General features: G+C 37.9%; 6 protein-coding genes across 15 annotated transcripts in view; 5 read left to right on the top strand and 1 right to left on the bottom strand.

Annotated features, from left to right (window-relative positions):
• fndc3ba (fibronectin type III domain containing 3Ba) overlaps positions 1-119,526 on the top strand; it is a 130,370-nt gene extending 10,844 nt beyond the window's left edge. Inside the window, exons 2-27 of one of the 3 annotated variants that reach the window (XM_039676757.2) lie at positions 22,071-22,293; positions 22,396-22,543; positions 24,999-25,074; positions 67,802-67,878; positions 70,270-70,501; positions 71,292-71,567; positions 82,364-82,422; positions 85,871-86,028; positions 87,479-87,538; positions 88,561-88,699; positions 88,931-88,984; positions 89,356-89,480; positions 91,991-92,165; positions 92,349-92,435; positions 94,873-95,011; positions 97,926-97,997; positions 98,453-98,571; positions 99,514-99,619; positions 100,316-100,488; positions 102,562-102,675; positions 102,793-102,942; positions 103,902-104,182; positions 106,972-107,187; positions 110,185-110,351; positions 110,473-110,600; positions 116,069-119,526. In XM_039676757.2, the coding sequence (XP_039532691.2) occupies positions 22,424-22,543; positions 24,999-25,074; positions 67,802-67,878; positions 70,270-70,501; positions 71,292-71,567; positions 82,364-82,422; positions 85,871-86,028; positions 87,479-87,538; positions 88,561-88,699; positions 88,931-88,984; positions 89,356-89,480; positions 91,991-92,165; positions 92,349-92,435; positions 94,873-95,011; positions 97,926-97,997; positions 98,453-98,571; positions 99,514-99,619; positions 100,316-100,488; positions 102,562-102,675; positions 102,793-102,942; positions 103,902-104,182; positions 106,972-107,187; positions 110,185-110,351; positions 110,473-110,600; positions 116,069-116,380 (3,615 nt within the window). In that variant the 5' untranslated portion in view covers positions 22,071-22,293; positions 22,396-22,423 and the 3' untranslated portion in view covers positions 116,381-119,526. Of the gene's footprint in view, positions 1-22,070; positions 22,294-22,395; positions 22,544-24,574; positions 24,722-24,998; positions 25,075-67,801; positions 67,879-70,269; positions 70,502-71,291; positions 71,568-82,363; positions 82,423-85,870; positions 86,029-87,478; positions 87,539-88,560; positions 88,700-88,930; positions 88,985-89,355; positions 89,481-91,990; positions 92,166-92,348; positions 92,436-94,872; positions 95,012-97,925; positions 97,998-98,452; positions 98,572-99,513; positions 99,620-100,315; positions 100,489-102,561; positions 102,676-102,792; positions 102,943-103,901; positions 104,183-106,971; positions 107,188-110,184; positions 110,352-110,472; positions 110,601-116,068 lie in introns of those variants that run through there. The other 2 variants (XM_039676756.2, XM_039676759.2) reach the window with 2 other exon arrangements.
• Positions 119,527-122,496: 2,970 nt separating this feature from the next.
• ghsra (growth hormone secretagogue receptor a) lies at positions 122,497-126,277 on the bottom strand. Its single transcript, XM_089131291.1, has 2 exons — positions 124,723-126,277; positions 122,497-123,777 (listed from the first exon to the last, which is right to left on the bottom strand). The coding sequence occupies exons 1-2, from the start codon at positions 125,498-125,500 to the stop codon at positions 123,473-123,475; spliced, it is 1,083 nt and encodes a 360-aa protein (XP_088987417.1). The 5' UTR covers positions 125,501-126,277; the 3' UTR covers positions 122,497-123,472.
• Positions 126,278-132,383: 6,106 nt separating this feature from the next.
• pld1a (phospholipase D1a) lies at positions 132,384-159,782 on the top strand. The gene is made up of 26 exons (XM_039676852.2): positions 132,384-132,548; positions 137,427-137,600; positions 138,208-138,377; positions 138,463-138,605; positions 139,861-139,972; positions 141,472-141,537; positions 141,872-141,930; positions 142,379-142,471; positions 142,834-142,986; positions 143,074-143,223; positions 143,534-143,617; positions 144,762-144,843; positions 147,115-147,225; positions 147,303-147,494; positions 147,671-147,866; positions 149,945-150,073; positions 150,228-150,346; positions 150,465-150,578; positions 150,762-150,872; positions 151,630-151,718; positions 153,700-153,813; positions 155,047-155,096; positions 156,272-156,406; positions 157,531-157,684; positions 157,770-157,887; positions 159,212-159,782. Exons 2-26 carry the CDS (start codon positions 137,504-137,506, stop codon positions 159,434-159,436), a joined length of 3,066 nt encoding a protein of 1,021 aa, XP_039532786.2. The 5' UTR covers positions 132,384-132,548; positions 137,427-137,503; the 3' UTR covers positions 159,437-159,782.
• Positions 159,783-168,243: 8,461 nt separating this feature from the next.
• tnika (TRAF2 and NCK interacting kinase a) lies at positions 168,244-255,070 on the top strand. Of its 6 annotated transcripts, none has more exons than XM_039675680.2 (33): positions 168,244-168,604; positions 184,702-184,767; positions 214,171-214,227; positions 216,466-216,591; positions 221,843-221,953; positions 223,431-223,521; positions 225,083-225,213; positions 227,644-227,698; positions 228,876-228,954; positions 229,351-229,526; positions 230,952-231,018; positions 231,151-231,349; positions 232,332-232,439; positions 234,379-234,465; positions 235,526-235,714; positions 237,398-237,697; positions 240,229-240,393; positions 240,895-241,140; positions 242,130-242,239; positions 242,329-242,468; positions 243,165-243,259; positions 245,331-245,506; positions 245,753-245,849; positions 245,958-246,101; positions 246,494-246,596; positions 246,851-247,021; positions 247,123-247,266; positions 247,405-247,539; positions 248,310-248,410; positions 248,599-248,748; positions 250,808-250,967; positions 252,939-253,078; positions 253,175-255,070. In XM_039675680.2, exons 1-33 carry the CDS (start codon positions 168,548-168,550, stop codon positions 253,256-253,258), a joined length of 4,260 nt encoding a protein of 1,419 aa, XP_039531614.2. In that variant the 5' UTR covers positions 168,244-168,547; the 3' UTR covers positions 253,259-255,070. The 6 variants fall into 6 exon arrangements, with proteins under 6 accessions (XP_039531614.2, XP_039531613.2, XP_039531615.2 ...); XM_039675679.2 differs by having other exon boundaries at positions 242,112-242,239; XM_039675681.2 differs by lacking the exon at positions 234,379-234,465 and having other exon boundaries at positions 242,112-242,239.
• Positions 255,071-255,402: 332 nt separating this feature from the next.
• On the top strand, positions 255,403-265,298 carry slc2a2 (solute carrier family 2 member 2). The gene is made up of 11 exons (XM_039675686.2): positions 255,403-255,558; positions 257,837-257,932; positions 258,093-258,286; positions 258,466-258,590; positions 259,583-259,698; positions 259,958-260,120; positions 261,801-261,988; positions 262,101-262,205; positions 263,482-263,583; positions 263,734-263,937; positions 264,041-265,298. The coding sequence occupies exons 1-11, from the start codon at positions 255,550-255,552 to the stop codon at positions 264,242-264,244; spliced, it is 1,506 nt and encodes a 501-aa protein (XP_039531620.2). The 5' UTR covers positions 255,403-255,549; the 3' UTR covers positions 264,245-265,298.
• A 593-nt stretch (positions 265,299-265,891) lies between these two features.
• eif5a2 (eukaryotic translation initiation factor 5A2) lies at positions 265,892-275,119 on the top strand. Of its 3 annotated transcripts, none has more exons than XM_039677052.2 (5): positions 265,892-266,091; positions 267,052-267,241; positions 267,377-267,481; positions 272,132-272,263; positions 273,248-275,119. In XM_039677052.2, exons 2-5 carry the CDS (start codon positions 267,074-267,076, stop codon positions 273,308-273,310), a joined length of 468 nt encoding a protein of 155 aa, XP_039532986.1. In that variant the 5' UTR covers positions 265,892-266,091; positions 267,052-267,073; the 3' UTR covers positions 273,311-275,119. The 3 variants fall into 3 exon arrangements, with proteins under 3 accessions (XP_039532986.1, XP_088987416.1, XP_039532987.1); XM_089131290.1 differs by lacking the exon at positions 265,892-266,091 and adding an exon at positions 266,303-266,451; XM_039677053.2 differs by lacking the exon at positions 265,892-266,091 and adding an exon at positions 266,756-266,905.
• The last annotated feature ends 13,239 nt before the right edge of the window (positions 275,120-288,358 follow it).

Here is a 288,358-nt window from a genome sequence, read left to right as displayed (position 1 = left end):
TGTTCATACAATAAAAGTCAAAGTCCAAAACAAAATAACAATGGACTTTTATTACTTTCATCTTTTGTGTTTCACAGTCAGTCATTCAGGTTTGGAACAACATAAGGGTGAGTAAATGAAGACAGTCACAGAATTTTCATATTTAGGTGAACTATTCCTTTAAGTTGCAAAGCATTTATATTCAAGGACTTATTAATATTTTAATTTGATCTAATTTTAGTATGTTTTATTAATAGTAATTTTCAGTTATTAAAAAAGTATTTTTATTATTAAAGGTGCAATTGTGTATCAATCTATTAACAGAAATGCAATATGACATCCATAACTATGTTTTCAATAGTGTATAAAGAACTTGCTTAATAAACCATAATGTTTTATTACCTTAGAATGAGACATTTATATCTACATAACCACAGACACCCCTTCTATGAAGGTCAACATATTGTGACGTTATGTTATGTCTGTCATTGGAAAGATCCACGTGGTGTCATGAATGATTAAGAGACAGTGTCTTCTCATAGGATAAGAAAACTCAGTCTCATGAATAATTAAGAGACACCGATGAGTCCTCAAGCACTCACAGTGCACTGCCACGCCACAGCCTGTGACGTGGACACGATGAAGATTTTAAACCCGGAAAAAAACAAAAATCTAACCATTTCCCCCCTACTATTAAATCCAACAGATGCTAACATTGTATACCTCTGTTAAAATCTCAGAAAATTGGGTTCAGGGTTTCATGACCCTTTAAATTATAATTTTATGTTGTGATTTTTGTTTTAAAAAAATCTTTATTTTTAGCTATTTTTTTAGTTTTAGTCATTTTATTACTTAAAGCTTATATTTATTTTATTCTAGTTAGTTGCTAAGGGAACTTTTCCTATTTCAATTTAATCATCTAATATTTAATGTTTTTTCATCTACATTTCAATTAACATCACTTTATAAAGGTTTTAGTTAATAATAACAACAACACTGTAATCAATTGACTTGTAAATAAATAATAAAATGAATCTTGAACAATTTTTCTAAAATGTTTTTTTTAATGTGTATAAAACTATTACGAAAGGATTTGAGGTCCCACCTCAAAGATGTGAGACTTAAACTTGTGAAAATGTCTGATGCAAATAGCTACATTCTATTATTATGAACCTCTCCAAGTGATCATTATCACATTGTCGTATTACATCAAAACTGTGATATAGCAGTTCAATATCAGCGTGCTGTGTAGGCAGACAGGCAGATGTGCTTATGTTGCTCTGTGGGAAAGTGTTTCTGCAGGAATAAGGCAGGCTCTCTCCTCCTCTCTGTCCTCCTGCGCTAACAGCTACGTGGCAGTCGTACGTCGGTCAGGGACTTGGAATGAATTTTACTGCCTCCTGGATTTCTGCCTAGTCCACATCCAGATGGTTGGATGAGTTTTCTCTTTCTCTTTGTCAAGCTGCTTTGCTCTCATTGCAGCTGAGAGAGACTGATGTTTCATCTTTTGAACCATTTTCTACTAAAATATCTCTATAGAGATCCTGTCCTTCCTGACTCGGAAACCTTTGCTTGCATAAATCTGACCACTGACCTCTCATATGGGACGTTTAGTTCCTCATCTAGTGGCTTTAACTTGTTATTTTCTCTTCTTTCATTGCTCTTGGCATCTTGTCTTTTTGAGTAACAGGACTTCAGACACAAACAATTAAAATATTAATATATCAGATATGATTTTTTTTTTTCCAGTGGTAGCTTGTTAAATGTGACTGACCAGAATCTTTCAAAGTTAAATGAATAAATATGGTAAAGTGACAAAGATTTTAATTGTTCTCGGTTATGCCTTAAATTACTTAGTATGGGTGTTGCGCACAATATACATTTAATTCAGGTCTGTTCAAAGCTAAAGTCTTGTTCACACCAAGGACGATAGCTATAACAATAATTGTTTTATGAGAATAGGGGAGTCCACACCATGACTATATTAATAACATAATAGAGGTATGAAATCACTGGAATTACTTTCAGAATATAATTTTTTTTTTCCAGCTAATGAATGATAAAAACATTAGCAGCCAATCAGAATCCACCTGATCTTAATTAATGGCATCAGTTGAGTTTATATTAGGGATGTACAATATATCTGCCACCATATCGGCATGGGCCGATATATGTTCATTTTTAATGTTATCGTTATCGGCCCGATAAGAAAATTTGGCCGATATATTAAAGCCGATAAAAATTCGATTATTTCCTTCAGCTGAGACACTTATCAAATTATATCAAAATCAAATAAAATTATAATGAGAACATTATAATTCTGTGCTTAGGACAAGACTTAATTATGAGAATTGTTTTTGCAATCAGGCTCTCAAAAAATATGCATTTATATTCATGGGCCAATATACCAGTTATTGGCTTTCAAATATCAGTTATCGATATTGGCCAAATTTGTCATATTGGTGCATCCAGTTTACATTCAAACTTTAAACGTTTATCCCAGTCTTTCTGTGACAATTTGAATATTTGTAAGACAGAAGGAATAAGATCCGCATAATAAGATCGTGTGGGTGTCTGAATCGAGATTGCAATCTTTTAACCATTAATCATGCGGCTCTACTTACTAGGTGAAGTAGTTTTCTGCTTGATTAGTCAGAATATGTTGGCAATTGAATATCCTTGAGCAATAAATGTACGTCTATCTACCTAATTAGAGACTAGTGCTACTTTTCACCCCTGTGGTTTTCGGGAGCCTGTTCAGTTTAGTCTGAAATAGTCTGAGGTAACCATTGGTGATAATGATGCTGTATGGTTGGCAGAAAGAATGAGAAAGAACGTGTACAATTGGTCCATGCCTGTCTTCCTGCCAACGTTGCCTCAAAAAATAGTTAGGCTGCTGTTCCCAAGACCTGTCTGATTTCCCTCTGAAAGAATGGTATTGTTCAGGGCAACCATTGCCTCATTTTCATATAATGGCTATAGGCCAGACTTTTCCAGAGGGGATTTTTCCTTCCCCATAAAGACGAGTTGCAGGGTGTAGAATCTATAAACCCTGACGTGGGTTCGTTTGGCCGAGCTTCATTGTGTGTGGATGCTGGACTCGGTGGCCAGCTGGGCTGGCTTTCATTACCACCAATTGTGTGAGACTCCTTGGTCAGATGTACAAATCTATTAACATTTATGTCTGACATAGGCCCCTCTGCAATATCTCAGAAGGCTGTGATATGGACTTGCACTGTTGTGACAACCCGTCTAGTAATCCCGTCTAGCATCCAGTAGGCTAATTTGTACGATTAAAGGGATAAAATGTAATTGAATTGGCATAAAACATGATCAGCCTAGTGACATTGAACAACAGTGTCAGATCTATGCATACGCCTTGGGTTTTCATGTCCTCAGAGGAATGTATAAACAGGAACAAATTCCTACACATGAAAAATGGTAAATGTTAAAGAGGCGTTGTGTGCAGCTCCAATGATTACCTCACAAGCTCCACATTTGAAATCATTTGTGTTGCTGCATGCTAGCGCTGGGCAAAGTTCTGTCTGAAGAAATTCCCTGAACAACGGACTGTTTGGAGACAAAAGGGAGATGTCGGGGGTGGGGGAAACTCCTGAATGACGTGGTGTGGAGCGAGTCCTCTCCTCAACTGTCTGAAACAGAGAGAGCAGTGTTGCTGCAGTCTACTGCCAATAAAGCCCACTGTGTGCTTCTATATATATGTTGATTATTATGATAACCTATGTGGCTCGTGTAACAGCATCCTTTCTTCAACTTAAGTTTCCACCTAAATTTCTATCTCAGATTCTCAACATGATCCAGGTTAATTTGACTAGTCAACCTTGAACTGCATCTTCAGAGGAAACATCTGACTGGACAGTTGACAGCTTGTCTTTTCAAACCTGATCCTTAATACAATGCATTTGTGACAGATGGTTTTTTTTTTTTTTTTGATTGTAAAAAAACAAACCAACCAAAAAATTTGCAGTTTACATGGACTGTAATGTTGGCGCAAGATGTTTTATTCCACTTTAGAGTCTGCTTTTTGCAATGTAATTGTATAACAACAATTATACTATTGTCACTTGATTTGTTGTTATAGCCAAATTTTTTTTTTTTAACATTTTATTTGTACTGTGAAAAAAAGCATTAAAATTATTAGTATTATTCAGTTTTACACCAAAATAAAAGAACCAAAATATTCAATAGCTAAGTTTTAATTTTTCATACAATAGTAGTCATGTTTGACTTAATTTTTTGGTTACGAAATTCAGTCACACTTCATATTGATTAATTATGAATGGTGTTATATAAAAAATGACATGTTACTAGCCTACTGTAAACTGAAAATGTACTAATTTTATAAAACAAATATATTACTGCTGAACTTTAATAAATAATCAAATTAATATTAAGCTTGAATATTGTAAGCTACTGAATATGTCTTATCTCACCTTCACAAGTCAAGCTTTTATGATGGAAAACGGAATAATACTGTAATAATTTTAATACTGTTTCCTACACTGTAAAGAATATTGTTGGTGTAACTTAAAAAAGTTAGTAACCTGGTTGCCTTAATTTTAAGTTCATTGAAATGGAAAAAGTTAATACAATGAAGGAGAATGATTTAATAATCAGAAACTCAAAATTATATGTTATCTATACTAAATAAATTATTTAAGTTGATTTGACAAAAGAAAAAATGTTGTGATTACTAATCATGAAAAGATTTTTTTTACAGTCTATACAAAATTTTCAGAAAAGAACAAATTCAATAATCAGTGTCATTTAAATTTCAACTTAAGAAATCATCAGAGTAAAATCCTGCAGAAGTGAAGCATTTCTTCATTGATTATGAAGCACATACTGCAGTGAGCCAGCCAGGACAGAAACACCTGCCCTTAACAATGTTAATGGACTGTGCCACATAGAGTTCAAAGTTGTTTAAGGATTGTACTGTATAATTAACCAGCGCATGTCAGTAAGCCCTGGAGCAACCTGTCATAGTGTTTTCATACAAGTGTCAGCAGCGATGTTGTGTAAGCAGGAGTGACCTGTCTCACTGCTAATCTAACAGAATGATGTAAGGTTGATGTATCACTCTGCAAAGTTGGATCTGACCCACTGCTCGAACAGCATGCAGCACTACTTGAGTAAGTGAGGGTAAATGCTCTGTTTGAGAACGTATTGCTTTACAGCTGACAAAATAGATGGCCAAACTAGAGCTGAATCCTAATGTTTTCGAAGGTGTGCCGTGCGTGAATGGCAGTTGACACATTCTACTAACATCTGCAGACTCCAGATGTGTAAAGGGGGATGGAAACTAATGCCAAAAACGAAAAGCCCTTCTGACTTTGTGTTACTGTAAAAGCAGACCCCTAAGCTGGTTCTCATCCAGCCCGTAACATTGTCTGTCATTGAAGTCAGACGTAATGAGAATAGTGGTGGTGGAACGGGAGGTTCTGTCAGATGGGGTGTGAGGCCATGTCCGTGCTTTGGGATTCAATGCACAGCATCTGCTCCGCTTGTTTACCGGAAGAAATGTTGAGTGGAACCTTCTCTGCTGATGTTCCAAAACAGCTGGCTGTACTGGCCCTCCCAACAAAAAAGGCATTAAATCACAGTGTTTAGTGGAATTGCTGCACGTCGAGTGCCCAAAAGGATCATGTATAGTTTTCCTGCTTTTCTCTAATTTGAGTCTGAATCAGTGCCCAGACTTGTTGCAAGCTCACTTTACCAACCACTGCCATGGGAGTGAGCTGAGCTCTTACGAGACCTTTGCAACGATGCGGCTGGGTCCAGACACACTGACTCCTCCATCACATGGGAAATGATGCAGGTCAAGCCAACTTGATCACTTTCCCACAAAGCTGACGTTCAACGGCTTGATCTCAGATGCCCTGTTGCCCCATTTGACGTTGTGACTGGGTGATTATGCATGGCAGTGTTGTGTGCTTCGTTGACAGGGTGTAAATAATGCCCTGGCGCGGTCTCTATTCCGTAATGACTTTCAAAGCAGCTGCCGAATGCTCTCATTCACTGTATCGTGCCAACCTCACCCGTCAACACTTTAAAAACTCTCTCGCTCACCTTACTTAACCGAATATGCCGGGCTCAATAGAAGCTATTTACAACGTAATTTACATCATCTCACCAGTAACCATATTTGTTCCAGTTTATATATTGTTTATTTTCTGAATAGTTGATGGTTAATTTACCGCTAAATAATAAGTGTATCCAAATCAATCTATGTATGAACTTTTACCTATTTATGACGAAAGATAAGGAAGGAACCATATCCCTCTCTCTTTTTCTTTCTCTCTCCTCTCTTTCTTTCTGCACTGGTCCTGGAAGCACTGTTGGAAAAACTGACTGTTGAGTATTACTTGGGATCGTACTTGGCTTCTTGGTAATTGGCTTCTCGTACTTGAGACTGGGTCCTCTGACAACTTTTCTTCTTTCTCATAAGCGAACCACAGCTGTCATAATTTTGGCCTATTTAATGGATGTAAGTCAGTGGAGCTCTAGAAATGTAGATCCACCTACTCAGAACAAGTCACAGCTTCTTTGGTGTTGTATTCATGGACCACTTGCTTAGCCGGAAGGTGGTGCCAGCTGATGTTCCAGCAGTTTGAAGGAAAGCACGTTCTCTCCAAAAATATGCCTTTGAAAACTTTTGGGAACATTGGCTTGGTTGCCTTTATGAGGATGGAGGAATTTTTCTACTGCTTCAGTGTGGTTGATTTGGAATGTGAATGTTTTTCATTAGGGACTGGGTCTGAGATTTTGTTTTTAACAGAGTAGAAGAAAGTCAACGATGACTCTGAACAGTCAGTGCACAAAAAAATGAAAGAAATGCTGAGGCTGACATCTGTCAAGGCCAGGTCTGGACATGTCAGAAACTCTGGATATTTTTCTGCAAATTACTGGTATTTGCTGGAATCCAGGTGAGGGACTGTGGAATAAGAAGGTCTTTGTATGGTGACATTGCGTGTCCAGAAAGGTGCTAAATAAATAAAATTATTATTAAATTGTCACTGAAATTTCAATAGCATCCAGGATTGTCATTTCGCTTGCATGCTGCTGTACACCTTTGTTCTTTTTAAGGGCTCTTGAGGTACTCTTGTGTTCAATCAGCCTTATAAAAATGCTTGTGTCCCAGGCTGGCTCCATGCACACAGGGAAGCCTTTGTTCCTGACAACTCCCCAGTGCAACAAGAGTCTGTCAGACAGGCCTCCTCTCTTCAGGTTTACGAGTCAAGTGTCCCTCAGTCTTGTTTATCTGAAGTGGCATACGTGTTGCTAACACTGTCAAAACATAGTGAGATGAGGTCTCTGGTAATTATTGACGGCTCTCTTGTAATTATTGACAGAACACGACTTCAATGGGTGTTTGATTAGCCTTAGAGATAGGGCATTCAAATGTTTGCCAAATCGTAGAGAACAAGTCAGATAACGCTCGAGGTTGAATGAACTCTCACTGCATGGATGTCTGTGAGGGGCTCTCAACTTAGTGATATACATGCAGTTGGGTCAATGGCATAAAAATGAACAAAATAAATAAATTAATAATAGATTAACTTGCAAAAGGAGTGGAACTGACCCACTTGCAGGTAGTTGAGGCGGGTCCTACTCGTACACCAGAAAGCTTTCCATTCTTTTGCCATCTGATTCAAAAGTTTAGTTTTTGTCCCACCCTGGCAATAAAACAGAGAGGATGAATGTGGACAGTGAGTTCCTTGGACCACCCTCTTTCAAGTGTGGATATAAAAATCCACTACATCCTTCCCGCCTCACCTCTTCTCCCCCACGCATCCCTTTTCTAGCAAAACCTTGCCCTGGGGCTGCAGCTTTTCCTGCAGGGAGACCAGTCAAGACATGACTTTGCAGAGTCTTTTTTTTTTTCTTTAATGGAGAGGAGCTCTTGCACAGAAAAATTCCTGTGCTGCCAATGCTTCTCTGCATAACGGCATGTCATTACTTCAATTACAGGGAGCGGGTCGACTCCACTTCACTCCGCTCGGTGTGGGCCACCCTAAAATAAACCCTTGCATAGTCTCTCACAGTCACTCTCTCTTTCTCTCTCATATGAAGTAAACTGTTCTTCTGTGTGTGGTACATAGACTGCATCCATGCTGTGCCATTTAAGTGGGCAGGTAGGCACGCTGAACGCGTACCTCGGTGCATTATGCAGGTATGCACGTGTCCGCCCTCAGCGCCTGAACCTGTTGAACTCCCTGGCTCGGTCTGAATGGGCGCACTCATTTAGCCCAGCCCTGCTCCGGAGAGACCTTATTACACATCTCCATTGCTTCTCAACTGAGCCTCTGTGTAAAAGCTAACAGAAGTCTCCTGCATTCCTCCCAACCCCCTACACCCGCCCTCGCCCCACCTCACCCAGAGCTGCCTGCACAAAGGTGCTCTACTCTGGGGCCAGGCTTTCTGCTCCCCTCTTTTCAATACCTATTGTTGGGTGCAGGGAGCTTAATGGGAGACGTGCGAGAGCTGGTTTCCCACCACATTCGAGTACCCTCCTGACTGCCAGAAGAGACGTGGTCAGGTTAGGTGCCCCGTCATTGAGCTATTGGCCGTTTTAGGACATGATTGTTGGTTGACTAGTTTACAGTTGTCCAAAAGTGACTTTTAATGTGCACATGCTATCGGTTCATGCATTTTGTCTTTTAAAAGACTTTTAATGGCTTTTAGCCTTCATTTTTTAATAATATATTCATCCACGTCATTGAGCTGTGGTGCTCATGTGGATGATGCCATGCAACGTTTCCCTAATACTGTTTTAGCTTTTTCCTCTATGATTTCCGTTCACTTTTGTCTGTCTCTGCTTAAAAGCGGTCAAAATGAAAGAATGAGTAGTATTATTCTGTATTTGTTTTTCAAAGTAAGCTCTTACTTCTCTTTTTGCTGGCCCACATTATCCAGCAAGTGTAGTCATTCAATACCTATTCTGATTTCAATGCCTCTACAGAATATTCCCCAGGGTCTTGCTTTCATTGCATGGTGACACCTGAGAACATTCCTGTATGGATGTTGTGAAGTTCTGTATGGACAGAAACAATTTCACAATAGCGGCTGCTTAAGACCATTTAGTTGGCCAATGAAATGCAGATATCACAAACTTACTTTTCTCATTTGTTTGTCAGTTTGGATAAACGCCTCTGATAAATGATTAAATGTGAATATTTTAGGGGCCCCCAGGCTGTGTCTATAGAATTTCATGCTAACGGTCACGTCTCTTTGTATGGGGCAGGTCATTTTTTTTGAGTCACCTAATGTTGCTCCATAACAACTCTCAAGCAGGAAGCTCAGTGTGACCTGGAAAAATGTAAGTTGATGCTTAAAGAGATGATGTTGCTATGAAAGACTGCTGTTTCAATGGCATTGCTATTCGGTTTTCTGAAAACATCCGTTACAGGTAATTGGCATGAAGCTGGGTAGGGTCTTGCTAGAAAATTCCTTTCAGCATAAACCTAAAAAAATACACACTCCTATGGAAGCATCCCACCTGTAAAAAACAGCCATGCATTTTGGATTTATGATTTATTTCTACACAGCAACCACTTGCTGCTAGGTTACGCATTTAATTGTCTTCTTGGTCTTGCCAGTTTATTATTTCGGTCTGCAAGGTGAGCTGTGTATTTATTCATATGTTGTGGGGGTCGCTTGATATAAAGGCATTTTTGATTTGTTGGCAAACATCTCACTGCCTGTTTTTGTACTATGATTCGGTGAGTTGTTCTCATTGTCCAACCAAGGGTCCAAAATGGGCACACTCAGTCCCTTAGTCCAATTTCAACTTAATTTCGCGCTCTCTTTCAGTCCTCAGTTGTTTTTGAAAATGGGTTTGGAGCCATTGGAAATAAAACTTTGAACCACAACAGGCCAAATGCATAATTCTCCAGAACCAGAACACCCATACACAGAGCAGCTGGACGCTGAATCTCTGAGTACATCTTATACTCATTCCAGGTCAAATTATAAGCCTTTCTCTCCCATTATGCAGATTTTAACCCAAGCAGCCCATTAGAGGGAACACTACACTCTCTCCTGCTTTTATTTGAGTTTCATGGTTGAAGAGATGTTATGAATCATCTTCATGGTTGCTTTTCATCTGTTTCTGTTTATAAAAGAACTCTTGTTTGCATTTTAAAACTCTTCATTTACAAGATTTTACTGTATTTAATTTTTGGAAGCATTTCGTTTTAAAGTAAAGAAACATTGATCAAACATTGAACAGGTATGGGCTTTGCCTCCAATGATGAAAAAAACAAACAATTAACACAAAATATATTGTTTGTATACTACTAGGCAGGCACAATGCAGGTAGGTTCTGCACTAGGGCTGTAATCGACCAACGAAAATCTTGGTTGACTGAAGTCCTGAAATTTGGACTAGAAATCGACTAAAGGGGTGCAATAAATTATGCCCCCCGCCGTGCAATAAATTATGTATAATTTATTTTTGTGTAAATATTTAATAGAAAAAACATACAAAATGGTACATCAGTATTGAATTCCCATTTACAAAATAAAACCAATATTTCCATGGTATTTTTTGGTAAGTGTGGAGCTTTGTGTCACAGACTTCTGTCTATTCAGAATTCCTCTCACTTCTGCCTGTCTTCTGTCCCTGTGGGTTCTTCTGCCTGCAGGAGCCAGACAGCTACTGAGGATCTTATTAATTGCTTGTGTGTGTGTCTGAATGTGTAATTGGTGTTCTCTGAAGCTGTGGGTCCGACGTGGCTTTGTGCAGCCTGTGATTAAACAGAGCTAATAAGCAGATATCAGACAGGCCTGGCAAATGCTCCTATCTGCAGCCAGCGGGGCGCATACCTACAGGTAGAGCTCATGTCTCCCCGTGGCTCATTTTCATTTTTTTCCCCTTCTTGTTTCTATCTGTCCTAATTTTTCCCACTGTTGGGTTATTGGCTGGCTGTGTCGATTTCTTCTTCTAGTCAGATCTTTTTGTGGTGTATTGTTGAGATGCTCTAGTTTTCTTGTGAGCTGGTTTTGGGACATATCTTGTGGGCAGTTTAACCGAAGAGTAGAAACAAGGTAGTGGAAAAAGAGGCCAATGCTTCTCTGTTTACCATAGCGCTGAATCTAACAAAGCAACCAAAGTTTCCGTGCCTATGGGCCCTCTCATGTTTCTGCTCTACATGTTAAGATTTGCCCTAATCTGAGTTTGTACCGGCTGCAGCCACTACACACCAGAGCTTTTTAAACACTTTTAAAGGGTCATGAACCATTTCATTCTTCTGGTTAAATAAGCAAAGTTCAGCCAACGTCACAAAATGTGAGATACAGTATATGTGTTAATTTCAAGTGATGTTTGGCTGCCGTGGCTAAAGAACACACATCTACCTCAACAGTTTCTGAACTTTTATTATTCAAGAGAATTAACTCTTTTCAGTACAGTTTATGTGTTAATTTCAAGTGATGATTAGCTGCCGTAGCTAAAGAACACACATCTACGTCATCAGTTTCTGAACTTTTATTATTCACGAGAATGAACTCTTTTAATCCAATCACTGCACTGGATTATGCATGAGATTGCATTACAGCAGGGAGTCCATTTCGCACCATTTCAGCGCTGTTTGCTCACCTCTGCATGTTCAGCTTTGCATTCCTGTCCTTTAGACACATCGTGTTGTTTGCATACTGCTGTCAGACTACCAACACATGAAAAATGACTAACAATATATAAAGGAGTCTTTTATTTTTTGTATTGTATAATGGTTCCTGAGGTGCACTTATGTTAGTATGCTTTTACATCAAAATTCCCTCTTATTTGAACCCTCTGTTTGAAGGGGCGTGTCTGTTGTGAGAATGTAAACGCTCACTGCTATGATTGGCTAATATCTGTGCATTTGAAATGAGTATTACATGTGGAACTCTCTTAAAAAAATATATATATTTTTTTTAGGGCTGTGCAAAAATTAATTGCGATTAATCGCATCCAAAATTAAAGTCTGTGTTTACATAATATATTTGTGTGTGCTGTATATAATTATTTTGTATATATAAATACCTATGCATGCATGTATATATTTAAGAAAATGTGTTATTCATATATAAAATATTTATATTTATATAATATAGATTATGTATTTATAAATATATACAGAATTTAAGCGCAAATAATTCTTAAATATATACATGCATGCATAGGTATTTATATATACAAAATAATTATATACAGCACACACAAATATATTATGTAAACACAGACTTTTATTTTGGATGCGATTAATCGCAATTAACTTTTGCACAGCCCTAATTTTTTTACTATACAGCTTTTGAGATTAACAAAACGTGCTGTGTTGATGACAAATAGTCATAGTGGTGTTTTTAGGTATACTCCAGTCGCTTGAATGGTTGTAGTGATTAGCATTGGAGTAGATAACAAACAGATCATAAGAGATTCATTGTGCAGTGTAGAGAGCAACATTGATTATAACGGGAGTTTAGGCAAGAGTCTGAAAAACTCACACTGTATGATTGACAGTTCCAGTAATTATAAAGGGAGCATTCTTTGATCGCTTTCTGTATAATTCAATCATAATTTAAACAACCAATTATTTTCATGCTACTAAGAGAAACAATGTGAAGTCGACCGTTTAGTCACTGGCTTGATTTACCAGAGATGGGGGTCTTGAGTCACAAATTTAAGGACTTGAGACTTGCTTGATTAAATTAAGAAAATGACTTGACTTGACTTGAGGTCCAATGACTCGAGACTTGACTTGACTTGAACCGTATGACTTGAGAATGACTTTATATAATTTGTTTTTATATAAGTCATCGCAACATCAAATGAGCATTCTGAATACAAAACATCTCAATTAAAATAAAATGACCTTTTTTCCAGTGATGCTGTATCTCTCTTCTCTCCTTCTCATCTTACTAACACACGAGTGGGTGGAACCAAATATGCAATGATCTAAAAGTAGGCGTTGATTTATTTCTGCAGAGGCGGTCTTTCGTCATACTATTACGTTATAATGTATAATTGGTTTCAATAACAGCTGTTTTTGGACTAATGAGGAAGTTTTGAAGTCTTTTTTCCACCCACTTGTTTTTTATCATTAGACTGGGATGGTAAAAATTAGATGTGTAATATTTTATATATGATTCTTTGTTGACACAATAGATTCGATTCACTGTTTTCTTATTTGATTTAAATGCATTTTTTTTCTGTCTAATGAATCAGAATTTTAAAAACACTATTTCTGTTTGTGATTTGTTTGTTTTTTTTTCTTTATGAAAATCGAAAAAAAAAAATATTTACTCAACCTCAAGTCATTCTTTCTTTTGTGGAGCACAAAATAAGTTATTTTGAAAAATGTTTTCATGTTTTGTTTTGTCTATACAATGAAAGTCAATAGCATCTAATGTTTTAGACCCAATGACTTTTGTTCTATGAACGAAAAGTCGTCTTTTGTGTTCTGCAGAAGAAAGTAAGTCATACAAGTTTGAAACATGAAGGGTGAGTGAATGATGAAAGAATTTTTCTTTTTTGGATGAACTATCCCTTTAAGAGGTAATTGAATAGAGCACGACCTACCCAGAATATACAGCACACTGAATAATACTGTATTTATTTGTCTTGAACATTAGCATATGTCAATCCCAGAAGTCTAATTCGTGGCTGATTCCTTTGGGATTTTCCTATGGGATTTTATGATTTTTTTTTTTTTTAATTTGAGTAAAATAAAGCCTGTGGTAAACATTACTTTTACATTTTGTTCTACAACGTACACTGACTGCACACACTCAAACCCCAAGCTGCCTCATCTAGTTATTTATTAAAAACGTACGTTTTCAAAAATGAACATAACCGCTTCAAAATTAGCATTTTCACTTTGAGTGTCTGACTGTAATTTACTTTGTTGAACAAAACGTCTGTTTTACACAAATAAAAATACCCCATAGAAAAATCTTAAAGGAATCGGCGTTGAATTAGTATTCCGGGTTCTGACGTCACACCAGCACCACTCTATACAGAGGCAGTTCTAGGTAAAGGATTCACAGTAAGTCTATGTTCTCCTGCCTGTGCGCACAGAAGGACCATGTTTAGCAAATGGTTGAATCACCCTGTTGCTGAATGTCCTCTTAAACAAGCATGCTGAGCATGAGGAGATGACAGACATTGTTCATTATGTTCCTCATCTCACCCACACCCTCCAGAGAGTTTCAGTCAGACCCAATGACAGAACATGCCTTTTTATGAGCATTTTCAGTCTGTTAGCATCCCTGGTGGCAAAAAACCCTTTTAGTTAAGAGAACCCTTTGTGAAAATTCACTTACAAATTTAACTAAGTCGTCTTAGCTTGAGGGCTTTGTTGCAGCCAAACCCAGAAACCTGCATAGCAGACTACTTAAATATAATGCTGAGAGCTATTTCGGGAAATTCACTTTAGTTTGTTCGAAACAGTTAGTAGTAAATTTTGGGATATTGCATAAAAATGATGAATGGAGGCACTGCTCAGTTCTTGAGAGCGTTTTGTAATTTATTGAAAGATCTACAGTTGCAACTTGAGTTGAAACATGGCTATTTAGCACAATTATTCCACTTTACTCGCAGGGTTTTCATGTTTGTCTACCAATAAACATAAAAAAATTTGATGAACGTCATTATAGGCCAGTCAAATTAAGCGTATCGTCAGTTCTGGCAGGTCACATTAGTCAACTCGCATCAGATGACTCTCAACTGATCCACGTCTACCTACAGTATAGGAATACTACGTCTATCACTGGATTATATAAACTCCTTCTGTATTATCAGCAACTATTGCACTTCTCAGAAGCCAATTCCCTCCTCTCGTCAGTCAGGATTGGCATTCTGATTCCCCCTGAATCAGACTAAAATTCTCTAATTAGGTTGTACATTCATGATATCTGCAGTACATTTCATGTTGGTTCTGTTCTGTTTACGTAAAGGAGGGTTATTGCTGCTCTCTTATGCTAGGCTGCATGGATGCTCAGGAAGTTCTCGCACAGAACGGAACCATACCGCCAATCTTAACTGTATGCTAATTGTCAATTGTATTTGACTATAGTGGTCCTGACAGAACAGTGTGGGTGGGATCTTGTTCTTTCACCACCACCACCAGCATCACCTTTGTCATGCGCTGACAATTCTCTCCAAACTGCTAAATGCTGTTAACCAATTTCAATTCCCATCTTTATTCAACAGTTGACACATTCGAGTCATCTGAGAACTTCTGCGGGTGGCAGAACTTGTTGTACAGAAAGAGTCCCTGTACTTCAACACTGAAGTGTTGGGCATGAAGAGGAAAAGAGATCCAATCCCTGTGGAGCCCCTGTGCTACCTCTGTGTATTTGTACAAGACCATTGCAAGGTTGAGGGACTTTCACCACCAATGGATGGGAAGGACTTTCAAATAATCTATTTGAAAGTGTTCTAAAGGCGCTTTTCCACTGCATAGTACGGTACGGTTCGGTTCGGTACGTCTCACTTGTGGTGCTTTTCCACTGCATGGTACGGTACAGTACGGTTCGCTTCAGGTCGCTTTAAATGGTACCTGGTCTGTTGAGGTTCCAAGCGTACCGTACCGGTACTAAAATGTGACGTGAAACACTGCAGATCACTGATTGGTCAGACAGAATCGTCATTCCCTGCGTCACTACTAGCGTCATTGGATTTGCGACACGAGACACGAGACACTTTTTTAGCAGTATTTTTGTTTTGCTGCCATCAGCCTCATTTTAAACACATTTTTCCGTCTAGCAGTTAAAAACAACCACATACTGAGAATCAGGAACACCATCCCCTCGATAGTCTCCATTGTTCCTGTGTTGTGGGTTTGAAAATGTGGCGCTTTTAAGATGATGTCATGGCAGTAGAACGCGCAAATAGCGATCAGTCCCACACACTTTGAAGGGGTACTACTGCGGTGGAAACGAAAAGCGATCCGAACTGTTCCGCGCCGAGTCGAAGCGTACCGTACTATGCAGTGGAAAAGCGCCATAAGTGTCCCGGTGCCTCTGTCAATAGCTGTAACTGTCAGCCAATTCCTGGTGATGGAAGTCCTGTGGTTCACAACGGAGTCTGCTTTCTGAGAAAAGGATGATCGGCGTTTGTTCCTTTTTTTTTTTAAAGGGTATAATTGGATGCAAAGCCATAATCTTTCCAAAAGGAGCACAAGGGTCACAAGATGGCAGATCAGATTAGTATATCCAGGAATGTATCAACAATACACACCTGCAAAGCTTCTGAATTCTCTCTATCAAGAAGGAAGTTCCTCATTAAATTCATTAAATCTGCATTTGGATGCAGTTCCTGAGGTTTCAAAGGGTCCATGTCAATGTGCTGGACAAAGGTGGAGACATTTTGTTGCTCGCTGTCCATCTGACCTGTTCCCTCAGCTTTAGTTTTCTCTTTTGTTCCTTTTTTTTTTTTTACCAATGTAGACTATGGAAGCTGGCTGGCATGTGACAGGAGGTACTGGACAAGAATGAGAGAGACGGGCAGACAGAGACTGGCTGTACTTCACGCCTCGCTGCCCAGACTGCCCTCGTTTAAATTAGTCTGTGTGATATTTATGCTTAAATAAAAGTGGGAGCTGCCATATTTTCTCAGTCTTGCCGCCCACAAATCTCTTGCCTTGTGACAGCCTTCCTAAAGCCACAGACATGCAGCTGTGTTGCAAACCTTGACCATGGAAAGTCGCCAGGGACTTCTTCGTCACCTGTGACGTATTCCTGAAGTTCTAAACCACAGTTTTACGTTCCATTGATGCCATTTGGAACTTTTCATTTTTGTCTTAATTTCTATGCTTTCGTCGTGCTGTGCGAGAAGAATGTTGTGGGTGTGGCTACCCCACATCTCATGTCATGTGATGATGTCCCGGGATAACATTTTGATGCGTCGTGTTGGCAAAATGCATGGTACATGAATTAAGAGTGCGAGTTGTTTGTGAAACACTAACTTTATTAGGCTCCAGATGAGTTGTGTTAGCGTGGTTGTGCAATCATGACCCACAGCTGGCCCTTTCCACCAGGCTGTCAGGAAACCGGAAAGTCAGGGTGTGCATGACCAATTTTTTATTTATTTTTTTGCAGTGCAAGATCTGGACTGAGGCGCTGTGGCAAATCACCCACCATCTGAACTGGTTGAGCAGAGTGTGTGCACGCATATGTATGCGTGACCGTACTGTACTTCTCTTATTGTCCTGCACAATGTTAAATATACAGTCTGCACTGAGCAGGCTGTAGAACAGGAAGTGGCTCAGTGTGTTTTGTTCTCAATGGGAGACAGTGATATTCATCTCCGGTTAGGCAAAGCATGACCCGTCATTCAAAAATCCCCTCCGCCTTCATTCAAAAATGCCTTTCCTTTTGTTTTTCCCCTGACCTGTGCTATTTAGCACAAGATCTGGAGAACAAGTCTTTGCACCACAGGGAGACTTTAGCAGGGAAGGAAAGGCATTGGTAGACACAGCAAAACACAACAGTCCAGTGAAGCCCTTAGCAACAGCGTTAAGCTGTTACACACACCTTCCTGAAGACTCTTGATGGATTTGAGGAGGAAGAAATGAGCAGTGTGGCATTTCAAACAAGGAACAAAATAAAACGGGGAGGGCAACATTACAAGTTGCCCTCGGCTAGAAGAATCCTCTCTTCCGTCAAAGCAAAAACCTTCTTTTCTCAGCCACACTTTAAAAATGGCAAGAAATGCGAATTTTTTTCTTTCTATAACATATTCAATACAATAAATTCTGAATGCTACATATTGGGAATGATTCATCCATGTACCTTTCATTTTTAAACACTTTGTTGTCACTATTATGTTTTTAACACAACAGTCATATCATAAATGTAGTGTCTTTTTAGCTTAAATAATGATTTACTGATCATTTCAATTCTATCTTAAAAAGATAAGCTGTTCGTTTTCACGTGTTTTGACTGAAATGATCTAAACTACGTTGTTAAAAAAGATTAAAAAGACAAAGTTTTGTTTGCACAGTTTTGCATCATTACATTTACCCAGCATTTCAGCATTAACATCTGCAATAACCGATAAGGTGCTGATATAAGCTGTGTCTGAAATCGCTCCCTATCCACTAAATAGTGCACTATATCGGGTGTCGGCCATTTTGTAGTGGTGTCCGAATTCTGAGTGAACGACATCATTCCCTACATTCATTCACTACTTTTACCCACAATCCTCTCTGAATTCGAGTGTACATTCGATGTACACTCGCTGAAGCCCTATTTCCCACAATCCAATGCGGAGAGAACTGAGCGCGCATGAAAGTTCGGCGCGAGCAAGTTTAAACCAGAGATTACATTACATCGAGTGGAGGATTTGAAAAATATCCGTTAATCGTCGTTTTGAACATAATAACGGTCGCCGGAGGGCGCTCGACGACACGTCATCTGTGAACGTGAGAGTTAATGTACAATTTCAGTCGATGAAACTACAAAGCTGGCACGGAGGTATAATTACAAAATAAAGTCATCATGATTGTTATTGTTGTTAATATTATTTTATAAACTAAGTAATGTAAGATAAAAGGAGTTTTATCAGTACGCGTGACGAAGCCTTTTCTGCGACAGCTCCAACTCTCCGACGCACAGTGTAAACGTCAGCGTCCGAATTCACTCACTTCATCTCCTTCACTCCTTGCAGATATAGTGCACTCAAATGCCATACACTATATAGGGATTAGTGAATGAGTGAACGAGTGAGCGGTTTCAGACACAGCTATAGATCCTCCATCAGTATAAACCAATGTATTTTTCAGGCACACATCCAGTTAATGCCTTTAAGGCAAAATAAAACGTGTGATGACTCGGATACATTTCAGATAGATGGCTTTTAACTGGAGGGACTAAAAGGTGGGAATTCCATTTTTGAGTTACATTTTCATGAATTTGAATCTTATTCTTCTCACACTGTCTCTGCTGTTGTTGATCTGTTTGAGATTCAAGTTCCCACTCCCATTATGAGTGTGAAAATTATGCTTGCATCTTTTACTCTGAAGCGTACTCGGCCTGTTTTCATCTACAGTTCTAAATGCCTATTAGAGAGCTGTGTGTTGTGAAAGCTGCAGAGGAAGCAGATTAAACAAACGTACATGCTAATGGGTTCAATCAGTCCTTGATTTTCAAGTTTAATAGGGTGTTTTGTTACTCAAACTGGCTTGATTCATTTATTTAAAAAAAGAAAACCTTGAGTGAAAGAGAAGATGGCAGACTGCACAAGAAAAAGTGAGTGCTGCAAACAGCTGCTTTTTGTTTCTCAAATTGTAAAGGGAAATTACTGTGGAAATGTAATGGACAGAATAGCCAAAAGGCCAGGATCTCCTTCACATTATCTCATCATGACACTCCTGTGTCTGTCTACATCCAGATTGTGTGTACACAGACTTTGTGTATTTTATTTTATTTTTGCATGTACAAATGTTGACTTCTAGGTATGTGAAAGTGGTGAAGGTCAGAAAGCTTAATGGAACAATTTCGCAGACTCTGGGTTTAAGCTCAGCTGGGCCTCTTTGGTCCCGACTGGCAGATGAGGTGACACCTCAGTGAATTATCGTCTTTTACGTCCTCTGTTAGATTTGAAAGGCAGTCCTCAGTTTTCGCTTCCAGCAGAAAGCCTGGCTGCTTAACACAAGGCTGTCTCTTATCCCACCACTTCCCTCAGCCCCAGCGAACAAGCAACCGTTTGTTGCGGCCTATCCTTGAAGGAATTTTTCAATTTAACTTTTTATCGTCTTTTGGAATCGACACCTTAATAATCAGACATTCTTTCAAAGAGGAGGAAACTTCCAAGGATTTTACTGTCGGAATAACCTTCACAATGCCGTAACCGCAATCATACCAGCCGGAGAACAAAACAAGATATTTCAAACAAAGAGATAAAAAGGCTACAAAGTTTATGAAATATTAGTCCGGAATTTCTGTGAATGCAGCCATTAAGCTATCACAACCCATATCCATCTCATTGGAAGTTTCCACCGTAAGTTGTACAAATCCTAAAATAAATGCAGGCTTCAGTTTCAATGGAAATCCTAATTATGGGTGAGAGGCCGAGGCTTAGCATAGGCCCCATTAGCTGCTAAAGCAAGAGGGATCCAGCCATCAAAGCAACTCAGCATGGGCCGCTCAACTGAACTAATCTCAGCCTAACCGCCCAGCACTTTAACCTGTCGCCTGAGACCACTGCATCAGGACCACTCTTCACAATCCCGAGTCCCGACAGCTGACTGAATTAACTCTGATGCCTTTTGTTTAGTTAAACTCAATTCCATCTCTTTTTGCTTTCTCTTTCTTTCCGTTTTCCATCCATCTCTCTCTCTCTCTCTCTCTCTCTCTCTCTCTCTCTCTCCGAGTCTTCCCCTCAGCTCTCTGGGACTGTGGCTTGGCGGCTCTTAAAAGGTCATTAATTATTTCTGGTTAGCTGTAGGTTTTTTTTTCACCGTGTGTGGCCGTTTGTTGGCCTGTCTGTCTGTCTCTCTCCTCCTTCCTCTATTTCATGTACTTTCACAGCGATTCTGTCTGTTTATAGTTTTGACACATTCAGATGCCAACTTTCCTATCCATCCATTAGAACCTTCTGTCTCCAACAATAGCATCTTTTTTTATTTCTTATTGTCAATTTCTGTTTTATGCTAAACCCTTAATCTTCACAGCAGTTGTTCTCTGTTGACAAAATCTTAACTCGTGAGTTATTCTATAATTGGAGATACATTTTGCGTTTCAAAAAGTTAAGGAAAAAACTGTTTCACTAACAGAAGTTCTTTCCAGCATCTTATTGAAAACATATTCAATTTGAATATTTTGGTGCTTGCCAGACACAAGATTTTTTTTGTATTTAAAAAAAAACCCCAACAGATTTCTTTATAGTATTGTTTGTCAAATGTTACTGTCAGTTTTGTTGCATACTTGTCAACATTGTTACTCCACCTTGGTGACAGAGTTTGACTGTAACGAATTGACAATTTTCGACATCTGAAGAAAGAACGTCTGGTTCTTTGGACATTAGTAGTAGTCCCCAATCTGCTAAAATACCAGATGGAAGAGGGATCATTCCATCTTCCTACTTTCCCAGTTCAATCACAGTCTGTTCTCCTCACTGCAATTAGAGAATGTCTGTGAGAAAGCATCATCAGGAAAGGCTGGGATTGTGACTCGGTCTAAAGGAGGTCACCATCTGTTTAATCTGTTTACTCTTGTTTTGCCATGTCAATCTCACCTGATGTACTGCATAGACACAGAGCCTGAGGAGTGGGCAAAAGGTAATGAAGGATAGATGGAAAGTCAAACAGAATAGAGATAAGAACAGAGATGCAATGAGCATGTGGATGGACCACATTATTACACAGAGAAATAATCAGATTTATGCTGTCCTGGTGTTCACAAACATTTATAATGTCTTTCGAATGGGTTTGCACTTCATTTAAATTGAACCAACTGTTGCCACATAACTAGATTTCTGTCTGCTTTTGTAGATCCCACAAAACTAACCATTTAACATCAGTGGAAAGAATACAGGGTACAATGAGACATGGTATCTGAATCCGAGAAGGACATTTTATTGGTTCTTGCTAAGGCCTTTAGGAGCCATTGTAATGTATGTACATGTATGTTATATCCATCTATCCTATCTCTCTATCTATCCTACCTCTATCCGTGAGGATGTGCTGTGGCTTCTTTATGAGTGAAGGATTGAGAGAGGGATCGAGACAATGAGCGGATTGCATTTTGGTCCTGTGGGCTCTGCCACATGTTGTGCCTCTTACAGTAGTGGAGCTGTTTACACGTGTTTATTGTGTGCCTTCCATCCAAAATAAAGAAAATGTGCATCGTACATTGATGATTCGGTCACCTTTTTATTCCCCAAACTCTTTCCTCTCTCCTCCGTTAGACCACGCTGTCACTGTACTAAACTGTCGGATCACTACAGACTTACTCAAATGCTATTTTATCAAAACCAAGTTTATTGTTAGTGGTGAAATCACTCCATAATGCTCTACACATTTCAAAACCCAAACCCTAGGGGGTGGGAGTCCACTTTCTTGTCGGTTACATGCTCTTCTTTTTTAGGAGATCTTCCCTCGAGCCATCCCGCTCACAATGACACTGCTGTGCTCCACAGTTGGCTTCAGTTGCCTGCTGAGTCACTGTGGTGCAACTCTGCATCTTCCATCAATTTATGCGTTAGCCCAGTCACTCAGATGTCACAAATCAACCAAAGATTGTGAAATCATCTCAAATAAATGAACACGTCCATCTTCCTCACAGCACACAACCAGGGCAGCCAAAGAGGGTGTGTTTGCAAGTGTTTGCGCGATCATATGACCTTATTTTGCAGATCTTACTTTTTAGTTTTCAGTTTCATGACAGTTTGTTTCTCTCGTTCTTCTCACAGAAAGGCAGTCCAGGAAAGTTCTCCATGAATGTACGTCACAATGATGATGACAGACCAGATTCCGCTGGACCTGCCGCCACCACTATTGAACGGGGAGGTGGCCATGATGCCGCACATGATTAATGTTAATGGCGATGGGTCGCAACAGGTGAGCTTTACTCCGGATGATGCTTGAATTGTTAATGTATACCTGGAATGCAATTTATGTAAGGTCACTTTGCATAAATGCCTCTGTCAGATGCACACATATGAATGCAAATGTAAGCTGCTACACATCCATAGACCAGGGATTTTTAAGGTTGTCGATGCCATGATGGAGCTCTAAATAAGATGATCCCATTCCAATGTAAAAAGTGTAGAAAGACCCATTTAGAAAATGGTATCAAATAATTCGCAGTATTAAATAACTGAATTTCATATTTTCATTGCAATAGAGCCGAAATAAATACAATCTGTCAATGGAGTTTCTCTTCTCTATCCACTATTTGTAATTGTAAACATATAACCCTGAAGTAAAACATTTTAAATTCAATTTGTTTGTAAAGTGCTTTTCCTATTCAAATATTAAAAAAAATATTTTCATGCAATGTTGAAATATTTCAAATATTGTTTCAAAGCAACTTTAGAAATTGATCATGCTAAAGATGATGAGAAGAAACAATTTCAAACAAGATTTTTTTTTTTATAAATAAATAATAACAAAGCATATTTTTATTAAACTACTGTATATGCAGGCATGTTTTGTTTGTTGCTGTTAAAATTGGTTAATCAATTGATCAATTTAATGATTTTAAATTATAAGTCATTACAGAAAAGATAATTTTTCCATATAATAAATTTCCGTCACATTTGGCTTTACAATGACAATAATATTGCCAGCAGTGTTCTGGAAACCTGTTTGAAGAAACCTGGAAAAGTTAATACAGTGGTGTGAATAAGTGTTTGCCCCCATGCTAAAGTTGCCTAAAAATTGGCATGGGGTACTTTCCATAAGATCATCTTTCAATGCAAATCAAACCAGCTATTAGGCTAACTGAAGTAAAACCATGCCAATCTCTAGGTGTGGTGGAAGGTGTGTGATGATGTGGGGATATTTTAATTCCAAAGGCCAAGGGAACTTTATCAGGATGCATATTATCCTGGATCCATGAAATAACTGGCTTTTAAAAATAAAAATCTGCCTGACTCTATGGGAATTTAACATAGGGGGGCAATGACTTATGCACCCTGTATTTTAAGGAAAAACATTTATTTATTTATTATACATTATTCATTCACAAAGAAAATTTGTGTCCTTAAAGGTTGGAGTTTTCCTCATTTTTCTAATTAAGTCATTAAGATCAATATCCAAAAGATGATTTTTTTATTCCTCTTTTTAGGCAACTTTAGCATGGGGGCAAACACTTATTCACACCACTGTAAGTAGTTTGAGAGTTGAAATTGAAAAGTTGACTTGCTTTGTAGCTTCTCGTCTCCCTAAATGAATTCTTTCTCGCTAATTCCTGATGTAAAACAAAGCCAGATACATCCATTGTGAACCAGATCTGTATTTTGGTCCATGAGGAATGTTGTTGTCATCTTAAATTAGACATTCAGTGAGTTCAGTGAGCCCTCAGGCATGCTTCACATTTCCCCTCGCACATCTCTCTTTTGATCTGCGCTATCAGAGCGGATCAGTGTGTTCTGATCTCCTCTCCAGGTGCTGCAGATACAGCGCCCCGGCCGTGTTTCCTCCGACCAGAGCGGAAAGAGAATCAGACCCTTGAGAGATAAGGAAAAGGGCGTCTGCAGCAGATAGTGAAGGTTAAATGCTTTGGATTCAGCCATGTGCCGTTTCTCTGCATCACTGTAAAGAAAAAGGATGGCACAATGACGAAGTTGTCAGTATGTACCCGGCACCCTTGATCAATTGTAGCATTAGACTGCCAACATGATTATGCAAAGGTGCGATGTTTGCGTAAGGTCGTGCCGGTGTTCATTTGCATTCTGGTGACGTTGCGAATCAGGAGAGTCATTTATCTGCATTAGGTGTGTGCTGGGAACGGGAGGGGGTTTGAACACAAGGTTTTCCTCTGAAAAGCCGGCTGTGCATGCCGTCGTTCCCATAGCAACAGCAGCAGCAGCAGACAGTGTGTGTATGTGTGTGTGGAGGCAGAAAGTAGGTGCCCAGATCTCCAGGGCTGGAGTGGGGAGATGGGAGATCTGCCTGACACTCCTCCATCAGGGCTGAGAGGAAACCCAGGGCTTGTGCGACATGGCGGGCCTAATTTTTCACATCTACAGGCATGTTTGTACTCTCAACAACCTGTGCACTGACAACATGATGGTAAGCAGCCTGGAGCAAAAGATGGCATGACGACCGGACCATTTCGAGGGGGTTTCACAACATCTGGTTGCGTCATATTTGCTTTCTTGGCAGTTGCGTTGACTGCAGTTCACTAAATGTTCCATGGATCATTTTAATTTTATGGATTGATGCATTTTAAGGATTTGCAACTTTTTTTTTTCTCTCTCTCTCTCGGGTTGTGTTTGCAGACAAAACTTTGGCCTTGTGTCAGGAGTTTTGAGTTACACGCCTCTCTGATTTCCACTTGTTTTCGCAGGTGATCCTTGTGCAAGTCAACCCTGGAGAGACCTTCACCATCAGAGCAGAGGATGGATCCCTGCAATGCATTCAAGGTATGTTGTGCTTCCTGTCTCATGCAACAGGTTCCAGCCGTCTCTGGAGCTAGTTTCTGGAAATGTTCCGAGTTCGCATATATGTTGTGCATTGGAGGATGGTGCGAAATGTGGGATGGTGCTGCTGTTCCCTGTACTTCTGTTTTGTGTGGTGTTCTTCTAGCTAATCGAAACCATGACTGGTGTGTGTTACTGGATTTGGAGCTGGTGTAAACTGATGAGAGGCCGGGCACAGGGCCACGACTGGCATGCTTCTGAGGAGTATACAGTGGCGGATTACAAAGCCTCTTTGTCTCATTACCCCTCTTCTTTAACATTCAGTGTCTTTGTATCTAATTATTGATGGACAAGATGGATAGTTTGCACACGCTGCGGTTGGGTTCTCTGAACAGCTGTGCAGATAAGGACCGCTCTCGCTGGTGAACATTAGTTTAAGACGTTTTAGAACGTTCTTGTATATTGCTGCCTTAGAAAATTTTATTGCAAATTTCCTTCGGGTATTTTGTTAAAAAGGCATGAATAAGCTCCATCAGCACGACTGAAATATACCTTCATCGACACCAACATTTTTGGGGTCATAAAGATTTTTTTTTTAATATTAATAAATAAATTAATTAATTACTACTTCATAAAGTATGTATTAAATTGATCAAAAGTGAAAGTGAAAACATTTCAACTATTCAAAAAATCGTGAAATAATAATAAGAAATGTTTCTTGAACACCAAATCAGCATATTTTAATGATTTTTGATGGATCATGTGAGGCTGAGGACTGGTAATGACTGTTGAAAATACTGCTTTGCCATCAAAACAAATTACATTTTAAAATGTAATTAAATAATTAAAATAGCCATTTTCTTTTTGAATTTAAATATTGAATATAATATAAATATTATTGATATATATTTAAAGGCTCCATAAGAGAGTTTAATGGCCATTTCACACCTACCTTGTTTGCTCCGGACTTTCGGACTTTTCAGTTTGGTCCGAATCAATTTTAGGTGTGAAACTTCCCCCGGACCACGGTCCGAACCAAACAGATGAAATTTGGTCCGATGAAAAGAGTTAATCTAGGTCCGGATCAAACTGAGCAAAGGCTTGGTTCGTTTGTAGTGTGAAAGCATTTCTGTATATGGTTCGGACTTTCAGACCTTTTACAGGAAGTTCTGGTGGTTCCCAAAGAGCAGAAAAAAACAGAAGGTGACACGAGAAATGAGAAAATTTGCACATGGGGAGATAAGGAGATGAGGCTTTTAATTGAAGCATGGTCTGATGACATAATGAGAAGTCAACTTGCATTATTCTCCTCCTTTCCTGCCGGACGACGATAAAATGTTTGCACGATGACGACGTTGATTTGGCGAATTTGAACTAGCCTTGTGTATAGTTGGTGCTGCAGGTAATTATGCCATAAAAATAACGGTATAGTTGCAACGATATGCGTCTGTTCGTTCATGTTGTCGAAGTTACATGGCGAATTGACAACACGCAAATGTTAGACACACGTCCATTTACTGAACCAATCAATGTCAAGATGCAGCCCACACAGATGTTGACGACAGGGCGTAAAATGTCCCGTAAAGTTCTATAGTGCGCTCGCATTATTGCAGTGGGAAACCAAACCAAAACTTTCTGAAAGTATAAAATGTATCAAAACATGAACTTTGGTTCGGACCTTGGTGCGGACTTTCAGGTGGGAAAAGGCCCTAAGATTCAGCCATGCTGACAGACTTTCGCGAGTATGATTGGTTTTATAGAACCGTTCTATACAATCAGAATAATCGATTATTTTTTAGTTTAGACATTGGCAAGCTAGTTTGACATTTTTGTTTTCCACTTAGTTTCAAAAGAAGCCATAACATCAAGTGTCACCAAGAAACACAGAAATCCACTCCGGAGATTCAGTTAAACCTGAAAACACCCACTCTGACTTTCAACAGCCTGCTTCTCGCTACAGGCAAAATCACAAGTCCCATAAGAAAACACTGTCACTTAACGTCAATTTCCTTGCTCAGAAGTGATCTTCAGGTTGCAGAGGCATAGATGAGTGGAGAACAGTGTGGATGGGCCGTTGTTTTTTGGCCGTGAATGGCACATTGTTGTGATAAGGGACAGAAATGGGGCTCTGCAGGGCTTGGCAGCAAAATGTGTTGACACAAGAATAAAACAACAGGTCACAGGCCATAGCACCAGTCCTGCTCACTTCCAGTGTGGCTTTGTGTGATCTTCACCTGTGATTGCCTAATAGCTCTTTCTAATGCGTTAACTTTCATCCATTGTAGTCTTAGCCACAGTTTCTGCATTTGTCAAACCAGTTCCTTCTACAAGAAAAGCATCAATGCTGTAACTAATGTCTGTACTTGACTTTAACCTCTCCCTGTAAAAGGTTAAAAACAAGAAGGAAGTACTTAGGTCAAGCCTTTCAGGTCGCGCCATTGTGTTGGACAGAAGCACATCCGACGCTTAGTGAAAAGGCACGGCTTATGGCATCATGGCGTTGAAGAAAGCAAGCCAGCAAAACAACGAGGACAAGGTGTGGTGCACGGAGGAGAGGGGCATTTCAAACGCACATGTTTACAGAAAAGGTCACTGGGTTTAATTAGAAGTGTCGACTGAAGCAGAGGCTCTGAAGTAGCTGCTTTTTACAGAGAGGCTTCTTTGTCATTATGCAAACCTCAGAGCAGAAGCCTAGATTTAGGATTTTATATAAAGTAACCACTGTTTAGCCCGTGGACCGCTGGCAACACAGAATGCACAGAGAAAACGTTTTGAAAAAGCTCGGGCCAAAATTTTTTCACATTTGCAGTCAAAAGATTTCATTTAAAGGGGTAGTTCACCCAACAATCATGATCATTTTGTCATTTACTCACCCTCATGTCATTCTAAGCCTGACTTTGAGAAACGTCTTAACTGAATTTGTCCAAATTGTGAGTCAATGTGATCCAAAACAACAACATTGGCTGATATTGTATAGCAAATGCAAGGAGGGCAAAAAAAAATATTTTATTGTTTTGTTGTAGAGAACAATGAATGAATGAATGAATGATTAAATAAATGATGGAATTTTAAATATATAAGTTTGTGTCACATAATTTAACTCTAGGCCCCTGAAAAAATTGAAGTAGGATAGTGGAAAAGTGGAGAGAGGAGGATATTAGGTAAGAATTTTATAATCAAGGATTCTTATTGGTCGCTTCCCGTCCTCCCTCATCATCATCTTTCGCATAAACAGTACGTTTTACTCTTCCCACATGGAGATCCCACTCATCTCCTATTTTCGACTCACTTAGATGAATGCTGTGTGATTATTTTTAGCACGTTAAGCCTCAACTTTTTAACCCAACTTTCTTAATCTTAACCCTTTGCCTGCCAGGTGCCATTGTTGGCTGTGCAAGCGCTAGTGTCTTTAAGTTTTTTGGCTGAGTGGCAGGTCATTACGGCGCTCAGTCATATGTTTACTGGAGTTTCAACCCGCTCCTATCGCTGCTAATTAGAGTGGAAGAGGTTGAACTGTAATCTTTGTCTTGTTTAAACAGGGTGACCTTTTTCTTTTTCCAGGGGACCGCTTAACAAGTCCTTTCTCGGCAGTAAGGCTGCTTCATGCTGCTTTCCCACACTTTTACAAATGGAGGGCTGTTCTGTTATTTGAGTTCAGTCTGTCCTAGGTTGGCCGTTGTCTGTTTTGTGTTTGTGTTTGCGCTGTGTTTTTTTTTGGTTTGTTCCGAGGTCAGGGCAGTCTGAATGTGTTATCTACAGCATTTCCCCACTGAGGAAGAGCTCAGTTGTAACCTATCTTAGAGATGTGGTGTTTATGAAGGCCTATTGGGCCATGGGTTGGTGAAGCGAGAGTTTTGGGGTTAACTGGGGACACTGGTTCTCTTTGAAGTGGTGATCCATCATAAGCACTTCCTGTTTGTCATTTATTCAAGGTCCAGGCCTGATCAACAAGCCACTTTTATGCTTATGGACAGACATTTACTATTTTCATTTGTTTTCCTTCTTTCATCAGTATCTGCTGATAAGGCACTTATTGTTTGGGTATTTAAGAGTAGTTTTTTCCTGTAACCAGCAAATTACACAATGGCCTTCAAATTAACTCAACTTTAAGTTTTCACATGCAAATAAACTCCACGTTCCTTTTTCAATGTTAAGTTGTAGATATTTTCAGAAAACAGTTTGCCCCAATCGCTCCCCGGGCCCTATTTTATTCATAGGTGTAGAAAGTTGTAATTGTTGTTTGCTTTTCACCAAAACAACCTTTTTCATAACCTGATTTACATATTGTTGTACATGGGACAACACTGAACATGCTTATAATGCACAGTGATAGTAAATTGGGGACATAATTCATCTCTTTAAATATGAACATAAAATCTATAGTATACATAGATTTTGCAGTGCTCTCTTGCCAATAGGGGATTATCACGCTTCCGGGTTTCATGGGTGGGATTTGTCAACTTTGTGCATGTCCACTTTCGACGCAGTTCAACAATGGCTGAGACGAAGGCTATATATGTCACTGCTCTGTTCCACTTTGTAAATCTAACCCTACTTAAGTTTTCATGGATTCCCGACTGAATTGAGTGTAAGGAAGAAGTGGATTAAAACTTTAAAATAAAACAAGGTAGCACGTTTATTTGCAGCCGGCACTTTAGTGAATCAGACTAATTTACCAGGGATGACGTATAAATAAACTTAGTGTAGTCTGTCATCAGTTCGCCAGTGAGATCGGTAATTCAACGGAAGTGGCAGTGCACAAAGATCACTGAATTCGGAAGTACTACGTTTCAACGTTATAATCCCCTATTGAATTAAGATTTCATAGTGGAATAAGCTTGTAAGTCCTCTTCAGTCCAACTTGATGAAATTACATATAAAAACCCAGTATCTGTGTCTGTACTGTGAGTGTTTTTGTAATTAAATGCGTTTTATTGTTTCTGCTCTGTGGAGCTATGGAGAAATGCTTCTCTGGTGTAATTACAGCTTTTGCTGAGAGCACATTATTCTCATCTGCACACCGTAATTTAGCAATGATGCACAGCAAAAGCGTTGTAGTCAGCAAGCACTGAATCGGATTTTCTGCACAACAAACACCAAAAAGATTTAATTTATGCCTCGGAAAGCATATTGAAATTTAAAAATGCTGAGTGAATTTGTCAGGAGCCAATGGGAGTCAATATTGTCCAGAAAAAACAAAGACAATAATAAGCAGGCAAGACATGATGCGTTCTCTGACCGAAAGAGGACAAAAGTGTTCTTGTCCTTGCCATCGGACTGTACTGAAGGTCATTAGCTATCTTTAGAAAAGCCCCATGAATGGCTATTGTGGCATGAAGTGAGTGACTTTCTCAGCTTACCATACTCCCACAAAGCACAGAGACAGAGAGGCAGACATTTCATGCCACAGGCTCCACCGAGTAGGAATGGACTTGAGCACCTGGGTAACAGCAATGGACTTGGATTATTTTGATGTACTTAAATAGTAGAAATTTGTAAAATACACATCTCTTTAGGTCTCCGCCTTGTGTATGTCTAAGAGAAAGATAGCAATCGCTTTTCCTGCTTACTTCACCAACAGCAGTCGTTTCATAACTGATTAATGATCCTCCTTGTCATAAGTCCATGTGCTTATATGTGGCCCCCGACTGAGCCTGGTTTCTCCCAAGGATTTTCTCTCCATTCTGTTACCTGATGGAGTTTGAGTTCCTCACTCTCGCCTATGGCTTGCTTAGTTGTAGACGCTTAATATTCAACAATATTATTGATCTGACTGTACTGACGCTGTTGTATGAGAACTGAACCACGGTGACGTCATTTTTTTGCAGAACTGCTTTAAAGATGAAATTTAATAATTTATGATTTTTACAACAGAACTGAATTAAAGGGTTAGTTCACCCAAAAATGAAAAATTAACTCATTAATTACTCACCCCCATGCTGTTCCAACCCCGTAAGACCTTCGTTCATCTTCTGAACACAAATAAAGATATTTTTGATTGAATCTGAGAGCTAGATCAGTCCTAGATAGACTGCCTAAGGGACTGGCTCTTGACGGCCCATAAAGTCATTAAAGAAAAGGTTTAAATATTCCATGTGCCAAAATGATGATCCATATATAAGGCGCTTCGGATTATAAGGAACACTGTCGTTTTTTGAGAAGATTAAAGGCTTTTAAGTGCACAGCGCGCATCTTCCTCTGCTTGTAAACAGGAAGTTTTGCGCTTCCAGCTATATCAGCACATCATCTTATACGGTAGGGGGCGGTAAAACTCCTAAGCGGTGAGCAGCCGGTAACAAGAAGTAGACGAATGAGAACGTCCTCGTCTCAGTTCTCGCGCATGCGCCCATAAGGAAGTAATGGAATAGTGGAATAAAGTCGTTATTTATGTTTTTTTCGCACAAAAAGTATTCTCGTCGCTTGATAAACTTATAATTGAGCCGCTGTAGGCACATGGAATATTTAAACCTTTTCTTTAATGACTTTATGGGCCGTCAAGAGCCAGTCCCTTAGGCAGTCTATCTAGGACTGATCCAGCTCTCAGATTCAATCAAAAATATCTTTATTTGTGTTCCGAAGATGAACGAAGGTCTTACGGGGTTGGAACAGCATGGGGGTGAGTAATTAATGACTTAATTTTCATTTTTGGGTGAACTAACCCTTTAACACTGAACTGACTTAAGCCGAAATGCATCACTTTCCTCATTTTCCTCTGTCAATATCCATGGATCACTGGATCTTTAGTAAGTTGTAAGGAACACTATATTTAGTCCAACATTTAGTTTAAATGGATCAAATTGTTCGTTTTAGTCGCATTTTCGCAGTTTTCCCTATTAAATCCAGTCACGCAGCTTTCAGGCTGAGGGGGGTTGTTCCGGTGGGAAAGTGACGTCAATGCATTCCCTCTATATAAAAATAGAGGTGACTTGACTTACAATTGCACTCTGCTAAAGCAAATCGGAGAGTAACGGGCCAGATGTAGTACAGAATCCATACTGTAGCCCTGAAGGCAGCTTTCCTGTCCTTTTACAGAGGTGAAAGTGTTACAGTTTCTCCTTTTAGGGTTTATTTATCTATGTCCACAAAGCAGCTGGGCTTCTATTTATGTTTTGGAGCCTTGTTGCCTGAGAGACAAGTCTAGCTTTAGATAATAGGTCAGCTGGAGAAGGCACTCAGGTGATGTGCTATAGCATGTGTTGATGAAGTTTAACTCTCTGAAGGAGTCGGTTCTGATCATTCAAATTAATAATGCAAGCTCTAAAGAAGCTATTTATTGTTATCTCATGATACCTAATACATTAATTGAACAGTTTTTTAAAGTGTTCAATCCTAGAAAGAAAAATATATGCCCCCCATCTACTAGGTGCACAAGGTCAGGTTTGTCATCAGAAGAACGTGATCTCCGATCTTATTTTCTTAGGTGTGTTAAAGATTCTGAATGAACACGGACACAAGTTTGGCACGTGCATTTGATGATTTCAGTTTCTGACCAAAAAGGTCAGCGGTGGCTCATGGAGAAAAGCAGATTCCATGAGAAAGATCAAGGGTAGGCGAATTGAGAGAATTCCTCCTGTCTACTGGCCCAAGCGAGGAGGACAGTGTGGGGTGAGAGGGTTCATTTGGACAGGCCCGTTGACTGTGGCCAGAGAGGCACGGCCCAAGACGATTTGCCCGGCTTATTCCAGATGTGCCTCACAGCCTTGGCAGAAGATTAAAGCTCTGCTGCCCATTCCTCAGACACACCCTCTAAGAGCTGAGCGAGTGAGAAGAAGGGAAAGAAGGCAAACACATCAGGTCCATGGCCTCTTAAGATCTTTGCAGTTCCAGTGCAATGTAACCTAAAAATGTTCCTTGCAGGTCATTCCAATATCTTAACCAAATATTGGAGTACAGAAGGTACCAGGACCAAACCCTACATGGAAACTAGATTTCATCAGGAAAGAATGTGAGGTGCAGGGAGTTTTTAGCTGTGCGTCTTGGTATGGCATCAGGGTAGTTGGTGTGATGAGGAATGCAAGCGGGAAGAATTGCACATCTGGAAGTGCCTTCCAGTTCATATGCTAGTGACCTGAACTTTTAGGTCCTTTCAGGAAGGCCCGTTTGATGGTTTGGAGTTTGTAAGATTTCTTTTTTTTTTAATTTTTATTTTTTTAGTTGTAACATGTTTGTTGATAAGCAAAGGAGGAGGCAGGAATAAGCTAATGTTCAACAACTTAAATAAACACTAAATGAAAGTAAAGCGGCAGCCCCTCATGGACGACTGCCACACACAGATAAACAAAACACAACGTAAAATGGTCCAAGCCTGGTCCTCTCTCATAATGCACTTTTTTTCTTTTCTTTTGTTCTTCTCAATTATCAATGGATGCCTACTGTATTTCAACAGTTAAATTGCAGCAACAGTAACATTTTTCTCAACTTGTGGTTGCGTGACTGTGCATAATTTGCACAAACTCTTATGTTTTTCTTTGTTACGCCATCCTCCGTAGAATCATGTTTAGGTAGTGCCTAGTGTAGTGGCCTCCAGGTTTCCAGTAAAGGCTTTTTACTCATTTTCTCCTCCTCTTAACATCTGTCTAAAATGTTTTGGAGGCCAGATGTGGCTCTTCCAAGAAAGATTGCTAATGTTCATCTGAAATAAAGGGGTTTTAAATGGAACTGGGTTGGCTGTTCTCAAATCTCAATCTGTGCTGAACTTCTCAAGTATGTCAGCAACTCTGGCTACCAGCTACACTTCCCACCTTTTCCTTCGCTCTCTCCTCCCCTCGGCTTCCCCTCAGCCAGACGCTTGCGTCCCGTCTTCTGTTTTTAATCTCTCCTCACGCTTTTCTGCATTCTGTCGGTCTCACTGGGAATCTAGTCCTCCTCCTACAGTAATATTCCTCTCTTGCTCACTCTCCCTCTCTTTCTTTTTCTCTTTCTCTCTGTCTCTCTCTAGGCAGTCTGCTCCAGACAGCTTGAGTGTGACCTGGCAGCAGTTTTGTTTCCTGCTGACGTGGCTCTGCTGTATCAGGGCTGCTGAAATCCCTCTCTGTCTACCTCCCTCTCTATCTCATTTACTTCCTGCTTCAGTGGCTATCAGTCTGTACTGTACTCTCACAAAAAAAGTCCCACAGACCTTTAAAACTGATCATTAGGGTTCATTTGGATCTTGTGTTTTCCTCCTTGGTGGCGTATATGAGTTTATTTATTTACCTTTATTGTACCAGGAAATAATCCCACTGAGATTCAAAATTTTTTTTCAAGGGAGTCCTGGCCAAGACAGCAGAATAGTTGTTCCATATGAAAAAATGACACAAAAACATCCGGATAAAAAGGACACTTTGCTTTTATTACATTCTGACACAAGTCATTTATATAAAGGGTAAATAAAATGAGACACAAAATGGACCCCTGGGGGACTCACCATCAACCTGAACACTTTGTGTTCTGCCACTGAATCTCCAATTTTAGCTTTTGCAGACATTCCAATATCCACCCATTTCTGAGAACAGCACAGCACAATATTCTTTAGAATCATAGCACTTATAAAAATCATTTAGCGCTTTCATAGTGCATAGTGACAGTGCTGTGTTTTTATTTTATTACGAAATCCTGACTACAAATCATTTACAATGTTTTTTGTTACTAAACTGATCACTTAAGCCCTTCTAAAACCTTGGCTAAAGCAGATAGCTTGGATATTGGCCTATAATTATTTGGATTTGATCGGCCACCACCCTTTAATAAATGAATGACATATGCTGATAATACACTCTATATTAATCCAGTTTCAATAGCCAGGTTGAAAATTTTTATTTTTGGGTAAACTGAAGACTCCACATCAGCAGAACGTTTCGGAGAGCAGTGTCTATGGTTGGCTCTGAAACAGACCACAGACTCCTCAGCTGGAGCAGAGCTGTTTGTCAAAGGTTCTGCAATATGTTCAGCAGCAATATTTAAAAAGTGTGAATCCAATCCATCAGGACCAGCCATCAGGCTCCAACAATAAACTCCAACTCCAACCCATCAGGAGTTGAGTATGGATGGTGTGGTGCTGTGCCATGTCTGTCCCGCTCTGCTCCAGCTGAGGAGTCTGTGGTCTGTTCCAGAGCCAACCATAGACGCTGCTCTACAAAACGTTCTGCTGATGTGGAGTCTTCCGTTCACCCAAAAATAAAATGTCTTACATAATCTGCTCATTCTCGTGATCTTGTTTCCTCAGAAATTGAGTTATTTAGCACAAATTCAGTACTGCATGACTTTTAGATTGGGGATGCTCAATGTGCATGGTGAAATAACGGTTATTTGGCTAATATTATAATATTTTAAATTGATTGGTATTAGCGAATATTGGATCTTTTTTTGTGCATTTCCCCTACATTTAGATTTACATTTGCTGGCATGTAATAGTTAAAGATATTCTTTAAAAATATTAGCTTAACATGGTAATGTAAACACAATATATTTACTACATTTTAATACTGTGGTGCTTAATTTACTTGTATTCATTTTCAATAAATGTTAATTATTTTAACTTTTTTTTACGTTTTATTTTAAAATTATTCATTTAGCAGCCTTATTGTGAAAAAAACTTATCAGTATTAGCCATAAAAAGTGCATTAGAAGGATCCATTCATTGTAGCATCTAAATCAAGTGAATTAGTTTTTTTTATTTATTTAATATATCTTTAATGTTTTTAATTTCATTTTTGCCATTTGTCAGTTATCCGCTTCAACATAAAAATAGTTCAACAAAAAAACAAGCCTGACAACACTGGCTCGCCAATGAAATGAAAAGGCTGGGACTGTGTGGCTGACAGGTCAAGTGTTTTGTGGAAACCTTTTTTTTTTAATGTATTCTAACAATTTCGTTCTAATGACCATCTCTTATGCCTTAAAAGCTATTCTGAGACACTGAATGTAATATCTCACTTTTTACCCTTGCTCTCTTTCGAGTGTTCACAATATTTTGCAGTAACATGCAGTACTTTATTGTTTGAGCCACAGTTGTGGGCAAGATTTCCAGTGAATTTGTTGGTGAACTATCACTTTAAGCAGCTTTAGGCTCCCACCTCCCAAGTTGTAGACATGGTAAAAGAGGACGAGAGCTCAGCAGGAGCTTTTCCTCTAGGTCTTGTAGGACTTCCTCTTGTAGGTCTTCAGCTAAAGGTAATCTGTGGTTCGAGAGTGGGACATTGTTATCTCCTTGTATCCTCCATAGCATGTGGGCATGTCAGAATAGAACGAGAGATGTTTACACACTTCACACTGTCCCAATGTGTCTGTGATGATCTGTGGCTGAGCACTTCATATGAAGCTCTCTGTTCACTATTGAAGAGTGAAATGTCTTATGCGTCTAATTTCAACACACACCTTGTCAAATGCTATTGCATTTAATGAGGCCAAAAGCACATAAAACAGAAGAGGATGCCCAAGGCATTGCACACACCATGTTCATATGCAGCCTCCCCCCCTGAAAGATCCCCTCTAATCATTCCCTAGGAGCCACAGGCTCCAACCTAACTGTTCCTCTCATGTTAATGGAATCCATTAACTTAGTTGCTGAAGTCAGTAACATCCTCACAGTGTGTGTGTGTGTGTGTGTGTGTATACGTGTCTTGCGTGAAAGGAATGGCTGTTTTTAGTATAGCAAAAATAAGTATACTGTAATATAAAAGTAGGCGTGAGGTGTCCAAATTTTTTATTTTTTTTAATATTCATCATCCCAGAATGCATTGCGTCATTGACTGAATTCAAACTTTCTGCATGCGCACCACGGAAATGCTCAAAATGAGATGTAAACGAGAGGCTAACACAATTGACTTGCCTTTTTTACCACTGTTTCCAGAGTCTAATGTCTGGTTTCTAAGATAATAATCTAATATTATTCCAAGATTTAAACAGTTAGCAAACACACAAATATTAAAATGGTCAGTTTTTAATAAAATGGAACTGATTTCGATACTTTTCAGTTTAGTAGTATAAAATAGTCACTGTTCTTCTCTGCACAGATTGAATGTTCCAGCAAGCTCTGCTTTGCTACAGGGTTTGTTTCTTTTATCCGGTTCTTCTGACTAGAGATAGCAGATTAGGGAGAAGAATGTGAGGCCTGAGTTTGATTGCACCATGAGGGACTGTGAATTTCAGCTATGGGAGGCATGGGCTTATCCTCACTCTTAAGCCTGGAAGGCATTCAGGCATTCTTTCCTTTGTCCTTTCAGAGAAAGTTCAGCTAGACCTTGAGCCTAATGAGGCCAGGCTCAGGATAGATATGCTGCACACACGTTTGGTCTTGAGTTTTCAGCGCTGTCAACTGCAATTTGTGATCTGTCCTAAATTTACTTGATGATTGTTGGTATGTGGTGTTATTGACGTTATATACTGTCAGTCATATTTTATTTTCATTTTACCTTTAGATTAGTCCGCTACATAGACTTCTACTGTTTTGCTTATCCCTAATATAAGACTAATGTAGCATCCACCATCACACACCTGTCAATCAGGCATCTTTCGAGTCGAGATGTTTTGAGGAAAGCATAGCTGTTTTTCTCATGTCTTTCTTATTCTTTCACACAGACATACTCCACCATTTTATTCTGTTTTCTCTTTGAGGCTTGAATCATTTTTTTTAGGTGCTCAGGAATGGCTGGATGGAGCTCCTGACCTCATTCTTTACTGTTCGTTCACAAATTTCTGAGTTCGTAAAGCTGGCGGGGCTTGGCTGATGTAAAAGACTGAGTGAGGTGAAGGTGCTGTGGGGGAAACAGAGATGACTCTCTGAGATTTGCAGGATAAGGAGCTTGTGTGAGTTTCCACAAAAGGCCTTCGCCAGACGTGCATCCCTGGGGGTGAACTGCTTTACACATGGTGAGAAGAGGATGAAGGAAGGAAGATGAAGGAAGCGATAGCCACAGAGCACATGGTGCTCATTTATTCTAGTTGAAATGTAGCATTCTGATGTGAGGGGCCGGATTCTTCAGCACTTGGGCTCATGGGACTTCAGTTTTCATAAGTACTGCAATCACTCAGCTGTGATGAAATATCTATCCAGAACGTTGTTACTGTTACAATAGGGTTTGTCTTCAGATAGAGTGAGATGTTGTAGAGGATTTCTGTGAAGAAGTTGCGCAGGTTTAGTGCATCTGTTGTACTTCCTGCCGTAAACACCAATGGCAGTTGGTTTGTGAACCTATCAGAGCTTTAAAGGGGCTGAATTAAAGTTAACAATTTACTCACCTTCATGTTGTTCCGAACCTGTATGATTTTCTTTCTATAAGAAGGTATTTTCAGAAATGTAAAAAGACAACAACTCCCAGAATGCACTTGCTTTGCTGCCCTAGGAGGCCACGGCTACCGGTAACAGAGTGCAAGAGTTAAACAAGAAGTCTTGGCTAGTCTAGTGAGTCTCCGTGATGAGTCTGCCGAAAATGTGTTTCGAGATCGCCCAAAACGTCTGGGATCCGGCTTTTGCGTTCTACAGTCGCCATTCATTATGTTTACTGTCGCGAGCAGGACGAGTGAGGGCCGTGTGGAGAACGATGCGAGGCCGGTGGCGTGATTACCGATGAGCGACACATGTGAGACGTAAGTTATCGGTCTCGTATCTCTCACGGAGGAGCGGGAATTTTCTCAGCAATATTAAAACCCACATCAACCGATCACTTTTTTTCATCGTTCATGTAAACACTACATTCAGATTCACCAATCAGAATGAATTCAGTTAGATTGAAAAAAAAGCTGTACATGTAAACAATGCATGGCAACTGCCGAAATGCTGAATCCTGAACATCGACGGCCAGACATGTCCGGGAAAAAGAGGATGGTAACTCCTAAAGTTACTACTCTGCTTTCTCCACAGAACAAGAGCCTGCTAGCTTAGCTTCTGAAAAAGATGGCAGACACTATGTGTAATCCTAATCCTCTATAATGCATCTGTGTATTCAGTACCTTCATCCATATTTTCAAAAAGTTTCTTTCGGTGAAATCAAACGCACTGGCACTGATCTGTGATAGGTCTGTTAGCGCATTAGGTCCAACCCCCTATGGGCGGGTTTGAAAGAGTGGGATCTAGTGCTTGTAGTCTTTACAGAACCCCCATCCCCCCCACCCCCTTACACTTCCTCCTACAATGACGTAAAATGACGATTTTTGCGTCATTGTAGGAGGAAGTGAAAAAGGTGAATAGCAGATTTCTCTCGTCTCAGGGGAAAATGAGAGAGTGTTGCACGACCATTCAATAGTACAACTGGGTTTCTAACAATGGAAAGCTTATTGCAAATGGGTGGAGTGTCCCTTTAAGCAAATGTGCTAGTCGTTAGGCCATGGCCTCGAATTTGAAAATGCATTAAAAGCAGAAATCCACTGGTTCACTGCCCTTCTGGCTTTATTTCAGCATCAGACACCAAGAGTTCTCTGGCTGCAAGAGCACTTGAGCTCGTTTTCACTATTGGCTACATTTTTGAAGGCCAGTTTGCAAGGCCAAAATTGACAAAAACCTTCCTGGACACCGTAGTTTTGTTTTGTTTACAGGATATTGGGGGAGGAACAGTATCCAAGGGAACTAATGAGGAGAAGTGTGAGAGCAGACTATTTTCAGAGAGCTTATCTGAAGGGCAGAGCAGGACATGGTGTAGTCTCAACCCCTGCATTCCTGTCACATGATCGCAGGACCGTGTCCTCTGCCTCCAAACACCCGGCATTAGTGAACACACTTACAGGAGACACCGACAGGATGCAGCTTATGTGTGTGTGATATTTAAACGTCATCACTGGCTCCAGGTGTGTAACTGGGGCGATGAGAGTGAGACAGCTGCAGTAAACACAGCTGTTGAAACACACAGCGCTGTCCCGACGTAGACCTTTCCCGACGAAGACTAGTTTACAGTCGCTCTCCTGACCGAAGGATTAGGAATCGTCTCAATGAATCTGGTTTCTTGGTGAACCTTAATGGTTCTTTTATTGATTATTTGGGGGAGAATAAAAAATGATTTGAAAGTAATTCAGATTGTGTTTGGTCTTTAGCAGCAGTTTTCAAAACTTAAGTGGCGTCATTAATCATGATTACAGCTTGTACACTCAATCCCCCCTGGGCTTCATCTGCAAGCAGCAGTATATCAGTTGTACGTACAGTAATCACAATACACTTTCACTTTTAGTCCCTCTAGCAATTTGACTTAGTTGATATTAGATGTGTATCTATTATTCTATTCATACTGTACATTATATCACTTGTAATATTTTTAAACAACAGATTTTATTTTTTAATGTCATAGATTATATTTTCTTTGCATGTGACATAAGAATATGTCATCTTCACATAACTAACTTTGCGCAACTAACTGTCCCACACAGTGCTTTTTTTGAGAGGAAGATGAATGTATGACTTAATGCATCCACGTGTGTATGTTTCTATACATAAGCTCATCAGTTTTGTTCAATTTTGTTTTTTGTGCTTTTATTTGGTGAACCAAGAAATAATCCTATTAATTATAATAATGATATTATTATTATTAGCATATATTACATAATTGTTAGTTGTAATTCTTGTTAATAATACATATCAATTAATATTATTACAGACTTACAGGGTCTTCACATATGTACATTTCCATACATAAGCTCATAATTTTTGCTCTTACTTGTTTATTGTAAGACAAATTTTGATAACACTTTATTTTACAGTGTCCATAGTAATAACTGTAATGCAATTAACCCTCAAACAAACCTTAATCCTATCCTAACCCTATAGTAAGTACATGTAGTTGCTTAATATTACTCAATACTTGAATATATAATTACACTGTAGCAATGACACCTTAAAATAAAGTGTAACCCAATTTTTCAACCAATACCATCACTCAAATTATTAACTGATGTTTGATTAGTTAACCATCTACGTTCCTAGAATATACAGTTGCAGTTTTAAGAAATTAGCTGATAATCCTACCGTTTCAACGGTTTGACTGTGTGTTTCCAAGTATAAGAACTGAAGGTTACTGAGTTTTATATTCTTGCAAGTCTGGAGCCCTTTCCGGTGCTGAGATGCGTAGTGTGTGTTGTTTACAGAGAGCATACGTCTTGCAGAGTGCCAGTGGAGTATTACAATACTGGCCTGAAGAGCTGGCTGCATGCTCTAGTCATCTGTATACCATCTGAGCCACACACATTCACACCTGTGGAGCAGGTAATGTTTACAGATGTGCAGATGAGGGTGAAGTCATGTTGTCGTGAGTAGCTTCTCTTTGAAGCACATCAAAGTTGCCAAACATGCCATCACACTCCCATTTTCTTATGCCATAGCCTCCTCCCTCTCATCACCCCAGTCCTCATCCTCCTACTCGGGGTTATGAGCTTATAAAAACATTACACTTGCTAAAATGATCCCCAAAGGAGGCTTTGAAAGACGTTTTAAACAAGTGCTCCCACTTCAACTTTGACGTGTGTTCTCCTCTGAACTTGACTTATAAAAATATAGTTTGGCTTTTAAAGTGTAGCTGCATGTGATCTGCTCAGATGATGAACTAGTACAGGTGCGGTTAGTCACCATGTACAGGGCTCAACAGTTAAAACATTTTTTTTTTGTGCCCTGCTAACATATTCACTGGCTCCTCCACAAGTGTTATTTTAATATTATTTATATACTATTATATTTGTTAATATCTTGAATTAGCTTTTATTTGCCCACCATTGACTGAATTTTAATATCCATAATCTCTGGATCAAAACACAGGCGAAGAAGCAGAAACAAGTGATGCAAGCATTGCTTATTCACATGGAAAATAACGTGATTAAATGAGATACAAATCAAAAATGCCTGACATTATCGAATGAAATGTTGAACCCACAACACCTGTTTTTGGATCGGTCTGAATCAAATCTTTGACGAAAACTCATTTTTTTTAATTAAATTTCTAATTTTTATTGAAATTAATCTAATATTGGTTTAATTTCAGCTTTTTAATTTTAACAAAGTCTTTTTAAAGTTTTAATTTTAGTTAACATAAAAAACGGTTTCATTTGTAGGTCCCCCCCCCCCCCCCCCCCACACACACACACACACACAAAATGCAGAATATTTTACAGTATGAAAAACGGATGTTCATTTTGAGATTTGATAAAGGTTACATTTTATGAAATGGTTATATTTTTTTTAAGTCATCTGTTAAATGTTCTTGTTAGCTTTTCTCAGGTTTACAGCATTTTACTACAGAGATGGACTTCCCAATGCCTGAATAGACCATTTTCCTTCCACCTCCCTTTGATTGTAGGAGGGATGAAAGGCTGCTGTGAGGAAGGAAGGAAGGAAAGAGGGAGGGAAAAAGGGAAAACTATTTATCTGGACTCAATTTATCAAGGACAGACAATAGTGATTGTAGACACAAGTAGTTTGAGTATTGGTTCAAATGAAATATACATACACGCATTGAGGAGAGATGAAGTTGCTCTCTCTTTCTTCCTGTCTCCATTGGTGGGCACGTTGTGGCAGCCGTCCTCCCTCTCTCACAGGGAATGTGTTCGTAAAACAGAGACTTTCTATGCTGGAATTGACCTAGATTAAAGTGGATAGGGGTTTTCAGTTCGAATGTGGTGCTTGAGTTCAAGAATTTGTCATCTGCTTGAGAGATTTGGTGTGAAGTTCTTTGCTTTGTTTTCTTTGACTCATGAAGAGTTGTATGTAAAACTTTGTGCTATCATAGGCTCACTTTATTAACTGTTATCTGCTCACCCTCTCCTGATCTTTTTTTCTGGTATGTTAAATATTTGCCACAGTGAACGAGGGTTTGAAAGCGCTGCCAACAGTTTACAGGAAGTCGGCTCACAGATAAAGGTTAAAGCGAGGTCTTGTGTATCGCAATGAGGTGTGAGTCGCTCATCGTCAGAGGCTGTGTTTACACGCGCTGTCTGTCTCTCTTCCTTGATCCCAGGAGTCAAAGAGTTCAGATTCTTGTTCATATTCTCTCTCTTCCTTTCTTTCTCGCGTTTAAGTTTATATGATGGTTTTGCATACAGTGTTGCCAAAGCATCAATATACACTCAAAAATCCGTGTCAAAAAAATAAAAGGTCCCTGAAATTCATGAATTTTTTTTCTTTCTCTATATACAACCATGTAGTCATTTTATTTTATTATTTTGCTTGGCTTTACCTTATTTTCTTGTTTTGTTTTGTCTAGACAATGAATGAACTAGTGAAGTTGAAAGCTGCTGTTATTTTCTGAGGGTGTGCACTACAATGCAGTAGAAATGTATTTATTTCTATGACAGACCCACTAACACTTGCATTCAATCCCTTTTACACAGTTCACTCTTTCTACAGCACTCTTTTTCCTTTCTCTGAGAGTGTCTGAATCAGCAAAGCATTATTGGCATGACTGTAAAGGATGTCTGTATTACAAAAAGCTTTCAGGTGCTTAGAAAGTCCAGGTGTTATGCATAATGGAAATAAAGTACAATGACGGCATGTTGTCATCAATGTCATGTTTGACAAAGCCTTTAAAATCACAGTGGAAACATTGAGCTGCAATATTCTTACAAAATATAATGAACGAGAGGAAAGCAACTGGATATGTCGACCGCATTAGCTTGTTTAAATTCAGACATCAAAGGTTTAGTAATTTTCGGAAAAAAAAGATTATATTGTTCTAATTGGAAAAATAACTTTTTATATCTGCCTAACTAGAGACAGGTTTGATATTAAAACAAATACATCAATAAATAAAGATCTGCATCTCTGCTGTGTACTCTCAAAGACTCAAATGAATTATTTCTAGTTCTAAGCCAACTATCTCTTTCGGAAAACCTTTGTTGGTGAGACTATAGCCAATAACAACAAAGAATTTTAAACAGAAAGAAAAAGAATGATTATATATACTCTAAATGATGAAAGGGAGCAGAGTCCTGATTACATAGATGAAGAGTTATAAGAGAAACTGCTCTCTTTCCCTCTCTTTGCCACTTGATGAGTTTGTTTCTTAAAGGGTCTGCCAAACACAGGAAGAGAAAAGAGTGTTAAACCTATTTACACCTGGAATTAAGATCCGTCTCTGGTCGAGGCGAGTTGTTTATTTCTGGTATTAATGTCCCAAATGCGTATGTGACGTATTTTCACTCCCTATGTCAGTGTGTTTGCACCTGTATTTAATGATGGGCATTTGTGATTGGATTAATAGCAGGTGTAGACTGGGTCTCAGCTGGTCTCCAGCACTTCACTTCTGAGATTCAAAGCCTTGCTTGTTGCTGTGCTGTTCTTGAGCTCTGGGTTAGTTAATCCAGGTGTTGATGTAAGCATCAGTTGAAAAGTGTGTGTAGGGGGCTGGGGGATTTGGCCTCAGCAATAAACCCTGGATTGTAGACTGGCCTCACTTTCACTTTGAAACAGGAAGTTTTCAGCTCTCGGGACTTATTTTTCATTTCCACGGGCCTGTTTGCACACTCCCAGCGGTGACACCTCTATATGAGAAAGGAAGAGAGAGAGTGAATGAATGTGTGTGTGTGTGTGGCTGCCGGGGAACAATGAGTCACCAAGTTCAGGGTTAATAGACCGCGACAAAATGCCTTGCCATAATTAAAAGAAATCATGCTATGCCTAAACTCTCCCTGTCTCTCCTTCCAAAGGTTTGTGTTTGTGTCTATATCTGTTCACTTCACACGCTTAAGAGAAATGTCATAATCTCTCTGGGGTCAAGTTTTTTTTGTTTTTTGGAAGTAGGGATGTCATAAATTCCCATAATCTATCTTGTGTAAATTAACAATCAAATTGGTTAATCATCAAACATTAACCTCACGAAAGACAACATTTAATAACATATTTTAGTTTTTACTCACTTCATAACTCACTTCATAACCATCATCATCATCAACTTTTATTCAAGACACAAAGGTCCATAGAGACAACGCAGTACAGATTACAGATATATATATATATATAAATTGATACACTTACAAATAATTAAAACAATACAAAACAATAAAAAGGGGAATGATTATAAATGATGCGGAAGAGGCATCATTTATAAAGCATATACAGGCTTCAGGTCCAAAATCATGTTCATGTTTCCAAAAGCAAGATGTACCTTGTGTCACTCTTAGAAACATCAGCTATGGACACAATGATCATATACTTAGACCCTGTCAGTACAGGCTGCACATGAATCTATACATACAATTTCTTAAAACAGCGTTAAAAGGGGCCACATTGTTAGACTCAAACATTTCACTGGCACTACTCCACCTAGGAATCTTAAGCAGAATTCTCAGCGCATCATTATAAGTCGATTTTGGACTCACTAAAATTACACCACAGATGGGCAGTATACAGTGAAGTGCATATGGGCTATATGCACGCATAAGTTCCGCATTTGACGTAAGGATGCTCGTCCATTTCCGGTTGTGGAGATTAAAGCGGAGGAAAACCGGAGAAAACGGGATTATGGCAGAGTCTTCAATATTTACTGTCCTCCCGTCTTTGAAACGAAACGTACATACGTTTAGATGTAATTTTATATATAGTTATGTTTATTTAATATAATTTTAAAAAGAAGCATAAACACAACGAGGGGTGTCTGTTTTATCTGTTTTTGTGACTAACGTTTCATTAGTATAACGATGGAGTATAAAATTCAATATAAATTCTCGGTATTGCATTGGACTCTATGATCGGCGGAAGTTATCGAGCATCCTTAATCCTTCACCGGAAATAACGCCGTGCATAGAGCCCATAGGTTTTGAAAAGTGAGATTTTAACATCAGGAGTGCACATGTGGAATTTGCGTGCCAGCATGTTTGCCTGCCCATACAGTTTTCCACACTGACGCTGCACATCATCATCACCATCATCATCATCACAGAGATCATCTCTATCACATGGCCAAGATATTTAACTTTCTTTAAATCGAGTGTTTGAAATAACCAAGCTGATGTGGCTTCTCATCATAGAATGAGGGAGTCAATATATTATTTCACAGTATTCTATACAGTGATAAAGGCTATGTCGATTAGCACTGCATTTTAAATATACTTTATCATCATGAAAATACCAGAAAACCCTTAAAGAACTCTGATAATGAAATTGTGAAATGTAAAATCATCGTACATAATGGATAGACTTGTCATATATGGCTCAACTACAAGAATACAAGCAGCAAATTTTTTTCATCTAGAGACCAAACTACAGTGTACCAAGTATTTCTATTAAAAAACAGTGCCAACACATGTGAAAACAGTGTCCACATGATGCCTTTCTGCAACGTTTTGTTGGTAGCTTTGTGAAATATTAGTCACATATCTTTATTTAGAGCAGGTGGTCTGAATTGAGCTCAAACACAACATAAAACAATACGTTTTTCTTTTAGAACATAGCTAGTAAAATAGCTAGCAAGAAATAGCTAGTCTGCCAACTAAAGACGAGCTTGGACCAGCTGCCTCATTCCAAAACACCTTAAGCTGGATTGTCCAGCAGGGTTGCAGAAGAAGCATCTGAGGCAAAGTTGATCCTTAAATTCAACTGAGACCTGACACACACATCTCACACTGTCATTTTGCTGATTTACTTTTAGCGGCTATGTGATTGTTGTTTGTGTGCCTCTTTCCACTCTCCACCCTTCAACTGGGTGATCTGGGAACAAAGGCAGGCCTGCCGGCACAAGAGACATGACGTTAGCCCTGGCTCTCTGGAGCTCCTCCAGGCTCAGAAATAGGTCAGGTTAGTAAAAATAGGGCCTAACAACACAGGAGGGTCTGCTGCTAACTCTCACTGCTCCACGGTGCTATTGTTTCTCAATGTCCACTGGCCCTAAACCCTCTGCAAAGTTCAGACATACTTGAGCATGGGCATCAAGATGATGGCTTTTCCTTTTGGGCCTCAGACTGTGGAGGCACCTCCTAATTATTGTGACTGTTCTTTGAAAATGTCTGTTAAAAAGTCCACAAATTTCCTCTCGGAAGTTTATGTATAGTTTACTGAGGCAGATAAGACTATTTCCTCCTGATAACTACACAGAAACACATTCACAAAGTCAATTTGTTTATCTGCACCCTACCCCCATCAAGTGAGAATATAAATATTGAGGTCAGAAGAAAAGTCTTAACTCAGCATTGTTTTCCCCTCCTCTCCTTTCATTATTCTCAGAGGAAATGGACATTTCGCAGAAGACTTCATGATGTTCACACTTGAGTTCCATTTAAGTCTCAAGTTTGTTGTTGATGTTTCTTCAAAATTACAAGAGAAAAAAAAAAATGGAAACATGTTAGATTGTTTTCCTACAGAAAGAGTACAGTATTGTACACTATTCGATCAACGTGGATGGCATAGCTTGGATAACTGAGAATTTGATGAGAAATATTTAAGAAATATCTAGCTTGATCTTTGAATATCACGGAGACGAATCTGAGATGCAAGAAAAGCAAAAGTAAATCTCTCCATTTATTCTCATTGCTGCCTTGAAGAATCTATTTTAAAGATTTTTTTCATGTCCCTTTTTCTTATGAAAGAAACAAGAGTCACAGAACCAGTCTTCATTAGCTCTTCATTTTCGTGTTGTATAAAAATCTCAATTGAGATCTCAGTTGTTTATTTGATTTTCACCACTTTTTCATACAAAGTCTCTTTACTCTCCATTTACCTTGCTGCCTAAGAGACAATTTTGGTGAGATCTAATTTGTATATAATTGTTAATTTTACACCATTGTTATGGAAGTCTCTATTTGTTTAGTATAATTGCTGAATAATTTTTTATTTAATTATCATCTAAAAAGTAATACATGATACCTGTTACCACAACTTATATCAAAGTTAAAGTAAATAATGCAAACTTTTCTGTTGACATTATAATGTGGATCATTACATTAATGTAAAATTGTGAGTAATTAAATCTCAAATATCTGTGTTAATTGATTTTTTTTGGAGGAAAATTTCTTTCTTAAAGCTACTGTGTAACTCTTTGAGTTTATTCTTAGCTAAAAACACTTAGTTCTTTCAAAAATAAATGTGCTCATTAATGTATATTTACTTTGTTCAAGTAATAAAGTATTCTTGTGAGTGCATAATATGCCATTGAAAATACATAAGGGTAAGGGGTTCTAATGTCGGTAGCCATGTTGCCCCTCCATCTTGAAAGTACATTAGCCAAAGAGGGACATAACCGTTAATTCAAGCTTCGCCTTTCGCGTTTACGTTTGAGTTAACACTCATGGACGAGGTCAAACTGGAAGCCATGTTATTCTTGGACTACATTGGCCACCGTAGGAGTTAAAACGAAATCGGAATTGAGAGGAACAGAAACTAATATTCACTGGATGGTCATATACCTTTTTATCGCTAGATGGGGGTAAAAAACACACAGTGTAGCTTTAAAGAACTTACAAGTTCTTGCTTTGGAAATTGGGCAGTGGATTTCTAGTTCCCAGCATGCTTTTAAGACTGGTTAAGGAAAATAAACTTGAAATTAAGTGTTATTATTTGATTTATTTATTTTTTATTTTTTATGTTGGTGTATAATGCTGTTAAGTTTGACATTTTATTGTGTGACTCATTGTGCTGAAGAATAGACAACATGAAGGTAAACACTAGGTTGACTATAAGCAATGACTGTGCTAGTAATATCTTAATTATTCATTAAATTTGCATGATGAATAAGTTACATTTCGCATGTGCTATAAATCTCCGGGTTTTAACTGAAAAAGTTAAGAGTTTACAGTGCAACAAATCAAGTTGGACTTAAAGTTACAAAATGCTAAGATCCTCTGAATTAATTTAGTTTGTTGATCGAACATAATTCCTTTCAATGTTGTTGTAACTCCGTAAGATTGATGCAAACTGTTGCGTTAATTTTTTGTTGTTGTTGAACCAACACTTTTTTGTTCTCCCTTCATTTCATGTACGTAGAGGATCTTTCTAGAATGTTTTTATGGAAACATCTCCGTCCTCTCGCATGATTTTCTCAGTGCTGTGAAATCGCTCTCTATTACAAAACACCTCCATCTACCTCGGAGTCACAGTAGCTTATCGGAGTCAGACGGAACAAGATAAGAGCAGGAACCGTTGCCTAGCAACTGTGGTTACAATGAAAAAGACATGTTTAGCAGAGACGACTCCTGACACACTTATTCAGTCTCTCAGGCCTTGAGCTCCATGTGGTCTGCTGGAGAAGAGATGAGCTATAGGCTAATTACGGACAAACGGTGAAGATTTGCTCGGGAATGTCAATTACAAGTTTGAAGGAGAATGCCATATCTACATAAAGAAATACTGCCGAATGCTTTAATATGAAAACTGTGTTCTCCAAGAGTAATACTGTAATTGCTCACCTTTCGTAGCTCAGGAGGTTTGAACGGACACCATTTTCTCAGATGTTTTGTCCTGAAATTTCTATGGAAAATAATTTTTATATTAGTTGACATTTTTATTTTTATTATATTTTTTAAGGCTAAGGTACCAGATGTATCGGTGTGAATTGTTTAGATACAGGCTAATGCAAGTATGAGCATCAGGGCCAGGCATAACAGAGCCAGAGTGGCGGTGACCAAATGTCCCAGAGGTCTGAGCGCAGGGCCAGAACAGGCTGACTGGGAGTTTGATCAGAGGAATGGGAAGGTGAGGGTGAACTTTAGGAGCGTCTGGAACTTAGGCCACAGAGCCACAATATACTGGATCACATCTTCAGAATACTGAGATAAAGGCATAAACTACACTAAAGCCTGTTTGGTTTGGTCTTTTATGATGGCTTTATTAGAAGGAAAGAGAATACAGTGACCCAAATCTCTGTTCAGGGCTAGTTTGTTTGTCTGTAGACAAAAAGTCACTTTTAAATTCTCAATAGTCCCACCATTTGCTTAAGTTTGCAAAATATCCCTAGATTAGATTAGATTATTTGAAGAAATCTCAATGTCTAGAAGAAGTCTCAAATTTGCCAATATCTCAAAGTCTGTGATTTTTATTTTTTCATATCAAAATCGTCTTTTACTGTATGTACTGTATGAACCTGGTACGTTTTTTGCTCCCTTTAATTTATGAACATCGCAATCGCGCTCTGATCCACACCAAAACAATCGCTCAGTGCGCCTGAACAAGGTTGGTTGAGGTGAGAAAGCAATCCGACCCAACTGACCAACAAACCAGGCAGTATCACTGAGTGAACAGAACTGTCCTGCTCCATTTGTCTGCTGATTCTCCTCTTTCTTTGAGGAAACATTTATAGATCACTCATGTCTGCTTTGCCAGAAACATTCAAGAAACCCAAATGGGGTTGGCAGTTGATGATGTGCATTTTGTACTTTTGTATGTCTGTGTTGCTGTGTGCAGCAGTAAATCTGGCTCAGGATTTACTCTGTCTGCCTCGCCGCTATTTCAGTGGTGTCCTGTCTCAGTGAGTTCCTGCTCTCCCTCTCTCTTTTACAATGTTCTCATGTGGACTAGCGCTGGCAAGCAATAGCAGCAACAACAGGCTAACAACAATAACAAACTGGAGTACAGTACACATCTGCATCTTGTTCACCACACTTTTGATATCCACTTCGTTCCTTCCCTCTCTCTATCCCTGTCTTTCAAATCAAATTGTGGGATTTTTTTTTATCTTATTAAATATTTTATGTAATTTTAATACCACTGCAACTGATAATAATAGGTTCCCAACCTGAAAAACACTGAAAACCATATTTATTTAATTCTTGAGGCTCAAATGAATCAGAAAATGTCATATTATAAAATAATTTGTTACAGTATCATTTTAATACTACTGCTATTACTACTAACTATATTCAAAACTTGCTTCTAATGGCATTAAGATGCTGAATCAAATTTCTTTGGATGTAAAAATATGCTCAAGCTCATAGGACTCGTAAACAAAGACCACAATGTGGTGTTTATGTGTGGTCTTGTAACAGTCAGTTATGTCATCATTTGACTTTCAAGACAGTGGAAACAAGCTCCGGTTCTGGCACAATAAGATTCAATTTTGGTTGAAAAGCCGTGTCTGATGGGTTGAGCACCAGTTTAGAGCTAACTTCAACCATTCTCTTCTCTCCTAATGGCGACTAGGGTGTTTTCCTCTCTCCAGTACGCCCCTGTATGTAGGTCAGCACCCAAAACAAAGCACCAGTGATGTGATATAGCTCCACCGCGCCGGAGCTTTGCCGTTTCCTCTCAATGTGGTCACCACATGTGCTGCTTGTTTTGAGGCAAAGGATAGGGAGTGAGAGGGGCATGAAGCAAATGTTAAATCCACATGCAGTTCTCAGGCTGTTGTTTTCTTATTATAACTAGGTTTGTCTGTTCTTGCAGAAGCATCTTTTATCCCCACCCTAAAAGAATGACAACAAAAAGAGGTGTTTCCAGAGCTTCCACTCAGGTTTCATCAGACAACATGACACAGCTCAGCATGTCATACTCTGTTGTGGGGAGAGGCTCTGAGGCACAGTTACTGTGGGAAAGATGACCGATTGGGACTGCGGGCATGGAGAGGACATGGAAATGTAACTCTAGAGATGGATTAGACATTCGATCCGTACATGGTGCCTCCCTGAGAGATTGTCACATGGACGTCTTTCGGAAGGTGCGATTGACGGGATGAAATGTCTTTCAGCACTGCTAAAAAGATCAGCTGGTCAACAGTAGTGATTGTTTCAGTGATGGATCGTTTCAAATTCTACTATGGGACTGTTGAATGCTTGAAATCTGATTGGTTGACAAACGTTCTAAGTTGTTCAATTGTTTTCAGGGAAACGCACGGCTAAAGTAGTTCCAGGCAGGTTTTGATCGCATTACGGTTATCGATATCACTTCGCCAAATGATTTCAGTCATTTCAAAGGTCTTTAGATTACAACTGCATAATAACCAAAACCCACAATGACACTGACCGAGCAAATAAATATAGTAAACAATAAGATAAAAATGACACACCCATTTGCCGACAACTTTCATTGGCCGACAACTGCACCCCCTTGTCAAATTAGTGGTCATTACACCTTGGCTCAATTACAAAATGTGCTGATACTCTGCCAGTGGAAAACGATTGTTCAAATTAAGGTATATACAGTATGTGACATTATTAGGTTTTGCATTTATACAATTGGAATGATTGAACCCCATCTCTATATTTATTTAATATATTTTAATTACTGCACACTCTAGAAACCTACTACTTTTTACAATTTATAAAATTGAAATATTTCATTTGATTTATTTTAACTGATGCAACAACGTTTGACCAGCACTCACCATAGTCTGGAGCAGCATGGAAATTCGTGCTGGTGTACACTGGACTTTTCAGCGGGGAGTTGCATCTGAGCGTCGTTTAAGAGACAGATAGAGGGTGAGAGATATTAAGGCTCCTAGAGATTAATGTTTCTCCCTTCTGAGTGTCTGTTTTTCCCGGCGGCTGATATAAATCTGTAAATTGCTCTTGATTTGGGTGTCTGCCTCAGCTGAACTGCCTGCTGCTTCTGCAGTGTTTACAGGACATGAAGTGTGTGTCTCTGTGGCCCTGCTGAGGTCCATATATCACCCCTAACGCTCTCCGGGAGATCTTTCGCTTTTGGTGTGGTGCATGTACCAGGCTGATGGATGGAGGACGAGCATGGCCCTGGAGGTCCTGTTGGTTTACGTTGTGTTGGAGGAGTTGTATTGGAAGGGTGAAGGACCACCCATGTGCTGGCTTCTCTCTTTCGGTCCTCCCTGCTCATCTGCACATGGACAGGAATATACACAGACTCCAGCTTGACACAGGCATCCCAGAGAGATCCTGGGTCTCTGGGCTCGAAACCCTTCACACGCACATACAACATCTAAACAGTGTGGAGTGTACACGGATGTGATTTATGATTAGTAGATTTACAGAGCTGTATTGTCAAGGCACCTGCCAACACATCCGGTTAATGGGGAAAGTTCTTAATCGACACACTAGTCTTTTGACTAGTGCTTGGATATGGGTTTTTCAACGGCTGTTGACAATGTCAGTATTTAGCAATGTCACCAAAGCTGCATTTATTTGATGATAAAACGTTATCATGAAATATTATTAGTGTCACATGATCTTAAAGGGATACTCCACTTTTTTTGGAAATAGGCTCATTTTACCTCTCCGCTAGAGTCAAATAGTTGTGTTTTACCGTTTTCGAATGTATTCAGACGATTTTTTTTTTTTTTTTTTTTTTGATATTTAGAAGAATATTAGTAACCAGACCGTTTCTGGTCTCATTGACTTCCATAGTATACGTTTTTCCTTCTATGGATGTCAATGAGACCAGAAACTGTCTGGTTACTGGTATTCTTCTAAATATCAGAAAATCGGCTGAATGGATTTGAAAATGGTAAAACTCAACTGTTTGACTCTGGGGGAGTGGTAAAATGAGCCCATTTCCAAAAAAAAGTGGAACATCCCTTTAATCTAACATCTAAAATGCTGATTTGCTCAAGAAACATTTCTTCTTATTATTAATGTTTAAAACTTTTTTTTCAGGTTTTGTTAACTTTTTTTTAAGTTAAGTCAACTGATCCTTTTTTTACAGTGTTCATGAATAGAAAGTTAATTAAAACAGCATTTATTTGAAACAGAAATATTTTGTAACATTGTACATTTTACTTATTATTAACTGTTAATGCAGGTATTCATGCAAGAAATTATTATTACACTCTAAAAATGCTGGGTTGTTTAACCCAATTTTGGGTCAAATATGGACAAACCCAATTGTTGGATTAAAAATTTATTCCATGCAATTTATAAATTTAACCCAATGGCTGTGTTTGTCCATATTTGACCCAAAATTGGGTTAAAACAACCCAGCATTTTTTAGAGTGTAATAAAATATTCAGAATAAGGTTGTTGCTACTGCTAGCTTTGGTCAGATAAATGAGTAGTCAACATTTGTGGATCAAAACCTTTCATTCTTTCAGTTATTTAGAACAATATCCGTTCTTGTCTTAGTACAACTTTAAACTTTTTTGATTCACTTCAAACTTTGGAGACTTATTTTTTGCATTGCTGTGATATTGTACGCCCAGTGGAGTGCTATAGTCTGAATCTGTTCAGAAACAATTGTCCAGGAGAGAGTTGTTTGAAAAGGCCAGCATCATTTCATGATTTCACTTATCAATTCATAAAACACATTAGTGCACATTATTTTTGTCCACATGCTTTGCTTTTTTTGGGGAATAAAGCGTGAGCTGTCTATGTAAATATAGAGAAAGCCTGCGTAAGTCAGGAGGGGTGTGTGTTCTCAGGGGGGGATCAGTCTCGGTTCAGGGGCTTTCCTTTCCCACAAAGGCCTGCTATACAGGGGAGCGATCCCAGGGGAAGGGTAATAGAAAACTGAGCTGGCAGGGAAGAGCCGGGCTGGGCCTCATTGAGAGAACAAGTCCTCCTCAGGGCACTGTGCTCTCAAAGGTTTACATGCTCCCAAGGTTTCAACTTTACGAGGCCTTATACCTCTACAGCTGTTTGACCTGCCTGTGAGTTAGGACGGGTGCTCTTTTATTGGGTGGAAGCAAATATGGAGCATCTTTTTTTTTTTTTTAGTAGGGGCAGTGTTCTGTGTTTATGACGTCATTGTAGAGGACACGGGCAGGTAGGAATGGAAAAAGAGGATTCAATTAGATTCTCTGAATTGATGCTGTAGATATACACTCTTGCCAGCTGTTTGTTTTGAATTGTTTTTCTTTCTCTTTTTTGTCATTTTCTACAGTGTGTTTTTTGATTTTGGTAAAATCTATCTGCATTTCATATAGTTGTGGTAAAAAGAGGAATTTTTCAGAGGAAATTACAGGTTTATTTGAAATTTTTTTTTGCCCCAGCAAGCATGCATTAAATTGCTAAGTGACAGTGGGTGTAACAATATTTTTCGTTGTATCGATTATAACGACAAATGCAACAGTATGTATCACAATATAGAGTTTTATCCAAGACTCAGGTTAATGTATTTATAAGGTATAGTTCATCCAATCATCATGTATTGACCCTCAGTTCGTTTACGATTTTCCTTCATCTTTTAAACACAAATTAATATATATTTTATATATATATATATATATATATATATATATATATTATGAAACTTGAGAGATTTCTGTCTGTCCAAGTCCATTGCCCCTAAAGCTTAAAAGATCCCAGAAAGGTCATAAAGGTGTCACAAAAATATTAAAATTGAGTGGTTTAATTAAAGTCTTCTGAAGAGAGACCCGATCTCTTTATATGATGAATAGATTCACTGATCAGCACACACTGTAGTTAACGGACATTAAAATATACATGCTTGCCAGGCAAGAACGACATGAGGGTGAAAGGGTTCCTACACAGTTTGGAAAAGTATGGAATTTGATTTGAGTGAGTTTCAGGACTTTGATGAGTTTGGAAAAAAAAAAATCAATTGTCTTTCCAGACCATTGCTGCTATTCAGTTTTCTAGAATTTAAAATGAAGTGTATATTTTCATTATGCAAAACTTTGTCTTTACCATAAGCGAGTCTCTTTTGAACTTCACTAAAATAATGTTTACTTAATTCCCACTCAAAGCAATGCTTGCCTTACAGTCTTTATGAACAAGAAAAATCAAGTAAAAGCTTTAGCAGACATGTAAGCAAGAATAATAAGTGTCCTCATAGGGTATTAGATACTTGGCTACTGAGTTGGGTGGAGACGTGCAGCATTCAGCTGGAGCTGCCAGAGTTTAAAAGGACAGACATGTAGGAGCACACCCAGCGCATGTCCCATGCTGCACACACTCTTTATGACTGGGAGTCATGTTTGACAGTGTTAACTTTTTAGGAAACATAGCATTTGCCTGTTTTCAAAGACGGCGCAAGCAGCTTCTCAGCGTTTTCCTGCAGGGCATGTGTGCGTTTTAGTGAAAACTGAGAGAAAAAGAAAATTTGATGAATTAAGGAATATCTAGGGGGCAGAGAGTATGTCATCTCATTATGGCCCTATAAATGCACTGGGGTGTAGGCATGTTTATGTTGACTTGGGTTTAAATGTTCACTGGGATCAGGTTGTACATCAGTTGTCTCTGCAGTGTTGGTAAGTATTAGGCCTACACAATTTGGGGAAATATTTTAGTAATATTGGGAAATAAAAAATATAATACATACAAATATTAGACAAAATAATGAAGAATTGCTATTGAAAATTTTTTCACTGTAAAAGAGTATATGGTAACACTTTACAATAAGGTTCATTGGTTAACATGGGTTAATTTATTAACTAACATGAACTTACAATGTATTTGTGAATCTTTGTTAATGTTAATTCCTAAAAAATACAGCTGTTCATTGTTTGTTCATGTTAATTCAAAGTGCATTAACAAATGTTATCTAATACAAACTGGTTTTAATAGTGTATTAGTAAATGTTGAAGTTAATATTATCTAAGATTAATAAATGCTGTAGAAGTATTGTTCATTCGTAGTTCATGTTAGCTAATGTTAACTAATGAACCGTATTGTAAAGTGTTAGTGTTAAAGAGATGATTTTATTTTGCAGTGCAACAGTAAAATTGCAATACTAATATGTCTCAATTTCTTTTACAAACGTTAAATCATCAAGCTTTTATTTTGGCAGAAAACTGCTGGGTGACCTTCAAGCTTCTGTATTGACAACAGTTGTTTTATTAGCACTTCTCATAAGTCTGTGAAGATGGCACATGTTGCACACTAGAAGTTAGCTGCTCTGAGACCCAGACAAACACTGTGGTTTCACAGACAAGGCTTAAGCCTACACTGTAAAAAGAAAAGGTACCTGGAGAAACCTTTTGGGGTTCTTCTTCACTTTGCCACACCGTCGGAACCGTCTGTAGATCCTCTAGGAAGCCTTTAAAAAGGGGCTGTTCTCACAGGACCCACACAGGTTTCCTGAGGAACTCTTATTAGGCACTGTGTGGAGCCGTTTTGGGCGCCTCCAATTTTTATTTATTAACTATCATTTCATGTTGTTACTATGGATAGCATTAACTTCCCCCCAATAAACAAACTGAACCAAATACAAAATAAGAATTGTTTATTACATATTTTAGATCCATTTTAATACGTACACTTCAATGCACTTTGGAAAAGAAGCTAGTAATAGATTAATATCAATGTATAGAATACACAAACAAATAGTATAATACATAAGCAACATGAATAATCAACAATATACAATAGGGTATACAAGAAAAGAAATCTCAACAAAATGCATGGAAACACATATATTGCATATAATAAATCAATGTAAAAAAAAGTGCATCTTCACTTAAGAAAAGTTAAGATGATTAAAGGGTTAGTTCACCCCAAAATTAAACTCCTATCAGTAATTCCTCCTAATGTTGTAGGAGTAAAGACTTTCCCCTATCCCCGTAAGACTTTCGTTCATCTTCAGAACACAAATTAAGATATTTTTTATTAAATCTAAGAGCTGGATCACTCCTCGGGATCGAAACTGGGGCCAGCCCAGAAAAGTTAGACATAGTCCAAGTGACTACAGTGGCTCAATCTTGAGTTTCTCAAGCGACGAGAATACTTTTTGTGTGCAAAAAAAAAAAATGAACAAAAATAATGACTTTATTCAACTATTCTTTTCCTTCTCTGTTGGCCTAGAGATTTCATGTAGTGAAACTGCGCAATGCTTCTGTGTTGTACGTCACACGTAGGCTCACTATTGGCCGAAGCTGGTCATGTGTGTGACTTGTGTGACATACAACCTAGAAGCTTTGCGTAGATAAGGAAAACAAGCATGCAAATGGAAATTATCGACACCGGAAAAATTATCAAGCGATCAATTGAATTATTGACTATGTCTTCAGACCTAGCAAGAACCACAATAATAATAATTAATAATTGCACTTAAATTGCATTTTGAAGTTTCTTGAGTATCAGAGGATATTTGAGGCACCTTTAGTTTTTACACTGTAGTTACTGACTAAAATGCATGTTTGAGCCGTTTTAGCTTAAATCAACTTGCTTTGACATATTTTTAAATGTCAGTGCCATTATTGCACACCAGTAAGTTTTTTTTTTTTAAGCACATTTATAAAAGCTATTATAACCCATGGACTAATTGTAGTAATGCTTAATACTGGCTTAATCTAAGCCCTGTCTGCGAAACCAGTCCTATATTTAAGTTGAATCGCAGCCTTTGTGATTTGATAATCGCACTAGCCATATCACAATTTAATTTTTATTTCAATTAATTGTGCAGCCCCAGTTACGTATTTGCTTTATCTAGCTGCATCACAACGTGTCCAGAGCAGATGCAATGAGGAAGTGACAATCAATAAAAGCTATTGCTTCCGTACTAACCTGAGTTTTTGTTCCTAAACAGCCGCAAGCAATGAGCGGTAGGACATGTTGACGGTTGCTTGAATTGTCACATTGCTGGAATCATGGTTAGGACGTGTCAAATTGCAAACAAAATTACGTCACTGCTAATTTTCCTAGAGTCAAACTCCATTTAGAATTGCAGATCTGTAAGTGTAAATGCCACTTTTTAGACCATCAGCACGCTAAAACCCCATCTGCAGCATCTCTAAATTTACATATTTAAAGTACCACTCCTAAATGAAAAAAGAAAAGGATAAACTGGTCAAAATCTCTAATCATCCAACAACCAACTATTTGACCATCCTCTCCCATCCCTAATTTTAGTGCAGTCTGTTTTTCAGACACATCTGATAAAATTCTCACATACTGTATAGATTGCGACAGACCGGATGTCCTTACTTTAACAGGCCTTGGGGTTAAGTGATCTCATCCGATGACCTCTAGGTCAAAGGTCAAACCCTTTTGACTTTGGTGGTTTGATATATGTGTTCTTTATTTGGGCTTGTTTGATGTTTTACGTTTTTGTAAGAAGGGAAGTGTCTTGAGCAAGCTTAGACGTGCACAGTCAGATGTGACTGATACCATGCAGTCCTGCCTGTGGCTGTGTGCACGTCTGCCATTCATTAAATGGCTATATACTATGTGTGCAGTGTGGCTGCACAGCTTTCACCTCTGTTTTTTCAACCTCTTTGCTGCTACATTTTTTCTTATAAAGTCTCCAAACCTCAAAAAAGCATCATTTATTTATAAATCATCAGGGTTTTTTTTTCGTTCCTGCACTTTCCCTCATGTTTTCATAAAGTAGCCTGGTAGATAAGGCTTTCAAATCCAGCTGAATCTGCAAAAGACGTATTGGGATCCAGACCTCTGATTGGTTCCAGAAATCTCTTAGTGTCACCACCTAATCCCGAGTCATGCTTAGTTTAGTTTAGTTAGGACCAGATACTCATCAATTGGTCTAATAATACACTTGATGAGATTCTAATGGAGCTGGTGATGAATCGAGTGCGAGATCCTGCCAGGAAAAGAAGATGAGCGCAGCTCTTTACTGGACTTCTAAATCACACTCTTTTATGGGCCTATTTCTCTCCTTAAAGGGCCTGACTGCATTTGTATTCTTCTAATGTGACAGATGAGCAGCTTTTAAAGCACCATGTGGTATGCGAATGGAGTTTTCTAATGATGGTGTAAGTAAAAGTGTGTGTGTGTGTGTGTGTGTGTGTGAGAGGATGTTCCCTACAGACTGCAGCTGTGCTGAAGCATGCTTCATCTCTCTTTTCAGTCAACCGCAGCAGTAAACACGACACTGTGAGCGTGTCTGACACTCTCCATCTGCATTGTGCAACAGCAAATGCATGTCATCATGTTGATTAAAACAACATCATGCTAATACATTCAGTCTCATGCATACTTTTTTTTTAGGATTAGCAAACCAAATAATAATTTTAGAACAACCTTTTGAAAACACATTGGCCGATCTCTAATCTCTCTAATCCTTATAATCCCTGTAGGCTTTGTAATTCCAATATTTAGAAGGCTACGTTACATCCACTGTTGCTGCCTTGCTAACAACTCTGCTGCCTAAGAAAACAAGCTAACACGCGTCATGTTGGATTTATTGAAATGACCTGATTTTGAGCAGTATGTTAATATTTTGATAAAATGAATTGTGGAAGTATGGAAGCTATGTTGTATTTATTCATTAGCTCAAAACAAAAAGCAGGAGTGTTGGCAACTAAAGTTTGTTGGGTACCTTGACGCTTTTCTGGTTGAACAATGAAAACTGTGGTAATTATGATTTAGTACTGTATTTTGCTGCCAACAAAGCTTCACTTGAATTATTTTTTGTGTAATGAATGTTTCCATAGAACAAATTGTAAGGGCGTAAGCAGGTCAGAGTACAATCTGCGAGATGATGTCTTGTAAGTGCGATAATCCAGACATGCAAACCCAGGTTTGAACTCTGACATTCATCTGTCTGTCAGGCTAAACATGCCTCAGCAAAACCCTACCAAGGCACCGTGATAAACTGTACCCTGCTCTGTTAGCACATGTATGTTGCAAATTCATCTGAAATATGTCTCAGTGTTTTTCAGTGACAATATATAACAGTTTTTTCCATAGACGCCTCGGGGAACCTGTGTTTACTAGTCAGACGTGATTATTACGCGAGTTAATTTTATGTCCAGACTGGAACACAAACTGCATTAATTGGTCTCTGCTGTATAACAACTTGTCAGTGACTGTTTGCCTGTTGTAGTTGGTCAAGCACATTCAATTCTTATCCAGTCATAACAAACACTGTCAGACTGCGCTAACCTTATTTGTGGTTATTGGCACGCTTCAAATTGATCTACGTTAAGATTGTCATTTGGCTTTTTAGAAAGTCAAATGCCAAGATTCAAATATCAGATTTTTTTGGGCGAGGTTCTTAAGGTTTTCGCCTTCTCATCATCACAAACCCCTTTAAATCTCCTGCATAATAGACTCATTGGTCTGACTAACTGACTATAAATATAGCACTGATGACTTACTGAAAGACTGAATACACTGATGACCGATTAACTGACTGACTAACCAAATATAATACTCACTGACTGACTGAATTTAGCAGTGACCCATCAACTGATTGATTGAAATATTGCTGGCTGGGGGATACATTTCTGTCTAATTTAGGCTTGCCGAGTGACATACTAGCATAATTCAGGCCCCAAATTCCTCCTAGCGGGATGGATGGTTTAGGACAGGCTGTGCTCCTACGTGCATTTCTACAGTCTCTTGACTAGGCTGCATGTCTGTGGCTGAAATTTCAGTGTTTTCTGTGCCAAATCAAATATGGTTTTATAGATTCTACCTCCAAAAGGGGCTCATTGAAATGTCATAAAATTACATTGATATCCTCTGGGCTGCTGTAAAAGTAAACAAATATCCACCAAATCTCTCTATTGTTGGAAAATTGATGCATTCACTCAATAAATAATGAATGTTCAAGCATTTTATTGGCCGGGTGATGGTCTAGGATGGAAAATATTCTCACTCCAGATATAAGGAAGAAAGTTGACAGTTTTCCACTCTCCAACTCTCTCTCTCTCTCTAATTATAGTCTGGTATGACTAAATTAATTGAAATATTGCAATACATAGTGATTTGTTCCATGTTGCTATAAAACAAGTATGTACATTTTAATAATTATAATCAAGAGCTTGATTTCATTGGAAAAATCACTGGAAAGTAGTATGTCTGTAATTACTCTATTTTAAATTAAGACTTTTATTGGTCTGAAGTGTCTGTAAAGACTTTTACATTGTTACAAATGATTTCTATTTAAAATAAATGCTATTCTTTTCAAATTTCTGTTCATCAAAGAATCCTGAAAAAGTATGTTTTCAACCAAAATATGAACACCACAGCTGTTTTCAACATAAATGTTTCTTGAGCAGCAAATCGGCATATTATGATTTCTGAACGATAATGTGACACTGAAGACTGGAGTAATGACTTTGCCTTCATGCCACCTGAATAAATTAAATGTTAAAATACTATTGAAAGAGAAAACAATTATTTTAAATTTTAATAATATTTCACAATATTGCTGTCTTTAGAGTGACCCAGGCTATGTTTTGATAAAGGCTTGTTTGAATGTAGCAGAACCTCCAACAGATCATAATGTCCTGTGAAGGCCTGATGCTGATGCCCCGTTAGGACAGGAGAAAAGGGCCTGGTGCTGCCATGGAGGTCAGGCTGGGGGACTTAGACATGGCCTCATTGGGTTCTTGTTGTGCTATGCATGTGTGTGTGTGTGTGTGTGTGTGTGTGTCTGTTGGCTGCAGGAATGCTGGTGTTTGCTAAGTGGAGAGAACTACAGAGACTGTCCAAACACACGTCTGTTTGCCAACTGCGAGCATATTGCTGTCTCTGTGCTGGGAGCCTCGGTGGCGGGCCCCTGAATGGAGCCTCTTGTGCAGAGAGAGGAGAGCTGGCCACTGAGATTGGAAGACGACAACTCTTAGTGCCACTGCCCACTCCAGTATTCTGGAAATGCTACAAGACAGTTACCTCGTTTGAAACCTGTTATCTGTGCTGTAGCCTTCCAATGCTGCTCATATTAATGTAGATTTGTCAGAGTGCACGTTGGGTTATAGTTATCTGTTTTAGAATGAGGATACTCTGCTTTTCCCATCTCTAGCGGGCCTGATACATTGGATGGTATGATGTTTTGGCTTACCTTTAAAGGCATTCCTTTCCAGATTAACCTACCTGATGTCTTTTGAATTTCTAATCGCATTTCAGGTCATGTACCCACATCCCTGCCTTATGTAGACTGTAAAATATTATCCCATCCTGATACATTTTTTTATAAGCTCATATAAAATTGAGTTTGAATTAAATCTTTAAAAAACAGCATATTTGTTTCAGCACAGTATCCAGGTTATGACCTTTTATACTTGCCCAGTTGTTAAATTTACTGGTTTGTGACACTATTAGTCAAAAGTTGCATTTATTTGATCAAAAAATTTAAATTACAATTATTTTAATATATACTCCTCTATGATTTTCAGTAGCTATTACAGTCATACTACAGTCTGTCTTTGTCTTTATTGATGTCTGTCAAATTACATTTTTGTTTTGTTCTTAGCTTACAAAATATATTTTTTAGCTTTTTGTAAGGGATCATATCAGATGAAACCAGGTGATTTATAATTATTTTATAGTTATTAGAACATTGATTAAGAAAAAAGAAACAATGAGTCTTGAGCAAATACAAATTTATATGAACTGTCTGAATAAATCAGTTTACCGATGAATAGGATTTTCCAAATGCTGCACATTGTTACCATAATATTTTTTTGTTAGAAATTAGCAAGAAAGCTAGCCACATCTTGTTGCTCAGCTGCATTGGTTTAAGGCCTGTATTAAAAGCCCTATAGTTCCTTAGGCCAGTTTGATGGATCCTTGTATCCTTTTGAAGTTCCCATATGAAAACCTAATGTGACGTCCGTCATTCATCCATCCACTCAAGCAAGCAATACTTGACCAGCACTGGAGTCTACTTCTGAAATGGAGCGTGCTTCAAAGGCACAGAATGTTTTAGCTATGATAATACATATGGAGAGTATGGTTCAGATCTTTGGCATGCTTTTGGACACTCGTGTTGGAGAGCAGATGAGTTTTGTTGCATTGCTGTGGAGAGGCTGAAAGAAAGCTAGACTCATGAGTGTATTTACAGTACGCCATCAGGGAGACCAGGGCTGAAAAGGTGTCCTCTGTGTGCTCGGCATGCTTACCAACTCACTCTCCACCAGGCCTGACCATGACTCCAGGCAGCTCCCAGCCTCAAACTGAATGCTTCATTAAAGCTTACTGACTCCACTAGGCCCACATGTGTTCCCATTGCTCCACTGTAGAAGAAAGAAGGGATGAATAATGTAATTCACATTAAAGTATAGAGCCTTTCTCTTCCTTTTTGGCTAGTCATGTGTCGGACACTCATGGACTCTCCAGAGTATAGGTCCCTCATTATACATAGTTCCTGTTTCCAGTATGTGCTTCTGACACCCCACTACAAAGACAAGTTATTCCAGCTGTACTAGAGGATGATGTCATGTCAGGAGAATAAAATACAAAATGTATGATGATAATAATAATTCGTTACAGTTGTATAGCACTTTTCTGGTACTCAAAGCACTTTACATGGAAGGGGGAATGTCCTCAACCAACACCAATAAGTGCAGCATTCACCTGGATAATGCGAAGGCAGCCATATTGCACCAGAAGGCCCACCACACACCAGCTTATTAGTGGAGAGGAGACAGTGATGCAGCCAATCAGTTTGTATAGGGATGATTAGGAGACCATGATGGAAAGCGGGCCAGTCTCTGTCCCCGTCTCTACTCTGGGGTTTTAGGACCCACACAGACCACAGGATGAGCGCCCCCTGCTGGCCTCACTAACACTTCTTTCGGCAGCGACCTGGTTTTCTCATCCAGGTACTGACCAGACTCAGCCATACTTGGCTTCAGTGGGCAACCAGTCTTGGGCTAGAGGGTGTGATGTCTGCTGGCTATGATGTTGTCAAATTCTCACAGAAACAATCTTCCTTCATGTGAAATTGGTAATAGGATAGTACTTGATAAGCATAGTCTTGTACCATGGCACTTCAAGGTACTTCAAAGAACTTTTTTATTAATAGTGATGTTGTCTGTGTGGGATACATTTATGGTGACACGTTTTTCTGTGGTGACACCACAGCTCATACAGTTCCCATGTCGATTGGCGACTGTATCTCATCTTTTGACAATTTTGGCATTCCCACTTCTGGTTAGGTTTTTAGCCAAGCCTGGAGAAATAAACCCTCCTCAGCACTATTTGATCTATTTTTCCACGTCTAATTTTCCTTTGCCATGGCTTACAAATAAAGAAAATAATATAATTTATTACAACTTTCACAGAGATCATTTATTTCTTGGTTCAAGATGCTCAAGATCCCCACACAGAGTTGGATTGAGCGCAAAATGTGTTTCCTTTACATCAGCAGGAATAATCTGAAAATGCCACAGCTCTCCCTGTCCTGTCTGCTGACTTCATTATTTCACTGATTATGATGATCCTTACATTTGTGTCAGCTGTGTTTGTGTACATACTAATGTGGGTGCGTGTACACAGGACAGACCTTGATTTCTTGTACTAGTTAAGTAAAGATGGTTAAACAAACAACTTGCATCTACTGTAAACCCACCCACTTGCACACTTTCATTTACTCACATACGCCCTGACTGGCAAACACCCACTCATTCGACTTTGCTCTGACTGACAAGCTGTTTGTGTTTATTATCATAGACTAATTTGTTCTACAAGGATTTGTTCTGCTAGCAAGGTCACTGTCTAGGGGCACTCACACAGGGTCCCTGTTGTGCAAAACTCTTACACGTACACACACACACACACTTCCAGTAAGGACTCCTCCTCTGTTCTCACCAGTTAACCAAAAAGGCCCCTTTGATGTCAGCTGGAGTCTAGCTTTTACTGGAAAAACAGCTTCTGAAAAACCCTTTACCCCTCCTGTTGCCTTTTGAGTTTTTGTGTTAACTATGTTCACCAGTTTGCCTCACCAAGTCTTCAAACCATCTCGCACTTTGAAACTGTAGCTTTCTAAACTACAAACTACTCCTGATTTTAAACTACAGTCATTCTCTAATCTCTACTCGTTTAAAAATGCAGTTGGCTGCAAACGACTAGCGATAAGTGGCTAGCTGCACTAAGGCTATTGTTTTGAAAGCTGTTTACTATTAGCAGTAAATAGCTGGATACAGTCAGGGTACTTTTTATAAAATGTTGGCTACAAGCTATTTGCCTTTATTCACAGATATGCAAATGTTTTGGTAGTTTGCTCCCTAGAGCTTAGGGAAACAGACTTTACATCATTTGCAGTGTACCATGTGGATATGGGTGGACAATAAAAAAATATTTTGGTGCGATTTGCTTGTTTCTATTTCCCGATTGGTGGGAGATTTTTTTGGGAGATTTTTTTGGGAGAAACAGTGTTAATGTTTATTTGTTTATATATATATATATATATATATATATATATATATATATATATATATATATATATATATATATATATTTATTTATATATTTATTTATTTATTTATTTTTGTTAACATTGTAGGCTGATGGCTTCAACAACAGCATATACAAATGATTAACAACTTCATAGCTCGCAGTAGGTCTGTCTTTTATTAAAAAAGTTTCAAAATCAATTCCGTTATTTTATCAATTCCTATAATTCCTCGAATGTGATTTTTACTTTTGAAACCCAACTGTTGCACTATATTGTAAGATTGAGTATAGTTATGTCTAGCACATCCAAAAGAACTGATCTACTGATTTCTCACTGCTTTACTAAATAAAGTTCCAGCTAGAGATCTGAATGTTACACACATTGTATTGTAAGGGGAAATTTTCTGTACTGATATTATAATAACTTTACATGTGTATCATCTTCTGAGAAAGATTCATCCCTCCTTTCTCTCCTACTCTAGTGCCTCTTTTATGAAAAACGTTTCAGTTGAGCAGTTCTGGAATGTTCCTTCAGGATATAACATAGTAGTGACTAGCAATGTTGTTGTGAACAGGCTTTGGCAGCTAATGATGAATGAACTGTAGAATTCATTAGTCCATCCTGTGATTTATACTGGCAAAAGCATTGCAGAGTTGACTGCTGCTGTCTCGGGAGATGGTCCTCACTGCAGAACACGAAATCCAGGTGGAGGAGTTGGATCCAGATCCAACTCCTCCCACCTTACATATACTTAATCCTACCAACCCATCTCCGCCCATTAGATATGGATCCAACTCCGCCTCCTGGATCTCGTGTACTGCAATGAGGTACTACTGGTCTCAGGGGGGAGGGTGCAATGTTTTTACCAGATTTTGCCAGACCTCCGCTACTGTGAGCAGAGAGAGAAACCACAGTGGAAAAGTCAGCAACACAATTTGGATATGACTTGGATTTGAATATATTTGTTCCAGTGAATCTAAAAATGGGTAATAGGGATTTGTGTCTAGTTTAAAGTAAATAGTGGATGCTTTTATCCTATAGTTTTAAGCTCAAACTGCGGACTCTGTACAGTATATTTGGAAATGAAAATGATTTCGAAAATGATTTCCCTATCCATTTCTTCATCAATCTGAACGCCTTTAGGGTGTAAACACATTAATGTTTCTGAGCAAATAAAGTAAATGTTTATTTAGAGTAAAGTCTCATAGTTGGGCTTGAGTTTCTTGCAAGTATAAAGACTGGTGTGTGACTTGTCATGAATGGTGATCCCATCAGTCATTCAATCAAAGTGAGCAAGGGATCTAGAGAGTGAGTGTGCAGTAAATCAGGCCTGATGAGAGGCACTCAGAGCAATGGGACTGTCCATGCTGCTTGAGTCCTTTCCAGTCCTCTGCAATGCTCTGTCTGGACTGCTCTAGTTCAATTACCCACAGCCCTGCTCTGTGCCATGCCATTATTGGCGTGTTTGCTTTGTATGTTCTATCCCTTGCTGGTTCATATCTATTTAGGCTGGTTGCCAATGAGGATGGAATGATATCTACATTTATAATTATGCCCAGTCAGAATCAGCAATTTTTGGGATTTGAATGGTGGAATGGAACTAAGAATGCTGCACTCTAAAAGCATAGATCAGCTCAGCCAAAATATTTAATAACAGAACACGCAATGGCCAGAACATTAACAGAATTTAATGAATAACATGCATTTCAGTTCTGTGGAGTTTTCTGAAGAAGTCTGGGCCTGCTGATGTCAAATTATCAAGTTGTGCATTTCTTATTTACTCTCATTATGGTCCTTGTTTTGTCCTATTTATTTCATCAAGTGTTTGCAAAATATAAAGGTTTAGCATATTTTATAACAAACTGAGGTGAATTTGAATATTTGACCTTTTTGTTTCTTCTATGTGCACAGGGCCTGCTGAGGTTCCGATGATGTCACCCAATGGATCCATCCCACCCATTCATGTGCCTCCTGGCTACATCTCCCAGGTGAGTGCAAAATTTATCATAATATCATTTATAAATATGTCTTTGGAAAGGGAAACAATATATATTTTAGTTTATTTTTTCAGCACAATTATTTTAACTCTTCCCTCAGTATCTAAAAAGAAGGAATAAAGAAAACCATAATAGACTCGCAATGGAAGCCAGGAACAACATGCCACATGTCCATACGTTTTACACTTCATTTAAATGACACTACACATTATAAATGAGTAGTTGTTACTTGAGCATGTGCTTGTGGGACAGCTTCCATATTTTGAGGGGAGAAAAAAAAGAAATCCAATAATGCCCACTGCATCGACTACCTCCCATCCTCTTACCTCTGTAAATGAGACCTGTGGTCTTTCCAGGGCTCTTACTTCTCTATTATGTTCTATTAGACATTATACAAGAATCTGTCATCATTCCAAACTCTGGCAGATGAGAGGAGTAATCAATATGTAGCGAGTGCTGATCTGGAATGAGCTCTCCAAACCATAATTCTTATCTTGCTCATGATCTGCCAGACATGAAAGCAGACCCCTGACCAGTAGCTGTTGGAGAGATACAATCAGCACGACAACAGCTCTGGGCCTGGAGCCTAGTGGTTACATTACGTCTTCATTTATAGTTCAACAGACCTCACCTCATCATCTATCCACAAGCTGACAAACTTGCTATCCACTAGCAAGCTTTTGCTAAAAGCCATCCACCATTTCTGACTCTATGCTGGTGTTAGAAAGGACTGTTAAAGGTTGTGTTGCAGGGTTAATTTTTCAATGAGTTTGTGCAATTTAATGCCAGCTGTCAAATGTCATGGAGTGCCAAGCAGAGAGTAAATGCATGGTAAATTATGGATAGTCTAGCAAAGTTGAGAAGGCATTCCCCACCTGACCCTGTAACCAATGATGAGTGAAGGTTGTTATCAGGTGATGCTGTTTACAAGAAACGGAGATTAGAGCGCAAACAGATTAGGTTTCTGTTTACTGTATAGTGGGTTTCCTAATTTTTGTGTACTCTGCACTCTGAGTTGGAAAACAAAGTAGTCATGCACCTATTTTCTTTTTGAGGGGGGTGCCAGTGGCAATCCTGGCTCACTTAGTCGGCTTGTTGAGATAGTCAAGTCATATAGTGCTTTTCACAATATAGATTGCATCAAAGCAGCTTCACATTATGAATCAAAACATAATAACAATGTTCATTTCTTAGTGGAAAAACATCCACATTTGGTAGAGGTAATCAAGGGTATTACTGATTGGTTAATTATTTTGAATATCCCCAACTGAGCAAGCCAATTGCAACAGTGGCAAGGAACCGAAAAACTCCATCAAGTGACCCAATGGTGTCCTAAAACTCCATCAGTTGCCCAATGGAGAAAAAAAAGTTCGAGGAAAAACGGCAGTTCTCCTCTGGCGTTTATGAACTAGATGCCGGATTTACAGTAACTATATAAGACTGGACCAAAGGGAAAAAAATACATTAAACACTTCATCAGAAAAGAGAGAGATGGAGAGATGTTGCTGCAAGAGGGAGAGGAAGTTATTTTGATTAACCATTATGAGGGCACATGAATTTAAAATAAAAAAAGATGATGTGCATGTATACATAATTTATAATGAATAGTGCAATATTCCATAAAATAGTAAGAATGGTCAGTTTTTTTTGTTTTGTTTTTAACTTAAAATCTACTTGACCTAAAAATCATGCCCTCTTAGTTTTAATGGGCCTGACTCTTCACCCCTCCTGTGGCAGTTGAAGGAATCTGCTAATTGTCCAAAGGTCATTGTCTCTGTTTATTTTAGCCCAGTGCCAACTAGAAGCGGGAAGCGTGGTCAGAGCTGTGTGCATCTACGAGACAGACTTTAATCACAGCTTTTCTTTTTCAGACTAATTCATTTTTTTTGTCTGGTACAGTTCTCCAAACTTGAGGGCCAGCTGAAAACACCTCTGTTGAGTAATATGAAATCATAACAACCTCTGATATTTAGCACTCATGTTGTCACCCATGATCTTGTTGCATCTGGCAGTGTCATTGCATTCTCCTCCATATTGTCTCCATGATTCTGTTTCTAATAGCTTACTGCAGTGGAGCTGTACAGTTGTTTTGTAAGGACGAACATGTTAATGAAGACATTTTGTAAAATAACTCTGACCCACTCTCATAGCCATGCATAATGAAACAATGTCTCTCACCGTTTGCACAACATCTGAATGCACCACAAGCCTGAACTTGATCTAAGCTACGCTAATCATTCTTGACATTGTTGTCTGTTATTGATAGGCCTGTCAGACAGGCTGTCATATACACACACTTAAAAATCTGATTTTCAGCTCCGGAAAATTCATTAAAAAAAAAAAAATAATAATAATAATAATCTTGTGTGTTTTTCATTAAAGGTGCTGGAGGACAACACAGGTGTCCGGAGAGTGGTAGTCACCCCTCAGTCTCCAGAATGCTATCCTCCCAGCTATTCTCCAGCTATCTCTCCAACTCATCACTTACCTCCATACATGGCCCCACCACCCTTTATTCCCAACTCACACACGGCTTTCTACCCACCCGTCAGCCCTGGGGACATTTCCCCTCACCAGTACTACCATCACCATATCCCGCCTATGTACAATGAAGGTATATAAACACAGCTTACTCTCATCTTATTCTGATACACTCTTAGAAGAAAAGGTTCTATCAGCGCTACGTATTTGGAACCCCTAAAAGGTTCTATACACTCTTAAAAAAAAGGTTCCTCTGGGTTCTATATAGAACCCTGGGGTTCCATACTGGGTGAATAGAACCTTTTACCAAAAAAAATGGTTCTATATAGAACCATTTTGGGGTTCCATATATGAAGCGGGGGATGGAACCATTTCTGGTTCTAAATAGAACCATTTCTTCTAAGAGTGTAGTCCCGATATCACATGAAATCTCATGATATTCCAGTTTCACAGCCAAAGCTAGAGAAGACAATTTTTTTTTTCCCATCACCATATCCCCTCAAGGGCTCTGTAACTTTTCAGTGTATTTGTAAGTGTAATGCTGCATTCCATTTACCTCGGAAGAGGCATGTCGGAGCTGGGAATGACGTCACGCCTGAGTTGACCACAATCCAATACAAAGATCAGAAATAGAGGTTGTATAATATTGTGTGCACCACTGAGTTTGAGACACAGACAAACGGAAGTACTAATAAACAATTTTACCACTGTTGATATGCTGAGAAGCCATATTGTATTTTGAAGTCAGCGTTGTTGAATTTCCCATTTCCCAACTCCAACTTGAAGAGCATTCCAGTTAAAAGTTATTGGGGACTAGGAACTTCCCACTTCCGAGGACAAATGGAACGCACCATAATTTTTACTATTCCTAAATTATATGGCAGTTTTTATGGTTGAATGGTGGTTGTTTTTTTTTGGCACAGAGATAATTCCTGTGTACGGGATGAACTACCTTGGGCGGGATGAGACATTCAAACCGCCACCAAAGAAGATGAAGGACAGACTGGAGCGTCAGAATCGTCTCAACAGCCCTCCTTCCATCTATAAGAGCAATGTGGGCTGCAACAACATGTACAATGGCTATGGCAAGGTCCACGGAAATCTTGGGGGTGGTGGAGGAGGGGGAAGCAGTCCCGGAGCTAAAAAAAACACCCGTGGAGCTCGGAGTAGCCCCAGATCCAGCGAGCCAGACTTACAAGGTAAGGACTTTTGCAGAAGTCTAGCCGTTTTTTTGTGTGTTTTTTTTATATATAATTGAAAAATGTATTGAAATTGACAGTAAAGACATTTATAAAGTTCTTTTGAACTTCATATTCATCAAAGAATGAAAATCATGAAAAAAATAAATGCAACAGTTTTCATAAAAATATTAAGCAGCACAACTGTTTTCAACATGGAGAATAATAAGAAATGTTTCCTGAGCAGAAAATCGGCATATTAGAATGATTTCTGAAGGATCATGTGACATTGAAGACTGAAGTAATGATGCTGAAAAAAATAAATAAATAAATGTATATATAAATAAATAAATATATATATTGATCCTTCAGAAATCATTCTAATATGCTGATTTGCTGCTCAGGAAACATTTCTTATTATTCTCCATGTTGAAAACAGTTGGCACAAAGCAGAACGTAACCATCTCCCTCTCTGCACCGACTCTTAAAATTCCATGTATTTAAAAAAAAAAAGAAAAAAAATGTGTGTGTGTGTGTATATATATATATATAATTTTTTTCAAGCAAAAAAAAAAAAAAATACATGGAATTTTAAGAGTCAGTCCAGAGAGGGAGATGGTTACTTTCTGCTTTGTGCCAAAAATTCTCAGCAACGTTTACACAAGACATTATAGATGTTATTGTGGTTACATTAAATCATCTTGTACATGGATAGAATTTTTAGCCACTGATGTTTCACGGCTTCCATTAGACATCTGTAATGCATGTTTCCCACAGTGTGCCCACAAACTTTTTCGCTCCTCTTAAAAAAAAAGAGATAAGTGCATCAATAGAGGTAAAGGGGGGGTCATCATGCCGCGGAAACTGCATAGCTGGGAATCGCCAAGGTGCTATCATTTTTCCAGCACCCACAATGTGGCCCTTGTATCTCAGGTTGGGCCTCTGCTGAAAGCCAGCCCACATACCTGTGGAATCACATTCTCCCAATGAAGGGGTCCTTTGAGCATGGCCACCGATCCTCACCAATTCCACATGTGCCTTTATCGGGCCCCCTGCAGTGCCCATTGCAGAAGAGCAATCACATGTTCACATGCTGTTTTTCTGCTCTCAAGAACATTTTCTTAATATAATCAATTTTCAGAGCATAACTGTTTTAAATTATTTAAACACATGTCTGCACTCCAGAAGGTCTTTTGCCAAATCTTTTTTGTTCTCAGCCTTTAGTGTCCTTGAAGTTTTAGCTTTAAATTATAAATGTGCCACTGATCCCAGGTGTTTCTTCAATGCATGGGCATTTGCCAAGTGCTGACAAGTGGGGCAAAGGGAATGACGCCATTCATTTATTTGATCTGCCAAAAAGTCAGTTTTAGCGCTAAAAAAACCAAAACATTCCACATTCAATGATTTGTCTGTGTATTATGTTAAAGGCAGAACATTTAGCATTATATATGCAGGTGTTGTAAGACTTGACTCATTGCGCAGTGACCTCATGGAAATGTAATTTGTCTCCTGAAAATCGCCCATCGTTTGATCAGCTCACAATAGACCTTCGCAGTTAATTCATTAATCTTTAGTTGATCGACCTTATCGATCGGTTTAACGATTAACTGAGTGGCTATTTTCCTCAGAATGTAAATTTATCATGGTATCAATAGTGGTATCAACCAACACAGTGCTGTTGATGTTTGAGACCCAGCTTTAAAAAAAAGTTATTAACCAGCATGCAAGGAGCCTAGCTAATAAGGAGAGCTAAGTTATTGTAATACAGATGGATTTTCGAGGTTAGCATGCTGTATATAGCTGGTACTCCACTCCGTTTTGACCGCCTCATGTTTGGTTTCGTTTTGCTGCCTCAAGTTTGTGTCGGGTCCTTTGCATGAGAATGTCAAGTTCGCAATGTTCAATTTGCCCACAATTAATTTTTTTTATTTGAGTAAATTATTGTCAACGATAAGTCGATAATCGATTAACCGTTCATATCCCTATGTGCATCTGTTACTCACACTTGGTATCTTCAGAATCAAAGGTGAATGCTGACTGGCAGAATTCCCAGCAGATAGGACCTTGAAGCTGTAACTCAATAACTGTGGCTGCTGTCTCACTTCATACATGATAGTTAGATGATTATTTTGTGATAGTTATTTTGTCTCGCATGTTGATAAACTGAAGAAAATGAGATTTTACAATTATCTTTTTTTATACAGTTTTGACGTCAATATTTAAATTAGGGGGTAAAGGAAATAGGGACTATGAGCAAAGAATTTAGATCTGGAACTGTTCATGATCCAATTAAGTTCACCCAGAAATGATCATTTAGGGACTGTTCGCACTTGGCATGTTTGATTCAATTAAAATGAACCCTGGTGTCTGTTAGAGAGGTTCATTGCCATCCGAACCCTGGTGTGCACCAAACAAGGCAACCGAGATTGCTGAAAATATGGGTCTTCATTTGCTTCCAAGCGAACTGTGGTGCGGTTCGAATGATTTTTGGATGAACTATCCCTTTAAAGCATGCAAAAGAACTTGCATAACATTGTTATGCAAGTTATCAAGCATAATCTGGTGTAAAATACTACACAATGCACTCAGTGTATAGGCCAAGCAGATGAGTTTTTTGGAGATCACCAGAAGCAAGGGACTGGGGTCAAGCCCTTGTGGAGTCGAATGAATGGTTGATGAACTATATAGAAAACAATCTTGAGGCTTCTAGCTCATGTCACTTAATGAGGGCTACGGCCATCTGGGCCTCACTGCAGCCTTGCTGCTAGCCTAGACATCATCATGATCATATGACTACTTGGCTCCCTAGATCACGCCGGAGATCAGGTGAAAAAAAAAATCTGTTTGAGAGGAAGCTGCCATAGTATGATCAAAGTCTCAAGACTAAAGAAGAACAAAAAAGAGAAATGGAGGGAATGTGAGAGAGACGGACAACAAAAGGGCAGACATTCCAGCTGTCGAAAATACGTTGTTGGCATAGCAGCTTGAAGATCCAGGCCTGGCTACCAGACATGGCTGGAGCTGTGAAAACAACTCGACTTGTTCTCTCTCAGCACCTCGCCTGGATGGTCTTTGCTCAGATCACCCCATGGACACAAACACACTCACCTCCACTCATGAAGCTCGATTACATAAGGCAGGAAACCACATCCCGGGGCCCATCAGTTCCTTAGTTCCTAAGCTGAAAGGATATTTGCGCTTTTCAGCGCTCCACATTCATTAACTAGATTAGGATGGGGCTTAGCCTGTGTGTAGAGGAATACTGGGCACTAGATTAACCTTCTCATAGTCTCAGGCTTGCAGCACTTCAACCTTAACTCCTCTCTATCTCCAGTTCTCCGTCTTCAGGACTCAAGCAGAAACAGATGTTCACTTCTGATCCTCTTTGGCACTGTGCATTTCCTCCAGCCACGTGCTTTCACTCCGTCATTATCGACTAGAAGCAACAGATGTTAGTTAATCTTGGCTTTGTGTCTTTGCCACAATGGTAACAGTTTCCCACATGCACTCTCTCACAGCATATTAGTCACTGAGAAAGGTTATCCACCAAGGTCACTTCAATAACAGCATGTGATTGAGCAATGATGGGTGATGCAACATGGGGAAACTGAATAAGATTAGGACCTGGTAACTGGATGCCTGCTCTTCAACTATTAAACATGACCTTTCTATTATCTGCCGGTGCTTATTCTGTCATTTACAGTTGGCACGCCAGAACTCTCACCTATCAAGAGATTCTTACGAGTCTGGGTAGGTGACTTTTCAAGAAGTTGCCATAGAATTCGGCAACATTTGTGTGTTTTTCTGGGAAGTCCCTCTTACACAATGCACAAACTCCATCTGTTTTAATGGAAGTGTTTGTCCGTGACAGGATTATTAGTGGTGTCTTTTGATAAAGTGCCTGAGATAGCTGGAGTTCTACTGTACCAGTCAAATCAAATAAATGTATTAATCCATTATTATCCACACACAGAATCTTTTTTTTTTTCAAATGGATATACAAGATCAACACACAAAATATTCAGGGACAACGGATCAATGGCTCAAATGGGCAAGTTTGACCAACTAATCCAAAACTCAGATGGTCCAAAACAAAGTCAGTGGGTCATCCTTACTATTGAGCCCTGTTACACATGATGAACATTTAAAAAATAAAAGAGCAAACTTAATGGAGACATTAAGATGTAATAAAACATTTGCAAAATACTGACCAAATAAAAGGTTGGGAGTAATGTGAATTATGAGATTTAGTATTCTTTTTTTCTTCCCCCCAGTTCCATAGACTACTTATTCACATGCAATAAGGAGGCACAAAGTAAACACAAAAATACCTGTGGCGATTGTGGCACTGGGCATCCAGAGCAGGTCACCCCGGTTCAGTCACTCTGCAGCTCTCAGCAGTCTCGTTCCCTCCGCCTCCCTCCTTTTCCCTCTATCCCTACTATCTAGCCTCTGCCAACTTTCTCCATTCTTTCCAGTTCCCTTCCAGGAAGCGCTGGCGTATCATTGTGTCCCTTGGCAGTAGGGAGGCCATGCATCTCTGCTGTGAGCGAATGCCACTGAGAGTCCCTCTGGAGATAGCTAGAGACATGGAGCTAGCACACTAAAGGCAAGACTGATGCCAGCTTGGCAGTTGTTGAATTACAAGCATCCATTCTGCTGATGGGGCTAAAATAAAAGCAAAAACAATAGTTTATTAGACATTTACACACATATACAGTAAGCTTTTTGGAGAAAATCAAAGATGAGGTATGAGCAGTGCTAATGTCTTGAGCTGTCTTGTCCTCATTTCAACCTCTCCAAGGTTGGCTGACCAGTTTAGTCTGCTAAATGATGTATAGTGGAAGAGGCAGTGTACTGTTTACAATATGTAATCAATATTTAACTTCTACAGTATGGTTGTGACAGACTGAAATGCAAATACTGTAGATAAACTGACTGATAGACTATCAAGAACAGACAGACAGATGAAGAGTGACTGTCTAGATTTTAGGCCATTGACTCTAAAACAAGATTGACGACACGCCTTCACTCTCTATTCTAGAAAAGTGAAGCCACCAATGTCCACATATTGCGCTGGCATATTGATTCCTGAGTCTGCACAGTAGTGAGCATGAAGTGAAGCTGTGGTATCAAGGCCCATCCTTACTCCTGTAGAATCGGTCGGACCGAACAACTCATGTCGGTGTGAAATAAATAGTTATGGAAATTTAGAAATTAAAGCTCCAATCTCCAATGACTACTTGACTCTGAGAAGCTGTCAGTCATGACGTCTAACCCGTTTTTATAGCATCAAATAACTAAATAAATCCAAACTTATTTAAAAAACTAACTCTTGAATTTACATCAGCGTGATAAAAAAATACCTAAAATGACAGAAATTATTTTAAATGTGATTTGTATAGTTAGTCTCATTTGATTACATGAGAAGGAGGGGTTTATGAGCTATTCTGCATCCAGCCACCTGGGGGCGATCTAAACGCTTTGGCTTCACTTTTCAGGACTTGTGCGGCACTCTTTCAAATCTCTCGACAGACAAGAATGCAGATTGACTGACAGATTATTTAGACGTGCACAGATAGACCGATAGGTACGCTGATGGATAGATTGATATCTATCTGGGATGGATGGATGGATGGAATGTCTGTTCATGTTCATCTGCATGTCTGTCTTGAGTGCGAGTGGCTGTGTCAGCTGTGCTGTGTTTGTGAGTGCACTGTGGCAGTGGTTCTCAGGGAGGCACAGGTTTGTGTGAGAGAGGGATTAGACTGCCAGCTGTTGAGCAGATGGAATGTGCTGTGTGGAGATGAGAACGATTGGGAGCCTGCAACTCTTTCTCTCTCTTCCTCCCACACGCCCTCCTCCCTCACAACCCGTTATTAGTGACTTTTTTTTCTTCTGAGATGTGTATGATGAAGATTTCTGTTTTATTTGATCACCTGGCAATATACTCTTTCCTGTTGTGCCTTGAAAGCAATATCTATGTTAATATAATGAAGCGTGTATTACAAAGTGCTTAAAAAGAACACTAGCACGTTTGATTTCCTAGCTGTAGTCATCTGGACTCCTATCTGTTGGTGTAGCCACAACTTCAGTTTGTCTTTCCTGATGATTTTCTGGTTGACTAACCATTGCTCTGTCATTTTGCACATTTTTGTATGGACTCACGGAACATCTCTGGCCCTGTAGCCTGCGTCTGTTCAACAACCGTCACTAATCAAGAATGTGCTGTTTCGTGTCGTCCCACCAGGGGGGAGTAATTTGCAGATTGTGTGTGCCTCTGCGCAAAGATCCACAAAAGAACTCTTTATTTTCTGGATGAAGTGCTTGAAAAATTCCAGGAGGTTTTAATCTAAAAGCAAACAGACAAATCAACCCCACTAACAGAATTTAGGACTGTGAAACTTGTTTATGTCTGACTGATCAGGCCTCCTGATAGTTGCAGTCTAGTTTTTTTTATCTGTAGCCCTATATTCAGGATGCTAGCTAGAGGATGTGAGCCTGTTTTAAGTGCCTGTAGCAGCTCCAGCACTCGCACACATTCACAAACGGACGTGCAGACATGTGGGTGTAGTTACTGGCCTGACCGTTTGGCGTCTGCAGCTCTGTGGGTGTTCTTAGAGACTTTTTTTTCCCCAATAGTCTGCAAATTCAGTTTTGGATGTTTACCTAGCACCTCTTTATATACACATGCACACTCAATCACATCATTTGGGAGCTAAACACCCAAACACTCCACTCACACTGCAGCTCTAGACCACTGTCAGTTTGTTAAAAAAGTCCAGAGAGAGATTTTCATATTGATTTAAAGAGTGTTGTAGGGTCAAGTATGAGCTCTCTCATGACTCAGAGCGTAGCCTTTAAAACCTTTTGACCTTCAGCTTATTAACCATGTATGCAGTTCCTAGGTGATGCTAAATAGTTTGTAAGGTGTTCAGGGTGTTTTTTAGCATCTTTCTTTTTGGTTGCAGGGTATTATGGCTGTTTGTTACTAAGTAAGAGTTTAAGATGTATGGTTAGCTGGTCCGACAGTTAAAAAGCTGATTATAGCACGGCTAAAATATAGCAAATCTTCATAACAAGCAGGCGCTACACGCTAACGTTTACAACTTATAGTTAAGTTTTGATTTCTTTTTCCTCTTATCACATTCTCTTTCCTCTCATTCTGTCACTTCTATGTTGCTGGTTATATTAACTTAAAGGGTTAGTTCACCCAAAAATGAAAATTAAGTCATTAATTACTCGCCCCCATGCTGTTCCAACCCCGTAAGACCTTCGTTCATCTTTGGAACACAAATAAAGATATTTTTGATTGAATCTGAGAGCTGGATCAGTCCTAGATAGTCTGCGGTGGCGGTAAAACTCCTAAGCGGTGAGCAGCCGGTAACAAGAAGTAGACGAATGACAACGTCCTCGTCTCAGTTCTCGCGCATGCGCCCATAAGGAAGTAATGGAATAGTGGAATAAAGTCGTTATTTATGTTTTTTTTTCGCACAAAAAGTAGTCTCGTCGCTTGATAAACTTATAATTGAGCCGCTGTAGGCACATGAAATATTTAAACCTTTTCTTTAATGACTTTATGGGCCGTCAAGAGCCAGTCCCTTAGGCAGTCTATCTAGGACTGATCCAGCTCTCAGATTCAATCAAAAATATCTTTATTTGTGTTCCGAAGATGAACGAAGGTCTTACGGGGTTGGAACAGCATGGGGGTGAGTAATTAATGACTTAATTTTCATTTTTGGGTGAACTAACCCTTTAAGCTCAGTCCCTTTTTTCCACATTCCTTATCCTCTTTTCCGTTCTCCCATCTTTGACCTTGGCCTATAATTGAAGTCAGAAACTCCTCTCCAGCCCAGATATCCAGAGAAGACACGAGAAATGAAGAAGGAAATTAACTTAAGCATGGTGCAGAACAGAATACAACTCTACTTTTAAAATGAGGGGTGTTTGTTTTTTTTCCCTCCTTTATTTATTTTCATTTATATATAGGGAAGCAGCATTTATTCAGAACGTGGCAGGAGGGCGAGACAGAGAGTGAGCAGTTAGCCTCAACCGTCCGCTCCCTATGGAAACGACATGCGTGAGAAACCGACGTGAAGCTTTGGAAAGTCAAGTGTTGTGCTTGGAAGCAGCAATAGAAAGAGGTTCCTCGGAGTGCGGGAGCGGAAGGAGAGGAGCGGATGGACACACTGGAAGTGGACTTGATGGCTAGTTTGAGTCAGCAGAGATGTCTTGATGTATTCCCTTGTGAAATAGGAAGTTCCATTAGGACATATCAACATTCTCGTCTATTTTAAATTGATTTCTTCCTTTTTTCTTTTCTTTTCTTATAAATGGGCTTAGTTGTGTGTGTTACAGCCATGCACCGTGTGCTGCTTCTTGCAGGTCGTATTAGGGGGAGCAACATTCTCATTCAGGAGACATTAGACTGTAACACTATCTTGCTACAGTATGTGTCTCTACAATGAAGACTCCATATTTCGTGTGAGGGTGGGTTTAAATGAGCTCTCTATGCCAAAAGCAAGTCCACCTTGTATTCTTCCATGTCTGCACAATTACTCATCACTGTTCATGAATATTTCAATGTGAGACAGACACACACACACACACGGAATTAGTAAGGTTTCCGTGTCTCGGGGAAGCCTGCGTGTCAACCTCCTGGGGTCATGTTAAGGTGATTGTGTATGACATCACTGTTGCCATGACTCATGAAGGCCCAAAGGTGTTGTGAACTCCCGGTGTGCTCTATACTTTAATAAATACACACATCAATCATACACATGTTATGGATTAGGTTGTGTTTATGAACCTGTTTTTTCAGCATCAGTTTAATGTTTCTGACTATAAATAGGAAATTTTATCTTATTGGTTCTTATAACTTATCTTATTATCTTATAACTGGACAAATTATAGCCATTATTCTGTGTGATCATAATTAATATGAACAAAATAAGTATCAATTTTCAGATACTTACTTTGCATGCGTTTTTTGGATTATGATAGTCGTATTGTTTTATCAATGTGTGGGTATACAGTCAAACCAAAATTTATTCAGACATCTTCAACATTTCTCACATTGTCACAGTTTATTTTCTATAGTTTAGAAAATGGTAATAAAATATGACGAAATCCATTTATATTTTACTGGTTTGGCCATCCTTCTGTTAGACTTTCTCACAAATGAATTAGGTTGAATAGATGTCAGATGAGATCAATTTTATAATATGTATAATATGTGACGGTTAACTTTTTATTTTGTTCTTTTTGCTTACATAAGTGAACTATAGTGTCCTGCCACCATTAGTAAAAAAAATATCAAAAATGATATCTGGTGTCTGAATAATTTTTGGTTTGACTATATATATGTGTAAGGTAATTTTTATAAATGATATACTTGTATCATTTATAAAAATTACTTTACAGTGTATATATTACACATAGATACATTATACCAAGGGTAGGCCACATGCACAAAAACTGATTTACAACACCCCAGAGAGTGAAATCGAGTAAAAGTTTACTCCCCTGAAGAGAAAAATCTGCTCATGTGGATCCTGTTTGTTTGGGTCTTCAGTGGAAATGATAAATTAGGGGTTACCGAGCAGTTGTGGGTGTGCGTGTATTCACAGGCCAATAAAGATTTAAAGGTATTCTGACTGTCTGTCGCTAATGATCTGGTAGATTAAGTGAGCTAATCTGGCCTTGGGAGAATGAGGTAATTGAGCATTTTTTCCACATGCAGATTTCAAATTGGCATGGGAGTTGCGCACGAGTTATGGATGTGGTTCAGTAGAGAGACGTAGAAATGCAAGCATCCGACAGATCATGTCTCCGCTGTGCCACCGCTTTTTCAGTGGGGTCTGTGGTTATGAAATTTTCAATGCCTTGTTGTGTAAAAAATGTTGACAGAAGGCGAAAAACACCTTCTGTTTCTCCTCAAATTTATATTCTATTTTCAAATATAATTCTGTTTTCTCTGTTTTTATGGTTTATTTCTTCGTTTCAGAAAGGTCCATTACCTGAAAAGATTATTAGTGGTTACAGGGATAGTTCACCTAAAATAAAAATGTATAAGTTGTCTACATGAGCATGAATAAATTGACACAATGTTCTTTATTTTTTGGGTGAACTTAACCCTTTAAAGGCCAATTTATACTTCTGCGTAGGGTGCGCGCTGTAGGTACGGCGTAGCATACGCACAGACGCGTCCCATACCGCGTACCCTTCGCCGTCGCCTGACGCGCACCTCCTCAAAAATGTAACTACACGTCGCGACGACGCGGACCGCAAGATCGGTGATTGGTCGGCTTGGTAGCATCGCATTTCCTCCTACGCATTTCCGCACGTACCTTCTCACGCATTTCCACAACTGTCTATGATTTCCACACGTTTCATCTCCTCCGAAGTCTTCTCTCATTTCTGCCTTTCAGTTTTAGTAATTTCACTAAAGTGAACTGTTTTTCCACCTTAATAAGCTCCAACTCCAACATGATCAGCTCTCTTTCACTCGTAGTAACCTAGCCGCGAGGAATCTAAACACAGTGGAACATTAAAACTCTCCGCCGCCAACTAGCGTTTCGGAGCAGTACTGCAGAGCAACCAAGACCTGAACGCAGAAGTATAAATGCTCACAACGGCGTCGCCTACGTGCGTAGCCAACGCCGTACACTACGGCGTACCCTCGACGCAGAAGTATAAATTGGCCTTAACACTTGATGTTTTTCTCCTGCTCCATTTCTGACTTAAGCCTGACCCCTGCTGATTCATGTCGGAATAACCCTCGTATTTTTCTCTCTTCTTCTTTCTCCCGGCTGCAGATCATGATTCAGAAGCAAAGAGAGTTCAGGATGTTCTTTCGGGAATGGAAAAACCACAGGTGGGTCTGGAATATGAGTTAAAAACCTCACAAGTGAAAAATACTTATGGTTTGGTAATGTTATCAGATAAACATGAGGTCCTTTAATGGCCAACAGAAAGTACAGGCTGCAAATACAAGTGGGCATAAAACATGACATTACATTATTAATTAAATGTATTTGTCATTAGGAGACGTTCAGTAAAAGTCACCAAGATCTTTTCATATTTGTTTACAATTACAAACGGTTCCCATTGCAGCCACACAGGGGCAGCATTTTCTTTTTTAGGTTCCACTGTCAAGCAATTGAGAAGTAGGTAAACATTTCCATCAAAACAATGTTTTCTGACCTCCGCTCTTTCTCCATCTGTTCACTCAGCCTGCTGCTCTTGCTGTTGTTTAGTTCAGAACTATCTAAGGACATACTGTCACTTTAAGTGATAATCCATAAGTGAAACTAACCCATAGTCATCAATCATCTGTTCTGTTTTGTGTTTTAGTTTGCATGCATTTGTTAGTGTGTGATTGACATTTGAACAGCTGTCTCATTTACTCCCTCAGTGTAAGATTAATCCCTCATTATCATAAAATTAGCAGTAAAGAAATGAAAATCAGTTTGTTAACACTGCTGACTGAAAGGTCATATTTTATTATATTTAATAATAATAAACGTGCATCTGTCTGAAAACTACAATATTTTCTGTCTGCATATTACATTATAGCAAAACTGACATTTGATATTGAGTAGTCATAGTACGTTCTGCAGTACTTTGCCTCTCCTACTATACACTGTTTATAGTACATAAAAATGCCACTATATATATACTACCGTTCAAACATATAAGTATTAAGAATTTAATACTTTTATTCAGAAAAAAAATCATCAAAAGCTACAGTAAAAATAGTCACATTGCGATAAAAAAATGCTGTTTTAAAACTTTTATTGATTTAAACATTCAACATTGTTCAACATTGATAATAATAAGAAATGTTTCTTGAGCAGCAAATCAGCATTTTAGAATGATTTCTGAAGGATCATATGACACTGAAAATAAAGCGTTGTCACCACAGGAATAATTTACGTTTTAAAATTTAAAAGTTACTTTCAATTTGAATAATATTCCCATTAGTACTCTTTTTAATATTTTTGATGAAATGAATGTAGCCTTTGTAAGACTTTTGTTTGTGAAAACGTACTCCACAGTTTTGCAAGATATACCTGCAGCTCCATGAATGGGAGTAGATTTGGCATAAAACATAGAGTACAGAGTGAAAATAGCCTGACGGGTGCAGGCAGGTAGTGTGGAAAACATCTGAGCTGCAGTGTGTCCCAAGATGAGGCAATCTGGAAGGATGTGCAAGTTTGGAAGTAAATGACTTAAATCTGTCCTCATCCTCATCTCTGCAACATTCTCTAATGGAGCTGCCTTTCTTGTTCAGTGTCTTCATCAATCTTAAATTGAGTGTCCCACAGAGTAGAAACGCACTGGATACTACAGACCGGGGCCAAATCCTTTGAATGGCTGAAGTTTAGTGGCAAGCGGTGTTCTCAATATCACAAGCTCTCTCTACCACTTAATGCACTCCAACTTCTCATTATACTGTAGTTGATGCAGCCCAGGATTGAGTCATGGTACTACAGCACTAAGACATTGATGAAAAATAAGCAGATTTAATCATAATGTACAACTTTGACCAGTTGGTGGCACTGCACCCTAAATATACTTTACCCCATGGGCATGTTTTAGGGCCATACACTAAATTTCACTTCAGTATATGAAAGTTTTCCTTACCATGAACTTTGTGTCACTTTTTAAATAAATTTTAAATACATACACATACTATCTTTCAAAAGAAGCTTGGAGTCAGTTAGATTTTTTTGTTTATTCAACAAGGATGCTTTAAATTGGTCAAAGGTGACCGTAAAGACAATTATTTTAAATAAAAGCTGTTCTTTTAAATGGTCTATTTACCAAAGATATCAAGCATTAACTGTTTTCAGCATTGATGGTAATACGACATGTTTCTTGAGCAGCAAATCAGCATATTAGAAGGATCTCTAAAGGATCATGTGACACTGAAGACAGCTTTGCCGTCACAGGAATAAATTACAATTTTTAATTTGTAATTTAGCTTATTTGTTTTGGTCAAACTTGGTGAACAAACATTTTAAAAAGAAAAACATTAATTGTTCCAATCCCAAGCTATTGAACGATATAGGTCTCAGAGCTTTTCAGTATCTCTGTGAGAAAGCCTGGTCTGATGGCAGCCGATTTGTTGAGAACATATTGCTGTAGCTTCAGAAGTGCCAGTTGCAATCCTAGCTGTGCACATCCGAGAGCAACAACCATAGCTTTTCCACAGACGTTTTTCACCTGCAGTTACTCTTGCCACAGGACAGATTGTGTTTGAGAGATTTGCTTCTGCCTGACTGAAGGTAGAGAGACATTTACAGCTCATTCATGTCAGTGTTATATCCTCATACACAGGGTTACACTGAATGACCTGTTATAGAGGAGTTCTACCCGCTCTGACTCTTTACGTGTATACCTTAATTTCTGTTTGACACACATAGTTATTTTAGCAGAGCAATTGAGTGGTTCAGATTGCAGGCCTAAAAACGGAAGGTAATTAATATTACCCATTTGTTGCCAGGTTGGGTTTTTGGAAGAGCAATTTTTGTGTTACGGATTAAAAAGTCTGTGGTTAAAGATTGAGGGAGGTTAAAGGTTGTTTGTTCTATTTTATCTTTGTACAACATTCATTACACTCAAGTCCTCGTGAGTCGTGTCTTACCTAGCCATGTTTTTTCGTTTGTTTATTGGTTGATACTCCTTTTTTTATTTGCCAGTCTATAATTCTGGTAGGTTTAGCAAATGAATAGTTTCAAAGTTGGGTTATGCTAACCTCAAAATGAAATGACAATCCATCAAACTCTTATCTAAATGACTTGCTCCTTCCAATTTTGTCTTAAATTGCATCTGGCTGCTTTAGTGGAGGTCTTTGTAGCACATTTGAAAGCTGATTTAGATTTAGCCTTAGAAATGATAGCCTTGGATTAGAACAACGATTTGTTTTTCCTGCATGTTTGTACAGTGGTGGTTGACATGAAGTCATTTTTGATAGTGGTGTGTCCTGCAGTATTATGCTGATGTTAATCGAGAGACAAAATCGAATATTTGTACTTATTAAAAAAAATATTATATATACAAATATATGAACAGGAATAAATAATGACAGAATAATTGACAAACGTTTTCTTTAAAAATAAAAATGAAATGACCAGTAATAATTAGAATGCACCTTGTTTTACATTTACAATTTTTTTTATCTTTGTTCATTGTTTAAAAATAAATAAAAATCTTGTGTGCTTCACCTACCCACAGATTCAAATACACTTGACATGCTTAATAATATTGTTTCCAGTTCTACAGTTGATGGTGTTTGTTGTTCTGTGTTTGCTTCACAGGTTCTTAATGTCCAGGCCCGGACAGCTCGACTGACTTGGGCTCCACCAGCAGGCCTCCAGAACAGAGACAGGCACAGTAACGGACACCCCTTTACCTGCAGCTACGAGGTCACTCTCTCAGACAAAGGTCGTAACGGCCAGTACCGTGTCATTTATAGGTAAGTATATAATCACAGAGGAGCTGTGAAGTCTGCTCAGAATCCTTGAAGTCTTTATGTTCTCATAAATTAACAGTTCACCACAAGGGAGCAAGTTAGATATGAATACATCATCTGTCGAGCAGATAGAATTATTGGATGCAGCCTGTTCTCTTACCAGGACTTGTATGATTTAGTATCCAGAAAGCAGACAGGAAAGATAATCAGACCTCTCACATCCTGTCATCATTCGTTTGAAGCATGAGTCTCAAAGCATGACTCCAGACTAACATATGAGAGCAGTGGTGCTGGTGGAAAATATGGAATATTACACTCTCCTAAAGGAATTATCTAATCAACCAATCACATGGCAGTTGCTTCGATGCATTTAGAGGTGTGGTCCTGGTCAAGACAATCTCCTGAACTCCAAACTGAATTTTAGAATGGGAAAGAAAGGTGATTTAAGCAATTTTGAGCGTGGCATGGTTGTTGGTGTCACACAGGCCGGTCTGAGTATTTCACAATCTGCTCAGTTACTGGGATTTTCACGCACAACCATTTCTAGGGTTTACAAAGAATGGTGAGAAAGGGGAAAAACATCCAGTATGCAGCAGTCCTGTGGGCGAAAATGCCTTGTTGATGCTAGAGGTCAGAGGGGAATGGGCCGACTGATTCGAGTTGATACAAGAGTTACAACCGAGGTATCATGGCTTGTTACCACTGTGCAGGCTGGTGGTGGTGGTGGTGTGTTCTTGGCACACTTTAGGCCCCTTAGTGCCAATTGGTGCCAGTGCATTGTTTCTGACAATGTCCATCCCTTTATGGCCACCATGTACCCATCTTCTGATGGCTACTTCCAGCAGTATAATGCACCATGTCACAAAGCTCGAATCATTTCAAATTGGTTTCTTGAACATGACAATGAGTTCACTGTACTAAAATGGCCACCACAGTCACCAGATCTCAACCCAATAGATCATCTTTGGGATGTGATGGAATGGGAGCTTTGTCCTCTGGATGTGCATCCCACAAATCTCCATCAACTGCAAGATGCTATCCTATCAATATGGGCCAACATTTCTAAAGAATGCTTTCAGCACCTTGTTGAATCAATGCCACGTAGAATAATCCTTTAGGAGAGTGTATATTATATTATCATTCAACGCCACTTTTGAGTGTTTGCCTATGTTTTTTTTCCCCACACACTAAAAGAAAATGACAGAGCATAATCTAAAAGAATGGGGCAATCTTGAAATTACACAAAATAGTCGCACCAGCAGGAAAAAAGGTTGCAGGAAACCCTATCAAGGCAAAACCACTCAAAGTTTTTTCCCTTGAGCAGTTGTGCTCAATAATAACAGCATCCTTAATGAAAGTCAATTTTGCACTTTGGACAGCACGACTCTGTTGTTGGATCCATTAAGGTCAGTAACCATCGTGTGTGTGTGTGTGTGTGTGTGTGTGTTTTCAGTGGAGAGGAGTTGGAATGCAATTTAAAAGATCTCAGACCAGCAACAGACTACCACGTAAGGTAAGTGCAGCTCTCAACTTCATTTCTTGCCTTGTGCAAGAACATGTGCTTATGAGTAGTTAAACTATTACTGTTATTAGAGCCCTTTATCCCAGAAATCCATGCTATTTCTGATGATCAGTATTGTCATTACAGTGATCCAGTTATCTGCAGATTTCTTTTTTTTACATAATCGAAGTTAACGTTAATGGAGTATAAGTCATAATTTTTTAACTTCTTCTTTTGTTTAATGACCTCGACTCTACCTGAATGTCCCTCTAATGGTCTGTCTGTTACCTGTTATTAATTGAGCCGAAAGTGCTGTGCATCACAGCGTTGGAAAGGTCAAGCTTAAATATGATGCATGTACTGGTCCTCAAAGAACCTTTCAAGCCCACATCTGCTGTACTCTTTGCAGCCAGGGATAGGCGATATCTGTTCTGTCACCGGGAGCTCTTGTTAATAGAGAATCCAGTGCTTGGAGTCGGTTTGTCTGGATCCTCATTAAAACGCATTGAAATTGTCAGCTGAATTTTCGGTTGACCTTTGAACCCTGGTAGCAGTGGGACTAGTGTCTGAATATATGTTCTGATTAAGGGATAGTGGGAGACTGTCTGTCTCTGCAGTCGGAATTTAACCCTGAACGTTCTAAGAGTGATTATTTGATCGCTCTTTATAAATCTGAGTGACCTGTTGGGAAATGGCACGTGTGGCCAGATTAATTCTGTCCCACCTTTTCCAGCACAGGAATAAGCGAAAAGTGAAGTAAAATGCTTTATGACTCTTTTTGTAAAAGCAATTTTCTAGAATTGTAAAAGCAATGTGCACTCAATCAGAAAATACATTGAAAAAGGCACAGCTGGTACTAGAAGGTCATGTATTTTATTACAGATAAAATGTACACCTCGAATGCACTACGTTTTTTTTCTTTGGAAAACACAAAAAGGTTATTTTTCCCCCTCACTGTTCCTGCTTTAAATGTAGTGTAGATAATTTTGAATGAACTATGCCTTCTAAATGTGTGTGTTGTTTGTCTTTCTCAGAGTGAATGCTGTTTGCAATTCTATGAAGGGTCCGTGCTCTGAGGTGGGGTCCTTCACCACCCACAGCAGTACCCCAGACTGCCCGCTGCCCCCTAAACTATCCCACCGCACAAAGAGCACGCTCACCCTACAGTGGAAGGTGAGACTGCGGTTTATCTCATACTTGTATGGAAGTTATCTGTTCATCAGACATATAGGACTAATTCTGTTAATTCTTCAATGAAGGTACATTTAAACTTAAAGGTGCTGTATGTAACCATTTTACTCTAGTAAAGCATAAAAATACCATAGCATGTTTCATAAATATCTGCAAACATATTAAGTTCATATTACTTCTAATTTGTTTCTTTTTATTTCTCTCCTCACTTAGGCACCAGTTGATAATGGATCGAAAATCACAAGTTACCTTTTAGAGTGGGATGAGGTATTTAATTTTTATTTATTTTTTTTGTTGTTAACAGGAAAGACTTTACAATTTTTGTTTTTAAATAATCATTAGCATTTGGTTTCTATTTACACTTTTTATTTTTATTTTTTTTGGCAAAAAGTCCTCCTTGTTGAATTGCAGTCAGCACTAATGACGCCTCTTTGAAATCAGCACGGTTCATTCACTCTGTTTAAAGATTCATATCTGAATGATGTCCCCACTTTCATCAAAGACCACAGCAGTCTGTTGTCACTCATACATTTCTCACTCCAGCCTTGATTGCAGTGGTTTTGAGAAGCTGAATGGCTTCAGTGATTTTATGCAGTGACTTGTACTGAATATATGTGTTATTCTACTTTATCTAATAGGGCAAAAAGACCAACAATTTCAGAGAATGTTACTTCGGAAGCCAAAGGCACTACAAACTCACTCATCTGTGTCCAGCTATGGCCTACACATTTCGGGTGGCGGCACGCAACGACATAGGAATGAGGTATCACTGCAGAAGCATATGCATGGACTTAGGTTGCTTTCACACTAGCACTTTTGCAGCGCACCCAGGTTCGATTGCCGTTAGATTTCGATTTGTTTGGATGATTTGAATGCTGTTTTTACACGGTACGGTTTGTGTAAACTCTGGTGTAGTTCGCTGCTGATATGAAAGCAACTGTACTAAATTGTGGAAGTGAACTGCTATTTATGACACATGATTTGATTAAAACGGTGTGTTTGTGCGTGTTCTTTCTCACTTAAGAACTTTTGCAGTACATTTGCGGCAGATTGACTCATGTGCCGTTATGTACTGACGCTTTGAAAACAAAACTGCAAGTTCAAAAACCAAAAAAGTTAGGTTAGCAACGCTATGAATTTTGCCACCTTCTCTTATATCGTTGTTACCAATCAACAAGAGTTAACGGCTATTGCTTTAATGATGCAAACGTACCGCTCAGTTCGGACCCAAATAATATAATTTGAACACAGTCCAGCGGGTGCAGAGGGAGGGAGGAGCATTAGAACTGCGGTTCGGACCAGGCAAATCAGAATCAAAGTGTGAAAGCACCTTTAAAAACAGACACACTTTTGCTCATTTTTGTTTGCGTACTCCCACTACACACCAGTGATGCGCGGGTCAATGTATAAACAACCCGCAACCGACCGACGTTTTCAGCTAACCGCCCGCAACTCGGACCGCAAAAAAAAGTATAAAAAAACATTGTACCCGACCCGCTTCCTGACCGCATTATTTAAAAGTAAATGCTCATGCCTCCATCTCTCTGCAGACTGTAGTGATCATCGCAGATATGGCCGGTTCGTGAACGAATCGTTCTTTTGAACCGGTTCTTTTTAGTGAACCGGTCGAATCAGTACACTCGAACTGAATCGTTCGAAACAGTTCGCGTCTTGCGTCAGTGCTGATCATAGAGGTGCTGATCCACAAGTTACTAAAGTTACTCACTTTCAGACATGCCTGAGTCGCCTCCGAATCGAAATAAATCAATATCCTGAATTCTATTTTACTCCAGTAACTCCAACAGTTCACTGAACCGAGACATGTTGGTGCCACTGTTGAGAGAAGTGAGCACGAGCAGCTGATGCTGCGCATAGATACTGCGTATACCGAACGCACAGGGACAGCGGTTCTCCAATCACTAGTAAAGAACCGAGAACTGTTTAGACTGAGCTTGTGTGTTATCTTCGTGCCAGTTATTCAGCCAATAATGTGTAGGGCTTTATATTTCATCAAAAATTGTGTCTAGTACTATATACAAATGTTTAATTGGCATCTTTTTTCAAACGACCCGACCGACCGCGACCCGAATATCATTAAAAACATTTTTGGATGACCCGTAACTGCGGGTAACCGCGGGTGACCGCAGGCACCCGCTCATTTCGGATCAACCCGCGCATCACTGCTACACACTAAAACACATTAACCTTTAGGCTTATATAGTATTTAGTATGGATTATGTGCAAGTTGGGATACAGCCAAAGATTCAAACATTGTTTGATTAACTATGATTTGAGATTTGAATTAGAAGGAAATATGAGTTGTCGTACAGGATGCATATTAAACTTTTTGTGTGTGACAAAACAATCCCATTATCCGTCTGTAATCTAATCCTATCACCATCCCTCAAGTCATAATGGAGGAGGAGAGCCATAAAGTCACCTTGATGCAGAAGAACAGACAGCCAATGGAGCATTCTCTCTCTCTATTTCTTCATCCCCCCCCCCCCTCCTTTTTTTTCTTTTTCTTTTTCTTTATAGATATCGCTCTATAGATATATAACATATTAAACCATAGAAAAAATATTTATACATAAGTTTTTTTTTCGGATATAATTCCGTTATTGAATATCTATAGAATATATCTATAAAACAAGTAATGTTTGGTCCAGTGGGCAGACATGTTAAGGGTCATCACTCTGAATACAGCACCATCCCTCGTCTCCTCCATCTCCTGACATTAATACCATAGACGCATTTGGAGAGTGAAGCAAGCAACACTGCTGAAATATGAGACTCCACCTCCAGCAAACCACCTTTCTCCCAGTCTAAATGGATATTTTTTATTACTTCCTTAACTGAAAGAAGCTCATTTAACATCTCCTGTTCCCCAGTGGCAGTTATAGAGACTCTCACCCAGTAAATACTGAGGGCTCTAGTAAACTTGTCACAACCAGTTAATTGGAAGAAACTAGATTTAAGGCCGCTATCGAGAGGAGAGGAAAACTATTCAAATTAAGTCAGCCTGCAAGTTATACATATTGGAGCTGTGTTAAAAATAATTCAAAGTGTCAGCTCTGCGAGGAATGCAAATGAACACAGCTTTTGCAATAAGATGTTGAGGCTTTTGCTAAGTTTATACAAATGACATTTACACGTCCTTCATTGAGGATTAAAAAAAAACCTGGAAAAACCCTCATTCCTAGCTGTTTTACAGCTTCCTTTATATGAGTGTGTGTGTATATATCATTTTCTGTCTCCTCTCTTGTTTGTCAGTGGCTTTAGTCCTGAGGTGGTCTTCTACACGACTGGAAGTCTGCCCCATTTGCCCCACGCTCCTCGGCTGGTGCGTGCCGGCATCACATGGATCACGCTGGAGTGGAGCCGGCCAGATGGCTGTACCGCAGAGGAGCCTGTCACATACAAGCTGGAGATCCAGGAAGAGAACATTGTACGTCATTTAGATGGCATGACTACACATACTCAAGTCCATACTTAAACTCCATGGCATTTGGTTGTGTTGGCAATTTTCAAAAAATATTTCAACCAGATATTTATGACATTTGACTCTTTCCCATCACTACTTGTGTAAAATGGTGACGTCAGTTCACTGTTTTTGTGCTCATTTCTGCAGGGAACAGAGTTTCACCCAAAGTACACTGGAGAAAACTTGACATGTACTGTAGAGGGCCTGAAGAGAAGCACGCAGTATAAATTCAGGGTGAGTGAATCCATATTTGTCGTCTTTTCACAATATCATAAATAAATATAGTGTGTGATGTACAAATTCATAAGTTTGATAAGTTCATAAGTAGACGTGTGTCATAAAAAAAATCAATCATAAAAATTTGCAAAATGTTTTAATTAATTATTTTGTTTAATACTGTTGAGTCCCTTTTGTGATGATCTCATCATCATTGTGGAACTTTGAAACATCAATGTGCAGAGCATACTGGGAATTGGGCTGCTTCACTGCTTAGGATAAGCCAAGGACTCCAAAATGTGTGCACATAAATTAAAAATCAAATAGTGTAGCATTTTCAGTTTTGGATTTTGAAGTGCAGTCAAATTTTGGCTCTCATCTGGTTAGGACATAACATATAGAGAATAATGACTAAATCTTTTAAAAATGATTCTGCAACAAAGAGAGCCTGTTCACTCGGCAGTCTCCGGGCAGCTGCAGTATATCTGGCATCCAAGACTAATGGGGGAATCCCGAAATCTCAAGAACTGCTTGCCGAACTCACAATTAAATAACACACTTCATATCAGCAAAAAAACATGGACATGTACTGTCCCATAAATCACGTTTCTTATTCTCAAATAGCGAGAAAAAAAACAATATTTTGAATGCGGGACTTATTCTGCCATATTGCAAGTTTCACTTTCTAAAATGGAAAAGAGGCCGCGCTTATGCATATATTGTTTATTTTTGCTTTTTTTTTTTGGCCAGCACTCTTAAAATAAATCAGAATATACATTGAGTGAAGCCTGCTAATCCTCATCCTCACTGAAGTTGCACTTTCTCCAATACAAGTAATACAAGTAAATATCTTTGTATATACTGTACAAAGTCTTTGTTCTGTGAGGAGTATGTAAACTTATTATGCTTAAAGCTTATTGATTTGGTATGATGTGTGAAATTAAAGATTGTTAGTTAAAAGAAAACCTCAATAAATATTAAAGAGGTGCATTTGTCTGTTTTTGTAGAGAAAAATGCTTTCTCTGAATTACTGGTCAAATATTGATTGCCAAGTCATAGTGACCTCATCATGTTTTGGTCAAGCATTTTTGTACTAGTTATCAGCTGTGACACATGCTCTTTACAGGCACACAGTGTTTTGTTTGTTGTGCAGGAAGATTGTTTGCGTTACAGGGACACCTGACAATTTAAGGCTAGAGTCATACATTGTTAATTACAATGGCAGCTAACTGATTTAACCTTTCTCTGTGCTCCACTGACTCATACCGCAGTTATTGTTTTTTTTTATCATCACAAACATTTTCTTCTGTCACCTTCATGTAGAGAACTCTCCTATCCAATTATGAGTGAACCGCAGCCCACGTTAAATGCTGCTGTAATGCAGTGACTGGCTTAAGTGCTTTCACAATTAATAGTAATTCCTCTGAATGGTGCGCACATCTCCCGGGTGTGAGTTTTTTTTTTTAAGTGAAGGCACCCATTAAAGCGGCAGGTGAAAGTAATGGGAGTGTGTAAATGTGTTATGTCATTACCTCTGTGGTTGTGATCCGTTGTTTGCGTACAGAAGCTCTTTAGTAGGCTGTTTGCAAAGGTTTCTATTTTGGGGATAATCGTACATATTATGTGCATGAACATGAGTCTAAATCAATAATCTAAAAAAAACACAGATTTTTTAAGAAAAAATAATAATAATGATTAAGAAAAAACAGTCCGATTTCTCAGTAATTTTATGATGTGCATCATGCATGTCTCTTATTTGCCAATTTTTGAAACTTGTACATTTTTTTGTAATGATTCTCTGACAAAAAAACTAAATATTCCTACACCTTTCATTTTTTTTTTCAATGTAAAAATTAGGGATTAATTAGGGAAAGTACCCAAGTACGATGATAATGAAAATACAATAGTTGTGATACTACTTTTATTTTATTTTTAAAGTAACTTTTTTCATATCTTTAAATGTAATACACATTTATAATGCTATATATTGTTCTATATTACTACCTTGTCAGTAAATTACAAAAAAGGAATTTCAAATACAACGGCTGAAGGAGTGACAGTAAATTTGACATCTTTCTCTCTTCTGGCCTACGTCAACAATCAATCTCTCGACATTTTTTTCCCTATTTTTGGTCGTGGATGGTCGAACTATCGCAGATTTTTATTTCTTTTGATGGGAATACAAAAGTGACATTTGCTGTCATCTCCCGTTCCCTGCTATAGAAGTTTACTATACTGTGACGACATCCATTTCTTAGAACACCAGAAATGTGAAAGGGTCCATTGCTCGTAGTTAGACTTGAAGATTTGAATGAAACCCATAAGTTAATGATATCTCAAATTATGAAATTTAACAAGAGTTCTTGAGCTATGATGTTAACTGGACAAAAAGGGTGGCAAAAAGCCATTACTGTACAGAATTAAGCCTCTCCTGTTTTGTTTTTGTGTCTTGCAGCTCATAGCCTCTAACTTGGAGGGCAGAAGCAGTCCCAGTGAGGTGCTGGTGTGTAACACTAGTCCAGACAAACCTGGACCCCCCTCCAGACCCTGCATCGTGGGCTCTATCAGACCCTACAGCTTCAGTGTCAAATGGGGTATGGCTGTTTGTGCAACAAAAATATTCAGTTGGAGTTGTTGCATTTGCTGAGTTGGGTTCTGGCTGTTTTATCTGTTTTGCATTTGAGCTCAAACTTTGGGGCTTAAATGAGCTTGAGCTTTAATCTTGGAAATTGAGAATAAATGTCAGAAAATATTTAATATTCTATCTACTGTATATAATATATGTAATCTATCAATCAATCAACTTTTATTTATATAGCTCAATAAAAGCAACAGTAGTTGGCCATTGTGCTGTACAAAACAAATAATAAAAGGAGTTTACATAAAAAACGCCAATCAGAAAAATTCAATATTCAAAATCAAGGACAGTTGTACGCCTATGAAAAGAGGTAGGTTTTTAACTTCGATTTGAAAACCGACTCTGTGGATAATAGTCTTAAGGATAGAAAAACGCTATTCCACAATTTTGGACCAACAATAGAACCGGTATTGCTTCAATCCTATCTGATGTGAGTCACAATACCCCTCATTTTGATGTCTTCCTTTGTGATGCGCTACTTGAGTTCTCCCACTTTCCAGTTTAGTTCTTTGTTTGCAGAGGAGAGTATGACGAGGCCTGCGGTTGTATTGTGCTCTCAGCATGATAAATGGCAATTTTGTTTCCCTGCAGTAATGAACCAAATGGTAGATTTTAGACAGCTGCAATGAACTTCAAAAGTGCAAATGCCAAAAATTTAGTTTAGACTCAAAGTATAGACTTGGAGAGTTTTTGCTCAGTCATACAACAGCATCATACAAATCTGAATACCTGAAGATCATGAGAAATAAAATGTTCCTTTCAATCTTTTTAAATATGAGTTATACTAGTATGTACAATACCCTGCTGTAGGTTTTGTTTTTAACAGTAGTAAAAGCTGGCCCCAAAAAAATCTTGTGAAACTGTAAATCACAAGAGTTTTTGTTTGTTTTTTTGTTTGTTTTTTTTGGTGCAAACAACATTACTAACATTTTAAGTGGAAAAATAAATAATTATATTGCTTTATATTGCTTCAAAATAATTTGATATTTCTTTATCTGTTATGTGCGGTACCCTATTGTACTCTTAAAGGAACACTCCGACTTTTTGGGACTTTAGCCTATTCACCTTACCCCCCAGAGTTAGATAAGTCCATACATACCTTTTTCATCTCCGTGCGTGCTATAAGTCTGTTTGACGCACCCACCGCTAGCCTAGCTTAGCACAAAGACTCGATGTGACTGGTTGCAGCTTTCATACTAATCCAAATGAGTGGCAAAATAACGCAAACGTTTTCCTATTTACATGTTGTGATTTGTATAGTCACATAATGTACAAATAACAAAGTCAAATGAGACACAGACATCTTTTAACCGTATAAAACCTGGGAACTATTCTCTGAAGGCGAAGCACTGCTACTTTGACGGCGTAATAACCGCATCACCGGAGACACGCTGTGGTGAGGAGCGGAGAGTTCGCTCGGTGTTTGGGTAATAGAGTCAGCAATTTATAAATAGTAAAAGCGTAGTTTAGAGTCATGGGTTTTCGCTCTATTGTAAATAGCTGCGACTGTAAACAGGGGAGGTAATACCATGTTTCACAGAATTCCAACTAAAAACGCTGACTGGATGAAGAAATGGCTAACTTACTCTGGATATTTATCCAAAAACACCATAAGATTATCAAGGGACATTATGTTTGCTCGGTACATTTCAATGAGGACGACTATTTTGAAAAAATGGAATTTGCCACACGGACCATAATGTGCTGAAGGATACGGCTATCCCATCGATAGCACAGACAGGACAAGTGGATCACCTGCAGCTGAGGTAAGTGTTCCGTTATGTTTTTAGATGACCTACTGTAACAGTGCCTTTAGCCAGAGCTAATGTAACGTTAGTGACACTATTATATGATTAGGGTATGAATATGTTTTTATCTTGATGCGGTGCGGACGCGCTTGGGAAAAAAAAAAATGAGCGCGTTCACCGCGTTGAACTTGCACCCTGCGCGCGGTGCGCCTAGTAGCCTAAATTTGAAATAACCATGGAAATAACGAACTTGAGCGTGCAAAAGGGTACGATAGGCTGTGAGTTCATTGTGCAAAAACAATTTGTGCTATTACTTTCCCCTTATTCTATCCTAGTAATGCAATACTGTATATTATATAGGCTACTGTTGAATACATTTGGTTCAGCTAATAAATTGCATTTAAAATATATTGATTCCTGTAATAATAATTATTTATTCATGTGATATTTATAAATCTGGGTGCGTTTTTGGTTGGAAATCAATGAAACATGGTACTGTATTAACCTGGTCTCCCCTGTTTATTGTCACAGCTCATACAATAAAGCAAACACCCATGATAAACTATGCTTTTCTATCTAACGTTAGTAATTGCTGACTCTTTATTCCAACGCTGAGCGAAGCGAACTCTCTGCTCCTCGTCACGGTGCGTCTCAGGTGATTGTTATCACTCTGCCCAAGTAGCAGTGCTTCCCCTTCAGAAAATATAGTATTTATACGGTCAAAAGATGTCTGTGTCTCATATGGCCTTGATATTTGCACACTCTGTGACTATACAAACCACAACATGTAAATAGGAAAACGTTTGCGTTATTTTGTCACTCATTTGGATTAGTATGAAAGCTGCAACCATTCACATCCAGTCTTTGTGCTAAGCTAGGCTAGCGGTGGGTGCGTCAAACAGACTTATAGCACGCACGGAGATGAAAAAGGTATGTATGGACTTATCTAACTCTGGGGGGTAAGGTGAATAGGCTAAAGTCCCAAAAAGTCGGAGTGTTCCTTTAAATAACAGCTAGTATTCAGTCACTGTTGTTTGGGTACTTTTGTATGCATTTTACGGTAAGGACATCTCCATATATGTGTGTATATTATATAAATCCAGTCTGCATGTCACACTACAGATCCTCCACAAGACAACGGAGGTTCAGAAATCTTAAAATACCTCTTGGAGATTTCAGAAGGAAATTCTGATGGTATGTATTAATGTATATGTAATTGTGTTCTTCACTGTCATTCACCATCTTCCTGCATGTTTAATTATGTTTTGTCCTTGGTTAATTACATCTCAATTTTTTTATTTCAAATCTTTTTCCATCTAGAAGCTTTTTTTCCCCTTTTTCACGTAACATTTTTTTTTTTAGAAAAACACAAAATAATTCCGTAATTAATCTTCTTGTGTTCTCACGCTGTCCCATCTGTACTTCTATTCTTACACAGTCACTTCATTAGTGCTGTCAGAGCTTCTATTTCTCTAAAAAGGAATTTCATATAGCCATAAATACTGAATGCTTGAATGTTCATTGATACCTATGTGTTTTATCTCACCATGGATTAATTAAACTTTGGGAACAGTTGAGGGTTTGCATTGATAACTGACTGAGTAATTTCCCTGCAAATGTTAAACTCTATGACGCCTTGTACTCGGCAGCCAATCAGTGGGACATTGCATACAGTGGGCCTTCCACAGAGTGTGAGTGTGAGGATTTAAAACCCGGCACAATGTACAGACTTCGCACCTGCAGCATCAGCACAGGTGGCCATAGCCAGGTAACTCAAATATATTACAACAGCTGTACACCACATCGGTCCAAATGGACTCGTCAGAAATAGAAAGCATGAGAGACTATAGCTGTATATTTGTAGGAAAAAGAAAAAGTATGTGGATTTTAATTCACAATAATATAGAAACAGACGATAACTATTTTTAATAATTAATTTTAATAGATAATTTTTCTGTTTATTGAACACACAATTTAAATAGTCAGTGCAGAGTGAAAAAAGTACGGATTTGACTCAGAATTAACTACAGAATTAACTTCCATTAACCTTTTCTAATGTAACTGTGGTACACAAAGTTCAGGGGAGATGTTCAAACTGTGTTAGCAGTAAATTAAATCAAAACATATCATTGCTTGTTTTGATGTTGTGACTTTTGATTGCATTTTATTACATTTTATGGCCTAATTGTGTATAAATTCAGTCCTAAATGCACTATGTACTCTACTGTACAAATGTTTGAGGTAGATAAGGTTAATATTCTTGAAAGATGTCTCGGATGCCCATAAAGACTGTAGTTATTTAATCAAAAATATTACAAACCAAAATAACTGTTAATTTATTCCTGTGATGATGGCAAAGTCACTCCTGTCTTCAGTGTCCAATGATCCTTCAGAAATCATTCTAATATGCTGATTTGGTGCTTAAGAAACATTTCTTATTATTATCCATGTTAAAAACACTTGTGCTGCCTAATATTTTTGTGGAAACCATAATACATTTTTTCCAGGATTCTTTGATGTGCAGCATTTATTTGAAATAGACAAAGGCCTTTGCTGTTATTATTGGCCAATATAATGTGTCCTTTCTAAATAAAAGTATCAATCTTTTTTTTTTTTATCTTACTGACCTCAAACTTTTGAACGGAAGTATAAATTACATACTTTTTGCTGCAATTATAGATACATAATTGTTATGCTTGTGTCCTTGCAGTGCTCTGAGAGTCTGCCTGTGCGCACACTATCTGTAGCTCCAGGACGTTGCCAGCCTCCCAGAATTGTGGGTAAAGCCAAGCACAAAGAAGTGCACTTACGATGGGGTAAGATTCTGAATACGTAAACTCTATCCTTCCAATACATCACACTTCTGAGAGTTTTTCATTCCTTAGTCTCCATTTCATATTCACATTTGTGCTTTTATACAAAACAATATACAATGTATTCAAGGTACATTTTTAGGACAACTTCCTTGGAAATCAAACCCACACTAACACAATGCTGCATCAGTTACAAGATCAAGAAACATTATTAAGTTGGTAATTTACATTGTCAATTTACATCACATTTCACCAAGCCACTCTGTGGCAATCCACAAAATTAAACCCTTTTGTCATATCCAGAAACAGCATATGATCAACTTTCCCACCATGTTTGCTACATATCCTCAATGTACACATATTTTCCAGTAGTAGACTAGAATGACTCCCTTAGAAGTGCACTTGACTCATTGACTTCCTGTGCCAGATCTATCGGTAGGTAGTTAATAGCTAAAGGCTGTAGCGGGAGTGAGTTAAGTTCTGGATCTGTGAAGCTGCTGATTCCAGACTTTCTAAGTGAACACTTTGGATTCAGGCTTTTGGACAAGAAACTTTGAATTGAAATTGTGAAGATTGGTAAAGCTTGATATTACAAAGAAGTGGCCAAATCTGCTATGTCTTAGAAAAACTTAAACAAAGATGAATTGAACCTGTAATTTCTGTGGTACTGAAGTGCTTTGTTTCTGTCCCTCGTCTCAGACTGTCCCTCCTCAGAGGGGGCATGTGAGGTGAATGAGTACAGTTTGGAAATGAGGGAGGGAGAGTCAGAGCCCACCGAGGTCTATCACGGCTCTGATCTGGAGTGCACCGTGGGCAGTCTGCTTCCCGGCGCCACCTACAGCTTTCGTCTGCGTGCTGCCAACGAGGCAGGGGTGAGTGCTCAACAATTCAATAATCAAATTGTGATTCTTCATTTGTTTTCTAAAGCACCACCACTAATAATAATAATGCAAAAAATAAATTAAAGCTGCAGTCCGTAGCTTTTTTGGGTTAAATATTATCCAAAATACATAATACACAAAACTCTCTGCTTGCCTTAGCTCGATTTAAAACAGTAAGCTTGTAATAATGTTTTTAATTCCAGTGGTACTGGTGGATTTCAGCGGGAGATTTGAGCATGTCTTTGTGTCATTACGTCACATCTGTACACAAAAAGGAGGAGTCTCGGCTAGTATAAGCTATATTGTGTGTGAGGATGTTGGAGGTGGAGATTTATAGCCTTTTCTCACTGCACTTGATTTAATTAAACTTATCAATTTGATGGCGGATCCAGAAAGGTTTAAACGACAATCACCAGTGATTCACACACTGTAAAATGCAAAAGACTTTGTTCGGACTTCGGAGTGGCTACAGAAAAAAAGAGACTGCAACCGGCCCATGCGAAAACAAAGATATATATCAGAAGGTCATTACATGTAGTCACGCAATGCTGACGTTATTAACATTAACAATTTGAGAACAAAGTATAATTCGCACAGCTTTGCGTGATATGATAAGCGATATTTACTGTAAATTCAATCAGCGCAATTTACTGCAATGTCAGAACCAGTACAAAAGTGGATGTTACTTGTTCAGATTACATATTCCAGTGAAAATTATTATGTTGGTCATACTTTCAAAAAGAATAATCTGGGATTCTGAATGCCAGTATCAACACCAGCGTGGTGAATGACAGCCGTACACCCTCCTCAAACGTGTTCATCCACGCTGTGCCTTGTCGAAGTACAACTGGCATAGAGTTAATAACTCTGCGAAAAACTGCAGTTGCAGATTTCAAACAGAGATGGCGACAGAGAAAAAACTGCATATTGCAGCTTTAAAAAAAAACATGCAGAAATTAATTGACTGCTCTAATTGACTAGTCAGTTGTTAGACAACCATCCTGATCTATCCCTACCATAACGCACTTCAGGCTCAGTTTTCAGTTAATCACAGCAGTTCTTCTGTTTATCGCATGAATCGTCTAAACCAGCCAATCATTATTTGAATCCATTTGGAATTAGAGGAACCAGTCTAATTCTAATTATGGCATAAAACGTTGAAATTGAAGTTTTATTGAGATAAAAAGTCGAAATGGAGATTTAAGTCATAAATGACGTCATAATTATGACAGTTTTTTAAGCAAAATTAAGCAATACTTAGTCAATAATGACCTGTCAATTCCACTTGTACAATACAATACAATACAATATTTTGATAAATTGATTATTTTTAATGTCCTGTGCATTATTTTTCTTATTTTTTATTTTTTTCTGCTTTGTACAGCACTTTGTACAGCACCTGACTGTTTTTAAATGTGCTCTATAAATAAATATTGTATTGTAATTCCACTTGTCAAATTGATTGTCTCAATTTCAACAGCTAATGTCATTATTTTAACTTTGTATTGTACTACAGTACATTTTTATTTTTTATAGTTTTACTTTTTAACATTTTTTATCTAATAATTACGACTTTTTAGTCTCTTAGAATGACTTACAGTACGTGTATATACTATGTCAATGATTTCTCCTTGATTCTTCTCTCAATATGCTCAATGTTCAATCCAGCAGTGTTCAGGAAGGCAGAGGTCTTTTTTTCGCTTTATCTTGTTCTTTGTTTGATTTAAGTAGTTTCCTGTTTCTTTTGCAGGAGTGTTAATACAGCATTTCAGAGTTAGCTCTTGAGCCAGAAGACTGAATTTAATTATTTTCATTGTTTACTTTTCATTGTTTGTGTGAGGCAAACTCCCAAAAGTGAGGAATCGATGCGTCTCGTATCCGATTGCGCTACTGGAAACATGCTTTGATTTCACAAGGGTGTAATGCAAGATTGGCCCGGTCTTAAGTGTTTTATTTGTTTTTCACATTGTATCCTGATAGAAATACACCTATGAGACATTTCATGTCATGTATTGAATATTAATTTGCTCTCTCTCTCTCTTTCTCTTTCTCATTTGCTCACAGTATGGGCTGTTCTCTGAACCAACAGAAATAACAACCGCAGCTGGTCCTCCCAGCCAATGTGCGGCCCCATCCCTCACCTTAATGTCCAATACCTGTGTGCTGGTCGGCTGGGAGGTAATTTATTATTTTTTATAGATCATACATTAACACATTCAACAAAGAAATAATGTCAGTATTGATGGTCAGATGAGCTGAAGTACAAGCAATCAGCCAATAATTTGACTCTTTCAGAGTCCAGAGAGCTCAGGGGCCGACATCTCTGAGTACCGTCTGGAGTGGGGCCGAGAGGAAGAGCCCATGGAGCTGATCTACTGCGGCCCTGACACGCAGTGTGAGATCTCAGACCTGACACCTGCAACTCATTACTACTGCAGACTACAGGTATTACTGTCACTGGAGGGTTCATTTACACCATGTTTATTGTTCAACAACTCCTTTACAGTGTGGAACAATTTATTGCTCTCTAAAATGCACCTTTCTTACACTTTCATAACGCCTTTTTAATTGTATTAGAAATGTCCTGTGATTTTGACTTGATTTGTAATGAATGATATTGCTATAGTGATATGAGAAGGTGCAGTCCCCTTAGGAGTAATGGTTTTATTAACACTTTTACATGGCTGCGGTGTGTCGCTCTGCTGCAGCCTCACGACTCAAACCAAAAATTAGAAAAGTTGGATTAACTTTGGAAAGACATTTGTGCCATGCGTAACATATTAGGGATTTGCTCTTGGCTATTTTAGCCCATTTAATTATGACTAGAGTAGTAAAAGTATGACAGGAAAAGTTGAAAAGAACAAGGAAAGTTGCCGCTTCATTAACTGCATCATCTTGCGCACTGAGGCCGTAAAAAGGTTCCTGTCATTATGCTTTAAATAAATGAGCTTGTGACAGTCATTTCGAGATGATACTATAATGCCGAAGATTAACAGCATAATGATCTCCGTAATAATTTTCATTTATTAGGAAATATTGTCATGCAGCTCAAAATGATATACAGAAACAGAACAAAATGAATAACTCTTAATTTTTAGGTGACATTTATTCTTACTGCACAAGAAATCACATTAGTGCTGTCAGTGGATTTAATGATTTAATTGTGATTAATACAATATTTTTTTTTAGGGAAAGGAAACTAATTACCACGCCTAAGTGTAATTATGTTTGGCAATGTGTCATTTGCTGTAATTTTTTAGAAATCACACTGAAGTGAATAAAATGTCATAATGTAAATAAATGTCAAAAACCTTGAACCTTATTAAATATCAATTTAATTTATTGACAGCCCTAAAACAAATATTTTTGTATAAGCAAGTTAAACCTTGTCCCTCTCTTTAAAGGCGGTGAATCAAGCAGGTGCAGGACCGTACAGCGAGCACACAAGCTGTCAGACCCCTGCCACCGTTCCCGACCCGGTCTCAGTGTTGTGTGTACTTGAGCACGATGCCACAGATTGCGGCGTCTACTCACCTTCCACATGTCTGGCTTTGAAATGGGACGAGCCCTGCAACAATGGAGAGGAGATAAGGTCCTACACTCTTAAACTGGGAGAGCAGCTCATCAGCTTGGGCACCAGCACCTGCCATGTGCTGCAGAACCTCCAGCCTGACAGTGAATACAGGTGTGTACATACACACTTAAACAAACAACCATGAACCATTCAGACACCTCCACTAAATCACATTTATCTGCTGATTTGCATAAGCACTCTGTGATATGGGACAACAGTCTTAACTAATAACCACTTAGCTTACCGATCCAAATCTGTGTCCTGCTGGGAGTAGTTACGCTCCATCTCGGGTCTCATTTGCATTCAGCAATGTTGTCCATTTCAGCGAAGCGTGACGCCACAACCACGTCACCCCGCTGCATGTTTCCTCCCCCTGCCCAGGAGGACAGTGGGTAAACAACAGAGTGTTAATGATGCTAATCGGTAGCTAATGAAAGGAGAAGGCCGGAGGGCAGATTTTGTGTGTGTGTCTAGGAAATGGTGTCCATAACAGGACATCTATCCCTGCATGAGGCCACCACTGTGCACATTGAAGTGTCTCCATCTGACAGCTTATGCAACCCATGTTTTTGTCTGAGAGCTTTGATTATAGACTTTAAATTAGAGATCTGCTTGGGGATGATGATTATTATTATTTTTTTCACTTTCATCCCACTGGGTCTTGCAGATTTTTACTTTGTCCACCTGCTTCCCATTTAATGCTTTTCTTCTTGCTTACTCCCTCTAAATTTATACTACTGTTCAGAAGTTTGGGGTCAAGTAAATGAATACTTGTAATCAGCAAGGTCACATTAAATCGATCAAGTGTGACCATAATAACTTTTGGAATGATTCAAAAGGTTTCCATTTCAAATAAATGTTCTTTTGAACTTTCAATTAATAAAAGAATCTTGTATGTCAACACTGAAAACAATAGAAATGTTTCTTGAGCAGCAAATCAGCATATTAGAATGATTTCTGAAGGATCATGTGACACTGAAGACTGGAGTATTGGTGCTTACATTTGAGAATATATGAAAATACAGGTATTTTAAATTGTAATATTTTAGAATATGACTGTTGTACTGAATTTGTTATCAAATAAGAGACTTTCCAAAAAATCTTACCAACCCCAAACTTTTGAACGGTAGTGAATGTTACAGTATTACCATTTTTCCCCAGGTGTCTCAAATTTGTTGTCATGAAGCTCATTCTCAATAATATTTTGTTGGATTTCCTCTCGGTTAGCGTTCTTCTTTTTTTGTCATTGATTTGCTTTTTGGAGTATTTAAAAAAAAAAAGAAAACTGACGGCACGCATCCACTCACAGATTTCATTATCTGATACCAGGCTATTTCAGTAATCTCCTGCCAGTGTTCTGACTGACCTAATGGCAGTGTAACCTCAGAGAAAGGCAGCTTCTTTGGATAAGCAGGAGAAATAACAATGTTCAGTATATTTAATACCTCATATTCACACAAATGGGTTAAGGTTTTAATGTTTAGCTTAAAACAGATTTGCTTAAGTGATCAGTGACCTCAAGTAATATAGAATCTCAAATATTAATTCTCATTGATTCAGATGTCTTCAAACCTGCTCGTCTTCAGGATCTCTTGAAAATCACAAGCTGATATACACTTTGCAGCGCAGTGGATCTCCAGGAGGGTTGAAGACGTTTATGTCATCATAATTTAGTTCCAGGTCAAAAATTAAGAGCGGTTTTTGAATCTCCATTTAAGACTTTTGAACCACACTGTACTGTATGTGAATCATGAACCATTTTTTTTGGCCAGACCTGGTGTGAAGCAGGCTGTACGGCCGTTTGATCGCTCTTAGATCGATTATATCTTTTGTCATTAGGGGCGTAGAGACTAATGAAATCTTGTGAAAGGTTAAAGTATGTTTGGTTTTCACTTAAATGTCAACCTAACAGTCTGGTGTTGTGGGAGAGCTGCTGTTAATTCCAGTCCAGACTCCCCAACCCTCCAATTTGTTTTTAAACCCAGAAATCGATTTTGGTTCCATTTGATTTAATAACACGACAAGGCATTATCCTTGAATGATGGGCTCCTACCCAAAGCACTTTCAACCGACAAATATAAATTTGATTGAGCTTAGCAAGGGGAGAGTTAAGGAAGTTCTTTGCATCCTCAAGTGAGTTTGACATAGCGTGATGTCGCAGTGTGAGCAAGAGATCGACTGCATTTCATTTCATATCAAGGTTGTGTCAGGTGAAGCTACAGATTACTGTGTAAAATGAGAAGTAAAACATTATTTTGGTTTTGCTACAGTCATCCAAGTTTTAATATTTTGTTTAGTATCATGACTCAAAGTAAATTTTTTTCCCCTTTTGTCCTTAGTGCAATCAGTCTTAGAAATAACTAAGAGATTTTATTTATATAATTTGATTAAAGTGTCTATAGCAGATTTTGTATGTTTGTTGTGCCATGGAAATGCCATGAAGTGTTACACGTGGTTAACAGCAAAACTACGATACATCTGTGGGCCTGTTGAACCCCCCTGCACTCCATCCATACATGCATATTCAGATGAAGCTGCTCGTTTGATTGTGTCTGCCTGCCTATTGCGTGAATGTCCGCTGTAAATGGAGGGGAATGTTGTGGTTTTAACACATGCACATGAATCAGTGTAGTGTAATGACTCACACATTTGCTCTGTTATAGTTATTTCTGGACAGAAATTCTACAAAAATAACCATGTGATAATGCCTGGTGGTCCGTTTGATTTAAAAAGTTTACTTTTACATAACATGAGGAAGTCCACTGCTCACTGATATCAGCAAAAATATAAATGGCGTATCTCTAGCAGTATTTCTACCGTTGCACCGTTTATACAGGTAAAATTGCCTGGCCCTAAAGATCACCTGATGTACATGTAAATGAGACTCTCTGTGCTGTCAGTCTGCAGATTCAAGCAGTTAATGAGATTGGTGCTGGTCCCCTCTGCCCTCCCCTGCTGGCCCGCACCAGGCCTCTGCCACCTGTCCCTCCCCGACTGGAGTGCACTGCTGCAGGACCCCAGAGCCTCAAACTCAAGTGGGGAGACAGCAGCAATGCCAAGAGCCTGCTTGGAGAAGAGATGGTCTACAACTTACAGATGGAGGACAAGAACAGGAGGTCAGTTCATTTCAATCACACATCATGAATAGCAATAAAGGCACCGCTAAAAGAAAAATTGAATTCATTTTGAGAGCACACTGTGAGCAATGAAGTAATTTAGTCAAGGTGAAATGTCATTAGATGGCAGCAATATTTTTTTAACATTTTACTTTTTTATATAAGGGTTTTAGGTCTTACTGTTATAGATGTACCTGTAGATTGGTCAGGTCACTAGATTTTGAAGCTACCCAAGTTTCAGTTTGGCCTAGTTTAATTGTAACTGTTGATTGTTTTCCTTGGCAGAGTGGCATGTTGGCAGTATTTGTGAGTGGGCAACTGGCCTGACAGATGGGCATTTAATAGATAATATAATGAATTCCCCAACCAACACTGTCAAAAATCCTTTTAGTGTTAGACTAGTTAATTTACTAATTATTTTGATGGTTCTCTTTAGCCAGTAACTGTTTTGTTTCAAATGGAGCAAGCATTTATCTTCACCAAAAATGCAGCAAGGGTAGTTTATATGGTTTACATAAACAGTACCATTTAAAGGAATAGTTCACCCTAAAATTAAAATTCTGTCATTAATTACTCACCCTCTTGTTGTTCCAAACCCATATGACCGTCGGTAATTTAAGATATTTTTAATGAAATTAATGAATTGGTTGAATTTAATTAAACTTTACTTACAAAATATTAATCTCCAACAAAGCACCATGATGCATGCGTAGAGCAGACGTTGTTGTGAAAGTACATTTGGAGATGAATATTTTGAAAATAAGTTATGTTAACTAAATGTTAACTTTTCTGATGTCGACCAAAAAACCCTTGGCGGTTGACCGATCGAGCGCCGGAAGTGACAGTGGAAACGCGGCTATTGAGGCTTTTCTGGCATTCAGTTGATTGTGTTTTATTCTGTGCAGAGACTGGAAGTCGCAAAATGAAACGTCATAGTCATAAACAAAGGACTATCAATTTGTAGCATAATGTCCCCTTGACTTTGTGTCTATGTTCTGATCAAATTATAGTGATAAGCATATTTACTAAAGGCCTAAGATCCAATTGCCATCATCAGTGTGCATTAGAGTTTGGTAAATGTTTTTTTCTCTTTTTGTTTTTTGAGTATTTGCTATGGTAACAATGATTGATTCAGCTGCTTAATCAAAATTAGATGCCAACTGCGCAATCGAGAGAGTCTTGATTCGGCATGGCTCTGAAATGACTATTACACATTTTAGTTCTGTTCAGATTACCATAGTAACCACAGATGTACTATCCAATCCATCAAACGGAAAATAAAAGATATTATCAGACCACTTCTCTATGAACAATCTTCTTTTTGAAATAATTTCTTTTGGATTTTATTTTATAATTCCAAAGGTGATCTGTTGGAGCTGGATCTTAACAAGTTTGATGTTTAGTGCTATTCCTTCATATGCACATAAAGAACCCTTGGTAGGACCCTTGGCAAAATTCCAAAATAGACCAGCCTTGGATGAAAAGAGCTTGAAGAGGAGGGTTTGAAAGGCTTCCATGAGAATATTAAGCATAAACTGCAGGTCACTGGTCTGTTACCTTGATCTAATTTGTCTGATGTCAAGCTGGCAGGAATCTTGACATTGGCAAAATACCCGTGGAAGCAGTCATTAAATAGCAGCTGTTGCTTTGTTCTCTGTTTTGACCTGAGGTGTTTGTGCATTAGACGGATGGTGTTGCACTACGACAGGACATGGCATGAGGATACCCAGAGCTCTCTGCCAGTACCAGAAATTTCCTCCTAATTTATTGTAATTGGAACCACAAAAGGTTCAATTAAATGTTAAATGTCTGGGGCTAGTTTATAATGTCATTGTGTCCTTTTTTTGTCTTAGAAATACACAAATGGGCAGAAAAGGGCATTTTGGTTTGTGGTTTTATTGACATTTTTGTGGTTTTATTATATATATATATATATCTTCTCGGCTAGTAGGCTATATTGAGTCATTACGTCACATCTGTACACATAAAGAAGGAGTCTCGGCTAGTATAAGCTATATTGTGTGTGAGGATGCTGAAGGTGGAGATTTATAGCCTTTTCTCACAGCACTTGATATAGTTAAACTTATCATTTTAATCCAGAACGGTCAAACGACAATCACCAGTGACAACAGATTCACCCATTGCAAAATACAAAAGACTTTGGATTGTTTGGAAAAAGAGACTGCAACCGGCCCATGCGAAAGCACGGATAAATATGTGAAGGGCTTTAAATGTAGTTCACACAATTCTGAAGTTGTTAACATGAACAATTTGAGAACAAAGTATAATTTGCGTGGTTTTGCATGATATGATTAACGATCGTTAGATTTAATCAGCGTGATTTACTGCAATGCTTTTTTTTAGTTAGTTGGTCAGAAGAACAAAAGTTAGTTACTTGTTCAGATGACATTTTATAGGGTAAAAATTCTTATGTTGGTCATACTTCCAAAAAGTATAATCTATAATTCCGAATGACAGTATCCACCATAGACTGTAAAAAAAAAACAGACAGCCGCACATTCTCATTAAAACATTGTGTTCATCTGCGCTGTGCCGTGCCGGGGTACAACTCAAGTAAAGTTGAGAATTTCGGCGAATAACTGCAATTGCAGATTTTGAACAGAGATGGCGACAAAGAGGAAAAACTGTGGACTGCAGCTTTAAGTATCCTGAAACTAAATGTATTACGATATTCACAAAAATATTAACACCACAACTGTTTTCAGCATTGATGATAGTAAGAAATATTTCTTGAGCAGTAAATCAGCATATTAGAATTATTTGAAGACCGGAGTAATGGTGCTGAAAATTCAGCTTTGCCATCACAGGAATTAATTACATTTTAAAATCTATTATATTAGAAAGCATTTATTTAAAATTGTAATATTATTTGACAATATTACTGTTTTTACTGGATTTTTGGTCAAATAAATGCAGTCTTGGTGAGCATAAGAGACTTTTAAAAAAACAATAACATAAATAAAATGTGTGTTTTAGGTTTGTCACAATTTACAGAGGCCCAAGCCACACGTATAAGGTACAGAGACTAAGTGAGTCGAGCAGCTACTGTCTCAGGATTCAAGCTGTGAGCGAGGCAGGAGAAGGGTTTTTCTCTGAAATACACACCTTCCATACCACCAAATCTGTTCCTCCAGCTCTCAAGGGTAAAGTATTCTTGTACAATAACATCAACATATTGCTTCATGCCAGATATATGCTCATTTACTGGATGGGTACTTATTGTTTGTTTATATAGCTAAACTAAACTTGTATTTTATCCTTTAGCTCCTAAAGTGGTACAGTTGGAAGGGAATGTGTGTGAGGTCAGCTGGGAGAGCATTCCACCAATGAGAGGAGACCCCATCATCTACATCCTACAGGTGCTGGTGGCCAGAGAATCCGAATACAAACAGGTGAGATTTCATTGTTCAAATCTGAATTGTATATAGATTAGGACTATCGATTAGCCAGTGATCGGAAACATCTTCACATTCTCTTTACTTATCTCATTTGCTTTAAAAGTAGCTTGTGTATTTTTTCCCAACTGTGATGGGAGAATTTTTGTATTAAAGTAGACAAATGAGTTAGCATTGTTAAATTTGAACCCCCTTTTAGATTTTGTAAAATTGCTTTTAGTTTAAGACATCCATTTAGTTTTTTTTCTCTAATTTGACATTATTAACTTTTTTTATTAATATTTCCATAGCTTTGACAAAGGCTATGACTAACACCAGCACTATGACGATGTAAAATGCATGAAGTTTCATGCTACTCTTTGCAGTGCATTGCTATTCAAGGAAAGGTAAAGGGATATGGGATATGTCATCCCCACAGACTGAGTCTGAGATAAGACTAGAATATTAGGTTTGTGTTCTCCACCTGAGACTGCCGCGGATGCCACTGATGGCTTGATAGGGACTAACAACCAGCTCATCTATCATTCTTGATAAAATTGAAGGAAACAACCAGCCACATTTGAAAACATATTTTCTTTTGCATTTTTGTGGTTATTTTTTAATTGAAAATGATAACTCTATTAAACATAACAGGTATTTACACCAATCCTTATACAGTATAGCTCAATTAACACAAAATATGTGTAAACTTTTGAACAGGATGCTTGTTCTTAATATTGTATGTTGCCTCTTTAAGCGTCAATGACTGTTTGCCCAGTTACACTTTATTTTAACTTCAGACATTCTACTAACTATAAGTAACTTTCCAACTACATGTCAACTAAATTTCATTAAAAGTATGAAATTTACGTTTTGCTGCTAGAGGTCGCTTATTCAGAAAAAGGTATAGCTTGATGATTACGCAGTTACACTGACGTGCTGCTCAAATGCTGCTCACGCTTGCAGTGTGTAACAGCCGTAAGGCTGCATTGAAAGGTAACTTCGCGTCTACAGCCATGTTGGTATAAACAAACTGCCTGTATAAACAAAGTATAAACTGTATAACTAGTAGCTGTATTAACTGTATAAACAAAGTTGTACTTGTACCTGCTTTCGGGTACTTTTTTTTGTATCACCTCCGGCAAGGTTCTGAGTGAGGCTATGGTGAGCTGAGCAGGTATCAAAATGTGACGTGAAAACAATGATTGCTGATTGGTCAAAGAGAATCGTCACCATTCACTGCGTCATCATTGCACGTGCCAGATGGAGTATCCAGAATCCCCGCCATTTTTAAATAGTTTGGCCAGAGATAGTTACTAAACTTACTACTATTATTATGGCAGCTAGGAAGAATACGGTGCAGACTTTCCTTTGTTTGGTTGCCGAAGAGAGGATCCAGCGAGAGCTTGATAGGGCAACGAGGAACGAAAGGCGTCGCTATGACGACCAGGTACTATTTGTGGCGGTACTGGAGGTCGAGTTGAGTCGCTACTGGTAATGGAAAAGCGCCATTAGTAGACTGTTGGGTTAGACAGTAGAATAAGTTGGCATGTACTTGCAAAGTTTCTTATAGTCTGTCTGTTAGTGTTAACAGAAATTAAGCAGTCTACTAATTCTCTAATGACAGTTAGTTGACATGTAGTTTGCAAAGTTACCTATAGAATGCCAAAATTGGACTCGAAATACTGTAACCTTTTGTGATAGTTGTGTTTCAGTCACAGAGGGAGGGTTATTATTATTCACAGCACATATTTTTGTCAATTCTGTTACAAATGTGCTGTCATTTTACATTTAATGGCCACATTAGTAGATAAGCCGGTGAATCAAAATCCACTGAGCATTGAGCGACTCTGAAGGCCATGAGGTCTCTCCGTGGAGTTCTGCATGACCGCTTCTGTCATGACCAGAGCAAGCCAATCAGATCCCTTTCTTCTCTCATATATTTCTCTGCTAGGGCCGAGAGCACGGTCTAATGTAGCTGGCATGGTTCCTATTACTGTGCTAATGTGTGCCTCGTCCTGTCAGCTGTTAAAATGTATGCGATTCAGGAGCGGGTTGTTTGTATGGAAAGAGAAGTGAGAGTTTAATGGCTGCAGATGCTGTGTTCTGTTTGCTCTGCTTCTGATGCTTCTGTGTGAGTATCTCAATTTCACCAGCTTATTCCACTATATAAAACCCGTCAAAGTTATAGCCAGAGCAGGGATCCAGCATAAATCCCGTCTACATCTCAGAACATTTTCACCCAGCTTAACTGTGCATGTTCACTATACATTACTGAATTGAAATCATGTAAGCACAGACATCTTGCCATTTAATGTTAAAGCTAGTTACAATTTTGCAGTGGTGGAGGAAGTACTGAATCTCAGTACTTAAGTAAAAGTAGAAATAACCAGATAAATATTTACTTTAGTAAAAGTAGAAGTAACACAATGACAACCATACTTAAGTAAAAAGTACCTGATTTTAAATGTACTTTAAGTATTAAAAGTGCTTGCATAACAATTGATTCTCTTAATGACTATTTTCTAATGATTAATAAAACATTTAATTCTAACTCATTCAACCTAATACTCCTATAATGATGTTCAATAATGATGGAAAAAAATGTCACCATTTCTGAAACAAGCTTGCAATTAGGCAATATAAACCATGCTCATCCTTACTATATGTTAATAACTATGTTTGGCAGTAAACGCGATTAATTTATGGTGTAATTCTGAACCTCTTGGCTTGCCATAATCCTAACCAAACGTATATTACACACGTTTCCTATGCACGTAAAAACAAATTTTCGCGTATAAATTGCACGATAAACACACTGCGTGCGAGACGCATTTAGTTGATGTATCTATGGCAACCAAACGTCACTGGTGAGACAAAAGTGCAACGAACGGACGGTCAGATTACGTTTTGGCCGGGGAAAAACTGATCAGAAAATGTAACAGAAGTTGTAGAAATGTAGTGGAGTAGAAAGCATAATAATTGCTGCAAAATGTAACGAAGTAAAAGTAAAAAGTATGCACTATTTATTCTACTTAAGTAAAGTAAAGATACGTGAAAAATGTACTTAAGTAAAGTAACAAAGTATTTGTACTTCGTTACATTCCACCACTGCAATTTTGGCTTATAATAATGGGAGATAAAAGAATTCTGCACTTTTTTTAAGTTAGTTTAGGAATCACCATATTATAATGTACAGTGTGGATATTCGTTTTGAGATTTGATTAAGATTGCGTTTAACAGTATTTCTTTTTTTAGTGATTTTTTAGATTACAGTAGTTTGAGCAACAGATAATGTGAAGAGTAATCTAATTGAAAACAGATGTTTAGTGATGAGAAATCTTCATGTGCTGTTGTATGGAAATGTCAGCACTCATGTGTATTTAATTCATTTCATTTTTTTTTATTTTATTTCATTTGTTCTATCAGATTCAGCTTGTTTTTAGTTTTATTTCGTCTGCTCATGAGTAATTTGGCTTGTTTTTGTCAACTTTCGCCATTCACGAACAACTTCTATTAAGTTTATATTTTTCAATGCATTATGCGGAGGGACAATGCATTATGCGGCGGGTTTTCAAAAGTCTGGTTTGCACTTCTGATTTTCCACTTGGAAATCAAATGTTTAGTCCTCTCTGATCAGTTTTTGTACAGCCTCATGCTGTGCCATACATCTGGAATAAACAATGAAGGTCTTAATATTTAGCTCCTGGCTTTGCTGTGCTATTAGAGCTGCATGGTGACATGAAACTTGCGGCGGGCACGTAGGGATTTTTCTCCATTTCCTTTGTGTCAACAAATGAAAATGTGTCCATAATCTTAGCAGTGAGTAAGGAAGGTTACAAATTGTGGGCGGCTTTCCAGTGAAATTGAACCGCTGTTGTTTGGCAACCAAAAGCAGCCACATGTGAAAAGCCTCATGCATAGTAAGTGCTCTGTTTTATGTCAGTTCCCCACACATGACCTATTCTGCATTTTAATCAGACCTCCGATGTTTCATGTTAGTTTCAGCATATCATGCATGTACTGTAGTCTAATAGACCCCTTTTGCGCCAACATCACAGTTACGTCACGTTGGAGGCAAAACAAAGTGAAAACTGGAGGCGGCCAATACAAACCAGCACAGATTCGGCTACATAATAAGGAGCTTAAATTACTTTTATTATAATTATTAAATATCTTCTTATTGTGTTGTTTGGTGCAAGTATCAATGAAAAATGAATATGTTGTGTCTGGACTTTTTATTTCTAGAAAACATTCACATGATTAAAATCGCACCGTAATGTTACTCTTTACATTGTCGTCTTCTCTGCCCTGGCTAGGCAGAACTGCAGATCGTACACACAAATCTTGTACAGGACCATTCAGCACATAGTTATAGGCATCTAAAGATTTATATGCCCTCAGTTTCTCTTTACGATCGGTTTCTCCATAAGGTAGGTGTAGAAGTCAGGCCACTCAACCGAGGTAACGTAACGTTAATCCTGTCAGATCGTCCATGCATTGAGTGAGCGTGTGAAGGCTAGGGGTCAGCCAATTTGGTTCTGTCCGTTAAAATGAACTTTTTAAAATAACAATCACGGTCCTGGACAGTGAGTGACCTTACACATTAAGATAAAATCTGATTTTCTTCAGTCATTGTTAAAAAAAAACAAGCTAATAAAACTCGCTAACTAGCATTAGTGAAGCGGCCAGAGGGCTCGTTCTGCCTCGACCTAAGCTCCGCCCACATAAAAACGTCACCATGTTTACCAACCGAAAAGGGGTCTATTGGAGGATATGTTTTCCTGGTGAAAATCATCTTTTCTGTTTAGATTTCTTATCTAGACTCTCTTTGTGGCACAAAATGGCATTGTAAAAACTACAGGATATGAAAACTCTCGCTCACATGGGGAATGCACCATATTGATCACTATCTGTCATTTTGACATAGAAAGACTTCCATATTGCTCTTTAATAAATGTTGAAAGCTCCTTTTCCTAATATTATTATTTGTGAATTGTACTTTATCCTGATAGATAGAAACACTAGTTATATCCAAATGTTCAATGTTATTCACGTTTATACTGTTTTGTTAATAATATTTACATTTATTTAAATGAATACTGATTATTTAATAAAAGTATTATGCAATACATTAATAATAATGTTTTACAAAGAATATTATTTTAAAAAGTACATGCTTTAACAAAAATGAACTTCATATTTATTTTAATAATGCAAATTATTTAAAAACAATTACATATATGTTTTAATAGTAGTAATAATTAAGTATTATTGTTAATTATATATATTTAAAAATAATTCTAATTTTCTGCTTTTAAACCACAGAAATGATTAAATGTAACTAAGATTATTTTCTGTGGTAATCAACATTTATGCCACAAATGCAATAAACTCAACTGTAAACGGTTGGAGGTTGTAGTGAGTTTTATGCAGTTTGAGAATATACATCTGTATTTTTCACAAACGTAATTTCTTTCTTTCAGTTATATAAGGGAGAGGACACAACCTTCCAGATCTCGGGGCTACAAAACAACACAGACTATCGCTTCCGCGTGTACGTGTGTCGGCGGTGTCAGGACAACGCTCAGGAGCTGTGTGGACCCCTCAGCCCATCCTCGCTCTTCACACTGCGGCGTACAGAGCTCGCGCTGCCTGGAGAGCCCAGCTCCACCGAGACCCTGAAGCCCAGCGGCATGTTCGCCACGGACGAACGCTTCGCGGCCGTCTTAGTCGGGGCTTTCGCGGCCCTATCCTTCCTCATCGCTTTTGTGGTGGAATACTTCTTCATGAAGTGAAGATATTAAAAAGCAACGCCAAACCAGCAGCCAGTCAAGAAAGAAAACATTTACGTTTCAAGTAACACACAAACACTTAAAGTATACATCCAATTCGACGTACTGTAGGATGAGTAATTTAAACAGGCTCTCTTCTCGTCTTTTACCCCCTCTCTCTCTCTCTCTCTCTCTCTCTAATGCCTTCCAGCCTGCCTGTGCATCACTGTGTCACCCGCTCTTTTACAGCGTGTGGATTTTGCTCTGAACTCTTGGGGAAGCAAAACCACATCACGAAGCCTTACGAAGAGTTGCCCGTTTTTGCATGCTTCGTTTTTTTTTTGTATCCCTTTAAGTGTACGTATATGTTGGGAGGAAAATGTATCAGTATTTTCTCCACGTTCATGGCCTTACTTTTGTTTTATCCAAGTGTGCTTCACAGCATTTGTTTCACAGCCATATACGAGTTGTTGGAATCATAGCTTTATCATGGCGTAAAACCCACAATCACAGTCCACCCAGTGCCGTTTTAACATACACGATCGCGTGATCTTCACAGATTGTTTGTGCGTCACAGTACGAAACCTTCTCAGAAACAGGAAAAAACCTGTTACCGTTGTAAGACTGTTGTAAAGCCCCCTGCATTAAGCTGCCAAAGCAAGTGTGGTTTAAGTGATGCTGCTATTGTGTGTTTATATTTCCTACGAACGGAATCAGTTATCTAATATATATATAGATACAAATATAAATCTATAAAATTCTATAGAGCTGTTGTAATATAAGTAACAATGAGTTTGAAGTAGATCTCTCATTTGGAGCGTGTCGATTCCCATTCTATGGTGCTTTATCTGTGGTCAGTAGTGTTGGCGGGCGAGGGTAAGGGAAGTGTGACGTCCTCTGCAACCACGCACCCTCTCTCCGCCATCTAGTCCTAAGGCGCCTCTAGTCCAGAGCTACTTCTCGCCTTCCCGAATGACTTGGCTAGGCTAACGTCGCCCTCTCAGACTGATTTTGGGCTCTGCTGATGCCTGGAGTCACAATAGTTTCCTCACTCTGTGAATGGCGTTCGTCCCCAGGACTTCGCCCCCTAGTGTTTGAATGTTTCATCTTCTTTGAAACCCGTGAAGCCAGTCGGACAGTTCTAAGGTGCTTTTACCAAGGTTATTGTCGAAAGCAGCAGTGAATTCCTCCACCCGCTGCACCTGATGTTCATGCCAAACAGCCTGATGTGCTTGCAGTGCATCTTTAGCCAAGTAAAAAGGTACAAACCAGCAGTTCCCATCGATCCAAAGAGTTTCTCCCACATTACGCTCGCAGAACCGGTTAGGTTTCTAAAAAAAAAAAAAAAAAAAGGAGAAATAAACTGACAGCCTGTATTGTACCTCAGGGACCTGGACTTTTCAGAGGTGAAGAAGTAAATACTATGTTTCTGAGAGGGTGCTGCGAAACACTAAACGTTGCCGAATGATTGTGATATTTCTGTCATCAGTAGCGTCATTCCGTTGTATCTGCCTCTGCAGTTTGAAATGCATTTTTTTTTTTTCCTCACCTAAGCTGTGCCTTGCTCCAGTTGTTCGTAAGCAAATCGTTTACTAGCTCAGAATACCTTTGCCAAAGTTAATGGGAAAGTAAGGTATCATTCTTTAGGGTTATTTATACTATCTATTGCATACAATACTTTAAATGGCAATTAAAGTGCAATCTTCATTTATTTATTTTTCAAGAAATTAAGAGATGTAGTTATGTACTATTTTTCCCTCTCTTGTAGCATGAGTTATTTTTTATGTATTGTAGATTAACGATAAAGGCCAGCATTCCTTTCATTCATAATTCTGGTTATGTTTATGTCTTTCTTTAATTGGGAACATGTTGCATGTACCATGCTGAAACATTTATATATAACCAAATGTCTGTTCATCTCCTATTACAAAGTGCCGAACTCCAGTTAGTTGTCTTTTCATAGAGAACTGTAGCAAATGTTTTTTTTTTTTTTTTTTTATAATTTGTGAGTGTGTAATGGGACATACAGTACATACCTACATTTGGCATTGCTAAAGAGTGTTATGACGCTTATGTTATCGTATAGTTTGCCAAAGCGGAAGCTTGTCCATTTTATGTTGCTTTTTATTGTTACTTAAAGGATTACTTGAGAAATCCTTTGTGACACTATAACATCATTTCTTGAAAAGGAAAGTTAAACTTCATCTGTGACTACACTTTTTTTAGTAGTAAAAACAAAAAATGTGCCATTTATTTGAACAATCCTTCAGAGGTGAAATCTTACATGCCGTTTCACGCCGAAAGGAAAGCAAAACAATCAAACTGTCATTTCCTTTTATTTTCCGGACATGTCATAGCGCAATAGTGAATTTATTCCAGTATTTTTGCTAAGGAATTATATATAGAGATATATAGTATGACAACTAACAGAAATGAAGCACTTTTTTAAGTGAAACATTAATCTTTATTAGATTTATCTTGATAAAACTGTATTTCCTAGTCAATGTTGCTATTGCTTTCACATGGAGAGTATCATGCAGTAAGAAATGCCTGTTAAACTGGCCCACACAGGCTTGAACATATTTAGTGAAAAGTCTGAAAGTACATTGGGGTCCTTTTTATTGTTTTGTTTATTGCCCATTATGTAGTGTTTGGTCCTAACCCGTGATCTAAATTTGTATGTTTTCTGTTTGTCTGTTTTCTTATTGGTAAAACAACACACGACAGTTTTGTGGCCCAAGTATAGTTTTGTATTTTTATATGCTATTTTATTCCGTTTTCTCTGTTTTGTTTGTGCTCTGAAAATGAATTTGAAAGGAGATAGGTCCGCTCTGTCATCCCGAGAGAAGTGTATAGAACCGTAAGTGTATTTCAACTATTTTCCCCCCTAAAAAGTGTATTTTTATCTCCGTTTTAAAAATATAAAAAGACAGAAAAGGAAAGATATACAAAACATTCCAGGCTTGTCATGATCTACAATTTTTAAAGTCATGATTTTTTTCTCGTATTGTAAATGTTAGACAAATTCATATGCATATATATAAAAGAAACTGCCATATCAATGTTAATGTATAGATTTTTGCAAATACTACCCTATGTAAGACTTATCTGTATCTGTAGCGTGTATGTAATATATTTATACCCAATAAATGTTTTACTTTTTTCTGACAGATTGTATTTTGTGCTGTAGATGTTAATAATTCATAGAGCTTATGATTGAAGTCCCTCACTTCGTGTCTGTTGCAGCATGTCATGAATATTAAAGTACAAATGCTGATCATCTAGCACAATATCTTCACTGTTTTACATTTCTAACTTCAGATTACGTCCTTATTCTAAAAAAAAAAAAAACACCCGAATTGGAATTATTGAAAGGCTGTTCTACAATTGTGCTGACGTGTCTAAAGTAGAAAGATGTTGCTCATTGAAGCTGCTAGTCCAATTTCATCCACCACCAAACATTTGTTGAAGCACTTGTCTTCATTCATAAAGAAGGTTTAAGCCGGTGTAAAGATTCATGTTGTAGAATGAAATGATGAATTGCTTTATAAAGATTAATTAATCAATATTGAGTAACTTAAACAGCAGAATGCCTAAAAGGCAAAGCATCTCTTTCTCCATTTCCAATCATTTTTTGCTTCAAGTCTGTCTGTGTTCATGTTACATTCTGTTGCTGTGGGTTTTTTTTTTTTTTTTTTTTGGTAATTTCTTGACAATTCAAAGCTGCAAAATGAAAAAAAGTTTTCTTTCACTGTCTGGATTTTCTGTTTTTTCATCTTTATTGGCATGACCAGTAACACTACATTTGTATTATCAAAGCATTTGCAGCTTACATCTAGACCGTTATGCTCAGTTAAACTGATGTCAGTCCGTGACTGTCTTACCAAGTGAAGACCAGTGGGTCACACTTTAGATTAGGGTCCAAATCTCACTAATAACTAACTATTAGCTGCAACGTTTCCCTCAGTAAACTCCTAATTCCTGCTTATTAATAGGTAATTGTTAAGTTTAAGAATGGGTTAGTATTAAAGGAGTAGTTCACTTTTCAAAAAACTTTTGCTGATAATTTACTCACCCCCATGTCATCCAAGATGTCCATGTCTTTCTTTATCAGTCGAAAAGAATTTAAGGTTTTTGATGAAAACATTCCAGCATTTTTCTCCATATAATGGACTTCAATGGGAACCAAACGGTTCAAGGTCCAAAAGACAGTTTCAGTGCAAACTGCAAATTGTTCAAAGGGCTTTAAATGATTCCAGACGATGAATAAGGGTCTTATCAAGTGAAACAAACGCTCGTTTAATAAATAAATAACAAAGTTTAAGTTTTATAAGCTCAAATGCTTGCCTTGCTCTGTTCTGTGATGCACGTTCGTGACTCTCCTGTTCAAACTCGTGGATATCTTGGATGACATCGGGGTGAGTAAATTATCAGCAAAAGTTTTTTAGAAGTGAACTACTCCTTTGAGGGATGTATTATAATGTCATGCAGAATAAGGCATTAATATGTGCTTTATTAGTACTAATAAACAGACTAATACGCATGCTAATAAGCAACTATTAATAGTTATAGAATAGAATTCAATTTATTGTCATTGCATGTCACGAGTACAAGCAATGAAATGCAATTGCATCTATCCAGAAGTGCTTTGTAATAGTTAGAGTTGGAGCCTAAACTAATGTGTTGGGGAAAGATACTTTTAATGTGTTACAATATTACATTACTCCCTAAAAAAGTAAGTAATTGTGTTACTTCTCTTTTTTTATTCATTTAGAGATATCTGTTTTTGTGCAAGTGAGATGAGTAAGTGCCTGCTCATAACTAAATAACTCTCGTGTGTTGCGCACACAACACTTCTGCACCTGACTCATGATTTCTCTCAACGGGAAAACAAAGCGATACTTATTTGAAAAGGTGACTTATTATTAATGAATTTCCCCAACACTGGTGAAGACATTTAGTTATGTTTGTGGACAGACAAAATTAGACTTTTATAAAGCATGCAAAAGCCTTTTAGTTGAAGTCAAACATTAAATAAAAAAAATCAAACATTTTGTCCAGGTAGGCTATCATTTTTTTTTAATCGACACTTCGAAGAGTGTTTACACCCCTCCTCTCCATCAGGGCTGTGGTATTTTATTTTTTTTAATACATTTTATGGCTATGGTAGGCAGAATTGGGATGTGTGAATGGTGGGCAATCTCATTTTGCAGCGTCACCTTCTGCCTCATGAGGAGATCTGACGGATTTATGAAACCATTCTCCTCTGTAATCCTCTTTCTCCGCAGTTTGGGCACTCTGACCTTGATTTGACATCAACAAAACACCAACAGTCAGACTTTACATATAGACATAAGAAAGCAGGATTTCTAACAATACATCATAAAAACCGATAAACCATTGATCCTGAGGAATAAGAGCGTCTCAAATGAACTGCATCATTTCCCCTTATTATTTATTTGAAGCCCATTATAGGCAGCTAGATCTTTTGGGGGGTTATGTAAATGACCACATAGTCCTCTGTCACTCTATCTATCTAACACATTCTCACCCCAAGACGTCATCTAACTGACGCTTTTGACCATACGTCAACATCCAACATTTTAGGGCACCCTTTAACATCAGTTAGAATAGATGACGCTATCCTAGGGCGTCATCTAACTGACGCTTTACCTTTAGCGTCAGTTAGATGACACGGGTAGGTTTAGGTCTGGGTACCCTAAAACGTCGGATGTTGACGTATGGTCAAAAGCGTCGGTTAGATGATGTCTAGGGCTGGTCTGACTGTCGTTCTATCGATCCGACTATCATTCCATCTATCTGGCTGTTGTTCTATCTATCCATCTGTCTGACTATCATTCTATCTATCTATCCATCTGTCGTTCTATCAATGCATTTGTCTGTCTTTTATTCTATCCATTGTTCTACCTGTCTGTCGTTTTATCCATCCATCCATACTTCTATTTACTGAAATAGGATATGAATAGATTTCAGTCTTACAGGACAATCATTAAAAAAGAACATATATAATGTTACAGTGTGTGTGTATATATATATATATATATATATATCAATGTCATACTGTCATTGTGCTTGCAAAAGAAAACCTTCAACACAGCAGATATCCAATTAAACATGGTTATATTTACATATTTTACAAAGTACAAATATGCCATTTTTTGTACTGTACATCATTTTAGAACAACAAGACACATGCAGTTTCCACAACAGATATTAATGGATGTAAGATGACTTGTTATTTCCGTACCAATAGTTTATACATTTAGCACATGAAGCACTGAGAAAAAAGCAAGCTTTTTTTAGAACACAGTCTCATCCCAAAAAGTCATATGACGGACGTCTTTTGACCATACGTCAACATCCGCCTTTTTAGGGTACCCTTAATCGTTGGTTACATGACGATTCCGGGCCATCATACAACTGACGCTTTACCTTTAACGTCGGTTAGGTGACGGGGTAGGTTTAGGTCTGGGGTAGGGTTAGGATCTGCTAACGTCATCTAACCGACGTACCCTAAAAAGGCGGATGTTGACGTATGGTCAAAAGACATCCCAAGACGTCAGTTATATGACGTGTTCTAGTACTTAAATGTACCAGTACAATTTTGACTGTTTTATATACCTTTGTTTTAATGAACCTTTGCATTCTGTGTATTGCTTCAGGGCGGGTGCGGAGCCTAAAAACACGCACATGAAGAAAGTGAACACACTAGCTAAAAGAGCATGACATGCATTGAGGCACGAGGCCAATGAACGGTATCACCTCTGCAGTCCCTGTCATCAGGCGCATGAGGATGCTGCTGTATCTACAGTGCTCATTTTGTCTTCCAGATTTTATTTAGATTTAAGGCAACTGAATTGATCATTTTCTCTCTCTATTTACAAGCATATATATTTTTTATAAAACATCAAGGTTGAAATGTTTTGCTCGGATAGACAAATGGCTGTTAACATCTTTCTAAAATACTCCCTGATGTGTCTGGAAATTTATGAGACCTTCATATAAATCTTTTGTCTAATCGAGAGACTATCACCTTATAAAATGATGGCAGCATTAGATGAGGTCTGAAATGGCTGTTGTTAATGGCAAAGAGTGTCACACGCTGGCAGTGGATTCCGTCCAGCACGGTGGACTCTCTCCTTTGGCCACTGAGGTCCTTCTTCGTGGGTTATTACGCAGTCCGAAAAGTTTGCAAGCTGCCATCCTGTACTTCTTGGACATGATGTTGTACAGGATGGGGTTGATTGCTGCACTAAGGTAAAAGAGTACAAAGGAGATGAGATTACAGTACTGGCTGATGACGGACATGACGGGAGAGCCCATCTCTGTGGATTTGGAGATCAGGTAGCGTCCAACATGAAAGGGAAGCCAGCAGAGCACGAAGGCAAACACCACCACAGCTGTTAGGGAGAGAGATAATGAAGGTAAATGAACACTGAAATAGCCCCTTGTTCCTCACTTTGTTGCAGAAAGCAAATATTATTCGTGAGGGAAAAAAAAAATAGCATGAATCACAAACTTAATCATGTGTTAACAATAACAAAAAGGTTCACATAGAAATTAATAAATGTTTTAATTGTATTTTTAAGTATCAAAAACGCGTTTTTTGTTTGTTTGTTGTTGTTGTTTTAAGTTGTCAACCCTGCTAGATCTCCCCTTATTAAAATGATGAGCATTTTCATTCAACAAAAGACATCACCACCCTTTCACGATGTGAAATGTGCATTAATAAGTGTCTTTTTATCACTTAAGCTTATTTTTTCTTGAATGTGTTCTTAAATGACAATTTGGTAACACTTCATTTTACAGTGTCTTTGTTACACGTTAAATGTAGTTACAATTTAATATAAATTGTGCATAATTACATGTAACTAACCATAAATCACACCCTTTTCTAACCCTAGCTATTGTAAGTACATGCATGTTTAAACTTAAAATAAAGTGTAACAGACAATTTTAGCCAAACCAGTTACCTTTATTTTATTCATTATAGCTACCTTTAGGTTTCATGACTAAATGAACGAAAAGACTGTCACAACGTTACCTTTATAAAATACTGTATATTCCTTTACATGGCGAGCCATAGTTGAAAAGATATCCAATAGAAATGGATGGATGACCATCTTTCAACATGGATGACCCATTTTACTGGAATAAAATCGTTTAAATTAGGTGTTAGCACATAAAGTACATTTTTAGGTTGCCAAATAATACCATTTTAGATTGTACTGCTGTTTTGTGCCAAGCACATCCCGTGCGTAATGGGTGCGCTTGTGCGTAAAGTGCGCAAATGATAAACAACTTAATCGCGGTTTCCTCATACTGTGATGAAACCAAGCACTTACCCAGCATTTTCACTGTCTGTCTATTGCTTTTATCGCGACTCGAAGCGTTTTCTCCAATCGTCTCCCTCTTTCTCTTCCAGAGCTTTCGCCCGATGAGGCTATACAAAACAGTTAAGCAGAACACAGGCAAGAAGAAAAAGACGCTGGAGACCCAAACCATGATGGTCAAGAGCCCAGACCTAATGGCATATTCCGTCGCTTTGCATTCGTTAGTTTCCCACGAGTTTGTCCCATTTTCATGCTCGACCCCGACGAGCACAAATACAGGTCCTGCACTAAAGAAGGATACTATCCAGAGGACCAAAATGACCCCTCGTACGCGACCCTTGGTCACGACTATCTTTGCCCTAAGAGGAAAACAAATAGCAAAGTATCTCTCCACACTGAGAGCGGTGATGTTCAGGATGGTCGCGTATGTGCAACACTCGCTCACAAACTGAAAGAGTTTACAAAGTATGTTGCCAAAATTCCAAGGTCGGTACTTCCAGAGTCTGTACAAGTCCAGAGGCATGCAGAGGAAAATGAGTAAATCCGAAAAGGCCATGCTGGACAGGTACAGGTTAGTGGTGGTTCGCATATCCTTGTATTTGGTCACCACCAAAATGGTCATCAGGTTCCCCGTTACACCTACAAAGAAGAAGAGGGCACAGGTGACGGTGACCCCGGTTAGCACTGGGATGGGGAAAATGGTGACCGGGGGCTCGAAGCCCCAGTACGTCGAGTTATCATCCCAACTGCAGTTGAAGGAACAGTTGGACCGGTTCGTCCAGCCAGGCATGCTGAGAGATCATGGAGCGTCTAGAACCTCCTCTGAGAGAGAGCTCGGGCAGGACCGACTCCCCATCGTGCTGCGCTCAGGGCTGCCCAACATTTGTAATTGAACTTATACATCCCGAATTATTATGGGGGTTTCGGAGGGTAACTCCCTAATTACGGCTTCAAGCCCCATAAAAGAAGTCAAACTAAGTCTTCAAAACATGTTCCTTTACATATATGTTTCAGCAGCGTTTCCTAACAACGTTTCCGTAACTGTCTCATTTGTGGGCTAAATAAAAGCTCGCGAAAAGAAGTCGCGTCAGCCTGTGAAAGTAACCATAGCAACAGTGAAGCTGCTCGAGCGATTCGTTCAGTAGCCTATCGCGCGTGAAAACGACAAAAAGTGCATTATTACTTTAGATTTAAAAAATGCATTTTTGTTTTTGTTTTGTTTAAACGTCTTTTTAATAGTTTAACTTACTTAGAGGCGCAATTTATTTGAGTTGCGCGCGAACATGAGCTCTGACAGAACTTCCTCTAAAAAGTCTACTTCCCTGAAGGTCATTCATTATTTCGCACACTGTTGTATTCTACAGATTTGTAGTTGTCCAGTAAATGTCCTCATGACGCATCCTTTTCACTCGTTCCACCTCTGAAAATGGTTCCTGATAGGAAAACTCAGAGGATTTAAGGATGGTAATCCAGCTTTTTGTGCCAAGTTATCTGTCTACATTGGACAGGGAATCGTTAGTCTTGAAGCTATTTAAGGTGTAAGAAGAAAGATAAGTGTCGGGTCGGATTGATGAAATCACCCCGCGAGGATGAGAGAGGCGCGCTGCGCGTCACATCACCTGTGAAAGCTGAAGGACTCTTTCATTACTGATGTCATTGATTCATCGTTGATTAGGTGGATGCGGAATCTGTGTAGAAAGTTTCTGAAGTGGATAGAAAATATACGTCCACGCTATTATTTATAAGGAAAAAAGTAGGCTGCCAAGCATGTTGAGAATGGATACTTGTTGAACAGTGCCATCGTGTGATGATAGGATAGAATGCATTGAAACACATTCTTGCAAAGTTAATTTCAGCTGGAATTTATAGCAGGCTCAATACTCTGACTCAAATACTCTGACTCTCAGTCTCGAATAGGCCAAAGGATTATAATGAAAAGACGATTTTTTTGATTTCTAAAATAATTTTCCTGAGATATAGGCTATGTTGTTGCGTCAGAGACGTGTATAGCCTATTTTCTCTCAGTTGATTTGTCCGATATCTGTTTAGTCTTGGAATCTAACGTAGCAGGCTATAGCTAGGCTACTAAATTACTATGGCTAAACTATAAATCTAAATATAGCAAGTCAAAACAAAACAGGTTTTGTTAATGTTTAGTTATCAGTTAATGTTCTTGACAACTTTATTACTATTTGATGGTATTTTTTCCAAATATGATTTTTTAGCTACATGATTGCTGACAAATGAATTCATATAAACATTAATATCAATATTTTAAAACATTACTATTTTGAATGTTTTATAAGTCTCGTTCAAATGTTTGAAAGAAGTCTCTTATTCTCATCAAGCCTGCATTTAGTTGGTCAAAAATGCAGAAAGAACAGTAATATTGTGAAATAGTACTGTTTAAAATAACGATTTCTATACATTTTAAAGAATACTTTATTTATGTGATGCAAAACTTCTCAGCAGCCATTACTGCAGTCTTCAGTGTCACATCATCCTTCAGAAATCATTCTAATATGCTGATTTGATACTCAGTTTTGTAAATAGTTGTGCTGCTTAATCATTTTTTTTTTTTTGGAACGTAATATTTTTTTCAGGATTCATTAATTAATAAAAAGTAAAAAGGAACTGAGAAATCTTTTCTAGCAATATGAATCTTTACTATTACTTTTTCATCAATTTAACACATCATTGCTGATTAAAAGTATTAAATTCTTTCAAATAAAGAAAAATCTATACTGACCCCAAACTTTTGAACTTTTAAACTTTTGAAAGGTATATAGGCCTATTGTTCCAAAATATTTCTATTTTAAATAAATGCAGTTCTTTTTTTCTTTTCTTTTTTTACTTTTTATTCATCGAAGAATCTTGAAAAAAGCATCACAGGTTATAAAAAGCATATTAAATCACATATTATTGACAGAATGACTTTGAAGGATAATGTGTGTTGATTTTTAAGGACACTAAAGACACTTAAGACTGGAGTAATGGCTGATGAAAATTCAGCTTTGCATTACAGAAATATATAGAAGTTATATTTTATACATTGAGTTTATTATTTATTTAGATCTAATATATCTTTCTTTCTTTCTTTCTTTCTTTCTTTCTTTCTTTCTTTCTTTCTTTCTTTCTTTCTTTCTTTCTTTCTTTCTTTCTTTCTTTCTTTCTTTCTTTCTTTCTTTCTTTCTTTATACTCTCTTTTGTTAAAATAAAGATGCAAGGCATTCATTGTTATTTGTAGTTTGTGCATTTAGGCTTATATAATGCGCGGTGTTTCCACAATTGATGTAAACAGTGTTGTTGTAACTTTAAGGTTTGGTGTGGTGTGGTCAAAGTCTTCATTATAACCGTTTTCTTCCCCAATCAAAAGCTGTCATTTGCAGTAATAGCATACCGCACCCTATGATCTAGTGATCACATTCAACATACAATCTTTATAGCACATGGGAACAACACTTCCTCCTTCAGCGTGAGAGGAAGTGTGGAGCTCAGGCCATTATAAACACAGATAGCACGTTTTATTTTACCCATTTGTTTTTAGAAAGGATTTGAGGAACACAAATGACTTAGAAGGCAAATCTTTCTTCAGGATCCATGCTTGCTTGCCTATATGCACACATATACGTGGTTAGAATGAAGTTTCAAAGGGGCAGAGTTCATTTTTTTTATTTAAACACTGTCCACTAGAGGGCAACAGCGCTTTATGTAATACTTTTGCAATACAATTGTAATTTGTAATACTATTCTGATCCTTTAAGATTCAGTAAATATGAAATATGATTCGGCATTATGTATGCGTGTAATATCAAATCACATATAATCTATAGTTTACAGTCTTAAAAAAAAAAACTATAAAACTATAGATTTTTTGGTTAGGGGGCACTATGGTCCAGTATTGTCCACAATGGTCTAGTTGTATGGTGTCCCTGAGTTTGTTATCAAAGAGGTTTAGATTTAGTGTTCTCCCTGTGAGTAAGGGTTTTTAGTAATAGATGAGCTCATGTCACAATAATGAAGCTGCTATTCAAAGCCATTCAACTCTGTAACTTTTCTTTTAATCTCTGTTTACCTTGCACTGTCTCTCTTTATATTCCTACCTCATCTCTCTTGTGCACCTGAAGGTCTGTGGTGCAGCGGATATTGTTTTATGTGTGAGAGAAAGACAGAGATGTTTGCTTGCGTCTGTGATAAATGGCATTGCCTGCCATTTGAGCAAAGGTATGGCCGCTCTGGCACACCCTGCCGTGGTAATTATTACAGACTCCATAGACCAGAGGTCCTGCATCAGACAAGGCGGAAAATTGAAAATATAAATGATTTATGGTGCTTAGAAGTCTATCTTCTCCTCTGTCTTTGTTGTCGGCCACAGAGCGTCAGATTCGATGTGATGTCCTTTAGTGTGGCGTCTTGCTCTTGTTCTTCAGTGATTAATCCATTTAGACACAGTGGAGTGGAACTCTCCTCACCATAGATGGATTGTTGGAGAGGAAGGGCTTGAGGAAAATGCTTGCAGTTTGTTTGAGGAGCAGAACAAACTGCTCCAAGGGTAAACTATGTCCCTGACTGCTGAGCAGCCTGGAGATAAGTTGGTTTGGCATTTCGACCTCCAAGTATCAGGGACGACGTTTGTCATTTTAACATACTGTAGCTGCGGCGACGTCAGAGCTCATGCTGCACAAGACTTTACACAGCTGTTACTGTAAATTACGATTGTTGTAAAGTAAGTTAATGGAAATTAAGAAATTAATATTTAATACAAGGAAGAACTCTTATAATTCAAAAAGAATAATCAATATTTAATCTGATTACTTAATGCATACTTGTAATGCACTACTATTCATTACATCAAAAAGTAATCTGATTATGTAAAGCATGTAACTTGTAATGCGTTACTTTACTCCAGACATCAAAAAGTAATCTGATTACATAATGCATGTTAATTGTAATTCATTTCTTTACTTGTAACATCAACAAAGTAATCTGATTACATAACGCATGTTACTTGGGTAACACTTTAGAATACGGTTCCTTCGTTAATGAATAACTGCACAAGAACTAATGAGTAACACAATACTAACAATCTAGTAACTATTATTAACTAACAAGAAACTCTGATTAACGAACTAGTAAGTAATAGCGCACAGACGAAAGTGGTAGTTCACTATTAAGTAATCGATAACTACTATTTTTTAATACTTCCCAGAGAACTACTGAAAAAGTTTATTAACAATCTAGTAACTACTATTAACTAAAATAAATTCTTATTAACGAATTAGTAAGTAATAGCTCACAGATGAAAGTGTTACTAGATACTTCTGTGGGAATTACTAATTATTTGGATTCGTATTATAAAGTGAAGATCATTGGAACTAACTAGTAATTACTCAAGTGTTACTAAAGACATTTTCTAAAAGTATACTAAAGTTTACCAAAAATCTCAAACAATTGCACAAATCATGACTAGAGCATGTAGTAACACTTGAGTAATTACCAGTTAGTTCCAATGATCTTCACTTTATAATACGGATCCAAATAATTAGTAATTCCCACAAATCTAGTAACACTTTCATCTGTGAGCTATTACTTACTAATTATTTGGATCCGTATTATAAAGTGAAGATCATTGGAACTAACTAGTAATGACTCAAGTGTTACTACATGATCTAGTCATGATTTGTGCAACCGTTTGAGATTTTTGGTAAACTTTAGTATACTTTTAGAAAATGTCTTTAGTAACACTTGAGTCATTACTAGTTAGTTCCAATGATCTTCACTTTATAATACGAATCCAAATAATTAGTAACTCCCACAGAAGTATCTAGTAACACTTTCATCTGTGAGCTATTACTTACTAATTCGTTAATAAGAATTTATTTTAGTTAATAGTTGTTGCTAGATTGTTAATAAACTTTTTCAGTAGTTCTCTGGGAAGTATTTAAAAAATAGTAGTTATTGATTACTTAATAGTGAACTACCACTTTCGACTGTGCGCTATACTTACTAGTTCGTTAATCAGAGTTTCTTGTTAGTTAATAATAGTTACTAGATTGTTAATATTGTGTTACTCATTAGTTCCTGTGTAGTTATTCATTAACGAAGGAACCGTATTCTAAAGTGTTACCGTTACTTGTAATGCGTTACTTTACTCCTTACATCAAAAAGTAATCTGATTACATAATGCATGTTACTTTAATGCATTACTTTACTCCTTACATCAAAAAAGTAATCTGGTAACATAATGCTCGTTACTTGTAATGCGTTGCTACTCAATACATCAAAGGGAGCATCTCATTGAGTTTCCACAGTTGTACCTTGGCAGGTTGTAGAGATCTTTGATAGAATCACATCCTCATGTTCTGATATCGAAGATACACAACATTTTTTTTTATTTTTTATTTATATATTTTATAGTTTTTACATAGATGTATATTCAAGGTTTATTAAATACACAGTATTGCTGTATTATTACAGTAGCTTTGGGTAAAACCATAAACGCATACTGTCCACTCAAGTGGACATCTGAAAATCTCAAATCAAAATATTATACCTTTGAACATGTATTAATTAGATATTATTCCAGACACTTTAGCTGAAAAATTTGTATAAATACAGTCATATATACTATAGGAATAGTAAAAAATACGTTCTTATGGTACCCCAGGTACCCTATCTCATTTTCACCTGTGTTATATTAAAAGCAGCATTATTTTACATACATTGTAGTCAGTGGAGCGCACGGCAACTTTGTACAGCGATGTCAATATGCCTGGTTGCACATTCGTTTCATGGTGGGGGTGGGGGGGGGGGGGGGGGGGGGGGGGGGGGGGGGTTGATCATGCCCTCATGATCAACTACCATGAGGGCGCCGACGCTTTGAGATCTTGACATAGCTGTGAGGTAGCCTAGCCTACTTGATGTAAACAAAAAGGTAAAATGTGAGACTACAGTCATTTTCTTATTTGCAGAGTAATATTGTGATGTAATGCAAACGTGATTTTACTCAGATGTGAAAGGAATGGAAGCTGCTTGGACTTTCTCTAAAGCTGCTTTGAAATTTAAAAGGATGTGAAAAGCGCTATACAAATAAACGTGAATTGAATTGAAAATGACCGCATTGACAAATGTATCCAGTTTTAACCGGTTTGGCACAGACCGACATTCGGTTACGATTGACCTAGCTCTATGTGAGGAGGTTCATAATTTGTATTGACAGACAGTACAAATGAAACAGCAGCTGAGTTACAGGAAAAATATTAAAAACTGACCCAATAAAAAAGCTGAACCCAGCATTTGGTTTAAAAAATAACTGCGTGTTTCATATTTTGTTAGAGCTCTTCTAAAATTCCAGATGATTTATGTGAAATTACTACAATGTTTTACATATTTTGTTTAGAAAAATAAATGCAACAAAGTCTCCAGTAGCTCTCTTCTAAATTACTGATTCTTTGTCATTGATGTCTATGAGAAACAAAGTTGCAACAAATTAGCCATTAGCTAAAACATTTCTTCTTTATCGTGGTAAGATATCAGTTGGTATGCATAAAACAGCTACAGAGCAGAGGGGAGGAGCATATTGTGACTTTCCGATCCTGATTGGCTGAGCGATTGCGACTGACACTTCAGAATCCAGGAAAGGCCCCGCCCCGTTCAAAGACATTGGCCTATGACTGATCTCTCCACTGCCCCCTTGTTTAGTCTGTGTAACGTTAGTCACAGAAAAGGAGAGAGACTCTCTTAACGCTATCTGCGAAATTATGAGTTAGTCTTTCATTGTTGTTGGAGTCAAACGGCACAGCTGATTTATCATGTGGGAATCACGTCTACCAGGGCAGGTCAGTGAAACTTTGTGCAGTTTGTTGTTGCTTCATGCTCTGCTCCAAACTTGTTTCTAAGCTTAAAGAGTTAGAAGGAATGACGACTTGGAAATTTCTAGCAACTGTTATGAATGAATGAATGTGTGTGTGTGTGTGTGTGTGTGTGTAACTGTGACATGTGAAAATCTTTCTGGTACCGATATGCCTGTCTCACCCCAGTGTGAGAGGCTTTTGTGTCCATGTTGGAATGTGTGACCACCAGTGCACAGAGGAAAGTCAATGTGGATTTGGAGTCTTGTGTTTTTTTTCTAATGTGCTAAACAGGCATGGATAGAATACACTACAATTTAATATTTTAAAATTGTACTTCAATTTACTATAAATGCTGTACACCCTTTAGTCTGACACTATCTCAGTTTGGCTAATTTTGTTTTCATTGGCTTGTGTTTTAAATCGCCCTGTTTATTGTTTACTTATCTCTTAGATTTGAAACGTGTCATTCATTAATCATAATGAGAGAGACTTTTGACCCTGAGCTTCTGGGAACTTAATGCTATCTCTAACATGTGTAAAAAGGCACAAGAGAGAACAACTGCAGTGCTGGTTTGTTTGGTGAACACCATCCTGTCATAAATTGCCTTCAGGTGCAAAGTGCATTTGATCTGAAAACAGATCTTAATAAAAAAAAAAACAAAAAAAAAAAAACGGTCCTGTTGAACTGCACATCATGTTGGAAATGACGTTTGAAACTTACAATGAAGACTGTCATTTGATAACACAGCCTATCCTAATATGAAAGATGAATGGATTACTTTTGTTTGTGGCTTCATGTCACATGTTCACAATTCTTTAGGCTCATGCGTGTCCCAACACACACACAAGTGACTCCAGTGTCTGTAGCAGTTTTTCATAAAGCTCTAACCTATGTGGTTGCATAATAATTTTTTTTGCTCTCCTCCCAAATGACGTTAGCTTTGTCTCCATGTCGAATTGAAATGGGCAGGAACTTGTTGGCAGGAAGCAACAGCTGATATCCCATCCAAAGAACATTCTCACTGACTTTTCCTCTCACATCATTGTGTATTTCTGTAGTTTAGTACGCAAAATACACAATATAAAATGTCTGCATAAAATATACCATATCTATGTCGAATATATAATATTGCTTCAAGACCATTTTTCTTGTTTTACGAAATGTTTATTATTTGTCTTGGCAATATACTGAAAAGACAAAAAAACAAAAAACTGAAAATGAAAGTGAGGTACACTTGTGCTTGGCTTGTCTAGCAGAGCACTCAAAGTTACTCAATGTACTGCAGTTATTTTCTACAGTTCACTGTATGGCCTGTGTCCTCCTTTAGATAATTTACATCAAGATTTGTTTATTAAATGCCGCCGAGAGCCAATGATCACATATATTTATCTTTTTTATCAGAGCTTTTGTTTTGTTTCCTCTTCATCTCAAAGAGAGCTGCTGCAATGCATTCTCACCCCAAGGCGTCACCTTTGACCATGCTTCAATATTTGACGTTTTAGGCGCCCTTTAGTGTCAGTAACATGACGCGATCCTACGGCGTCATCTAACTGACGCTAAAGGAAAGCCTCAGTTACTGTAGATGATGCGGTTAGGTTTAGGTCTGGGGTGGGGGTAGGGTTACACGCGATCCTAGGGCGTCATCTAACTGACGCTAAAGGGCGCCTAAAGTGTCAAATATTGAAGCATGGTCAAAATGCTTCCCAAGGCATCAGTTAGGTGATGCCTTGGGGGTAAGAATGACAAACATATTGTATATTGATGAGCAAACTGAAGACAAACTATTCCCTGGGTAGAAGTAAATGGTATTTCCCAAATTCCCATAGTTTTAAATGATAGCTTAGTGTTATTGTATATGTTTGGTAACTTTTAAATAGAGTATGTTTCCGGTTTAGTTCACTTCAGCCATATGAGGAATTAGCCTAGTTTTTCTCTCTGCTGTACAGCACATGGAACAGACGTTTGTCTGTTAAATCACACGTGTTATATAAATCTTGAAACAGTAAATATACTTTTGAATGCTCCATTCTGAGATTATAAGGGTTGGGCTAGAAGAATATATCTAAAGAATCATAAAAATGCAATTTTGTACCAACGGAGTGAGCTGATTCACTGCCCCTCTCTGATCTCTTCAAAGCTGGCTCTAAAGGGCAGTGCGCAGGTGGGAGACACACATGAGATACGACAGTCATAAATGTTCACCTACACACAGAAAAAGTGAATGAGTCCTTTCTTCCACTAGGAACCTATCTACCTGTACCAATATTGTTTAGACAACCCACTAGCTAGACCGTCCTGTATATTTACAGTAAACACGGTCATCATAGACAAAATATTCTATTATGTGTAAAATGTATGGCTGTAATTTTTTTGATCAGGGGAAAATTGGAGTGTCATATACCAGAATTGGGACGGAGTGAGTTTAATTGGAGCATTTTAAAGTAATGCCTACTGTATAACCCGAAAAGCCAAAATGATTTCAGCTGAAAAAAAGGAAGTTATTGGATAGATTTGATATTACAAAGACAACTTTTTCCCCTTTGAAACCATTTGCAGCGACAAATCATTCACAGGAAGACCAGAAATGTCAACATACACTGAGAAAGTACACAATTCCAATCTCACATTGACTGAAAGAAAGTCCTGATTGATATCTTCTTGGTGTGAGAGACCAATGTGTCCCTGAGCAAGACACTTAACCCCTAGTTACTCCAGAGGCGTGCGACCTCTGACATAGCAATTCGTAAGTCGCTTTGGATAAAAGCGTCAGCTAAAATGAATAAATTTTCGGAGAGCAGTGACGTTGTAGCGAAGAATGATTTGAAACATACCAGTGTTGTCTCTTTGTTTGAGAATGGATTTTAGGATTTTATGTCTACTAAGGATTGAAGGGCCGAGTTTGTTTCTCCGAGTTAAGCAGAAGATTCTAAATGTAGCTGGACTGGAAAGGTTTTGTCATAACGAGTTCAGATTTAAAGAGTTGCCAAAAAGCCACACCTCACTGTTAAACTTCTCTCATGTAAAATGGGAATTTCAGACGTTTCGGCTTCTTTCGAGTCTGTAGCACACATCATTTCTCTTCCACACATTTTAAAGGCTCATTATGCGATCAGATTGAACAGACCAGCTAGTATCTGTACCAGCCATTGAGAGGAGAAAATGTTCCATTATGTTTAATAGAAGGTTTTGTGGGGTAGTTAGAGAGAATGTGTGCTTGGCAGCAAAATCACTGCAGTCTAAAGGAAAGCAAGTCTTTCTGAGTCAATTCGAGAGCGCAGCCCTGTGTGTTTCCTCTTATTTTCTCTAATAATTATATTTTTGTTGTAAGTAGTGTTGGTGGTTACATATTGTTTTGGTGAACTTTACTTGTTGATGTGAATTGTGTTGTGTTAGTAACAAGCAGTGACTCAGATTTTTCTATAATAATATTGAGTTATTATTTTTCCCTTTTTGTACTTTATACCATGTTTCTCTATATTGTTTCCTTCGCATTTTTCCGTCACTGTTGGTGATGATTTTGTTTATGTCTTCAGTGATATGATCACTCTGTTGTGGTATCATCATCTCACCTCCCACTCTACAGTTTAACTGTATTTATAGTTTCACATGGGTCACCATTTCTTGTCACCTTCAGATCTGAATTTATATTCAACCTCTCAATTATACTACTAACTGGCAGATTGATATTAAAGGAAATATGAAGGAATGAGCAGTGAACAGCTTCATGGATTCTGTATTTCTTTTGGCGTTTGGGGAATTTTCTTGGTTTTGCTCCCAGTGGTATTACAGAAAACAGGATGTGGCCTCATTTTTAATAACGGTTTTTGTGAGAGAATGACACTGATCTGATCTTGTGTGTATTATTAGAAAAATATTCACTAAAGGGACCTCATGCTCCACAGGAGAAGACATTTGACCTCTGATCTTTGGCCTGATCGAAAGAGGAAATGTTTTAAATAGAAATGAGCAAACTAGGTCGTCAAGATTTGGATGGTTAGCATGGGTTAGTAACTGTTTTACAATGTCATTTACTGTGCTTGCAAAACAAAATTATCAGCAGTCATTACTCCAGTCTAGTCTTAAGAGTCAATATGCTGAATTGGTGCTCCAGAAACATTTCTTACTGTTATCAATGTTGAAACAATTGTACTGTTTAAAAAAACATCCTAGGCCTGCATTTTTGGAGGAATATGAAGTTCAATAGAACAGCACTTGTTTTAAATAGACATTTTTTTGTAACGATACAATACTGTTACCGAATAATATGATATAGCCTAATATAATATATAATTACAAAGGTTTTTATGATTAAAAAAGAACATTAAATTACATTATCATGTTACACAAATGTACCAGGCAAGCACAATTGAAACATGACACTTGGTTAATTTCTGATTGAAAAAGACATAACCAACGAATTAGAGCTGGTTTTGCTTCAGATCCCAGAATTGAAACACAGTACTGGATTTGTTTATCATTTGAAATTGAATTTCAATATTTCATGCACTTGGCAGTCAATGATTAACTACACAAAACAAATTATTGCTTGGCACAAACCAAATTTATCGTTATTGCTAGTAAATATTTCAAGAACGAGTGCATGTTACACAGCCTGAATGTGATGGAATTTAACTCATTTTACTTGCTACAAATTCACAAATAAGTTTGATCAAAGAGACGTACTTTGACGTAAACAGCAAAATATTGTCTCCTTCCTTTTTGATAAACAGTTTGCAATACTAATTATGAATAGTTATTTGTTTAGTTATTATATTCCGAGGATATTTAGTATTTTCTTTCCTTTCTACAATAGATGAGAACCATATCTTTAGGGTATTGACTGGACGTGTGTGTTCAAACAGGCAATGATGGGCCTTCAGGCTGAAGAGTGCTGAATATTTCAGTGAGCCCATAAGGAAGTCAATCGATAAAAGCAGACATGAGTGACGCTGTGGAGAACCTGGACACCAGGGAACTGGGGTTCTCAGATACTGAGGATGAACCTGAAGAGGTGGACTCAGAGTTCAACCCCTCAGGTGAGTGATTATTATTATTATTTCAGACCCATATAATCCATTTGGATGTTTGGATGTGGATCAGTTTTTTTATGGGTAATTGGAGATAATACTAGAAGGCTAGTTGACTACGGTCTCTTTGTCTGTCATTGGATTGTATTTGATTGTTGATCCATTGAAGTAGGTTGTCACTTTTTCTGTCCTGGTATATTATTGGCCACTATTGATTGTAAGAATTTTCTCGTTGGCTACTTTGTATTTTAAATAAAAATAAAAAATAAACAAAAACCTCACTTTTTTTTAAGGTTTTATAACCTCACCTGATAAAGGTTGCATAAATTGAACTTTATAATAAATTAAGATTTGGAAACTATATCAATGTGTGGGATACGTCTATTTAGTTAGTTAGTTTATTTTGCCAATAATTTTTCAGACAGGAAGTGAAAAAGGGTTACAATAGGTCTGTCTAATCAGGGATCTGGGCCATGTGTGACATGTGTAAAAGAGAGGGATGTGAGGACAACTGTGTAACATGATGCAGCACGTCAAAAGAAGTATTTAGCGCACACACACCGGAGCTCACATTCCCCGCAGGCATGCCTCAGTCCGCACTGTTGTTTTCCTATAGGAGCTTCCTGCATCCCTTTCTCTGCCGTGTACAGGACGGTTGGCTTTAAAGAGACCGATGCGCAAGTCTACCTGACCGCTGTCCCCATCACTGCCAAGATCCTAGAAGTGGAACGCTTCACCAGGGCTCCAGACCGCTTCAAAATCTCTAAACACAGAGGCGTGTCCAAGGTCTGTCTGTTCTAAGGTTGAATAGTTAAAACTAGTTATAAGGTTGAAAAACGTCACAGATCTCACATCACTGTCGTGTCCACAGGCAATGCCAGCAGTGTTTAAGATAGAGCTCAAACATGGGAACTTCACCTGGATAGTCAAGAGAAAAGAAAAGCACTTCATGGAGCTGCACAGAGAGCTTCTGCGATACAAGACCCTCATGAGGATCCCACTCCCCACCAGAAGGTCAGACCCCTGCCCTATAGATAAATCCATTAATAAGCATTTGTAGTGTAAACGCTACATACACACTGGACAACACAAAAGATGGCCTACCCCACCTTCTCCACCTATATGTCCTCTGGAAAAAAAGTAGGGGTGTAACCCCAGCATCGTTTTTTAATCATACAGTTGTTACACGGATGGATGTAATGGGTGCGTCAAATTGATTAAAAGTGACAGTGAAGACTTTTATAATACAATACTGAAAAATATATATATTACTTAACATTAACATATTAAGCAGCAAAACTGTTTTCAACATTGATAATAATGAGAAATGTTCCCTGAGCAGCAAATCAACATATTTGAATGATTTCGGAAGGGTCATGTGACACTGATGACTGAAGTAATGATGCTAAAAATTCACCTTTACCTCCACAGGAATAAATTGCATTTTAAAACGAAATATTAAAATAGAAAATAGTTATTTAAAATTGTAATAACATTTGACAATATTACTATTTTACTTCATTTTTTCTTTTTTAAACAAATATATGCCGCCTCGGTGAGCATGAGATACTTCATAAACATTACAAAAAAATCGTACAGACCCTGTGAATGGTAGTATACATATGGCTGTTTTAATCTCTCTACACTTAATTTTTGAATAGGGGGGCACAAATCAGCAAAAATAATTTTTAAAGTTAAGATTGTTGCTGCAGACTTTTGCATCAAATAGTTTCTTTGTGTCTTTAATTCGAAGTCTATTTCAGCTTACATTTGCTGATTGTTAATATGGCATTTAATGGCATAAATGTGAAAATATGTCAATTTGTGAAGAATATTTCCCTTCCAGTTTAATTATTAATTATATTCATTTGAGATACATGGGATTTTAACTTAAGTCATGAGAATGCTCCACCCAGGATCACATGATTATAAATCAGCAAGCTACTTTCTTATCTTATTCTAACAGCCTTGTGAAAAAGCGGTAATGCGTCTCAGATGACCACTTGTGATTCAATGGCCCTTGATGACTCTTAACACCAGCAGATCAGTTAATATTCTTCTCATTCTCATAGAAGCTGTCATTCTCACTCTACACTCATTTTTTACCTGTTGATTTTCTTTGAGGATCGAATTTCTTTTCTTTTTCTCTCTGTTCTCCCCTGTTGTCTTTAGCTCCTTTCTCAGATTTCATGGCTACTAATTCTCACCATTCACTCTTTGCTATCGTCATTCCTCGTTGTTCTCTCAGACTATGATACCTCTCTTTTAGCCACACAGAGAGAAGGAAGAGCATAAAGAGAAGCGAGGTGAGGCAGATGCCTGCACTGCCTCGAGGAGGCAGAGACGAGTTGGCACGAGAGGAGCAAGTGTCTAGTCGGAGGGTGAGTCACTACAACATGCATCCTGCATCACCAACCCTTGATCACATGACGTAATCTGCATCATCGCAAGGCGTGTGAGTCTGTGGTCAGATCTCTCCCACACAACATCACTGACATGATTTAGTGGTATCTGATCATATATAACAAGACTCTGCTTGTCATATCATAAATGTCACATGAGAATATTCTCATAATTTACTAATGAAATTCTTAAAGGAGTAGTTCACTTTTTTAAAAAAAACTTTTGCTGATAATTTACTCACCCCCATGTCATCCAAGATGTCCATGTCTTTCTTTCTTCAGTCGAAAAGAAATGAAGGTTTTTGATGAAAACATTCCAGCATTTTTCTCCATATAATGCACTTCAGTGGGAACCAAACGGTTCAAGGTCCAAAAGACACTTTCAATACAAACTGCAAACTGTTCAAAGGGCTTTAAACGATTCCAGACGATGAATAAGGGACTTATCAAGCGAAACGATCGCTTGTTAAATAAATAAATAACAAAGTTTAAGTTTTATAAGCCCAAATGCTCGCCTTGCTCTGTTCCGTGACGCACGTTTGTGACTCTCCTGTTCGAACTCGTTCATCAAAATGAACAAATCTTTTTCCAAGTTATTTGGTTCATTCAACGAACGAAACGAACAAATTGACTCGGAAAAAGCTTCTTTTGGACCTTGAACCATTTGGTTCCCACTGAAGTGCATTATATGGAGAAAAATGCTGGAATGTTTTCATCAAAAACCTTCATTTCTTTTCGACTGAAGAAAGAAAGACATGGACATCTTGGATGACATGGGGGTGAGTAAATTATCAGCAAAAGTTTTTTTTAAAAGTGAACTACTCCTTTAAGAATTTCATTGGTAAATTATGAGAATATTCTCATGTGACATTTATGATATGACAAGGCTTTTTGAAAAGTTTTTTCAAAAGTGAACAACTCCTTTAAATGTCTAGTTGTTGAATAAAGCTCAATAAAGAGTTTCTGAATTATATTTCCTGTTCATTTTTCTTTGTAGATATTTAAGGACGTTCTACCGATTAACATAATGAATAAATAATTCATCTGCTCATTATTGTATAGCTCTTTCATTAAGCCAATCTTACTTAGGCTTACTAGGCAAACATCACTTTCATAATTCATATTTACAAACAGGACATTGAGCTTAGTAGCACATAAATCAGCATATGTCCTAATATATATATTCTAAATATTTTATAACTACTTTCATCAATAACATTTAGAAACATTATGTAAATCTTATGTATGCATATGTTGGTAATATAGATTATATATTTAAAGTATGTTTACATTGGTAAAATAATTGAAAGTTTAATTCCATATTTCAGGTTTAAATGTCACCACTAAAATATATATTTTGGACACTTTGAGTTCCATTATTACTTTCTGAGATTTACTATTATCTATCATGGTACAGAACTGGTGCCGCATAATTAAACTGTTAAAATCAACTAACAAATGTTTTTTTCTTTTTGCAGAAACAACTGGAAGACTACCTAAACAAGCTGCTGAGGATGGCAATGTACCGAAAATACTACGCCACCGTAAGCTCACACTTGATTATAGAGTTCAGGCCCTGATGTAGCTTGCGTTGAGTTATCTTTAATGAAGCAGCAGCATGAGGATCGATATTACAGATGGAGACTGTGTGTCCTGTGTGTGTTAATGTGCAGCTTTTTCTCTCAGCTCACTGCTATTCCAACAGCTTTAATCAAGGACATACGTAATTCTCTCTCTCTCTCCCTCTTCTCAAATTCCCTCTCTTCCTCTTTAATACCCCCCGGGGGTCAATATAGCTGAGGATTTAGTGTAACTTCTTTTAATTGAAGCTGCGTCTCTGTCTCACTAGTTTTAAGAAGAATTGTTTCTCTTTTCCAGATGGAGTTTATTGATATAAGCCAGTTGTCCTTCATTCAGGACTTGGGCCCAAAAGGCTTGTATGGACACACTCTTTTTGCTTTACTGTTTTATTATTGCCTCACACTTATCAATTTATTCATTTTAATGTTAAAATATATTGCATAAAGTAAACAAAACTTTATTATATTTATTGATTTATTTTTACATTGTGACAATAGTTTCAATTAAGCATGTTAAACATAAATTCTTTAATGTGCAACACATTACCATAATGTGTCAGGATGTTTTTTCTGGATGCGTGCCTGACAAATCACAAATGTTTCTATGATGCATACTGTAAATGCCAAAAGTCATGAGAATTTGAGAGTCGAAATGCTTGTCATGAAAATGTCACCTTGTAAAAATATGTGATGCTTTTTTGCAACATCTATTATCTGATTTAGTATCTGAAATAGGACACAACGTTCTTAATGGATTTCATGATATTCACCCTTTAACTCACTCATACAAACCTGTATCTTTCAGAGAAGGCATTGTTTACAAAAGGTCAGGAGGTCACCGTATACCAGGTATGAACTGCTGTGGCCGCAATGAAGTCTGCTACCGCTGGTCTAAGAGGTAAATTTACAAGAGCTGATGAAATGCATTCATGGAGTGAAGCTGCACTCTTCACTTTGAGCTTTAACATTTGTGAGACACTCTTTAAAAGCAGTGTTATCTGTGAAAATACACAATTCAGATAGAGCAGGCACACACACACACACACGCACCATAAAGTCTCTTCGAGCAAGCTGTTTATCTCTGCTCCACTGATACCGTGCTACTTTCGTTCTCTGATTAAACTGACACTGTATCACTGGCTTTCACTGCTCTCGGTATAATAATGCTTTAGAGAAGCATACTTAAGGTTAAGTTTGACCTTATGGTTGTGATGGAGTCACATTGATGAAATGATGAAATCTTTTGTGCTCTCTGTTTAGGTGGCTTGTTGTGAAGGACTCTTTTCTGGTGTACATGAAGCTAGACTCTGGTGCCATTTCCTTTGTCCTGCTGGTGGACAATGAATTCAGCATCAAAATGGACTCCAAACAGACAGACACCAAGCATGGAGTGAGCATTGAGAACCTGTCCAGGTGTGTTCACTTAATCTCAAATTTAATTATAACTTGTATACGTCCCTCTAAGCTTGTAGACAATTTATGTTTGTGTGTCTTGTGCAGGAAACTAGTTCTGAAATTTAACAGCTACAGACATGCACGGTGGTGGGGTCAGGCCATTGAAAGCTTTGTCCGGAAACATGGCAAGGCCTTTTTAAGCTCCCACCGCTTCGGATCTTTTGCCAGGGAGGAGGAGAACATACCCTCTAAATGGTATATTTAATCTAAGAGTTCACCCAAAAATAAACACACACACATCATTTATTCACCCTCATGTTGTTTCAAACCTGTATGACTTTCAGATCACAATGGGTTTTTTATTGACCATGCAATGAATAACAATGGGGTCCAATGTTATACAATTGAACAGTCATACAGCTTTTTAACAACATGAGGGTGAGTGAATAATGACAGATTTTTCCTTTTAAGAGTGAGACTGTGTCCAATGTCATGTTTAGCTTTCTATTTGACCCTCTACTCTTTGAAATCTGACAACTAAAGAAAAAGAAATTCAATTGTCCAGGTATGTGAATGGCAAAACCTACATGGAGGATGTTGCAAATGCGCTGGAGGAGGCCAAAGAGGAGATCTTCATTACAGACTGGTGGTATGTACTCGCTGTTTATCCTTCTAGAAGAAAACATGTTCAGGCAGACAGATAGTCTTGGGCCAACTCACACTATTTGTTGAGCCAATGTTACTGTCTCATACTGGACAGATCACTTCAACAAACAGAACAGTGTTTTGATAACTTCACAAAGTCACTGTGTTTGCATTTTTCTGGGAAATCAACCTATAAATAGATTGTGTAGTTGTCCGTCCATGCTCATTTTAGTGAGACAAATCATCGCCGGATGATTTTTTAAAAAATCCTTCATAGTTCTTTGTATAAGTTTAAATAGTATAGTCAACTAGGATACTCGTTTAGTGTGAAATGGTTATGCAAGAAAAGAGCCACAGTTATCTGTCAAAGATTGACTGGATTGATTAGTATCTGCCATGAATGAAAAATGCACTCTTTAATCTGATATGAAATGGTATTTTGTTTATTTCTCTTTGTTTGGTAATGCTCTGCAGTAGCATTGCTATAGACATTACATGCCCACATGCAGAATTTGTGGCAGCGGATCAGGGGCTCAGAGTGGGAGGTGTATGCTATACAGCAAGACCGGTATCTCTTGCTTTACTGGTGTCAAGTTTCAGTCTTCCTTATTTAAAAAATATCACTCCTGGAATAGACTCAATGATCTTCTGTGTGTGAGGGAGCAGGTGGTTATATAAAAAATCACTGCCTATTTAAATGTCTTTTCATGTAGTTTTACTTGTAGAATGTTAAAAGTTTAAACATTTGATTTATGTCTGCATGAAAACTATTTTATTGGCATTCACTTTAAAAATGGAGCCAGATCTAAATGTGAGTTTGCAATTCATTATGACTTTGACTTATTCCCTTTGCATTTAAATGTGACTTATGACTATTACCTTCCTAAAACACTTGACGACTTGGCGTTTGGTTGCATCTTAAACAGCAGAGCAATTATATTTGAAAGATATATTGTTTTACTTATTAAAATAAATTACATATTTTTTTATGAGTGGTGTGCACAATGATAACAGGAACATGTATTAAAAAAGTAAGCTGTGTCCATTTTGATTTCATGTAGATTTTAAAGTAGGTATGCTTGTGCTGCAGTATCAGTTTGTGCTGCAGTATGTTGTATCTATTATATGATTGTGTTTGTAATGTGCAGGCTGAGCCCTGAGATCTTTCTGAAGAGGCCTGTGGTGGAAGGAAATCGCTGGAGGCTCGACTGCATTTTGAAGCGCAAGGCTGTAAGTCCTCTTGACACTACTCTAGTGCATTTGTCTTATTCACTTATTTACTAACTTATTTCAATACTTATTTAATAACTTATTAAGATCTCCTATGGTGAAAATTAACATTTTTTTATTGTTGTTTATATGCCTATTCAGTGTTTTAATATGCTTTAAGACAGACCATGTGCAAATTCATAAGTCAGCAGCACCATTGCTCAGTATTTAATCCTTAAAACTGCAGTGTAAAAAAGATGGTCTCAAAAACATGGTTTGAAATTGACGATGTTATTAAATTAACGTCCATAAAAAAACAAAAACATAAAAATGGATTTACCCACCTGTCCAGCAAAAACAGAGCTACCTTAAAGGGTTAGTTCACCCAAAAATGAAAATTCTGTCAGTATTTACTCACCCTCATGTTGTTCCAACCCCGTAAGACATTCGTTCATCTTCGGAACACAAATTAAGATATTTAAGATATTAAGATCGCTCCTGCATACTAGTCCATAGGCTTCTTGAGGGACTGGCTCTTGCTGTCCCCGAAAAGTCATTAAAGACATTGTTAAAATAGTCCAAGTGACTACAGGGGCTCAATCTTAAGTTTATCAAACGACGAGAACACTTTTGTGCGCAAAAAACAACAAAAATAACGACTTTATTTCAACTATTTACTTCCTTCTCTATGGGCCTGTAGTCAGTTAACGTAGTGTGATTGCGTAGAGCTACGTCACACGTAGGCTCACTATTGGCCGACGCTGGTCATGTGTGTGTGATGCGTGTGACGTACAATAACAGAAGCTTACGCTATAAAACTAGTAACCTGACTCGCGCAGAGGGAGAAATAAACGAATAGTTGAAATAAAGTCGTTATTTTTGTTGTTTTTTTGCACACAAAAGTGTTCTCGTCGTTTGATAAACTTAAGATTGAGCCCCTGTAGTCACTTGGACTATTTTAACGATGTCTTTAATGACTTTTCGAGGACAGCAAGAGCCAGTCCCTCAAGAAGCCTATGGACTAGTGTGCAGGAGCGATCTTAATATCTTAAATATCTTAATTTGTGTTCCGAAGATGAACGAAGGTCTTACGGGGTTGGAACAACATGAGGGTGAGTAAATACTGACAGAATTTTCATTTTTGGGTGAACTAACCCTTTAATGCCACATTGGAAGCACTTCTGCCGACGGAGCTCTTGCCATCTTTCGAAGGCTTTTCAAATGTAAATTCGGGACTTTGCTCGTTCCTTATCCTTTTCCCTCTTCTTTGCAATTTGTTCATCGTAATGTTGTCTCTTTGGCCGTGAGTCGGCCATATCAAACTTGAAGAGAATATAATTCTAACTTCCCTCTTCATGCTTCTCTCCTCCACAATCCCATTCATGTGTATGCACACTAACCCCCAAACCCCACCCCCAAATCCTTCTTGTTGGTTATTGGCTGGAACACTGTTTGTTATGTTTCGTGGTGCGGGTTGGCCCAGTTTGTTTTTGTTGCCGTTTTGTGGAGCCCGGGGTGTCTACAGTTACTGTGTTTTTTTACAGTGTGTTCAGGGGACAGGCAGCTAGCGGATATTGAGGAGATGTTTGCTGTATATGATAAAAACATTTTCGGCCAAAAAAACGAGTCACATCGATTTGAGCCCCTTTAACTGCTCTAAAGCAGGGTAGTCTCAGGAGAAGCCAGGTTATCCCGGGATATTTTTTATATGAAAAATCAGGTACATTTGGTAATATAGAGGGTGAATTATATATTTATATATTTATATATATATATATATATATATATATATATATATATATATATAATTGATGTATATATTACGATGTTATGATGAACCATGGTGGTGCCTTTCTCCACTGACGTTCTAAGTTGTTCAAAGCGTTTGTAAGGATGCTGATTTGGTCTGACCCTAAGAACATGATTCCTGTAACATTTACAACACATCATTAGCTGTTTGATAACAGTCAAACAAAAGGCTAATCATATTAATTACCTTTATGTGTCTGACTTTGTAAAGAGTGATACTTAAAACACATTGCTATTCTGATCCATCTAATTGTATAGAACCCTTTATGAGTGAGTGGAGGCGGGGCATATTCATGAATCTGCATATACTAAAGGAAGCAAGGGTGTAGAGTTACATTCAAGTTATTTTAAGGCATTCATAAAACTTTTTCATGGGAAAATCATTTACATATGCCATTTTGGTCCTCAAAGATGAGTTTTGATCAAGGGGATAAGATTGACTATAGGAGGACTTTAACTTTTTATTTAATTATTTACTTTTAGCAACAAGGAGTGAGGATCTTTGTTATGCTGTATAAGGAAGTGGAGCTGGCACTCGGCATCAATAGTGAATACAGCAAAAGAACACTAATGCACCTTCATCCAAACATAAAGGTAAGCTGTGTGACTTTTATCTGCTTTTACATATCTCGTGACATCTTATTGATTATGACTCTTCCTCTCTCTTAAAGGTGATGAGACATCCTGATCACATGTCCTCCTCTGTCTACTTATGGGCACACCACGAGAAGATTGTAGTCATCGACCAATCAGTTGCTTTTGTTGGGGGAATTGACCTGGCGTATGGCCGCTGGGATGACTGTGAGCACCGACTGACAGACGTGGGAAGTGTAACGCGTTCTGTTGCTCAGGCCATAGAGCAGGTTAGGGACAGCATCATCATGTCCATACAAACATGCTTTATTTGGCTGGATTATTTGTGCCACACCCATGAATGACGCACACCTAACTTTTGGCTTTGAAGTTAGAAATGAAAGACTCTGATTAGCGGTTGCTGCTAGTTATAATGAAGTGGAATTATGTCTGTTTTGGGACTCAGGAACTGAATTCATCCACACCCAAGAAAAAAACATCCACCAGTGGAAACAGCAGGCAGTCGATGGTTGGTGACTCAGTGGACCTGCCCAAACTAAAAGGCATCGGTCGCACTCGCAAGACACGTTTCAGCCTGTACCGCCACATCCAACGTGGCCTCCATCATGCTGACAGCATTAGTAGCATCGAAAGCACGAACAGTAAGATATTTTACTGTGACTAACCTGTGGCAACTGCAGCCACAATACAAACTGTGTTTACTTCTTTTTTGTGATGTTCTCTGAGTCTGTTAATGACTAAATCATTTGCATCTTAACAACCAAGAAAATGAGAGATAGTTCACTGAAACATGAAAATTATCATTGTGTTCTGGTTATATTTTCTTCCATTTACAGTAGTTATAATACATTGGATTGGACTGGACTGTCACCTTTGCTAATGGGTGTTCAGTTCCACATCCAAATCCTTTTTAACCAATCACCTGACCTGTAAATGCCATGTAACTAGTTAATTACTCCAAAGAAAAAGTACATCATACACAAGCAAAATAATAAACTCAACACTTTTATTTTTTCCCCCATTTTTTTGAGCTGAACTCAAAGATCTAAGACTTTTTCTATGTACACAAAGGCCTATTTCTCTATGATTTTTAAGATATGAAAAGCTACACACTCCATCAATTAGGGTTAGAAGAACTGTTGATAAACATATAGCATGCTAGAAACATTATAATCAATGCAATAATTGCCTATTTAAATGAAAAAAATTTTTACGGCCCGGGCCGTGTGTGTGTGTGTGTGCGCAAATATTTCCAGTCCAAATTGTGTATTGTGTCTCTAGACTGTCTGGATCAGTAAATCATGCCAGGTTCAAAATTGTGTTACTTGTCAGTGTCAGTCATTGTGGTTCTTGTCTCTATATTTTCCCTGTCTGTTGGTTGTGCTGTGATGCTTATCCTTTCTGGCTGATACTGTACTGTAGGTGTTGCTCTAGACACCCTGCCCCGACTCCAAAGTGCCCCATCGTTTTCTTGGTTTCGCTCTCTCGGTTTGTTTTCCCTGCCATTAATGACCCACGTATAGATCGGTTTGCAGTCTGTCTGAGAGAGGATTAAGTGCATTTGAGACTGGCTTAAGACTAGACATCAGAGATATGCTTTAATGAAATTATTTTGACCTTGGGGTAGATTTGATTTGTCGCTGATTCTTACACCAGTCACATTCGTTTGCCGTTAAGATAACCAATCCTTTGTTTCCCACCAATTATTAAATTTTAGATTATGGAGTTATCTTTTTAATTCGGATAAATCTAAAATATAACTACATATGCAGTGGTTTTAATGTTCATGTTTGACATGGAAAATAATGGCCCAAATGTATCAGTAATCTGATGTTTGTTTGGTCTAATTAGATGTCAGTCATTTATTTATCAAAATCTTTTATTTAAAACCTAAGCAAACCCAAGTAGCTAAATCACTGTCTATATTTAACCTTGAAACGGTATTCTGGACAAATGTGGGCAAAATAGTTTTGATTTATTTAAAAAAAATACTTCCCTTGATCTGAGCGGTACAAGACTTGGCTACTTTTCCTAAGTTTGCCTCCTGAACACACACAATTTTTTTTTTGACTCAATTCTACAATGTTAAGTGGGTGGGAAAGAAAAAAACCCTCCTCAATCTTGTATTTGGGTCAAAAATGGGCACCCATAGAAATGAATGGGAAAAGCTGTAATTTAGAGCATTCTAAAAAAAGGCCAAAATAAGACACCAGGTGACAGCAAAGTCACTTCATCTTTAGGTTTTAGCTGTAAGAACTTATTGGAATGATATTTTAATGTAGTTAAAAAATAAAATAAAAAATAAAACATAAAAATAAGCATAATTTACTTAGAAAATATGGTACCTTTTAAAGTAAATAAATTCAAAAATACCCCACCATAAATGGATAGACAAAATTTTATCGAAGACAGTGATATAACATTTATAATAAATATAAATTAGGATCACACCTGAGTCCTCTGTGCCTACATTTGACCACAATTACAGGATTAAGGGCTATAAAGTGAATACGGTTTGAGGGCTACACTCTTTATGAACTATTTTGTTTTAATTTAGACGCTATTTTTATATTAACCTCTTTTGTATTTATATTTTATATTCTAGTGAATTTCTAGCCTTCATTCTCTCACATATTGTTTATTTGTGTACAGTATGCCCGTCATTTATAACAAAAGATCTTTCGTGTTTTGATGAGTTTTGTATGTCTTGTGTGTGCAGAGAGTGGCTCAGTGCACAGTCTTCAGACAGGAGTGGGAGAGCTGATGGGAAACACACGCTTCTGGCATGGAAAAGACTACTGCAACTTCGTCTACAAAGACTGGGTTCAGCTAGACAAGCCTTTTGATGGTGAGCCACACGTTTACTGCCTGGCGGCTTTTGTTTTCTTAACTTCGAAGATCATTAATCTGGGTTATCCAAGGTTAATTGTGTTATTAAACAGTCTTTTCAGTGCATTTCAGATGTTTACGAGCCAGCTTTTTAACACTGTGCTCGACTATAGATTTTATTGACAGGTACACAACCCCCAGAATGCCCTGGCATGACATTTCCTCAGTGGTGCATGGGAGAGCAGCTAGGGATGTGGCCAGGCACTTTATACAACGCTGGAACTTCACCAAGGTGAGAGATATACCACCCCTGTGCTGTGAATTCAGGCTTCTTCAATATAACTTTGAGGTCTGACATTTGATGAAGCATTATTCGGTTCTGTCACAATAAAGACTTTTTGCTCGTTTAGATGATGAAGCCAAAGTACAGATCACTCTCCTACCCATTTCTACTGCCCAAATCTCACTGCACAGGCAACGATCTGAAGTACCAAGTGCCAGACTCTGTCCAGACCAAAGTCCAGGTGAGAAAGCATCATTTCCTGTACATGTAGCTATTAGAGCATTGACGCCAGGAACATTATGGGTTTGATTTCCAGGGAACACGCATATGCCAGCTGATAAAAAAATGATGCCTTGAATGAAAACAAAGTAACTTTGACAATAAATGGCTATAAAAATGCCCATAAATGTAAATGGTCTCTTAGGTTCTGCGGTCGGCAGCAGACTGGTCGGCGGGAATCAAGCACCATGAGGAGTCCATTCATAATGCCTATATTCAGGTCATTGCCAAGAGCAAGCACTTCATCTACATTGAGGTACACAATCTCCCTTTCATGCTGTCTGTGAGGATTCACTGATATGATTCAAATGTGTTGACAACCATTGCAGTTATGTTATAAAACAATGTTGACATTTCACTTGCTTCATATTATTGATGAATGGCACACCGCAGAGGGTATTAGAGCATATCAAGGGAGGTGCCAAGAATGATTCAGTGGAAATTCTAGAAGAACCATGTCTTGGATATTCACAGAGTAAAAAATAATAAAGCATAATAAATAAAATGTATACAATTGAAAATGCATTTTAAATGACCTGAAAAGAATAATAATAATGATAAAAGAAAAGACAAATAATATAATTTTTATATTATTTTTTTATTATTTTTTTATATTATTTTTTTTATATTATTTTTATATTATATAATAATAATTTTTTTTGTTAACTCTGCCTCTGAGGACATGATTTAATTAGGAAAATTTTTTTTGTGTGTGATTATGACCCATTCAGTAAAGCATACAAAATCATTTATTTATTCATTTATTAAAATAACATCTCAGTTTATGCAATCAAAGCAAAGTAGTGACAAAATGATGACTGTTTAATTTCGAAGAGGTGGCCCACTGTCTAAAATTCATGCCACAAATAATGTAGGATATGTGATTACAGAAATGTGCCATTATTTGCCCAAGTCGTGGCCTACCAGAACAGTAATTATGCAACTATTCGCCTGACTCAGGAACAATCAATTCAGTTTAACTGGCATGTTACAGTTTTGTTGTCTTGTTTCAGAACCAGTTCTTCATCAGCTGTGCCGATAACAAACATGTTTACAACAAGATTGGTGATGCCATTATTGAGCGAATTATCAGAGCTTACAAGTAAGTTTGTGAATCCTAAAGCATTAACCCTGATTGTAAGTGGAGTTTTTGTTTTTAAAAAAGTAATAATCATGCAGATTAATTGGAACTAAAAAGTGTTTTTATACATTTTATTACCTACTTCAGTCATGACAACTACTGCATTTATTTTTTCTTGCCTACTTCAGTCATGACAACTCAGCATTTATTAGCATAGCGCATGGAATGCACTGAGCAAATACAAGGATTTGTTCAGTTTGGATGAAAAAAAAAAACAATCAATCAATTTTCTCAACAGACATTTACATCGATAGTCTGGCGTTATAATTTATTTGCTTTTGGTGTACTGTGGAGTGGGTAAAACTATTTTTAATGGCAGGCTAGCTAGCGGATAACGATAGAGAGCCTAGTATCGGCGAACTATGCTACTGGAACGCGTGGATGAACTTGGAAATGATGTCCAAAATCCTGAACCACCCCTTTAAGCTTGGTCTCATTTTAAAAACCCTTGGCAGATTATTGCTGTAAAAAGTAAAACCAAAAAAAGTTAGGTATATATAGGTTATGAAATTATTTATTAACATTATTTTATGTAAAATTTATATTTTATGAAACATGTTGTACTCTAAAATGGCTAGAAAATCATAGCCATAAATCTAAACAAGTTGTGTTCCAAATATGAGGTTTCAGTAATATTTTGTTTGGGCGCAGTACCAGATTTTCCCCATTGGTTGCCAGTATATGTTTCAGTAAAACTCTTTTAATTGGAATTGTTATTTGCAATAGAGTTTTTATCTCTCAAACATTACAAACACGCACACATTTTTTTTTTATAACACATACAAATCACACTCTGACGTCCATACCAACACACCCACACAATTATGGCTGCATAATTTATCTTATTGGCTCTATAATAATATACCGAAGCAGAAAACAAGAAGAAAGCAGGTATTTGCTTTATAGGCCAAACCTGAGAAAATGGCACCATCTGGTAAGAAATAGTAAAAAAATATATAGATATATATTGAAGCCTTTCCAACAGAATGAAAGCTATAGTTAAAATAGCCCTGGGATTAAAATGTGCAGTTTTAATGGGATTCAATGCAGACATTTTTTGTCCAAAAAATGGTACTTGTGAAATGGTAAAATTCCAATAAAAATACATACCTGTGCCAAACTTTATGCTGTTAGCATAAACACAGGCAAAGTGATAAAAAAGACAAAAATGCCCATAAGGATGCACAAGGATTAATAGATCAGCTATAATTGCAACTGAATTGTGTATGTAATTTAGGCCCCATTTACAATCTTAAAATTTGTATAACCAGATTATCATGTTAGGTGGTCTTGCCCCACTTAAAAATAGGTGTTTAACACCCCTACATGTGCATATCAACACATGCAAGCAAATCTTTTACTGTATATCAATATTACCCAAATATATTAGTATAGCATAGCTTAACTTCTTCAATGAAAGCATGCGAGATCAAGAGTAAATTGTCACCTTCTCCAATGCTAATGGAGTCCTAGAAACTGTCGTTCCCTGAGAAGTATCTGACTTCCAGGAGGCACAAGTCTCTCGCTGCTGCTGTCACGCATGCAGGCTCAGCTGCAGTGACAGGCCTGTCTTTAATGCGCTCTGACGGCTAATGAGAAGCTAGCACCTGCCACTGCACTGATGTGCGCCAGACACGGGCGGTGGGCGCGCCACTCTTCATTTAGTCATTCCAGGCATCGCCCTCAATACTGAAATACTGTGCTGTTCTGTGTGCTGCAACAGTGTTGGCATGCGCTCTCTGGGAGAAAAGCCATTCATAATGACCGTATAATTATGGAGGCAGCACACAGATTGAACTCAAGATATGCTGCTAAAGAGAAATGGGTTGGAAAGAATGTTTTGCCATTAATGTCAATGGAAGAGAGGGTATATATTTAAAAATAAGCATATGTGTGTTCACACGGGTGTATTGGGATTGATGTTTGCTTTAATTTGTCACAGGGAGAATAAAAAGTTCCGTGTGTATGTGGTGACTCCTCTGCTGCCTGGATTTGAGGGAGACATTACCACAGGTGGAGGAAATGCACTCCAGGCTGTTATGCATTTCAACTACAGGTAGGAATGAAATCGTTACTGTGCTCGTGTCTTTGAGCAAAGAAAGGCCAGCACAGGTCACACACACACATCACGTTACATTTATGTTGGGCAGTAAACATTAAAGACAACAGAACAGCAGTAACATTTGGGAAGGATAGACTTGAATCTTACAATATTTATCGTCCATTAATTTTTTTTTTCAATTTATACTATGAGAACATGAAACTTGTAAATTGAAAATGTGTATTCATTTTTGTACTGTGTTGCATTTCAGTAATGTAGGATGGGACTTTCTTAATCAGAATTTGATTAGGTCACGTAGATGTGAAACATCTTTTACTATCATTCTACAATATTATTTTCCCTCCCTAGAATACTATTAAATTACATTTTGATGAAAGAAAATGTTTGGGTTTTTTTCTATTCCAGACGGTGGACATTTATTAACAGTTACAGCAATACTCGTGTTTGATGTTGTCTTGAAAACCAAATGTGTCATGCACACTGAGCCTGACTGTCTGCTTCAGTTTCTGCAGTGTCATTCAGTGCACAGCAGTAGTTGGTTTCCCAGTGATGCAGTTAACGCTTCTTCTTTAGTGAACTCAGACACATTCTCTCATCTCCTCCCCTGATTAAACTTTAATGAGTCTGACAACACGCTAAATAGCTTCACAGCTTCTTTCTACAATATCAGAGAAGAAGCACTGATCTACGAGACAAACCTGCTTTCATCCTGCAGTCAGGCATATTCATCTTCATCTCAACGATAACCTTCCAATATTGCTCTCTGCATATCATTTGGATGAAAGGAGGCATTTGTCAAAGAAAATTGTAAATGGCGCTGATGTGAGGATAATGACCTGCGTTAGACAGTGCAACCTTTGTTTCCAGTGCCATCTTACCAATTCATTCCATTACACATAAAAGAAAGACACAGCCAAGTGTAAAATGCTTGTTTCACTCGTCTGGATAATACATGGAAATAGGCAGTGTTTTAAACATGGAAATTTGCTGCAAGGTTTATTTACAGTTATCTATTTATTTTAACAAGTTCTTCAGCTCTCTGTTACATGTTTCTATCTAATGGGAAGGCAGGCTTACTGGTTTATAAGCTTTCTTTTTGCAAGATACCATGGTAACCGAGAGAAAAAATGTCAAGTCATTGAGAGAACACAATGAGCTGCTATATGATAACATTTGATAAAACAGTTGTTCTCTACCTAATCATGGACTAAATGTCTATTTTTTTAGGACCATGAACAGAGGAGAGTTCTCTATAATCACTCAACTGAAGAAAGCAAGTAAGTCTGATTGTTTCCATCGCTCTTCTCTATCTCTTTCTCCATCTGTCTGTCGGATGTTAGAGAAGGAGTGATATGATGATGTGATTGTGACATAGTTTAATGTGAACCTGACTCTATGGTGACAGGGAGTTCTTTCTGTGGTTTACCACAGCAGTGCAACATGCAATACTAGTGAACAAAAGTTTCGAAATGTGTCATATGGTTCCATAAATGCAGTAAGAGAATGACAGCAGTAGGACTTGTGCCAATATTCAGTTGGGTTGAAATGTATGAAGCTGTTGTGCTAAACTCATAGAACACCTAGTGTTTCTCTGACCTGCTTAAAGGAGTAGTTCACTTTTAAAAAAACTTTTGCTGATACTTTACTCACCCCCATGTAATCCAAGATGTCCATGTCTTTCTTTCTTCAGTTGAAAAGAAATTAAGGTTTTTGATGAAAACATTCCAGCTTTTTTCTCCATATAATGCACTTCAGTGGGAACCAACCGTTCAAGGTCCAAAAGACAGTTTCAATGCAAACTGCAAACTGTTCAAAGGGCTTTAAACGATTCCAGACGATGAATAAGGGTCTTATCAAGCGAAACGATTGCTCATTTAAAAAAAATAACATAGTTTAAGTTTTATAAGCTCAAATGGTCGTCTTGCTCTGTTCTGTGACGCATGTTCGTGACTCTCCAGTTCAAAATGAACGAATCTTTTTCCTGTGTCTTTTGGACGCTGAACCATTTGGTTCCCACTGAAGTCCATTATATGGAGAAAAATGCTGGAATGTTTTCATCAAAAACCTTAATTTCTTTTCGACTGAAGAAAGAAAGACGTGGACATCTTGGATGACATGGGGGTGAGTAAATTATCAGCAAAAGCTTTTTTGAAAGTGAACTACTCCTTTAAGATTCGAAATGGCGAAATTGCCTTTTTCAACAAATATACAACATTAGAAAACAAAAACAAGTGACAGAATACAGTGAAGAAAAAATCTAATATGTTCTATAATGCATAGTTGTGTTTTTTTTTTATTGGAGGAGAATGTTTGTTTGTTTTTTGTTTTTGTTTTTTTGAAGTGACGATTATAGTATCCGAGGCAATCCAAAGCAAATATTTCACAGTTGAGTTGGGGTGTGCAGTGTTGTACAGTCTGAATTTCACCCGATTCTCTCTTTACACCTCCACAGTGGATGACCAATGGATGAACTACATCTCGATTTGTGGTCTGAGGACTCATGCGGAGCTGGAGGGCAGACTGGTGACTGAACTCATCTATGTTCATAGCAAGCTGCTCATTGCCGATGACAACACTGTCATTATTGGTAAGCTAACATTATTACAGTTTGCTGAAAGAAATAATTTGTGTTTTGTTGTTGCTTTTGCCTGCTTTTCTCTCTAAGTGTTGAGTATCTCAAAGAGCAAGTGCATCATTTCTTTATGGCTAGAGTCTTATACTCCCCCTTGTGGAACACTGTGGTACATCATTTGATTTTGAAGTGTAGATGGTAATGCTTGAGAGACCCATATAATCACGCATTTGTCATTTCCATAAAATAATGAATTTGGAATGAGGTCAACAGACTTTACTGTCCAAAAGAAGTGAGTTTTTAATGAGGAAAACATTGTGGTCTGTGTATTTTACACATGACTGCACTGCCAGATGTGGAGTATTGACGTTTGCTCGGCAGATCTAGGCTAAGCCCTATCATCATGCTTCTGTTTTCTTACATGACTGAAAGACATATCACATTTGTAAAAAAAAGCTCAAATAATACTTTGCTCGAGGAGCGGAATAAATTCATAAAAGAGAAGCGTGTTGTCATTTTAGATAAAGCTTTAGATTTCTGCAGAAGATACAAGAAATCCAATGAGGAAAGCCATAGATCAGGAGGAGGCAGACGGGAACATTTAGCCGCATACTGAAATTGAGTTATCTCTGATATTGTAGGTGGAAGATTTGTGTGCTATTGAATTAAATGCCCCGAGATCCAATCACCTATAAAACAATGAATCAAATTGAATTGCAGAGTATTAAAAAAAATCTTGTTTTCTTGCCTCTGATTATTATTTGTCTTGATATGTTCGATTAAGCGAGTCATGAACCCTGTGCGATTCCTTTTCGCAAATAGTGTCTTCATAGTTAAGGCAATTTATGATACAGCTCAGAATTATTTTGCTTTTCGTTGCGTTTTAATGCTACTAGGCATATTTAATCTAATTTTTATATATTTTTTATATGTTATATATTTTTTTAAGTTTTACCAGGAATTGTTGTAATAATTTTGTCAAATATGATATATATATAAAGCAGTTTAAATATATATATATATATATATATATTTTAAACTGCTTTATTTTTAGTGTCATCAGCATAAATAAAGTTATTTGTTCTAGTTATTGTTTATTCTATCTTTTGTCTATTTTTCATTCCATTTTTTTTTCACAGGCTCTGCCAACATCAATGACCGCAGCATGTTGGGGAAGAGGGACAGCGAGGTAGCTGTGATTTTTGAGGACTCTGAAACAACGACATCAGTGATGGATGGTGAAGAGTACCAGGCTGGCAAGTTTGCTCTGCAGCTCAGACTGGAGTGCTTCAAGTAAGATCTGAAGGAACATTAACCATCCTAGTGTTACCAACACAACTGAATCACAGCTAAAAGTCTTTGTCTTTCCATAAACCAGAACCATTCTGGGTGCCTTTTCTGATCCAACCATTGATGTCAGTGACCCCATCAGTAACGGATTCTACAAAGACGTCTGGATGAGCATCTCGGCTCGGAACGCCACCATCTACGAGAAGGTGTGTATGAGTCTTTCTCCACTCGCTCCTGGGCATGTAACGGAATTAATGATGGCTACTTTCCATCTTCCTGTTACATAGAACATTTGAATTATGATTTAGAGGTATTGCTTGGTCATTTGTCAGATTATTGAGGTATTGCACTCAATCACCACTGAAACTCTCAGACTCGGACTTACCATACGTTCACACGGCCAAAAATTCGCTCTCGCCGCCCTGCCAACGACGCCGTGAAAAAATTCGTGGACGCCCTGATGTTTTTTAAAACTGTATTTAAAGGGGCCGCAAAGCAAACAAGCATGTCGGCCGTTATTTTTTGCAGAAAATTGATCGATTGAAATAACTATAAAATTATAGTGACATGTTTACAAATGAAATAAACAAATTAAAAGTCATATGTGTGTGGTGTGGCTTTTGTGTTCATGGTTAAGTGCTATTATAATTTGCATTCCCGCTGAAAAAGTGTTCTAGCACGAAAATCTTGCCTATAAATAGTGTTGCGCGCCCTCTTATCAAATTCAAATGATCAACCTCCTATCTTTTGCTTGGGAACTAATGTGGCTGGAACCCAAGTTTACAGGACTGCGTTCTCTGGGTTTCTCTCAAACGGAGCACTTCTACATTCCGATTGGTTGCCGCCGAACCGCATCATTGCTTATTACCATAAAGTTGAACTGATTTCAACTCTCCTCGCCGTCCAAGACGCGCCGCGCCGCCCTCATCGGAGCTTGGTGTGAATGCACAGTTATGGAAGGCTCAGTGGAAGAAGAGATTCTTATTTCGATGCTATCTTATTACACTATTGTAGGCTGGCAATATTAGTTAATACCTTACTCATATTAGCCACACAACCAAATGTTTCACACATACAATTATACGAAGCTTTAGTTTGCTCTTAAAGGTACAAGGTTTCCATTCCATAAAATTCATAACCAATCCATATTTTAAAGTTTTAGTAAAAACTGACCTATTTATCATAATGACCTGCCATTATTATTTGCAGAATAAACCAATTGTCAAATATTTCTGCGCATTTCTACAATGTCATCACTATTAGCAACATACATTTGCATAATAATAGAGCATTTTTCATGTAAATACTAAAAAAAGACACTGAATAACAAAATTACTTTTTTAGCTGTCATTTAGTTTTAGTTATTTTAGTACTTTATGTAAAATTGCAGCTTTATTTCAGGTAGCAAATGTTTTTAAATCGTTTTAGTTAACAATAACACCACTGGAAGAATTTGTCATCTGTGCCGCATCGCCAAATACAATGCGAGCAGCAAAAAGACTGAGGACTTTTGATGTGGTGGCATTGCAGGTTTTCCGCTGTCTGCCCTCCAGTCTGGTGAGGAACAAACAGGAGCTCTTGAGTTTCCAGTCCAAACCAGGTCTTGATAAAGAGGAGCCTGTCAAAGCTCAGGAGCTTTTGAAGAAGATTAGGGGCTTCCTCGTCCAGTTCCCTCTGGACTTCCTCTGTGAGGAGAATCTCATGCCCTCCGTGGGCACCAAAGAAGCCATGGTGCCCACTGAGATCTGGACCTGATGGCACCAAATCAGAACCACAGAAAAGACGAACTGCTTCCAGCATGAAGGGGATACAAATCACTGTGGTTGACGAAACTTTGTTTGTGAAATGCCACTCCAGCCAATATGAAGGAGCAAAGGATAGTAAGACAAACTGCCTTAATATGACTTTCATCATCATCATGGAAGAAATGGACAGCTTCATATTGTTTTGTACCTTTTATCAATGTTATAAATGTACATAATTATATTTTATAAGCACATTGATTATTATATAGGGATTTTACTGTAATGTGTAAATGAAAGTCGTCTTTCTGAGATGCCAAACAGAAGGGCTTTTAAATAAAAAATATAATTCTAATGTACATTTGATTTTTATTGACGGAGTTGGCTCATTTGTAGAGGCACCACTCAAAATGAAGGGCAAAATGGCGAGTGGAAGCCCTGTCAGAAATAATTTTGTCACTGCGGCCCATTCTTGAGCACGGTGTCCCCAGTGGAAGCGCATCCATGACAGGCTGAGAACAGTGATGTGTGTTTTCTGTCTGGTGAACCTGCTCTTAGGCTGAGTCTGCAGAGGCTTTTACTGTCCAGCTTCACTGCCTGTGTCTAAGTGCCAGCGCTCTGGGGAGACCAGACAATCTGTCTGTGAATTAAAGTGCTGAGTAACTGAAGGAAATCGTTGCTTCTCAACACCAAACATTGATGTGTGGCGTCTAATCCTACATTTTCCCCCTCACAAATGGGGTACAGGTCGATTTTCACGAGTCAGCACTTGTTGCCATTTTTCACATAGTCCCTTGGTGTTTGATTTAAAATAAGGTAATCCTTTTTCTGTAATCACGCGTTCTTTTTAACTTCTTTTTGGCTGTATTTTCACGTCTAGTTTATAAATAAAGAGTACTGTGAGGCAATACACTACCATTCAAAGTTTGGGGTTGGCAAGATTTCTAAAAATCTTTTATGCTCATCTAGGCTTAATTTATAATCAAAATTAGTACGAACAGTGATATTTTGTAATTATTAGAATTTAAAATGGTTTTCTATTTTAAAACAATTACTTCCTGTGATGGTAAAGGTGAATTTTCAGCATCAATACTGTCAGTCTTCAGTGCCTTTAGAAATCATTCACTAATATGCTGATTTGCTGCTCAAGAAACATTTTATTATTTATTATTATTATAAAAACGTTTAATATCATCAATGTTGAAAACGGTTGTGCTGCTTAATTTTTGTGGAAACCATGATACTTTTTTCAGGCTTTAAATAATAGAAAAACATAAAACATTGTAGCATTATAAGTGATCAATTTAATGCATCCCTGCTGAATACAAGTAATTAAAGAAATGTAAAAAAAAAAAAAAAAAAAACCTTTCAAACCCTTTGGAAAGGTTGTGTGTGAATATTTGCAATATTTAAGGCCTGCCAATATTACTTCCATAATGTGACGTATTTCTGAGTGAATGTGGATTCTCAATAAGAAATTTAAACCGGTGGGTACACTAAAATTCCTAAATAAACATTTTGTTCTGTGAAATAAAATGCTAAGCTAAATTGTTCGCAATAAGAACTGGAATATGCACTGAGAAAGCAAATGGGGTCCATTTTTGTTTCATGTTGGCAATTAATAACTTCAGAATAGAGTTGTGCTTGCTCTCTTTCATGTATAACGAAAGATTATATCGAAAGATTCAAGCTTGCTACAAGCAAGCTTCTCTAATTTGTGGAATGTGATGACAACAAAGCCAAACCTGAATGAATAACATTCAGTTCTCAGGGCAAAACAACTCCTGTGCCACCTTTTCTAGCACATTTCATTATCATAACTGTGAATTTGACAGCAAGGTGTATTTACCCCTGGCTTCATTTTGATAATGCGTTTGTACAGAAATTTGGACTAAAGTTTCAAATAAATCCGAAAAAGTTTGGTGAATGGTTTCCTTAGGGTGTTTTACTGCAATAGCTGATCTTAAATCATATTGTAATGTTGTCTGTCTTTTCGTTTTAACACCGAAATCCAATCAAAACATGCCCTTTAGGCACCAGCAGCTGGGACAGAGGTTTAAATATGAGTTGTATGCTTGTGAACATTAGTTTTAACGTTGTCATTTCGCAGGGGAACCTGCTCTGATCACCTGGAAGTCTTGAAACACGGTCATTAGGAAGTAATTTAAATGCAAATCTGGCCACTGGCTTGTCCCCAAACGTGCCTCATTGGAGGAGACATCTGATGGAGAGTGGCCAACGTTAATGACATTCTCTGAGTGGAATCATGTTCGGAGGTATTCAAATCAAGAGTGTAAAGAGTTGATAGATTATCTCAGTGACCTTAATGGTTTCTTATCGTTGATGGTATAAAAGCCTCCAGCTTCTCAACACATTGAGCGTTTGGTTTCTTCAAGGGTGATCTGCTCATAAACTGTTATGTCTCACTAACCACATGTGTCATTTGAAAACAGGATCATTGTCTCAATTACTAGTGTATAGTTATCTGGTGTTGTGAAATGGCTCATTAAACACTAAAATGACAAAAGCAATCTCTGGCAAATTTGCAACTCCATATGTTAATAATTATGCATTTTTCCACTACTCATTATTCTCATAATATAAAGAAATTTTATTGGGGTTGCTAATCCATAAATCAGATGTGTACAATAACATTACGATGTCCAGCAATCGTTTTAAATAGTACATTGGGTTTAATTTATCGTTTGCTAGTGCAGATAATTTTTATGTGAAAAAAAAAAACAGCATTTGCGCGAGCAACAAGATAATCTGCAGCGGAAACTGGTTGCAGCGGCTGCAGGCACTTTATTTAAAAAAAAAAAAAAAAAAAACACATTTCAGCGCTAAATCGCCACTGCTTTAACAAACGAATGCTCTGCTAGTTAACGGGAGATGTTTTATTTATTTGTATTGGTACATCCGGCAATTTCGACCATGCTAAAAAGTGGTGGTTAGGCCTTCTGAAGTGAAGCGATGTGTTCGCGTAAGAAAAATGTCCACATTTAAAACGTTATCGACTATAACTATCTTCCAGCAAACAGCCATGTCGCAAGTCGACTTGCAACAAAAGAGTAAAGGCTTGTTCGGCTTGAACCGGCACTGCACAGAACGATTTGTTTATGACATCAAAGTTTTTCACGCTTTAAACGACACCAGCCGATGAATAAGGGTCTTGTCTAGGACCCTTTGAGTCATGACTCGAAAAAAGATTTGTTCATTTTGATGAACGAGTTTGAACAGGAGAGTCACAAACGCTCATCACAGAACAGAGCAAGGCTCTTATAATTTGAGTTTATAAAACTTAAACTTTTTTTTGTTTTTTTTTTTTAAATGACCGATTGTTTCGCTAGATAAGACCATTATTCATCGTCTGGTGTCGTTTAAAGCCCTTTGAATGAAGCCCTCATTTGGATCTTGAACCGTTTGGGTCCCAATGAAGTCCATTATATGGAGAAAATCTTGGAATATTTTCATCAAAAACCTTAATTTCTTTTCGACTGAAGAATGAAAGACATGGAAATCTTGGATGACATGGGGGTGAATAAATTATTAAAGTGAACTACTCCTTTAACAGACTGCTGGTGGTTCGCTCTTAGATCTTTTTCCTTTCAAATGCTACACAGACCCAGGTGTTTTTTTTTGTTTTGTTTTGTTTTTTGGTAGATAGTCAGATTTGATTTTTGTAAAGCATCATTACTAGAATAACTGTTTAAAAACAAATCAAATGTAATTTAAATTGAACTAACATGCTATAGCTAGGGCTTCTCTCAGGTTTGAGTCAATCTTTCCTCTCAGCTAAACAAATTCAGCAGGTTTTTCTCACATTTTCTGAAATTAAACGCTAATTATCTTGGCCTGACAGAGACAAATGACAAAATCTTTAAATCCTATCAATTAAATCCAACAACTCTTTGTGTACATAATTTGCATCTATATTTGTTGGTCTCAGAGACTCAATTTATAGCTTCACACAATTTGCAGCGTCTTCCCTTAGTTCTATCTTAGTTATTCACTGCAATTCACTAGAACATTGCAATGCTTAATTACATTTCACAGTTGCAACCAGAGGGCAGAATGTTGTACCACAGTGTAGATAATGATCCCTTTCACAACCTGCACAGGTGGATTCCCACCTGACTTAATACTAAGCAGTTGATCAGGAAGTATTTGTTAATTTGAAGATATCATCATGGGCTTTGGGGTTCTCTCAGTCAGCTCCCTAGTCAGTAGTCAGGACACTCATCAGGGAATCGGCCATTTTAAGGACTGTCTCAATTGAAGAATCACACTGAAAAGTTTGCTTCCTAAAAAAGTCCCACAATGCACCTTGAAAACCAGGGGGGCATCGATGCATTCATGCACTTGGGAGCTATAGGGTGCTGATTGAGGCGCACCCTTAAACACGTCTTTCCTGATTATCTGCCTGATGTGATGCTGCTTGTGCTCCTCACATGAGACATGTGGAATGTGCCACTCAGACCTAAATAACTTGGCACTCAAGGGTGCTCAACAAAAGAACAAAAACAACTTGTAACATATAATTACAGTGTTTTAACTGATGTGACTGTCAAGAAGTCAACAAAAATATGATGTAATAAACTATTGATGACATTTTGTATTTGTCAATATTGTTTAGTCACGGTACGATATCTTTTCGATATTTTATCCTTTTGGGGGGCTACGATATCTTTTGAAAGAATACTGAATCTTTGGATCAATACACAGGCAAAAAAGCAGAAAAAGGCAATAGCATATGTAAAATAACACAATCGTCAACGTTAAACAGCATACAGTAGTCTATAAAACAGAAGTGTCTACCGCTATAGCCAGATTGTGCAAGTTTTGGGGGTGTTGATGGACTCTACTATATTTTGATGACCAAAATATCTAGCGGAACGATCGGCCATTTCAAAAATAAATAACAAAGTTTAAGTTCATAAGCTCAAATGCTCGTCTTGCTCTGTTCTTCTGTGATGTGCGTTTGTAACTCTCAGTGTAGGCCTACTGTAAATACTTGACATTGTTTGGAGTACAGCCATTATCCACAAGCAGAGATACACTCTCCCCACAGAACTGCTAATGTAAGTTTTTATAGCAACTACCTATCTCATCTGAACAGATTCTTCATGGACAGGTATCGATCCTCAGAGTCGAGTCTAAACCAGCTGCATTTTTCACTGCCATTAGTGTACAGTCTGAAAGGACAGATCAAGACTTTAGCAGATTCCAGGGCTGTACATGCTGCCTATGGTAGATATCACCTATAGATGTGTCCCTGGGGGCCCACTGCCAAGAGCTAAGTGCTGCATACTAATGCTGCTGACTGCAGTGTGCCATTGCAGCTAGAAATTGGTGTAACTCTTAGTGGTTGTAATTAGTGATGCACGATATATCGGCCGCCATATCGGTATCGGCCGATATATGTTCATTTTTAGTGTTATCGTTATCGGCCTGATAAGAAAATTAGGCCGATATATTAAAGTTGATAATTAATGTATTATTTCCTTTAGCTGAGACACTTCAGATGCACTGTTCAACATGATGGTTTGGAATTGCTTGAAATATGATTTGAAAAAAAAATAAAAAAATGAAAATACTTAGTGCAGTACAAGTCTGTCATATAGTCATATGTGATTGGGATATGGATTTTAATAGTGAGACTTTTGTTTTTGTAATCATACTCTCAAAAATTAAAAAAATTGGATTTAGATTTATCTGCCAATATATCGGTTATCGGCTTTCAAGTATAAAGAATTATCGGTTATCGGTATCGGCCAAAATGTTCATATCGGTGCATCCCTAGTTGTAATGGCTCCACACAAAAAGAAGGGAAGTGGCAAATATGTCTCTGCTATTTTATTATGTAGTTTGCTTGAACAAGTGAATGTTTGACAACTGCTGCCATGTACTTTGTTGTGCACAAATGCATGACTGTACAATGTAAATGAGCCCAAAAAGTAGCAACCTGCGACTTCATGAACAAAGCAAGGCCAAAGTCACTTGTTGTATAATAAGTGGACATGGCAACACTGCACTGAATCAAGCTTTGAATTGAGCTGATGCGTTGAAAAGACTCGTGATTCAGACTCTTATGTGGAATCCCTTTCTTCTCAGACCAGAACAAATCACGCTTCTGTGTCATCAGTGCACACATTGTATGTTTTTTTTTTAATGTATTGCTGGCTAAAGGATTATGCACATTTGGTCGTACAAAGCTCTTTCACTCCGTCACGTAGTATAGCTGAAAGGCTTTTTTGTTGTCCGTTGACTGACCAAATGCTCTTTTTTATTCACACTCGACTCCTATTTAGCAAATTCCTAATTTATTTTTTATTCTGTAACAGCCTTTGAATATTACAGCAAAATTGCAAAAGACAAACCGGTCTGCTGAGGTAAACATGGTAAGTTAATTTCTAGAATAGGAATAGTGAATTACCCCCTAAAATATTATAAAAAATTATATATTTTGTATTTTCTTCAGATAAATGTTTTTAGATAAAACACATTACCCAGGAAGGCAATTTACATGACTCAAAGTCATTAGGGTTAACATAGCAAAGAGAGTTTGACTTAATTAAAATCTGCCCTTTTATGTCACCCACAGCATGCAGCCATTAGGGGGCGACGGTCTGGAGAATAGTTGTTTCTATAGGCTATTTGGCCCAAGCATGGTGGACCTGCAAATAAGTGAACAGTAGTATTACTCTTTGTGAATTACAAATGGCTAAATATGTCATTTGGTGCTCTGAATTCCACCTGTTTAACTTTAAACTGATAAATACAAAAAGGGGGGACTCAAAAAATATAAATGATTTGAAAAATAATCAAAACACAGTGAGGGACTCTCATCTGGCTAGCCAACACTATCTCACGACCAATTCGTACGAATGTGACGCATGATTAAAAAGTGTTCTAATTCGTACTAATTCGTACGACCTCACTCGTACTAATTCCTATGATTTGTCTAAACCCACGTGATGGTTAGGTTTAGGGGCGGGGTCAGGATTTAGCAAAATCGTATTAATTCGTACGTGTGAGGTCGTATGAATTGTTACGAATTAGCCACTTTTTAATCATTCGTCGAATTCGTACGACTTGGTCGTGAGATCGGGTTGGGCTAGCACTACTGACATTTAAAGCGACAGTGACCTTTAACCTTGAAACACCCACTTGAAGAGCCTTACATGCAAAGTAACGTGGTTACACTTGTGTCCAGTTGTTGCCGAGCAGCTGTTTTAAATAGGTAATAATAAAAGGAATCCATGGAATTTTTATACAGATTTATCAGAGGAGCTAAATTCAGGATCTGACTCTTCAAACAATGGAGTGGAGCAGAGAGCTCGGTATTTTATGTGATCTTCTCAAGTAATACAAGATATGTTAACTCACAAACGTTGCGTTTAATCACCAAAGACCCCGAGAACACCAATAATAACTGCCAATCATTGATAAAATCATTTGTTTTTATCAGTTTATTAGTGGTGTTCAGCAACATCTCTTAAAGCCAGTCATGATGTAGCAACAAGTCTAAACACATTATTCGTCAGTAGAAACTGATTTATCTGAATGACGGAGCTTTACTGTAATTTCAGCCCCAAAATAAATGTGATTTGTCACTTGATAGGCATTTTACCCCACTACAATAAAAGAGGAAAGTAACTACAGGATGGAAAACATGTGCACTGTTGAGGGAGAAATTTGAGTTCCCGAGAAAGGGATTAAATGCTAGATCAAGTTTCCAAAGAAACACAAACTTTAGGCTGGATTACAGGGTGGCTGTGTCAGACTGCAGAATTTTAGATGAAAATGAGGTTAATGGGATGAGCTGTTTAAGTATTCCTTTAAATAGAAACAAAATTAGATTAAAATGAGAGAAATCGACCTGTATTATTATGAGTGTAATGTTTTACTAGGCTAATATTATTTATTAAATACAATATTTTACAATATATGAGAAAAGCTTATATTGTATAATTTATAAAACTTAGAACCAGACACATATACTGTATGGGGAGGTTTAATGGAATTAGTTTAAAGACTTCTTTTTACATGGTTATGCTGGAAAATCAAGAGTTGGGCAACACCACACTTCCAAACATCAAAAGCAGAGATGACTTATTTTGTATGTTATCATCGCTACGTCTGCATTATGTCTCATTCATACCTTATGACTTGGAAACTGTCGTTGTGATTAACTGGATGTTCCTAGCAATGACAGATTTTGGCACTCCGCCAAATCTGTCAGGTAAACATGCTTTTCAATTATTTAAAGAGTTCCAAAGAACCACAAAAAATATTACTAACTGCCTAAAGGGCAGAGTAACATAGAATAAAGAGCTATGTGCTAGTGTGTTCCTGAGAAAGTATTGATTCATGTGTATGTAGGCATAGGATTTAACCCAGTTTATTCTTTTAAAAGTGCTTTAATGCTGCTAGCCAATAAATTGTTGCCAAAAAGTCACTTTTAAAGCAATGAAGCAAATACAACACGATCATAAATGTTTATGTTTTATTTACGGAGTAAAATATTGTCTTTCAGTGCACTTTAAAACCTCACACGCTCAAGATAACAGCTTCACTGAATTTAATATTTTAATAATTTAAGTAGTGGACTCTAAAGTGACTATTTAATAAGAATAACGGGCACATTAAATTAGTTATAGCCTAATGAAATGATGGGGTTCCATAGAAGTGACATTTGAAAGGAATGTTTGAGGGTTCTTTGCAGCAGTGTGAACTTTATAGTGGGACCAATGCATGGGCGGTGCTAGTGACACTGACCCCGCCCCTTCTCTTAACCACTCCCACACATCTGATTGATGCTACTTTAGACAAGCAGCATTGAGATTTCGGCGACAGTGTCTGAAAGATGTGTAGCTCCTGAAAAACATGTTGTCCTCAGAGCACGCGATGTTTCTGTTTGCTAGGGTAAAATCTAACTGAAGTCTAGCTAAAGCGTCGGTGGAATCCACTGTTGAAAAACGGATTGTGGAAAAGCACGAGCGATCAACGAGAAGAGATTTGCACGCGCTGCCGTAAGGAGATCAGCGGACGGCTGTCTGAGATCTATTCAACAACATTTCTTTGTTTCTCCGTGTAATTCCGGTTTTCTTTCGTCTTTAACATGGCGAGCGATTCTCCGGCTCGGAGTCTGGATGAAATAGACCTCTCTGCTTTAAGGGTAAGTTGTGTCCTTCATTGAAGATGCTCATTCATGTGTTTTGGTGTTGCAGTTGCGCCGTAATGGCAGGTGCAACAATCACTACAATAGTAGAAATGTAGTAAAATGAAAAATAACGGCTTAACGTGTTAATTTTTTCGTTTCTTGTTCAGTCGTAAAGGAGTCATTATGTGACCGATGGCTGGATTTATCAGACCAAATAACTGTTTTGTAAAACTTATTACAGATTATTGAAGAAAATGATAACAAACTGATTCGGTTGATAAAACTGATCCGGTTGATATAACATCCCTACGATCATGATATCGCAGTCTAATGAAGCCTATATCTGCAGGCATTTATTTGGCATTGTTTGTGTAACGTTACATATTGTAGCCTATTCGCATGCCTGGTTCTCTGATTTGTTTTATCAGGACTTTTATGAATAAATGATTAATAAGAATATCCGTGAGGAGAAGTGATTTTCTTTTCTCTTCAAAACGCTTAGTTATAAATAAAATGCAATGCTTGTGGCTTTGTTGATTTATTAGCCTACATTTTTGAAGCGAACATTTATTGGAATTACCAGTAACGTTAGTTATTTTCTCTGCACATTGAATACATCACAGTATGACTAAAGCTAGTGATCATTTTCCAAAAAGTTTTTAAACACAATTTTGTTTAACCAATATAAATTCGAGTTATTCACATCAAGTTTTGTAGATTTTTTTTAATAAGCCATGAATAAAACATGCGTTCTCATAAAAAGGTCAAAATATACTTGTCACATGACAACAAAATGGCTTCCTGCATGTTGGTTATGGTTATGGCACACTGACTTTGAAACATTTTCAAATATGAGTCATATTTTTAAACAAAATGAATTCAATGCTACAGTTTTTTTTGGACTGCTACACCACAAAGACACCTTTTAATTTACTCCTCAAAAAAGTGATTTTATTCTGGTTTAGAAATTGAAGACAGATTCATCACAGCAATTGTATTTGTATTTAATGATAGTACAATTTAGTAATAGAAGTACGATCTCTACCAGTAGCACATAATTTACTCATCTGTTCTTTTATTCCACTGTTCATTCAATGAAAACAAAATTGAACTTGCTGTGTGCTGTTGTAGCATCTATCTGTGTCCAGCTGGGAAACTGTGTGCCATATGCATGGGTTGATAAATGCTCAAATCCTTCATAATGCCACCAAATTACTCCCAGCATGTTTTCCTGTGACTTCTGAGTGGATAAACTGGGTTGCTTCTCAACAAGGCTCCGGTTTTATGTGTCTCTCCTCGGATTATAAAAACTGTGTCAGTCTGTCTAATTAGTGTGAGCGAGCGTTGTCGTGTAGCTCAACTGGTTCAACATGCCACCAACACATCTTTAGATCATGGGTTTTGGTTAATGGTAAATGCACTGTCATTCTGTTTATAGACGTCTGCTAAATTCATACAATTAAGGGTGTACTAAAATCAGAAAATTTCTTCCTATGCACTTTTTTTTTAGCGTACAGACGACACCATTGATAAAACTATAACCGTTCCCAAAACGTGTCATGTTGAAAACGGTGTAGTGTAAACGACCCCTAAGTGTGAAAATATGTACTGTATAGGTATCATGACGAATGTATCTGATGAGTAAATTGGACAAGATATAATTGGTTGGGCAGTTTAAGGATGCCCATATGGTGAGGCACAGTTTCACAGCAGTCATAAACTAATTACCCTGTGTGCTGTAGGATCTAATGAGCTAAAGGGATGCCCGTGAAGTGCTTTCCTTTCTCTGCTCGTGAGGCTAATTAGTGCGTGGTATGGAAAGATTACTGCAGATAGCCCTTTGAGTGCTTATGATTTGGACATCCATTGTGTCTGGGGCATTAACTGCACTTTCACTGCCTTCTTCTCACACATGGATCTATTTGCACATCCATGCATTGACACCACAAATCACATGGCACCCCAGATGTCGCTCACATTTTGAATGGGATTAAGTGTTAATCTCTGTTTTATACTAGCCCTGCACTCTGCCCTTCAATGATGCAAGGTGATCTGTAGCTCCTCGTTTTTCACACCATCCTATGGAAGAATTGAGTTTTACAGGCTGCTCACATCACTTCCTGACTGTCACTTTCCATTGGCAGAGGAAATGCAGATGTTTTTGTAAACACGCCTGATGCTTTTAGTTTAGACGAAACAGACATTCAGTTTCTGTTGCAACCTTAATTATGTCTGTCCAGATTGAACCATCATTAAATGTTTGTTTATAAAATATCAGACTTGCATCTGGAAACCAATCCTTTGCTTTTATCTTCCTGTTCATTTAAATAGTCCGTTGAGTGTGCTTTCGCATGTTGTGTTTGAGCCAGAAGGGAAATAGGTCACCCAGAAGCAGAGCGCTGACGTGCAGTAGTGGGGAAACATTTCAGTGCAGCACATGCTCAGATGGGCCATTCATAAACACAGCACAGAAGAGGGGTTCTGTGTCCCACATACATGGGAGTGATGTTTGGCATCACCTGGTCCGCCTCACCTAGTCCTGAGGGACGACATCTGAAAATGAGCTTCTGTGCTCTGACCACAAACCTTGAAATGAGATCCGTGCCCTTTCTGTTTGTTGTTAGGCCATTTTTAGCTCCAAACACAAGTAGCGAGGACCTTAGTTTGTCGAAGGGGTCGTGTACTTTATGGTTTTGATGCAGGTCACCAGAATAACCTTCGTTCACCCAAATTAATGAGGCAGTGTTTTTCTCGATGCAGACGTGGCTTATTTTATCATGGGTTTGACAGGCCTGTGGGTTTAGAAAGGCGTTCTGTTCATTCAGGCGTATCAAGACTCAAGGTTAAGTTCTTTTAAATAGGAAATGGGTAAATTACATGATGTTTATCTGTTAAAGAGTTAGAATAAAAAATATGTGATAATCAAGAGAAGTTAACATTTTCATAAATTAAAAAAAAAGTCATGTGGTGTTATGTGACCAACATGCATTTTTGGTGAAAAAAAGTGTGACACTGAATATAATGATGCTTAAAATTCAGTTTTGCCATGCCATCACAGGAGTAAGTTAAATAAAAAAAATGTAGGGGAAAGCGGGGCTTAACACATTTTGGTATTGGCTCAATTATTAAAAAATTAAGTTAGATTCAACATCATTTTTTTTTTCTTTTACACGGGCAACATGCACATCTCTGCTACAAATGAACTTTTTTTTTTCTAGGACCAAACATTTTCATAGTGTTGCTCTGAAAGTGACAGAAGTGCAAATGTTACACTTGTGTGTAACACACATAATTCAGTACTATTTTATGTGTACAGTTTATTGTTTGTGCATCTGTATAGATGGATATCCATACATCCATCCCTCATCCAATCATCCTTCTATTATGGATCAATATCATGGATAGAGACATAGAAAAGGGCTGCACAGTTTTGCAATAAATACAAAAATAAAATAATCAAATATTGTAATTTGTGTTTAGCATGTAAAATTATTATTTTAATAATAACAGTTATATTACAAATGAGCATATTCAAAAAAAATTTGCATTGGGTTTATTGCATTAAAACAGGCCATATTTTAATTATCAAGTGAGCAATGCATAGTAAACTAAATTTATTTACTATTTTATATTTACTAAAATATTATATTATATTTACTATTATAAATATAATATATTATATTATATTTATTATATAAAATGTACTATTTTAAATTCCAACATCATTTGTGAAAGTCCGACAAAGTTAAATATATAAAATAAATACTCAAACCTTAAAAGGTGTATTCTCTCTTTTCATTTGATTATCATTGTACGCTTGGTGGCTTAGTTGTAACACTGTGCTATGACTAACCCCACTGTGTAAAACATATTTTAAGCCTAGCTAACAGTTGTTAGGAGTTGCTGCATGTTTCAGAACGGTGCTATTTTTTTAGCAAACAAGACGGTGATTAAGGCAATATAAAGTTAGATTTGGAGACGTACACGCCCAACTCAGAAACCTAAAAAAAAACTAAGATGAAAAAATTTACTTGCATGGTGTCAAAACACTCCGTCCAGTATCTTCGTGAAATATTATCAAAACTTTACACAATTTCTAGCGATAGAAAAAGAGCAGAAACACAACCGGCTTGATCCTGACAAACTATGTAAAAGGTCCTTGTTACATTTAACCCCGTGTTACTTCCCTATTAAAATAGAAAACAGTTATTATAAATTTTAATAGAATATGACTCGGTTACTGTTTTTATTGTATTGTTGATCTAATTCTTTTAAATACGTAAAATCCTACCAACCCCACATTTTTGAAGGGTGGTGTTCACTTGAAATTCAATCCCATATTAAACTAACATAACACACAAAATACATTTCAATGAACTTGTATCTGTTAAATTGGTTTTTATATATATAACCAGTACCTAGCCTATTTAAATATATTTTTTTCATGTTCTTTACAGTGGACACTCTTAAATGTCACAGACCCATTTATGATGAAACTGCTTGAATGGATCTGCGAGGCTTACTGGGATTTTTTTTTTAATTAATGGCTTGGAGTTAGGCCTTAAGATCCTGCTTTCATTCACACATCCTCTCAGTTAGTGTCTGTGCATTCCCTTCATTCAGCGGCTCTGTGGGTTGAAGGAGTAGTGCTGGGCTCAACACTGTGAGGGCCAGGTGGTGCACCGTCTGCTTCGTCCTCAACTGACTTCCGTACACTGCTCTTCATGTACAAAAATGTAGGAGCGATGTCGATATCATACTTGTGTTCCTCAAAGAGCAGCAGTGACAGAAGAGGGGTCTGGTGTCCACCCTGGGTGTGTGCGGTTTGAGTACCTCTGTTGTTAGTCACTTGCTGTCACACCCTGGCGCTCCAGCTGCATTCCATGCCATTCAGCCTGAGGATTTCTCGTATAACATTATTTTTTAAATGCGTGGCACTGGCACACCATGAAAATAAAATGTGTAGTTTCTGATGATAGACTGAACTGCCGGTTGTCGCAAAACCACATCAAGACGCTTAAACTGAGGGGTGCGGAGACCCATCTCACCCCTTGCCTGGGATGCTAGTGCTGTAGTTAAAAGTGCTTGTGGGTTTTGGGGTTTTGTGTGTACAGTTAGCCTGTGCCCTGCGGTGTTAGCTGTTCTGAATCTCCCCTCCCATCTTCCATCTCTCCGCCACTCTGCCCCCCAGCAGACGTCCGCTGACCCATTTCCTGTCTTTACCCAAGAGCAAATGTACAATTTCATTTAGTTTCAATTAGATAGATGTATGGTATGTTTTATAGACTGGCACATCTGTTTGCATCTGGCCACCTTGACTTAAGATTAATCTCATATGATTGCAAGAGAGTCTGTTTACATCTGGTTGTCACACGAGTCTCAGTTGTGTCCACTGTGACTGACTGAGTTCCTGTGCATGACTGCATGTCACATACTGCATCATTCAGTTGTTGCGAAAACATTGTGTTTTAATTTGTGCAAATGTGCCATTTTAGTCAGAATACTAATTTTTGTTTTTTGTTTTAGTCTTGCTCCTATTAACTGTATAGGACATGCTTCTTAAGATGTGTGCCACTGCATGTTGATATCAGACATATTGAATTACTCATAACTTGTTGACTGTTAATTGGTCTTGACATGATTGGTTCTTCATGAGCTGTCCTTTGTCTTTGTCTTTACACAACATTTTTGTGTTTCTTCATTTTACAAACATTCACATCTTTGTGATATTAATATTTTCTCATGTCCTTTTTATTTTCTTTTTACAACACATTAGTATGATATTGATTGTTTTTTTTTGAAGGCACGTTTCCTTTTATTATACTTATAGAAAAACAATTATTGCTTTTGAAATACAAATATTTGCACTCATGTCTGCCCGTCTTAATGAATTCTTTGAGTCCTCTTCAGATGTTGATTTCTGGCAAGGAAAAATCCATTTATTTGCTTGCTTGTGATATTACCATCGATAAATAAACATGAATGAATCAATAGAGATACGCATATGTGTCTGTGTTTATCTCCTAACATTATAGCCGTGTCTCCGGTAGGGTTGGGAATCGTGAGAAATTTTCCGGTTCCGGTTCCGATTCCGGTTCCGCCAAACGATTCCGGTTCCGGTTCCCATTCAATTAAAAATATTAGTAAGAGAAAAATCCAGTAAGATTTTGTTTGAGCGCAGTACCAAACTTTTTCACTAGGGCACAATCAGACTCCATTACTGCCCATATAAGGGCGCCTGCATTTCCATTCGTGTTTTGAGTGATATGAACCATTATTTTCACAATTTTCATACAATTTCTGAAGTAGAGATCCTATTCAGGAGTAGCATGGGAAGTTTGGCAGATTTTGATATGAAATTAACCTCTAAGAAACACATACAAAGAACACGCATGTAAGTCATAGCTAGCTGCCACGTCACAAATGGTGAATTTATTATTTTTTTCTTGATATTTCAAACTTTTCAGACCTTTTTTTTCCAAAATAATTGAATGGATTCTAACTTTTGAACTTTTGGCATGAAAACAAACTGAGGTATCTACCATTTTTTCATGATTTTTCATGTTTACTGCTATTTTAAAATAAAGGTCTGAACACGCCTTATGAGTATGAAAATATTCTTGTTTTATATTGATAAATTATGGCTCCTCTGTAATATATTTTGAAAATCAGTCACCAAATATGGAAACTAGAGATTGTAAGCTTTCAAATGATATATAGTTTGTCAATATTATTTAAGGTATTTACTAAGATATTATTGTTTTAAAAATATACCAATGTTAAAAAAATACAACTTTTACTTTAATTTCATTATTGGTTCATGTAAACTAAGGTAGCTAGCTACTGGTGTAAAGTGCATATTGATTTATTGATGTGGGATATAATGTACTAGACACACAGACACTGAGCTGTAACCTATTTAAGCATCATCTGATTATGCATTCAAGTAGCCACTAGCCAGTACTAGCCAATAAGGAAGATTATTCAGACAAGTTTTATTTTATTACCAAAACTTGTCATACACTCATAACAACCCTAATAAATGTGTGTTGTATAAAAAGACGTCAAACGGTAAAATGTGTTAACATTCGAAGAAGAACATTATGCGAAGTTGCAAACGTACTAGTTTGATACATTTTAAACTACCGTGGCATGGAAGATGCATAGGCATTAATTTCTAGTTTTCTTTATTTTAATGTTTAGTTTTTACATAAAACCTACAGGTATCCCGTTCAGACAGGTAATACACAAATATGGATGTTACATTCAAGGATTTCATGCTTAAACAGCTCGCCCTTTTACAGCAGATTTACTTCAGATTTTCAATTACAATAAAAATCCTAAATTTGGCATTAGTAACTTATTGGTAGTTTTTGTGCCATCAGTCGCGTGTGCATGCAAGCTCCAAGGATCTCCCTTTCTGGGCTCATTTTGAGTCAGACTTGCTTTGTTGACTGGAGACCCGATCTGGCCAGATCATTTGAATCAGCAAGTTGTTTTTTGGAAAACCGATGGTCTAATTCACAAATGAATCGTTAAGTGTGATCTGGGAACCGATTTCACAGGTTAACTGAAAAGGATCAGCTTATTCTCAAATCAGACACAGCTATCGTGTCTCTGAGCCGATGACTATTTCTTCAGTTTAAAATAACGAAAAAAAGTTAAAGCTTCGGGTCAGTAGTTGATTGGCAGGTCAGTATGCACCATGCGGTTCTTATTGGTTTTCTGAGATTTCAGGACAGATGCTGCATTTAGGTGCGTCTGGTAAATTTGCACCTTGATGTCGGGTATTTGTTATGATGTCCGTATTCAAGTCAGAACCATAACGCTGAAGTATAAACAAAATCAAAAAATTATATTGTGAATGATAAACCCAAGTAACTACATCTGAATTCAAAATGATGATAGTTACACGCAGATTTATACACCGGATCCATCTTTATTCATTTAACGATGTACATATCTTACAGTAAAGTCTCAAGAAATTACGACTGATTTACCAAAGAATAAATGTGCTGATCAAACAAATAAAAGACATTCATGTAGATCTAGCATTAGGTAATTAGATCCTTTGGAAGGTAATGATATTTTTAGTCCAGTGATGCTGTATCACTCTTCTTTCCTTCTCATCTCAGTAACGCACCAGTGGGCAGGGTCAAAGATGCAGTGATGTAGAAATAGGCGTTGACCTGATTCTGCAGAGGCGGTCTCTCATCACGCTATTACATCATAATGTGACCATTCGAAATGAGTTGTTTTCGGGGTTTCAATAAGCTGTTTTTGGACTGAGGAAATTGAGTCCTGAAACTTGCAGGATGTTTATGTACTACAATGATGACCTCCTACATGTCAAAAGATCAAGGAAAATTTGATCTCTCAGTTCATGACCCCTTTAAGTCCTCCTCTACATTTATTTCCTGCATTGCAGATACTGCTAAGTTTCAAGGACAGGTCATTATGATTTCTATTAATTGTTTTTTTTATTCAATTGTTCAATTCAATTTATATCAATTGTTCTATTAATTGTCTCTCATTACACAATTCCTTACATGTCTCTGAAACAACTGAGACGCCACTGTGAAGTGTAACCTCTTATGAGTCAGTTTTAAATAAGAGTGTCTGTCTCTTAATATGCTGTAATCAGCAAACTAGCAAATTTTTGTGTAGTGTTTTATTTAGATAATTTATTAATTTAGAAAGTTCACTAATGTAAGTGTTGATCTGGCACACTGTCTTGAGGCAGCACTTCAGACTTGTGCTTGAGTTAATTGGGATTGGCAGTATAGGATGTTAGCACAAATGGATGCCTGCCTACCTTGATTGGAGCAAGCTTTGGCGATCGAGATGGGATTTCAGAGCCAAAGGTTCATGGCATGCACTGTGGTATTGATCAGCGGTTCAGGGGACTTCGCTCTCTCGGTGCCGTGTATTGATGTCAGAACCATCTTCATTTGCCTTCTATGTGACTCATTGGCCTGCTACATGACCCATTGGCCTGTGAACGCTGAAACATTGCTTGATCCTTCATCCATAGACGGCATTATTTTATGGTGCATCAAATAGTAACAAGAATTGACACGAGTTGAGAGGCCTGTGGCAGATTGTATAGATGCTCTTTACGGGAATCCTGAATGACTTGAATATTTGTGTGCATACACAATCTCGTAATATTTAATTGCTTTGTTTTTGACATGTCTGTCAACTCGGAAATTCAGAATCTGTCACAATGACAAACCGTCAACAGCAAGTTTTGAAGTTGTTAAAGGATTTACCACTCCAAAGTGAAAATTCTGACATCTACTCAACCTTATGAGAATCCAACACAAAGTATGATTTTTTTTTTTTAATTTTTATTATAATTTTTTTTTCAAACTGAGACTGAGAGATTGAACGTCAATTCCACAAATTCTGACTCTTAATCTGAATCAAGTGGTTTAATCCAAGTCTTTCGAAGAGATATAATTGCTTTTTTTATGACAAACAGATTTCATTTAGGGTTTTAGTCATATAAACATTGATCAACACACGGACCACATCACATTTACAATATTTTTTTAACCGTAAAATTTTAGGGGTGTAGAAAATATACATGTAAAAAATATTTTTATTTGTGTTTTGAAGATTAACTAAAGCCTATGGGTTTGGAACAACATGAAGGTGATTTTTTTTTTTTTTTTTAAATGATAATTTTCATTTTTTGGGTGGACTAACCCTTTCCAAATTCTATGTAAAAGGGAATTGTTTAATGGCAAGTAGCAGCTCATTTATATTAAAGTATTAAATCTACTGTATTATCCAAAAATACATTAAGAAAAAATGGGTTGTCTGGGGATGTTTGTTTGTACACATCCCCTCTCTGTATTTTTGCTTATTTTGTCACTCGTCAACTATATCTGCTGTGGTGTAGCAAAATACGAACTATATATAATCTGCATGAATAAAAGTGTTTGTGCTCGCATGTGCCTGGGCCTCAGCTCTTTCCCTTGGCATATCAAATATAGATTTGTGTGTGGCAGAGGAATTCAGGCATTATGAAATGCTTGGAGCAAACAACGTCTATTGTAATCCAGAGCCAGAGTCAAGCAGACTGATCATCCAGAAAATGAAGAGGAAAAGAGAGAGATTGTGGACACTCCAAACACCTGCTCTGAATGTTTAAAATCCTCGTCCATATAAACCTTGATGCATGATGCTTTAAAGCGATAGTTCACATAACAGTGAATACTGTCATCATTTACGGTCACCCTCATATGGTCACCCTGGAATAAAAAAAAAAGATTTTCTGAAGATTTTCTGACTTGCTGGTCAGTGGTCAATCCTTTCTGTGCACTAAGAACTGAAGCACTCAAGCTTAAACAAATAAATATCTAAAGTGGTCCACGACTCATGGACTCTATTCCAAATCTGACTGACCGAAATTATTTATTGAAAATCTTCCTTTCCAGTAAGCCATTAAACCAAACAATAGTTTGATTCGTCCAATTTATTTTCAGTATTTTGTGAGCCAAGTGATTCTTTGAAAATGTTTAACAGTGAACTGAAAAGAATGATTCATTGAATAGAACTTTACTATTCGCTCATATTGGATTTGAATGAATAAAAGCGTTTGGAACATATGAGTTCTAATTTTTGGCTGAAATTGTAGCTGTTCACGTTGTAAATGTTGCAGAAGCGGCAGTTACGAAGGGAAAAAGTCTGTACATTTGCATAGGCTAATATTTAACTATAACGGTTGCTGGTGGTTTTCCTTGAGTTGCATCAACTGTGTACATTAGTTTCTGTTGTGCCCCAGCCTCTATAAATAATCGCCTTTCAGGCTGTCTTTCCCTTCCACTCAGCATAGTGCTGCCATGTTAGTTGTCTGTCAGGCAAGTCAGCTGGACGGTGGGAACCATAACACGGTATTCTGCACATGTTTGCTTGAACAACAGAAACCTGAGGGATGTGCAAGGTTGTTGACTTCTCTCTGCCCATCACACTCTCACTGACAGTTTGCATGCTGACCCTTTTTTTTTTTTTTTTAATGAACCAAGATTGGAAAGTAGAATGTGCATCCTTCCTCTCTGAGAAGCAGGAGGGAGAAATAAAGAGCGAAACACATTTCCATAGACACTGTGACTGACATGTCTGCTGATGCAACCAGAGAAAAGGGCCGTCCTGCCAGTCTTGTCAGACAAAGCACAGGCCCAGCATGAGATGACTGAGGTGAAGGAGAGGGGGAAAGAGCCATGAGACCTCTGTAAAGAGAAGGCTGAGTAAGGAAAATAGTCAAGACACCAGCTGTAGAATGAAACTATAAACCACAATAAAGTAATCTGACAGAGGTGTTTACTTTAGCATTCATCTATGTGTATGTAGTGTACATAACAGTAAAATATTACAATTAAAAATAACTGCTCCATTTCGTTTTTTTTATGTAATCTTTAGCAATTCTCTTTTTTTTTATTTAAAATGGTGTTTACATTTAAACCATTAAAGGGATACTTTAGGATTTAGCATTAAGCTTTGTATTATTAGAAAACCTCTAGTATTTTCGAATTACCATGCTTTCCACCCTCATATCCTCCTGAGACGAGATTTATGTTTTTCTTTTTTTTGTCTGGATAAAATCCTCCAATGACGCAAAAATCGTCATTTTACATCATTGAAGGATTTTTGTTTTGGCCAGAAGCTAAAGAGTACAGTCATTAGTAGGGGCAGTTCCGCATGTTTTCTCATCTCATTCACAGAATGAACACATAGTGTCAGCCATCTTTTTTGGGAAACTAATCTAGCAGGCTCTTGTTCTGTGGGGAAAGCTGAGTAGTAGGGGTTACCATCCTCTTTCTCCTGGACATGTCCGGCCGTCGATGTCCGGGATTCAGCTTTTGCTTTCTGCATTCGCCATTCATTGTTCACATGCACACCTTTTGTTTCAATCTAACTGAATTAATTCTGATTGGTGAATCTGAATGTAGTGTTTACATGAACGCTAAACAAGTGAGCGATTGATGTGCGTTTTAACATTGCTAAGATAATTCTCGCTCCTTCGGTGTGTCTCACAGGTGTCGCTCATCGGTAATCATGCCACCAGCCTCGCGCCATTCTCCCACCCTAGCCTCGTCCTGCTCGCCACAGTAAACATAATGAATGGCAACTGTAGAACGCAAAAGCTAAATCCCGAACATTTTCGGCGATCTTGAAACACATTTTTGGGCAGGTCATGGAGACTCACTAGTAACCTAGACTTGTTTAACTACTGCAGTCTGTTATCGGTAGGTGTGGCCTCCTATGGCAGCGAAGTAAGTGCATTATGGGAGTTGTTGTGTTTCATCCACATACGCCAAAAATACATTTTCTGGCTTTTCTCACGGTGCGGATCCACTTGTCCGTGCGGCACTTCTGTCGCGCCGTGCTCTGCTTTATTCCTATGGGTGACGCCACGTGACTTTGACGCGCCCCGTAAAGCATTCTGGGAAGGCGGCGCTTCATTTATAAAAATGTTGCGCGTCAAAAAGCTGGCCGATGCCCATCTTTATGCAAATAAATTCCGTTGAACGCGCCGCGACTATCCAATAGAAGTAGAGCATATGGAGACGGGGGGAAGTCTCTCACAGGTCCTCTGTTCTAGACTGGCCGCTGGCTCAAAACCACGCTCATAGCGGTAAACTTGAGGAACGCCCATCAAAGTACAAATGTGGCGAGGCGTCGCGACGGACAAGTGGATCTCTACTGTCAGTCTCAAAGCTCAAAATTGAAAAATAATTTCACATTTCTTCTACATATGTGACCCATTTTAAATACACACTCATTTTTCCAGAGGTGAAGTGTCCCTTTTGGCATTTAAAACATTTGATTTTAGTTAGTTTACACTGAATTGCCGTACTTTTAAACAGTAATTCTTGGTTGGTCAAGGCGAGTTGGCATCTAGGCTAGATCAAGAGAAAGTCATGTGTGGGTCTAAGAGCTTGAAGTGGGTTAATGCTCCCCCCTGCTTAGTCTACTTATCCTCAGCGTTCAGTGTCATGTGATCACTGCGGAGTTCCCCCATGCCTTTGATATGGTTCGATTTGGGATTGTGATCTGCTTAAGAGCTTTTGCAACAAATGGCAGAAGCTCTTACAGACAGACATCTTTCAGCACTGACAATGAAGATTGTTGAAGCAATTTAAGCTAAGCTCTATGTGTTTAGACTAACTTGGCATGAAATGAAGTTTGGGAATGGCCATAAAAAGGATTTCTTTTCCCCCTGATGTAATGGGAACAACCAGCAGCCGCTCAGAATAGACCGATCCAGTTTTTACCCTGAGGGATACTACCCTTAACGGCTAATATTACTCTGTATAAATAGTGCAATTTAAAAATCCCATCTACTAATTTTGGGTAATATCAATCATCTTTAGATGAGCTATTTTTGTCTGGTCTAAAAAAAAACAAACCCAAAAAAAAAAGAATAATTCTGTTGAATTAATGCCAGCAGAGAGGAACGGGGTCAACACGTTGACTGAATTATCTAAGAAAGCACGTCTATTGATGTGGATGCAGAATGGTAACCTGCTGATAAAGGCATCATTGGGCATTTTAGCAATAGCTGACCCCTCTTTTTCTCACTTCTCATAGGTCGTGTTGCGGCATTGGTTTCCCAGTGGTCTCACATCCTCGGCTAACAAAAAAGGCCACATTTCCGATCAATTTAGTTTCACAAGTGTCGTTGTGTGGTCTGTTTATGGTTTGCAGCTTGTGTGAACTACACTGCAGATTTTTGCCAGTCAGCATAAGGACAAGATATTACTCATCTGAGATCTCCAGACTGCCAAACCATGTACTGTACTCTCTATCAGCTTTTTGTGTGAAATTATAAGCTGCGTTTCGATTCACAAGAATTATACGTATTGTGCAATGTTTCCTACGCACTTATCTTCTCACCCTCAGGTTGCTTTAAACCTGTATGAATTTCTTCTGCTGAACACAAAAGATTTTATTTAAGATTATTTTGAAGATCGGTAACCAAACAGTTGATGTACCCCATTGACTTCTATAATATTTATTTTTTCCTACTATATAAATTATGATTTTGAAGTGAACTATTCCTTTAACTTGACAATGTTCATTTGAAATGGCTTGCAACATCCTCAAACAGACAATGTTTGATGCAGTGTTTAGTCTATTGTATTATATTAAATGGTAATTTTTACTATTTTATAAATAAATAAACAAACAAACTAGCATTCAAAAGTTACTCTTCAACAGTGATGCCAGTGAACTTACGTTTTGCAGTAACTCAGTATATTTCTAAGACAAAATTTTAAAGATGGCTGCAAGGATGTTTCTCTTGCAGATGAGGTCAATTAAGACCAGGGTATGTGCAGTCTTTAAAATGAGTCACACTGTGTGGAACACCACTCATGTATACTAATGTGACAGTTGATTTTTGTCTGAGTTTGAAGTCTCACCGTCTGTCAGTAGATTTCACTGGAGCAGTAACAACAGAAAACATCCATACACGCACAATACTGATTATCCTTACAGCAATGTCATCTCTAAAAAAGATTGATTGTGAGCAAGCCTTTGTTTAGGGTCACAAATGTGGTGTTGGGTGAAGAATGGCACAATTAAATGGCTTGTCCTTTCTGTCTGTATTGACTCTTTTATTTAGTGTTTATTTATTTTTTTTATTTAGGTGTTAGATGGAGTGTTGGATTTGAATCTCACACTTGGTTGGGTGCTGCTCATGAGAGATTGTACACAGCAACAGCCAGGGGTTTTTGTGTTTGTGTGATCGGAGAGGCAGTTAACTTGCTGCTGGAAACAGTGTGTTGTTTATTAGTGAACATTGAACCACAGTTTATTTACTTTGTGTTCCTGTTGTTATGTTCCCGATAGACAAAATCCTTCTTTTATTAATGGTAGGGATGTCCCAATACCACTTTTTCACTTCCGATACGATACCGCAGCTTTGGCTATTTACTGATATCAGTCCGATATTTAGTTCTATGTTTCCCATTGAACCGTGTACTTTTGCGTCCATTCGTTTTTCCTTTTTAAAACGTAAAATGAACAGTAGTATTTTTAAAACGTGAAGTTGAATACCAAAATGTTAATTTGAACTGTAGGAATGTTAAATGCAGCGCAAAAACATAAATATTGACGTATTTTCAGATTGTTGTTAATGAATTTTTGCCCCTTTATTAAGCATTTAAAATATTCACAAAGAATGTCGATCAATTTTACTGATTTTTCTAGGGCCAAACCTGGAAAATATATTTTTCCAGCAGTGCTAAATGAGAAGTGCCATGTCTCTGGAGCCATACAGATAGGTGATTTATGCGCCTTTAGAGAGAAATTCACTAGCATCTGTCATAACGAATGGCATAATATCATCACCATTCCAACTTCAGTGAGGGAATTGCCAAGGATTATCACCATTAGTTTTCGCCTAATTCATAGAACCGATTGCTGCTGCAATAAGACGGAATGAAAAAATCTTGTTTTATCAAACACAATTTCATTATACACAGACGACATACTTCTATTTGTCCAAATTCTAAAACATCTCTTACAGAAATAATGAAACTCATCAATGAATATTCGATTATATCAGACTACACCAGAAACTGGACTAAATCAACAATTTTGCCACTAAACATGAAAACATATGGCCGACGCATTCAAGACATACCGCTCAAAATTTACTTTGGAATAAACACATCCCAGAACCTCTCTGACTTGTTTAGCTTCAATTTCAATCCACTGCTGAAAACAATAGAAGAGGATTTAACTCGATGGATGAATTTACCGCTTTCCATTAGGCAACAGTTAAAATGTGTATTTTACCAAAACTCTATTCATTCACCATGACTCTGGTACAACCAACTAAGAAATGGTTTACATCATTAAATCAAATCTCTTTAAGAACGTAACAATCAAAAGAACTCTCACCGTTTGGTGGCAAATTAATACATTGACAAAACATGAGCTGACACCACATACCAACTCGTTTACATGGCATAATCATAATGTCATAACATCATAATGAATAAAGAAATGTCACAAATACCTCAATCATGCAATCAGAGTATTATTGACACCTGTGTGCTTGTACTTTTGCTGACCATAAACTCTGCTCTCTTTAGGACCCTGCAGGAATATTTGAGCTGGTGGAACTCGTGGGCAATGGCACATATGGTCAGGTGTACAAGGTAAGAAACTTTCATTGTATTTTTGTTAATCACTTGTCCATAACAATTTTAGTTTGGATATCGTGGTTCCCTTATGCTTGGGGCCCAGTGAGGCTACACCAATTCCACCCTGCGTGACCGGGTCACCATTGACTTTTATTAGAATGGAAGAGAGCTGCATCAACATTCTGAAAGAAAGTCCTACAGGGTGAGGTTGATTTTTGGGTGAACTTTCCCTGTATCCCAAAAATGTGCTGGAGATCTCCTGATAGAGTATTAAACAGTTCAGTCAGGTAAGGTCCTTGCACAGCCCACGTGAACAGCATGTGGCCACAAAGCTGCTCCTTGCTGTGGAACCAGGACATATGCTGGGGAGGAGGAGGCACGAATGAAGAGAGGGGTGGCCATGAGATAGAAGGGAAAGTAGCAGAGGAAGAGAGATGAGAGTTGGCTCTGTGCCGGAGTTAGCAGATAGAGCCTAAAAGAAGTTCTTTAGTGGGTGGAATGTGATAAGAGAGTGTCTGATGTGCATGCGTCTCTCTTCGCCTTGAAGCTGCAGACAGACACGCATGTTAACAGATTTGTGGAGCAAGCCGATCTGTGCTCAGACGGGGAGGTGAATCTCTTCCGCTCTGCTTCTTTCTGGTCGCTTAGCGAGTCTCACCTCTGTCGCTCCAGTTTGCCCTTCACGTCTCAGACATGCACAGGTGTGCGAGGATGAACCTGGGTTGGTGTACTATAAGTACATCTCATCCACTTCAGCCACACCTTTCTGCATTATCATTAATGTCCCTTGCTCTGGATCCATACGGCACGGGGAATTATTTTACCCTAGCTATTAAAATGACATAGACGGGGCCTACTGTAAATGAAGGTCAATCAGTCCTTGTGTTTATGGTGGTAACTGCAAAATGCCATCAGCCCATCTAGTCAGTTTTTGAAAGTAAGAATGGCATGATGATTCAGGGGCTGTGTGAGGATTCGAACCTGTTCATTGAACTATCACTTACTCAATTGAGACCGGCATTTTTACCATTCATTCTGTTTGCATTAGCTTAGAGTTTCTCTTGAAAAGGGATGTCCAATCCTTCTCCTGGAGGGCCAACGTCATTCAGTGTTTGGCTCCGGCACACCTGCTTGCATGTTTTAGTAATCCTAAAGACCTTGATTAGGTCTGGGGTCTAAGGTGTTTTTGGGGTCCTTGAGATGTTGTGACATGCCCTGACATTTGTGCTTTTTTCAGTTGCTTGTAAACATATTAATGGCACAGGTGAAATTACACTCTATTTAGCACAAACAGGGCTACCATAATATGTGAGCAACATGTATGTACATGTTTGTATTTTTGAGAGAATATTGTTTATGCATGGTTATTGAAAAAAAAAAAAAAATTAAGTTTCTGAAATAAGGCCAAGAAACATACTAAATGTATCCACAAGACTTTTGGATAATGGATGTTGTCGCCTAGAGTTTTTGCTTCAAAATGATCTAAAAAATCACCCTGCCTAATTCACATAAAACCATAGATTGTTTTAAGTTGTGAAACATTTTTTTGTTCGGAAATTCAATATGCGTGGAGGTGTAAACGGCCCAACCCCCTCATGTGTAATTAGGTGGTTCTCACCTGAGAAGACTAAGACCCGCATAATAATAAGGAAAAAAGTGAGCTTGTCTTGCTGGCGCGATAGCCGACCCCAGAGGGTTAATTTAGGCTGGTGGTGGTGACCCTACAAGAGCTGAATTGGACAACGCCTGTTTGAGCAAACAAAAGAACTGACTGATTAAACAAACATGGGGTCACCAGAAAAACAGAAAAGTCTGTTTAACACCTTTTACAATTTTTTTTTTCTTTCATTTTGAGTGCCGAGTTATTGCTTGGAAAAGAGACTTAGTAAAGCAGAGGTAGCTCCTGGATCCTTCAGAGTTCAGCTCCAACCCTTATCAAATACAGCTGAACTAGCAAGTGAAGGTTTTCAACATTTTTTTTTGAAAGTAACAGAAGTCTGCAGCAAGGTAGACCTCCATGAGCAGTGTTGGCTACCTCTGTTGTAAAGAAATCTGTTCAGATTAGGGGTAGCTAACCTTGTTCCTTGTTCCTGCCGCCCCGCATAGTTTAGCTTCAACCCTAATCAAACATGCCTAAACCCGCTAATCAAGGTGTTCAGTATTACTTGAGATTAACAGGCAGGTGTATTACAGCAAGTTTGGAACTGTAGTCTGCTGGTAGGTACTCTTCCTAGAGCAGGGTTGGCTACCCCTGGTTCAGACACTTAATTTGAAAACGTCGCTAAAATTTTTCAGTTTAACCTCAGGGCAGGTGAAGTTGTGGCCAGGGCAAGTAAACATTTATTGAAATGCTGCTGGCTCAGAAATTGTGGTGCTAACATGTATTGTCCTATTGTTTTGAGATTGTATGCTGTGTAAGAAAGCTTAGGACGCTCATTTCGGCTGTCCACGTGCAGTCGATGTAAGATCTGCCTGGTGAGACACAACCTCCAGTGAGCACCTTTCATCATCTCATTCATAATAGAGCAGCAGCAGCAGCTCCTCCAGTTCTTGGAAAGACAGGTCCGCAGACACATCCACGTTTCCTACATTGAGACTGATTTTTGGTGTGGGTCACTAATTCCATTCTGTCACATCTAGTTTATAATGAAGCCATCTCTGTTTTTACCCTTCCTTCATCTGTCTGTCTTTTCATCTGAGACTATAAAAATGAAATATGTTGGTTGGTTGTATATATTGTAACTGAATTGCATGCTACTTAATAGGTTTATATTTGGTGTCTTTTTATAGACCCTGTCTGTTCATAGCTTATACTATGCTTCTTTTTTCTCTTAGCTCAATCTCACCAGGACAGGTGTAGTTAGTGGTCTCAAAGAAAACTAAAAATGGGACAGCAATTTATTACCCTGAGTTAGGCTGACAGAGTTCAAATATTGGGAGACAAAAAAGTGTATTCATTTTAGAGAAACTGATGATGATAGTAGTTATCATTATTTCTTTGTTTTTATAAGACTCCAATTTTTTTTTCCTCACATCTCATAGGATGTGATTTGGCAATTCTTTTTTTGTCCTAAACATCAGAATAAGAGATCTTACCCTTTTGCATAGCTCCCAACAGTGCTGTCTACTTATGCCTGCTGCCCTGTCCAAAGTGTTGAGACAGAAGAGGTTGATGTTTAGTTAATGTTGAGGAGTTTGTTTGCCTTAGGATCTTCAGCTCTGCTTGGGACAGTACTACTTTTGTTGTAGGAGAAGAAGCTCTTTGGACAAAAAGAGATGTGGGCTCTTCTGAAAGTGGCTCAGTAACTGCAGTGGCTCACCTGAGAGCAGAATCCTGGTGCTCTCGAGTTATTTTGGATGACATTGACCTATTTTTGGCTTTGCTGCTGGATAAAAATATCACCCATCTAAATGTCTTCTTGTGCAGTAGAGACACCTTGTCTGAGCAGATGAATCAGCTCTGAAGATCTCTGTAGAAAAGCTCCTTTTCTTTTTTCCTTCTTTCTTTTCTATTCTTCTTTATTTCTGTCTTACTCAGTCACAATATTTGGTAATCAGATTAATGCCAGCGTGTTAAATATGTTTGTTGTTGTTTTTGTCTAATATTTCTAAATCTTGTTCGACGTGCAGTCACAAAAAATGTGGTCTATGTATTCAAACTTCCTTTTTTTATAAGCAAAAGACTTTCGTTGAACTTATGATTTGAGATGATGTCACCTTAAACGTTGGTTATACGAATCTTGTTGACATTTCCCAGATTATCTGTGAAAGAAATGAGACAGTCACTTATATTAAACCAAGCATGACCATGTCATGCTTATTGCATGAGAATCTCACTTACATCGGTTTGTGTGCAGTTGAGATAAAATTCCAGCATTACATTTTTATTTATTAGACCATTACCATGCAGTTTTACAATTCCCCTTTCCCCATGCACGTAAGAGCCTTTGAAACAGGTCAGAATAATGCCAGTTGAGGTTGAGAAACCATGTCACATTGACTCACGGGATTAAAATCACTTCAGAGCTCATGCAGTGATGATCCTGGGTGTAGCCCCATTAATAGAACTGAACGCTTCTGCCTTGTTGGTGTGGTGTCACTCATGGTGACTCAGGTTCTTACCGAGCTTATATATCTCTGTTGGTTTCGGGTCTGTAGGGTGATGTCTGCTAATCACATGACCGAGACTTTGGTCCAGATTCCACAATACTGATGTCATGCTAATTTATGGTGTACCCTTTGTTGAATAATTGTTAACCATGTCCCTCCCTTTATGCCCACCAGAATAATGCACCATGTCACAAATCTCGAATCATTTCAAATTGGTTTCTTCTTGAACATGACAATGAGTTCACTGTACTAAAATGGCCCCCACAGTCACCAGATCTCACCAGATTTTCATATTCACTGATCAATCATGACCAGACTAAACAATAATATTAAACATTTGCCTAATTTTTTGATCATAATTTAAATTTTTAACATGGTGGGGTGTGGTTTGTCCAGCACATTCTCATCCCAAGACGTCATACAATTGATGCTTTTGACCATACGTCACCTTAAACGTCGGTTAGATGACGTTATCTAATCCTAACCCTACCCCAGACCTAAACCTACCCTGTCACCTAACTGACGTTAAAGGTAAAGCGTCAGTTGGATGACAACCCAGGATTGTCATCTAACCAACGTTTAAGGGTACCCTAAAACGGCGTATGGACAAAAGCGTCAGTTGTATGACGTCTTGGGATGAGACTGTGTTAGTTTGTCATGCCTATACTTGTCCTTGACAAAAACCAACTGACAAAATCACCAACTGGATGGTTTGCAGTCACCCAAAGAATGGTATTTGGGCTAAGGGAAACCAAGTAGTCTTTTTTTTTTTCTTTTTTTTTTTAACCATAACCATGCCCATACAGGAAAGGGTGTTCTGCCTGTCCCGTTTATAACGGTAGTGCATACTTGTTTGATTAAGCATTGTGTAATTATAGCAGTTTTAGAAACATGTGCAAAGGTACGAGAAATGGAGCACTGTGAAATGATCATTTGATTCCCTTAAACACTGCCAGTCAAAAGTTTGGACAGCTTTGACTGAATTTGAGTAGCTGACTTAAAATACTTTAGTGAGGTTCACATGTCCTGTGATGTAGATTTGATGTACTCAATGTAGAACTATAATTATTAGGCATCTAGCCTAATCCAGCTTTTATGAGATCAAATCAACTGTAATGATTTGTTCTTTGAAAAATCTTGTTTAAAAAACATCATGTACCAACTTCCCAATTTGTATTTCTCATGGTGTAACCTTTTGTTCTGAAGGGTGTTGCTCTGTTTATTAGTATTTCTTTTAGTTTTATTTCATAAAGTAGATCAGCTTTTGACAAGTAAGGTGAAAGTAAAGTTTTTAAGACTACAATTTAAAAGGCCTGACCTATGTGATGAAATGAATGTTCCTAAAATATGTCTGAAAGCGCTTCTGGGTGGATTTCTTCTTTATTTGCCTCTCTCTTTGTGCGGTCTAATGCTGAAACATCCTTCTACACAGTCTTATTGTATTTATATCATCATGAGGTATAAAATTTGCAGTTAGATTTATTAGCTCTGGCCTACAACCATCAATCTTGCACTTTAAAAAAAACCCCCATTTAATCTCATTCTGTCCTCCTCTTTGTAAGTTAATTCCATTTATTCCACAGTTCTCTGAAGCAAAAGTTCTGTCCTTCTAATACATATTTCTCTTTTTCTTCATCTCTCTTTCTTATGTGGTTAAACACGCTATACTTTTATATATAGTGATGTCGAATCGCTAAAAGTTCAGAAGATAGAAAAGATTGTTAAATCTGAATAATTTAAAGCTCTCCCTCCGAGCCCGCTGAATATTTCATGGGGCTTTTCAGTACCGAGGTTCTGCTCTAACACACATATTTGCTTGTGTATGTTGCCTGTTGCTAAAATTCTTCTAGAGGGAATGATGAGCTCATGTGGGGAAGCCTTGTTAATTACAATTCTTACCCTGTAAATAATTCATGCCACAATAACATGGGAGAGGCGGTGGAGAACAACGGAGACATGGAGGAACTGAAGAGGAGGTGGAGGACGAATGTTGGTTTTAGTCTGTGTCTAACTGTAATGTGTTGGAGGCAGCTCCCTGGGGATGCGAAGGCAAATGAGGCATTCGTGGTGTTGGAGGCAGGCCTGTGATGAGGGGTGATTAAGCTGCCGATTGCCCCACTGCTACAGTAATTAAAGCAGCTCGCTATCTCTGTTGTGCTCTGCTATTTGCCCATTCATGGAAACGCATGAGTGGAAGAGGAAGAAGTAGTTTTAAACAGCCCGAGCTCCTCTACCCCCTCACCAACAGGTCCCTGAATGACAGATGGTGTGCATCCTGGCGCTTGCCCACATTGCTCCAAGCGCTCGGGCATGAGCAGTGCTTCTTGTTGGCATGCAAGTTCCCTTCTCTGCCTATGGAAAAAGATTTCCTAATCGTCATGAATGAACTAGGGTTGTGCCGATAGACGATAGTATCGTGTATCGACGATAGTCTGAGATATCGCCGATGGCAGATGCCTTTGACGATATCAATACGATAATTGGCTCGTTTTACCATAATGTATTAAATTATTATTATTATTATGCCTATTAATATTATTATAAAGCTAGTATTGTTATTAAATTAATAGGAACTACAATTAATTTGCCTTGCCTAAATTTACAATCATCCTCATAACAATTGCAATCCTCATAACAATTGCAACAATACCGACACGCACTAAGGACTCCTCTAAGAGAATGTTTTTAAAACAGACTAAAAAACATCCCACATCAAAATTGAATTGCAAGTTGATCCATTCACAAATTATCAAGTGTGATCGTTTTAACAGACGCAAAATTCAATTTCCTACAGATCCAAGATGAAAACGGCACCGTTGTTCGTCAGTATTTGTTTCCGTAACACATTAACAAAACGTTTAATGACACTAAAACAATACAATTACTAAATAGTATAAATAATAATATCACTAAAATAGTATTAATTACCGTTATCATCGTCGTCTCTGAGGGAACGCGGCGTTAATGCAGATGGCGAAAGCAGTCCGTTTTTACTTTCACTTTCAGAGATTGAGCGCGTTTGAATGCGACGGCGATTATGATTATGTTGAATTAACTTGACAATGCATGTGGTAATGTAAACGCATTAACCCGTTTTCCTTTATCAGAGTCAAGTCATAAGTATAAGTATATAAACCGATCGACTCAGCTAGACGTTTGGCCCTTGCTCTGGTTTCTCCCGGCATTTAAAACACATTAACCCGCGTACTTCGTGCTTACTGAAGTGCCCATGTGAAGTGCATCCAGACAGAGAGCGCAATGGTAGGGGGCCACATATCGCAAACTCCGACTCTTTCTGACCCAAGAAATAAACGTGTTTTCATCTCGTGCAGAAATAGGCCCTAGTCAAAATGCTGCATGTAACGGCATGATAGGCTAATGTGTCCGTAAATTTCCCGTTGACAAACAAAAGTATGATCTTTTTTTTACCTCACTATACTAGGAAATAACCTGATCCTATTAATAAACTCCACCTTTGCTAGCAAAATAGAAAAAAAGATTCTCGTTTATAAAACGAAGTAGGCTAATAAAACAAGCAAATTAATGAGTATGCTAAAAAATCAAGTTAATAATCAAATAAGTTAGCCCCGCCCCCTCACGATAATATCGTGTATCGCCGATCTCACAGGCTGACGATAGGACGATATGAAAATGGAGCATATCGCCCAACACTAGAATGAACAAAGCTTATATTTCCTTATTGGTGCCTATAACTCATGAGTGGTATTTTAATTGACAGTAATGGTGAACTAATCTATTGTCGTCCAGGAATCAGGCAGAAGCCTTATGGAATAAAGAATGCATGTATTTATCTTCCTTATGGCAGTGTGTACCACCTGCTCCCACAGCATGCTTTATTATTATTTAAATGGATAGATCGCATATCGCCCTGAAGATTAGGGGCAGATTGAAAATGTAATCATTTTATCCATACCCTTCATGATCGACCGCTTTCATTTGCTGATTTGGAAGTGTGGATCAAGGAGATTGTATGTATTTTTTTCCTTTGGTCTGATCAGATAGCCTCACCTCATTTGCCAGCAAGAACTTTAAAGGTTCTCTAAGCGATGCTGGGCCAAAACATTTTTTGTCACATACATCAAACGTCTCCTCACTATCGGCTAGCTGCCTGTCCCCTAAACACACTGTAAAAAAACGCGGTCTCTGTAGACACCACAGGCTCCACAAACGGCAACAAAAACAATCATGTCTTACCCGGACCACGAAACCTAACAAACAGTGTTCCAGCCAATCACTGGCAAGAAGTATTTGAGGGTGGGTCTGGGGGGTTAGTGCGCGTGCACATGAAGGGTGTGTGTGTGTGAAGGAGAGCAGCGAAGCATCAGAGGGAAGTTTGAAAAATTACCGACACACGACCAAAGAGACGTCGTTCTGAAGAACAAATTAAAAAGGAGGAGTCGGATAAAGAATGTGCGAAGTTCCGAATTTACATCGGTAGCAAAGCTTTTGAATGATGGCGAGAACTCCGGCGGCAGAAGGGCTTCCAGTCCGACATTCAGGTTGCTCTGTTTTTGCTTGACAGGTGGGTAACGTTAAATTGTTTTTTTTTCTTCTAAATTGACGCTTGTTCGCTAAACCCACACAAGGATATAATTAGCTAGAACTATGCACGTTCACAATTATTTCAGGAAGCACGGAAGGGAGGGGGAGGAGATGAGATGCGGAGGAGGGAGGGTCTAGCTCCGATTTGTTTGAAAATATTCAAATGTCAACACCCAGGATCGCTTTGAGAACCTTTAAAGCTCTAAGTTTGATAGATGTCTGTCTTATGAGGGTTCTACAAAATGGAAGTATGCAATTATATACTTTTATTTAATCAGTTATATTGTTTTTTGCACAGAATTATGAATGAACAATGGATCTTAAACTTAAACCAATATTTTGACACTAAATGCAAGTAAACTAAATATACCGTATATTCTTGTTTATGTAGTGGGCTCTTTTATGCAACATTTGTATAATGGAGTATAAAACATACTTTTGTAACAATGTCTCACTCATTTTTAATTGTTTTACATTCACTTGAATCATTCGAATGATTCACAAGAGTGGCTCACTGAACCCAGCTTGCTTGCTCTAAAGCTTCGATTGCAGTAGACCTACTGTGACTGTAAAATTAAGTTTGTGACATGTTACATCGCTACTGGTTAGAAAAAGTCTTTTGCCGGAATGGCTATACAGTTAATACTTTGAAAACATTGCTACTTTTATTTGGCTAGTGCAGTGAGACCAGTAGTCCTGCTGTTCATGACACAGCACTTTTACTTCTCAAGCCAAAGCCAAAGAGGCCAATAAAATATTTAGGAGATTGTTTGTGTGCATGTTATGAAGGAAAAGAGAGAACTGATAAGGGCAAAGCAAGACTTTCACGATTCTCCAGTCAGAGGAAAGGAAACAATTTCCCTTCTTGGTGACTGTGTTCATCACATGGGTTTATTTTGTTTTTATGCGTCACATGAGGTTTGTGGTCTCTCAAGTAGTTGGTATTGCACCAGTCCAGCACAGCACTTCCCCTGCACCATGTTAAGAGCAGTTTGTGAAGAGAGATGATGTCTACCAATAATTCATCTTTTTTTATTTCTCAACCTTTTTCAGAAGATAATGAAGCAATGCTAACTTGTTCATAATCTGCATCTTTTTTTCCAAGTAAAAATGTCTAAACATTCTTAAAACAAGCTACAGTATTTTAGAAGCACAATTGTGAGATCAAATTCGCAAATTGTTTTTCTTGTTTATTGCATAAATGTAACTTTAGTGAGGGTTATTTAACAAACAATTTAACAATAAGATAATGACAGTTTGCACTTGAACAAGTTTTTAAGGGTGTTCATAAATTTGTGGTTTTTGTTTGTCATTCCTTAACATGTATGCGTAATTATTATTAAATGCATGAGAGGAACACAATAACTGTAGTTTAAGAAAGCAAAACCACAGGCCAGACTAGACCAGCTGACCTTGAGGAACAGTCTGGTGAAACTTTGTGTTTCTCAATGAGCGTCTCGGCTGTCAGCTCTATTTTGTTGCCCTTAGATGGATGCAGTGGATCACTTTTATGCTGACTTTGCTATTCCCTTGTGTTTTTGTTTTTATTTTTTATAAAAAAGTACTTTTTATGAGAAGGACATTTGCTGACTTTGATATTTGCTGTTGGCTGACAACACAAAGGAAGAACCTTGAGTTGATGCCTCATGTGATTTACTAAACGATGTGCTTTACACCAATAAACCTCTCGTAAGAGAACACCCCTTATACATCATAAAGACATGGAGATTTTCTGTCACTTCAAGTGCAGCGCTGTATCACTGCTTAATATCTCTGTTCTTATTGAGAGTTGCTGGATTGTGACTGGTGTTTGTGCTTCAGTGAAGAGTGAAGATGGGCGTCTGGACCGTTCGACTCCGAGCCACAGGCTCTACACTTGAAAGACTGTGACTGTGGCACTTGGTTTTTCCAGTAGTGATGATTTCATTATTGTCAAATGCTCATGAGCCAGACACCCAGGCACTCGTTTGCAGAAACTGCAAATCATATGCTGCTGACTGATCATTAAACTGAAAACACTCCAAATTTACATGTCAGCGGAAAAGTCACCCACGTCAATACCGCTCTCCCTTAATACAGAAGTGCTCAATGTCATTAAATATGGCAATTTTCTGAACCGTTATAGCCATTTATGTAACACTCAATCACAATCACAATTTTTAATGCTTTAATTTACTATTTTTCCTTTGTGTTAGCCTCAGCCACGAGTGATTTTGTTTTGACATTTTTGCTTGATTTCTATTTCTCTGGCATCATACTGAGTAGCTGAGCAACCATGTATTTTAATTGGTCCAAAGTTCTGCTTCACAATATTGAATGTTAGATATCGATAATGTTCTGATTGGCTCTGAGTGTGCAGAGGTTTCTTGTTCTGTTTTTGCATTGTACACTGCCTTTTATTATTATTATTTTTTTTTTTTTTACAGTAATTATTTAAATGTGGAAACAGTATGCAGGAAAACGTTTCTAACAGTAGTATCAGACAGTGTTTTTTACATGACTTTGCTTAATTTAGCCATTCTCATCCTGTTTTGCATTATTAACCCTGTCCAGTGGTTCTCAACCTCTTTGACTCACCATTGTTCACAATATCTATGGCTGCTTTTGTTTGATTTACTGGATAAGGATTTAAAAACATGTTTTGTATTCACATTTTCTACCTGTTAAAATAATTTAGAGCTTAACATAACTAGAAAAATGTATATTCTTTATAAATATTACATAAGATCGTATTAATTAAAATGACTTTTCCAGGTGTGCCTTTTTATTTTTTTTAAAGAACCTGGTTCTTTAGAATTTTTAGTATTGTCTTATTTTAATGCAACTTTTTAAATGTACTTTTAATGCTATTTTTTTTGTCATGTTTTAAATTAATCTAAAGTTTAAAGTCATTCTGGACTGGAGTCGCCTTGAAAATAAGCGGATGGCCTCTGGTTTGAGAACCATTGGTTTACTGAAAATTTCAATGTGTGTACTTTGCAGAGTATAGATAGTACATACTGGAAAAGCAATAACGAGAGTAGTGTGGTTGTATGTTATTGTGAACTTAGTGTCAGTTTTTATGTAAAAAATAAGTCTTGCCACTCTGATGTAGTTCCAGTGGCAGGACTCAGCAGTTTTAATGTTTCTCTTAAGATTGTAAGAAAGAAGAATCCTGACAAAAATGTGGAGTAGAAACGCGTCATCGGAGCAATCGATATGCTTTCCCGGCTTAATCTCATTAAGCATAAGTGCGTTTGTTTGAGTGCATGTGTGTTTGCATGCACTGTTCAGCTGAAAACAAGCTAAGCATTATGACGTGAGGCAAGTCGTGGCCAGGGAAAAACACTTCACATTATCGGCCATTAGAGCTTCTGTAGCCTATTCATTCTGCATAGAAGGATTCAAGACTTCAAAAGTAAACTGCTTTCTTGAATAGCAAAGCAGACGTACAACCACCTTCCATCTGACTTCCATCGCTGTTTCTCACCAACACTATGGAGTAATTTTAATAAATTGCTATTTTAAGCCTCGGACCATGCACTCTTCATCATAATGCTAATCCAGGTCAAATGGATTTACATTAAAAATGCATCAGGTCTGACTCTCGCTTTTATTACACACATTAAGGTTATAAATTAACAACTCTTCGTCCTTGTAGGTCAAAGAATCAGAATGCTGTTGTGAACATCATGCCTTTAACCAGAGTATAAAGGATTGTTTTGTACTGATCTTGATTAGATTAGATTTTTCTCTCTAGATTCCACACTTAACCATAATAAAAACCACAAATCTGATCCCGGTTCTGTGCAAAACACACTAGACGCTTCTTCTCTGGCCAAGGTCGGGTCAGGCTGGCGACTGTAAGTCATTGCTTGTCTGTATTGGATAATGAGTTAAACACAGGCAGGCTTCTGTCTTGTGCGCAGGGCTTTGTAACGTGTGATTAATGAGGTCTCATGACTGAGATGTGCAGTAAATTCAAGCTTTTTAAATGGACATCTTGTGAGAGATGAGCCACTAGTGTATAGCTTTCTGTTGCACACTGCCTTTGAATTGCAGCATTTTTGACCAGGCATAAGGATGATCTGAGAGTGTGGGAATGGTGGGAGGAAACAGTTTGTGTTGTGAATTGTGTTAGCTGCGTTTATTTATTTATTTTTTTATGGATGGTGCCTAGTAAAAGAAAGCAGTAGAGGGTAGAGATAAATGGAATATTTCAATTTGCTTGAGCACCCGGCCAAGATTTGAATTTCCTCATTTTAAATTTTAAACAAGTCAAAGTAACACAGAACAGAAATACTAGGCTCTTTCTTGTTTTAGGTAATACCAGGGTCATGGAAAACCTGGAAATAAAAGTGTATAAATAACACGTGTATGCATTTCTTTTATTAGGGGCCAAGCACAGAAGGTGCGGAGGCACCTATTGTATCTGCTCAGATTCTTTTTATATGGGCAGCCCATATAACCATTTGCGGGAAAGTTATGGTTTGACATTCTGATAGAGGACAGTCCCAACATTAAATACATCAATTTTGGTGTCTCTAACTCATTCCCTCTAGCACCACCAGCTGTCCAAATTTTCACTCATATTATGCTAATAACACAAATTTTTCCTCTAAATCTTGAGCTCATGACAATTCGATTGCATCCTATGACGTCATTTTCCCTCATAAAAATGTCCGCCATTTTGAATTGTCCAAAAAACGACTTTTGCAAACTCGTCCTAGACGTTTTGTCCGATTTCTACCAAAATTCCCAAAAAAGTTGATTCGTCAAACAGTTGTCAATAAACGCACAAACTAATTTTACATAGAGCTTGCAAAAACAGACGTAAGGCGTAATCTCCACAACGCTTAATCGTAGGCCTATTTAGACCAAACTTGGTACATTTTATAACAAGAATGAACTAAATGGCTACATGCTGAGGCTAGATGCTGTGTTTCGGCGCAGCACCACCTATTGATCCGGAGATATGAAAAATAGCTATTTTTGCTCATGACTTCTGAGCGGTTTGTCCAAAAATCATAAAAATCTTCTTGAAATCAGGGCGTCATGCCGCGTTGACTGATATCTTATTCTCCCAGATCGTCTATTTTGGCTGTCGGCCATTTTGAATTATGTGCTAAAATGCTGTATTTTTTGAACACATCAACAAATTGTTACCAAACTCTGTATGGGTCATCAGTATGATGCCCTGAATGAGCCTGAGAAGTTTTGAAACAGTGCCACCTAGTGGTAAAATTTAATTTTCAAATGCTTATAACTCTGGCTGTGGTAGACTTTTTCATGGGTTCACAAATCATTAGACTCCTAAATCCTTGTTGAGTCCACAAATACCATACATGCTAGGTTTCGTCTTACAGTTTGTGTAGTGTTGTGATTTAGCGCTTTAAAAAAAATTTGCCGTTAGTCCGTTAGATCCGATCAAGATGAAACCACCGTCAGAAGTTTGGAATCCTGGGTCGCTGACAATACATTATTGCCCAAATGGCAATATATTGATTGTAAGGGGTAGTAAAATTCAATTAAAATCACGTGTTAGTCATTTTTTATGTGTTTTTTCATATAATTGTCTATAACTCCGAAGGGAATTGAGATATTTTCACAGAATTTGGCACATGTATGGGCTCAATCTGAGGACACATGAAAAAAACGTACATGTGCGAGAGATCACTTCCAGTGCTTGCACAGACCGAAGCACCCGCTGTACTGTATATATGATTTTTTTTGTTTTTTTTTTGTTCATTTGTTAGTTTTATTTATTAGTTTATTTATTGGTATGCTCAGTTCAAAAATACTTAACTGGCTAGAAATTGGTTTTGTGGGTGCAATCTCTGTAAAATGAGTTTAAAATTATTATCCAAAAATCAAAAGCAGCTAGAAAGGTAATTAAAAAGTCATGTAAATTGTTAGGTCAAAAGTGTGGAATCTGTGAATTGTAGCATAGAATCTGGATGCACACTATCAGTGTTGAATGCTTTATATAGATGCGTGTAGATGATTGGAGATGGCAGGTGTGTGTGGTGCACTAACCCACCTGGCACTGAAGGCCACATCAGATTTGATGCCCATTAACCCAGTTATGCCCTGCCTCCCCTGAGGCCATTTTAACGGTCTTGCCATTCCAGATCTCTTATCGCCAACCAAGGTTCAATTAGCAGAGCTTGATGTCAATAACCTCAATGCTCCTCTCCTCCTCCTCTTTCTCTTCTCCAGTCGTTTCCCATCAATATTCACTGTCTTTAAAAAGCTATTTAGGTCTTGCCCTTTCAAGCCTTCAGATAACCACCATGTCTGCAGATCTGACCCCTGATCGACTGATGACACTTTCCCTTTACTTTCCTTTTACTTCAGCCTGTTAATCTTCATCTTTGTCTGGCTGTTAACTTCATAGCAGCACAATCTGTTCCACAGTTTTCGGTTGAATTGTTTTTGCTGGGAATGTATTCTGAAAAATTTGCTAGAGTTATTTGAACTCATAACTCATGGCAGCATTTTTGATTTGAGTGCCACTGTGTAGATTTATCAGATAGTTCCGTCAAAAAGGAAAGTTGCTTAGCCTATTTACTCACCCTCATATCGTTCCAAACCTGTATTCTTGTGTGAAACAGCACACCCACTTTTTTTTTATTATTGTATTTATGGTGTTTCTCACAAGAATACATGTTTAGACAGAATAAATAAGTGTGATCCAGTGTTTTAGACCCCAGTGGCTTTCATTGTATTCAATGGGCAAAGGTTTGGAATGCTAAAATTTTCATTTTTGTTTCTCGGTTGGCTTCAGAGAACTTCATACAAGTAATTTGAACGACATTCTTATTGTCACCACCTTGCACTTACCAGCCTGTAAAGGCCAGTTCACACCAAGAACTATTTTAGCATCCATACCAATTCATGATAATGTTGCGTTTATTATAAGTGTGTGTTTTGTCATCTGATGCTTTAAATGCTTAGGGTCTTTAAATCAGGAAGGATTGTGATTGGCTGTCAATGTTTTTAACTTTCATCAGCTGGAAAAAAAGCTCATTCTGAAAGTGATTCCAACAATATCGTGGATTCGTGGTTGTTATAGTGCTGTGGTGGACTTCCTTATTATTCTCAGTTATGATTATTTAAAATGTTATATAGCTATTGTTCTTGGGGAAAACAAGTTTGTATCAGACTAGAGTATAATGGTGCCGTGTGTTCGATTTCATGTGCAGCCAGCTAAGACAACCCAATAGAATTGTGTTTGTGTGAACCTTGTTTTTGGTCTTTCACTGTGGTGTTTTTTTTTTTTTTATCATATTAAATTTAGATTTCAAGCTCACAAATTTAATTTCTTTTTCCATGTTGGTGTTGGTTCACTGGCTGGAAAGGAAACCCTACTTTTTTGCTTTTTTTCTGTACTTGTTCTCTCCCACTCCTGGGGCAGAATGCCTCTGCTATGTAAATGTATTCCATCATTCCAGTGACCTCCCAGGACTGCCGAAGCATGTCATTGCTTTTCTCAGCCTGCCTCTCGCTCTCTCCCTCATCTGTCCGAACAGGCCACCTCTCCCCACCTGCAGACGTCATGTTGGTTATTTGACAGGCCTGCTGGCAGGGTGTTGCACAGGAACCTCATCTGCAGCCTGTCTTCCTCAGAGGCTTCTGACATGAGGTCCAGACACAAGAGCGCATAACTAAACAGTCACTGAGAGAAACCTTTCCCTCTGCAAGCGCATTCATTACATGCCAAGAAAGGATCACCCTGCTGTGGGCTTTTTGGTAGTACGGTCATGTCTTGCGTCTAAGGTTTGGGGTAATGGAGAAATCTGTGATGACGCCAAATTGGTCTTATCAGGAATTTCCTGTTCACCCGTCCCGTATGTTTTAAAAGTGAGTTGTTGTTGTGTGCACCCACATGGAATCTGCCCTGTGACTTCCACAGAATCTAAATACCTGCTCTGTAAGGGTGTGTACACGACAACGATGTGCTAAAAACAGATGACAATGATCTCCTTTCACTTGGATCTGCAAAAATTACTATAAAGGGTGTTTTATGCATGCCAAACCAGTAGTTGGCGATGTCATTGTCTAGAGCCTCCCCGCAAACATTTAATACGCATGCGCATGATGTCACCGTTTCACAAATTCACATTTTTGTTATTTACATGGAGTAAATACCGTTTTACAGTGTTTCACAGGGTTTCACAGTGTTTTGTTTTGTTGTCTGGTACTGACCCTGCTGGTATAGAGTACTGAAGGTGTTTCAGTTCCCAGGAGACCTTGAGTTCCCCCTGGATTAGCTGGGCTCTATGCTACCCTCTGACCAGAAAAGAGGATTAAATTAGAATCTAGCCACAATAAGTTAGTGTGTGTTTCAGATTTGCTCATTTTGCTCAAAAAAGCCATTATCAACAAAGCTGTTTAAGGAGGAGTAAGTTAGGTGAAATTATAGAATGAATAGTTTAATAATTAAATAATTAAAAGGTATTATTGGTGTAACCATATCGTTTATCAGACGGTTATTTTTTTTTTTTTGCAATATGTCAATTTAAAATAATTGAATGAACATTGTTGGTCTTAATATAGTAAACGATATTACAGTTACTCACCCTTTAGCCATGACTGTATTTATTGTACAAGAGTTTATTTTACAAAAGTAACATTTACTAACATAATTTGTTCCCTCTATTTACAGTGTGAGTGTTCTTTGGTTGTGCTTGTGTAGAATAAATACCAAAAACCTCATCTGAAGCACATTTGCTGGATGGGTGCAAATGAGCCTTCAACAGCCACTTAGGGGCCTTTCTGGGCTCTCCAGCTGCAGAAGGGCTCCAGATGACGACTGAGAAGCGGAGCCTTATTAGATCACTTGATATAACCTCCAACACTGCTTAAGAGGAAAAGAGGCATTTATGGGATTGCTTATAGGATGAGATCTCCTCCACACTATCTACCATTTCAGGGTCCTCTGGGTCTCTTATAAAGAAAGTGGGTTTGGTTATTTGTCCTAGTAGTTGTTCCAAGTCCGATCCGGCTGCTGTAAATGATGTCTTTGAGTGCATGTATGTCCCCGTGGATGTCCAGCAGTGTGCTAAGTGAAAAATGTTCAGCGTTCGTTTTGTGCTGCGGTGGATGAAAAATGGAGCGTCAAAAGTCCCCCAAGAAGCTGATCCTATTGTACTTACCGTCTTCTCTTGACATTTACATCACGTGACAAATAGCGCATGCAAAATTTTACACATCCGCCTTCAAAACAGCTGTCATAAGGAGTTGACCTTGTGTTTCATAATGAAAGTCAAAATGCATGATAAGAATAGTTTCATACCCTCACAGCCAACCAGTCATTAGCAGAAAATGGGGAGAGCAGTAAGTCAATACAAACATGACTATTGCCTTGGCAACCAGCTCCAACAAGTGGCTGGCATTTTGCTTATTTATTCCTGCCGAGAACCAATTGATTCTAGATTGCGTATTCAACCATATATATATATATATTCAACAATATATATATTAGTTAGTTTGTTAGTTCCAACTTCCAAAGTAGTTCCAAGTCCGTTTAATCACAGTTTGATATTAATGCGCTGTTTTCATTGAAGTGCACACACACAGAGAGGAGTTTATTCAAACAAATCTTATGCACTACTTTATCTCTCTGTGTGTCTGATTCAAAGTGGGCAGAATGCTAGAGCTAATGAGCCGTAACTGACAAGAAATAACCTTAGATGTTTTCCTTACAGTCAGTTGCATTGTAAACATCAATATTAACTGCTTAAGTTGCCAATTCTGGCAACTTAATTATCTAATCAACCAATCATTTGGCAGTTGCTTCAATGCGTTTAGGGGTGTGGTCAAGACAATCTCCTGAACTCCTGAATTTTTAGAATGGGAAAGAAAGGTGATTTTGACCGTGGCATGGTTGTTGGTGCCAGACGGGTCGGTCTGAGTATTTCACAATCTGCTTAGTTACTGGGATTTTCACGCACAACCATTTCTAGGGTTTACAAAGAATGGTGTGAAAAGGGAAAAACATCCAGTATGCGGAAGTCCTGTGGGTGAAAATGCCTTGTTGATGCTAGAGGTCAGATGAGAATGGGGTGACTGATTCAAGCTGATAGAAGAGCAACTTTGACTGAAATAACCACTCGTTACAACTGAGGTATGCAGCAAAGCATTTGTGAAGCCACAACACGCACAACCTTGAGGTGGATGGGCTTCAACAGCAGAAGACCCCACCGGGTACCATTAATCTAATCTCCACTACAAATAAGAAGAAAGCTAAGGGCTCACCAAAATTGGACAGTTGGAAGACTGGAAAAATGTTGCCTGGTGTGATGAGATGTCATTCAGTCATTCAGATGGTAGAGTCAAAATTTTGCGTAAACAGAATGAGAACATGAATCCATCATGCCTTTTTAACACTGTGCAGGCACACTTTAGGACCCTTAGTGCCAATCGGGCATAGTTTAAATGCCACGGCCTACCTGATCATTGTTTCTGACCATGTCCATCCCTTTATGGCCACCATTTACCCATCCTTTGATGGCTACTTCCAGCAGGATAATGCACCATGTCACAAAGCTCGAATCATTTCCAATTGGTTTCTTGAACATGACAATGAGTTCACTGTACTAAAATTGCCCCCTCAGTCACCAGATCTCAACCCAATAGAGCATCTTTGGGATGTGGTGGAACGGGAGCTTCGTGCCCTGTATGTGCATCCCACAAATCTCCATCAACTGCAAGATGCTATCCTATCAATATGGGCCAACATTTCTAAAGAATGCTTTCAGCACCTTGTTGAATTGTAGAATTAAGGCAGCTCTGAAGGCGAAAGGGGGTCAAACACAGTATTTGTGTACACACACACACATACACACAGTATAACTAGAAACTAGTGTTTGTTATTAAATTGTCATTGCCTTAGGTGTCAGCAGAGGTAATTTGAATGTAAGATAGTGGCAAATTAGCACAAGGATGTATTGGTTTTCATTCATGTCAAATGATATATTGCTTCTACTCTGACAAAGGAATAACAGCATGCTGAGAATCTTCTCAGTAGTGTAGAGCAAAGGGTAGAGAGGTGTGTGGGTGATGTGGCCATCCTTTTAACGCCGAAGCATCCATCACATAGGCATGATATATAAATCCCATTTCTATTGATCCAGTCTCGGGAGAGAGAGGGAGAAGGGTGTGGAGAATGGAAAGCCTTAGCTGACTGAAAGCGGAGGAGAAGATCCAAACAGATGATGAGTCAACAACCCAGAGAAAAGGGGACAGACAGTGACCCCACTGAGCAGCCATAAGCTGTTTACGCAGCAGTTTTAATTGCCTTTTCTCTTTTTAATTAAAGCTGTTCTGCAGAGAAAGTAGAGCTGGGAAAAGTGATTTATACTTCATTTGTGTCCAGCAGTTTTACATAATTGATTTGTTTATCCACCGCATTGTCTCTAGTTTGGTTTGATTATTTTAGTTTTTTTCTTTTAGGATTGTGAATTGTGGCCAGATAAAAAAAACAGCTTGTGTGTTTTGTATCTTTTGGCAGCACAATGCAGCGCCCAGCTTTAGGCCGCTGCATGTTGGTATGGAAACGGTCCATAAAATACCTGCCGCTTGACCTCAGGGCAGCTTTTAAGCCCTTTAGATGAATTTCCTTTGGTCTTGTTTTTGTTGTTGCAGAAAAACTGCCCTGAGGCCTTTTTGCTTTTCTGTCCGTTTTGGAAAAAAAAAAATTCTGGAAGAATGCATTAGATTGATCAAAAGGGACAGTAAAGACATTTAATGTTACCAAAGATTTCTGTTTGAAAAAAAAAAAACTGTTTACGCAAGAATCCTGAAAAAATCTCTGTATCCCACTTTCCATTTTAGATCAAGTTCAGCCTTGGTGAGCATTAGAGATGAAAAAACATTCAAATAAATCTATAAATTTTATCTATAAATAGCCCCTATTTATTTATGCATTTACCATTTATTCAGTAAGGTCATTCTGATTGTTGCCTGTAAGCTTCATTCAGTTATGAACCTGTTTTTTTAATCTTTGCAAATATGTGAATATGAATATGTGAATACAGTACAACATTTGTCCTCAGGAAGTGCAGTCCCTAACCTTAGCGCTCAAAGATTTTGGGTGTCCGGTCTTTTGATTGACGTCAAATGCCATGACTATTTCCCCCATGTGATGTGATTGGCTGTTCCTGACTGACAGGTTGTTTGTCAGTGACTTCCTGTAATGTGCAGTGTCACCAGGCGGATGCTCTTGCTCTGCCGGCCTCACTGTAATTACTTTGCATGCTTGACTGACTCTCTCCATTAACGCCAGAACACTCTCAGCACCCACTGAATTATTCCATCGATCCTCTTTTTGTTTTTGACTTCTCTTTTTTTAAAATTTCCCTTCTGTTTCAAACTGAACTGTCAGAATCGCAGCGGAATAAAGCCATTATTTTAAATGGGATTATTTGCAAACCCATTATTTACAGGGTGAGAGGGAATAATTTTCATGGTAACAGTGTTTACAGCTTTGTTTGACCTTCCTTTGAGACAAATAAGATAGTTATTTGTCAGAGGTTTTTGCCATTTGTTTTTTTACTATGTAGTCATTTCTATATAGTCAACAGCCTCATGACTTCGTTTACATTGTATAGGCCTATATATATATATATATATATATATATAGTATACACAGTGATGATCATGATATCATAATTAGATCCAAAGTAAACCACTCCAAACGTGAAAATGTCGTCTTGAGAGGGAAAATGCGTTTCAATCTCTCTTGCCCACTTAACTTTTTTCTTTTCTTAATTTCTTCATAATTAATTTGTAGGGAAGGAATGAGTAAATCTAGTATAACTAAATAGATAATATAGTGAATTAAGTCAAGTAAAAGTCAATAGTAAGTCAATAAATTCATAAGTAAATAAAGTAAACGAATTAATGAGACGACAAACTGAAAGTCATGATCTTTTTGCAATTTGTATTGATTGTGATTTGAGTCCAGTGTTGTTTTTCAGGGACGCTCTTCTCTGTATCGCATTGATTGCATCCCACCTGCCTGGTTCAGATTACACGATTCTAGCCCGATTTAGCCAATACGACACACCGCTTCATCCATTGTTTGTTTTCGTTCGTTTCCGGAAGTCACTCGCTAGTTTCGCCATCTCGATGACATCACGCACGCCGTTAAAGACTGCATGCGATGACTGGTCAGGAAGCAACGTGTCGTCTGACATGTTTCTTGTCCACGACACGACAAGATTTTAGGTGTCAAAATCGCGTAATCTGACGCAGACAAAAAAAAAAAGTAATCTGACCCTGGGTACTTCCTCGGTCTCAGACCCCATTATGACATCATCAGCCCATTGACTAGCTCTCGCTAAACACTTCGCATTTCTTAGACCATAATAGCAGGGGTTAGGATGAAATAACCATGCATTGCCTTGGATATGAAAAATCAGACACAGCCACTGGCTCTAATCCATGTCATGTAATCTTGCATATTGTCCTGGCCAGTCACGTCCCTGTGCTTTATCTGTCCGTGCGCTGCGCTGATGTGGGCTGGCAGAACAGGGTCTAGCTGCATTGCTGTTTGCTGTACTGATTTCTGTTCGAGATGTACAGAGACGGGCTGATTGTGACCTTGTAACACTGTCACTCCTCGCCGAGATGTTAGTGTGGCCTGCAGGTCAGTCATTTCCATCTACCCTGCTGCTCTTTTCTCTGGCGTTTCTTTCCATTTCACCGTCGCTCCCTCGCTGTGGCTCTGCTTTTTGCACTCTCCTGGGAAACGAAGTAACCCATATTAGCAGCCAATAGTGTTCACACTATGCAGAGATGTACATTACGCACATTTCAGCTCCATGTAGGTCACTGGGGATGGATATGGTGCTGGAATGAATTGCACTGAGGAAATGTTTCAGAGCCTCTAAGTATTGTGCATTATTAATTGTGTTTGGGAATTTTGAGTTTTGTTTTTCACTATATTGTCCTTGCACAATTTCGCTTGTCAGTGCTTGCTTGTTACAATATTCCCACAAGACATGAATTTGAGCTTTGAATGAATTTTCAAGGCTGCCTTTATATTCAAAACCATTTTTTCATTTGGGAGTTGAAGGGGATTAATAAGCTGTCCAGTATGGCAAAACTGAGGATGCTCTTTGAAGAGAATTTGATTTGCTGTCCTCTTTGTCTTTTTCTCTTCTGAGGACTTTAGATTGTTTGCATCTGAGGAGTCAAACAGTGGTTGGAGCAGCACAGAAACTTAATTTAAAAAAGCATAAATGTGTCCTACTCGAATCTAAATGGAGAGATATGGATTTGAACTCAGCAGCTCAAACACACTCCCTTCAATTGCCCAGTAGATTTAGCAGAAATCTGGTACTGTAAGATGCTTTACTTCTCTAAGAGGAGATGTGCTGAGAACTTTACTTAATCTTGCATAGAAAAAGCGGGTAAAGTAACCATTTGACTGAATGGTAAACAAAACATTATCAGTCTTTTCAGTTTCCTCCAGCAGTGACTTGGATGACAATATTTAATCTAACCATCGGTGAGTCTATCAAAGTGTCTGCAAACTCTCCGAACCTTAATTTAGCTCAGAGCTAAGTAACTGTGCCAACTGGCCAGCAGGGCAGCATTCCATGAGCTGTGTTTATCAGCTTAGATGAGCGAAAGAGGAGCAATCAGCAGTTCTTATCCTCCGGTGGACTGCACTGCTTACTGTAATTGTTGCTAGGCTACTGTATGGGGAGCCGCTTGCATTTTAATGGTCCTCAATGGGCTTTGTAATTGAATTGCTATGCAGAAGAGAGATAGACCCACTGATTACAGGCTGATTGCATGCTGGGAGAAAAAAAAAAAACGTTGTTCAATTATTCGCCATGGCTTTATTTCTTGGCACTCTTGGATGATGGTCGGATCCCAGAAGGGGCTGTTTGAGGGTGGCGGAAAAGTGATTCCCAGCGTTCATTAGCTTTTCGAGTGAATGTCGATAGACTTTTCAGCTTGTTTAGGTTTGATTCTTGAGCAATAATTGGAGACTTTTTTTTTCTCTGCTAAAGTGTCTTTTTTTTATACTGACATGTAGATTGAATTATGATCAGCAGCTGGTGCTGAAGTGTTTACTGCTTTTGTGTTTGTTGAAGTGTTTGTTTCGCTTTTCTTTGTCATTATTAGTGTTTCCTGACTCCTATAGAGACTTAAGTTAACTCACTCCACATGTAAATAAATATAGAAACAAATGTCACACTGTGGTCTTTCATTAGTTTTGTAATTTTACAGTTGTACTCCTATATAAAAATAAATAAATAAATAGTATATTGCAGTTTAATGATATTACAAAAGTATTCTTATTTGGTTTAACATATTTAATAATAGTAATAATCACTTAGATTATGGTCTAATTCTCATTAACTAACTGTGACTTTTTCCTTAATAAACTCCTAAATACTATTTATTATTAATTGTTAGTAAGGTAGTTAAGTTTAGGTATTGGGTCATGCAGGCATTAAGGCATTAATATATGGTTTAAAAGTAAAACAGCCAATATCATAGGAATATGCATGCTAATAAGCAACTTTATATATATATATATATATATATATATATATATTATGGCTGTGCAAAAATTAATTGTGATTAATCGCATCCAAAATAAAAGTCTGTGTTTACATAATATATTTGTGTGCGCTGTATATAATTATTTTGTATATATAAATATCTATGCATGCATGTATATATTTAAGAATTATTTGCGCTTAAATTCTGTATATATATATAAATACAAACTCTAAATTATATAAATATAAATATTTTATAAATGAATAACACGTTTTCTTAAATATATACATGCATGTGTGTGTATTAATATATACAAAATAATTATATACAGCACACACAAATATATTATGTAAACACAGACTTTTATTTTGGATGCGATTAATCGCAATTAATTTTTGCACAGCCCTAATATATATATATATATATATATATATATATATATATATATATATATATATATAAAAAAATAAATTGCACAATCTTCAAATTGCAATTACACTTATCAGAAGAATCAACAATCTGATTTGGGGGAGAAAAATCATGCAGTCCTGTGAACATGGTCAGTTTATTACATTTTTGTTACCCAGTCAGTCTAGCCACATTCAAAGCGTCCAAACTGAATTTGAAATCTGAATTTAAATGTTGTATATGATGGCATGCACAAACCACTGAAACACTGGCATTTTTTTCACCTCTCATTTGCATAACATTGATCATTTCTCAACGCTTATTGCTTGTTCTACTTCGCCATCGATCCCACAAGTCCCTTGGTGCTCAACTCCCATAGAGAATGAATTAGAATATCCCACTCGGCTCTGCTCACTCCTCACAGTGTATGGTAAACCAAAAGTCTTTGGATATGGTGCAACTTTCCTCTCATCTGTGTGTAGCTAAGAATGTTTTCGCTTGCTTTCCTCATCCCTTATGTGGCCCTTTATACCTCGTGGAGTGATTTGCTGATCAGCTGCTATAAAATGACAGATTGGAGCGGGCTGGTGTGCACATGTTTTCCCTGCTCAGCAGCACTGCTGCAAACACAGAATAAGCTTGACTGTTTAAATACTCAATATTAGCTAAATATAGCCATGCAGCTCAATTTTCCAATTGTAGATCTGTTCTTAGTATCTACCAAATATATTTTAGTCTGTGCTTGCCTGAGAGGGCAAAAGTTTGCACTGCTGCGATTTGGTGGTGGCAGCTATCCAAGGCCAGTCGAAAGAGCACTCAAAGAGTCAATTTAGTCTTATCAGGAATGCTCACCTTGCACTGCGCCTCTGCAGCCATGCAGAGAAGCCACTAGCGAATTGGTTTCAGTGGGAATGGAGTGAGGAGAGACTTGCACTTCTCTCCTGCATCTCAAACAGTTGGGCTATCTCATTAAACCCAGTTGTTTCTCTGACACTGCGGGCGATTCCTGTCATCTCACCCCTGGAGCCCTTTGTCTGTAGTCCTTTTGCTAGCTCAAACCTGTAATGCTGGAGTAAGGCTGAGACGCTGTCGAACGGCAACATTCATCTGCAGATGGCTTCGTTTGCGCTGTAGGCAAATTGCAATTGTCTGTCACTGAAACTGCAAAAAACGAACTTTTATGGCAGCCTCATGATGATATTTATTAACTGGTCTCTGTTGCTAATTTGGGCAATACTAGGAGATTAAATGTTCAATTAAAGTGCCTTTATTTGTATCATCTCTATTTGTATGCATTTTTCATAATTTTAGCCACAGTGATTTAATTATGCTTTTGCTATTATAATTTTTATTTACATTTCTTAATTTTAATGAATTATTTAAAGTTTAATAATATAATATCATATTATATATTTTTTTAATATATATCATTTATATACATTTTTTTATATAATTTCAGGCATTTCTCCTTACCCTGCCAATGTTTTCACTGGCCCAATGCTTTTGTTGTTGAATTGATTTATATTTGTATTGACTATTTTTTTGTTTATTATTTAGTTGTTGTTTTCTTATTCTATCGTTATTTTACCACTTATTTTTATTGGATGTCTGTTAAATGTACTATTTATACCTGTATAGTGTTTGTTATAGACCATTTTGCAAGACGTAAACAACATTGGTCCAGAAACACTTCCTGTTTCAGTTTGTAACTGTTTTCTTCATTTCACATGTAAAGAAAACTAAATTAAATTTTTGATTCAGTTTTACATGTTCTGTTGGTTGTATTATATCCCAGCTTTTATGTAGTGTTAAAAAACTGAAACAGGAAGTGCTTCTGGACCATTGTTTACATCAAAATGGTCTATACAACTATCTATTTTTTTTTTTACTGTAAATATTTCAAATACAATTTATTTTCATCATATGTTATCTTTACTAGAATTTTAGCACAAAAAAGATATAGGACAGTCATAAATTCATAAACATTCGCTAAAAAATAATGGCAAATAAGTCATGACATTTGTATTTTTATACATATTATATCAAACCTGTCTCTGTTTTTGCAATTTTTACACAACCTCATTTTTGCAAATAATTTTACCTAGCTGGCAAGGAGAATTGAAACCAAAAAGGACAAAGAGGAGGAATGCAAGTCGCGCATCAAGCAGGGTCTGTAAACAGTAAACACCCACTAACATGTTTGTTATGGGAGCTATTCATGTACTCAGTAAGTCTATGAAGGAAATGCTAGCCCTGCCTTTCTCTGGTAACTTTCACACGGATGCAATTGATGCAACATACTTTTTTTTTTTTTTTTTTTTTGCTGTCAGGGATGCCATCTGAATTTACCTTAAAGTACTGTGGTGGTGCCATGATTCAGTGATGGTAATGCCATGGCACATTGATACCCTGTTTCAGAGATCTGAATAATTATTACATTCATATATTCCATGTTTTTTTCTTTTGCTTTTGAAATTTGTGGCCTTTAATTTCATGAGTAGGATTGGAGGAAGCGGACCCATGTGTTACGGAACGAGTGCTATTCATCCTCATCCTTCCCCTTTCATTCCTGCTCTGTTTACTCTGGCAGAGAGCGAGCGATCCTATTATTATTCCTGTTTGTAACCTAGTGTTGAGCGATGCCATTAGGAGTCAGAGCGCTAGAAATATACTCGAGTATACAGCATTTATAAGATACGTTTTTAAATCCAATAATCCTCATTCATGAGGGCTGTTACTGCAGATCTAGGTCACAAAGACCAATGGCTGAATGGAATTGTGATTTATGAAAGCACTGACTTCATGAAGCTCACATATAATGCAATGCAGTGCAATACAGTGTCTATAAAGTGAGAAAATTATGCATTAATTAATATTATGTAGATTTATTATTATTATTAGAAACCAGTTCTTTCAAGGTCAAGAGTATCTTTTAGTTGTAGACGGTCTGTTCTTGAGATTTTGGATTGAAATCAATGGCTGAACACCTGCTGATGGTAAAATAACTCCATGTTCAATTTGGAAGAAAAGAGGATTGGATTTTTCTTTTGAATGACAGCTGAATTTATTCAATGAGGCTTTGAAAAGCAGCACTGTCTGGCTAAAGCTACAGTTATTGTGCTGTGGTAAGGGACTGTGCTTGAGTTGAATTTCTGACCATTAATGGGGTGTCTAAGGTGGTCTTGTCATTTGCCTGGCAATCTCTCTTTTGGGCTTTACAAATAGTCAAGGACATTTATCTTGTTGCATTGAATCCTGCATCTCAGGGTGAGCATTTCTACAGAGGCAATTTTGATTTCCTTTCCTTCTGACATTTAACTGTCAATATATCTTTCTTCATCTTTGGTATCTCTGTTTACTTCCCCTAGTGCTTTGCTGTCTGTATCCCTCTGTTTATCTGGTGTCTGAAGGAAAGTGGGATTGGGGAAGGGTGTTGCTAAGTGTCAAGGAGGATGAGGCAGATAATTGAGGCAACATGAGTTCAGGCATTTTGTTAAAAGCAGGACCAAAACTAACATAGACGTTCAGGTGGACAAATTGTGCAGCTTAACATTGTTTGACAACGGCAATGTCCAGTGGTGCAAACTACTCGGATGTTTGTTTTGACATTATTTTGAATTGAAAATATAGGCTATCATTGATGTGATTCATTTTAGTTTGCACCTAAAATTAATTCTACCCAATCGATCTCAGTGTGATCGATTAGTTGTGAATGTTGACTTGAAAGGAGGACTAATGTTAATAAGCAAAGGGGGGGATATGGACCTGATGAGGATGAAGACATGCCACATGTTCCTGCATAAGGAAAGCCACTGCATGCCCTTTTCTCTGTAAAACAAATACTGGTTAACAGTGTTGGGAAAGTTCACTTTCTACATGAACTAGTTCAAAGTTCAGTTCACACATTTTAAAATGAACTAGTTCAGTTCATAGTTCAGTCTTCAAAAAATGAACTAGTTCATTTATAGTTATTTTTTTCCGTATGTTGTGAGCTTTTTTTTTTATTATTGCCGTAGTAAAATAATTATCTTATTTTACTGTATTTTAATCAAATAAATTCAGACTTTGAGTCTAATTTCCAAAATATGCAAAAATGGCCAACTGAACTTTTGAACTCTATTGCACCTTGTACTAATGTTTATAGTTAAGCTGAAAAACAGCATGGATATCAAGTCGGTCCTTTCACTATTAAAGACTTAACATGCCTTAAAGTCTTTGTGTTTAAAATGGAAGTACTGTATTTATCAGTACCTTTAAATAGACCGAAATTACATAATTATGGTATGAGGTGTGCATGAAGGTCCAACTATTTAAAAAAAAAATTTTTTTTTTTCCAGATTTGGTGCTTAAAGAACAAGATTAATAGATGATAAAATATTTTTAACAAAACAAACATGCTCATTGAGTTTTATTTTTTTGACCAGAGTAATCAAGGTTTATGTGTAAATGTACTTAATGTTAACAAAGCCTCTCCTTTGCAGTAATTCATTGCCAATTATGGAACAATAGTTTTTTGTGACGTGTTTTCTCGGGGTGTATTTGTTTGGATAAACACAAAATGCTGGAATTGTGACAACAGCCTTATTTTAGTATCTCATGACTTTTTGCCTATATTCCAGCATGGGTTGAAATTATTGCTTGTTTCTTATTTCCAGAGTTGGAATATTTGATGCTATACCATAAATATATTAAATTAATATTTAGGTTTTTTTGTTTTGTTTTGGGGGTTTTTTTCACAGGCAAAATGAAGTCACAACAATTTCCAAGTTTTGAACCTTTTCCCCCCAAATGTCTTGAATCTAACGACAAGCAATGTTTGTTTCTCTTCAGGGCCGACATGTCAAAACGGGTCAACTGGCTGCTATCAAGTGCATGGATGTCACAGGGGTGAGTTTATTTTCATTGTTCTTTCCATCTTGACCTCTTATTATACTCTGAAGCTGTTGAGGTCTTTCACAGACAAGATGTCAAAACCTTGAGTGAGTCCTCGGCTAAGATCCGCAGGTTTATTTCAGGCTTAGTTGGTTTTATTTTTTAACGTTTTATTAAATCCAGATATCCTCTATAGGCTTGGTTTTCACCTCATTAGTTCTCTGGATGCTCAGGTAGACGTCGTCTTAATTACCTTTTAGCATCCAACTTTATAATAAGGCATCTTTACACAGCTGAATAAAGGCTGCTCTAAAGCAGCTATGTGTCTGCTCGGAATTCTGTGTAAAGAGACGCAATAAAAGCAGACTTAAAATATAACTGAGGTGTCTGACCCACCTCAGCCCCTAACATCAAAGGCGACTCTGATACTGGTTGGGTTCACGATGAACAAGAACTTGTGCCGCTCTAAACTGTCATTGTCATGGCAACCAAAAGCATGCCTGTCGCGAGAATCAAGAAGCGGGAGACAAAACATAGAGGCCTAGTTCCTTTATGTTTTAGCCAAATTAAAGGCTCACCCCCAAATCATTCTTGTCGGTTATTGGCTGGAACACTATTTCGTGGTCCAGGTTGGACCAGTTGTTTTTTTTTTTTTTTTTGCTGTTTGTGGAGCCTGGGCTGTCTACAGAGACTGCGTTTTTTTTCAGCTAGCAGATAGTAAGGAGATGTTTACTGTATGTGGCTAACACTACAGGCGAGTAGAACAGATATTATTAATGCAACGCCTTGCATCGCACTTTGTCCTAAACCATTCTTATAACTGTTCACATTTTATAAATAATAAATCGTTTTTATAGCTGGTGTTTCTCAGTACTCTGTGTTTACCTGAACTATTACTGACCAGATCTTGTAGGAAGAGTTGGAAGACTACATAACTACAATAATGCCATATTTCTTCAATGGGGAGGGGCGATAATGACCTACATTCATAAAAATATTCCATTATTTGAAATAAACTGTCTTTATGTTGGTTCTTCTACATTAATTTGGATATTAACTGTTAAATGAATACATTATAAAATATAGAAACTAAATGTATACACAAAATACACAGTGTTTTTAATTGCGATTAATCAAGTAAAAAATGTTTTTATTAAGACAGCACATATATGGAAATGTGGTCATGGGTCATGTATGGCATTCAATTTAATTTGAAGATACCTGCAGAAATCCTGCCTGTATTAAATTAAAGATAAAATATAAACATTGAAAAAATATGAACATTGAATGGAACTGTAGCTCCTATAATTCATTTTAACAGGCATAATTAGGCTAGGTGTGAAAATAACTTAAGAAAATATTTATTTTCTAAGCCAAATAATTTTATTCAAATTGTTTTGGTTTCTCTGCCATATATATATATATATATATATACATACACATAAAATGCTATGAAAAAACAGGTATCGACAAGTACTAAAAATAAAAGTGTTGGTATCTGACTCTTTCTGGAAAGTGGTATCGATTTAAATGATACAAGTGAGTTTAGGCATCATAACATGCACTGTGTAAGAAATTGATATTCATTTTGAGTTTTGCTAAAGATTACATTTAACAGTGTTATTAAATTAATGTTTTAGAATGCATTACATGGCGGTAAAGGTAAATTTAAAACAGGAAATAAACATGAACAATTACATTTCTAACATCTACTGTACAATAACAATTAATTAAATCTCCAATTTCAGGCAATAAATATGGTACAGAGATGGTATCATGCATCTATAATAAATAATTGGTTTGAAATAGTTTTTTGTTGTGCAATCTCCGATAAAACAATTCACAATCTTAGAGAACTCACGGAAATTCATTAGCCGAGTTGAAACCCCATCACCATTAGGATGGGTTGTTCCTGTAAATTACTGTTTGACCTATAATGAATGAGAGAGCAGATGAAGAGTTGTCATTAGCTCAAATATGGGGCATCCAGCCTGTTCTTAAGAGATCATTGAGTTGAGGGTCCTGAGGGGATTCTAGAGGGACACTCCAGTCAAGATGTAATTCTTTGAGTCAAGAGCTAATCCTGTGCTCTCTCCCCTCCTTCCCCCACTACTTCATGTAAAAGCACCTGCATCTGTAAGTGGGCCATCAGACCTTATTTTAGGTCACTAGAGTGATCCCACCGGCCCCAATCTTTACTAGAGAGTGGAATGTGAGCTATCCCATGATCCCCTGCTGCATGTGTCTTGACAGGAGGAAGAGGAGGAGATCAAAGCTGAGATCAACATGCTGAAGAAATACTCTCACCACAGGAACATCGCCACCTACTATGGTGCCTTCATTAAAAAGAACCCTCCCGGTGTGGACGACCAGCTGTGGGTGAGTACCGTGCCCCACTGTGCCAGTGGAAATAGACAGTGTGTGTCCATCTGTGCTTCACACACACTGCCCTGTGTATACGTGGTCTTTTTTAGACCCATGGGGAAGTGTATGATAAATGGGCCCTGAGTGAACAGTGATGAACAGGAATCAAAGCACCGTTGTCTCGGCTACAGACTTGTTGTCATGGAGAGTTAATGGTGCTCTCTGCTGGGAAGAGTTAAGGTTGTAACTTTGTAAAGGCTGTAAAAGCGTTTTATTAGAAGTATTTCAATAACAGAATGTCTCTTGATTTTTTTTTTTTTTTTTTTTTTTTTTTTTTGTTTGTAGTAATCACAGAGTTTCATCACAGTTGTGTAGAGCGTACCTAATGGTAATGGTCGACCATTGCAGGTTTCTATTTAGTTTGAATTTATAAAATAATTGATATGAATACACATATTTAAAATAATGTATGCATACATATTTTATTTACTGTAGTAAAATGATTTAACTTGCATTTTTAACAAATGTAATTGAGAAAAGTTTTTTATTATTAATCCCCCCCCCCCCTTAACAGCATTAAATGAAAGTTTTTAAAACTTATTTTGTGTTAATTAGCATCTTAGTCATAATTTTGTTGCACATAAACAAGACACATAATTTAGCCTATAGCCCAATTTTTCAAATATTGTTTTCCATTGTAATGGGTCAAGAATCACTGCTATAAATAATTCAATTAAATGTTGCAAATGAGACAAAAACTGTTGCAAATGAGACAAAAAAACAAGCAAACACAAAAAACGCTTATTTCATCCAGATTTATCTCAGTATTAAGGTCAGAGAGGCTGTCTTTGTGTCTGCTGTCTAGACTTATTCTTTCAGTCTATCTCCTACTTTATTTCTTCTGCCCATATTTTCCTTTCCTACCAACTTTTCCCCCCTCTCTGTCTTCAACCACATCCCTTCTCGAAAGACAGGACAGGTCTGATTGTGGCAGGGTAAATTGTGTTATTTATCAGGAACACACAGGGGCACGCAGATGGAACTCTCCACCAATAAAGATAGACATCGCAGGAAATGAAGAGCATTTGTGACGCATCTCAGTGTCGAGTGGCAGCTCTTGAATAGGCAGACCTTTCAGATGAAGGGTGACATTCCCATTGCTGTAAGACTCGAGGGCCACAAACCCCTTCATTATTCCCTTTGACCTGCCAATCAAAATCAGAAAGACAGAGACTGGGAAAGAAGCTCTAGGCATGAGCAAGTGACTGAAACCCACATTCATTTTTGGTCCTGCATGTCAGGTAGTTGGCATGCATGTTTTTGGCGCTCTGAGTTTCAGCGCTGCTCTTGCATAAATACTTTCTAATTTACGATTGCTCGCACCGACTTGGCCTTAAAAGCAGTTAGCGCTATGAACTCTGAAGGAGTAATTTATAGGCATCAAGCTTAATTCAGTTTTGTCCAAGTGCACAAAGATTAGTTTGCAGCACATTGCACATTCTATTGAGACTGATGAAGAGGACATTTTCAAAAGGCCATACTATAGTAGCATACTTCCATAGTAGGAAAAAAATACTATGGAAGTCAATGAGACCAGAAATTGTCTGGTTACTGATATTCTTCTAAATATATAAAAAAAAAATCGTCTGAATACATTCGAAAACGGAAAAATCCAACTGTTTAACTCTGGGGGAGTTGTAAAATGAGCCTATTTCAAAAAAAAAAAAAAAAAAAGAGTATCCCTTTAAGATTTTCAGGAAGGAAAAAAAAATTCACTCCCCCTTCCAATCTTTGAGGATACCGGGTGTCAGATTTGCACAATCCATACACACACAACGCTTTGGCATGTTTCCCTCGCTCAAGCTTTCCAGACCTCCCATGCCTAGTTACGGTCGCTAAGACATGATTGGCTAGTGGCGGTTTTCGGGCGTGGCTTAGCGAAGGGTCAATTAAACAAGATAATTAAATGTTTATAGTCTGGAGAACCATGTCGCTGTGAATATGCCTACACATCAAACAGTCCGTATGCACACTTCTCTTTTTAGTAGGACATGCATTTGTGCTGTATCACTAGTGGCTACGATTGAGTCTGAGAAAATAAGTCTGTGTCTTAAAATAGAGAAGCACCGTCACCCAAAACGTGGCCTCATCAGCAGTGCTTAATGATCTCATTCTTCCTCATTTATGACATCCCAGACAGAAAAACAACAAGTTTCTTATGCTTCAGTATTAAAGAGGTCAAGCAGCACATGATGTGTCTTTATTTGTGTTGATATGGTTTTGTATGCCATAAGTGGATTATGATTTGCTCCGAACTCAAGATTACTGAGCTTAACTTCAAATGTCCATGCACAGTGGATTTATCCTTGATTGAACTTCCCAATTCTTAATGCGTACTGGTCTCAGAAGCAAATGTTTAGTTTCAGAGAAATGTATAATGTAAAGTGTTTCCTTATTTAACTGGAGGCCGTTTCCAGAGGCAGCCAGCTTGAGTGGCTGTTGTGTGGTTGAGCACACATCTCTAGCATGGAGTATTTGAACCCGAGGGCTGTGCTCAAAGGCTTGTGACTAGACAGGACACTCTCCGCTGAAGTGCGATTAGAAGAGCTAGAAGCACAAGTCATTTCCAATTACAACAGAATAAGGCTAAATCCGAGGGTCTGCTACATCTTGCAGCAATTTCCATATCCACAATTGGTGTATTGTGTACATTTGGTGTTGAGTAACAAACAAAGCTGCAAACTGGCATTTTAGAATTATTTGCTTTTGAAATATTGTTGCTGTTGCAGTAACTAGCTATTTTGTTGCAAGTAGCCTTGTAGCATTGTTTGATAGTTATCTACCGACTGTAGCTCAACTGTATTTTAACGATTTATGAGTTGCTTAGCTAGTTTCATAATAGATTGAATAGTTTTTTTTTTTTTAAACACATTTTTTGTTAATCAACACCCAGGTACGCAATGGCCCAGCCTATCTAGTTTGCTGTATTTTTATTTTAATTTGCATCAAACTAAATATAGCTTGTACTCAGAGTAAATTCCATTAGTTAGGCGTTTAAATGTGTGTGGGTCACAATGTTTCTCAAAACAAATTTTCATAGATTTCTGTACTTGAACGGTGGATTGTGGTTGTTATTTGACAGTTGCCCTTTTCATGAGAACAAATCCTCTGTAAGAGTTCATTGCATCCACCAGGGAAAACAAACGGACAAAGATTAATGGGCAGTGATTAACTAACATGCCCCTGTAATATTGGCTCATTCGTATTACAGCATTATCAACTTTAGCATCTGTGGATTTACAAATCATCATGACTGCTGAAAAAAGAGATGAACTTTTGTTTCAATTAAATTTCCAAGGACGTTTCAGAAGCTCAAATTGGATGTGGCAGTCACTCGGGTGTTCTTCGGTTCTTTCTCTTCATCTCATCATCATTCCGTGGTGTAAATTTCTCCTTTTTAGTTTTAAAACCGAGACACCAGGCTTTCTAGGGAGCCTCAAGATATACTCAACATGTAAACTCAATTTCTTTAATATGTCCCCATTTCAACAGTCATTTTCATGTTTCCCTCAATTTTCAAGCAGAAGCGTGACAAATCTTGCTTTATAACTCCGGGCAATTCTTACCTCCAAATATATATAAAATCATTTCAATTTTAGTTCTCCTCTTTTTATGTGTACATCTAAACACTGCTTTTTGTTTTGTTGTTTTGTGTGGTCAGAAAAGACATGCACTTCTAGATTTAAGTGTGATTTCACATCAGACATAAAAGTGAATGTCCCGGCTGATCCAGCAAGTTTCGTTCTTGCAGCCAAATTTGGACCTGAATGATGCCTCCTTTTTAACACTGCACATAACTGGGTCTGAGAGACACGGGACATTAGGAGAGGAAAGGATCAGATCTTCTGCGCATGACGATGGTGACAGGCATATCCTCCTGTCTGCTACATTTATCCCAGCATCCACATGCATATTAATGGACGGCTTTCTCTCTCTCTGTCTCTACTTCCGCCTCTGCCTGCGGTTGAGCAGTGCTCAAAGATTTATGCCCTCCATTTGAATGTCCCTACTTGGGTGTTTGTGTTGAATGCTGCAATATTTATCATGTTATTTTAATGATCTGAGGGACTTTCCTCTCTAAATATATTATTAATATATAATAAAATCCACCCAGAGGGTCGTGAAACCGTCTGATTAAAGTCCCCATGAAATCAAAATTGACCATACTTACTTTGTTTGCCTAAATGGTGAACAATTCATACATGCAAGTCAATCCACACAAAAAAAAATGTTTGGCTTCCTAATCTTTAATCAAATTTTGAACCTTGCCCGATGACGTAGGCTTTACGGTTTGGGTGTCTCCTTAACATCCATAACCCCTCCAACTGACAGCTGCTGTGTGTTTGCGAGCGCCGAGCGAGCATTGATTGACAGCGTGTGTAAACTTGCGTCATCCTCCATTTCAGAATGAAACACCCATTTTTCTAGATCCAATCAGGTGCTAGTTGGAAAAAAAAGCCACGCCCTCTATTTTGCATCATTTTAGTATTCCGTTTCTCTCGGAAATACGTCACAACACTGGAGAAAAGTCGTTTGCAACTTCCGGTTCACGGGGACTTTAAAGTAGCAGATCCCTATTGTGCGGTTTGTTTGTTCGGGTTTTGTTTGTGATTGTATGCAGTTTAGGTGGGTTTTTCTAATATATTTTTGATAAGCAAATGGCAAACTGCACAGACATGATATTCAGGATTATTAGATAGTATTATTCCTCCTAGATGTGTTTTATCCAGCTGATGTGGGCGTTGGCATGTTTGCTTGCCTCAGATCATTGGATCATTGGTAATGTATTTGATGAAAGATTATAAGGGGATATGAAAAAAAATAATGAAGTGCACAGATAAATCATTTATAGGAAACACTACAATATTACATATAAAAAGAAGATTTGTCAAATTTGATTTCATGCCGACTTTAAAAGAAGAGATTTGGGACACAGATTTGGGATTTTTTTTTTGTTTTAGGTCTCATTTGTTGAATCTTTTTGTTCATACAAATATTTACACATAGTAAGAGATATGCTGGAAAAAAAAAGCAATTGAAAGTGGGAGGATGTTTCTTTTTTGCATATACAGTATATGACCTCAAAGCAATCAGAAATAGACTAAAATCCATACATCTCTCATTTTAATTTAATGGTCTTTAAGAGACTGTGTGAAAGATATAAAAATTTTGATTTGTAGGAAGTGACTTGTTGTCTCTTCTACAGCTGGTGATGGAGTTCTGTGGCGCAGGCTCAGTGACAGACCTGATCAAGAACACCAAGGGCAACTCGCTGAGGGAAGACTGGACCGCCTACATTTGTAGAGAGATCCTCAGGGTAACAGCTCAAGTCACTGTGCTTTATTTACTGTCTTCCATGCTGGGAAAATCAGCTTCAAACCAGCTTTGGGAACATGCTTAATGTTTTAGGTGGTTTACCAGTCCAAACTAACTTGGCTAAGGCAGTTTACCAGGTCCATGGTCAACCACATAGACCAGATAATGACCATAGATCACCACTTTTGAATAGGATAATTTCACTGAACAAAATAGAGGAATATATTTTTTTTATATATATAATTCATTTTATTTATATTGTATATAATTATAGAACCATACATTTCATCTGCTGTGTTCTCCGCGCTGTAATCAAATACACTACAATTAAAAAGTTTGGGGTCTTTTGAAAGGCAGTGTATCCACCTATTTCCGGGGAGGCGCTACTGTAAAAAATAAAGTGGGTGCAACTTCTGGTTAGGTGGCGGAAGTAGCATATCAATGGTATTTTGTGTCATTTAGCGAAGAGGCTAGGTGTTTTTCATATAATGTTTTACTATTTAAACTAAGTCGCAAACCTTTTATGAAAGATGTCGTTACGGAGCTCAGGGACCACATGTGCTTTTCGCGGTTGTACACAAACTGGACTAAACTAATTCAGAGGCAAATTTGATTATCCAACAATCTTGGACTAAAGATTTTAAGTGTGAAGCAACATATTCAGAACATGAATGACACACAGTAAACATGTCATACTATATATATATATATATATATATTAGGGATTAGGGGTGTAACGGTTCACAAAATTCACGGTTCGCAGCGATGTTATTACTTCAGTGGCGAATTCAAATGTTTTCCTTACTGGATTTGGCTGTGTAGTAACAGTGCTGCTTGATTAAGATCGGCTCGCGCTGCATTGGTCCAAACTGATAAATGGTCCATCTATTTTTGTATTTTCATTACATTTTTAATTGATAAAAAGATACTTTTCAGTATAAATATTAATGGTTAATCGATAGTCGAATGAATGAGTGTCGCATCTCGCTTGTTTACTTCGAACCGGAAGATGTGCCCACTTTTGACGCAAGGCCTCATGGGACGTAGGAAACTTGTGGATATGGTATGCATTCAAAAGACTTCATAGAGCATGAATGATTTTGTGCTCTACCTTAAAAAATAACATTGCTGGTTTGAAACTACTTGAGGATCTGAAAATAATACTAAAGATTTTCTGTCAAAAGTTTTTGTCAACTATTCTTTTAAGGCATACTTAATGCATGAATGTCATTGCATTAGACACAATATCAAACCAAGTGACATTTATTTTAAATAAAGACAAACGAACATGAAGAAGAAATTCTCACACACACTCGCACACAATGCTTGTTTGGTTTTAAATGTAAAACTAAATGTGAAACCTATTTATAGTTAATTGATGGTACTCATTCAGAGCTTGTGAATGAAGGATTCTGCCATTCTACTATCTATCATTCTACTACTATTTCTGCTTTTTCTCATGTTTGTCTCTATGCCAGGGGCTCACTCATCTCCACCATCACAAAGTCATCCACAGGGACATCAAAGGCCAGAATGTGCTGCTAACAGAGAACGCTGAGGTCAAACTAGGTAAGCGCGCAGCCCTGAGGCTCAGATAACTTTGCATAGCATTTACAGTCCTCGCTGTGACTGCAGAGGAGGTTTCAAAGCAAAGGAATGCGAGAGGAGCACACTCCAGCAATGCTAATGCGCTGTTGTCCTTTAGCGGCGCCCCCTTTTAAAACTCGGTGAGGAAATTATCATCGACTGAGACAAAGTAGGGTGGATCAGAGGTAAATCAATTTAGCCAGTGTGGGCTAAATAATTGATCATTCTTTAGTTGACAGTCGCTTCTCTAGCAGATTTCCTCAATATGCTCAAGGCTGAATGTTAAAGTTTGGACTTGTGATAGAAGCTTTTCAAAACAATTTTTTGTTTGTTTTTCTGTCTCTCTCTGCCCTGAGTACATTTGCTTTTATCTCATTACATCTTCATTTGCAATGTGAGGAGAGGGCAATTACCTGAAAGCACGGGCATTTGCATATATTGGTTCAGTTTAGCATACCTAGTTAAAGGCTTTTTTTCTTTGCATTATTGTGTTTATGGGGTGCAATATAACATGTATTTGTGGTTTTTCTTTTTTTTAAAAGTCTTATTTTCCATAAATTTCACCTTTTTGTAAGCCGCTTTCTCCTCTGACGTAATTTTTTCGGTCGTTCAAATGACAAAGTATATACATGAAAAATACATTTACAAAATTTGTAAATAAATACAAATTCAGGTCCAAAGTGTTTGTACGCGTTTGACACACAAAATAGCATAACTAAGTGTCTATAAAGCCAGCGCTGCCATTTGTTTACGTAAAAGCCTGGGGAAAAGCACTTGTTTGTATGCCTGTACTGTAACTCGAGAAAGATGTATAAAAGATATATATATAAAAACCCTTGTAAATTCTGGTTCTTAGCAAACCTTTCCTTTGTTAACTTAAGCCCTATATAATTCAATCCCAGAGATATGAAGATCCCCCATAAGACCTTCGTTCATCTTCAGAACACAAATTAAGATATTTTTGATTAAATCTGAGAGCTGGATCACTCCTCCATACTAGTCCATAGGCTTTTTGAGGAATTGAAACTTGCTGGCCTCAAAGTTATTAAAGACATCGTTAAAGTAGTCCAAGTGACTACAGTGGCTCAATCTTAAGTTTATCAAACGTTGAGAACACTTTTTGTGCGCAAAAAAACCAACAAAAATAACGACTTTATTTCAACTATTCATTTACTAACCCTTTAATTCGGCTCTGAGTAATAGATCAATTGTACACATTTTTATGGGTCAGAACCCCCGCCCCCATTATGTCTTTCATCACTATTTAGGTTTGTCTTTCTTTAGGAAAGATATTAAAATCAAAAAATTGAGCCGGGAAGTTTCTGAAATTCGGTTAATTTGACATAGAATGACAGTCATTTTCTTTTGGTCCACACCAGCGAAATCTGCACTTTGACACTGCAGAAAAAGAAACCTGCAGTGACTGACAAGATGTCCTTTCACTTGTCAGAACAAAGATGGTTTTTTAACACCTGGTTAGATCACTGATCAGACTGGTTTCCTCTCTTTTTTTTCACCTCTCTCCGTTTCATCTGAACCCCAGTGGACTTCGGTGTGAGTGCACAGCTGGACCGCACCGTGAGCCGCAGGAACACTTTCATCGGCACCCCTTATTGGATGGCACCAGAGGTCATTGCTTGTGATGAGAATCCTGAGGCCACATATGACTATAAGGTAAGCCTCTCTCAGACATGTATAATCTGTATCATATCTACTACATGGTCTTCTTTAAGTGATAGTCAAGTGTCTCACATCTTGATAAAGTACACATAAATGCATTTTGGACATGGCTGCTGCTCTATAACAGCAAAACAAAAACTCGCTGCTGCTTTGCATTCATAATGCTTTTATCAAATTGGAGTCAAATATCAGAGACTTGATGCTCAGCACCACTGATAAAAGTCTGAACTGTATTGGTTTCAGATTTGTGGTGTTCCTGTTCATGTTAGGTGCTTTGGATAAGAAATTTACAGCAGTGTGTGTAATGTAATTACATTAAAATGTTTATTTTATTACATTTAGTTTTTACTTTCAATGTTTTCTTTATAGCAGCTTGAAAGAACACATATTGGAGTAAAATAGCCCAAAATCTTAACTGATCACTGCATGAAAATCAATGTTTTTGTGTGCCGTCTCACTTTAAATACACACGATGTGGGCAAATCATTCATCAGGCTTCCACTTTCCACAGTACTGTTTGTATTGTACACCTTACGAATTATAGTTCCAGAGAAACTGACAGGCAGCCAGACTTCCATAGAAGAGAAACTAAAGATGGCCCTTGTGGTTACATTTGTTTGTAGGGAAAACAATAAAGAAGGGAATTTGGGAGTGGTTAGTCACTGTGATTTTAAAATAAACTATGAATACTTTAGTCATATCTCATCCTTTGCTTGGATTAATTAGTCATTAATAGCTGATATCTACACATGTGAATGGGGTCAGGAGTTAACCAGTGCAGTGGGCAAAAATGTCTCAAAGTACATTTTTATAAATATATTTTATATAATTTTATTAAAAATATTTTGTGAGTTGAGTAGAGCCTCCCCAAACACAATAGCTGTCTGATTTGTTCTATATTTACTCAAAGCCAAGTGTGGAATGAGGAGTTAATATTAATGTCGGTTCAATGTGAAGAAAATGTGTAACTGATATTACGTTAGCAACTACCATGAAGTTGTAGAGCTGCATAATCTAACATAAGGATCAGAACATTATTGCAGTGTATTTTAGCAGACTTTTTTGTTATTTCTTGTGCATTTATTTTGTAACAGCTGTAAACATCCAAACTGAGACTTGATGGCCTGACATGCTGTGTGATTTATATGATTAGAAAAAAAAAAGCCCTCATAAAGGTAAACAAAATTTGTGACACTTCGTTTGACAGGTTAAGAGCGAATTGCGTCGAACAACACCTTTAATGGTGGTAAATAATACAGTACCGTTTAAGCTTCATGTTTAGGACCTCTAATGTAAATGTACGAGCTGTTTGAGAAACGTTGGTGGGGTTGTGGTGGTTGTCAACACCCTTAATCAAACTGATTAGATGTTTCTTGTAGATGAGGGTGTAAAATTTTTAAGACCTGTTTTGACAAGTCTGAACGCTAGATTGGAGAACAGAGAGGAGAAAAAAAGTGATATGATAGCTTTCCAACACAAACCATGGGAAAATATAGCTCTGAGATATTAAAATAAAAAGAAAATATTATCTGTGAGATGTGTTTTCTAACCAACACTGTTTTAGAAAACACTAGTTTATTAATAAACAATTAAAAATCACTGTTATTTTCAGCCACAGTAGCCTGTAAATCAATGTTATATTGTAATTAAATGTTTAATAAAGGGGCAAAAAGTCAAACAAAAATATGACAATACTTAATTTATTTTTGTATTTTTTTGGTATTCAACTTTGCGTTTTAAAAATACAACATTCATTTTTCAATTACGGGTTAAAAGGAAAAAACGAATGGACGCAAAAGTACACAGACCAATGGGTAATTTTAAAGCTTGTTAATGATTAACTTTAAACCTATTGGTAGCTTATAAGTACTGAAGTACCTGTTTTTTTTTTTGTTTGTTTGTTTTGTTTTTTTTGTAGTTTGAATAAAGAGTGTCAGTCTTTTATAATCAACTGTTATTGTGGACTACATACTGGAGAAGTATTTGTTCTCCATTTGAATGAGAGGTTTTTAGGTGGCTAATTGAGCAAAGTGCTTCCATATATTTTCTTATTAGTATGAGTTCAAAAATAAAATAAATATCGTATTGATATCTGTATTGGCAAATAGCCAAAGCTGCGGTATCGGTATCAGAAGTGAAAAAGTGGTATTGGTACATCCCTAATATTTTGTTTCTTTGTCTTTTGTATCATCTTTGTATTGTGTTTCACTTGTAATCTAAATACTATAAAAAACAGTTCAATGATTACAGTCAAGAAGATTACATGGGACAGACCTAATTTACACCGTTGGCATAGAGATGAATTTAAATCTAGCAAATGTTTTACTAGTTTAATTGAATGTTATCTAATATCTTTTTTATTATGAAGTCTCATGTCTTTTTGTGTTCTTTCTTAAGTGAAGTTTCCTCTCTCTCATGTTTCAGAGTGACCTGTGGTCGTTGGGAATCACAGCCATTGAAATGGCTGAAGGAGCCCCACGTAAGTAAAACGATTCGGGTTTATATTATCACAGCAGAGCTAAATGCCACACAAAGCTACATTAAGACAGGGCTACTTCATTTTGCAAAGCGCAAGGGCATAAAAGCAGAATCCTCACTCGTAATTTATTTTGATGAATTTCTACAAAAATTTACTTTTATTAAATAACCTTGAAGCAATGCAAACATTGAATTAAATACTTTCTTTTAATTTAAAACTTGATGGATGCAAGCCAACGCATATCAACAAAAAACAAACTGTGTGTTGAATATTGTTGCATTTTGGCATTGGCTGAAGCATATGTGAAGGTCACAGACGTCTTCCTTGCATCTGTTGGATATATAAGACTCGCTCTTTGCTCTGGCCTCTGCGGTCAGTGTCTGGACCAGCCACGTGAGCTGCTCTCAGTGGAAGGCTGTCTCACAGATGGCTGAGCAGTGATGGATAGGCAAAGGGCAGACAGACTGTAGTGATCTTGTCCTGGCTGGAGAGGGGAATAATCCTGTAGGAAGGTACCCTGGCAGGGTGGTACTGCTATGCCCAGGGGACAGAAAGATGCTGGGAAGTGCATTTGAGGACAGATCTGCCTTTTTTTATTATTATTATGTAGTCCATTTGTGAGATGACTCCCCTTTGTGACTGCTGACAACAAATGAAAATGTGTGTTTGTGCATGTATTTTTGTTGGCACTGGCATATTGGCCCTCGGTATGTAGCAACAGATCTGTGTCCAAAAGTGACATTGCTGGTCAAACTAGCTAAGCTCGACTGTCCTCTATTTTGGAATCAGCTTGCCAACCCTGCTGCCAGGCTGAAAGTCATTGTACCCTCAAACCGTGACCATTCAGTGCTGGGAAGTTGCTTGCACTTGCCAAAGTAGTCTATTACTGTTACAGCCACACAGTCCTATTCCAGAGTTGATATTAGCTTCATATTTTGTTGATTTGTTGAAAGCTAGCTGTTGGACATCATTCCCAAGAATGATGATAATTGAGTTTTTAAGAGAGAGTAATGAACCGAAATCTGCATTCTACTTTTCTGTTTTAGCTTTAAAGAGCACATTACAACATATAAACCAACTCATGGATGTTTGTTCTGTCCGTTAGATTGAGATGTGCTGGACAGTGTTAGTCAGCACAACACATCCAGTGTTAACGTTCTCCTTTCTTTATCCGCAGCCCTTTGTGACATGCACCCAATGAGAGCCCTGTTTCTGATCCCTAGAAACCCGGCTCCCAGGCTCAAGTCCAAGAAGTGGTGAGTGCCCCTTTTTTTCCCCCCACAAAGGTCACAAGAATAGACCCCCAGTCCAGAGCTTTGTCCAATCTTCTATTAAGTCCAATGAAGTCATCCAAAAATCAAATGAAGATCTTTTTTCACGTGCAAATCTTCATTTGGTATGTCAGCATATTCAAGCACAAAAACCTTGAGAAAGCTTGCTTGTCACTCTAGAGTAGACATACAGGTTTTTGTTTGTTATCTTGGAGTCTGCAAGTGATATTACTTGATTCATAAACGTGTGAACAAACTGCCTGAAAATGCACGCCCATATCGGTTGTTCTTACCAGATGCTTGAAAGACAAAACAAGGAGACAAAAATAAAAACAAGATAAGCCTGCAGCTGTCCCCTCAAGCTCTTGCTCATATCTGCAGGTCTAAAAAGTTCCAGTCATTTATTGAAAGCTGTCTGGTGAAGAATCACAACCAGAGGCCCAGCACAGAGACCCTAATTAAACATGCCTTCATTCGAGAACTGTCCAATGAGAGGCAAATCCGCATCCAGCTCAAGGACCACATCGACCGAACCAAGAAGAAGAGAGGCGAGAGAGGTGAGCCTTATCAGATATATTAGACATGTCTCTCTTTGTGTGTTACTCGTGTCAAAACAAATGACCTTCTTGCACCATGAAGATGGAAACAAGCATGTGCAGCACAGAGCTGAGGAAAATTCCCTCATCAGACACTTTATCTCTGCTGAGTTTGACATTTAGCATTTATCACATAACACATGACCTCCATTCCTCATTTTCAATTTAACTTGCCTTTTCCCCCTCAGAGCCCCTTAAATTGCTGCTTGAAGTTATTGAATGAGTTTAGCAATATTGCCCTTCTCCAAATGGGCATTTTGACTTTCTCAAAATATAGGTTGAAAATGAAGGATGTTGGTGTGCTGTTATGAATGATGTTAGTTTATATGTTTGGGCATGTTAGTAGATAAAAAAAATTATATACATTTTAAAGAAATTAATTATTTTATCCATGAATTAAATGGAGCAAAACTGACAGTAAAGAAAATTATAATGTTTAAAAATATATTTTTACTTCAAACAAATGCATTATTTTATTTTTTTAAATAACGTATATCATAGAATCCTGAAATAAATGTAACCGTTTCCTCAAAATTAAGCACTACAACTGTTTTTAACAATTATTTGAGCACCAAATCAACATATTAGAAGGATTTCTGAAGGGTCATGTGACACTGAAGACTGGAGTAATGATGCTAAAAATTCAGCTTTATCACAGGAAAAAAAATATGTTTTGAGATATATTAAAAATAGAAAACGGTTATTTTTTATTTTTATTTTTTTTCATAAAATAATATTAGTGTTTATAAGCAAAATTAGTCAAAATAAATAAGACTTCTTTCATATAAAGGCCCCCCCCCCAAAACACATTTAGACAAATTTGGATCGTTAATATGCTTACGTTTCGTTTTAGAAACAAAATTGAGACATCTATCTATCTATCTATCTATCTATCTATCTATCTATCTATCTATCTATCTATCTATCTATCTATCTATCTATCTATCTATCTATCTATCTATCTATCTATCTATCTATCTATCTATCTATCTATCTATCTATCTATCTATCTATCTATATACGATACGAGAGAGGTATGAATCAACATCAACTTTAATTTGGGGAAAAAAACGGTGTAATATCCCTTTAAATACTTACTTTTTTTCTCTTAAAAGTATTGTAGTATAGCTAATGTAATTCTAAATGTCAGAGAGAGAGAGAGTGGATAATAGTCATTAAAAACTAAATTCTGTTTGTGACTGGTGCTAGAAACCTTAAACCTCACGAGTGCACCTCAGGGAAAAGCTACATAATCATAGAAAATTGGCCTTTTTAAAGCAGACAGATGCTTTAAGGACACAGCATGTCATAGTACCTGATGGGGATCCCATTAGGGAGGGCTTTGCATGTCTGAAATGTGACTGCAGGACATTTTCACACCCGCAGATGAGACGGAGTACGAGTACAGTGGGAGTGAAGAGGAGGAGGAGGAGCATGACATGGGAGAACCCAGGTACAACATCGATTAGGTGTTTTGGGTTGGGTTTTCTAGTGGGCATACAATTAGAAGGGAACTGGATGATTGTATACGTTGTATATATGGGACAAAACTAATCGAAACTTCCAATGATCCGTCCCCATACAGCTCCATCATCAACATTCCAGGAGAGTCCACTCTAAGGCGGGATTTCCTACGCCTGCAGCTGGCCAATAAGGAACGATCAGAGGCCTTGCGCAGACAGCAGCTGGAACAACAGCAGAACGAAGGACACAAGCACCAATTACTGGCAGAGAGACAGAAACGCATCGAGGAACAAAAGGAACAGAGGCGCAGGCTTGAAGAGGTATGCTTATAGTGTGTGTAAGACAAACTGTCTGGGTTTACACCAGCTGTTGTCTCATGGTACAGGACTCCTTATAGGTTAAACTTTTGCTGCTCTGAGCTCATATGAATGACACTTCATATTATAAATCCACGAATGAGCCTCTCGGCATTCTATTTACTTAGACCTGCTCAGTAATGTAAGATATCTATTTTAATGGAGAACATCCAGATTATCTGATATTCATACAAAAACACAGACCAGCATTACTTTCCTAGAGCAACACTCCTACAAGTGGTGTCTTTAACACCAGGCTCAGAGTAGCTAAGTTAAGGAACTGATGCATTATGGGAAGCAGGAAACACAACATTCTAATGATAAGCTAAGTTTTCTTTTTCATTTCAATGAATTTCTGAAACTATTCACTGCATTATTGCTCTAATTTGTTCACAGTATTCCTCATTGGGAATTTAACATTTGAAATATTTTAGTAATACATATGAAAGTAAATTCATCTGTTCTTATAAATTAAAATTGACCATCATTTTACTTGTGTTAGAATAATTAAAAACAGTTTTGCGAAAACCTTTCTTTTTTATAGTCATTTAATTTATAGAATTTATCTTATTGTGCTGATTGGAGGATCTATTTCTTTTAAGACAATTTGGAGCAAACACAAATATTGAAATGTACCTGGATTTATCAACAGGCAAAATATTGCTGTTTTTCTTTCTTTCTTTTTTTTTTTTGCTATTTCACCTAGCTCTAATTTACCGGTGTGGATAATGAAGGGCATCAGCTGGTCTGGCTGAATTGGCAATTTAATATCCCAATAGCATCACACATTAACAAATGACACACTCCAATTGAGTTTTACTAGAGCCTCACTACATATTAAACCAGAGGGCATCGAAGGGAAAATGCTGTTTTTCAGCTTCTTCAATGTTGCTATGTAAAGACTTGCTTGCTTGATTGATTGTGTGTGTATGTGTGTGTCTTACAGCAACAGCGGCGTGAACGTGAGCTCAGGAAGCAGCAAGACAGAGAGAGGCATCGCTTTGAGGAGCAGGCCCGTCGAGAGGAGGAGAGGAGACAGGCCGAAAGGGAGCAGGTACTCAAGCTGTTTCCCGCTGCGCTGTTCCGGTTATATCGCTGGAAACCAACTACACACTCAATTAATGAAAGTTAATTGTTAAAGTTACCCTGTGAATGGCTCCGTAACGAAAAGGTTCTGCGGAGAGCCAGATAAGACACGGGAAATGAGTGCACAGCTTTTCTCTTTATCTGCTCCAAGTTGATTGACCATCTAACACCCCTAACTGGGAATTGCGTGTGTGACCTTGAACCATTCCCCTCGCGCATCTCATGATGTATGAAGGGATGGCTGCGTCACTGACTTGATAAATGGATGAGAATATCTTGGTCTTTTTCATTTGTGTGGTTGAGGTTAATTACCTTGCTGAGTTGTCCATGTTTCTAAGAATGGCTCTGTTAATGCCCGCTGTTTTCCAGAGCTCTGACCCGCACGCTCTCGCTCGCACACTGCTCACACTAAAAAGGTTTTTCTATCATCATCATCATCATCTCCTCACAGTTGCTTTTGAGGACATGGCGATTACACTCCCCTCTGACTGCTCTCACTATCAGTGTTCTCTCCCCCTTATTTTTGTCCTCTCAGGCACACTGCTTCAGGGGTGCTGATGTATGAACTCCCAGTGGGCTCTTTCTTTCCCTCTCCACACATTCACACCCTCCTTTCATCAAAAAAAAAAAAATGTCATCAAATTGTGTACCTGATATTTCACTTCATATTTTTCCACACCTCTTCTTTTCTTGCTAAGAAATTATCTATCATTCTAGCTACCATTCTAGCAACTAGTTATTGTTTTTTTATCTATGGTCTAGCTAGTTATCATTCCATCTGTCCATCAAGTAATCATTTTAGCTAAGGTTTTATCTAGCTATCATTTAACCTAGCTAGCTATTGTTCTATCTATGGATGTAGCTAGCTGTGATTTTTATCCCTCTGTTCTATGGTTCTTGCTAGCTAGTTAACTAGCTTTCGTTCTATCACTGTGAAAATCGCATACTGTAGGTACTACATTTAGTGCAAAACTTTCTTCTCAGCCATTAGAAAGGCGTGTTCTATTTAGTATTAATATGTGTAGTGAGAATGAAATTCGGATGCACTACATTCGCCATGTGACCTAACCATGTCCATCGGATGCGCACTTCTGAATATCGAATACTATAAATTCAGATGCATGAATACTATGAATTCAGACTAGGGCTGTCAAACGATGAATCGCAATTAATCGCATCCAAAATAAAAGTTTGTGTTTACAAAAAATATGTGGGTGCACGGTGTTTAATTATTTTATATATATAAATGAAGAGTTCAGATGCAAAAGCCTCTAAGTAATTTTTGTGATCAAGCCTGTATATTTAAGTTCAGCAATTTCACTAAAATTGCGATGAAGATTACCTATTAATTGTCATTTAAGTGAAATTACTGAACTTAAATATACAAGCTTGATAAAAATGATCATTCTAGGAGAAAATTTCAAATGGCACTTCTGAACTCTTCAAATACACACACATGCTTGTATATACTTTTATATAGATTTATATATAATTTATATTATATATAAATAATTTTTTTTCTTAAATATACAAGCATGTGTGTGTATTTATATATATATATATATATATATATATATACAAAATAATTATACAAAGTGCACCCACATATATTATGTAAACACAAACTTTTATTTTGGATGCGATTAATCATTTGACAGCCCTAATTCAGACATACTGTTTTTTGGAAGTAGGCATTTTTGAATGCAGGACAAGTCTCTGTTGTTTATACTAATGTCTTTATGGCTAGCTATCTGTCATTCTGTTGTTCTTTTCATCTCACGCTTCTTTATCATCTTATGTGATATTTCACTGTCACACTTTCATTCTGAATCCTGTAGAAACTGTGATAAACTCAGTTTTCTCTGTTTTCCTGTCTTTCTGTCTCTTGCGTCGTGGCGGGTCTGTAGGAGTATATCCGTCGTCAGTTGGAGGAGGAACAGAGACAGCTTGAGATTCTCCAGCAACAGCTCTTACAAGAGCAGGCGCTCCTACTGGTAACAGAGAAGACACTCGCCTTGCTGTAGCCCTAAACCCTGTCCCTCCTCTCCCCTGACCCGCCGCTGCGCCGACCCAAATATATCTCTGTTTATTCCTTTTGTGCTTGCAGAATCACAATTATGTTTTATTTTGCATTGGTTCTTGTTTTGTATTTGCTTTTGAGAGAAAATAACAAGAACAACAATCTTATTCATTCCATTGGCCAAAAGTTCTGGAAAATCATCGTTCGAGAAGCGACTTGTGTCACTACTGTGCCACTGTTCATGCTGTATATGTTCATACATGCATCAGTTAAATAGAGATTAATTGTAATGTTGTTAACGTATCAATGTTTGATATATTGTGTATTTGTAATGACGTTTTAATCTACACAATAATGCTGGAAGTCCTTTTTATTGCTATAACTGTTGTACTGTCCCAACAAACGCACAAAACAAATGATGGCAAATGACAAAAGAGCTTTTTTATCCTTAGCAAATTAAAACATTTGTTCCTGTGAAATCCCATGCTTTGATGCTTTTTAAGTTAAACCAGGAAAAATGTAGACCCGAGCAAGTCTTCCCTAATTTCTCGGCTCTCATAGGAGTTTTGATGTGTAGAGGAGGCCAGAAAGATGCAATAAAACTTGCTTTTCATTGAAGCCACTAGAGTAGACCGAGGACAAAAGAGAATGATAAAAGACTGCAAAACTGCACAGAGGACTTTGTTTAAGGTAGCTCTGTTCTATGGCTTCCAGATGTAACTTTTTTGAGAGGAGTCTAGAGGATACTTGAAACCTTTTTTTTTTTTTTCATCTGTAGCTGGTCTCACACCATCCCAGATATCTGCCTTCAAGGCAGAGCATATGCCTGGCATTGAATGGCGGTTCACCTGGATTTTGTGTGCTCCCATTTGTCTTGAGCATCGTATACCTCTTGTGATCCAGCATGCGCATGTTTTTGTGTGTTTGTGTGCCAGTGTATGATCATTGTGATTGTTTGAATCATTTATTGCAAAGCTCTTTATGTGACATCACACAGTTATTTAAACTATCATCCTCTCTCTCCTTGTCTTCAGGAGTATAAACGTAAACAGCTTGAGGAACAGAGACAGGCAGAGAGATTGCAAAGACAGCTCCATCAGGAGAGGGCTTACCTCGTCTCTCTCCAACAACAGCAACAAGACTCCAGACCTACAGAGAAGAAGCAACTCTACCACTACAAAGATGCCGTCAACCCCATCGACAAACCTAACTGGGCCAAAGAGGTGGGAAAATCGGAAATTAAACGGAATTTGTCCTTTTTCCAGCATCGCAGCACTGTGTTACTCCAGGGATGATGCGATTTAAAGTTCTTGAATGCAAATCTTAGTTTTTGTCCTAACCAGCTGTGACCGTGACACCCAACATGTACCAGTGAGTTGCATGCTCTCTAGCACCACCCTCAATGAAATCTAATTTGGTCCAAAATCCTGCTCTTAATAACTGTACTTTAAACAGTAAATATGTTCTTATTGACTTCATGTCACACACTGTTTCACGTACTGTGCAGACAAACAAATTGCTTGTCACTGGAAACGCATTGTGCCTGGTTAGGAAACTGTGTTGCACTGCAGAAATGTTTTCCAGCACACTTTTCAGGGTCAGCAGCCTGGAAACTTTACTGAGTCTTAGATGACTGATGCTGATTCAGCGAAATGAAACTGGACAGATTAACTCTCTTGATTTATCCTAGAATATCAGCACAGTCTTCAGTCTTTTTAGAACAAAATATATATATAACTGAAGGAAATACTATTTAGTGTCTTTTGTAATCTGGACTCTTTTCTTTTGATCTACAGTCATCACAGCGATCTGATTTTGTCTTTACTTTCCTAGGCCAAGCACACACTACAAGATAGAAGGCTGTTGCACAAACCAGTAATCACAGATCTCAAAATGTGTTTTCACACAAGCGTACACGCATATTAAAGTCATTGTGCGGAATATGCATGCACACACGTGCACACAAACACTCAAATTAAAAAAAAATTCTTCCCTAGTTTCCTAAAGTAGTTGTCTGATAAATCTGGCATTGTGTACTACAATGAATGTTTTGTTTTTATTTTGTAAGTCGCTTTGGATAAGTGTCTGCAAAATGCATAAATGCAAAATTAAAGGCACATTAAGTAGTTTGGTGCCAATTTTTAAAGGTTTTAAACTATAAATAAATCAATCAGTAAATCACGTTTTTGAAAAGTGTGATGAGATAAAGACTGAATTTTATAATATGTATTATATAATTGTTTAATTTTGTATGGTCATTACCCCCTCATTATATTTTGTCATGTTGAAATAACGTGATCCGTACTGTTTAACTGAACATAGAAGAAAATCACACTCTTCGGCTGCCGAAGTGAAATGAAAACGGTCTGAAGACAGACCAACATACAGTAGACAAAAAATTGTATGCCGATATCAGTAAGGGTCCACAATGTGAAAAAATCCTGAGTAGTGTTTTTTTGTTTGTTGGACAGGTAAGTGAATTTGTGAGTGAGTTGTTTAGACTACTCTATAAAACTCACTAGTATCCAGTGTAAGTTGCATCAGTTGCAATATCTATTCACCACTAGTATTTAAAGTATACGAAGAATTGTGAAGTTCTATCTAGCTAAAAAATTACTGAATGCACTTTCAACACAAGACTTAATTTTTAAAAACATGGAAGGAGAGACGTGTCCAGCCAGTTTGAAATTCAACATTACATCTGTTACGACTCGACTCACAAGGACTCACACGCTTGAACATCTTTGGCAACACATCAAGTTTCCGATTTGAGATTTTAAGACTGCAGCATGAAAGCGATATGAGCTTCAGTCTTGTGGTGTGTGTGCTTGGCCCAGCTGTTCTCTTTTTTTTTTTTTTTCAACTTAACTGTGTTTAACAAAAAAACTCTTGACTCACTGTTTCAGGTCCATGGCAGGCCCCCAAAAAGGACCCAACCCATCAACCACAAGCCTTCCTCATCCCCTTCCCGTCAGCAGCACCCCCCCAAAAGGACCCCCTCAGCCCCCACTAAACTGTTTCCCCCTATTAGTGAACAGATCTCACAGCATTTACAGAACCGGAAGCACCAGCAGCCAATAATCCATGTCTCAGGCCAGCAAGAGAGTCGAGAGAACATTAGCCAGCAGGTGCGCCAGCTTAGGGCCTGCCAGAAGGCCGGGCAGAAGGTCCACGAACGCAAGCCCAACCCAGCGGTCACTAAAGTGGTTAGTTCAGAAGACTTGGCCTCAGCCTCAAAATTGAACTTCTTGCCTAGCCGTAGACTAGATCTAGGCGGAGAGCTGCTCCCGCAAATCGCTGTCAACCAAAAGTGTCTGAACACCGATGAGGACGACTTTCTGTCCCGGTCCGCCCCAGAACACTCCCTTAGAGAAATGATGGGTAAAGATAAGCGTTCAAACTCTGTGCCACCCAAAGACCTCCTGATGGTACCACAATGGGAGTGGGCCGTGCCCCTCGCACCATTCCCTTCAGAAAAATCGGTTGACATTATTCGCTCCTCCTCTTCTCTGGACCTGACTTCAAAGGAGCTGCTCAGGCTGAGATGTCAACAGCCCATCTGGCGCTCCAATTCGTTTGAAACTCAGGGCTATTTTAATGTGCACCGCAAGCCCCATAAGTCTAAAAAGTCTCAGCCACTTAGTTCTGTTTTGCGCTGGATGGGGCTCTCCCCTAGAAACACACCCAGAGGAAGCCCAGTCTCCTCTAGGTCGCCATCCCCAGATAGCCGTAGACGCCACTCATCCGCAGCTAGCGTTACCCACCGCTCATCCTCGGTCAGCCCTAATTTATCCCCTGTAGACTCCCCGTTTTCATTCAACATGATGACGATCAAGTCCCCCTTCAATTAAGCGAGTTTGCGATCATTGTAAATAGATGTAAATAGCTTTTCTTGAACTGTATTATTGATTTGCTTGCTCTTAATCCTCAAATTAAAATGGAATATACTGGCACAATGTTTTGGTTACTGAATGCTCTTCCAAAATCGATATAGGTAAATTGTACAACTCCCCAATTAAACAAACATGTTAACCAGTTGTTCAGTCAGTACTCCACATGTCATAAGCCCCTTCCATTTCCAACTTACTGGCTCTTACTCATCAGTGACATCATGAAAGCCCCTCTGTCATTTGTTTGACGCCGGTCCTCATTCTGAGATGGCCCACCACCCCTACTGGATGGCCTCTGTGTTTGTGTAAGCTTTAGCAGTCAGTGCAGGCCATCGCTGGGTGCTTCTGGGTGCGTTGTCCGTTGGTGATGGAGCTCCTCTTTTTCTCTTGCAAGGTGGCATGTGGTGAACTCTGCCAATCGTGTAAATTAAACAACCTTTGAGAGAGGTTGATATTTAGCCTGAAAAACATCCATTGTATTTTGGGTGTCCAGATTTTTTTTTAGCAGTACTACTGTAAAGCTGAAAGAGTTCCATAAGTTTCTCCATACCATATCCTAGCCAGCCACGATATGGCCTATGGCCTAGCCAGCCATATCCCTCAAGCGCAGAGCAACAGGACATTCTGTCGATCGCTTGGTTTTCATTTCTTTGGCATTGCGCGGGGTAGCCCTGCCCGCTGCAAAATCTCATTGGTCCATATTCCCAGTTCACATAACAGATTGCTGCAAGGATGTCATTTTATATGCCAACCTAGAAGTACATTCAATCTGAATACTGCATAATCAGACATTTTTTTTAGACCATGTGAGCATCCTTTTCTGTCCATTTTTAAGTGTTATGACAAACCGAGCTCAAAATGAATTGGTTCAAGGCACACAGCTCATTCCTGCAGCACTTTACTGTACATTTGAAAATCTAATATCCTCTTGTTGGCTGTGATTGTGTCAATCCTGCAGTAGTTTCTTCACTGAGAACATAATGTCTTGTTGCATTGCGCCTGATTAGGACACACTGTTATATTAACAATAGAAGCAAAACTATTTTAACCAATGTAGCCAGTGCTTTTAAACAACATATGATGGATCTTTTAGTTGCTCTTTTGGTTGCCTTTTAATTAGCCTGATATATGACTCTTGACATAGTGCAATCATATCTCTGAGCAAGCTGCCATTCGTCTCCACACTAACCACTTCTTTTTGAATTTGACAAGCGTCTTCCTCAATAGGAATCTGCATTTCTGAGACTCTAAGATGGTTAACCAATGTCTGTCTAGTTCTTTGAAAGGATCTGTTGGTGCAAACAAAAAAGCCCTCAACTTGTGAGACACTGAAAGACTTCACATATTCAGACTTGGACACATTCCATATCTCATGAATACAGATACGGTTCAAAATCAATGTTAATGATTACCATGTTGACTTACTTAGAAATTAGATAAGAACTGAGTTTTTTTCATCTAATGGTCAAGCAGTGTCTCATACAGTGTAGCAGGGTTTTCTATTGTCAAAGCAGATTCTTTTCTCATTAAACTTAGTTGAAGTATTTTCCTTCATCAGTCTCTCTGCTTTTATAGAAGGTGCTGGTCTGCTCTAACTGATTGTTGTATGAATGACCTGATCAACATGCAACGGCTAATTCAGCTTCTAGCTGAATAGATTGCTTTTCTCTTTCAGATGGTGTGATAGTTTCTATTGATTAATTAAAGTAATATTGGCTTGTGCATTTCCCAAGTATGTCGTTCTTGAGGCATTTTTCAGGGTCTTGCTAGTTTGTTCTTGTTTGTCGGTGGTGGCGGGGACAAACGGTGTGGCCTGTTCTTATATGGCTTTTTTATTATTCATGAAGGTCGAGGAGCGCTCCAAACTAAACCGCCAGAGCTCTCCTGCCCTGCAGCATAAAGTGGCTAACCGTATTTCTGACCCTTCCCTTCCGCCGCGCTCCGAGTCCTTCAGCAGTGGGGGTATGCAGCCGGCACGGACGCCTCCTGTACACCGCCCTGTGGAGCCTCAGGTACAACAACATGTAGCCTTTTTTTCTTTAAAGCACTCATTTTCAATAAGGTTGCACAGTATATCAGGACTATATCATTCATTCATTCATTTCCTCCATTTTTACATTTAGATTACAACACTGTTGGATGTAATCTTTAGTAAATCTCCAAAATGATTATTCATTTTTTTCATACTGAACATTATAATGTTGGGATGCTTGAATACACTTGCAGCATTTAACTCCCTATAATTATTGGTATATTGGCCAGAATTGTAATATTGTGCTTTCCAAATTTATTTATTATAAAACTTGATGTCCATCAGTCTGTCCATTGGCGATATTTGTATATTAGTAAGTAATAATAAATGTTATTTTCAAAAGATTAGTACCTGACATACCCATGGAAATCTACATGGAAATCTTTAAATCTCACAAATGAGTCACAAAAAGGTCAAAATAATTGGTGAAAAAGTATCAGAATCCTGAACTAAGCACTTAATGGTTTCTTGCTCCTCTTAGATGGCTCATTTGGTTCCAGTGAGGTCCCATAGCTCTTCTCTGTCAGTCTCTCAGTCCTTGCATGATCAATCTGCCAAGGGCGTTTCAGCGTTCCAGGAGAGCCTGGTGTCCCATCGGCCAGAGATGCCACGGCAGAACTCAGATCCAACTTCAGAGATGCCCCCTCCGGCCCCTCGCATTGCCAGTCGTGAGGAAAAACCTGACCGCAGTTCCCCCTGGCTGAGGGAAGACGACATTCCTCCTAAGGTCAGGATTATGATTAGGGGTGGGAATCACAGGGTACTTCAAGATAGAATAAATGGCTTATGATATCACGCTTGGAGCTGGGAAATCCATTCAGAGTGCCTTATTTTACTAATTAAAAACTATCGATATTATTATTAATTAAAATGTCGATATTTGGCGCCAGTTTGTATTGCACAGAGAAGAACAATATATTGTTGTCCCATCGATATTTAGTCCCACCCTTAATTATTCCTATAAACTTCACTGATGCAGTTTTTCCTTTTTCATGGTTTTACACCTGAAGTGATAATGTTTTGATAATATTTTTGGTGAATGCACTAGCGTTAAGAAGTTTTAGGACTTTTTAAAAATTATTTAATGCTGCATTTATTTAATTAAAAATAAATTGAAGTGTTAAAATAATAATAATAATAATAATAATAATTTTTAAATGTAATTTATTCCTGCGGTGGCTAAGCAGAATTTTCAGCATCATTACTCCAGTCTTCAGTGTCACATGATCCTCCAGAAATCATTCTAATATGATGATATGGTGCTCAAGAAACTTTTCTCATATCAATTTTGAAAACAGTTGTGCTGCTTAATATTTTTGTGGGAAACCCTAATACATTTTGTTTTTATGATTCTTTGAATATAAAGTTTATAAGAATAGACTTTATTTGAAATAGAAATCTTTTTAAATCTTTTCTTTCACTTTTGATCAATTTAATGCATCTTTTCTGAATAAAAGTATTCATTTAAGAAAACAAATCTTGCTGGATTTCCCCAACCCCCTTATATATATATATATATATATATATATATATATATATATATATATATATATATATATATATGTATATATATATAGATATATATTTGTTAAATAAAATATTCACATTCTATTTTTATTATTTTAAAGCAACTGGTTGTAATAATCATGCTACGATCCCTCGTCTCTGACGTTTGGTCATTTGTTTGTTTGATTAAAGTTGTGCGGTAATACCCAGGTGCCCCAGCGGACCACTTCTATCTCCCCTGCTCTGATGAGGAAGACCTCTCCAGGGAACGGGGAGTCGGTTGGAGGGGTGCGGGCAGCCTCTCAGCTCATCCGCACAAGGTCAGCTCTGTCCGATCACATGCTGGAGCTGTTGCACTGTGTTGGTGTATTCAAGCACTGACTGTATCCTGATCTCTCTCTCTCTCTAGTAATCCAGACCTGAGGAGGACGGAGTTGTCTCTGGATGTGGCTCTGCAAAGAACCAGCAGTAATGGCTCATCCAGCTCCAGCACACCCAGCTCTCAGGGTGGCTCCCAGCCTGGATCAAGTGAGAGGAACCAGCCAAGACGTGAGTGTCTTCCTCTTTTTGCTTTTTCTTGAGTATTTCTATAAAGTTTCTCTATAGAAGAAATAAAATCACTCAAAGTCTTTAATGAGAGTAAGTACAGGTGATTTAATTCATTATTTTCAATGATCAAACTATAAACCTTCTGGATAGCAGCCTCAACCACTGCACAACACGATCCAAAATAAATGTTTTTTTTGACCGGACAGTAGTCTAAGCAATTGAACGCTACCGTCTGCACTGTGACTTGGACATGCTTATTTAAATCATAGTGATTGTGGGTAAGTGGACAACCACCAGTGGACTGAAGGAGCAGGCACTCTTTCAGACTTCATCCTGATTGTTTTTGCTAGGATCCTCTTGTTCCTGTTCCACTCTGTTTACCATGTCAGATGTGCAGTGCTGCGCTTGAGTGAAGTGGGTGTATAGTATGACATTCTGGATACACTGTTTGCCTGTTTTGTGCACTTGAGTTGTTTAGAGATTCTGGTCCAGTCCAGTAGGTTAGTCATTGGTAAAGAATATCACAGGCCAGCTGTTGAGCCTTTTGTACATTGTTGTTTACAATAATGGCAATATCTAAGTTTTATAACACTTTTTAAGAACAAGTATTTCCTGCCCAATAGTCAGAATAAGGGTCAATCAGTGTCTTTTTCTTAAACCTCTAGTCTTGAGCATGTGGTTATGCATGTTTTCCAGGCTCTGGTAAATCAGAAGGTTCTCCAGGGGCATTACAGGAGACCTCCAAGCCCTGTCAGGAGGGCAGAGAGGTGAACAAACCCAATCGACCTACGGTAAGTTGGATCCCAATGGCCCTCAAATAATATTTAAGCATAATTCATTTCCTGTCTCCATGCACACTACTGTTTGAACTTCCTTCTTTGCTTTGTCTTGTCTCTTTTTTTTATCTAGCTTTTCCTTGAGGGTGCTTTTAGTTCTCTTTAAATGTAGATGTGACCTCCAAACACAGACCAAACAAGCTGCAGACGCATATTCTATTTTACAGTTGGAGGCCAAATGTCCCACTGGTTACATTGTTCAGACTATCATCTTTGCCAGTTTTCCACTTGTGAACGCTCAAAGCTTTTAAATTAGAGATATCTGAAATGAAAATTATTGGCTGAAGCTGTGGACATACTGGGCCGAAATCTGATATTTGCAAGTTATTACACTGTTCTTCCTACTTAACAACTACAACTACTTCAATGGGGCCCATCAACTGTTTGGTTACTGACATTCTTCAAAATATCATCTTTCGTGTTCAGCAGAAGAAAGAAATTCATACAGGTTCGGAACAAATTGAGGGTGAATAAATTACAGAATTTAATTTTTGGATGAATATCACTTATTTATTTATAATGATGCTTTTGGTAGGCCATTTTATCCAAAATTACTTGCATTATATTCAATAGTTTGGAATCCAACATATGGCCTTGACGCTGCTAGTGCAATTACAATTCTCCTACAATTACATGAAGAACCAAACCTTATAGTTTTTTATTAGTTTTACTTTTATTCATTTACATTTTTTTAATGAAACTGGTTTGTTTCTCTGTGAGCCATTTTTGGCTTTGACTTGAAACTTGTAAGGATTGGTAACATTCCCATCCATCTTTCTCTCGGTCCCTCTCAATCTAAAGGTTGCTTGGCAGAGGACTGTGGGAATTCTTGCCTGCTGATCTCAATAGCAAACGCTGACTTGAGAAAAGCTTGTCCTCTTTCACCCCCTCAGCTTTCTCACTAAGCCGCATTGCCAGTGGCTTTGTCAATAGACTCTATGTGTGGTTGTGTGTCATTCTCCCCACTTGGCTCAGGTTCTTGACCCCAGATGTTTGTTAGGAGCCTTGTTGTTTCCATAGCAACTAGAGTTCACGAGGGGGCATTTTTATGTTGGGCCTAGAGCTGGGATTACAGGTCGCATTATTGCTATATTTCTTTTTAATTGTAGGGGAGATTGTGAATGAATCTTAATTTGTGAGTTTTATATCATTCTCAAGTTATGAGAAAGTTTGTTTTATCATTCATAGTCATACTACTTTTCTTTTCTTTGCAATTTAATCTTCTATTTGAACAAGCCTCTAATAAAGATTGTGTGGCTCCTGAGTGAGAATCAAACTTTTCAGTTTAATGACCTTTATCATCAGTGTTGGTTTAGCTACTTTGAAACTGTGCTATAAAATACTCAAATATTAAAGTTGTCTTTAAAAGCCTTAGGATTACTATGTGGTAATTTAAACGAAATAGTGCAAAGGTCCAACTTAATATATACCAAAGTATATTTGATTAGGCAAGCACACTTTAAATATCTTGCATTTAAAGCCTCATGTTATACAGAGTGCATATAATACTATACCTGCTGATATTGATATTAAAACACATTTTAGGCTATTTATTAAGGAATGTGCATTGTGCAATTAAGAAGTACTCCATATAAAGTTAAATTAATATATTTATATCAGTAAATCTCAAGCCAATAAAATAAATGTATATTATTTTAAATATGTATAGTATCTTAAATGTGCATTTTTTTTTTGTGTAAATACATTTTTGTGTTTTTTTTTTACTGACTAAAATGTATTGCTTCATCAAATAATGTGTGATGATAATTAACCAATTCATTATAATAAATTGGTTGACCAGTCAAAAATGATCAATCCTGAACTATCAGAATGAATTGATTCACCAAAAAAAAGGGACTTTCTAACACTACTGTCTTTTGTACTGTGCACACAGCTACACTAATGTAATGTTGACAAAAATAGATATTGATATTGTCAAAGCTACACTATATCCACAACTGAGCTACTGTCATACTACTTAAGTTACTCACTATTCTAGTTTGTTATATGAACCTTTGTCTTTCAGGATCTGACTGCATTGGCTAAAGAACTAAGGGAGTTGCGAATAGATGAGATCAACCGGCCGCCCCTTAAACTGACCGACTACTCCTCCTCCAGTGAGGACACTGAGAGCAGTGAGGATGAGGATGGGACTGTGGGGCATGACGGCACGGTGCCAGTCAGCGACATTCCCAGGATCATGTAAGTGCAAGCACCATCAGTTCTCTCTTGTTCCTCAAAATATTTGAATCTGTCTGAGCTTTGGCCCTGCTATCAGGGCTTATGTTGTGCAGTTTGTGTCCAAGTGTTTCTTGATCCCCTTCACCACTCTTTATCTGATCACTTCGCATTATCTTTCTTACATCTTATCAATAGAGGAGGACTGAAAAGAATGCTGTTTTAATGTGAATCTGCAAAATTCAAGTTTCCCGTATTCATCTCCCTCAGGCCCTCTGTTCAGGGAAATAACGAGTCTTTCAGCAGCCAGTCCTTCGGTGATTCCTACAATGACGACTCTAAAGATGGTACCCTAAAAATGAGAGAGGTGAGATGTCATGCCTGTCACATTAGATGCTATTTTCCTCCAAAAAGACTTAGATTCTCTCTTGTTCCTCATATTTATCACTTTCAAATTATTTGATCTTCTGTATAGACCAATGAGAGGCAGCGCTTGGGCCACGGCGAGAGCAACGGTTTCGCAGGCCACGGGAATCTACCAGACCTGGTGCAGCAAAGCCACTCCCCATCAGGAACTCCAACAGGCCTTAATTCCCAGGACCTGGACTCTATGGATGAGGTAGATAACATTTAAGAGGGGTAAGGATCTGATGTATTTAGCCAGGCCAAGCTAATGAAACTGGCTTGCGTTATTTCCCAGTCCTGTCCTGCCATTGTCTTCCAATACTTTGCAGCACTCTCTCTAATTGACTGCCATTGCCATTAAAGTGAGGCTGAAAAAATATGAGAGAAACAATTTTCTGTTATAATGACTCTTAACATTTTCATAACTCTTACAAACATTATTAGTTGCACGTGAAAGTGTAAAATTCCCTGCTGAGTCATAAAACCCAATATTTCTGACACTATTATCTAAACAGAGGAATATGGCACTCTTTTTTTCTCTAAATGCCTGCTATTAAATAATTTTACTGAAGCTGATATGATACATTTGTTTTTGTTTTGTATCAGTTTGGTCTTGGCGGTGGTTCGAAAGCTTCTTTCACTCCTTTTGTGGATCCACGTGTATATCAAACCTCCCCTACAGACGACAACGATGAGAGCTCAGCGGCCGGTAAATATACAAATCACAAACAAACACATCCTATCACCAGCCGCAACAATGTGGAAAGTAATTTGGCTAGCGCTATATTTTGGATAAAATGGGCTTTAAAATAGGTTTATGCTGAGCATTGAATGAGATAAGAGCATTACAGCATAATCGTGCTTCCTCCCGCCGGGTTTGGTTCTTGCCCAAACATTCTGTTTATGAATGAAATGCTTCCTTCATAACATTTAATGTGTTTTCTTGTCTTCTTTCTTCTGCAGTGTTGTTTGCTAATGAGTTGTTGCGTCAGGAGCAGGCCAAACTGAACGAGGCTCGGAAGATCTCTGTGGTCAATGTCAACCCCACCAACATCAGACCCCACAGCGACACACCAGAGATCCGCAAGTACAAGAAGCGCTTCAACTCGGAGATCCTGTGTGCTGCTCTATGGGGTACATCACGCTCTCTCTGATATATGCCTTTTTTGGTTCACTTGCCTTTCAATTCCTCTTCTGATAAAATCAGAATCAAACTCATGTTTTTGGACGCTCAGGTGTGAACCTCTTGGTGGGCACGGAGAACGGTCTAATGCTGCTGGACCGCAGCGGTCAGGGCAAGGTGTATAACCTCATCACTCGCCGACGCTTCCAACAGATGGAGGTGCTGGAGGGTCTAAACGTCCTGGTCACCATATCAGGTTTGTCTCAGAACAAAAGAGCTTGATACGGTCATGAAAGTTGATGGATCTTTTTAACTCAAAAAAACAAAAAGCCTTTGTGTCTTTACATACACGCCATGTTTTTTAGCTTGTCAACCTCGTCATTGATGTTTTCAGGGAAGAAAAACAAACTACGCGTCTACTACTTGTCATGGCTGAGAAACAGGATATTGCACAATGATCCGGAGGTGGAGAAGAAACAGGGCTGGATCACTGTTGGGGATCTGGAGGGCTGCATTCACTATAAAGTTGGTAAGTGAACCATCTCGGCTTGGGTTGTCACAATACCAAAAGTATTTGATATCAATGCCAGTAAAATATCAATTTAGAGACCACCATAATGTACAATAGCAACTAATAAAACTCCTATATATTATTATATTATTATTATATATAATATATTATTTAATTTTTTTAAAATATATTAAATTATTCATTTTTTTTATTAGCAACAATTATTAATATAAATATTAGCAACATGTGAGCCTTTATTTTCTGAGTGTGCAGAATGAGGCAAACATTCATAATTTGGGGTTGAAAAGCCATAGCCGGCCTTAAACTGTGGAACTCTGTCGCTCTCTATTAAAACAATCTTGTCAGAATCACTTTTTAAAGCAAAATTAAAAAAAATCTAAATCTAAAAGTCTAAAATCGCTAAGTTAAATGGTGTTTGTCTAATTGTGTTTGTGTATGATTTATTAGTATTATATTGTTGTATGTCTTTTAGTTTTTTTTTAATTATGTTGTTCAGCACATTGGTCAACCACTGTGGTTTTATGGTGCTTTATAGATTGATTTATTGATTGAGTGATTAATTGTAAAAATGAACGCTTCCCTGTTAAAGCAGAGGCTGTTAAGTCTGAGATGGTAGAGTAGGCTAATCGAGATCTCTGATGCTAATCGACACACCTCTAACAGCATGGAGAGTGGCAGCGGGGGTTCAGTCTGCTTTCTTGTATGAATGTGACAGACTGCCACTGTGAGCTGCAGGAAACTGAAAGCATGATTTACTTTGTTTTCAGTGAAATACGAGAGAATCAAATTCCTGGTAATCGCACTGAAGAACTCGGTAGAGATTTACGCATGGGCCCCCAAGCCGTACCATAAATTCATGGCTTTCAAGGTAGGATTCTGCAAAATTTCTCTCTCTTTCCCTCTCTGTGTATGTCTTTTCTGCTTACTTTACTTTAACCAACATGTGATAGAATAATTTGTAAATGAAAGAAAATGGCTTAAAGGTTTACATGCATTAAATGCCTTTTTAACTAGTTCCCCTGACTCAGCATCTCTTTATCTCTTTCTCTCTGGCAGTCGTTCACAGAACTGCAGCACAGGCCTCAGCTTGTGGACCTGACTGTAGAAGAGGGTCAGAGGTTAAAGGTCATCTATGGGTCTAGTGTTGGCTTTCACGTCATAGATGTGGATTCTGGAAACCCCTATGACATCTACATACCATCACATGTAAGTGGTGTTTTGTAATTAACCTCAGAAATATTTTTTTTAACTAAATGTTGCACTTTTTTGCACTAATAATTTATAACCATAAATTCAACATGAATGCAGCTCTTTAGACCTGTTGTTTAAGTCTCAGTGATACTAGGCTGTCTGTAAAAACACAATTAAGTTGTTGTTCTGGTTAGGGGAGCCTGTCATGGGCAACACCCTCTTGATTGTTTCAGAGGTTCCCTTGGCAGTGTTGCTCTTGGGGGTTGTAGTCTAATCTTGGTGAAATAACTTGCCTCCACACGTTATGTTCCCTTCACGGCATTTGAAAGTGTGAAAAATGTAAGAAAGGTTTTAGGAGCTTTGAGGAAGACAGAAGCTATTAATTGACTCGTGTTCTAGACAGACAGACCTGACTTGACTTGACTAGACTAGACTAGACTAGACTGTGTGTTGTGTCTCCCCTGTTTCACATGCTCCCTCCAGTGTTGCCAGATCTCGCGAGACAAATAAGCAACCAGGCCGGTGAAAACGAGCCCAAAACAAGCGACTTTTTTACTCAGACAGTAAGCTTTTTCTACGGAGCCCCACCTAGGTTCCAGGACGAGAAAAAAAAAAATGCGTGCACGGTTTTACAATCTGTGGGGATGGATCAGATAGTTTTAAATGTCAATTTACATCCACGTGGACAGTTTTGTAAAATTTGAGAAATTTTGGTTTCTCTTTTGGTTTATTTTAGGTTTATAATCTCAAATTTTGCTAATTTGTGATATCAACCTAAAATTTGGAACACAACTTCTTCAGATTTTTGGCTTACATTTTCTTGCAGTTTTAGAGTAAAATATATTTTGTAATATACATATTTATTATAAAATATAAATTATTATATTTTTACATTGTTCATTTTCATACTTCATCAACTTTTTTCTGTTTCACTTTCATAATACTTAACTTCAAAAATAATTTGTCAAATTTCTTCTTCAAAAGAAGACCAAATAGGTCTATATTCCAAAGCATTCTTGAATTACAACCATTTGAATAGTGATTTTCATAAAAAAAGAAGGAGTGACAGTTAAAGGGTTGAACCATATTAAATTATAATATCTATATCTAAAATATCTAACATTTAATCAATATATAAAACTCCAACAGTCCAGTCAGTATCAGTCATGACTCACGATGGTCCAGAGACTCGCACGTTTTTTCATTTTAACACTCACTGACGTTTTCCTAACCAGAAAAAAAAAAAACCCTGCTCTTAACCTGCTCTGCCTCTGATTGGCTGGTACTCATTGCCATCTTGGTCAGAGCCAATTAGAACCAGGATGTGGGTGGGGGAAAAAAGTCTTTGAATGGGGAAAGGGAGAGGGGGAACAGGCAAGACAAACTCCTACGTTTAAATAACATAGAAAATAGCTGCTTGGCATCGAGCTGTGAACAAGCCCAAATAAGCATCCCGCCCGCGACTACCAATATTTGCAAGCGATTTTACAGAAAAACAAGCCCAAATTCGCTTAAAATAAGTTGACTTGGCAACACTGGCTCCCTCTGCATGTGTAATTGTGCGACAACATGGACAACGATACAGAAGTACTGTATAAATTAAAACCAACGCGTAGTCTATAGCATGGAGAGTCAATCGTAGGTCCGACACAGAAGTATAAATCAGCCTTAAAGGGTTAGTTCACCCAAGAATGAACCCAAGTATTTCATTAATGACTCGCCCGCGACGTTCCATTCATCTTGTGTGTCTTCGGAACACAGTTTAAGATATTTTAGATTTAGTCAGAGTTTTCTGTCCCTCCATTGAAAATGTATGTACGATATACTGTCCTTGCCCAGAAAAGAAAATAAAGACATCATCAAAGTAGTCCATGTGACATCAGTGGGTTAGTTGGAATGTTTTAAGCACCGAAAATACATTTTGGTCCAAAAATAACAAAACTACGACTTTATTAAACATTGTATTCACTTCCAGTTCCGTGGCTGAATACTATAAATGTAACTTGACCCTCTAATGGTCTCTTTAAGCACTTCAACATGATCTGCAAATAACCCTAATCTCGCTTTCTCTTAGATTCAGAGCAGTGTGACCCCTCATGCCATCGTGGTGCTTCCTAAGACTGATGGCATGGAGATGCTGCTGTGTTATGAAGATGAGGGCGTTTATGTCAACACTTACGGCAGAATCACCAAGGACGTGGTCTTGCAGTGGGGAGAGATGCCCACCTCTGTTGGTGAGTCTGTTTGTTTCAATAGAACCCATCCCAGTTGTACAAGAACAAAACAAGCCATGGTGACTAAAGAATGACTCCTATTAAATTGATCAAATATTTATTTTCTGAGAATACTTAAAAAAAAACCTAACATATTTTGCTGTGCCGACTGATTCCACATTCACAGTGGCACTGATATCTGATTGGCCTCTACCGCAGTGTCTGTTTGTGTTAGCTTGTTCTGCCAGCTCATGGGAAGAGCTTGAGGGATGCGCAGCCAACAGAAGTGCTCAAACTACAAAGGGCCGCCACACAATCCTCTGCCTTGTGGGAGGAGATGCAAGTAGTTCACCCAGAGTTCATAAACATTCGAACTATGCATCAACTTCTCTGATGTTTTGAGAAGAATGAACATGGGTATTTATGTGTGTGTGTGTGAGCTGGTTTGTGTAACACACATTATCTGCAAGATTTAGGGCTTTTGGCACGCTTTATCATATATAATAATAATCTCAATGGGGGAGTGTTGGGCAGAGCTCCTACTGGTTTGGCAGGCTGTTATGATTATTAGTAGTGTTCATGGACAGAATTATTCATCGTTTGGGCGATTCCTATGCAATGCTTGTTAATCATTTGTACGGTGGTGTAAAAATAGACTGTATGAAAAGATTTCATGGCATTCAGAGATCTGTTTTTGCTGTTTGTAAGGTGTGTTTTATAAGCACACTAAGGAGATTAGTGCTTTTCACAGTACGCATTGTTTCAAAACAGCTTTGCAGAAAATCAATGTTAATGTTTATGAAATCTTCATGCCTTTTTAGATGCATTTGTCACATTAGAGCTGGGTAACAATATGTGATGTGATCTGGGAAAACCCGTCGGATGTCGTGCTGGTCTAAATATAGATTGGATGTCAGTTTTTGGCAAAATTGGGTTTTTATTTAATTATTATTATATAGTATCTTGTTTATCATCTCTGAATATATCTTGGGAAAATTCACTAGTTTAGTGCAGAAAAATAGCGATTTATAATGTCCAGCTTTAAGAACACGCAGGCGGAGCGGAGGGGCAAAAACAATATCTCCCGTTTAGCTCTCCTTCTCTTAACTCTACAAAGACAGTTCACCTATCAAAATAAAGCACATAACAGAATAAAGTCCAGTCCTTGGTGAACTACAACAGCCCGCAAGTTTTTATTTAGTTATTTTTATCCAGCGTTATCGTGTGGTGTGATGCGGCGCACAAGGGAACAATAGCTGCTCGCTTAAAAGATCTTGCTCGCCTCTCAATTGTCCAATTTCAAAACGGTTTTCACAGGTTGAATTTTTAAGTTTGTAAGCTTTTGAATGAGACCTAATCTATGAAGATTACTAAAATATGTGATATGAAAAAAAGGTTCTCAAAATTCAGCCGACTTCAGATAACCATAACTTTTGTTACAGACAAACTATAAAATAAATAAAAACAGATTTTGAAAGGGATTGAACCCAGCTTTAATAAGGTCTCAAAACCTGGCTGTAATATGTCAAATTTCACCATGTGGTGGGTTTTCCCAGATCGCATCACATATAGTTTACATTTTGCAAATGTTTAATAAGTTAAGATTTGTTGTTCTGTATATATTGTTTTATATGATATGTTGATGAAAAGAGTTTGATATTCTTGTTTATTCTTGTTTAGCAGAATGTCTGTTTATTTTGTTTAATACAATGAAGCTGGATGGGAACCAGGCCTAATTAAAAAAAACCAAACAAAAAAACGTTTTCAATACAGCTTTTTTGCTATATCCCAGTTCTTTTTATGAATTGATAAAAAGATCTATCCCTATTGATATATCTGTCCCCAAGAATTGAACAAAAAAGCACAATAATAATCTCCAACTTTAGTAGTCGATTAAAAAAAAAACACATTTCACATTTAGTTATTCACATATTGTTTTTGGCATAAAGATTGTCTATCCATCAGAATTCAATAAGATGTTCTGTTTTGCAGCTTATATCCACTCCAACCAGATCATGGGCTGGGGAGAGAAAGCCATTGAGATCCGATCTGTTGAAACGGGCCACCTGGATGGTGTTTTCATGCACAAGAGAGCTCAGAGACTCAAGTTCCTCTGTGAGAGGAACGACAAGGTTAGTCTCTTAAGCGTCCTCAAATGTTATTGTTTATCTAAAAGAGCTTAGACCGTTTTGGACAAGCTAACAGTTCTCGTTTTTTTCTTTCTGCAGGTGTTCTTCGCCTCGGTCCGATCCGGCGGTAGCAGTCAAGTTTTCTTCATGACGCTGAACAGGAACACTTTGATGAACTGGTGAAGCTTCTGCAGACCTAACACTGTGGAGCCTTTTTCCTGTCGGCATTGCATCTGTGAGCGCACGGTACATTGACACTTTGGTCTGAAAACCATGATTAGAAAAAATATTAGAGACTCCGAGGAGTGAGCCTGGAGACAGTCCCGTAGGGAGAGCACTGACTCTCTGCACACGGCTCATGGAGGTGCAGTGTCTGACGTCACCTGCAGTGGCACGCATCTTCCAGATGAGGGCGCTGATTAACTTGAATTTGGTTTTTAGACCTTATTTTGTGGCCTCTGGTAAAGCCTGTTCTTAGGATCTCCCCCCATTTATGTTCCTGTTTCCTATTGGTTTTGATTGACTAAAATTCATTGGAATCTGAAAAAAAAAAACCTCAGTTGCATGATTGTAGAAGAATTGGACAGTATTTAAGAGACAACAAATGTGGGGATACCATTAGCAAGCACTCAGGCTAAGACCAAGCTTTAGTCTCTTGATGTTACACTTTTATATTGGCAAACAGTTCTGCCAGTTTCACAAGTATCTGTGATGCCCGTTTTCGTCCAATTTCTCAGAAGAGAACGACATGCTCAAAAGAAAAACGAATAACACTGGTGCTCATTTGTATATTGTCAACAAGATCCATATACTGTACATTTATCAAAAGTACTGTATCAATAAGTACTATACTGTGTCAAAGTACTATATCAAAGTTTGTTTTATAGCTTTGAGGTTGGAAAGACGGAGCTGAGCGGATCTTTAAGTTGCAAACCATATTTTTTTAGTTCTTTCTTTAACTTCTTTTTGGAATGTTTTAAACATGACGAAACAGGAGCACGAAATATAGCCACACGTGGAAGAGAACAATCCCCTCACTGGTTGCATGTTTGTGTAGACACTGGATCAGATGTTGTGCGATGTGTATGTTAGAGCAACATGACTAAATTTTAAGGAAAAAGCATAAAAGCACCTGTATTTCAGTGACTATTGAGAATTGATGATGATTTCGATTTCTTTATAGTGCCTAGCACAAGTTAACCTGTGTGAAATCAACCGTTAAAGGCACATTGATTTATTGATATTCTTACGCCATTCATTTTGCATTTCATCCATAATTTTAGCAAGTCTTTTCAACATTTTAAAAGACTTAGCATCGATGTATTAAGCGGTAGCTTTTATTTCGCAACAATGCTTAATCGGTTAAAAACCTTGGGCTAAAAACATTCCAAAAAGGGAAAAGTGTATCTTTCTGACTCAAAATCCACAAGTCTCTTGGACTAAAATATCACAGATGTTGATCTTAACTTCCTGGTACAATATTTGTTACAGAACTACTACAGTAGGTCAACAGATGTATTGTTAATTAGATCTTTCTTTCAGTTTATTACCTTTTTTTGAGGGTTTTGTTTTGTACATTTGCTTTTGTCTTCATTTCAACGCTTTAGATGTTCTCAAAGTCACTTGATGTTTGCACACTATATAGATATTTATATTTCTTTCACATCTCTTACATAGCAAAGACGATATTTTAATGGTGATGGAATGAGAGGTTTTTAGCAATAATGTCCTGCTGATGTATGTATGCTGTGTGAAACACTGTGTTCAGCCAGTGCTAGGAACGAACCTCACTGGGCTCTTTTAATTAACGACTTTATTTGACACTCAAGAATGGTTAATGTCTCTGTCTTAATACATTTTTAATGATCGTCGTTCTTTCAGAAGCTGTAAACAAGATTTTCAGTTCTTTAACGGTGATAGAAGCACTATGTCCTCCTCGGTTTGGTTTGTTTTTTTATTTTATGATAAGAAAAAATAAAACAAATAAGTACCCTTTTTTTTTTTGGTTCGTGTCTTTGTGTCCCTCCCTCTGCTGAATCTTTGAGCTCATGAAAGTACCAGTATCAGTGCCTGAGAACTTTGCTCAGATAGGTGTAATACATTAACTCTTCTTGCTCCAGCACATGTCTTTTCCAGCCATTTTGATATGCTATGCAAAAAACAAACAAAAACCCGATCTTACAATGCTGACATTTGCAAGACAACACGTTTATCAAAATCCCTTAAAATCATGTAAGTGTCAATCATTTTCACCACAGTTAAGAGTGAAATAATTTTTCTAAAGCACCATAAACCGCAGTGAGACATGGACATCATTAGCGGATGGATGAGGGCAGAAGGTCTCCAGCGCAGCACCCGTGTGCAGCATGATCCTGCAGTGACAGGATTGATCATTTACCGAGTATTGGGAAAGCAGCCGAGAACCTTGGAGCCACTAATAATCAAGAGCGTCTTTTGCTGACACTTCATGCAAAATGGAGAAGGTAAATGTTTTTCTGTCGTCGTAGATTCAAATGGATAATAAATATGCAGTCTGATTGATAGGCTGATCATGCTAGATGCATGTTTAATTTAAATGATTTTTTTTTTAGGAATGTTTTGAATTTACTCTTGTATGAATGAGACGGACATGACATGCAGAATCATGAATGCGGATGTTATTCGTGCTGTCATTAGGATGTTTCTGGATTTATCGCTGTTGCTGTGATTTAACTAAATAAACAACCATTTGGTTAAAAATGGACAAATGAATCACAAAAATGACCACAATATGGTTTCTGGTTCAGAACTGACTTAAGTCAGTTATTTTTGCAACCGTTTTCAGATGATGTACAAGGTGCTGGTCGTTCTAATTATATGACTGTTTATTTACACAAGTGTGTATTTAAGTACTTGGTTATGTGAATGAACTCTGTGTACCTGCACTATACACACAATTGTTGAGGCTTCTTGTGATTGTGCATTGTTACCATAGTGGATAATTGTAGCAACGTTGTATGAGCAAAAGGCACCGTTAAATTAGTATTACCAGAGATTTTCAGACTCGTATTTACTCGTATTACTCACTGCACAAAATGTGTCTACATTTCAGATATTTTATAAGCATGTTTTTCATTGCGTAACCTCAATTATCTTGAGTCAAATGTGTTCATCCAACTTTATCTAATCATGTTCATTGAGCTAAAATCAAATGTTTCTTCAAACAAAGATAAAATTCACATTGGTAACGCTGTACAATCTCAGAGTCATTCATGTTTTAACTAACATGCTCTAACCACGGCTAATACATTTGAATTAGTGTGTATTAATCTTTGTTAATGTTAGTTCAAAGTGCATTGCATAAATGCAACTTGATTTTAACAATTCATTAGTAAATGTTGAAATTCTCATTAAGATTATTAAAGGCTGTAGAAGTATTGTTGGCAAATGTTAACTAATGAAACCTTATTTTAAAGGTTTACCTCCACATTTTATTATTAGTATAAATAAAAACATGAACGTAATTGTTCATTAAATGTTCTTTCTATTTTATTAAAAGGGATGCATTGTTTTAGTTCAAGCATTTCTTTCATTCCGTTCAATGCCTTATAGATTATATAAAATTTGTAATTGGGCATAGTCCTTTTTGCAGATCATTTTTATTTGTATATCTAATATCTGTAACAATAAGGACTCCGTTGTTGACATTAGTACAGGCATTAGGCTACCTAAAATGAACCACAGCTTGTATTAACCATTAATCATGTGTTATAGGTCACTGTTCATTAACTAATGTTAACAAATAAACTTTGGATCTGTATTAGCAAATGTTGTGATAATAACATTAGTTCAGATTAAATGCTAAAGTATTGTTCACATTGGTTATTGTTTACTAATACAAATGAAACCTTAGTTGTGCCCTAATTTCCCCTCTTAATTGTGAAATCCATTACATTTTTAAAACCGTAATATCCTGTACTAAACCTAAACTAATCTTGACAAACTATATATCAGATGAAAGCTTACAATCTCTAGTTTCCATATAGATTTTCGTAATTTATCAATTTGCAACAAGAATGTTTTCTTACTCCTGAAGTGTAAGACCTTTATTTTGAAATAGTGATGAACATGAAAAATCATAAAAGAAGGGTAGAAACCTCAGTTTGTTTTCATGTCAAGAGTTCAAAGGATAGCATCCATTCAATTATTTTAGAAAAAAAATTATAGATTCACCATTTGTGATGTGGCAGCGAGCTATGACACACATACTTGTTCTTTTTATGTTTCTTAGAGGATTAATTCATATCAAAATCTGCCAAACTTCTCATATTACTACTGAATAGGATGTCTACTTCATAAATTGTTTGAAAATTGTGGAAATAATGGTTCATATCACTCAAAACACATGGAAATGGAGGCGCCCTTATATGGGCAGTAATCTGGTTGTGACCTAGTGAAAAAGTTTGGTACTGCGCCCAAACAAAATCTTACTGAAAGCTCATTTTTTTGAGATATTGACCAAAAATTTTAAACACAACTTGTTCAGATATTTTCATAAACTCAAACTTCTATAACTTTTTTCTGTTTCACTTTCTTAATTTATTTCACTTCTACAAAAATCTGCCAAATGTCTTCTTTAAAAACGAGACCAGTCCAAAGCATTTTTGAATTACAACCATTTATGTTCGAAATGTGCAGTTTCGTGTCTATTCAAAAAAGGGGGGTGACACTTTACAGAATAAATGACCGTTTATGTTTGTGTCCTGTTTTCCTGTCTCACAGCAGTTAACAGGCACACTCGCTCTGGCAGTGTTCACAGCCACACTTGGCTCTCTGCAGATGGGATACAGCCTGGGAGTCATCAACGCCCCACAGAAGGTCAGTCAGACTCATCACACCATCATTACAACCTTCACACTCCCAGCTGCATTCTGAACCAGAATGATATGGATTTATCTGCTTAAGATTACATTTTCAAGAGAAAGGACTATTGTCCTGTATCATTATTATGAATGGCAGTGTGCCATTTGTGTTGTAGGTCATTGAGAGGCACTATGCAAGATCTCTCGGTGTCTATAATGAAGAACTGGCCCATAAAGGAGGAGGAAACACCACTGAACTAGAAAAAGCTCCTGTACTGGACATGTACTGGTCCTTGTCTGTGGCCTTCTTCTCCGTTGGAGGCATGGTGTCCTCCTTTCTAGTGAGCTTTGTTAGCGACTTCCGTGGAAGGTGGAGTATCTGTAAACTTGGGAATTCTTATTTGCGATAAGATAAAAAGGAAAGCGCTCAATGATGTGAATTGCAAGAAATAGCTTCAGCTTTCTTTATCTTGAAGAATTAAGTTTTAAATGTTCAGATACAGTAGAATGACTCATTTGTGTTCCTCTCTGTATAATATTGATTTACAGGATCAAAGGCATGCTGGCAATAAATATCCTTGCCATAACAGCTGGGCTGCTCATGGGCCTGGCTAAGTTGGGTACACCTTACCTCATGGTGATAGCAGGACGCGCTATCATGGGACTGTACTGTGGTAAGACAGACAATTGCCTTTTCACAGAATCTAGAAAGCCACGGCTGGTTTGAAAGTAGCTCATCTTAACTGATGCATAAGAAATAAAAATAACAATAAATAGTAAAAAATGGAGTAAACATTTCAAATGTTTTGAAAACAAATGAGAAACATACACTAAAAAAATCAGATAAAAAGGAAACTAATTCAAAAGTAATATCAAATTGGCAGAGCTGTGAGCGGTGAGTGGGATATTGCTTTATAGCAGTTCAATAAACAGGAATTTATTACTTATATTAACTTACATTTTAAATACAATATTCCCCCAGATATTTTGTTGATTATGTTGTATGGGTTTTTCCTAATTCCATAAACAAATAATTACAAAGAAATTTGGCTTTTGAAAATATCTAACATTTTAATTTAACTCAAATGAAAATGATTCAAAATTCAAATCAGTAAAATGATCCAATCTTCTCATCAACAAAAGTAATTCCAAATTAAGTCAAAATATAAACCTTCGTGTGTAACGCAGCGTTTCCTCAATGAATCAGTGTTTTTGAATGAATCAGTTGACTCACTCATACAGGCAGTACTTGCTTCATTCAACAAATCAGTGTGAATGATGCTTGATTGAATCATTGCTTCGTCTGAAATCGCATACTATGGATACTACATTTGAAACGTAAGCTACTTTGCAACCGTTAAAAAGGACATTACACATTCTATATAGTATGAATGTGTGTAGGATGAATAAAATTAGGATATACTATATCCTAAATTCTTTTCCGTGGCCTCATGGGATAGCAAAGTGTCCATCAAATGTGCACTTCAGAATCTTCTTCACCTAATGTTTTATGAATACTGTGAATACACTATACGGCTCACTATACGGCTCAGTATGGAGATTAAATGACTTCAAATGCATTAGATATTTGCTTAAATGTATTTGTTTTATTACACTGCACTGTATATGTATATGCAAAATGTTTTGACTGACATGTGTGTTATAGGTCTGTCATCTGGCCTGGTGCCCTTGTACATTGGAGAGATTTCTCCAGTGAAGTACAGAGGGGCTATGGGAGCGCTCCACCAACTGGCTATTGTAATTGGCATCCTCCTTAGTCAAGTGAGTGTCAAATCCACAAATACATAAAGATTCAAAGGTTCATAGTGGGAACTGGATGTTTAAATGTATTGACTAAAAGAGCATGGCCATCCATGACCTTCGATGGCAAATCAGTTTAACAATCACCTAAAGTAAAGCAAAATGCTTCTGAAGTTGAAGGTCACATTATCTGCTCTGAGTCTATTTTTGAAGTTATTTAATCTTGGCCGGCTCTTATTAGAAGCTGTAAGATGTGTGCAGGTGTCCTTGTTCTCTACAGGTCATTGGTCTGGAATTCCTGCTGGGAAATGATGACATGTGGCACGTGTTGCTGGGTCTTTCTGGAGCTCCTGCCATCCTGCAGAGTTTGCTGCTACTTCTGTGCCCAGAGAGTCCTCCATACCTCTACATCAAACTGGGCAAAGTAGAAGAAACACACAAGAGTATGTGCCAAAGTCTTCTCACTCCTTCCTCTTAGACAACGTATATGCTTTAACATGTCATTTATTTATGGAGTAGAGGGGTTGTTTTTGTGCAGTGGTAAAAATAGAAACATTTTGAGAATTTAAAAAATAAAGTCACAACCTTGAAGTGGTAATTTTTTGAGAATAACGTTCAAAATGACAAGGATAAAGTTTTGTGAGATTGAAGTCACAATATTATGAATTAATAAAGTAGCATCGCATTTGAGTTGACCACTGTTTGCTATTGCACAAAACAGGCAATTTCCTGAATGTCTGTTTGGTTATTTCTCCTTAATAAATTCAATTTCCTTCTGTTCATAACCGCTGCCAGAAAATAATGAAAACTCTGTGCCGATTTGCCAAAAGTATTTCTTTGTCAGTAAATATTAACACATGCTAGTCATTCTATCTAAATCCATTCTCTGCATGCATTGATTAACATTTATTTATGTTAAATACTTGCTTATAGGAAATAGGAATATAAAAAAAATATTTCCCCTCAAAATACTTCCACGCCATATTACACAAAATATGACTTTATATGATACTTTTATATATAATAAAAACAGTTATGCTTTATAATAGCTTTTCAATGCAAAAAGTAATACGAATTTGTATTTTAAAGGAGCTGTGTGCAAGAAATTTATTTCAATTTATCATAAATTTTGAAAATTTTGAAATGTTCATTTCAAATACTTATATCACTAACAACAGTAGTCCGTCCAGGATATTGTCATTTAAAAAGTGAAGTCGCAGCCATTGACTGATGTTTATGCATAGACAGTATAAGAAAGTGTGTTTATGTTGTAAAGTTGTGTTTTGTTCTGATGCGTCACCCACCACCGATCTACCAATCACGGACTCAGTAGTGTTGTGGCATTCAGGTTGCCAGCTCTTCTCAGCTGCAGATACGAACGTGTCGGAATTGGATAATAAAAATTCTAACGTTGCGAAACCCCCAAAAACTCGATATGAATCCAAAATACTTTGTTACAAAGTCCGAAATAAATAATTAACAGAAAAAAACTCACTGTGTAGGACTCGTCACTTGCCATTGGAAGCTGTAGCAGCCTACGTTCCTGCTGGAGCAGCATATCTGGCAACCTCGAGTCATGGGGGAGGGGGAGGGGGGATACACCCTAATTTGAAAGTGATTGCAGTACCAGTTTTTGCCACAATCTTGCATACAGCTCCAGTAAAATGCTTATGAAGCCTTTATATTTACAATATTACAACTTTATTTTCATCGTAACCTTGTGACTTTGTTCTTATAACATTATGACTCTATTCTAAATAAGGTTTTTTTAACGTGCCACTAAAACACTGTCATAATAATTTGAATGTTTTACAATTTAATTAATTATCTTTTCTCTAAAGGCCCTTTCCAGAAGGAACGCTATAATGACAAATATTCTTTAAAGAAATTGTGTGTGGGTGGGAGGGGGATTCCAAAAATATTGTTACTCTGTCTCGTCGTTGTTGTTATAGTTGTCATATGGACTCTTCTATTCTCTTAGAGTTGAGGGATTTTTAAAACATAAAAAATAGCTTAGTTGTAATTATTGTTTTTGGTGTCAACAGGCCTTTATTCTGAACTTCCCCAAAAGATCAGACAAAATAATGATGCTCAGTCTTTGCTGTCCTTTTTCCTTCTGGTAGGTCTGAAAAGGCTGAAGGGAGATTACGACACCTCAAAGGACATAGCAGAGTTGCAGGCGCAGAAGGAGGCGGCCATGAAAGAGGCAAAGATGTCCATCCTGCGTCTGCTCCGTTCCTCTGTGTACCGCCAGCAGCTCTTTGTGGCCCTTATGATGCATTTCTCCCAGCAGTTCTCTGGGATCAACGCTGTACGCTCAATTTTTCTCCCATATTATTGAAAAAAAATTCAATTGAAGCTTTATGGACCACATTACTATTATACAACAGTAATATTTGATCATGTCTTTGTGTTTTTTCTAGATCTTTTATTACTCTACTTCGATCTTCGAGACTGCAGGAGTCGGTCAGCCTGTGTATGCCACTATTGGAGTGGGAGTTGTTAACATCATTTTCACCCTTGTGTCGGTAAATAGACACTAATTTAAAGGCAAACACCGGCTGCTGGGGAACAGGCTCTCGTCTCTTAGGAACAGCACAGTGCCGTTGCCTCTTGGGTCTTACTTTCCGTTAATGCTTTTTGACAGTAACTCAAGACTTATATTGTAGATAAATCCAGCTTAGTTGAGAGTATCTTCAGAACACAGCTAGCAATTGTGAGAACTGAAAATCAGAACAACACTCATTAGCACTATGATCATAATTTGTCCAAAATTTAGGTTAGATTTATAAAAGAATATTGCTGACATTATCAGTCATGCTCATGTTTCACACCTCACCTTGAATTTTGTGAAAGGATTGTATAATAAGTCATTATAACTGCTGGATCGGCAGAGGTCTGTCGGCTCATAGAGCTGGAGAGAAGCCATATGTTATCGTGCCTTGGCAGTGTTTATCTATGCTAGTTCAAGGGCAGCCTGCAAGTGAAAACTGTTTTGAGCAATGAGTCAATAGCTACTCTAAATCAAACAATCCATTCAGAACACGTTTTGATTAATCTGGTGCATGAAAGCTTTTAGAAAGTCATTTTCTGATTTTAGCGCTAAAGAAATTAATAGTCATTTTGAAAAATATATAATTTCATTTGAGATTCCGCCACAAGATTCCGCTCAGCTTTTGCTAAATTGCATTTAAATTGCATCAGAATTGCGAGTAATAAAACGCCTGAATTGTAGGTTTTAAGCTGGTAATTGTGAGTTATAAAATCAAAATTGTGAGAATTAAAAGAAGTCAGATAACAGCTTAATAAAATTAAAGGCATGTTGCAATCACATGCATGACCAGCCAAATATTTAATTATGTGGCTGAATTGCGATTTTGGTGGTGTGGAACCCCTAAAGTCTGGTGGTAATGTGGAAACATGACCACTAACTGCTAGAAGGAAAGGAAAAATAAAATATAAATGAGTAATAATATTAATAGTAGACAGTAGTAATACACAAATAATTATTATTAAATAGTAGATACAATAGTTTGAATAATAAATAATTTAATAAAAATTTAAATTATTAATAAAAATCAATTATAATACACATGGCTTAATATCCAAATATCACTGTACCCTATAGCAAATGCTGGTTCAACAGTTCAAAACCACTAGATGTCAGTATATGGCAAAAATATAAATAAATAATTAATTAATTGAAAACTCTGAGTGCTTAGTCTTTAAGAATGCAGGTAATCGTATATGATTCTTGTGATTCTCAGTCTGGTTCATTACTGTGTCTGTATGCGCGCTCTCCAGGTGATCATGGTGGACAGAACGGGCAGACGAACTCTCACTCTGATTGGGTTGGGAGGAATGTGCTGCTGTGCAGTGGCCATGACAGTGGGCATGGCATTTCAGGTAAGATGGTGGCATTTTTAAATATGGAGAATATTTATAAAATGGAGAAAACTATAAATCGCTATAGAGTATCTGCATTTGTCATTAGACTGTAGGTCTGAGTTGCTGGTCTGCGGTCTGTTTCATAATTCTCTCTCTACTGCTTTTCAGGATGATTACTCATGGATGAGCTACCTCAGCATGGTGGCCATATTCATGTTCGTGTCTTTCTTTGAGATCGGGCCTGGCCCAATCCCCTGGTTCATTGTGGCAGAGCTCTTCAGTCAGGGACCACGTCCAGCAGCCATCGCATTAGCTGGGTGTTGCAACTGGACATGCAATTTTATCATTGGCATGTTTTTCCCTTATTTAGAGGTAAGAGTTTCCTGCATCTTTACAACTGTACTGTATCCTTACATACCATCACTACATAAGGTCTTCAAAATAAGAATAAATCGAACTTTGCTTTGGTCCCTAGAGACTTTTGGGGAGCTATGTCTTCATCGTTTTTGCAGTACTCCTGTTTGGTTTCACCGTTTTTATCTACCTGCGTGTACCTGAAACAAAAGGGAAGACTTGTGAAGAGATAGCAGCAGTTTTCAACCGCAAACGTGGAGCCCCTCCTTCCAAACCCCAAGAAGAGGCTGAGATGGTGCAGCTCAAGAGCTCAACAGAGGCCTGAATGAGGACCCTTGGTTTATGGCAACTGTGGAATGAACGTTGTTACTGCAGTCACAGAACTTACAGTACCTGTTATGACAAAACTGAATCTGATCTGCTGTATATTCCACTAAGCCTCAAGCAGAGCTCATCATTTGACAGGAAATAATTAGTCTAGATACAAGTAAAGAGATTAACTAAACAAAACAGTGTAATCTTGACAGACGGTGCAATGCAGTATACACAAGCACTGGCCTTATTGGTGCAGATGAATTTAGATGATTGTATATTACTTTTATATTCCCAAAGTTATATATCTGTTAAAAATATTTTTAAAGGCATCACATTGTAAATTATTATTTTTCTCAGTGTATTTCAGTAGTGATTTATGGTTGCAAATTTAAAGTGATTTGGGGAGATTTTTTATGTGGAGAATTTGTGTGATAAGCTATAAATCAACTTGAAAGAAGGTTATACAAACTCGCATAATTAATATGGGAATTATAATATATTTAAAATGAATCTATGAAGGAACATCATCTACAATTGTTTAGTTTATAAATATATTCAAAGACAAAATGTAAGATTTCTTTTCTTTTTTTTTACATTTTGTTCTAGAGTTACAATGGTTGTATTACATTTGTGTATTTTTTGCTATTCTAAAATGACGCATATTTTAAAGTAAACCATTCCAACTAAAAACAACCTTAATTATTTGCTTTGGTATAGATATCTAAACATCTCAAGACTGCCAGGACATATTATATTAAATGATACATATTAAGGCCTTTGAAAACACAATGGTGCTAAAACTCTTTTCATGTGTCTTTTAATCTGTTACTAGGCTATAGTCATTTATTCTTCCATTTAAATGGATACTTCATGGCAGTTTGATGAGTGTCGCCTACCTGGAAAGTTATTGCAAAGATGCAGTGAATATTATGTTTGCTCTATTGTTAAAAAGTTTGTTTTTTTGAAGTCTCTTATTTACTCACCAAGGCTGCATTTATTTGATCAAAATAAAGTAAAAACAGTCATTGTGGGGGAAAATAAAATATAACTGTTTTGTGTTTTAATATAGGCTATGCTATTTTAAAACGCAATTTATTCCTGTATACTCAGTGTCACACCACCAATAGGCCTACTGATGATATCATCAATGTTGAATAAGGTGGAATGTGCTGCACCAAACTAGTCTTCAATTCCTTCTCTAATGAACGGATTTAGCAGGCTAGCCTACCACAGACCAAATTATGAATTCCAATATATTTAAACTCCAAAATCATCATATTTTGTAATTGCTGATGGGCAGAGCAAACAGTAATGGTATTTGATACATTCAGCTATAAAATGAAGGTTGTGTTTAAGAAAAAGGGTTAACTGGCTTTGAGGACAAGGATAGCCTACGTTTCAGAAATGATAGGTCGAAGCAAGTTGCCACGTGTTTGCAATGATAAATGCGCTAAACTTTTTTTTTTTTATCAATGACATAATGGCCAAAACAATGGGTTGATATTTTTTTATGGCGACCGTTAAAGTTGTATTATTTCGTGATCTTTTTTGTTGTTTCATATTTTTGTGTGTGTGTGATTGTGTGCTTAAATTTGAGCACTACGCAGTCAGCTGTAGCAGTTAGTTTCTCCTCGTGCATGAGAATCTCGTTGCCGTAAAGTTGCGCGCATGCGCAGATCTTTCCGTCTTTTGTTGGAAGGGAATGACTGGCGTTTTCAATGCTCTCTGCTACAGCATCGCAACATTTATAGGCGAATCCTCTTAATACAACACAGTGTGTGGATACAACTCGGGAAGAGGATTTGGCGATTGAAGACGGTGTCCTGAAGCGGTCGATTGTGTGATCAGAGCGTCTGGGTGTGGAGTTGTTTTATTTTGCAGCATGTGTGTCAAAGCTAGAAAGAGCAGCATAATGGCCTGGCAAAAGTTCTTGATTCCCATGCGAACATCTCTGTTTACTCGTTTTTGAACGATGTTCCATGATAAGCGTTTGTTCCCGAGCAAAAGCAAGGTTTATATGTTTGCAAGCTAATACACGTTCTTTAAATGATTCGGTCAACTGAGTAGTTCCGGTTAACTTTGCGTGTAGCTGTAAAGTGAGTCATTCATCCAGCTTAAACATTCAAACGGCGCCTCTGACTGCATTAGATTCGGCAAATTTAGCGTGGTTCAACTTTTGCGCGCCGTTTGTCGGTGTCCAGGCCGTGGTAGTTTCAGGTTGTGGTAGATTTGTTCACATTTACAACACATTGGTAATAAGTTCGTAGTTAAGTTTAAGTTACGGTCTATTAGAGTAGCTATTAGCAGTACTATTAGTTGTTTTAGCTTTAACGTGTTCTCTGTTAACTCTGTAATATTTACACATTAACAGACAAATGGATATTATATCGTTATTTCAGCAAAATGTGCGAATGTTTCATCACATTTATAGGGATAGTTCACCCTAAAATGAACATGACGTCATTTCCTCACCGTAGCCTCGTGTTGCTCCTGTGTGACTTTGCACTGTTGAGCATAAGTTTTGGTCATCATTGACATTTGTTGTGTGTGTTTTTTTTGTTGCAATTTCTCACATTTTCTTTTAGGTTCCACATAAGAAATGAAAATTGTGGGAATTTAAAAAAAAAAAACTACAATTTCGGGTGAACTATCTTTTTAAAAGTACCATACGGTAATGTTTTTGCACGTGTGCCATTGTACTACTTTGTGTTTTTGACCGTAGTATAGATATATCACATTATCACAGTATTACTGTCTGATACCGTCTGTGCTCCTTCCTATGAATGTGGTAATAATTCCGTTTTCTTCTGCGCACAGAATCCTCTTCGATTAACCCATCATGGCTGATCTTGATACCGATTTCACCAGTGGCGACGCTGGGGCTTCTCTAACATTCCCCATGCAGTGCAGTGCTTTGCGTAAGAACGGCTTTGTGGTGCTAAAGGGACGTCCTTGCAAGATTGTGGAGATGTCTACTTCCAAGACTGGCAAGCATGGACACGCCAAGGTATCAAATTAATAAACTCACTGTTGAGGGCTTAATTTAGAATAACGGCTACATTTCATAATGCATTGCATATTACTGAATCTGTGACATTATCATTAAAAGTTTTAAGTGCATTTGCTTAATTTTCCTTTTCAGGTGCACATGGTTGGAATAGACATATTTACTGGAAAGAAAAATGAAGATATCTGTCCCTCTACCCACAACATGGATGTTCCTAATATCAAGAGACTGGACTATCAAGTAAGTTCAAACTGTAAATATAGCTGCGAGCAGTGATTGCGGGCCCAAGCCGGTGGCACCGCAAACCCGGTGCCTTGAATTACCTAAAGGCACCGGGCTGGCGATACTGCCGGCTTTGCCCCTTCATCACTGCTCGCAGCTATATATAGCTATATATATATATATATATATATATATATATATATAGCTCTATATATATATTAGGGCTGGGTAATAAATATTGATTTCTTGATATTAATCGATTCTCGTTTTTACGAACCGATATCGATTCTTAAATTTTAAGAATCGATTAGTCCTCCTGTTTCATTTGAATAAATGGAACATTGTATCGCAGTTGCGCGCATCCAAAAAATCTCAATAATCTTCGTCCTTTGTTACTGTTGATATGAAACAAAGTCTCAAATTTCAGATTACGTCCATTTTCTTTAGAAATTCAAAAACATAAATAACGTTTTGGCGCTGTGGCGTGCGATCGCTCTGACACCGCTCAAGAGAAGCAGCAGCGCTGGTCTCTCTTCCGGCTTAATAATACCATTTACAGTGCAAATAAACATGAATGAGCAACTGAAAGTGTGTTAAAAGATAGAGTACAGCTTATCGAAATCCGTACGCTCAATCAGTGTTTCAACCGAGGAAAGACGTCAGTTAAACAGCTTGTAATCAAATGTCATGTATTGTCATATTTACCTCAGAAAACCCACATAAACTCGTTAGTCAGCTAGAAAAATTGCTCTAGAGAGGACCAGTTTGCTAAATATATACACCATATTACATATGCATCATAATCTTAATGTTCTTTAATATTTAATGCATATTTGAATAAATCTGGCAAGTTTTTAGCCACCATTTAAATGTTTATATTTCATATAATCTTATTATTATAAAAATAAATAAGAGTGTAATTAGGCTAATAAAGCCTAGTAGGCTACAACTAGACTCCCATAGTTAACAGCATTAGTTAAGAGATTTGATTTCCTTGAGAAAATTTGCCATTTATTGTAAATGATATCCAAAATAATCAATATTGAATCAAATCGGTATCGAATTGCAAGCTTGTGAATCGAAATCCAATCGAATTGTGAAATTTGTGTCAATACCCAGTCCAAATAAATATATAAAGCAGGTGGCACCGCCATCTTGGTGCCTTTAGTGTTATTCTGCACGTTGTGCAAAAACGTAACCCCCGCTCTGACTGTCGAAAAGAAGTGTGCTGTAGAGCTTGCATCAATGCAGACTCGACGCGCTGCGCGCTGTAGAACTTGTGGGTGTACTTGAACCCATAGACAGTAAAAGAAAGCTTGAACCTGATGTCAATCGTGTGGAAAGTACAGCCCACTACTACATTTCAGTTCAGGGAAGAGTTCAAAAAATGATTGGTCGATATTATGCATGAGGAATACATTCTGGTAAGTTGTAATATACTGTATCTTTCAACAGTGTTTGTGTTCGGTTCACATGCGCTAGGGATCTGTCTTGTAACATTTACAAGCACCAAAAGTGTATGTATTGTTTGAATTGCATAATAAAGTTGACAGAATCTGAGAGCTGAGATTTTTTTTTTTTTATATATATATATATATCATAACTTCCCCGTATTTTCCGCACTATAAGGCGCTCTTAAAAGCCTTTAATCTTCTCAAAAATTGACAGTGCGCCTCATAATCCGGAGCGCCTTATATATGGATCAATATTAAATTCGCCCGCAAACTCGCACTCGTGTCCGTCTTATGCCCGCTTTGTCACACGGCCAGTTCAACCTCGTATAAATCCGCTTATGTGTGTCTCCCACTCACCAGCGCTCACTCGTAACAGACACACGAACAGACTGTCCCCGGTGCTGCTCGCGCGTCACAGAATGTTCATAAAGCGCTCCCCATTCAAAGTAACCGGGTCTTCTCATTAAAAACAGTCAGCCATTGCTGTCAGCGAGCCGCCGCACATTGAATACTCGTATGAGTCTGGCTGCGAATGTAAGTTACGTGCCCGCCCCAGCACGCTTGCACTAATAAACGCCTCACCTCCGGCGCCGCGCACTCGCTAAATTCCCAGCACATTTAGTGGATGCATAACGCAAACCCAGTCAGTATGTTATGTGCCTCATAATCCGGTGCACCCTATATATGATAAATGTTCTAAAATGGGTCATTCATTGAAGGTGCGCCTTATAATCTGGTGCGCCTTAAAGTGCGGAAAATACGGTAACCTGCTCCATCTTGTCTGTCAGTCTCCGTGTCCTTTTCTGTGCATGACAAAATTGATGTGTGGCGTGAGCGTGTGAAAAGTGTCAAGGAGAATTCGTGAGAGTTGGCAGGTCTGAATGGCGCTAGCTTGGTCCACATCAATGAATGCTCTCTGTCAAATTAATTCAAACTAATACTAAAAATGTAATATGAACAAAACGAATACCATAAAACTACAAATAATAGCCTGGGCTTTTATTTTCCCATATCGTCGAAATGCACCGGCTTGTAATTTATACAGGCGTCTATGTGACGCCCTTTATAATTTAGTGTTGAGATGTTGTTCATTGAGTCTCTAATCTCTAAAAATCTCCAAATGCTCCACGTGAAACTGCGGTCTTCCAACCTTTTACTATCGTGTCAAATGATTTGATTAATATGTACTAGGGAGAGAGAGCAAAATATCGCTCGCTCGTGTTGTTTGAAGACATGAGAGTGCACGCAATTGCGGCTGCGGCACAACCGGGCACAACTCACTTTCTGGAGGTATACTGCCCCCATCTGGTATGGAATATGGAGTATGATTTTTAAAAAAAAAAATTTTTATGGCAGATGGCACCTTTAAATTAGGAAGTTGATCGGCTTGACGAGAACAATATACGTGGCAAGTTTTGTAACTGTAAATAAAACGAGCAAAGTTATAACACTTTATGTGTCCTTTTTTAGTCATAAAATTCATTTCCTCGCCACAGCCAAACCGTTCGAGATATCAAATCTGTCCAGAATTTAGCGTCCTCAATGTCTTGACTTCATGCACACCGAGTTTGGTCGTGATTGAATAAATGACCTAGGAGAAATACATCAAATTACAATGCATGCATTTACCAAACAACCCATAATAGCCGACTTCCTGTTGAGCTGTCGTAAAACTTAGAGCACAAAAGTTGTTATTCCCAATAAGATCTGTAAATGTACCGAGTTTCATCGCATTACATGCAGGTGTGTTTGATTTATGGACAAGTGTTCGAATCCCAGTCAAGGGGGCACTGTCGAGCCGCCCTGCCACGCCCGGGTACCAGCTTCAGTCCGGCCCTGATGGTCGCGGGTTCTGACGCGTGTGAAAAGTTTCAAGAGTTTTAGAGCATGTTAAGGGCCCCAAAAGCCCCTGAAACCTTGAAAAACAATAATTAAAAGGATTCTCACTCAAACAGACACATCCCCCTCCCCCACCGACACAGAGGTACGCGGAGAGAGGGATGAAAGATTAATCCAAAACATCCACATTCAAACCGAAATATCTGACGTCCTTTCGTTCAGAGCTAATGACTGTCAATTAGAAAGTTGTCCGGCTTGATCCGAACAATTTACCTAGTGAATTTTATGATTGCAGGGAAAACTGTGAAACTAACCCTCTCACTTTTGTCAAAAGGTGGCGCTACTTAGCCCCTGCACCACGCCCATTTCTGAAACTTTGCACGTCTACTGGCTAATAAATGTGATGTGTCTGTCGAGTTTCATGCAATTTCAAGCATGCTAAGAGTCTCAAAAGCATCCTAAAAGAATGGTAAAGTTTGACGTGTTGCCACGGGCACGGCAACAGTTTCAAAGATATCAAGAATCCATTCACAGGTCTTCATCTGTCGTGAATGTACATTATGCAGATGAAGATTGCCGCTATAAATTTGACTCACAATAGTCACATCCAGGTGATCGTCCTCTTACAGCGTACACACTGCTGAAGTTTCATCAAGATCAGTTAATGTATGCTGAGGTTATGACGCTTCCTGTTTCACGTTTCTCGCCATAATTTAGTTTCCTCGCCATGGCCAAACCGTTCGAGATATCAAAAATCCCTTGGCAAACTTTCATGCTTGACGTCACGCTGACCGAGTTTCGTCGAATTTGGTTCAGAGCTCTAGGAGGAGTATTTCAAATTCCATTGCATGCGTTTTATAAACAACCCTCAATAGCCGACTTCCTGTTGGGCTGGGGTAAAAAGTAAGTGTGTGAAGTGTATATATGAAACGATGAGATCTACATGTGTACCGAGTTGCATATTTTTACATGCAAGCGTGTTGATTTATGGACCAAGTTTTCGGACCCCGTTCCAAGGGGGCGCTGTCTAGCCACCCTGCCACGTCTGGGTACCTGATGGCCGCGGGTTCTGACCCGTGTGCAAAGTTTCAAGAGTTTGAGCAAGTTAAGGGCCCCAAAAGTGCCCGAATAGTCGTTAGAAAAGTAAAAGGAAAAAAAAAAAAATCATCCCAAGGAAAACAATAGGGCTCTGTGCCCTTTCAGGGCTTGGGACCTAATCAGCCTTAGGCCTCATTTATCAATGTTTGTCAGCTATGTTCACATACAGTATATGATTTGTGCTAAAGAATTTGCACAAGATTTTGCACAAATTTTGATCTCTCTGTGGCTTTTTTTAAAATTAATGTGCATTTTCTGCCTTTCCTGTGGTGCACAGCTGGTTGGCATCACCGATGGCTACCTTTCCCTGCTGAAGGATAATGGAGATTTGCGTGAGGACCTCAAGCTGCCCGAGGGGGATCTGGGCAAAGAAATAGAGAGCAAATTTGAATCTGGGGATGAATTTCTGGTTTGTAGCTTTTACATCCTTTCAAATTCACATCAATTTGTATACATATGTTTAGGTGAAGAGGCTTTATTAATTTAATTTAGATCAGAAAGTAGTATAGTGGACATTAGATTGGTCCTTAGTGGCCGATCATGGGTCCACACACCATGTCAGAATTACCGTGATTATGAGATTCCGGCTTGTAAAAATGTCCTCTTTGATAATTGAGTTTATAAGTTGTAATAAGTTCTGAGTTGTTTTACTTGTACCATATGACCACTCTGCCATGCTGTGTGGAAACAATCAAAATGGCAGCTTTTTTATTTTTAGTTTAATGCAAGAATAACCTGAAAAATAAACATTAGTTAATTACTTTAGTTTAATATACGTAGCACAGAGTGGTAGAACTATATATCTTTATAATGCAGTTTAATTTTGCTTAATAATATTGAATGTTAGCTACAAATATAAATATATAAACACTTCAGTTTAGGGTCCAATTCTCTCTATTAGCTAGTTGCTTATTAGCATCCTAGTTACTAGGATATTGTCTGTTTATTAGTACCTATAAAGCACATTTTAATGCCTTATTCTACATCCTACCCAATACCTAAACTTAACTACCTTACAAACTAGTAATTAGGAGTTTGAGGTAAGTCATAGTTAATAGTGAGAAATGGACCCTAAACTAAAGTGTGACTGGTTGTTTTTCTAAATGCATTGTTTTAGTTCAGTTCTACAGGTATTTGCTTTATTTGTGCTCAAATGAATGCGAGATTGCAGTCAACTGTGGAGTGGTGGTGTTTAAACGTACTAAATGTTTGTAGAAATCCAGCATACTTTACCATGGAGAAGTCTGTCGTTTCATCAGAAGATTTTACGATTTTGATTTAACCATTTGAGTTACATGAATGCATGAAAATGGTTAGGGTAAATTTCCATTTCATGAGGACTCTAAAAGTAGTCATTTTGAGTTAATTTTTGTGACTTCTTTCCCTCTTGTAGGTCTCTGTGTTGGCTGCCATGGGGGATGAATGTCCCATTGCCATCAAGCCCATGAGCTCATAATGAACAGAAGCTGACGGGCTGGTTGAGTGAGGGCCTCTGTACCACGCATATTACATTTTAGTTCTTAAAGTCACCAAAGCCACAGCCTTCGCAAACCACCTAGAATCATTTCTGTTAAACAGTAAAGATGCTGGACCTTTTCACCCATGTCTCATGAGGTGTTGTCTAATCAGGATATTTCATATCACAAAGGGTTTCCTGCAAGCTTGTTCTTTATTATTACCCCCTCAGTCATTCCTCCTTCATTATACAGATGCACTTTTATCATTCATTAAAAATGGGAATAGTTTTATTAAAGCTGCTCTTAATGCAGAAACCTTTTTATTCATGCCGACAGGCCTTAAACTGTTGCAAATCAGGCAGCAGCCATTGAAGATTACCTCTATGAATCTCACTGACTAGTTTGCCGGCATTTGGTACATCTACATTCGTGCCAAAGCCTGTGTGTCTCAGGTAGGCTAGGATTTGTCTGAATGTCACTCTAACAGCTTGGCACTTGTTGGGGTGGCCGGCAACTAGCAATCCTAAGGCAGAAAACATACTAAAAAAAAAATTACTGACATATAATCCTGGCCAAATGACCAAATATAATGTAGTTAATCTGAATCGCAAATTTTTTTTTATTTTTTTTTTAGTAAATCTAGTTGTACTCCACCTGGTCCCGAACTTTTCTTTAGTTTAAGTTTACGGCGTTTGGCCCTCTATACTGAACACTTATTTTGGTAGCAAAGCAATAACCCAATACCTTTGTTACATCTTTTTAGTAGTGAGGGAAGATGTTTAGAAGGGCCTTTGAGCTTTGCACTGGCTAACCTGCTGTGATGCAGCAGTAATGAACGCCCTCTGTAACAAACTCTGTTTACAGTAGCTTTGCTATACAACAAATTTCTATGCTGCATAAATTAGCTTATTTTTTGTACTTACAGACAGGCACAGTGTGTGCACTAAAGGGCTTCAATATCAACACTTTCAGTTCACACTCTATAGCATCTTACATGCACCTGGCTTGTTTACTGGTATAAAGGCTTTATTCGCCCCACCCCTCCTCCACTTTAAGGGCACACTTTGCATTTGACTCATAAAGATAGTATTTTGTAGTAGAAAACTTATTTTATTTACTCTGAAATTCCTTTTTGATGTAGAAATAAGATGCGTTGCTATTGTATCTGCATTTGGGTTCCTTTTGGTGTTAGGTTTGAATCTGAATTTTTTTTTTATTAATTTGTTTTTTTTTTTTACTCTAGAATGGACCAGCAAATGAGAACTTTTGGTTGGGCAGAATGTTTTTCTTAAGAGGTATTAAGCTTTGTTTGGTGTTCTGTTTCAACTAGTTTTTGTTATTGTTAATTAGCTCTCGTATAAAAAGTAGCCTGAGAGCTCAAGTAAGTGGAAAGTATTGTATGGCTGTACAGTATTGAAAAGATTTCACGTTGGCATATAAATCTCAGCGAGTCTCTCAGGTTTCCAGTATTCAGTTATTTTGCTGTTTCTAGTATTGGTCCTAAGTATCCCTGTAAAATACCTCTCTCTATCTGCAAATCATTAGTGTTCATGCTTGCGAGTGAATTACATGCTTTTTTTATATATATATATTTTTTTGGTTATTTTCTTTAATTCAGCAGCTTGACTGAGTTACATACAGGAATGTGGGTCATTACCAGTGCAGACTGTAAGGAGATGCTTAATCAGACAAGCAGTAGAAATAGTGTTCAGTGTTTTTCATATGGCTAGTTGAATGATAATTGTAAGAAACCACAAATTGGGATATGAGGGGAGCAATTATAATAAACTCAACTGAAAACCATATAAGCTTGTGTTTTTATTTTCTTTTTTTACATTTCAGTTTGCAACAAGCCTGGCAAGACATTTGCATGAGACATTTTAGTTCGGTTACAAAAAAAAAAAAAAAAATTATGCAAACATTATTATACACATAGGTTAAAATAGAAATGTAATTTCCTGTGATGGCAAAGCTGAATTTTTAGCATTATTACTCCAGTCTTCAGTGTCACATGATCCTTCAGAAATCATTCTTACATGCAGATTTGTTCTCAAAAACATGTGTTCTTATAATTGGAAATGGTTTTGCTGCTTAAGCTTATGTGGAAATCATCATTTTTTTTTTGCCTGGATATTTTGATGAATAAAAAAACCCTCAAAACTAATACAAGTATTTATTTCTTTAAAAAAAATCTTACTGACCCCAAACTTTTGAAAGTTAGTAAATAAAGTGTGTTAGGGTTTCTTTCAATGTCTATCTGACTTGTTATATCCCCTTATTAAAACTGTATAATTCCTCAAGAAAAAACGGTAACGCTTCCATTTACAGTCTAGTTAACCATGTAAATACTATGTACTTATTTTAGTAACTACAATTACTGGGTAATAACTAGTACTAACCCTAAACCTACCCCTGTTCCATGTACTTACCTTATATTAGCCAGTACTTTCTAGGTAAGTACACTGTAAGTACCGAAAAAACAACACAAACCAAAATAAGCAATTACAGCCAAAGCTTTGCATAGCTACAAATATAAAATTGTGTCTGGATCAGCAGTGTTTGTTTTTCCAGTGTTCCAATGAACAACTAACTTATAAAGAATCCCAGTTAACCAAAGTTTTAATGGTCTTAAACATTGTGCCCAATTGCTGCCAACAACAGTCAGTTCTGTGGTATGTTGTTGACACGCCAGCTTTGAAGGCTGAAATGAAAATGGCATTTTGCATGTCAGTTTGAAGTTGGCAAGCTTTTTAGCTTTCAATAATGTGCTTCTGATTATGATTTTTTTTTTTTTTTTTCAAGACTTGAAGATGCTTTGGCCGAGGCTTCAGTCAGCAACTTGGGGGTCCCGACTTTCATACACTGCGTTATGGGATTTATTATTTTCACAAGTCTTATGACATTATATTTTTGCATTTCCCCTTTAAATTCCTTGAGTGGTCTCCTGTCTTTTCATATTTTTAAAATGCTACAGCCACTAGATGTCAGTAAAGCACAGTAAAACTGCCACTCCAGATTTCTCCAACCTGCTTTTGATTAAGAAACTTACTTTTTTCCTTTTAGCTTTCCCCCTGTTTACATATGAGTCTCCTAACAAGAGCCCGGAGGTATTGCCAAATGGTTCCTATAGAAATTATGTTCTGCTATACATTTCAGAGACAGATTGTGAACTGAAGTGCTCTGTTTACATTTCTCTGAAATAAGGCCATTCTAGGGGCCAGAATAAGATATAAATTCAATGCAGATGTAGATGCCTTTCTGTCCATATGGTCTTATATGTACATATGTAAAACTAACATCCATTAGTTTTAATGATGCACAAATCCAGGGGTGAATCTTGTTGGTCATCATATGTTCTGCTGCACATTGCTTCCTTTATATCTTAGTCCTTGTTTCATATAGTGGGGAACATGCAGAGATGGCAGCTGTTCTCACAAGTGAAGATGATTAAATTCAATATAGGAGTGTGTGGTTTCTTTCTTAAAAAAAAAAAAGATCTAAGGCATCTACACTGTATGCTTAAACTCTGGTCTGGTGCTCTAAATAGACTAACGATTTAGATATTTAGTTTTTCACCAAAAATGTTCTTCATTTGTACCATTTGCTACAAAGTTCAAACTGTAAAATGCATAAAAAGGTGCATCAGTTCTATAATCTTTAACTATATCTATAATCTATAATCTTTTCATTTAAAAAAGAGAATAATCTAATCATTGAATGTTTGTCTTTAATTTAGCTTAATTTTTTTAGCTATACTTATGACTGAAGTGTCATTAAATGAATGGAGCAAGATTCCCTAATGTGTGTTCTGTTTGAGTATAACGCTGTCCTTGAACCCGCTCTCAAAACCACCTGTCATGAGGACTGTTTACTTATGACTAATGATTTAAACTCCAGTCATCCTGAAGAGTGGAGGATGTATTTTGTTTTACAGGAAACGGGGACATCAGAAGACTACAAACTAAAGCAATAACAAAGCCCAGTTCCCTCTGTTACAGTATTTGCCTCACCAAGGAGCACTGGCTTATGAGACATTATTGTGCTCCTGTGAAGTTAGAGCTGATTCACCAGGCCCTAATCACCTCATCCTAATCCCAGAGCAGTGATAACCTCACATCAAGTACTGCTACAAATTTGGTTTGAGTTCAAAGCACACTATATAGATGCTGTGATTAGGCATTACTTGTTTGGTTGCATCCTGAAAGCCACTGGTTTCCCAGATAGACAGATTCAGACTTTTAAATGTGGCAATTTTATTTATTATTTCATTTGAGAACTTTTGCTTATATTTAATGATACACAGTTATCATTGAGAACCTTTTCAATTATGGAGTCAGATGAAATAACGCAGAGAGACCTTCATCTGCTGATCAGATGCCAGATTCTGGGCTCGAGGCGGGCTTTACAGCATAAAGGTGTGTTACATTTTCGACGACCCATATTGCATACCCAGTAGGCCTATGTGATATAGAAAAGACGGAGAAAGTAGAAACATCGAAAGGATAGTAATAGATCATGTCAGTAAGTCTGCATTATGTGGCCTGATACGGCAAAGGGTACGGCAATATTGTCTTTTAACCCTTGTTTCGTTTGAAGTCATTACTCTTGATTTAAAAGGGACCAAGGGAATCACAGTACTCTGTTGTATGAAAATGCCCCTTTTATTAAAACATAACTTACTGGAGGATTAAACTCATATCCTGTACATTCCTGTGGTATGCACACATTTAGTCATGTTCCTTTCGCTTGTCAGTGTGTCCTGATAACTGCTTATGGTTTCTTTGGAAAGGATGCTGCAGATGCCCTGGTGCTTGTGTAAGCACATTTCTAGGCTTTTTGCCACAGTACTATACAGTATAATGTAAGACTTGGCACTTGTCTTCATATTTCACTTTGAGTAACAAGATGTTTGGGACGCTCTGGGTTTGAGTCCAGTACTATGAGAAAATAAAACAGTGATCTCATTCTCATCTGGTAGACATGATTCTCTATTAAACAACATGCAAGTGACATCATTACTTCTTTAATCTTATGGATGTTGTCAATTTTTTTAAATGTGATTATGGCTTTTGTTGGAGTTCAGATTGTCTCACAATCACTTCTGTGTGTCAAGTGTTCACAGAGGCACCCCTACTCCCCATATGTGCTGATATCCATTTTGACCCCTGGATGGCCTGTCTTGGGTCAAGAGCACTGGGTGTATGATCAACCAAGGAGTTCTTGAAAGAGAAAATATGTGGGAAATGGTAGGATGAGTGGATAGATCTGTTATAGGTATGATGGTGCTATTTAAAAGCAGAGGCCACTTGGTTTGCTTGGGGCGTTGTTATTGTATCTGGACAGTGTGTGTGTGGGGGTGAGAGGTTACATGTCCTCTGGGCTCATAAAAGACTTGGCACTTCCCTCACCCCCTCATTAGGCTCCCTTTTGAAGTGCGCTACCAGGAAACATGAAAGGTTTCAGACGCACCAGAAAGAAGCACCAGACGATATGCATGACAGCTAAAAACAAGGTTGTTTTTTTATATACGTGGGGGCTGAGGCCACAAATTTGAACATATGTGATGTTTCATGTGGAAAAGACTTTTATGACATTATAAACGTTATATAAAAAAGAAAGGTTATACTTCTAGGTCATTAATCAAATAAGTACATTTTTGACATTGAACTTGTTCTTTGGATTACGTCAAATCATGCTGAAGAACATTCGGTTTAACACAAATTTCCCTTCTCTTCTCTCTGTATGATCGTTGAATCTATATTTGGGAGGAAAATGGGAATGGCAAAACATCTATGATCCACCTTGGAGAGGTATTCAGATTGATGAGAATCGGTGTAGCTAATTTTTCCGAGGAAGACAGTTGAAGCACTGGGAAAAAAGGTCCACTACAAGGTCACAGCTACAGATATTTCATTTTCAAGTGATTTTCTGTATGTTAAAGTAGTTTAAGCCTTGTTTGATATGCTGCCTACCCGACCTGTATAGTTGTTAACACACGGAGAACAGTTTTTCTTTTAAATAGGCTACACCACTTATATAAAGGGCTTAATCAAATCACCTTTATTTAAGTTGTGTCTTCAAGACATTCTTAAAATCCGTTTTCTTCTCTCTGCTGCTGTGCAGGTGTATAAACACTTAAGATGGCGAGAGGCTTTATTTGTCAGGATGTTCTGGAGGGAATGATTTCATGGGCTGAGCGGCTCAGACTGGATCTTCAGCTGTATTCAACAGTAGTACAATGTGATCCTCGTGAACTCTAGTGCAGCTCCTACTCCTGAGGAAGCCTCAGGCATTTCCTGAGGAGGTGTGGTCTCGCTTTTCAGATAACATGATCGTAAATAACTGACCTACTCTCTGATTGATTAACATCCTCAAAACCCTGTGTTTTTTTTCCTCTACTATTACCATAATCATTTTTTTTAAATGAAACGAAAAAAAAAAACAACAACGAAAAAACAAAAAACGTTTTGCTTCATTTTAGGACATTAGTTTTATAGCTCTACATTTACAGCATAGGGCCATTCAGGGACGTGCACAGGAATTTTGAGGGGCAGTTGCTCTGACCTGAAAAAAGGGCACCCCCCCCCTCCTCCCCCCTCACGGGCTATATGAAGGAATATATTCAGTTGAATTTGTCCCCTTCCAAATTGCCTTATCTGGCCGTGTTTATGTCCAAACGCAATGCCTCATCTTATGGTCTTATAATTATTTATAAAGATTGCAAAATGTCAGAGATGAGACAAATGAGCAAAAGAGTTCTTCATATTGTTGTTTATTGTTTTTTAAATTATTATTATTATTATTATTTTTATTTATTTGAAAAGAAATAATCTGGATTGAATTGAAAAAACTCGAAAAAATTAAAAAACGCTTAGATTTCTGGAAAAAATACAATTCTTTTTTTTGCCAATCCTGACCTCCCCCTGGGGCCCTAAGCAAAATTCTGCTAAGGGGCCCTCTACCTGATCTGTGATGCCGTGAGCCATGTAAACCATTTGCCATTGCCACTCAATACCGCCCAATACAATCCTCCCTCCTTTAAACAAAACAGTCAAAGAATAAGTACAACAATATAGAACAGAATGAGGATCAAACAAACAATATTTACTGAATAAAGCATTTTTATAGAATGTTAAGATAACAAGTGAATATTAACGTAAACATAAACAAGAAGAAAATAATAAAAGTACAACCCTGAACTTTGGCTTTTGGGATTAACTTTGGTTCTCTCTATAGCCAGGGTATTTTCGGAATCAGTAGCCTATGATTTTTATTTAATTTTTTTTATGCATGTTAAAGCAAATCTTGATTTATGGTTATTTACTGAGGGATTTGCATTCATATTGACCAGAATGTCCATCTAATCATCATTTTAAATTCAATATAGCCTATAAATCAATAGTCAATCAATGTCAAATTGCTAATACATTGGTTTATATCTTGCATAATTAGTGCAGTTGTTTAGAGTTTTTAACTACACTGAGACTAGATAATCAGTGTCTTTATAATGTGTACTTTGATTGGGAGTGCCATCATTCACGTATTGTACAGTATTTCTCTGGTCTCCACATTTCTGCTTGAAAAATGCGAGTTTCATTTCGTGCACGCGCATGAACGCAACACACGCGACGCGGTTATGTTTTCCGAGCTGCAGTAAACAAACACTGTTGTTGCACTTTGTCGTTTATCAAAAACAAAACGTAATAAATAATGGTATTTTACTCTCACTTTTGTCAGGCAAAAAGTGATGCAAGAGATGCACTGCCTGCCCAGACAAACCATCAAACTTTGCTGACACTAGAGAGGACAGAACACAAGTTTACCTGACTGCTGTTCCCGCAATTTACTCTCATGTTTTTCTTCTTCCTCTTTTCGTGACGAGAAGGATAGCTTCGCTTCATTTCTGGACTTCGTACACATTAATTAGCGCGCGACACGAGATGGAGGCGCGGCCTGAGTAATTTGCGGTGCCTTACCATACGGTCGCGTGCAGTCTATGGTCTCGTGGAAACAGTTTGACTTTCTAATTTTTTTTTATTTTTTTTTTGGAAGTGAATGAGGCTTTGCGATTTTTATATTATTTTTTGTCTAGGCCTACGTGAAATTCTACATCCATTGTACGATTTTTTTTTTTCCTCAGAAGGGCAACCTGAGTCGAGAAGGGCATATGGGCAGTTGCCCGGGCAACCTGAGCAACCCCCCTGTGCACGTCCCTGGGGCCATTAGTCTGCCTCTGATATACCAAACAATAAGTTTTCCTTTCAAAGTTGGTTTAAGTTTTAATACTTTTGTTGCTTTTGTCAGTTTTATTAGTCTTTTTTAAAGCTTTAATTTATTTAATGTTTTAATTTGAGTAATTCTAGTACTTCAGCTTAAACTTTTATTTCATTTAGTTGCTAAGGCAATTTTTAGTTTTTCATCTAATATTTAATAAAAATATTCATATATTTATTATATTTATAAAAAAAGATTCGTATGTTATTTCAGCTTTATTTTAATCAATGAAATGCATTTCTAATATAGTTTTCGTTAAAAAATAACAACACTGTGATTCATGCACTTTTATGTGTAAAACTAATTTCAAAAATGAAAATTAAGGATGCAACATATATTTGTCCCATTCTAATTATTGGCTGATTTTAGAATTTTTAAAAGGTTTCTTAAATTGCAGTTTTCTCTAAGTATCGACCAATATGAAATACTTTGCACATGCTCATTTTCTCTATTTTTAAATTTGGATTACCTTTGCTGTCATCTCACTCTCAGTTAGTTAAAAGCTACTCTTTAAAAACAGTAATAGTTTAAATGTAATCTTTAGCAAATCTAAGAACGAAAACCCATATTTCATACTGTACATTATATTGCTGTGATGCCACTTTTGAAAGGATTGGTTGAATTTTAATGTTTTATTTTATTATTATTTTTTATTTATTTGAACATAGTATGCTGGCTGTCTTTCATTTATCAGTCAAAATGAGAAAATAATTATTGCCTGAATTACAAATTCTAATATCTGTACATCTATAAATATGGTCTTTTTGTTCTCAGTCAATGTAAGAAGTATTTCTGAAGCACTGGTTTTCATAAGATGCCCTTCAAGCACATATGGCTCTGTGTTCTCCAGTGAATCAATAAGCTTCAGGGGGAAAAGAGAGGTATAGACAGAAGGGGATGATGGAAGCTTGTCCGTATTGAAAACAGATGAGACAGAATATCTCTAATAGCTCAAAGGAGGCTTTGAGTGCGGGTTCGGGCAACACCACTCCAGCCCATAACCCAAACTGCACTAAAATAAGTGGTATTTTGTCTCTGTTTATCTTAATAAATCTGCTGCAAACAGGTGGTCCTGGGGCCTCATTTTATAAAATGTGGGTACGCACAAATTTGCGTAAGCTAACTAATCCATACCAGACTTTGATGTGAAAAAGTGCTTAGCGCCACGTCAGGGTCAAAAAAGACATATGCACTTTTCCTTGTGGCAGAGAGCCTGGAGTACTGCAGGTATTTGGAAATCTAAGCAATTCTTGCCGCTTACTTTTCTCAAGTAAATGATATGGACGTTGACTGGTGCTCTTTTATATATTAATGAGATTAATTAGGTGGCGCTTACAAGGTGGAGATCTGAAACCATTTAGCTGTGCACAATTTCAAAATTATTTGTGATTTATTTCACTTCGGGATGAGAGACTTATATGCATGCTTATAATACCTTCTTTCTCTTAATCACACAAATGCACTTTGGAGAAATGATCATAAGATCAAATGTAGGATGATTTCAATGCTACATTTTATAATTGAGGCCTGTGGAGAGCAATAATAAACCATGATTTCCTCAATTTCAGGTTTTATTTATGTTGTGTCTGATAGACTGGCTGAAAACCATCATTTGCTGAGAAGCATTTGGCTCAAAATATCACAGATTGATTTTGGTTTGAGAGGTCTCATCTTTTACTAATCCTGGATTTATATAAAAAACATTTCTATTGTTGCTTTCATAGTCTTAAAATGATAAGACTGACAACACTGAGTCAAAGTAAAAACACTGAAGCAGCACAACTCCTACGTTTGGAAGCAGCTTAGATATGGGAAGGACAGATTTGTGCGTGCATAAATACTTGTAGTTCATCAAGGCCACTTTCATCAAACGCTCATGTGAAGACTATCTGAGACTTTATATTGGCTTTTTCTCCATGAGACGTGTTTGTCTTTCAGAATCGTATTTTTTAAAATATATTTATATGTTTATAGAATGATGGAGTGCGTGGAGAAAGTGCTGACAGGGTTGAACGACTCCTGTGAATAGCTTGCAGTAATTCTCAGAGAAAAAAAGAAAACCCATAAGAGTGATTAAACGTGGAATATTTCAAAGTTTTCTCAAGTAAAACCGCTAATCTCTTTGAAGAGCGACCAAGTTCAAACTATATCAGTAATTCTTTGTGAAATGCAGGTGAGGAATAGCCTGTAGCTTTCTAAGGGCATCTTACGTAAGACTGCTTAAGTGTGGTATGTAAGACTATTTTTCTACTTTAAACTAGTTAGGACTGCCTTGCGAACTCTGTTTGGACTCAGACTGAATGAAATGTTCCTCATGGAGTCAAAATCAACCACACATGTTAGGCTCTGTGCTTGTTTGAAGAGCCAAGTCGTGCAGAGTTAAGAAAATAACAGCTCCGGAATACAGTACACCCAGGTTGAAGGCCGCTGCTCTCGTGGGAGTGGTTAATATTTTTGCTTGGCCTTGACAGAACGTCATCACTTTATCTGCGAAAGGCAATCGCCCCGGGAAGCGTCATGTTAACGGATCATCAGATTTGTCGTTTGTGATTACAGTAACAGAATGTTCCTTAATTTACACTGGCCTAACAGTTAAGCTTCACAGTGTGGCGCTAAGAGATTTTCCCCGTGTATAAAGTGAGACGACTTTGTTTTTTGGGATTCAGAATGTAGCCTAATGGCAAACAAATTCTACACATTTGTTTTCTGATGATGAACTGCTTATATTTAAGTGGTTATTTGAGTGCAGATGGTTATTACTTTAGCGAAAATTAGATGAGACTTAGTCAGTAATAAATCTATTCTCTTATTCATCTTATCGTGAACAAAATCATAAATCAAAGTGTCATAACTTGATCTTGTGCTGACTTCTCCAATCTCCAATTTCACCCACTTAAACTCCACCCCTTTTTACAGTTGTCTTGCGTATAGATCAACAACCAATGGACAGAACCAAGGCCACACCTGAAATTGATTTCTTTTCTGATTATCAGTTTCATTTAAATGTTCATCACAACACAGACAAACTGTTAATCAGACTCAAAAGCTACTTCCGTTTCATCGCCACTTTAAACAAACCAGTGCCAGACAAACCATGGACCTGCAGTTTTCCTTTTAAAGGGACTATGTGTCTAACTTTTTTTGTAATTTATTATTTAAAATCAATATTTTTATTCATAAATATGTCCTCAATGGTGTACAAATACCTCTGCCAATTATCTGACTTATCCTCGTAAACGATAAAAGCTTGTAAATCGTAAAAGATTTTATTATCTTTATACATGGCACGGTAAGTCCAGAGAGGCTTTAATGTCCTTCCGCCATCTTGAAAAACTATAATACCAGACAGCGACATAAATTACTAGGCTTTCTTCTCGACATCTTTGAAACAATGTTACAGTCTGGAGTACAAGCTTTGTTCATTGTTTGGTTGTGTAACCTACTTTATTATATAGACAGATGGACATTTATAGTTAAAAGTTGATGATGATATCTAATGCATGTAGTCTACTTCAGAAAATATAACGAATAAAGAAGGCATAACTACTTATTACAATAGTTCATGTTCTTCACAGTCAATAATTCATACTGAAACATTCGTTTGTTCGTTGTGTCAAGTTGCCGTTTGTTTGAAATAACAAACCTGTTCACCCGAAGGAACACTCGCCGAAGGATGAAGTGCTAATCCTGTCACAGCTTTTCGGTACATAATAGTTACCATAGATGCAATACGTATTTGAAAAAACAAGGCGCTGGAGAGCGCAATTCGTTTGAATGCAAAATATATTTTCACCTCTAAATGGCAGCAATTCCTACACAATGTCCCTTTAAAGCAAACAGTGTTAGTCCCCGTCCACTGTATTTGCACTGAAATGAACGACCAGCACAGTATTGCATTTACATTTAGTCATTTAGCAAACGTTTTTATCCAAAGCGACTTACAACTGAGGACTAAACCAAGTGAGTCATTGTGAAGAGACTAAAACAACGCAAGTGATAAGCAAGGATTTAAAAGAAAAGGATTTTTTTATGTTAAGTGCCACAAAAAAACAAAACAAAGATATATAGTTTGGAACAACATGAGGGTGAATACATGGCAGAAGAGTTTTGAGGGCCAGGATGAGACCATTTAACCGGCTTATGTCTACATCAAAAGAATCTTCTTGGCATATCCAAACAATTCAAAGAGATAAAACAACTTTTTCCACAGGGGCACATGGATGCTTCTACAGAGGGAAAATAATTTTGTCTGCATGTTTGGCCGTAGAGATGTTTTCGTGCTACATGTGGTATTTTTGCAGAGCTCATTTCTAAGTATATTTTGAGTCCCCAAAAATGCTTAATTCTAATAACTAGGAACCCTTTTCCTTCACAATACAGCAGGCACATGCTCTGGTGATTAGAAGTTTCCAGACACATCAAAAATGTTTTGAAATGATAAAGGATATCCTTCTCACTGCAGCAGCCTGTGCACACAAAAAGTGCTAAAGGTTGAGAATTGAGAGGGTGTTGAGCAACTACACTTCTTTTAGGTTTGAGCCAGGACATTGTTCCTAAAGCATGAAAACAAAATAAAAAAGCGGTTCCCAGTAAGTGTTACAGAGGAGTGTGCTTCATATTAATGGTGTAGATAATGTTTAGTCATGGAAAAAGAGGCCAGCTGGAATATTCCGGACAGCTGCGGAATGAACTGACTAAACATCTCTCACTGTTCCTGCCGTTGATGGGAACCTCATCACTGTCGACACTGAATAATAAACATCGGTCAATCGTGAAAACAATCGGACTGTTTGCATCAGTATTTGTAAAACATCTTCAAGCATGGGAGTGTGGGAATATGAAACCGGGACTGATAAAAACTTGACGATAATTAGACTATTGTGTCAGTTTATAATTTTTTTTTTTGGCCCATATTTTCCTCATTTCTGATCTTTCAAAAGGGTTTCATGTCTGACTCATGCAGTGGACACAGCACAGCAGATAGATAGAAGAGTGAGTGAGAGAGAGATAGATAGAGGAGTAAAATCCCATAATTGAATTTGAATTCTTTGATTGGGGTGAAATTCCTCCTGACCCTGGGGTACTGCTTCGAACAGATGTGTTTGAATGAGGCTTTTGTACAGGACGTCCCAATGGAATCTGCCTTTATTCTCTCCATTACCTCCATCTAATTCTTTATGACTGAAGTTGCAGTCTTCTCCTTCCTTAACCCGTTTAATCCCGAATCTTTTCTAATTTTTTCCAAATTCTTTTCTAAATTTTTTTTAATCTAATCTAATCTAATCTAAGTACATACATTGTTCTCCTTAGACCTCCCTAACACTCAAACATTATTCCTTTTTTGATTTTATCTTGGTTAAATTAGTGAAATAAGGTTTTATACTCGGTCTCAATAGTGACCGGTGGGAAACAACATAGAATTCATTCAAATTCTTCAATTAGACCTATTGACACAATAATATCTCGTTTTGTCATTTCGTGAAGAAGGCTTAGTGAGGTGAAAAGGTTGTCATGTACAAAGTTACACGCTGGAGGAACTTCTGCTTGTTCGGCTAGACCCGTATGGGCTAGACATTGACTACAATTGGGCCCTGTCCTAGGCCAGTTTCAGGGAGATGTGTGTGCACTGCACTTATTCAGTGCACTGAAGATGGGCCGTACGTTGTAGAAAGGGTTGTTTGTGGTCATGTGTGGGGCACACCAATTGGTTCTCATGAACATCTGCCCAATCCTCCAGTTCACCTCTGCATCGCCATTCAATAGTCTACCTGGCAAATGGGCCGTTTCACCCTGGGACTCCCTGAGCCATCACGATCACAGTCACTTTCAATTTGGGGGTGGGGGGAAAGGGAGAGACGTATGTCAAGAAGGTCCAACACATTGAACGTTTCTGGGATACTGATAACTACACTGACCAAAATTATAAACGCAATACTTTTGCTTTTGCCCCCATTTTTCATGAGCTGAACTCAAAGATCTAAGAACTTTTCTATGTACACAAAAGGCATATTTCCCTCAAATATTGTTCACAAATCTGTCTAAATCTGTGTTAGTGAGCACTTCTCCTTTGCCAAGATCATCCATCCCCCTCACAGGTGTGACATATTCAGTGTGAAACTACTGCCGAAACTACTGCCGAAACTATCATCTACTGTTTGAGGAAACGTTTGTTATTTTTTTGGTACTTTTTGTGACTGTTACTTTTTTTGTGTAACATTTTATGTTGTACGATGTGTTTCTATTCACCTTTTGCTGTTTGCGGTAGTTGTTCGTATAACTTTTGTTGTTGTCGTAGGTCTAAGGTGGGTAACTCTGGCCCTCGAGATTCAGTTTCCTGCTGAGAATGCCTCCAACCCTGATCAAACTCATATGCCTGTAGTTTTCTGGTGATTAGCTTGTTCAGGTGTGTTTGATTAGGGTTGGAGCAAAACTCAGCAGGAAAGCAGATCTCGAGGGCAAGAGTTACCCACCCCTATCCTGGCCCAAGGTCACCGAATCACCAAGCAGTGCATATATGTGCTGCAAAAAAAAAAAAAAAAGTATATATGCTCTTGCTCTTTGAAAACTAGGAGCTCTAAAACATGGCTGACATTTCTAAAATGGTTTATGTGTCTGATGTTCATCGTTTGTTGATATGTATTGTCGCCTGGCAGGAAGTGTCCTTCTATTCTAAAACATGCTTTTCCACAGTACTTGTGAGACAAGCAAGGAGGGGTTGATGCAATTTTTAAAAAGTGCAATAAATATGTAAGATCTTGACCGAGCTCCCCAGC

This window comes from Pimephales promelas, chromosome 5 (assembly GCF_988280905.1).
Source record: "Pimephales promelas chromosome 5, fPimPro1.hap1.1, whole genome shotgun sequence".
Classification (NCBI taxonomy): Eukaryota; Metazoa; Chordata; class Actinopteri; order Cypriniformes; family Leuciscidae; genus Pimephales; species Pimephales promelas.
Note: the sequence above shows the minus strand (reverse complement) of the source record. Positions and strands in the feature narration are given on the sequence as shown.

Coding starts and splice junctions, on each gene's coding strand:
- ghsra (XM_089131291.1), bottom strand. CDS start 125,500: ATGCCTGGCTGGACGAACCGGTCCAACTGTTCCTTCAACTGCAGTTGG. Junction 123,778..124,722: donor ACAGACAGTGAAAATGCTGG/GTAAGTGCTTGG, acceptor TCTCCCTAACAG/CTGTGGTGGTGTTTGCCTTC.
- eif5a2 (XM_039677052.2), top strand. CDS start 267,074: ATGGCTGATCTTGATACCGATTTCACCAGTGGCGACGCTGGGGCTTCT. Junction 267,242..267,376: donor GCAAGCATGGACACGCCAAG/GTATCAAATTAA, acceptor TTTCCTTTTCAG/GTGCACATGGTTGGAATAGA. Junction 272,264..273,247: donor AATCTGGGGATGAATTTCTG/GTTTGTAGCTTT, acceptor TCCCTCTTGTAG/GTCTCTGTGTTGGCTGCCAT.
- tnika (XM_039675679.2), top strand. CDS start 168,548: ATGGCGAGCGATTCTCCGGCTCGGAGTCTGGATGAAATAGACCTCTCT. Junction 245,850..245,957: donor GTACCCTAAAAATGAGAGAG/GTGAGATGTCAT, acceptor TCTTCTGTATAG/ACCAATGAGAGGCAGCGCTT. Junction 247,267..247,404: donor CGTCCTGGTCACCATATCAG/GTTTGTCTCAGA, acceptor TGATGTTTTCAG/GGAAGAAAAACAAACTACGC.
- pld1a (XM_039676852.2), top strand. CDS start 137,504: ATGAGTGACGCTGTGGAGAACCTGGACACCAGGGAACTGGGGTTCTCA. Junction 138,378..138,462: donor AACACAGAGGCGTGTCCAAG/GTCTGTCTGTTC, acceptor TCGTGTCCACAG/GCAATGCCAGCAGTGTTTAA. Junction 157,685..157,769: donor CTCAGACTGGAGTGCTTCAA/GTAAGATCTGAA, acceptor TCCATAAACCAG/AACCATTCTGGGTGCCTTTT.
- slc2a2 (XM_039675686.2), top strand. Junction 258,287..258,465: donor GTTAGCGACTTCCGTGGAAG/GTGGAGTATCTG, acceptor ATTGATTTACAG/GATCAAAGGCATGCTGGCAA. Junction 263,584..263,733: donor CAGTGGGCATGGCATTTCAG/GTAAGATGGTGG, acceptor ACTGCTTTTCAG/GATGATTACTCATGGATGAG.